Source organism: Canis lupus, chromosome 26 (genome assembly GCF_011100685.1).
Source record: "Canis lupus familiaris isolate Mischka breed German Shepherd chromosome 26, alternate assembly UU_Cfam_GSD_1.0, whole genome shotgun sequence".
In the NCBI taxonomy this organism is placed as follows: domain Eukaryota; kingdom Metazoa; phylum Chordata; class Mammalia; order Carnivora; family Canidae; genus Canis; species Canis lupus.
In genome coordinates this window covers 18,711,466-18,919,422 of record NC_049247.1, presented here as the reverse complement: position 1 = coordinate 18,919,422, position 207,957 = coordinate 18,711,466, and the positions used below count along the sequence as shown (strand labels likewise).

At 46.6% G+C, this 207,957-nt stretch overlaps 1 protein-coding gene and 4 long non-coding RNA genes across 17 annotated transcripts; 3 read left to right on the top strand and 2 right to left on the bottom strand.

The window, feature by feature from the left end:
* Positions 1-22,105: 22,105 nt before the first annotated feature.
* CMKLR1 (chemerin chemokine-like receptor 1) lies at positions 22,106-73,888 on the bottom strand. Of its 6 annotated transcripts, XM_038575448.1 has the most exons (5): positions 73,697-73,888; positions 73,442-73,576; positions 61,523-61,606; positions 29,873-29,948; positions 22,106-29,311 (listed from the first exon to the last, which is right to left on the bottom strand). In XM_038575448.1, the coding sequence occupies exon 5, from the start codon at positions 29,306-29,308 to the stop codon at positions 28,211-28,213; it is 1,098 nt and encodes a 365-aa protein (XP_038431376.1). In that variant the 5' UTR covers positions 29,309-29,311; positions 29,873-29,948; positions 61,523-61,606; positions 73,442-73,576; positions 73,697-73,888; the 3' UTR covers positions 22,106-28,210. The 6 variants fall into 6 exon arrangements, with proteins under 6 accessions (XP_038431376.1, XP_038431377.1, XP_038431375.1 ...); XM_038575449.1 differs by lacking the exons at positions 73,442-73,576; positions 73,697-73,888 and adding an exon at positions 73,202-73,432; XM_038575447.1 differs by lacking the exon at positions 61,523-61,606 and having other exon boundaries at positions 73,442-73,888.
* LOC119866187 lies at positions 49,808-68,427 on the top strand. The gene is made up of 3 exons (XR_005379296.1): positions 49,808-50,241; positions 52,348-52,413; positions 61,797-68,427. It is a non-coding gene; the product is annotated as an uncharacterized LOC119866187 (long non-coding RNA).
* Positions 73,889-79,149: 5,261 nt separating the features above from the next.
* On the top strand, positions 79,150-117,487 carry LOC111092586. Of its 6 annotated transcripts, none has more exons than XR_005379289.1 (7): positions 79,150-79,446; positions 85,258-85,399; positions 96,945-97,051; positions 98,191-98,300; positions 103,176-103,390; positions 116,003-116,109; positions 117,180-117,487. It is a non-coding gene; the product is annotated as an uncharacterized LOC111092586 (long non-coding RNA). The 6 variants fall into 6 exon arrangements; XR_005379288.1 differs by lacking the exon at positions 117,180-117,487 and adding an exon at positions 116,824-116,945; XR_005379293.1 differs by lacking the exon at positions 103,176-103,390 and having other exon boundaries at positions 116,013-116,109.
* On the bottom strand, positions 113,639-178,338 carry LOC102156048. Of its 2 annotated transcripts, XR_005379295.1 has the most exons (6): positions 177,528-178,338; positions 169,043-169,222; positions 159,656-159,739; positions 131,219-131,413; positions 123,588-123,647; positions 113,639-114,352 (listed from the first exon to the last, which is right to left on the bottom strand). It is a non-coding gene; the product is annotated as an uncharacterized LOC102156048 (long non-coding RNA). The 2 variants fall into 2 exon arrangements; XR_005379294.1 differs by lacking the exon at positions 131,219-131,413 and having other exon boundaries at positions 177,528-178,321.
* On the top strand, positions 177,676-185,074 carry LOC119877591. Of its 2 annotated transcripts, none has more exons than XR_005379287.1 (3): positions 177,676-177,913; positions 179,419-179,621; positions 182,670-185,074. It is a non-coding gene; the product is annotated as an uncharacterized LOC119877591 (long non-coding RNA). The 2 variants fall into 2 exon arrangements; XR_005379286.1 differs by having other exon boundaries at positions 177,678-178,226.
* The last annotated feature ends 22,883 nt before the right edge of the window (positions 185,075-207,957 follow it).

The following is a 207,957-nucleotide window of genomic DNA, read 5'->3' as shown; positions in this document are numbered from 1 at the left end:
TCCAGAATTTCATATAAATGGAATCATACAAGTCTCTCTTCTTTCACCTAATGCTTTTGTGATTTATCCAAAATGTCGCATGATCTGTATCAGTAGTTCATTATTTTTCATTGCTAAGTAGTATGCCATTTATGGACATACTGCATCATTTTTTTAACCCATTCACCAACTGAGAGCAATTTGGCTTCTTTTCACTATGGAGTTATTATCAGAAAAGTTGGTATAAACGGCATATGAGTTTTTGTACAGACATAAGTTTTCATTTTCTTGAATAAATACCTAAGAGTGGAATTGCTATTGGATCACAAATGGATGTTTAACATTATTTTAAAAAAATAAACAAACCTGCCAAACCATTTTCCAAAAGGACTGCCTCATTTTGTATTTCCACTAGCAGTGTATGAGAGTTCAATTGCTCACATCCTCACCAACTCTTGGTATTGCCTTTTTGCTTTTAGATATTCTAGTACCTGTGAGTGGTATCTCACTATGGTTTGAATTTGCATCTCTCTAATGGTGAATGGTGTTGCACATCTTTTCATGTACTTATTAGTTCTATAGTTTCTTTGAAGGGTCTATTAAATACTCTGCTCTTTTTTCTTCAGGACATCTTTCTCATAAAACTACTACTTTCAAGAGAAGGACACATAGCTGACTTTCCTAACACATAAAAACAGACACAGACAGTTGGACAAAATGAAGAGACAGGTATAAGTCCCAAATGAAAGAATGGGACAAAAGTCACAGCAGTAGAGCTACATCAAACAGAGATAAGCAATATGCCTGATAGAGAATATAAAGTAATGATCCTAAAGATACCCACTGGACTTGAGAGTGGAGGATCCTAGGGCAACCCTCAACAAAAGGATAAGATATATAACAAAGAATCAGAGATTAAAACAGTAACTGAAATTAAAAATACACTAGAGGGACTAAAGAGTAGAGAAGAGAAAGCAGAAGAACAGAGCAGTGAGCCGCAAGACGGTAATGGAAAGCAACCAAGCTGAAAAGGGAAAAAGGGGGGGGGTAAAAAATAAAAAATAGTTAAGAGAATTAAGTGACACCATTAAGTGCAATTATCATTTGTATTATATCCCAGAGGGAGAAGAGAGAGAAAAGGGGGCAGAAAATTTATTCAAATAAAAAGTGACTGAAAAATTCCCAAATCTGGGGCAGGAAGCAGACATCCAGATCAAGGAGGCACAAAGAACTCCCAACAAAAATCAATCCAAGGAAGTCCACTCCAAGACATAATTAAAATAGCAAAAAAAAGTAATGATGGAGAATTTTTTTTCCTTTTTTTTAATTGGAGTTCAATTTGCCAACATATAGCATAACACTCAGTGCTCATCCCGTCAAGTGCTCCCCTCAGTGCCCGTCACCCAGTCACCCCCACCCCCTGCCCATCTCCCTTCCACCACTCCTTGTTCATTTCCTAGAGTTAGGAGTCACTCATATTCTGTCTCCCTTTCTGATATTTCCCACTCATTTTTTTCTCCTTTCCCCTTTATTCCCTTCCACTATTTTTTATATTCCCCAAATGAATGAGACCATATAATGTTTGTCCTTCTCGGTGATGGAGAATTTTAAAGACAGCCAGAGAAAAGTAAATAGTTACATATAAAGAGAGACCCCATAAGGCTATCAGCCACTTTCTCAGCAGAAACTTTGCAGGCCAGAAGGGCCTGGCATGATATATTAAAAGTGCTAAGAGGAAAAACAACCCCACAACCAAGAATACTCTATCTAGCTACACTATCATACAGAATAGGAGAAAGAGTTTACCCAAACAAAAATGAAAGGAATTCATCACCACTAAATCAGCCTTACAATAAATGTTAAGGGGAACTCTCTGAGTGGGAAGACCAAAAGCAGGAATAAGAGAAGTAGGAAGCACAAAATCAGGAAAATTAAATATAGCTATAAAAATCTGTCAAGATATTCACCAAAAAAAGGATGTAAAATATGGTACCATATACATAAAATGTGTGCTGTGAGGACAGGAGGGAGAGAAGTTAAAACTTAGTGATTTGAGAATGGGTTAAAACCTAAGTGACCATCAATTTAATGTAGATTCCTATATACATAGGATATTATATATAAACCTAATGGTAACCAAATTAAAAACCTGTAATAGATATAAAAAAATAAAAAGAATCTAAGCATATTACTAAAGAAAACCATCAAAGCACAAAAGAGCAAGAGAGGAAACAGAAGAACTATAAAAACAACCATAAAACAAATAACAAGATGGTAACAAGTACATACCCATCAATAATTACTTTGAGTGTTAATGGACTAAACACTCCAATCAAAAGAGGTAGGGTGGTGGAATGGATAAAAAAAGAAGCCCAATCTCTACGCTACCTACAAAAGACTCATATCAGACTAAAGATACATGCAGATTGAAAGTGAGAGAATGGAAAAACATTGATCATGCAAATGGAAGTGAAAAGAAAGCTGAGGTAGCAACACTTTCATCAGACAAATGGACTTTATTGTTTTTTAAAGATTTATTTGTTTATTTTGGGGGGTAGGGGCAGAGGGTGAGGGAGAGAGAGCCCAAAGCAGAATCCACACTAAGCAGGAAACCCAATGCAGGGCTTGATCTCACCACCCTTAGATCACAACATGAGCCGAAACCAAGAGTGGATGCTCAACTGACTGCACCACCCAGGGGCCCCAGACAAAACAGACTTTAAAACAAAGACTGTAGCAAAGAAGGACATTACATACTCATAAAGGGAAAAATCCAATGAAAAGATATAACAATTGTAAATATTTATGCACTCGACATGGGAGCACCCAAAACGTAACGCAGCTATTAACAAACATAAAGGAAGAAACTCATAGGGATATTTTAATAGTAGGGGACTTTGACATCCCACTTACACCAATAGATAGATAATCCAAACAGAAAAATCAACAAACAGTGGCTTTTAATGACAAATTGTACCAGATGGATCTAACAGATATATTCAGAACATTCCATCCCCAAACAGTGGAATATACATTCTTTTCAAGTACACATGGAACATTCTCCAGAAAACATCACATTAGGCCACAAAACAAATTTCAACAAATTCAAAAAAGGTTAAAATTATATCATGTATCTCTTCTGACCACAACACTATGAAACTAGAAACTACTTTCTATGAAACTAGAAATCAACCACAAGAAAAAAATCCGGAAAAAACACAAATACATGGAGGCTAAATAACATGCTATTAAACAATTAATGGATTAAGAAATCAAGGACAAAATAAAGGAGGAGGAAAGAAATCAAGGAGAAAATAAAAAATACATGGAGACAAAAGAAAATGAAAACACAATAGTCTAAAATATTTGGGATGCAGCAACAGTTGTTCTAAGATGGAAGATGAGAGTAATACAGGCCTACTTTAAGAAGAAACAGCTCAAAAAAAAGAAAAAGAAAAAGAAACAGCTCAAGTAAACCTAACCTTATACCTAAAGGAGGTAGGAAAAGAAGAACAAAACCCAAAGCCAGTAGAAGGGAGAAAATAATAAAGATTTGAGCAGAAACAAATGAAATAGAAACTAAAAGAATAATAGAACAATGAAACCAGGAGCTGATTCTTTGAAAACAAAATTAATAAACCTCTAGCCAGAGTCAAAAGAAAAAACTCAAAATCAGAAATTAAAGCAGAGAAATAACAACCAACACCAAAGAAATATAAAGGGTTATAAGAGAATATGAAAAATTATATACCAACAAATTGGGCAAAATAGAAGAAATAAACTCCTAGAAACATATGTCCCCAAACTGAATCATTAACAGACCATTTAAACAGATGATTACCAGCAATGATATTGAATGGGTAATAATAATAAAAAAAACTCCCAACAAACAAAAGTGCAGGATCAGACGACTTCAAGGTGAATTCCACCAAACATTAAAGACTTTATACCTATTCTTCTCAAACTAGTCCCAAAAATAGAAGAGGAATGAAAGCTTCCAAATTCATTCTAATAAAGCCAGCATTACCCTGATACCAAAAATCAGATATACTACACACACACACCACACACACACACACACACACACACACACACACACACTCTACAGGCCAATATCTCTGATGAACATAGGTACAAAAATCCTCAGAAAATATTACCAAACCAAATCCAACAATACATTAAAAAAAATCATTCATCACAATCAAGTGGGATTTATTCTTGGGCTGCAAGTGTGGCTCAATATCCACAAATCAATCAACATGATACATCACATCAAGGATAAAAATCATAGGATTATTTTAATAGATGCAGAGAAAGAATTTGATGAAGTATAATATACATTCATGATAAAAACCTTCAACAAAACAGGTTTAGAGAAAACCTATCTCAACATAATAAAGGTCATATATGAAAAATCCAGATATTCAATGGTGAAAAACAGAGCTTTTCCCTAAGATGAGGAACAAGACAAGGATGTCCACTCTTACCACTTTTCTTTAACATGGTACTGGAGCTTTTAGCCACAGCAATCAGACAAGAAATAAAAGGCATCCAAATTGTCAAGGAAGAAGTAAAACTCCATTTTCAGAGGACATGATACTATATATACAAGACTTCACCAAAAAAGTACTAGAACTGAATTCAGTAAAGTTGCAGGATACAAAGTGAATACACAGAAATCTGTTGTATTTCTTTTTTTTTTTCTGTTGTATTTCTATATGCTAATAACGAAGTAGCAGAAAAAGAAATTAACAATCCCATCTACAATGGCACCAAAAATAAGATACCATGGAATGAACTTAACCAAGGTCTTTCAACCAAGGTGAAAGACCTATACTCTGAAAACTATAAAACACTGATAAAAGAAATTGAAGATGGGGATCCCTGGGTGGCGCAGCGGTTTGGCGCCTGCCTTTGGCCCAGGGCGCGATCCTGGAGACCCGGGATCAAATCCCACATCAGGCTCCCGGTGCATGGAGCCTGCTTCTCCCTCTGCCTGTGTCTCTGCCTCTCTCTCTCTCTCTCTCTGTGACTATCATAAATAAATAAAAATTAAAAAAAAAAGAAATTGAAGATGACACAAACATGGGACACCTGGGTGGGTCAGTGGTTGAGCATCTGCCTTTGGCTCGGGTCATGATTCTGGGATCAAGTTCCACATTGGGCTCCCTGCAGTAATCCTGCTTCTCCCTCTGCCTGCATCTCTGCCTCTCTGTGTGTGTGTGTGTCTCTTAGGAATAAATAAATAAAATCTTTTTTTTTAAATGAAGATCACACAAACAAATGGAAAGATATCTCATGCTCGTGGATTGGGAGAACAAATATTGTTAAAATGTCTATACTACCCAAAGCAATCTACAGATTTAATGTAATCCCTATCAAAATTCTAACAACATTTTTCACAGAATTAGAATAGTCCTAAAATTTGTATGGAACTATAAAGATGTCCAATAGTCAAAGCAGTCTTGAAAAAGAACAAAAACTGGAGGCATCATAACCCCGGATTTCAAGATATACTTCAAAGCTGTAGTAATCAAAACAGTATGGCACTGGCACAAAAATAGACACATAGATCAATGGAACAGAATAGTGAGTCCAGAAATAAACCCACAATTACATGGTCAATTAATCTTCGACAGAAGTAGCAAGAATATGCAATGGTTAAAGTCTCTTCAACAAATGGCATTGGGAAAACTGGTCAGCTACATGCAAAAGAATAAAACTGGACCATTTTCTTATACCATACACAAAAATAAAATCAAAACAGATTACAGACCTAAATGTGTAACCTGAAACCATAAAAATCCTAAAAGAGAGCACAGGCAATAATTTCTCTGAAATTGGCCATAGAAACTTTTTTCTAGATAGGTCTCCTAAGGCAAGAGAAACAAAAGATAAACTATTGGGACTACATCAAAATAAAAAGCTTCTGCATAGCAAGGGAAACCTATCAACAAAATAAAATGACAACCTACTGAATAGAAGAAGATATTTGCAAGTGATGTATCTGAGAAGGGGTTATTATGCAAAATATATAAAGAACTTATACAACTCAGTACCAAAAATCATTAAAAATGGACAGAGGACATGAACATATACTTCTCCAAAAGACCTACAGATGGCCAACAGACACATGAAAAGATGTTCAACATCACTAATCATCAGAGAAATGCAAATCAAAACCCCAATGAAACATTCTCACATGTGTCAGAATGGCTAAAATATAAAACATAAGAAATAACAAGTTTTGATGGGGATGTGAAGAAAAAGGAATCCTTGTTAACTGTTGGTGGGAATGCAAACTGGTGCAGCCACTGAGGAAAACAGTATGGGGGCTCCTCAAAAAAAAAAAGTATCACTGTATGATCTAGTAATTCCACTACTGGGTATTTAAGCAAATAGAGTGAAAATACTAATTCAAAAAGATATATACACCCCTGTGCTTATTGCAGCATTATTTACAACAGCCAAGGTATGAAAGCAACTCAAATGGCCATTCATAGATCAATGGATAAAGAAATTATGGTACGTACACACACGCACACACACACACACACACACACGATTACCCATAAAAAAGAATAAAATCTTGTCATTTGCACCAACATGAATGGATCTAGAGGATATAATGCTAAGTGAAATAAGTCAGAGAAATACAAATACCATATGATATCACTCATGTGGAATTTAAGATACAAAACCTAAAAAGCAGACCCTTAACTATAGAGAATAAACTGGTGTTTGTCAGGGGGGCGGAGGGGAGATGGTTGATACAAACAAAGTGGATTATGAGATTTATCATGACGAGCATTGAGTACTGTATGAACTTGTTGAATCACTATATTGTACACCTGTAACTAATGTAACACTATGTGTTATACTAGAATTTAAAATAAAAATATTCTACCCCTTAAAAAAATTATGTTATCTTCTTATGAATTAGAGCATTCTTTATATATTCTAGGAATAAGGGTTTTACTGCAAGTCTGCGACTTTCCTTTTCATTTTCCCAACATTATCTTTGAAGAGGAAGAATTGTTCATTTTAACAAAGCCCAACTTATCAGTTCTTCTGTTTCAGTTTGTACTTCTTGTATCCTATTGAAGAAATCTTTGTGTAAATTTCACATACAAACTCAGGCATATTGAGGCCTGATTCCTACCACCTTCCACGAACACCACTGTTTCTTCCATCGTTCTGCCTCCAGTTCCTCCTCCTTGACCTGACTTCATGCTTTGTGTTTTGTCCCTCCAGCCCACCATCAAAAGACATCTACACTCATCTCATTCCCTCTCCCAGTTGGCAGACAGTTTGCTAATCTGTTGCTGGACATGTAACTCTCATTGTGTCTTTGTTCCTAGTAACTTAAACACTTTTTCAAGGGGATCTGCCAAAGCAAGTGCCTTACTCCAAGAGAATGGTGCTCATGGAAGCATTTTTGCCCAGCCATCACAAGACACTGGTGGGAGCTACTTGGATCATCTCCTGATGCTAAGTTACATAATGTGGGTGAGGCTTCTGATGAGGCCTGACACTGTACTTGGGAATTAGTGTCAGATCAGTAGAAAGTGTAGTGTTGACAATTTAAAGCTAGTAGCTTCTTGATTTCATGGCTGTTGCTCCCATTGTTTACTGTGTCTTCAGACTGGATATCACAAACTGAGGGTTGTTTCTAACACACAGGATGTGTTAGAAGCACCTGATCACATTGCCTTCATTGTTGACCAATGGAGAGTTTCCAATACTGTTTTAGGTTCGTGCCTCTTTTGATGATTTCAGACATACTCAGAAGGGGGATTCCTAGCTTTACTTTGTACATGAGCAGAGTGAGGACCAGTGTGGTTAAATGACCTGCCCAGGCTCAGCCAGCCAGATCTAAGTAATATACCACTGATCTTCACATCTCCTCCTGACAATGACGACCTCGAGATCCAAAAGGAACGGTGCCCATACTTCACACAGGCAGTTTTAAATGTCTTACACGATTTGTTCTACTTCTATTGGTCAGCTACTGCCTCAATAATACCACATAGAAGATACCCCTAAAACTCAGTGATTCAGTCTATCAATCATGTATTCTCATTGAGTTTGGGTGTGGGCTGAAATTTGGTAGGGATAGACTGGACTCCAGGCTCTATCCTCCAGACTGAGGGTTGAGTTCAAATGTGTTCCCATATGTGTATTCCAGGGCCTAAGCTGAGGAGGCAGCAACTCCCTGGGGGAAGCTTTGCCCATGGTAATGACAGAAGCACAAGAGAGTATTTCCAAGCATATTTGTGGTCACTATTTACAACACATCTGCAAACATCCTACAGGCTGAGCAAGCCATACGGCCAAGGTCAAGTGGCAGGCTTTGACTCTTGACTCTTGCAGAATTAGCTGCCAAGTTACATAGCCTGCAACCCAGTAGGGATGAAGGATTGGGGCCAATAATTCAATGTACCATGCCATTTAATCCTGACAACTCGAGGAGTTGACACCATTAATGATTTCTATTTTACAGATGAGAAACCACTGCCGAGTCACACAGGAAGAGAGGGGAATGCTGACAGAATTACACTCAGATATTCTAACCCCAGATTCAAGCTGTTAACCACCGAACAATCTTTGGATGAGATGGTACCCTACACAGAGGAAAATTAAACAATAGGTTTGCTCTCTACGGGCTGCATTGTAGGCATACCAGATCTAGAGTGGGAGGTGCTCTGTCCATGGTTCTGAAACATCATTTATGCCTAAGGAACAACTGTTCCTCTCAAGACTCCCATACTTCAAGCCAACCCTCCTGGGAATTTTAATCCAGGTAAAAGAGAGAATGAGAGACATGAATAAAAATAAGATCCATAAATGCACAGAGGCAGACAGTTCCCTTAAAAGACCAATGAAGTGAAGATAGATTTTTGTTTGGACAAATCTTTCAAGTGGCAGCAGCTCCCAGGAAAGAAACCACATGTGAGCAGGACTAGAAAATCAAGTATATGAAGCAGAGTAAGAACACATGCACCCAGGGGCACAAAGCTGTGTGGGTGCCACACAAAGAAGTCCCTGAGGGCAGGAAAGTAAACCAAGCCCCACACCAAGAGCGCATAATTGCTGTGCCAGCCTCTGTTAGTTATACAAGCATGCTTGGGGTTTTCCTTTTCATCTTGATGAAATTATGCATCACAGAACAAGTCGAACTGCGCCTTAAGTTTCACTATTTTATATGGCTGGTTTCATGAATGTTCGATAGTCCTTCCATGTGTCTGAACTACAAGTCGCCTCCCTCCACTCGAGGTAATTTGAACAGAGATCACAAGCTCTTTGATCCCCCTAGAGCAATGCTTCTAGTCTTCTGCTTAGAGATACAGATGGTGGATAGGTCATATTTATAGTCATACAAATAGCGGAACTGATCAACAACTAGCTGGCCTGAGCATCTGAGAGCTCATAATTTTTGCAGCACAAGCCCTAAGAAATAACCCCCAAAACCATGTGGCCCAGCCAGTGAAATAGAAAAAGCCATCTTTTTAAGGTAGGGTTTAATGGAGATTTCAAGGTCATGTGCTTAAAATCAGGAGGATTTAACTAGAATAGGGCTAGTTTTCTTTTTACGTGTTGAAGTTTTGTGCAGGGTTTCATATGACAAAACAATTACCTGCCCTATCCGTTTGGAATGCTTTGGACAGTAAGTACTAGAATATCTAACTCATAGCATATGTGTGTGTGTATACATATATAGTAACACATATCTTTATATGCATATCTGTATTATATATTATATATTTAAAAGGCAAAAAAAATTCTCATAGAGCTAACTGCCTTGAGGTGCCAACTAACTTATTTCTAGGAATTTGGTGATTCTCATTGGTAATGATGGCTTTTATTATATTTTTCATTTCTCTCTTTAGCTCAGTTACCATAGAATCCTTCTGAGCTTTACTATTTCCCATATAGTTCACTTCAAATATGCCAAGATATTTGATGATTCACAGCAGCTCTACAAGGGAAGTTTTATTCTTATCCCATTTTACAGACTGGGAACGAAAACCTAATACCCAGGTGGAGGAGGGTGACTTGCCCAAAGTCACACAGCTTGGAGGTACATGGAATTCAACCTTGCTCTGACTCCAAAGCCTAGGCTTGCAATACTTTATACAATAACTATTAACCCATTTAACAAGAGGGCCAGAGGTAGAGAGTTTCAGGTCCAATTCAATGTTTCAATGAGACCAAGGATTCGAATTTCTTTGTTTTCTTTCTTTCCTTTCTTCCTTCTGCCATTCGTAGTGTGTTCATCTTTTAATGAACTCATGTATGTTGCCTCATGGTCTCAAGATGGCTGCCACAGCCCAAAGCATCAATGCCTGCATTTAGGGTAGGAAGAAGGTGGAAAGGGGCTGCCAACCAACTCTTCTTTCTCTCACATCTGTTCCTTTTAATCAGAAAACAAACTATCTTTCCCAGGATCACATTGCTCTGTCCTTGCAGGCTTCCTCTTATCCTCTATTGGCCAGATCTAGACTCAGGTAAACCACTGCTGGCTGTAAAGGAGGCTGAAAAGAGTAAATATATGGTACAGGAAAAAGGGAGAGGGATGAGAGGCTTAATAGGGTCAAGAAGCATCCCAGGGGCTGGATGTGTTGCTGCCCCAAACAAAATCAAGAGTCTGTAGACAAGGAAGAGGTCAAGAATAGCTGTGGGGTAGGGAGGACTCTGGAGTCTGCTGCCTCCCTTCAATATACTCTTTCAATAAAGGCCATGACCTCAGCTATTAGCCCCTTTAAGGACTGATTCAGCTGCAGAGAGCCACCTTGCCTAAGGCCACACATCCCCTTCCTGGGGTAGCCCACATCCAACAAAACTGACTAATGTTGGGTTTAAAGGTTTGAACACCTTAGCCCAACTTGGGACAACCCCCAAAGGCTATCTGATCTTTCTATGGGGTCAGCTGGCTGTCACTGAACCTGGCATGCAGATTGACCTCTTTCTGTTTCCTTCCCCACCTTCCCCAAGTGGTGATCCAAAAGCATGCTTTAAAGAATGTCCTGCACATTCAGCTCCATCTCAGAGCCTGCTTTTCTGAAAACCCAACGTGTAACAGAACATGTCCCTATATCAGCTAATTAGAGTTTGCACTACACTGGAGTAGATCAGTAAACATTTTATGTGAAGGGTCAGATAGCAAATATATGAGGCCTTATGGCCATAAAGTTTCTGTTGAGACTGCTCACCTCAGTCTTTGTAGCATGGAAGCAGCCAGACAGCACATAAAGGAATGGGTATGGTTGTCAGCCAATAAAACTGTACAGTTGTTGCTTGAACAATACGGATTTGAACTATAAGGGTCCACTTATGCGTAGATTTTTTTTATAGCACAGTACAGTAAATGTAGTTTCTCTTGTGATTTCCCTAATAACATTTTCTTTTCTCTAGCTTACTTTATTGTGAGGATACAGAGTATCATACGTATAACATACAAATGTGTGAATCACTATTTATATTATCACTGAGGCTTTTGACGAAGTTATGTTCAAATTGTGATAATATGTTCAATGAACACTTAAAATGAGCAGGTGTATGTTCATTCTTGCATCCCCCTTTTTCACTTAGGCCTCATAACAGAGCTCCAATTGACTGACAAGGTCAAAGGCACAGTGGGGCGCCTGGGTGGCTCAGTGAGTTAAATGTCCTACTCTTGATTTTGGCTCAGGTCATGATCTCAGGGTTGTGAGACTCCTCCCACAACCTCCTCTCCCAGAGAGGAGTCTGCTTAAGTGTCTCTCTCTCTCTCTCCCTCCCTCTCTCCCCACCTTCCATGTCTCATCACTCTCTCCTCCCCTCTCTAAAAAAACAAACACACAAATTTTCGATCAGAGGCATGGTGCTGGGATTTTCCTATAGAACATCCTCCCAATGCTACATTCCTGAATTAACAAAGCCTACCACGTGTCTCAGGATACATGCCTCTAGTAGTTAATATAGTCAGGCTGAGATGAGGCCCAGGGAAGACCATACAGGCCCAGGAAGAGCCAGTAAAGGAGTGCCTACCCAGCAATCACACATGACCATCACTCATTGGAGGAACTGTATGGTGGAGTCGCTGCTTCCTGGAGCATCGATTTTACTAAAATATAAGAATCTTCATGGAGGGGACTGTGATTTTTGGTTCTAGGTACTTTTGCCAACAGCATCTTTGCCACAAATGTTCTCGCTGCATAATTCATTAGCTGTAAGGCAATTTTGCTGTAAAAGATTAAAAAAAATAGTTGGTGGACAGTTTCTTGGTTTCTCCACCGACACAGTGCTCCCATTTGTATAGTCTGTAAATCTCAGCTCTCCTAATGGTCTACACACTGGCACTGAGTTTGGAACCCACATTTCCCACAGAACTTTAAAAGATCTATCAAGGAACATGTGACAATGTGCCAAGAAACAATGGTGTAGATGGCTTTCACAACGCAAACAAAGCTCAGTTACAAATACAAATCCTGATATATGGAAGGTGATACCTCTCTTAACAAAGGAAGAAATTTTAGTGAGAAAAGAAAAAGCATGATGTGGAACATGACAAACCCAGGGGAAAAAAGTATAATACTATTAATGAAAGACTTTGAAGTCAAGTGCTTAGGTACAGCCCTTTAAATAAAATTCATCGTTTCCATAGCATTGCCACGAATCTACACACACTTGAAATGCACTCACATATTTTGTTATTCCGCAATAGAGCAGTTTTAATTTTGTTATTCATTTTTTATGTTTCATGATGTCTTTTTTAATGAATGCCCTCTTTTATTTCTCGTGATTTTATCTTTTACGGCAAAATTGTGCTATGGCCAATTAGTTATATGGAAAAAAAAATGCTTGCAGCAAAAACATCGGGCATGGTTCTTTTTATACCAGAAGAGGCTCGATCGCAGCACAGAGTCAAATGTAAAAGAGCCATAGAAGATAAAATAAAGAAAATAAAGAGAAAATAAAGAAATGCCAGTGAAGGCTCCTAGACTACAAGCATTCCTGGCCCACCTCCCCTGCCAGATGCCCCCACATACCTGTTCTCCGTCCTCCTGCTGGGCTCAAGAAAAGGCAGGTTTTGAGGTCAGACTGACCCCAAAGCTAGCCCCCATCAACCCTCTGCCCTCTGGCTATTCAATATGTGGTCCTCAGAATAGCCTCAAAGCATCACCTGGGAGCCAATCAGAAATGTGAAATCAATTTCAGGTTCTATACCTCCAACCCATGGAATCAGAATCTACAGTCTAACAAGAAGACCCCGGGGATTTGCACCTGCCATCAAGTCTGGGAAGCATGGTTGCAGGCAGCTCCTATTCATTCCTCAAGACCCACCTGGAAGCTGTGAAAAGCGAAATAAAGCAGGGTCACTTATGTCAAAGGGCTTTAAAACAGAGCCAGGGAAGCCATAAGGATGTGGGCCTTATGGCATGTCCTCCCCCAGTGGTGCCATGAACTTTTTGAACCAGGTCAAACCATGATACCTGCAACTTGCTACCATAAGAGACTTGGCTTTGAAACTGATTATAGTCAGCCAAGATTAGCTTTCTGCCACCAACACCAATCAGAATTCCTTATAAACAACATACCCCAAAACTAGCATTCCCTTTTATCTTTAAAAAGCCTTGATTTTTGTTCTGGAGGTGGGTGGGAAGAAACACTATTTGGGAAGCTGCCTAAATCTGTGCTCCCCAAATTGCAATTCTGAGACCCCAAATAAAACCCTTTTTGTTTCAGCTCTGCCTCTTTTCTCCATCGACAAAGCTGTCCTCCTAAGCCGCTACTTAGCAAGTGTCATACCCGCTGGCAGCTGCTCCTTTCCTTGCACTGTGATCCCTCCCTCATCCTGACTCTGGTTATCAGCGGCTGCCATTTTGGTGAACCTTTTATGTAGCAGGTAATTAACCAGCACGTAATTCTCGCACTAACCCTACAGGATAGAAACCACTATGATCCCCTTTTATATAAAGCTGAGGAAATCGGCCTCACCAGATTAAATTAATTGCTCAGGATGAGCATGGAAACAGGCAGGGCAGGACTTGAGCTTCAGTGGGTCTGAGACCAAGCCAGAGGTTTGCACCACCTGTCACACAGCACAGCAGGTGAGGAAGGAGGTGGAGGAGAGAGAGGCTCCTGTACAATGTGTGGGACAAGGCAGGGACACAAACACACCGGCACACAGTTCCGGGGAAGGAAATCAGCCTTGCTCAGAGTGCTCTAGGGGTCCAAGGAAGCAGAAAATCTGAAATCTGTGACCCTTTTTCTCCAGTTCCTCCATGGTTTGCAGTCCCCAAGCCAAAGCTTCCCTTAATCCAATTAAAACGGACTTGTTTATGCTTATCGGCTCTTTATTTGGTTTGTTAGAAACGTGCAAATTACCCAGAAGCCTCTTTGTCCCCTGAACCAAAAGGCATCAATAAAACTATTAAGTTAAATCCAATTAAACGCAACTGCTGGAACTTGAGTGTGGCAGAGCAGAACAGAAATGAGGGAGGGGAGGGCGGGATTTCACTGGGAGAGAAGGACTCTTCTGGCTTCCTGGCTTTAGTGTGGCTCCTCTCAAGCATCCCCTGAATGCGGGCAGGACAAGGGCAGAAGGTGCCACCACTTACTCTGAGCCTGAGTGTGGACTTGTAGCGGATTATTGAATTATCCCAGTAACTCTGCCGAGTGGCCCCGATGAACCCATTTTGCAGATGAAGGAACTGAGGTTTAGGGAGGCGTTGTCCAGAACGTCACACAGCTGGGAAGTGGCAGAGGTAGGATTGAAACCCTGATCGGTCTAAACCCTCTGCCTGAAATCTTGGAAAACCAGAGTTTATAGGGTCCTTAGAGGCAGTCCTGCCAAGAGCAAGTCTTTGCAAACCCACAGACCTGAGTCTCCGCACCCAGAAAATGTGTATAACCATGCTGGCCCACCAACCAGGGCTTGGAGAGGGGTCTGTGAAATGTTGTGTGTCTTAAGTGCCTGGCACATAGTAGGTACTTGGTATATGCTAACTTCTGATCTCTGAACTCTTGTCAAAGCCATCTCCTGCTTTTCAGAAGGGAAGGCTGAGACCCAGAAAGGGAACAGGACCTCAAGGTTACACCAGAGACCCTGTAACAGAGCTGGAACTCAAACACAAGTCTCCTGCCCCCTGTTGGCTTCTCATTTCAGAACCTGAGCTGCCTCTCCATTTTGCAGATGAAAAAACTGAGGCACATAGAGTAGCGGCCACGCAGTGGCCAAAGTCACCCAGTTGGGGGCTGAGCACAGGAGCTCCACAACCACCATGTCCTGGATTCGGGTCTTGGCACCACCATTCTGTAGCACTGCTTGGGCACATACCTTGACCTCTTTGAGCACCTGGCTCCTCCTCTTTAAAAGTGGGCCTCATTACGCCATCCCAATGGACATCTGGGGGTGGTGTGAGGTCAGCAGGTGATGTGAGAGCCCCATGTAAGCCAGAACAACTACCTGGAGACAGCACAGCACGTTTGAGGAATGGCTGGAGCATCTGTTCCCTTTCCCGTAGCCTGCAAAGGGCCAGCGTGGGTTCCTCATTCCTGGCAACCCTCAGACCCAGGAGACACAGACTGCTCAGGAAGGGAGGGCAGATGCCCAGGATTCCAGGCAATGCTAATCCTATTACAGATGCATTATGAACCTTAGGGGATCCAACGAAGCACCACCCTCCCCATGGAGCTTTTCCAATCCTGTTGCTGGCCCATCCCCAGCTTCTTAGAAGTCTAAGCAATTTGATACAAGTGAGTAGAAACATGATGTGCAACTGTGCACAGGAGCTACTCACAGCCGTGCCAACACCCCACCGGGATACCATGATGCAGCCTTGAGGTGAGAAGATAAGCAGTTTGACGTCAAGACAAAAGTGGCTCCCATGCCCATGGCCACCCAGCTCCCAGCTGGCATACCTTGGGCAGGTGACTCACCTCTTTGAGCCTCCACGTCCCCATCTGGAAAGTGTGGAATCCTCATCAGTAATCATTAAAGGATGGTTAATAATCATCTTAATAGTAATTCTGACTTTTTCATTCCAATGTTTAAGCCCCAAAGCCTGTTGGGAGCAGCACAAGAGTAGAGAAAGAATGGTAATGGGTGGCTTTTCTGGATATTATGAGGAAGCTGTTCTTGTTAGTGTTCTGATCTGGCCGGCTAGCCCCGAGAGCTGGGGAGGAGGGCAGGCTCTGCTACGAAGAGGAACTACAAGGATGGGGGGGCGGGCAGGGTACTCAAGTCAGACCACTGTCTCGAAGGCAGATTTTTCCAATTCCTTTTATTCTCCTTTAACACACAAGAGCAGTGCCTGGAAGGCCAGCTCCTGGATCCTGGCTGGGTGAGCAGTAGACTCCCTTCCCAGTACAACTCTGAGGCTTACCACCGGACAATGGGAAAGCACAGTGCAGACAGAGGAGAAGAAAAGCTGCTGCTTCTCCAGAACCAGGATTTGTAGAAAGGGGAGAAGGATTCTGGAGAGAGGCCTTTGCTTGGCGTTCCCTCTAGCAGCTGTTCTCCTGGTACATGGAGGATGCCTCATCCTCATCCCAGCCGGGAGGAAGGCAGAGCCGGAGCATGGGTTGGGGGGAGGGGGTGGTGGAGTTTGCATGAGAGGGGCACCCAAGGGGAAACTAGTCAGCCATGCTCAGAGCCAGATACTCGTTCCATGGGTTTCCACTTGCCTATGCAGAATATCTCTCTGCACTAGGAGGCAGAGGGCCCCAGTGAATTCTATGCCAGGCTCCAGAGAGATCATACCAAGCCCTGCCCATGTGTCCCAGCTACCCCAGGAGAAAAGCAGGGGAGGGCAGCACCTGGGAGAGAATGAGTATGTTTATCTAAGACTGTCTTAGCTTAGGAACCTGTAAAACCGACATTTGAACTAAAATGTTAAAACTGGTTATATTAGTTTGCAGGGGCTGCTGTAACAAAGCATCACAGATGGGTGGGGTGGAGGGTGGGCTTAAGCAACAGGAATGTCCCATCTCACAGTTCTAGAGGCTGGGAGTCCCTGCGCTGGCAGAAAGGTTGGCCCCTTTCTGAGGCCCCTCTCTTTGGCTTGTCCATGGCTTTCCTCTGTCGGTGCCTCTTGTACGTGTCTGCACTCAAATATCCCCTTTCTCTAAGGACATCAGTCATACTGGGTTAGGGCCCACCCTAATGACCTGATTTTAACTCAATTACATCTATAAATGTAGATTTACATCTACATTTATAAAGGGTCTGTCTCCAAAGCAGGTCACATTCTGAGGTGCTGGGGGTTAGGATGTCAACACATGAATGAGGGGGGCAATGCAACCCATAACATAGGTGAAGCTTAATTTTTTTGTTTTGTTTTCTGCCAATGTGGGGTGAGGAGTGGGAGGGGTTGGGAGAGACCTTGCAAGTCAGACTATGTGGGCTACAAAGAAATTACATTTTCTTCACATAGCCACATAGCCAGACTGTAGCAAGCATTCAGTGTGCAACCCCAATATATAATTTAGGCAGATTTGTGCAGCCTACTGAATCACTGGCCTGGATTAAGCATGGCCCCCAGAGATAACAAAGCAAATGCTGTCTTGTAGTCCCAGTAAGGGGGGAAACTGGAATCGAACATTGCAACAGCGAGTTCTAACAACTTTTTAAGCACATAATATTTTCTGAGTGCCGTGGTAAGCTCTTTGCATGGATTATTTTACTGAATCCTCCTGCAACCCGACAAGGCTTCTTCTATTAGACTCCCGATCTTTCAAATGGGTAAACTGGGGTTCAGAGAACAACAGTTATTTTTGCCTGATCCAACTGGCCCGATCCCAGAGCCGGCATGTGCGATCACTGCCCACTCCACCAGCCGCTCTTTCCTGAGCTGGGTGATGTCTTCTTAAAGCCTCAAGAACACCTCCCTTTGCTTTGAGGGGAGAAGGGCGTACAGGGAGGGACCCAGAGGCTGAGATAGTGGGCAGCGAGCTCAGGTTAGATCTGTGGGCCACCCAGGGCTTGAGCTCTAGAGAAGCTTCTCCTGGGAGAAACCATCAGGGGATCATAAAAACAACAAAAATATTTCTGAAAAGGAAGTAACCTACATTTCCATCGATAGGAGATTGACTAAATTAACTGTGACACTTCGGCTGGGTCGGCCTGGCAATCAATCAATATTATGTAGGGAAACATTGGATGACCTAATTTAAAAAAAAATGTTATAGAACAGAATATATACACACAAATATTTTTGCTAGATTGATATTGTCGGATAAAAATAGACTAGACAGTAGACCATCAACTGAAAGGCTAGTAGTGATTATACGTGGGTGATCTTGGGGATCATAAGTGATTTTCCTTTCATTTTTCTTTTCATTTTGCTCATTCATATATTTTAATACTTTTTGCCAAAGATCATGCATTACTTAATATAAAGAACAGGAGGAGCTTGTTACTCGCAAGGAATAAAACATTCTGATTTTCTGAGAAAATATTTAATTTCTAAGAGCTGCCCTCCCTCCCCAACCCCCTCTGTAGTTTTTAAACACTCAGATCTGAAAATTTCTGGTTCCTCAAGACAGGAAGGCAAATCTGCAGGCTGATCAATTTACATCTCCTGTCTTCTCTGTGGGAGACGCCACTGGATGCCTGCCCCTAATCCCTTCCCCTTCTTGGGGGTAGAACATGATTGCGTTTGAATGTCCTCTTCTCTCCCATGTGGTTCCTGGGTGGATCCTGATTGGTCTGAGCCATCTCCTTTGCCTGCCACTGATTGGTCCAGCAGCAGCGTGTGAACCAATTCTGGCCAAAGAGATGTGAAGGGAGCTTGCTGGCGGCTCTTGGAACATTCTGAAACCTTCTCTCCCTTCTGGGTGATGTCATGTGCATGGAAACTATCTTATGACCAAGAGAGATGCCATCCTGGGGACAAACCCTAACCTCTGAAGATAGCAGAGCAGAGAGTAGGAAACACATTGCGCCCTTGATGTTATCACTTAGCTGCTGAATTCCCACCTACACATGTTCTCATCGCATGAAGAACACGCCAGACGTTTTGAGTTGAGGTTTCTGTTACTTGCAGCCAAATGCAACCTGACTGATATAATCTTATTTCTTTCAACCTTCACTTGGTTTATTTCACACAGGGAGTCTGAAAATGAATGCCAACCAGCATGGATTATTAGGACTTTTATTTGTGTTATTTCTATATACAGAAAACCAGATACACTGATTTTGTTTCTCTCCTTCTCAAGTTTACAGGGATTGATGTGTCTGAACCAAAATGTGACAAAAGACCAAGCTGTTAAAGGGCGCATATGGTCACGTGTGAGAGCAAGGAACAAAATCACTGGGCATGGGGACTACTGGGTTCTTGCCCTGGCTCACCTCCAATGGATGTGGGACTAACTTCCCTCCCCTGGGCAGGGGTTTGGCTCAACTGACTGCAAGGGCATGATCATCTGCCATATTAAGATTAAATAAGCCATTTCCATCGATCTATCTGCATCCTTAAAGATGCCGTGGCCAGGGGATCAAGACGACAGTTACAATCCAGGATCTAGAAAAGGTGACATTTCAGATGAAAAACCTATTGATCCTATAGTGAGTCTGGAAGGTGACCATGGAACCCCTTCCATTCCAAATTTCTTGTTCTGCCAATCTGCCCGGTTCCTGCAATTCCACCTTGAGCATGCCATTGTCTTGGGTTAAGCATTGCTGTCTCCCTGCTGGTCTTTCAAAGGAGGCAAAGAGCCGTGAGGATCAATCACTGTCCTATTTTGAGGAGTCAGGGAGGGGAGAGCAGTTGCTGACAGCTGCATCCTGGTTCCCAGAATCGATCTCAATTCCCAGCCAAGATGTGAGTTTTCTCTCCCTAACTCCCGAGAGGTTTGAGGCGTTACAACAGAAAGCCCTTCTCTCCATTCTGTACTGATTGCTCTGCACCTAGGTTCTGTAACTCAAAAAGCAGCATACCTAGTGGAGGAGCATAAGAAGCCACAAGGCAACCCAGATGTGGGTTCCAATCCTAGCTCTTATACGTACTAATATGTCATAAGATTTGTGAACATTAGGGCAGTGGCTACTGATGTATCCCCAGAACCCAGCACAGTCCCTGGCACATAGCAGATGCTCAATAAAAATCAATGTGAGGCTATCAGTGTGGTTTTGGGAAATGTCTTCAACCCCTCTGAACTTCAGCGTCTTCGTCTCTAAAGTGAAGATGGTTTTACCCAGCAGGTTTTTATGGAGGATGAAACAAGATGATGGATGTGACATCGCTTCTGGCTGCTTGTCACTGTGCCTGAAAGGCCATCACACATCATTCCTTTCCAATCAAGCACCGGGGTCTGGGCCATCACCGGTGCATAACAAACTGCTTGCCATTGACTAGAAACTCGCCAGCTGTTACCACCCACCAGCCATGGCTGAAACTCCACCCTTTCCCAGCTCCCCATGTGTATGTGACCTTGGGCCACAGCTCCAACATCTGGGAGCCAACCAGAAACCCATTCAGTTATCCAGATATTTGCTGTATGGGCGCCAAACATCTGCACAGTGGGAACCATGGAAAAGATAATCCTGGGGTCCACCTCTCCCAGAATTAGGCATCTGGGTTGTGGGGGTATTCGGGCATCAGGTGTCACTGGACTTTCCGCCCTTAGCATCACCCAGTGCCCACCACAGACCTGGCGCCCAGTTCCTTGCTCCCTCCAGGATTTCTAAGTGGAAGGATAAACACAGGAAGTTTGTGGTCACGGTCCTACCAGCCAAATCCTTAACAGAGTTCTGGTCCGGAAAAGAACTACAAAACAATGCAGGGGCGTGTGGTGGGTGGGAGGGGAGGCATCTGGTTCCTTTATTTTCAGGCTGCAATTAATCAGACAAAGAGGAAAGGGGGAAAAGGCCAGGGGAGATAAAAGCACTGAATGGAAACCTCCTTGGTTTGGGAGTGCTTCTGATGGTATCAGGGCAAGAGCTCCATAGTGGCTTTTCCACGTCTGAACCAAGTGAGCTGGGGGCCTCAGTATCCACATCTGTTAAATGGGGGATTGTCTTCTCCCACACATTTCATCAAGATAGGAAAAAAAGTGTGAGAACACTTTGGAAATTGTGTGCTGCAAATAGTGATCGTCTTTAAACTCGATGATGATGATGATGATTTGAGAAAACCAATGTTAGCTTATGGTAATTTCTCCATGTGCCCAACAAAGGATCATGAGCACGGTTCCTGGGCTGAGCACCGCTCTGGGTGCCGAGGATACAGAGGGGCACCAGACAGACAAGGGCTCCTCCACCCTGATGGAGCTCCCGGCCCCATAGAGGGACAGACTTAAGGCAGCTAAAACAAATACATAAACGTCCAGATGGCAGGAAGTAGTGTAATGGATGGAAAAGGGGGTCTGGTAGTGAATAGGGATGGGGCTGCTTTACCTGCAGGGAGGGCTCGGGAAAGGGCTCACTCAGGAGAGGCTGGGACCTGAAGGAGGAGAGGGATCCGGCCATGCCTTCAGCAATCTGGGAACAGCCAACGCAAAGGCAGGGCGGGATGCCTGGGTCGGGAGCAGTAGATGCTGAGGATGGAGGAGGCAGTGCCGAGCCTCTAGGGCTTTGTAAGCCCCTGTTAAGGGGTTTGTCTTGCTGTGCTCTGTGATGGAAGCTCACTCTGGCTGCTTCATGGAGCGTGGGTCATGGGGAGTGAGGCTAGAAGCGTGGAGACCAGTGGGGAAGCTGATGTACTTCCATATGAAAGTGGGTGATGTATGCGAGCCCTACACTTGCTAAGTGCTTATGTGCAACATCTCACTGAATCCTCACGACAGCCTTGTGAGCTCCAGATTCTTCTTATACCCATCTTACAGATGAGAAAATGGAAGCTTTGGAGATGTTGAGTTTCTTGTCCAAGTCATAAGGCATTAACCCGCTGATGTAAGTGGTGGAGCTGGGATCTAAGCCTGAGCATTCTGACGCCTGAGCCCATGTGACCCATGTGTCATAGCCATCAAAATCCCCTTGAGTCAGGCGACAGGGCTGGGATGACCCCTGGGAGTCCTTCCTGAGATGCTGCTTTTCTACTTCCCTCTGAGTTGTTCTCTTGAATCAGATTGAAGCCCCCAGACTTGATTCTGTCCAGAGCACCAAAGGAGGTGGGGAGCCACTCCTGCAGACACTGTGAGCTAATTCATGAATTTTAAATTTTATTTAAGAATTTACTTTTCAAAATACTTTTATTAAGGCATAACTTACTACAGTAAAGTGCAGTAATCATATATGTATAGACAAATGAGGTTTGATGTATAAAGATAGCCACATCACAACCACTACCACCTAGATCCAGATAGCATCGTCACCCATCTGTAGGATGACTGTGAGGGATAACATTCATGCCCCAAATATGGCATGTCTCTGCCTTGTACCAGGGTTTTCCAAGGCCTCCTGCCTTCCCTTTACAGGATCCTGCTGGAAATGCCCCCAGTGCCCCTCAGATCCTGGGCAGGGGTGGTTTCAGGGTAGATTAGCACCAGACTATGAAAAGAGTAGCTCAGTGAATGCCCAGGTCTCTAGAATAGTGGGTGGTATGGGATCTCACATCCCAGCAGTGAGTGAGCTGGGAGGTCCTGCTTCCAACTGCAAAGAGCCTCAGTTTCACCATCTGTAAATGGCGGGCAGGGGCGGGGCGGGGGGGTTGAGAAGGGATGTGGTTTTTAAGATTCCCGGGGCTGTGAGGAAATGACAAGCCCATCCAGACAGCATTTCCTTCCTCCGAGAGGAAAAAGCAATCAGTCAAATCCCCCCCACTCCCACCTCCTTAAGATCTAACACTGGATCGGGAGCATATGCTTGCCTTCCTCTCTCCAGGGAGGGATCTCGTTAGAGGATAGTTTGTGTTTGCAAGTTGCTTTCGAGTCAAACACACTTGGGTTTGAATCCTAGCTCTGTCACTTACTAGCTGTGTGACCTGTGTGATGCCAGGCAAGACGTCACACCTCTCTGAACCTTCATTTCCTCATTTGGAAGTGGGGAGAGGAATGGCTCCTACCACAAAGGTGGTCGTAAGGATTCATCAAGTTAATACAACCAAAACACTTGGAAGATACCCAACCCCTGGGCATGCTCCATTAATATGACCTATTATTATTGTGAGTATTGCTTTCTTGAAGCTTTGGGCACAAAGTAAGCATCCTATACACCTGTGCTTCTTCCATCCTTTACCACCTTTTCTCTTTGCCTCCTCCTGCCGGTTCACCAGGACTCTAGAGCAATAGCTGGCAGCCTTCCAGGGGGCAGTGGCGGGGGCGGGTGGGGTGGGAAGAGACTTCTGGAAGATCCCCAGGACAGAGCTCGGGTGACCTCCAAAGTCAAACCCTAGTCCAAGCACTCAGAGTCTTGTCTGCATAAATTCCCCACAGCCACCACCCGCAAAGTGCAGCATTAATGTGCCTCCGATCTTCTTAGGTTAATATATGTATTATTTATAGGGCTTTATTATGTGCTCAGAGGACTCCCCTGAGAAATGTAATTGTGCATTGGGAGGTAAATTTGAATAATATTTACAATTAATTTCCATCAATAAAGCAATGCACCGAGGCCTTTGTGCAGCTGAAACGGCCCTGGGTTGGCTTCCCGCTAACCACTCCCCTGAGAAAGCTTGGGTAGCTTGTAAGCATCTCTAGGATAGTCCACTTCTCTTGAGCTCTACCTCTGCTCCCACTGCACTCACCTGTAGCTGCCCCAGTCTCCTGGCTTCCCCTTCTCCCCTGCCCCAGCCTGTCCTGCCCAGAGCAGCACCCCCCACCCACCCACCCGCATTGGGCATCATTGCAACATGCGGATCTGAGCAGGTCGCTGCCCTGCACGTGGCCTGTGCTGCCCTCCTCTCCATCCTGTCTGCTCTGTGCTCTGCCTACACCCTCTGCTGTGGCCCCAACCCCCTTCAGTCCCTCGCCATCACTGTCCCCTTCCATGCTGTTCCCACCCCCTGGAACACCCTCTCCGGCACCCCTCCCCACTGCCCACCATTGAATCAGCACCTACCTGTCCTACACATCTCAACTCAAACGTTGCTTGCCCAAGGAGGTTTCCCTGGTCTTTGGGCAGGGTCAGATCTCTCTATAATATGTGCTGCTTAGTGTGGTGGTTTCCCACCGAGGGTGCGGTTTTAAAAAAATTATTGGCTGTCTCTCCCACTAAGCTATGAATGACCTCTTAAGGACAGAGACTGTGCATCCCCTGATCATCCTTGCATTCCCAGTGCCCACCACAGGGCCTGGCAAACAGAAGGTATTAAATAGATTTTTATGGAATAGGTGAATGGGTGGATATAGAATCATTATGTAAATCGGTTGGGTGGGTGGATGGTTGTTGGGTGGGTGGGTGGGTGGGTGAGTGGATGCATGTTGGTGTGAATGGGTGGATGCTATCTTGAGCCAGTTACTAACAATCTACTGCCTTCGGTTGCTAAGAAATTGAAATAAGTGAAGGGAATGCTTTTTAAAATGCAGATTCTTTGATGTCCTAAATTTGGGGAATGGTAGGGAATTTTGGGCTTCCTCCTGCTGCCTCACAACACTGCTGTGTGACTTTGGATAGCGCACTACACGTCTCTGAGCCTCACCTGCTGCTCTGTGAGGTGAATGAGGAAGGCAAGAGTGTTTTGGAGGGCAGGAATGTCTGGCACAGAGCCCCACTCTTGCCTCAGTCTCTTTATTCAAAAGCAATTTTGTCCTCAAAGGGAGAAAGCAAGCAAGCCCCTTCCTGAGTTATTTCATGGTTGGATAAGTGGTTTCGTGGTTCCCCCTGGTCCTGGGTACCACCCGCAGCAGCAATTTTCCAAATCCAGGGTTTGGCAGCCACAGAACCTGGGGGCACTCTGGCTCCAGCCAGAGCACAGCATGCCAGGGAGGAACAGGAGAGGGAAGGGCTGGGGTATCAGGGGCCACCTCCATCCAAGCAAATACCAACTCTGTTTGCAGCAAAGGGAAGCTCTCGGTTCCCTCATCTGTGAAAGGGAAAGGCCCTCATGGCTCTCACTGTTGGATTCCCTCCTCTCCACCCAGCCTGGCCCCTGAGCCCTCCAGAGCTGACTTCAGGGGCAGGCTTAACCCAGACTCTTTCCTCTGACTTCAGCCAACACCACATCCAGGTCACTGTCCCCTCCTGAGCCCCTCCTCCATCCTTTTGCTCCCTCTCCCCCCATCCCGTCCCTCTCTCTCTCCTTCCTCCCACAGACTGAAGAAGCAGGGAGCTCAGGCAGCAGCACGGTTCAAAGCCTGGCTCTGCCGTTTACTAGCTGTGTGACCCTGAACAGGTGGGGTCTGCAATCCCAGCCTCCCTTTCTGCATCACCCATGTGGCTCTGCTGGTCCTCTTCTCATTTTGGGGTCTGATGAGATTGTGATCACCTGACACACAGTAGATGCTTAATAAATGCCAGACTCTTGCTTTCTCTCTATTCTGCATTTCCTCTGTGCTTCCCGCTCTCCGGCCTCCCAAACACCACCTTCACTTCTTGTCTTTATGCCTGCTTCCCCGTGAGCCCTCAGTGCCTCCCCCCACCCAGGAAGCAGCACTGACACCCCATTGGCCTGGTCCTGGCCCCAAAGGGGGCCTCTCAGGCACAAAGCACGTTGGCTGCGGGTGGAGTGAACCACAGGACTTTTGTATGAATGACCTGTGAGATCCTCGGAAGAAGCTGCAGGGAAAAGATTCAGGAGGATATCATGGTTGCATTTAAGTATTTAATGGGAAACTCCTGGTGGGGCAGCCAGAAAGAGGCCTGACCCCAAGGAGGAAACAGCTGGTTTGGATTTCACTCCTGTTCATCAACTTCTCCAATGACAAAATGATTTCCTGGCTCCGGGACCTGGCCTGGCCTGCACGCAGCCCAGGAAGAGTGGGGGACCCAGCCAGAGCAAGTAGCACCCGGGGGATCAGAGCCTGAGTGGCTGATGACCGTCTCTGGGGCCTGGAACCTGTCCTACACTGTCTTATGCCTTACTTGCTTTACCTGTGAAGTTGGGGAGGGGGTGACAAGGGGCACTGGGCAATATTTCAAGCTCCCTTTTTGCTCTCAGATGGTCCAAGTTCAGATTTCTTAAAGCCATTGGTCGCCCTTCTTGGGGTTAATTCAGAGCTGCCTCATCATAAGCACAATGACCCAAGGAGAGAAGGAACAGTCTGTCTCTTAATGAGGTGTGATTACCAAACAGCTCATGGCCTTGGGAAGTTGTCCAGAGCTGTGTAGACATTACATCTGTTCATTGCATCTTGTCAGGGAATCAGCTTCACAACAGCAGCACTTGGAAGGGAAGAGGATGTGGACACTCGGAGGCTACATGGCCTCGGGCCCACCAGTGACTGCCTCCGGCCTGGCTGCTTTGCCCCCACTGCCCTCCCTGGAGCTCTCAGGGGGTTCAGGAGATGGAAACCCTGGTGGGCACGTGTGGAGGGATGTCGGGGAACTAGAGGCCAAGTGTGCTTTCTTTGCCATGTTGGGTCATTTTGGAAAACCATTTGCAAAGCTGGCTTATAAGTCATGAAGGTATTTACAAGAATCTGCTGAGGAATCAATATTTATGGTCAAACCCCCAAGCTACTCTTCAGACCCTGATTCTGTAGCCTTATTCGATCCAGACAGACCTCGTTTCAAATCCAGGTTCTGGCAGAGATCAGCTGGACGCCCTCAGGGAAGTAACTCAACCTCTCTGAGCTTCAGCTATACCTCATATGTAAAAGGGAAGTAATAACTGTACCTAACTCAGGGCTGCCGGGAGGAATAAATGAGATAACGCATCAAAGTGTTTAGCATAGGGGGTGCTAAATAAATGTAAGCTATCATGACATTCTAGAATATTCTCAATAGATACATTTGCCATTAAAAAAAATCCAACAACAACAAAAAAGGTTCTGGAGCCAGACAGAGCTGGGTTCACATGTTAACTCTGCTTCTACTGCGAGTCTCTGGGTGAGTTACTTACTTCCCATCCTCCCTGCCCCCCACCCCCGAACTGAGCCTCAGCTTTGTCATTTGTATATGGGACAGTGACACCCTGGCATAGGAGGGTATTGGTCCTAGTTGAGAAAAGGCAACAAGGCTGCACCAGGAGAGGCTCCACGCCTGCAGCACCCCACGGCCTGCATCTCGGGAGCACAGCACAAGGCGTCAGTTTCCAGGCCCTGCTGAGTTCAGAGACTGAGCACTGGGACACGCTCTTCACCTTGCGTGGCACTCCCAGGTTGATTCCCGAAGCTGGTTTGAGCAAGGCTTTGAGGAAGCTGAGGAGCAAGAGAGGCCCTCCTTCTCTGGGCCTCCGCCCTGGAGAGTTTTATTCTGAGCACTTGTAGCCAGAGTCAGTGGACCAGGGAAGGGACAGTCCCCATGATGGGGTGGAAGCTACAGGTGTTGCTGACCGCTGTGACCCAGCCCTGCCTGAGGCGACAAATGCCAGGTGAGAGCAGGGCTGGCGGGGAGGGGCTGGCACCACCCCGATCCCCGAAATAGCTGTGTCCCAAAGCACCATGACCCTGGGAAGTTCTAAGGTGAGGACCTGCAGGCTGCCTCCTTTGAGGGCCTTAGCCCTCTCCCTCCTCCGCTTCCCCAGGCCCCAAGTCCTTATGGTGGCCCCACGTGTCTTGCCTTCATGGAGAGCCCACATGGCCTCTCAGGACCTGTTCTCTGTGTTCCCAGCTGATCTGAAAGCCAAATCCATGGTTCTGGCCATGCACGAGCTCGTATGTCCCTTTCCCCTCCCTCCCTGGTAACCTGTGCATCTTCACTTTCCCAACCCAGAGCAATGGTGTGGGTGGTGGGATTTCTGGCTGGTTGGTGATAGAGGCAAATGGGCTGAGGTGTGATTGGCATCACACAGAGTCTGCTCCAACCTCCCCTTGCTCCTACCAGGAGAAGACACCCTGCAGAGTGTTTGACATTCCAGGGGAGCACACAGTAGGTAGCTTTATCCCTCTGTCTTATTCTCATCCCAGTTCATGGCAGTGACTTTGAGAATTCTCCTGTTTTTGCTTTGTGTTGGCCAAGGCTGGTCTCCCAAGAAGTATGGGATTCTGGTGTAAGTTGGAGAGCGTCATGGCAATGCTCTGTCCACCTTGCCTCTTGAAGAAAGGAGTTTGAAGCCCTGGACTCCCAGCTCAAAACACTGGTCAGCCCCCTGCAGACTACAGTGGGCATGGGTGGATATTGAAGATGTTTCTGCCCTGGTCTTGAGAAGCCAGAGCTTTGGGCCTTCAAGGCTGGAATGTCTGTCCATTGGGGGTTCCCCGCAGAGCTTCAAAGCATGCTGGTCTCCCTGTCATTCATCGATGACATCTTGGTAAAGCTCCTGTGGCTGGGGTAGGAGGAGTGGACCGTGTCCTCGCTCAGAGCATTGACCAAGCGGGAGAAGAGGGCCACCTTGAACTTCTTGAAGTCCTGGCCCATGAAGACATACAGAATGGGGTTCATGCAGCTGTTGGCAATGGCAATGGCCGTGGCCAGGGGCAAGCCCAGGCTGAAGACAGAGCCGGGCATGGCGGCGTGGTGTAGCTCCAACAGGTAGAGCATGTGGTAGGGGCACCAGCAGAGGAAAAAGGTGGTGATGATGGTCACGATGACCTTGAAGGGCTTCCTGGTCTTGGCCAGGCGGTTGCGCCGCAGCTTGCAGACGATGGTGAAGTAGCAGGCTGTGATGATGAGCACGGGGACCAGGAAGCCACAGAGGAAGCGGGTGACGGTCACCACCATGTGCCGGCTGAAGCCCACGGGGTCCAGGCGGGAGTGGGCAGGCCACGGCGCGGAGCCGGACGCAGACAGGCTGAAGTTGTTAAAGCAGGATATTTTCTCGTGCACGAGGGCTGTGTCCCGGAATATGAGGGACGGGGAGCTCAGGAAGAAAGCCAGGACCCAGATCAGCGCGCAGGCCACGGAGGCCAGCCGCACGCTGCGGTGGTTCTGAGACCAGACGGGGAGGAGCACGGAGATGCAGCGGTCGAAGCTGATGGCGGTCAGCAGGAAGACGCTGGTGTACATGTTGTGGATGAGCAGGAAGTTGCTAATCTTGCACATGGCCGTCCCAAAAACCCAGTGGTAGTCCATGGCGGCGTAGGCGATGTGGATTGGGAGGAAGATGTTGAACAGGAAGTCCGCCACGGCCAGGTTGAGGAACCAGACGGCGTTCACCGTCTTCTTCATCTTGAAGGTAGCGATGATGATCACCAGCCCGTTGCCCAGGATCCCGAGGAAGCAGACGATGCTGTAGACCACCACCAGGAAGATCCTGGCCACCTTGCCTTCCAGGGGAGAAGACTCATCCAAAACCATGATGGGGTCAAAATCATCCGAGTACTCATCGTCGTAGGTGAGGGAGGTGTTGTAATCCTCGTCCCCCATTCTCTGCGAGGGGAGACAGGGGTCAGTAGGGGGACCGTGACTGGAACTGGCTCCAAGAGCTTGGCCAACACCAGCCGGGTTGACATCTGCTCTGCCTGACTCTGAGCAAGGCAGGTTCGGTATCCTGACAGCTTAACTACTTACTTAACTACAAACCCCATTTTACAGATGGGGAAGCTGAGGTCTGGAGAGCCAGTTACTTGCCCAAGGTTATACAGTGGGCAAGAGGTGGAGCCAGGAGCCACACCCCTGCTTCAGAGTCTCTCTTCCTGACAACGCTGTTTGCTGCCTGTCTGGGCCCCCCCCACTAACCACCCCCCTGTCTGCTAACCCCCCCCCACTCTAGCGAGGGAGACAAGCATTTGTCAGATTCCTCAAATCATGGTAACATCACAATGATGCTCGGTGTCATGAAAGAGGGGTGCATAGTGCTGGGAACTTGGTTCTGGGCATGTTTCCCAAACCCAGGAAATGGCCATGCTGGCATTCTCTGCCCCCACCTCATCATGGGTCCCACATTGGTGCCCTTTGGAGGCAATTGTTCAGCCTGCAAAAGCCCCTCACCGTTCACTGTTAGGGTGTCCGAGGCTCTCCGATGGGGGTCCTTGGCCAGTCAGTGCCTGGGCACAGCTAGAAACACCTGCAGGAAAGGATGAAGAGACAGCGGTTGGATCCAGGTCTGAGTCAGCGGGCGGGGGGACTCAGAGCGAAAGAGAAGATCTGTGGTCGTCACCCCCGATTTACAGAGTTGAGGAAGCAGAGGTTCAGAAAGGCTAAGTGATGCCCAAGGGTGGAGGCTGGGAAGTGGTGGAGCCCCTCGAACCCAGATGAACTGCCAGGGCCTTCGTCCCCAGCCCCACCCCAGCACACCCACAGATGGGGGCGTGAGTCACGGGCGGGTGCAGGGAAGGCACAGGGCAGAGTGTGCAGATGGCTCGATGCAAGTCTGCTGCCAGGGCAGACCCAGAAAACACCATTCCAGTTGCCTGGAAGACAGAAGAGGAACAGCCCTGAATACCCACTATGTGCCAAGAACTATATAATTCCTTCATTTTGTCTTCCCAGGTCTCTTTGAGGCAGGTGTGGTGCCTCTTGCTTCGGATCTGGGGAACGGAGACCCAGAGAGAGAGAAGCATCCTTCTCACTGGGTGTTCCCTGAGCCCCCTGGATCACACACAGACCCGCTGTCACAACAGTCTGGGGAGGAGACAGACATGAACACATTCGCTAACCACCTACCATGTGCCAGACAACTTAAGTGGCACTTTGGCCAATTCCCATAACAACTCTGTTGGGGATTTTCCCAATCTAAGGAAGAACAAGCTGAGATTCAGGGGAGTCATCAAGCTTGGGACGTCTTGGAGGCGGGCTCATAGGCACGGTTCAAACCCAAGCACTGGGAAATCAGTTCAGTGCTGGCACACAGTAAACCCTCAAAGAATATTAATGATTCCATTAGGGCTCCGGGGGTAAACCACTGAATTCCAAGCCGGGATTTGAACCCAGGGCTCTGGGTTCCAGCCCATGCACCTTCCACCAGCCAAGTTCTTCCCATCCTGACACATGGGCTCCAAACTGGCCAGACTGCCAATCGATGCTTCATTATAGATAACTCCAACCTTCCACCGTGTGCATGGATTGCTGGTCCTTTAATGGGTTCAAGGTTGTATTTTATTTCAGAGAAGTCATCTTTCGCTTTTATTAAATAAAAGCCACTTGGACAATCCCTTTGAGAATCGTGGGTTCAAGAGACTCAGAATTCAAGTATCACCCCACTTGGGTGTCCTCCTCCTCTGCAGGTTGGGGGGATATTCTAGAGGTGCCCAGTGAGGGATCCTCCAGGGATTCCTGTGGTCCTGGAATGCAGAGGGAAGGTGGGAACCGTGTGTGTCTCCCGCCCTTGCCCGTGACTGGGGGCAATGTGACTGGTGTTCATGACAACGCCTGCCAGGGACTGTGCCCAGCGTTTACCATAGCCAGCCTTGCCCTGAGGGGGGCCAATGAGGCTGAAGGTGATGAAGACTCTGGGCAGGGGGAAGGCAGTCAGAATGTGAACCAGGTCTGCAGAACCAGGGTTCTCACCATCGCCTTATGCTGCCCCCCAAATCACGGTCTGATGACTGCCACCAAGTGTGTCCTTGAGGATGAAATGACTGTGTCCACACTCCCTGTGCCGGGCTGTGCAGGCCCCAGGGACGAGAAAATGGCTTCCCTGGGGTCCCATCCCACAGGGGCTCACAGCCAGTCACAAGGCACAAGACAGAGGCGCTCTGGGGCTGGTGCTAGGCCAGGAAGCCCGAAGACCCCTGGAGGGGGCGTTCCCCAGCCTGGGCATTGGTCCTATGCTGCTTGGGGGAGTCTCAAGCGGAGTCTGAGCTGAGTTTTAAAGGACAGCCCTGAGCACAGAGGCTGAGGGGACATGCCAGGCGGCTCCCCGCCCCGAGCATGCCTCCCTCGTTGGCAGTGGGGGGCGGGGGAGCCCCAAGAGGAGGGTGAAGAGGAGTGGGGATCCAGCGCTTTGCACAGCGTCTACAGAGATGCCCTGGACACAGATAGCGTCATGTCTGGCTCTCCGGCGGGGCTGGGAGCAGCTCAGGGTCACAGGCCATGTCTCCTCGTCTTGGAGCAGGGATGGGGCTTGGCAGGCTGAGGCGGTACAGGGTGGTGCTGACATCCTCTGGGCATGTCCATCCATCCACCCCCTCAGCCTGCGAGGAATTGGGTGAGTCAGTGTCCCCAGTTGGTGTGTGCCCTCGCCCTGAACCCCTCGGCCCTCCCAGGAGAGTGTTTCAACACAGGCCTGCCCTCCACCTGTCCCAACACACATCCCCCTGCCCTGAGCCCGTTTCTGCGCAGCCTGGGCACTACAGGGGAGGGGTCAAGGACATAGACTCAGGAGCCCTGCCAGGCTGCCAGCTCCCAAAGCCTGGGGCTGCATGAACCTCCGGTGACCTCGTGCAAGTCCGTTAGCTTCACTGCACCTCAGTTGTCCAATCTCTAAAATGGGTGTGATGGTCACAGTTTCTAATTCATGGAATGGCTGTGAGGCTTGAATATCCCATGTAAAGTTCTTAGAACAGGGAAGGCACTATGCTGTGACAGTTGCTGCTGTGTCCCAGGATTCCACCCTTAAGTGTCTCCTAAAACGGCCTTTACCTGGGACGGTAGGAGGGGCCGGGAAGGCTGCAGGACCACTGTGGTCCTGCCTACCTGTCTCCCCATTTCTGGGCTCAAGGGCAGATCAAGGGCAACACAGGCCAGGATTTTGCTTCTCTAAGCTCCAATCCCTTGGTCTCTCAAATAAAAGTAAGAAAGCCTCCCTCATGTTGTTGGGTCAGGTGAGGCGACCGTGAACCCTTGGCCAATTGTAAACTATAAAGAGCTATAAAATTCTAGTTATTTGCATTTCTTAAACAAATACTCAGGAGGCATCTGAAGACAGTGCATGCAACCATAGCTCCTGATCCATCGTAGGCGTATACCAACATGCCAACGTCACTTGAGCCCTCAGTACATGCCAAACGCTGCTCTGCCAGGCTCCGTGTGATGCTCCCAGCAGCCCTGAGGGGGTGACTCTAACTTGCAGGTGCAAAAATGGAGGTTCAGAGAGGTGAGCAACCCGCCCAAGGCCACACAGCTGGGAAGTCAGATCTCCAGGGACCCCCCAGTGAGCAGTGTCTGGGGCTCCCCCTGCTTCCCTGAGGGATTAGCAGTCCCCAGTCCTGCCACTCACTCTTCGGAGCTCTCTAAGCCTTAGCTTTGAATCCAGAGGGCTCAGATCCCCATCACATTTTTTATTCTCCTCTGGAGCTGCCTTCCCCGGAGCTACCTTGCCAGGTTTCCCTTCACTTTTCCTTCAAGATGTCTGGAAGGGACTCCACTTGAGAATCACACTTGCGATGCCATGTGTATCTTGGTCTGTGACCCACTACCCACCCACTGCCCACCGCCTCTCTTGGGTGCCCTTTCTGAAGCCCCCTGCTCAGTGAGAAATGCCCAGGAGAATTTAGGGTAAAGAACATTGCTTCCCCTGAGGAACTGGGCTGTTTCCTCATTCCTAATAATCCATATTCTACAACTGATCACATTTCCCTTTTCGATGTGGCCACAGGGAAGCTCAGAATCATATTTGCAGGTCAAAAGCAGCAGCCACATTAACCCTGCTGGTCCTCAACCTTCTGAATTGGTTTTGGTTTCTTCTTATGTCTATATCCAGCTATTCTTTCTATTGCTTTTAGATCCTGGTGATAAATAATCATTGATTGGGTGCACACAATAGCCTGAACACTGTATAAATGCTTTCATTGCATTAGCTCATACATCCCCAGGAAGCCCCGGGAGTCGTTCTGCTGTCACTCCCAACGTAAAGGCGAGGAAGTGAGGCTATTGTCACCCAGTTGGAAAGTGGCCAATTCACACCAGGATGATCAGACTTTGAGCCCTGCCCCTAACCACTTTGCTTTCCAGAAGAGGGAGCACTTCTTTCCACATCTGTTCCCACCCCTCCTTGTGCCTTAGGGCATCCAGCTCCATCTTCTGGGGCACCTCCTCATTGCTCCCCTTTCCCTAGCCCCCCAAGGAATCCACATTCCTCAGTCTCAGGACATCTGGTGGAGGTCCAGGGCACATCGTTCATCATAGCCTAGGCAGGCAGGTGAGCCTGTGGCCAGCTCCCCCTTTCCACCCTCAGCTCCCCAGAGAGCCCAGGGAGCAAATGAGCTGCTCTGGATCGCTCCCACATTCAGCCTGTGAGCCTGAACGTACATGCATTTGGAACTGGACCTTGAACTGGGCTGCTCTGAGGCCCCTGGGACACTCTCAAGGCCACTGTCCCGAGACATGTATGGGACATGTACGAAGGAAAGGATGGCTTTTTATTTTTATTTTTATTTTTATTTTTTTTATTTATTTTTTTTTTTGCCTTAGCTCACCTCCCCCCAGCAGCCCTGAGAAGCAGGCAGGGCAAGTGTTATCATCCCCATTTTGCAGGTTATGAAACAGAGGCCCAGAGAGGAGAAACAACTTGTTCAGGTGTGATCTTATCTTGGACCTTCCGGCCTCCAGACCGGTGAGAATGACTGTTGTTCAGCCTGGTAGCCTCTGGCATTCTGCTACAGTAGCAGCCTGGACCAGGCCTGAGCCCTCTCTAGGGCTCCACAGTGATCCCAGTGTAGTGGGGCGGGCCTGAGGACCAATGCTGGGGCTGCTGCGAGGCTTGAGTAGGTGGAGTATGTTCCGGTGCTTGGGCACTGCCTGGGGCGCAGAAGCTCCCCACTAGTAACTAACAGAGCACCTCCCATGTGTTGGACAGTGGGCCGCACACTTCACGCACACCTCACCTACCCCCTACAACAGCCCTGCGGGGGCTGAGACATGATTATACCCACTTACAGATGGGGACACTGAGGCACAGGGAGGCAAAATAAAGTCTGTGAAGCACTGTACACCTCTGTAGGGCCTAAAGCCACTGTTGTCTTTGTCACTGTTGCTGTTGTGTGTGGGCTGGGGTGGGGGCAGCCAGAATCAGCATCCACTAGAGTTTTCTGTCCATACCTGCTTCTGACACCACTGCTCCCTTCATCTCCACTCTGGCCAGCAACCAGGCATCTCCCTGTGATGCTGACCATGTCCTACCCGATGCCACCCAATACCCCCAAAAGGTCCACAGGACAACAGGCGCTCATTCTTCACCAGCTCCTAGCTCAGTGCCTGGCACACAGCGAGCACTTAGAAAGCATATGTGGCATTAATTGCTGGCATCGTAATTTACTAGACACTTCTGTGTGGCAGGTGCCAAGCCATTAGAAATGTCACAGGTGGGATGCCTGGACGGCTCAGCGGTTGAGAGTCTGTCTGCCTTCAACTCAGGTCGTGATCCCAGGGTCCTGGGATTGAGTCCTGCAACAGGCTCCCCCTCTGCCTGTGTCTCTGCCTCTCTCTGTGTGTCTCTCATGAATAAATGAATGAAATCTTTACAAAAAAGAAGGAAAAAAGAAATGTCATAGGAAGAGTCCTGCAGGGGTAGGGGTGTCCTTCTCTCCCAGAGCTTTGGAAACAGGGAGCGGCATGCCTACTGTAGTGGTCAGCTTGGGCTGCTGTGCTGAAGGACCACGGGCTGGACAGTTCACACAAAAGATGTTGATTTCCTTACAGTTCTGGGGGCTCTAAGTCCAGGATCAAGGTGTTGGCAGGACTGGCTTCTTGGAGGGTCCCCCTCCCTGGCTCATACACAGCCACCTCCTCCCTGCGTCCTACGTAGTCTTCGCTCTGTGTGTATCTGCGCCCTGATCTCTTCTTATAAGGAGCACAGTCATGAGGGATTAGGGCCCACCCTCATTTTACCCTAACCACCTCTTTAGAGACCCTGTCTCCAAATACAGTCACATTATAAGGTACTGGAGTTTACAGTGAACATATGAATTGGTGGGAGGGGGGCAATATAATTCAATCTATAACACCTATGTGTTGTCATTATTGTTAGAAACCTAGCATTGCTATTTGTGGTTCCCTCAGATGGCTTACTCTGAGCTTGGGAGGTCTTATCCCCAGCTCTCTGCCCCATGGCCTCACCCATGCTGGGGCCCAAGCCCCCTTGTTACAATGGGTTATACACACAAATGCAGACATAGACACACACATGCACAGAAGCCCTGCCTCCAGGGCTGCCTGCCTCCAACATACTAATAATCTCCAAACCCATCAAGGGATTGCCATCTACAACGTACAAGAAACTCCTTCCTTCAAAGCCGAAAAGAGAGCAATCCCAACAGAACATGGGGAAATGATACGAGCAGGTAATTTATAAGAGGGAAACCTCCAAACGTCATTGGCATATGACAGATTTATGCTCAAAGACATGCAGAGGAGAACCACAGCCAGATAACGCTTGGCGCCTACTAGACTGTGGTAAGAATACAAAGCTGGTGTGGCTGCCCCTCGGGCTGGCAGGGTGGGGACACAAGCTCTCATGCCACACCGCGGGTAGCCGTGAACCCCTGTGTACCTTCCAACCCTGGAAGGCACCGAGCACCAGAACGCTCATGTGCAGTGTTTGCAGGGGCATGTCTTAGCTTTGGCTCTCCAGAAGCAAACCTCAAATGAGGATCCCTACAAAAGTGATTTATCGAGGAAATGTTCCAGGAAAAATCGGTAAGGGAGTGGAGAAATGGGATCGGGAAGGGAGGAGGCCGGGCAAGGGTGAAGAAGGCGCCCTTGGCCTTGCTTGTGCTCAGTGAACAATGGAGGTCACGGTCCAGGAGGCTGAGTATTTGTATTCCTTTGCCCTGCCCATGAATTCCCAGGCACTCCCAGCCCCTGAGGTTGGTCCTCCAACAAAGAGCTGAAGGTGCTGGCTGTCAGGGGCAAGAGACCCCTGGGAGATTGTGTGTACTCAAACAGTCAAGGTTCCAGAGGATCGGGGGGTGGGGGATGGCACACAGATGTGTCTACTGATGGCAGAAAGCTGGGGACCCCTGAACGTCCACTGCAGGAGAGGGGACAGTGAATGCTATACAGCCGGTAGGAGCAACAGATCATCCAGTGTACACACAGCAGCAGCATCCAGAGCATCTTAAAACCACCTAACCATAATAGCACTTAAGTGCACTGAAAACACGCACGCAAAAAAGCAGCAATGCACACAAAGCAGTAACAAACATTTTGCAAGAACACCACCAAATAACAAGATACACACTGAATGGATTATCATGGCCCCATGGGAGCAGTGGTGGGAGGGAGAAGGATAGAAAACGAGGCTAAGAGGAAACGAGCACCAAGAAGAAAGAGAGGTCAAGTGTGGGGGCTTCCGGAGGAGGCTGGGGATGCGAATGAGGATGGATGCAGGGATACCATTGTGTCAGCTCTCTTTCGTCTCCTGAGGTCTGGAAAAACCCAGAGAAAACAAACAGACACCCCAGATCCCTGGCTGGGGTTCATGCTTGGGCAGTGCCCAGCCCACGCCTATGTCCCTGAATCCCCGATGGAGCCACGCTCGGCCGACCGAGGGCCAAGCAGGCAGCCTGGGCCCTGCCCCGGGCCCTTCAGTGCTCCGCCTGGCAGCCTCCTCAGACTGGGAATGGACTTGGATGAGCCAGTGGAAGCCCTGGCCCAGCTGAAGCTGGCTCTGTGGCACCCAAGGCCTCGTACCTCCTTAGTGAGCCCAGCCCAGCCCCTGCTCAGGACGGATGGGGGCTCCAGTTCATATCTGGTTCCTCCTGCGGCAAAGCACAAAAACCTCAGGCAGATGTCATTGGCTTCGTTTTTATTAGACAAACATGTATCTGGCCCTCATTACATTCTAGGCACTGTTCTAGGCACTGGCACGAAGAGGAAGCCGAGGCCCAGAGAGGGTAAGTAATGTGCCCAAGGTCACATAGCTAGCTCAGGTAAGCAAGGAAGGTCAAATGAGTCATTGTAGGTGTCATGGAGGCAGGTAGCTGTCATGTTGGGCTTCAAACTCAGCCTGCCACACTGCCAAACCCACTCTCTCCTTGTTTACCACCTCGCCTCCCCAGAATATTCTGGAATTCTCTGGTCTTTGCTCCAGTGGAACCTCCCAAAACCCCCATGAGATCAGTCTGGCAGGGTTCATGGTGTGGATTTTACAGACGGGGCAAGATGAGGTTCCAGGTCCCCAGTGATTTCTTTGCCAGCCCCCCTCCCCATGCCCACCCCCAGCCCCGCCTCTAGGTAATGGCCCAAAAGGGAATGTATCCTGATCCCAGGCGCTGCAGGGAAACACCTTTTGGAGATGGAGACTCATTCACACATCCAGCCCGCAAGCCTGTGCGGAACCTGCTGCTCCTGGGCCCTGGCTTGGAGGCACCACATCGCCCTGTGCCCACCTGGGCCTGCCCTGACCACCACAAGGGTGGCTGTCACCAACCCTGCTTTCTCAAGGGGACGGCTGAGGCCAGAGGGGGTGCGGGTGGGGTCACTTGCCGGAGGTCACACATCTGGTTAGTAGCAGGGCAGAGATTTGAATCTGGGCATCCGAGTCCAAGCCCCACCTTCTCCAGCTGCTGCCCACTGGCCTGCAGCCCCACGGGCTCCGGGGACAGCAGGGCTGAGAGGCATCTGGGCCGCAGCTGTGTGCCCCCTGCCTCCCCTTGGCACCCTAAGTCTGCGAAGATCTCAGCTCCCTTTCTCTGTCGAGGTCTCTCTCTGCTCCTTGTTTTTTCATCTCTTCATCCTTGTCTGTGCCTGTGTTTCTGTGTCTCACTCTCCAGCCCTCCTAGTCTTCTGTCTCCCTGCCCGCCCCCCCACCCCATTCCCGTCTCTTCCTCCCCTCGGAGAGGCTCAGCGGCCCCTCATCTGCCCTCACTCACCTCTGTGCCCACCTGCCCACGGCCGCCAGCAGCCCCTTCCCCTCCCAGCCCGGCACCTCTCGGGTCTCGGCAGGCCTGCCACTCGCCCTCTGGCCACAGGCCCAGCGCAGGGGCCTTATCAGGGCCCGTGGGTGTGGGAGCCCATCAGAGAAACTGGAAGCGCTTCCCTTGGTGTTTGGCCGCAGCGGCCTCCCCCACGGCCCACCCTGACAGTCCAGATGGGCAGCCCAGGTGGGAGGCCTCTCCTCCCACCCCCTCCAACCTCGGAAAGAGGCTGCCTCTCCCCCAGAGGGCAGCCCGGTGCATGGCTGCACAGACTGAGGTCCAGACCGAGGCAGTGACCCTGCCTCCGCCACAGAGGAGAGGGGGCTCTCCTGCAGGTAGTGGGTCCCCAGAGCCTAGAACCCTGCCTGGCCGTCACGTGCCTCATGCCTCACCCCTCTGTGGCCTCACTGTGGAGATCTGCAAATGGAGGCTCACTCAGAGGGATGAAGTGGCCAAGCCAGGCTCACACGGCCTTTAAGCCTTAGCCTAGGGTGTGAACCAAGGACTCTCTGACCCCCAAATCTTGGCTATTTCTACTTGCCCAGGACCACAGCCTCGACCCGCAGCTGAAATGTAATGCAAACCTTCTGGATACCTTTCTTCCTTCCCAAATGGCCCTCCTCAGCAGCATCCCCGCCTCCCCCCACAGCCAGCCTCTGGAGGGTCTGGCGTCTGTCTGCTACAGAATTCCCTGCCTGCTCTCACCTACCATTCCCTGCCCTTCAGGGCAGAGAGCAGGGCCTCTGGGCCCCAACAGATTGCTCCCCCCACAGATCGCTCCAAGAGACACCTTAGGGGTTACAATCCCTGGATCCCCAGCTCTGAGGGACTCAGGAACCTCAAAACCACACTGCACCGCAGATCTTCTAGCCGCAGGCTGGCCGCCAGCCCTGGGACAGAATTAGCTCTGTGTCGGGAGAGAGTTTCCTCCCTGGTCCCACGCCCACACGAAGAAGCTCACGCTGAGTCACTGCAGTGAAGCTGGAAAGTGCTTGGCTGCCTAACAGCCTGTCCCATTTTCTTTTGGTTTTGGATGGGGCCCTGGTTGAGCTTAGGATTCTGTAGGAGCAGGCCAAAGCAAGGAGCGTCCAGCCCTGGACCTGGACAACTCCCTTTGCTCAGAGACCAGAAACCTCCAACAGCGGAGGCACAGAAGCAGGGGACCCCCAAGAGTATCCCTTCTCCTGCCTGGTATCTGCCCCCCCCCCCCCCGATTACATCACAGCTCCTTCCTCCCCAGCATGCTCTGTCTGTTGTCCAGGTCCATCCCCCGGTGCTCTGTGTCCTACAGATCCCCCCTGACATCACAAAGCTCTTTGCCCTCTGACTTCTAGTTGGGCTTGATCAAGGAGAGTCCAGCTGGGAGAAGAGGGCAGGAAGAGACGGAGGTCAGGCTACCCAACCCCCCCGCCCCTGCAGGGTCTCCTGGGTCAGCTGCAGCTATACGACCTGGATGGAAGTACAGATCTCTCCTCTGGCCCCCAGCCTGGGGCAGCAAGGTCCCCTTGCAGGGCTGGACCTTGGCCTCTGCACGTCCCTTAGACTGCACCCATCTCCCCCCATCCTGAGCCCTCCGTGCCTAGGCTGTCATGTCTCCTGTTTGAGCTGGGAGCTATCTGTTTCCTGCTATGACCCTAACCAGGCTCTCTGCCACCCCACATCTGTCAGATCCTACCCATTTTGCCCCTAGACAGCTCCTAAATCTGCCCATGACTTCTGCCCACCAGATGCTGTCCTCACCGGACCGTGAAGTGTGGCCACTGCCTAACCAGCCTCTTGTTTCCATTGTGATTTCATGTTCCACTTGGTAGCCAGAGAGATCTCTTCAAAACTCAAACCACAGGGCAACAGTCTCTGCTTAAGAGCTCTCCTTAAAAGCAGTCCCTAAGGCCCCTGCCTCCCTGGGGACTGAGGCTCGGCTGGCCCCCCACCCCAGATGAGAACCTGACTTGGCATCAGGTTCTGGGACCTAGTGAGAGCACAGACACTTCCTTGCAAACCCAGCCCCACTATTTTCTTGCAGACCCAGCGGTCATGCCCCCAGCAAAAGGGTTTGGGTGGACGTCTCTCCTTCCCTGCTGAGAAGCCACTCTGGCCCCATTGGTGGGTCCAATGTACAAATAGTGTGGTTCCTCCAATTATTCAGCTTGTGTCCAAAGCCACCAGGCAGATAGCCTGTGCCTCTTTCCATAAACACTGCCCCAGACCCTGGAGGGGGCCTGTAAACAAAGTCCCGCCCTGCTTATATCCCCCTAGACTCCGGGGCCCAACACCCGACCCGCCTAATCCCCTGAAGTCTGCCTTGAGTCCACTCACGTAAGCAATCCCTGAGCTGTGTACACAGCTCATCTGGAAGGCAGCAGGCAGTGGGGTGTTAACATGAGCTGCTCAGGACGTGGTCTGAGAGGTCTGTCAATGGTGGTCGCCCTCTTCACAGGCCAGGCACCAGCCCGTGACATGTGCTTGGGGTCCTGCTCACAGCGTGGGCTTGGAGCCTAGACCCCGAGGGGCTGCTGGGTGCTCCCCAGGAAGTCATCGTCCCAGCCCCCCAGCCCTGCCCCAAGTCCAGGCCAGCACAGCCCACTGTCAGCCCCGAGGACCAGGCTGCACCTGATACTGCCCCCAAGCATGGCTTCACCCCTGCCACCTGCAGACACTTGGGCGCTGGCAGCCAAAGGAACTTTCTCCGTCAGCAGGACCCCCCTCCTGCTGTGGGAGAGAAAAGCAAGCAAGCCAAGCACCAGGCTCCTGTTTCTGGAGCCATTGTTTCCAGCCCCTTGGCTCTGCTCCCTCCTTCTTTCCTCTGCTGCTGCACTGATGAATGAGAACCAAACCTTACCAGACCCTAGAAACTCAGAGCAGAGCCCCAGGGTGGGTATCTGAGACCCAATGGACCATCCTGGAAAGGAGCTCTGGAGCCCAGGAGGTCAGGATTAAATAGGGTTAATAATAATCATCTTAATAACTATGTCTTACTGAGTCCTACTATGCATGCCAGGATGCCAAGAAGCACTTTATGTACATCCCATGGGATGGTGGTCACTATTATGGCCATCTTAGAGTTGAAGAAGCAGAGGCCCAGCAAGAGTGCGTCTTACTCAAGGTCACGGGGCTACTGGGAGGCAGAGGTCTTCACACTTTCACAGGCTCTATGTGGCAGATGTCCTTAGATAAATCCCTGACCCTTTGGGGCCCTTAGCTTCCCCATCTGTAGAAGAAGGAGGTTGGAGTTGACGGTATCAAAGGCTCCCTTCCAGCTTTAAAAAAATGCCATAGTTGAATGAGTCATGTGTCTGTCTATTGCCAGCCTCGTGCCAATAAAAAAGAAGTATGGCTCAGCTCCATGCTGTGAGACCCTGAGCAAATTACTTTGCGTCTCTAAGGAGCCATGGTTGAGCTCTGTGCTCAGCACGGAGACTGCTCAAGACTCTCTCTCTCCCTCTCTGTCCCTCCCCACTTCTCTCCCCTCCCCCCACCGCCGAAATAAATACATAAATAAACCTTTAAAAAAATAATAATGCCTTCCTTTCAGAAAATCAGGGAGTCTGGATAAAGTGATCTCTTGGGACCCCTTACAGTTCTAAGATTTCTGGATCAGGGGTTAAAGTTTGATTTAGAAACCTCCGCTTCTTCACCCCTTGAGCAAGTCTGGGGTCCTTGTCGACTGTGACAAGGTTGTCTCGGCTTATTTCCCCACTCCAGGCTACCCATCGGCTAGGCCACCAGCTTCAAAGGCCCTTCCTAGTCAAGCAACCAGGAACAGATTCTCCTTTCCAAGGCTCAGTGTTCCTGTTTATAAAATGGGGGTGATATGACCTCACCTCCTAGAGTTCTCATGAGCATGTCATGAAGCAATGATGTGGGTGGACACAGTGGCCCCTGCAACAGCAGGTACTCAGCAAACATTTGTAGAGAAAAGTCAGATGGTGACTTCTCTGGGAGAACCAGCAGCATCCCTGCCCCCCCACCACACCTCCACTCCCGGTGAGGAGAAAGCTGGGCTGAATCCAGCTAGCAGATTCTGAACCAAAGCAAAGAGCTGCGCTTCCAGAAACCAACGGAACTCAAAGACGAGCCTGGAATGTGTCTGGAGGCAGAGGAAGGATGGGAGCCAGGCCGCAGCCAGCGGTTCCTCCGAGCCTCCTCCTCCCAGACCAGACACTGCCCTGGCCGGACGACGACGTGTGGCCACTGCCGTGCCTGCCCGGGGCTCGGCCCCATCTCCCTTCCCGCATGCCCACATCCTCTGCAAGAGCTTCGGCAACGCATTCCTCCACTTGGAGAAATCCCTCAGCTGAACCCAAATGTTGTTCTGCTCCGTCTACACAGAGCCGCACGGCATAACCAGGAGACGGCCCCGGCTGGGAGAGCTCAGCCCCATTCTCCACGGCTCTGACCTTCCGCTTCTGTTTCTAGGACATGGAGGTTGTTCAATGGGCTGAGAAGATGTAGGAGAACAACCGATGGGATGCACCTCGCACAACGGCCAGCCCCTCGCAGGGTCTCACACGATGCCGATTCCCCCCAATTCCCACTTGACAGATGGGAAAACCGAAATTCAAACAAGTTTTGTGATCTTTCCCCCCCAGTCTATCCCCACAAGTGAGCAATGGGTAGAACCTGGCTTCTCTCCTGGTTTCCTCCTGGAGCCTGGTTCCGCAGCACTTAGAGCTAGGACTGAATCCCAGCCCTGGCCCTTGCAGGCCGCGTGCCCTGGCGTAGGCTACTTCACCCCTCCAAGCCTCAGGCTCCTCATCCCTAGCATCTGGCCCCAGGAGCTGTGAGCCTTCAATGAAATAAGGCTGGCCAAGCCCTGGGCAGAGTGCCCGTCACAATCACAAGGACTTAGGAAATTTATAGACATGGTATGGCTGGGAAATTAATTCTCACTGCCCCCTCACAGAGCTGCTGTTTGAGGGTCCAGGGAGAAGTTGGCAGGGCATGGGCCGTCTCAGAACAGGGTCCGACGTCAGGGAGTGTTGGCTGCAGTGTTGGAACCCCGAGCCCCATTCCAGCCTTCTCTTGTCCTGTGTGCTTGTCTCCTGAGCAGCACTGAGGCTCCCGGCACATCTGGCCAAGGACAGCCCTGCCCTGGCCTCTCCCTGGCCGCCCAACAGCCCCGCTCACTCCAGGCCACCTTGTTTCCGAGACTTCCTCTGCCTCCGGCCTGGAACCTTCTCCTCTGTGGCCTTGTCACAGGAGGAAGTGTGCTCAGCGTGAGCCTGGAGTTCCAGGAGTGCGGTTTGGCACCTTTGCCTGGGAGAGGTCAGAAAACAGAGGCCTTGTTGGAGGGTGAGGGAGGGGGGCTGGGGCCTCTCCCAGACAGGCTGACTCAAACCCTCCGGGAGGCTGAGAAGCTTCCGGCAAGATGGCCTTGACATTGGGCTAATGGAAAGCTCTGAAGGCCAAGGATTCTTCCCTCCAGTTCTCTGATCCTCCTGTCTCCCTTGCTCTATCCTTCCAAGAAATATTTATTAAACATCTATTAGGCTCCAGGCCTGGATCTGGGTACTGGGGAGATAGCACTTCCCTCGAGATGCTGGCATTCTCAAGGAGGGGTGGGTAATGGAAACATAAATAAATGGTGATGAAGTAGGCAAACACCCCTGGAGCCAGACCGCCTGGGTTTGGGTCCCTGCTCTGCCACTCACCAGCTATGTGGCCTTGGGCAAGTCACCACACCTCTCTGTGCTTCAGCTTCCCCATCTGAAAAATAGCAGTGATAGTAGCTCCTCCCTCACAGGGTTGTTCTAAGGATCAAATAGGTTTACACTGGTAATGTTTTAGAAGCAGGCTTGGTTCATTGGAAGCATTATGTAAATGCCAGGGGAAAAAGTGATCACAATAGCTGGTGGTGATATGGGCTACAGATAAAAGAGAAAGAGGAACAGGCATAGAGATGGGAGAAAAGGTATTATTTTAGGTTGCATGCTCAGAGAAGGTCTCTCTGAGAAGGGGACCTTTGAAAAGAAACCTGAGTATAGGAAGAGGGAGACATGTGACTTCAGTCGTGAAGGCAGTACAAGCAGCAAATGCAAAGGCCCTGTGGCAGGAGCACATTCCACAGGTTCAGGAAACAGCACAGACCTGCGCATTCAAACATCTATTCAAAAGGCTGCCAGTGAACACTTTCTAAGTGCCATACTCCCTGCTAGAAACTCTGGGTATGAGATGGCCCAGTCTCCGCCATCATGTAGGGAAGGTGGGCACAGGGGCATGGTTGATGTTCCTCAGAGCACCTAAAGTCCAGACTTCCAGTGAATTGGCCATATTGGCCTGCATTATGGACAGGATAGGGTTCTCTACAGTCTCCACCCCTCCCTATTATGCCCTTGACTTTGCGGCAATGAGTCAGCTGCAGTTCACCACAGAGCTTGCCTTGGGTCCTGCTGGTGTAGAAATAAGAGCGATCTGGTGTGAAAGATGGGCCAAGTCATTCTCACTTTCAGCTATAGTGGGAGAGTGCCGATCCCTTTGCAGAAGTGACAACATAGTCCCATTGTTACGCATCATGTCCCCTTCCTGGCCCTGTTGGTGGCCAAATTTGTGACCCTGACTCCGTACATAGCAAAGGGAAGTTGGTCAGGGAAATCAGGGGAAGCTTCTTGGTGGAGGTGACATTTGGGCTGAGCCTTCAAAAGTACAGAGCCTATACTAAGTGGAGTTGTGGAGGGAGGAGGCATCCCTGCAAAGAGAACTGTGTGCAAAGGCACAGAGGCTTGATCAAGTGTGGTGAGAGTGTGTGGAGTGGGATGGCAAGAAACAAGGCCATAAGAAGAAGACCCCTGCAGGGTGCCAACTTTACCCTGGGGGCAATAGGGAGCTAAGGATGGTTTCAGAGCAGAGGTGTGTCCATCTTTCTGAAATAACCCCAGTTCAAACTCATATGGCTGATATGGGGGCTGTGCTGGAGGAGGGGAGACTGGAGACAGGAAACCAGCAAGGGGCCCTGGAAACTGGGTGAGGATCCTCCTGCTGGTTCCAGGTCCACTGAGAAGTAGCAGTCTTTGGAGGCTCTAGGAATTGGGGCCCCTTAGAGAGCTGGGGAATCTGGTAATCTCTCCATTTTCTCGAGGATATTGTCCTCAGCCCACATGGACAATTTTGCCTCAAAAGCTGTTTCCATGGCAACTGCCAATGCTCTAAGAAAGGTCTTAGATAAGCAGACATGGGGGGACCAGAGATACCCAGCTGAGGCTTCATGAGAGATGCCAGGTCACAGAGAAGGCCCACACCGGCCAGTCCCAGGGTCCCTGAAGACATAGACAAAATCTGGTCACCATGACAATGCTGATTCCTCATCCCTGGATCTCATTGACCTGAGGCCTTTTAACTTGAGAGTTGGGGGAGAGAGAGAGAGGAAATGCCAAGGGGCAGCCAGAACCAGCGACTTATGAAATATGCACATCTTAGGACAGGTGTGAGCCAGGTGGATCTGAAGACCCCCCAGGAGATGAGCACAGATGCAGAGGAAGGAGCTGTCTCTGGGTCTGTTTTTGGATTCCAGAAAGGCATCTTCCAACTCCCAAGTCTGGTAAACCCTGCTGTGATGCCTTGAATTCTATCATAAGTGTTCTACCTTCTATCCCCTTCCGCCAATTAATTGTGGTAAAAGTAGTAATGATGATAATGAGTGGCATGAACAGAATGTACCCCCTCTCCTCCAGTTCATATATTGGAGCCTCATCCCTAATGTGAGGTCATGAGAAAGTGGGGCTTCGGGGAAGTGATTAGGTCTTGAGGGTGGAGCCCCATGAATGGGATGAGTGCTTTCATAAGAAATCCCACAGAGAGATCCCCAGCTCCAATGTCTGAAGACCTGGTAAGAAGACAGCATCTATGAACCAGGTAGCAGGCCCTCACCAGCCACCACATCTGCCAGCACACTGATCTTGGACTTCCCAGCCTCCAGAACTGTGAGAAATCGATTTCTGTTGTTTATAAGCCACCCAGTTTATATTTTTGTTATGGCCACCAAGATAGGCTACAGCAATGACTAACATTCACCGGAAGTTTACAATGCACCAGACATTGTTCTAATACTTCAACTCACTAGCTCATGTAATCTAGACAGTAACAGCAGGGTATTACTGCTCTCATTTTAAGATGAAGAAGCTGAGGCACAGAGAGGTCAAACAACCTGCCTGAGGCCACAGAGTTAGGAAGGGGCAGAATGAGGATTTGGGATGTGGGCATCCAGTCTATTCCTCCTTCCAAAACCCATGCTTGCTTGTGAAGCATGCAGAGCTTAGCCCAGTGCATGGCCCAGAGTAGGGGACCGGCAGTGTCTGTTCCCTTCCTCCTTCCTGGTGTATGATCCCAGAAAGGAATCCAAATATAAATCAAAATTGTGCACTCACTCCCCTAACAGCAGAAATGTTGGCCTTCTCTCCAGAAGTGCTCTTCCTGGTAGCCTTCGGCAAACCCCAAGCTTTTGATGAGCAGCCTCTGGAATCGGACACTTTCTGGAGTTCCACTTGCTTCCAGGCAGGGCCCATTCATGTGTTCCTCTGGGAGTGGCCTGAACATCTCTTCTTTGTGGAAAGCCACTCCTCCCTGCCCCTCATCAGGCTGCGGAGCTGGGAAGGAGATGACCCCGCCCCCTGCTCTAAGCCTGGCCAATGAGAACACTCCATTCCCCTAGCCACCAATGATTGCTTCAGGAATTGGGCACAGGGCCTAATGTGGGCCAATGAGAGCTTTCCCTGGGACTCTTGCCACCATACGAGCAGATTCTGACAGGGAAGGACACCAACACAAAAGAAAACAGGCCTCAAAAATCGAGAGAGACCCAGCATGCCTGAAACCCTTGCTGGACAGAGGAGTTCCCCCAACCAATGAATTTCCTTTACTGCTTTAGCCAGTCTGAGTTGGGATTCTGTCCCTGGCAACCAAGCGAACCCTGCCTCACATGCAGCTATCCCAGCTCTGATATCCCAAAGTTGAGGGGGGACCTCACCTGCAACAGTGCCCTGGCCCTTCAAAATGGCAGGCAGCAGCTTGAGAGCGAGACCGAGGGCCTCACAGACTCGCCTGCCTGACCCTACAGTGTCCACTGCTGCAGGAAGGGGGCATCCTTAGGTGCAACAAACTCTCCAGGGAAGTCAGGAATGCCCAGGGAACCCCCACATCAGAGACCGCTTCTTCACTTGGCAAGCAAGACCAGGCCCTGAGCTGGGTGTCTGATGTGCACATGAACTAGACACCATCCCCACCCTTGCGGGGAGGCAGGCGGAGCAGTCGTGCAAATAGATGCATCGATCAGAGCTGACATTTACTGAGGGCAGAGGCTGTGGTCTGTTTTGGTCACTGATGCATCCGCAACCCCTTAAATTGTGTGACCCATGGTGGGTGCTCCAAAGGATTCACTAAATAAATTTGAGAGCTTCAGATGTGTGTGGCATTTACATGTCACTAGCTCAGACACCACAGTCAGTCTTGGGAGGTTAGAACTACTATTAGCCCCATTTACAGATGAAGCAGGAGAAGCTCAGTGAGGTTCCTCCCAGAGGCTGCCCAGCCCGGAAGCAAGCTGCAGAAGTGCGATTTGAATGGGGCTGTTTGGACTATATGGGGGCTGTGGCCAGTATCTGTATGGGATGTGGCAGGAGCAGGGAAGTGGAAGGGAGCAGTTGCAGCCCAGGGGAACATCCTGGAGGGAAGGCAGGGAGGGAGGACACAGTGAGAGCCAGCAGGTCCGTCTGCAGGGAGTGCTATGTGTTCATGAGGTTCCGGGGGGGGGGGGATGCTGGGGACGTTGGGGGAGGCAGCACAGAACAGGGGGCCGAGTGGAGACAAGCCACAAAGAGAGGAAGGCCCTTGACTGTGAGCACCAGTATCTGCTCACCTTGACCAGCCTGCATAATATCAGCACCCGAGGGTCACTGACTCAGGACAGGGCTGCAGGGCCAAGGGTCAGAGGGGGCTACTGCAGGGTCGGGGGTCAGGGGGAGCTCAGAGCCCAAGTCCTTCCAAACCTGCCTGCTCCCTTGTGCACCAGGAGCCCAGTGCCCCCTAGCATGGTGTTCCCGACCTCTGGGCCCTTCCCCAGGAGGCTCCTTCTGCCTGGGGTGCCCCTGTCTCTTTCCCTCTGCTCCTCCCAGCCCCGCTGGGCATTCTGGAGGAATCCAGGCAGAGCACTGGGCAATGATAAGGAGAAGAAAGAGAATACTTTTGCTGGGACAGCTGGGCGTCTGGCTGGGCTCGGGTTTCCTTATCTCCCAGTCTCCAGACAAGGCCCCCAGAGGAGGGGGATTACTATCCTCCCTTAGCAGGTGTTGAAACTAGGACTCTGAAAGGAACCGGATCATGATCACCAGCCATGCCTGGAACTCTGGTCTGTGCTAGTGGACCCCAGTGGCATCCATGTGGCTGGTTAACATGTCCCTCTGTCCAGTCACAGCGCATCCAAGCATCCCCAGGGGTAGACAGCCCTTCCACGGCAGGGCTGTGACAAGCCTTTCCTGTCCATCAGACTTCCCTCACGTCTCACTAGCCAGCCTCCCCCTGGGGACCGGAGGCCCTCTCCTGTCACAGGGTCTCGGGGCGCAGCCCTGGGCCGAGAGTAACAGAATCCGAGAGGCTGCCATGATGATATTAACTCCTACTTCTCAGGTGCCAACTGTGTGCCCAGTACCTGGACTCAGAACAACCCCTCAAGGTGGGCTTTTTTGTTCCCATCTTGCAGATGTAGAAACTAAGGCAAAAAGAAGCAAGACCACCTACCTGCCCAAGATCCCACAGCGAGGAAGGGGCAGAGATAGGATTTGAATTGGGCTGCCTTGTCTTCAGTCCCTGTGACTGTCCCTGATGGTCCATGACCTGCCTGCTGGAGACCCCTCTGGGCACAGAGCCTTGGCTTATGCCTGCCAACCCCACCCATGCCCAGGCCTGGCAGGGTCACAGCGTCTCACACGTCCACAACCCTACCTCCAAGAGCCCCCGATGACCGGACTCACCCACCTCCAGACAGCACAGTTGCCCCTGGCCCGGCAGGCGCTGTAGAGGCCCGTCCAGCCTGGGGGAGCCCTGAGAGATCCTGGAGCCTTGGGCTGTCCAGCTGCACCCTGCCCCGGGCTGTCAGCCCTGGGCACAGGGGCCCTGGGGCATCTAGGCAGGTTCTGGCCTCTTGAAATTCTCTGGCTCCAGCCCAGGCGGCTGACAAAAGGGCCTGGCGCTGCTGCCAGCAATCAGGACGGTGGAGTATGAGATCCCACCCTGTTCCCAGGCGTGGGGGGGCGGAGGGCTAGGCTGCCCTCCCCCTCGACCCTGTCACTGTGCCGTCACCTTTCCCAAGGCAAAGCTCAGGCCTTGCCCTAAGGAAGGGTCTTGCTGGGAAAGCTGCCCCTCCACCCTCAACGGAAAAAACAGCTGGTTGAAGCCCAGAGGAAATTCCAGAATCTCCAAAGCTGTTGCAGGAGAGCCTTTAGGATGGAGGGGTCTGTCACCCTCAGGTTAGAGCTTAAGCCTCACCAGGCAGCAGCAAGTCCAGGTGCCCGCACGAGCCTGGCCCCGTACCTGCCGCACAGCCTTGGGCCACGGAGCCATCTCCTCGTCTGCAAGGTGGGTCAAAGTAACAGCTATGTGGGGTCCCAAATGCAGGGCATACAGGAGACCAGTCTTCCAGTTTGGGGGGATGCTCTATGAGGCAGGACTTCCAGAACGTTCCCGACAAATCAGGACGGGTTGGTCAGCCTACGTAGGTAAAGATCCTTGACTCCAACACACGTGCCCCTTGGCTGTTATGTTTACAGACAGAGATTTCGGGAGGCAGCCGATACCAAGCTGGAATTCCAGCTCTGCCACCAGAAGCTGTTTTCCTCATTCGATTAATGTGACAAATGTCTGCGGTGTGCCGGGCGCAGGGCTAGGTGTGGAGATGCCGCAGAGAGCAAAGAGCACGAGGACTCGTGTCATTCTTCTTTCCCCTCCCCACCTCCACTGGCAGGACTTCTAGACAAACCCATCAAGTCATTAGAAAGCGCTTCCTTTTTTGGACTAAGCTGAAGTCGGAGCAATCTGCCGTATTCACCTCAAGCCTGGTTCAGCAGCCCCCCGTGTCCAGAGTCACACAGGATAAGCTGGCCCACCTCCTTCCCCCCTGACAAGGGCCACTTCCTTGCTTTTAATGTGGGCCCGCACTTCCTCTGCATCATTCTTAACCCCTTGCCTTCTGGCCCCCACCAGCTGGGACCGTTCTCTCTCTCCCAGGCAGAAGGAGGAATGCTACAGGATGTTTTTGCTTGCAGGTTTGTCTGTTTGTTTGCTTAGATTTTGGCTTGGTCCAGAAGGGAGGGGGAAAAAAATCTCAAGAGACTCACGTATACAGAGGAACATAAATTAAAAGTGAGAGTGTAAGGAGGAAGGGACCGTGGGTGGAGACAGAGAACAGAGCCAGGGCTGAGGGGAAAAAATGCAGACGATAAGTAATGTCCTACATGCTTAGCTTGGGTGGGCCACACAGCGGACTCCTAGACTCTTAGTTGGGACAGGAAAACCCGGTCCCAGCTGTCACGTGCCCCTGGCTAAAAACAAACCCACTCTGGGGAACGTCAGGCCTTCCTGGGGCCAGGGAGCAGAAGGGCTTTGTGCAGAGGTCCCTGCAGAGAGGGCAAGGTGTGATGTGGTGATCACTGTCCTCACCGGCGCCCTGACTGCGGGCACAGCCTCAAGGCTCTGCACCTTTTAGGACCGACATCCAAATGCTTGTGGCCTGGAGACAGTGCCCTCCCTCTAAGCTGGTGGCCCTGCTCCAAAGTACAGTTTGGGAAGAGCCCCGTTTCTCAGCCTGGCTGGGAAGGAGTGTCTAGACATCCAGGTTTACACATCGCTGGCTTAATCTGAAGACATTTCTAGAATATTTGGGAGAGTGTCTGAACTGTGTGGCTTTCATGGCCTTCTCCCTGACTCTGCTTCTCCCTGAACTGATGTCTTGATATTGTTGGCTAGAGCCAACACTCCCAAAGCCGGGACACTGTTCTCTGTGGCAAATGCTAGAACCCAGCCGTGCTCTCTACCAGCTAGGGGCAGGCCTGGGGTGTGATTATGCTCGGGATGCTGACCAAGACACTCCCAACGCCTGTGTAATGGCCCCACATCCCAGCTTGTGCCTCTTATCTCAGTATACTTACTAAGAGTGCTTCTTTTGCTCTCAAAGTGCCCCAGTTTGGACAATCTGGTTTTCCTATTGAAAAATAAGCCCCTCCTCTGCCTCAGAGGGCAGGGGGGCCAGAAGTTTCTGAGTGCTGACCTTGTCTGCCCACCTCAGCTGGGCCCTGTGCTGTGTCATTAACCTTCCTGTGATCCCCATTTGGCAGAGGGGAAAACAGGGGTTTTGAGAGGCTGGGGCTACCATGGAAAAAGATACATGCCAGGCACCTGTATGCAGAATATTCTGAGATTTAGGTACCGTTGGCTCTGCACAGGGACAGCTACTGTCATCACTTCCATTTCACAGATGGAATGACCGAGGCTCTGCTCATAGACAGAAGGGGGTCTTCTGAAGGGGTCTTGCAGGCTCAGACGGATGTCTGAATGTGAGAGGCAGGTCTCCCCAATCCGGGCTCTCAAGCTGTGGGCCCTGGGGCAAGTGATCTGGCCTCTCTGAGCCCTGGCTTGTCTCATCTGTAAAATGGGAGTGAATCCAGCAAGTACCTCCTGTTGTTGCAGGACAACTGCATGGTGGGAGTGCCTTGGAGGCTGGACGCCCGTCCACATGTAGTTACTGGGGAGCAGGTAAGGAGCAGCAGCATGACCGGAAACTGGACCCTCCCAGGAAGTCCACAGCCCTCAACAGAACAGGCTGCATACCTTGGGGAGTCCTGTGCAAAGGGACTACACACGCCCCTTATGCAGAGAGTACTCAGGTTTTCAAGACAGCTACTTTGGGGTGTTAAACCAGGCTCAGGCTCTTCTGAGCCCCTGTGGCCACCGTGGTGGCACACCCATGAAGCTGGCTCTGACCTTCCGCCCTGGGGGGGATTTGGTGAGCAGAGTTCTCCCCACCACAGATCTAGCAGGGCAGCAGTTTGTGGGGTAGACGATGTCAATGGGGGGTGGGGAGGAGCAGGGGATGACACTGCCTTGGACACTGAAGGAGATGAGAGGAGGTAGGGCAGCAGAGTAGATCCAGAGGGAACAAGACACAGAGAAGCAGGGAGGAGGGGAGGAAGTGTCTGACAGGGAGAGGCAGGAGTGGGGAGACAGAGAATTGATGGAGAGGGAACAGAAGCAGCTAAAAGGTGAAAACAGGGAAAAAAGACCAAGGCAGACCAAATACAGACATTCAGAGTCAAGACAGAAGGGCAAAAGGCTGAAAGCAACCTTTCTGCCTGAATCCTGAGAAGATCCAGGAAAGCCTTTTGTACCCACCTCAGAGTGGGCCGAGAAGGGGCCCCATGAGTGGCCATCCTTCCAGGGGGTGGTCCAAAGCAGCTTGGAGAGTAGAGAGCACGCAGGTGTTTTCTGGTGTACTTAGGCACATGCTTAAGAGCATAATAAGGGCAGCCTTGGGCTCTTCCCAAAATTCCCCAAGACCTGAGAGCTAGGAGGAGCAAGGCATGAGCCCTGTAGAAATGTGAGGGGCCTCTGCTTTGGGGTGGAAAGCTGGAGCCACAAGGCAACCAGGTACCACATGCTGATCAGAATGTGCAATGGGAGTTTGTCAGTGTCTTTGGCTAATTTTAATAGGAAATGGCAAGTATCATTTAACATGCCAGCTGATTGATGGTGGGGTGGATGCAGTGTTTGCGGAGGTCCTGGCAGAGAAAAGACCAGCTAAAAGTCCTATCATGTTTTCTCAACTGAGTATATGGGTTTCTAGTCATTATCTTTTCTAGAGAGTCTCTCTGTCCATTGGTTATCAGCATCGGGGAGAGTCTACAGGACATGTTTTTTTTTTTTCCTACAAGCATTTCACCAAGGGTTTAAGAGTTCAAAGGCTCCCATGGAATGAGACAAGCAAGTCTAATGACTCGACCACCCATGGCCTCAGGGGGCCACCAGGTGACGTGGGTGTTAGAGGGAAGAGTGAGCCCTACATAAAACCCAAATAGGACCCATCCAGGCTAGGTTCAAAGTGAGCCAGAAGGAACCCTCTCCTTGTGACATTGAGGAAGCTGGAATCAGGCAAAGCTAGCCTTAAAACCCCCCAAATGTTCATATGATGGTCAAGAGGATAACGGTGGTAAAAGTCACAGTCATGGCAGTTTAAATAACACTTCATAATAACTCTTACTATTAGTTTAAGATTCTCACTTGGCTTTTGTGAGAAACTTAAATTTTTGATTAGGCAACACAATAACCACCTAATTCGTAATGTTCAAAACCATCTAAAATTATTAAAAAGTTAGAATACAAATCCTTGTTCCCACCCACTCCCCCCTGTACCTATCAGCTTTTGTTTCTCATGTCCCCTTTCAGGGTTTCTTTATGCAAATACAAAGATATATTCCATTTTCTCTCTTGTTTTACATGAAAGACAGTATACTACACACTCTACTTTGCCTTTCTTACCTAACAATACACCTTGGAGATCATTTCACATCAGTATGTGTAAAAAAAAAAAACAAACAAACAAACAGAAAAACAAAAAAAAAAACAAAAAACAACAAAACCTATCCTTTTTGATGATCGCATGGTATTCTGTTTGGGGATTTACCATCACTTACTGAGCCAGCCTCCTGGGGTTGAGTACTTGACTTGTTTCCAGTCTCTTAGTACTACAATTCATTACTGTATATGTGTTACAATATCATAATCAATCATGTTGTGTATATATCATTTCCTACTTATTCTTAATACTGTCTGGGGATCTCAAACCCTGGCCTTTTTTTTTTTTAAGATTTTATTTATTTATTCATGAGAGACACACAGAGAGAGAGGCAGAGACACAGGCAGAGGGAGAAGCAGGCTCCATGCAGGGAGCCCGACATGGGACTCCATCCCAGGTCTCCAGGATCACGCCCTGGGCCTAAGGCGGCACTAAACCACTGAGCCACTCGGGCTGCCCCAAACCCTGGTCTTTTATGATGAGCTAGTAAGTCTTCAGCCCTCACTTTGCACTGGCTATGCTGTGTTTTAATCTGGCAAGAAAATGCTTCAGAGCCACATGGACTGTCAGCCCAAGCCATGTCTGTGGTATGAGGTGTCACAGGAAGTAAGGAAATCTTGGTTTTTATCCCAACTGTCCCAGCTGTTCCAACTTCTGGTCCTCAGTTTCCAGATTTATCAGAGGGAGAGAGCAGTCATTCACAGGGCCAGAAGTGGAGATCAGGGATCGGGAATGGCTTCTGCAGACGCATGAAGCTATCTGCAGTATGAGTGAGACAGATTTGCTCCCTTGCTAACTCCAAAGGGCCCCCTTGCTAACTCCAAAGGGTATATCTAGGTCCTGTGGGTTCCCAGAAAAAAAGTCAGTCAGTCTGGAGGAGGCAGGCTCCACAGAGAACAGGGGAGCGACAGGCCAGTTGGCCTTTTTCCAGTGCTGTCCCCGTCTCAGAGGCTGGAGCCTGAGCTCCTGAGGAGTGTTCTGAACCTGGCTGGGCAGCTGTTAGCAGCCACAAACCACGATCAACTGAAAGTTGTTTTCTGCTTTTATTCCGTTTTAAAATAAATCAGTGATCACATTCCTGGGGTGTAGAGAAACCTCTCCCCCCTCCATGGACTGGCCCTAGCCTTCCTGTCCCCTCAGGAAAGAATCCAAGGTTATTTTCCACCCATTGCTCATGAAGAACAAATCCTGGCAGGCAAGATGATGCCTGTCCCACTTCCAGGCAGGAGTCCTCCTCTCCCTCTATGGAGCTCTCACTTCTTCCCAACTCACCTCCCAGAGGGAGGGCCCCAAGTGGCTGACAGAAGGGCCTTTGTCTCCCTCCTCTGTGCTTCCTCACTCTTCTGCCAAGAACCCTGGCAATGTCTCCACCAGTGCAGGTTTCCAAGGGCCCCCGCAGTGTGTAGCCACGAGCAAGCCGTGGGAACCATCACTGTCAGCCCTCAGGATCCTTCCCATCCTTTACTTTGCTCCAGCCTTCCAATGGCCCTGATTACCACCCCCATCTCCCAGTTGAGGGAACAGAAACTCAGAGGGGCCAAGCAACTTGCCCGAGGTCACACAGCTACAAGATGGAGGAACTAGGACTTGAACCCAAACCCATGTTCAACATGTCACAGTGAAGAAGGCAGGCTCTGGAGCCAGAACATCTGTATTCAAATTCCAGCTCTGCCACTCACTACTTAGTTTGTGGTGCTTTCTCCTGAGTTCCACCAAGAAGCCCAACTGTCTCCAGGAATCTGAGACTCAGGACTAGATATCCCAGGCCTCATATTGCTCCTTCAGCTGCTGAGCTTAAATGCTCTGTGCCTCACTTTCCCTATCTGCAAAATGGAGCAGGAATAGTACATACCTCAGAGAGTTGGCATTAGGATTAAATAAGAGAAGGAGTAGGTTATTGAATAGGATTATGATCTTATGATTCCATGACATATGATTATATTGCCCCAGATATATAGTACAGTCATAAGGGAGTATGATTATAAAACAAACAAACATACCAAAAAAAAAACCCCACAACTCTTCTCAGAGCTTCTTTCACACTAATGTATGAATATCTAATGGCGCAATACACATTTCTCGTTCATACATTCAATGTCTTACTGAGCACCCATGATCTTCCAGGTACCAGGCAAAGTGCTGGGAATACAAACACAGTTCTCACTCCTAGGAACCCCAAGCCCAGTGAGGGAGGCATAGAGTGAGTGAAGCACAATGCAGCAGGCCCTGTCTGCTGGGAGCACACGCGGCCGTGGTACCAACTCCAGCTAAGTTGGGGAAGGCTGCCTAGGAGAAGTGAGTCTGGAAGGACAAGTGAGAGCTGGCCAAGGCACAGCACATGCCAAGGCTCAGAGAGACAAGAACTTTGCACATCAAAGTAACATGGCGGGAGTAGGAGGTTATGGGGTGAGTTCAGGTTTAAAGTTTTGATGGTGTAAATGTAGGCACTGTATGCGGCAGAGGAAGAATTTTAGCAAGAACATATGGACCCTGGTGTCCCCCTAGAATCCCAAAGGGAAGGTTTGGTTGGGGAGCAAACCTGTGCCTCTCTCCCTAAGCCCTGGGACGGACACATGTCACACCTAGTTTTTGGTGCTTTCTCCTGAGTTCCACGAAGAAGCCCAGTTGTCTCCAGGAATCTGAGACTCAGCACGAAATATCCCAGGCCTCATACCACTCCTTCAGCTTCCGAGCTTAGGAAGAGCCAGGCCACCTCCTGGGACCCTTACTGCATGCCTGCTTTCCCAGGGACAAAGCCCTCTCCTTCCTTCCTCCTCCTTCTGCTTTTCCTTCCTTGGCCAGAATCACACTTAATGCACGTGGGCTATCCTTTCCCATGATCCCACCCTCCCAGGAAAGGAACCAGCAGCTGAAATGAGCTCAACACTGAGGCCATGCCCATACCCATGCCAGCGCCATCCACCTTCCTTTCCCCAACCCAGGACACCTTCCCTGATCCAAAGCATTCATATATTCACCCATCCTTTAATAGCAACAGAAGCTGGGGCCTGGAAGCTTTAGCACAGTCATAGCCAAAGAAACACAGTTCAACAGCCAAAAGCACTTATAAATGATTTTTTTTTCCTTGCCATCTCTCAAAGAAAAACAGGTATTGTGGTGGATGTTGGTGCCCAGCTCAGATCCCCTTTCCTGGCTGAAGGCACCCAGCCCACACCAGCAGAGAATACTAGACACTCACAGCTCATAGCTGCCCCCTTCTCCTGCCAATTGCCCTGAGCTAAGCAGGGGCTGCCTCTCCCCAACTAACATGGAGTACAGTTCAGCCTCCAGAGCTCCGCATGGGACCAGGCTGAGGCTAGTCTCTACCTGAGACCACATCCTTGCTGAGTTCCTCTTTGAATGCAAATTTAAGATTGTGCCCCAAAATTCACTAACAAAAATAAATAATATTTTAGCTCCATATTTGTAAAAATTTATTTATTCATTTATTTACTTATTTATTTATTTAAGAGGGATAGAGACAGAGTGCCTGAGAGCGGAGGGCAATGGGCAAAGGGAGAGGAGAGAGAAAATCCTAAGCAGGCTCCATGCCCAGCTCAGCTAGGAGCCCAACACAGTGGTCCAACTCGCCACCTCAAGATCATGACCTGAGGCAAAACCAAAGGTCAGATGCTTAACAGACAGAGCCACCCAGGCACGCCTACTTCCATATTAAAAAATAAAATCAAAACTAATGCATAAAATGCATGAGTGAAAGATCAAAATTTTAAATAACGATGGAATCCAACTCTAAACTTGCATAACCCTGTCTCACTTGCCTCCCCCTAATCCCAACCCTACCTGTAAGCACTTCCTCAATACCTCATATATACCCAAATCCTTGCCTCAGGCTCTGCTTTGGGGAAACCCTGCCTAAGACAGACATCCAACTCAGAACCCAGTCCTTTCTCTCCCCACCCACTGCCCTGGCTCTGAGTTATGCTGAGCACTCACATGGTAACCATTTCATCCTGCTGCCTGAGTTGGGCAACTATTATGTGCCAGGTACATATGTGCCAGGTACATTCTCTGCCCTGCAGTCTGGCCCTAGTTCTAGCTGCTGAAACCTTCCCCTCCATGCCCAGGGCCTGGTCTCTCAGTACTTTCCAATCACATGACCTCAGCCATAACTTTGCCTACCTGGGTATCCCTAAGCTCAAAGGAGCCCGAGAGACTGTGTTAGCTCCATGAACACCAAACTTTGGTGTTTCATGAACCAGTTACACTTCCCAGTCTTGAGACTGTCCTAGAGCTTCCACCTTTCTATGTTTGCCAAGTAAGGGTGTTGCAAAAATAAAATTGTCCTTTACCACTCCCACCATTTCAGAAAAGAAACAGGGTATTAATATCACCAAAAATTGGTAGACCAAGACATCTTTCTCAGCTGAAAACATCTTACTTTATGAAAAAACTCATTCTATTGTCTATATCCTCTTTCTCTCTCTCTGTTTCTCTGCAGACTGGTAAAAACTTGACCATATACAGGTTCTGGTGGGCTGGGGTTGTCAGTCTCTCTGTTTGACATCAGGAGAAACTGAGGCCCAAAGAGTGGCTCTGTCTTTCCCATCCAGACCCTGGGCATTGGACTTTCCCCTGGGGGAAACAGGAATAAACGAGGTGCTGGAGGATGCAAGAGACACAGCTTCCAGTCCCGCTTTGCTCCTAATTTTCCAAGAACCTACACAAATTTCTTTCCCTCTCTGAGCCATGAGCATGTGGATTTTTCCAGATGACCCTCAGCTGGAAGGCACTCTCTGGTCCAGCAGGGCAGGTTCGGGGCACAGGCCCTGCCTGAGCAAATGAGCCAGCTTGGCTGGAGAAACGGGGCTGGACATCAAGCTTCTTTCTCTGACATCATGTTTGGGCAGCCTCAGTTTCCTCTTCTGGAAACGAGTTCTCAGATCCTCACCAACTGACAGTTGGCTCACAGCAGCATAGGAGCCAAGGGCTGGACACTTGGCAAAAGCCAAACCACCTGGAGAAAGAGGCTGGCCTAGTGCCTCAAACGAAAGGCACACAGGCTATTTCCTCCAGAGGGACCCCGCCCAGGCCAGAGGTGCAGAACTCCAACTGGGGAATCCTAACACTTGCATCCTTGTGCCAAACCTTCCCTGTCCGGTGGGAGGGCCCTTGTGGCCCCGGGAGCCAGCTGGGTTCTTGGTGATTCTTCTCTCTGGTTGCTGACTGTGATTAGGGGTGATGCCATGGAAGGAAGTGGGTTTCAGGTGTCTAGGAAATTGCCCCAGCTGCCCAGCCACAGATACAGCAGGGTCGAGGGAAATGGGGCTCAACAAAGTGGCATCTTTGCAAGTGTGGTTAAAGCTGTGGATGCGACTTGGAGTAAGTCACTTAACCTCTCTGTGCCTATTTCCTCAATACACAGGTGGGGGTGGGGAAGAAGACTCAATTGTCTCTCAGCATTCCCCTCAAACCTGACAATCTATGCATTTTCTACCCCAGATGTCTCTAAATGAGCCACAGAGACAGGAAACCAGAACACAGATGAAGGTCCCCTCTATGGAGCTGGCCCAAAGATTTCTGGGGACCACAGTTTTTGTCTTTGAACGCAGGGGAATATTATGGCACTGAATGCAAAATTCCCATGCTTCTTTTTTTTTTTAAACAAAGCGTATGCACTCAAAATACTTTTATGTTTTAAAAATAAGCACACAACCCCAAAATAACTTTAGTGAGGGTTTGGTTTTCCCTAAGGGAAGAAGGGGTCTTCAGGCAATGCTCCCAATCCTGGTCCCCAGGGTGTGTGCGAGTGTGCCCCTCTGCTGTGGGGGCTCATTTGTTCATCCCCTAACTCCTGTTGAGTGCCCACGATGCATGGGGTACAGGGGTGCTGGGTGCCCAGGGCATGTTTCCTGGACAACTGAGGCCTGCTTCTTTTCACGGCATCTTAACTCAGCCCTCTCCAAGAGAAAAGCAGCCACTGAGAACCCAGCCAGTACCTGGAGCCTCGAGGATCCTCCCTACCTTGAGCTAAGTGCTGGCTTTTGCCCAGAGATGTTCCACTCAACCTCTGGAAGACTTAGAGCACTGGCTACAGAAGAAAGAAGAGAGGAGGGAGGAGAGATGGGAAGAGGAGGAAGAGGAGGAAGAGGAGTAGGAGGAAAAGGGTGAAGCAGTCACAGAGCAGCAATGTACACTGAGAAGACAGGGGCCAGCCCGCCTTTAACCCGGCTCCTCACAGTGGTCTTGCTCTACACCCCATGTCTGGGGACAGAGCCCAGAACCCCATGAGTTCTAGAGCCCCTCAGGAATTTGAGTGTCCCGAGACCCCTGCAGCATTTCCATAGGACATCAAGAGGAGAAACCAGCCAGCCCCCATCACCCCTGAAGGAGCCAGATGATGCCCAGAGAAGCCTTTCATATGGTTCCAGAAGCCCTGGAGCTCTTCTGACTTCACCCCTGCACCTTCTCAACCACCCTCGCAGGGCACCCTGAGTTTTTGAGAACATGGATCTCAGCGAGATGAAGCAACTTGCTCAAAGCCCCACCCCTAAGAAAGCAAAAAGGGGCAGAGCTTTCTACCAAGTCCGCACCATCGTGAGGGACACAGACTGGACTGGACCCTTGGTGGCAAAATTGCAAACACTGCACACTTATTGAGCACGGGCCCCTGAGCTTGTGCACACCCATTGTGTGGATGCCTGATTCCAGATTCTTGTCTTTAAATAGCTGATTGCAGCAAAGGAAGGAAGGAGGGAAGGAAGGAAGGAAGGAAGGAAGGAAGGAAGGAAGGAAGGAAGGAAGGAAGGAAGGAAGAGAGAGAGAGAAAGAATGAATAAGGGCCACCTGGGTGGCTCAGTGTTGAGCATCTGCCTTTGACTCAGGTAGTGATCCTGGGATCCCAGGATCAAGTCCTGCATCGGGCTCCCTCCAGGAGCCTGCTTCTCCCTCTGCCTGTGTCTTGGCCTCTCTCTCTGGGTCTCTCATGAATAAATAAATAAAATCTTAAAAAAAAAAAAGAAAGAAAGAATAAAACATGTCCTCCCCTACAATCCTCTCCCTCCACCCCAAAAACCCTATGAGGCAGTGTCATCCTTGCCCCCATTTTACAGATAAGGAAACCAAGGCCTCATAGCTAGGAAAACAAGGAATGTGAAAGCACGCAGTGGGATTCCAGAAGTGCCCCCAGCCACACCACCCTGACCCTCCAGACACATCTGAACCAGATGGGCTTCTCCCTACATCAGCCCAGCCAACGCCACCCGGCCTCTCCCTGCTGCCCCCCTGCCCTGCCCCCACCCCACCCAGTGCCCGTACAGGGGAAGACAGTTTTACCAGTTCAGTGAGGGTGACAAGGACACCAGGCTCCTCATCCAGGACCCAGGACACGGCCGTGGCAACCACCTCTGGCCGCAGGCTCTGTGAGAAAGAAAGTTGGCAGGCGGGCAGGCAGTATAGACATGGGGGTGTGCCAAGATTGCAACACTTGTCCCCATGGCCTCCCACGCTGGCTCTGTTTCTCTGAGCTCTGCTAAAGTGCAGTTTTGTGACGTTTAAAAAAGAAAAAAAAAAAAGAAAGTCAGCCCAATTCTGGTCACTCTGCCTACAGGACACGTCCTCCCTGGAGGTGTGAGGAAGTTGGAAATACGCACTTCTGTGGACTTGACTCTGTAACTGCCTGGCCTCAGGTCTCTGTAGCAGGGGCGGGGCTGCTGCTTGCTTGCCTCTGGAGAAAATCCCTGGCCTAAAAGCTCCCCTCACCCTGAGACCACAGCACCTGAATGCCCACCAGCCCAGACATTCTCCGCTGACATAAACCGTCGTGCTCACAAACCCCCACTCCCGCAAGCTGTCATCCGATGCAAATACCTCAGTGGGAAGGAGTTGACTGCTTTGGTTTTCAACTAGACATCTGGATGAGAACAGACTTCTGAAGGAATGGGGCATTTGATTTAAAAAGAAAATGAAAGAAGAGATATGACATAGCCCTAATTTGGAATAGGGAGAGTCTGAGACAGGTAAGACAGAAAGGCCTAGAAATCACAAAGGAGGAGGCTATGAAGATTCTGGACAAAGGGGCCAGGAAAACAGGAAGAGCCCTTGGGGTGTACAGTCAAGTGTACAGGCAGGTGGAGGAGGAGGTGTCAGCAGCCAGTCCCCCTTGGTCAGCTGCTGTGTGTCCTGAGGCAGCCGACCAACCTCTCTGAGCCTCGCCCTGGACAGGAACGTATGGCTGCAAACAGGTGAGGGGATCGAGCGAAACGAGGCACTTAAAAATTCAGTCTCATTTCAGAAAGTATTTACTGAGGACCTCCAGGCACTCATTTGGTTTTAACTCCCTTTACAGGGACCTACTAAGTGCAGGGCCCAGTGCCAAGCCCTTTACGTGGATCATCTCTTTGAATCGTCCCCATGCACATTTCAAAGGCAGGCAGGGAAGCTGGCAACAAATATCGGGTGAAGTAGAGGTGGAAGGGGCCGCTGGGCACACCTCCTCTCTCTGGGCCTCAGTTTCCATGGCTGTAAAATGGGACCCCCGTGCCCCACCTCCATATTTCCGAGGAGTCTGTGATTACCGGCCCCAGAAGACAATCTGCAAGATGGGAAGTGGGACAGGCCAGAAGCGTAGCAGGGACTCAGCCAGTGGAAGCTACCTGTCCCCCGGGGACACAGAAAGCTCTTAGAAGGGGGAACTTTGGGTGATGTTGGCATCCCGGGAAACTCGAGATGCCAGCGCTGGGAGAGGGCCGAGAATGTGGAACTAACAGAAAAGGGGGGGCCGGGGCCAGCTGGGCTGGACAGGGGGGAGGCCCAGGCCCCAGCCGGCCGAGGGCCCCACCACCAGACCTGCCAGGAATGGGTGAGCACAAGGTGAGAGCATCGCCCAGCTAGGCTCCGGGAAGCCGCCCTGCCCTTCCCCAAGCCCTGTTTTGGATTTCCTTCATGGCTGAGGGTTTTCACAGGAGGGGAGGGAAAAACCAGACAAAGAAAGGCCCATTGAGGCCAGAAAGGCCCATTGAGGCCAGACAGGCCCTGCGCTCCCCAGGAGAGGAGAGGCTGGCGATTCAAGGTCCCCACCCAGTCCTGTCTTTTCGGGCCAAGGGAGGAAATGGAGGGTGGGCATGCGGCGAAGCATGACCTTGGCACGGTCCACACTTGGCATTTCTCGGCCTCTCCTGGCTCAGGACTTCCGGGCCCGCCCCCTTTCTGTACTCTTGGAGCCAGGCGCCCTCACCAGAGGCCACAGCCATTTTCAGCACACACACCCTCCCCCCCCCCCCGAGCCATACATGATCTCATGGAAGCTGCATAAACCCCCAGCGGCCCCCAATTTACAATGGAGGAAACTGAGGCACAGAGCAATTAAGTGATCTTCCCTGGGTTTCACAGCCAGGCAGAAAAGGGTTTCAAAACAGGTCTGGATGCTGGCAAAACTCCTGTTCTACCCACCAGGTGGCCGTCCCATTCTTACTCCAGGGATAACCTTTTTCTACATGAGCCAAATCCCTGACAGCTGCAGAGGACCCCTTTGCGTCAAGTCTGCCATAAAAGAGACAGCAAATTGCCCACAGTCCCCAAAGACTCTCTTTTGACGCCAGTCGGCTTGACCTCCCTGCCGCTGGGAGGCCAGTGGACCCTCCAGCGCCCAGCCTGGCTCAGTCTGGCTCCAACAGGACAGTGGCAAAGTGTCCCCGCAGTAAATGAGTCACAGGCCGACCACGGGGGCCAGCCTAAGACAACTTCCTTTAGCCCTGGAGGAAACACCTCATCTTCCCTAAGCTCCAGGTCTACATCTGTCAGCAAGTCCTGGGTACAGGAGGAGAGGGGACCCATCATTCAGTCACGAAAGCCACCAAAGCAAAGAAATATTCTCTCCTCCAAGCTGGTTTCTGGACCAGACGACCTGGGACATAGAGCCACAAACCCACATGCCCTCTGCCAAGTTGGAATTTCAAACTCAATTAGCTTGGGGTTGTCTGGAATCTTCAATTGTTCAAGCGTTCAAGCTTGAGCATGGAGTTTGGAGAGAGTATGCCTCGAGGACAACAGGATGCTGCTTTGGTGAAGTGGGGCAGCATGGACCACCCAGAAAATTGGGTGTGATCTTCCAAGACCCTGCAGGGCATCCAGACTCCCTCCAGCCACTCCCTGCTTCCACCCACCACACCAGATACCCCTGGCTCATCAAGCCTCCAAATCTCTGTTCATGCTGTCCTCTCTACCGTAAGTATCTTTTATTTCTGGCCAACTTCTGCTCCAGCCAACTTGAGGCCTCCTCATCCAAAGCCAGCTCATCCTTGGAGCCAGCTCAAATCCACACCTCCTTCTCGAGGCGCTATTTCCAGATATTGCCCGGCAAAGAAACTCCAGCAAAGCTCCCTGTCCTTGCAGCACTTTGCACACTGAGTGCAGCAGGCAGGCACTAATGTGAGTGTATTTAATGTGATCCGCTTCCTCAGGGCACCTGACTCTTGGTCAGATTCTAGTGAGGGACCTCTTCTGGGCTGCAAATGGCTGACGTCACGCTGTGTCTCCACACAGTAGAGGGAGGCAGGGGAGCTCCCTAGAGTTTCTTATAAGAGCATGACCTGAGCCTTGGTATTGGCTCAGGTCATGATCTCAGGGTTGTGGGATAGACCCCCAAGTCAGGCTAGGCTAGGTCTGCTTGTCCCTTTCCCTCTGCCCCCCCACTAGCTCTCTCTCACAAACAAACAAACAAACAAACAAACAAACAAACAAATAAAATCTGTTTAAAAAAAGAAGAAGAAGAAAGAAAGAAAGGAAAGAAAGCTCAACAATATGCTTTTAGTCAAATGGCCAGGGTTCACCTACTGATGGTGGGTGGAAATGTAACCGGTGATTGTGACCCAGGAGCAGTTGGCCCCTTGCACCTTCCCATTAAAGCCAACCTTCTGGCTAGAAGGACTCCACTCTGTTTACATACCTGTCTTCCCCCTTGACTGGGAGCCCCCTCCCCCAAGGCCTGTTTTGTCTCGTCCTGGATCCCATGCTCCTGGCACACAGTAGGTGCTCAGTCAATACTGGTGGGATGCATGGAGGCTCTATCCTGGCTCTCTCGCTACCTTCATGGGCTCCTTTAGACATGTCCCTCTCCCTTTCTCAAGCTTGTTCCTCCATCTGAGAAGTGAAAGGGTAGATTAACTCACTCCAGGCTGTGGTCTGAATGTTTGGACCACCACCACCCCCATCAACCCAATTCATATGTTGATGTGCTAACACCCAATGGGATAGCATTGAGATGTGGGGTCTTGGAGAGGTGAGGAGGTCATGAGGGTAGAGCCCTCCTGAGTGGGATTACTGCTCTTATAAGAAACTCTAGGGAGCTGCCCTGCCTCCCTCTACGCCTCCCTCTACTATGTGGAAACACAGCGTGAAGTCGGCCATTTGCAGCCCAGAAGAGGTCCCTCACTAGAACCTGACCATGCTGGCACCCTGATCCTGAACTTCTAGCCTTCAGAACTATAAACCATGAGTTTCTGCTGCTTAGAGTCAGTCTTTGGCATTTTGTGAGACTAAGACACCCAGAAATGACACATGGTTATCTCAGATGACCACTGTCATCCATTGAATTTTAAGGTCAAATTTGGTTGATAGGTTGTCATCACAGATGAGCCCTAACATCACCACCCTCCCCCCCCCATACATGCATGTTACTCCCCCCCATCAAGAGGCGGACTCTGTTCTGTTTCCCTTAGAGTCTGGGCTGGGTTGGTGACATGCTGTGACCAATGGAAAGTGGCAGAGGTGATGCTGTGCCAACCCTCGGCCTAGATCTCAAGAGGCCTGGCAGCTTTGCCTTTCACACTTCCAGAGCCCTGAGGCTCCATATAGAGAAGTCCAGGCAGTGCTGCCATGTGGGAAGAGGCAGCCCAAGTCCCAGCAGGATGTGAGGCCATCTTAAGTGGCCCTGCCGCAGTCAAGCTCCCAGTTGAATGCAGCTCATGAGTGACCCAACTGATACCACATAGGACAAACATGGGCCATCCCTGCAGAACCCTGCGCAGCTACAGAACTGTGAACAAATAAGTCCTTTCAAGCCACCATATTTTAGAGTGGTTTGAACCACAGAGATAAATAACTGAAACCTTTGGGTTCAAATAGAGGGAGAGGCATGACTGGATTTCATGTCTGCCATGGCTTGTAAGTGAGGATTATGGAACTCCATCCCTGGACTAGACAATGTCAATTCAATTCAACGTCAGTTCAAGAAATTTCTTGGGCCTACTGGATATGAAGGTTCCAAACCGAGAGGGGATTAACCCATCAGAGAGAAACCTGAACCCCACTAGGATTAAATGAATCCGGTGGTCCCTCTTGGGATGTTTAAACAGACAACTCAGAGAGGGTGGAGCAATCAGTAGCAGAACTAGGAACAGAAAGAGAAACTCAGAGACAGAATTGGCGGAAACTGAGCCATATGGGTAGAAGAGCAGAACAGGGAGCTGGAGGGACGAGATAGCCCCTCCCTTGAGCCACTTCAGAACCTGAGAACCTTCTAGTTGAACACAAGCCTGGCTGGGTACCTGGTACTGCCCCCGCGTTGGCATGCACATTCCCAACAATGAACCCCCTTTCCTCAAGATACACACAACCCATGACCCAGGCTAGCACTTTTCCCCAGCATGGGGCAGAAACAGAAGGGTTCTCCTTTCTAGAAATCACCAGTGCCTGACATAGAAGCCCAGCCACCTTGAAGTTCATGTTGAATCCTTTACCAGGTTCTAGACACTATGCTCCACACATGGGCACCTTCATTTCTTCCTAACCATCACCCTTATCAAGGGCACATTGCCATCCCATTTTACAAATGAGAAGACTCATTTGCTCACAGCCACAGGGTTTGTAGAAATTTGAATCCAGCATGAATGATGACAAAGCCTGGGACCTCAGGCAGGCTTGATGATCACCCATACACCTTGGTACAGCCCCATGGGCTACTCACACCCACATCTGTTCTGACTGGTCAGTGCCCTGCTGAGCCAGCTGTAACTAAGACAGTGGCCATCTGAACTCTCAATTTCCAAATTCAGGAAACAAAGAGATGCGGATCAGTGTTCCAGATGTCCCTCACTGTGGTGAGCAGAATAATGCCTCCTCCCTCCAAAGATGCCCATGTCCTAACCCCCAGAACCTGAGAATGAGTTACCTGACAAAAAGGACTTTGCAGATGGGATTGAGTCAAGGGTCTTGAGATGGGAGAGATTATCCTAGATTATCCAGGTGGGCCCAGTGTCATCACCCAGGTCTTTGTAAATGAAAAAGGGAGCCAGGAAAGTCAGAGCAATCCCATGTGAGAAGGACTCAACCATTGCTGCTGGCTTTGGAGATAGAGAAAGGAACCACGGACCCAGGAGTGTGAACAGCCTCTCAAAGCTGGAAAAGGCAAGGCGGTAGAGTCTCCCCTGAAGCCTCTGAAAGGAACACAGTCCTGCCAACACCTTGTGTCGAGCCCAGTGCAACCTGTTTTGGGACTTCTGACCTCCAGAACTGTAAGATAAGATATGTGTGTGGTTTTAAGCCACTGAGCATGCGGCGATTGTTACAGCAGCAACGGGAAACTCCTACACTGGCTGTCTGAGCTCTTCCTCTCATCCTCAAGAATTCATAGATTCTGACAACTGTTCAAACAAATGCAGATAACAAGGGATGGGTGTATTTCGAATGTCCCCCTGCCCTTAATTGCCACCCCTGACCATTTCTTGAGTGCAGATGTGCTTTCCACGACTCTGAGACATGAAGAAACTGAGGCTCAAGAGGTATGGGTTTACCTGAGCTCACCCAGGTGGCTGGCGCCAAACCCAATTCTCTTGTCTTCCGGTCCCTGAGTCCCAGAAGGAAAACCTGAACAAACTAGCCATTGTCTCTTACACCAATTGCTTTACCCAACCATCTCCTTGCATAAGAGTTGTCCTCAGGGCTGGGATTAGAGGACCCGAGTCATGAACCTCAAGAAAGCAGAACCGATTCTGACACGCTGTCTGCGTAGCAGCTGACCCCCTGCTGAGTCAGCTGCTGGCACTTCCAAGCTTGCAGAGCAGCCGGGGTGGAACAAGGCCTGAGCCACCCCACCACCCCAGCCCAGAACTTCTCCACGGGGTGAAGCATAAAGCCAGGAGATGTGGCAAAATGACCTTTTCCAGCCTGGGGATCCAAGATCACAAGGTGCCAGACTTCCACATCAACCCAGACGTGCGAAGGCAAATTTCAATGCCTGCTTTCTTAAGAATAAAAATAGAAATGTCTTCGTTGAGCTGACAATGTGCTGTGTTGTGCTTTATGTATACTAACTCGTGTTACCCTGCAAGGATGCTGTGAAGGAGGCATTAAAAGTACACCCACCTTGCAAAGGAGGACACTGAGGTGACAGGAGATTAGGGGGCAGAGATGGGCTCTAAACTCTACAGCAAGTGGCTGTAGAGTTGTGACTATATTACACCATCAACTGATGCCAATCATGTATTCTTTTTTTCTTTCTATGTAGAATTACTACCTCTTCATTCCACCAAGCAGGGGAAGGAAATTCTACTTTCTCTATCCTGTTGCATCCATCACTGCAAAACTATAGTATAGAAGTTCCAAAAGAGAAGTAAATTAACCGGTTTCCTAATTTTGCCTGGAACCAGCATGTCCTGATGCCCACAGGCAGCAAAAAGTGACTGCCAACCAGAAGGCACCTTCCCTGCTTCCCTCTCCCTCAGCCAGGGAAACAAGGATGATCTGGACTGAGAACTAGGAGCCCGGTCCTACTCCCATCAAGTGACCTTGAACCAATCGGGGCCTCACCTTCCCCCTGTCTACAATGGGGGCAAAAACAAGGAACCCCATAGGCCCCTCCAAAGTTCCATGAGGGCAGGAAGAGTCCTGTTTTTTTCATCATTCTGCCTCACGGAGTGTCAGACACATAGCAGCTGCTAGTTAATATTTGTTGGGTGAATAAATGAAAGTACATGCTACTAATTTGCCTCCCCTCCCCGAGGGCCTTGAGAACAGAGATTATGTCCAATTCATTTTAAGTCCTCACATTGGTGCAACTTCCATTTCTCCATCGGCTTATTCATGCAGGAAAATGTTCCCAACCACCCATGATGTGCCTGACGCAGCCTAGCATCAGTGTCATCCAGACACCCTGGGTCTGTGTCCTCACACACCGTCCCCTTCCCTTTTGTCTGATGAGTGGCTGTAATACTTAGACACACTGAGCACCTCCAGGCCAGGACAACCACCCAGCTGCCTTATGACCGGCAAGTGTGGCCCATTCTAGGGATATGGACAATGATTCCTGCACTTCCACTTCCTCAAGCCCAGCCTTGGAGGAACACAGCCTAAGGAAAATCCCTACCCTAAGCACAAACATGCACATGCACGCACGCACATGCACACATATATGCTTGAACACACACATCCAATGTGCGATGCCACCCTAGGACAGGACAAGGACTTTCTGAGTTCAAATCCCAGCTCTTTTGTCTATAAGGTATGTGACCTTGGGCAAGTCCCTTTACCTCTCTGATCCTCATTCTCTTCACCTATAAAACGGGGATGATAATCACGAAGTCTTTCCAGGTATATAGGGAGATACTGGCTAGGAAAGCCTTGGGCCCAGGAAGTTTGCTGTGCTCAATAAAATTGTTATGCTTGTTTCCTTTCTCCAGGAGGGAAAGAGAATAGCAGTTTCCTAAGTTCCAGGGAAACCCATGTTGACAGGTCTGGAACATGGGCATTTACTCAGTATATCTGATGGGGATTTTCTTGAGGATAGGAAAGTATTAGTGGATTCAACATCACCTTGTTAACTCTATGTTAATGAAAGTTTAGACTTAAAATCAAGAGAATGGGAGAGACCCAAGAGGATACCATATCTGTGGCAGAGACAACTAGCTGTCCACAAAAATCCATTCTTCCCTTCTACAGCATACAACTGAGAAAGAGCCACCCTGCCCAGAACTCCATTTCCCAGTCTCCTTTGGGACTAGACTGGCCACATGACTAGCTCTCCCCTGTGGCAGAAGGCAGTGAAGAAGCAGATGTGCCACCCCCATGCTGTCTTTCATCAGTGGTGATGTCCAAGAGGACAGTAGGGACAGGCATGGAAGAGGACCTCCCCCATGCAGAAATATCTGCCTTATAATAAACATCTGTTTGGTTTGAGCCGTTGTACATGTTTGGGTATATTTGTTACTGCATCTACTACCCTGAGTAATATAACATCCGACCTCTTTGTCCACAAAGGTGATGATTATGAGAGAGAGAGAGAGTGAGAACACCCTGCCTAAGCTCCCATAGCAAATTCCACAAAGCTCAAGAATTTTGGTCTCTTACCAATCTGGAGTATATTCGTCATTTTCAACCTGCCCCACCGAGCTGTAAGAGTGAGGTTCTGTGAACTGTGGCCCAGGGTCCTCTACTTCCATTTCCATTAGAATAACATAACTTTTATCTGTTTTCCAATTGCAGCCCTCCATATATTTTCATTGGAGGAAAGAGCTCTGTTTCTTAAAATAATTCCAAAGCCCACACACTGGGTAATGGCTACCACACTCTGACTTTCAAGATAAAGTTTCACTTCTGCACCATGCCTCCTGGCCTCAACTGCTGACACAGGACATGTAGACTCACAGAAGTACATAGATACTTGCTTAGAAAGGAAAAAAAAATAAACCTCAGTGTGCAATAAACAACCCAGAAACCTGGACAAAAGGCAAAAAGAAAAGATGTTCATATGAGCTAGCTGCATGGCCCTCAAGTTTTGGGGCACATCAGAATCAACTGGGGAGCTGGTGCAACATGCAGACTCCCACACCTCATCTCGGAGATTCTGATTCAAAAAACTGAAGCTTTAGGAAATACTCATGATTATTCGGCACGAATAATATTATTCATGCTTATTCTGATGTCAGCAATCCCATGACTGCACTTTGAGAAGCCCCAGGTCTACCTTGTAGCCTTGAAGCTGGCAGTAATTACTGGCAGTAATAACCACATTCATGCAGTGTAGCTCAAAGCAAGTGAAATAGGCTTTTAGGTTTTTCTGGACTCTGATGGGAACCCGAGCACTAATAACACACTGTTAAAGAAATTAATAATACTCTCTATTTGGCTCAGATGGGTGTCGAAGGTACAGACAGCAGGTGGTATAGAAATGATAATAGAATCACAGCTCGTGTTTATAGAGCTCCTTATGACGTGACAAGCCCTCTGCTAAGTGCTCCACGTGTGTGATCTCATTTAATCTTTATGACATTCCCATTTTACAGATGAGGATATTGGAACATACAGATAACTTATTTTATGTCATTCGGTGGCAGGGAGCAGACTGGGTTCAAATCTACCCAAACAAACTAACTCTGGCCATGATGTACCAGTGCCTCTTGTGGAGGTCTAATGTTGGAACCCCTCCCTGGGGCTCAGTTTCCAAATCTGTAAAATGGGCATATTAAGAATACCTTTATCACACAACCATAGCGAAGATTCAAGAAAATCATGGCAGTAAAGTGGTCTGCAAACTGAGAGGAGTTAATTAAAGAAACACCTAAGGGGTGAGATTTTGTTCGACTCTCCCATCCCATCTTACAGATAGTAGAACCAAGGCCTGGTTCATTTATTTATTCATTAAATATTTACCAAGCACCTACCTACTGAGGATACAGAGAGAATAGTAAATCCCCCAAATCTGGCCTCAAGGAGCCCCCAGCCTAGCAGAAGAGACAGTCAAGAGAAAGACCTCTCCAAAGGGCTCAAACCAGAGAAGGGAGTGCCTCACCCAAGATAAGGTTTACCTATTCCCTGAAGTTTTGGTAGAGTCCAGAGAAGGTCCCTGGATACCAGAGAGAACTCCTCCTTGGGCTTCCCAGGGCCTGACACCCCACCACCTGAGCATCCCTGGTTTAAGTTAAGCCTTCTTTCTTGAGGAAATGCCAAGCTGCCCTCCTCCCACCACCGGAGGCCAATCACATTCATCTCGGCAACCCAGGCATATGAAAGTGTCTCTCCTCTGAGCGAGTTCGGAGGAAGGAGAAAAGATAGCAAGAACCGCAGGTATGATCAGTCTTCAAAAGGAAGTAAGGGCTGCCAAAAGGGAAGCTGGGGATCAGGCCTCTTAATGGAAAAAAATAAGACAGACCCCCAAACCTGGCCACTTCCTCACTGGCCTATCTGAACCACAAGATGGTCGGAGTGATCAGACTTATATGGAGCAGCAGTTATGATTATGATGATTTGGCAGCCAGCACTGCCAAATCCTTCATATACAAAGAACTCTTAAAAATCAACAAAAGATAAACATGCTGACAGAAAAAAGTGGGAGCCGACTTGACCGGCATAATCATAAAAGCAAAATGAACAGTAAGATTACAAGGGATAATCAGCAGTAATAAAGAAATGTCGAGAGAAACAGCCAGAAGCCTCACAAACCTTAAGAACAGCACTCAGTGTTCCGACTCAGTGATTTAGCCTTTGGTAAGGTATCCATAGGCCAGACGTGCAAAGATGAGGTACAAGAGCGGTCATCATAGCACTGTTTGTAGTCATGGGGAAAAAAGGAAAAAAGTAAGAAGGAAACCACCACAGTGAGGAAGGGTTAAATAAACCCCAGGAGAGCCTTTCTGTGCAGCCGTTAAAATGTGTCCTGGAGGAATATAGATAGAAGTTCCCAGTCTGCGGGGAAGGACGAGGTGAGGGTGCCAACAAGACGTTAGCAACCTGTGCGTGAGTCCACACCTACATACTTCTACACGCCTGCCACATCTAGTAGGCACTCAACAAACATCAGAGAAAATCAGTGAGCGAGCGAGCGTGTGAGCGCTGGAGAGGGCCGCCCGAAAGGCCACCTCGGGGAGGGGACCTCTCTGTACTGAGCTGCAGCCCAAGGGCAAGGGCGGCGGGCTGCGCTGCCGCTGGCTTCATGCCAGTCTTGCCACCTCCCCCGCCGACCCAGTTTGTGGTCTCTGCAGCTCTGGGCCAGTGCCTCCCCCTCTCTGAGCCCGCTTCGCTCACCTGTAAAATGAGGACACCTGTAAGATGGAAGCACCTGCCTCGGAGAAGGAAAACACCGAGCTTTTAACAGTAGGGCGGCCCTGCTGTTTCTTACAATTAGCATGCACGACTTCGGAAACCTGCAAATGATGTTTTCATCTTGACAAACATTAACTGTGAAGCAGAACTCCGGGCCTCCTCTCCCTACTGGTATCCCCCGTTCCTGGCCCCTCCGGGCGATGTCAAAGCCGAGCGTGATACCTTGTGGCTGGTCTCCGCCTAGGTCTTCCCAGGGGTTCCCCTGGACTTCAGGCCACTGGAGGCTGTGCAGGGGGCCCCCCGTTGCCCGACTTCTTTCTCGAGGTCACGGTCACACCGTTCTTTGGCTGCGGCTGTCTGTCCAGAAGGCAATGTGTCCATTCATTCAAGATGCCCTGGAACCCCCCTCTCCCCACCAGATTGCAGCCTCCCCTAGAACCCCCTCAACCCTCACTCAGCGGGGGCTCTGCGGGAGACCTCGTGCTGTCCTGAGCTCCTCCAGCGAGCGCAGCCGCTGTCCTGAATGGGACAGGACTCTGCCAGAGAAACAGCTGGAGGGAGGAGAGAGAGGGAGGGCGGGGCAGGAAACTGGGTTGGCCGAGGCTGGGGGCGGCCAGCTGCGTGGAGTGGGGGCCGCGGGGGAGGCTGCCCCTGCCTGCCAGCCGGGCCGGGCGTGTGGGTGGTGGCTGGTGGCTGGTGGCTGGTGCCTGGTGGCAGGGCCTGCTGAGGACGACCCGCCCCTCTGGCGGCAGAGCCCAGCTGGGAGCCTTGCCCACCATCCGGGCGCAAACCAGGAGCACATGCGAGCCCCAGGCAGCTGTGGGAAGTGGCCGCTCCCTGCCAGGGCCTCCGGAGCAGCCGGATGTCCCAGCACCCTGGGCCACCACCTCTCTCTCCGCCGCCCGCTGGGATGCCCTTCCTGGCCGCCTAGGTGCGGCTCCGTGACCTCCTGCTCCCTTCTTCCTTTCTTTGCAAATTAAAACAGCAATGAGATTTATTTTTCTTGAAGTATCAAATGAACAAAGATTAAAACGTCTCATAACGTTTGGTTTTAGTAAATGTCACCGGGAAGCAAAAATCTTATGCATAATTGGAATATACATTGATAGACCGTTTCTGGAGAGCTGTCTGACAACATACATCAAAACCTTTAACTACATTCAGACCCTGTGTTGTTTAAATATAAATCCTGCTTTCTTCCCAAACTCTGCTCCCCGGAGGGAAATATCATTAACACTTTGGTATGAACACACACACACATTCTATATATAAATGGAAAATAGCACAGTCATACTTCGTGTACCATAGTGTAACCTGCTTTTTCATTCAGTGATAGGTGTGTGTGTGTGTGTGTGTGCGCGCACGCGGACACACCTTACCCTGTTTTAACAGCTGCTCATGATTTCAATGAATCGATGCACTGGTTTGTTTGTTTATTTAATTTTTGTTTCCCAAATGGATACAGACAATTTATCACTTACATAGACAGCAAGCTCTGGATTATTGAATCCGCACTTTCCTGGTGATTGGTTAGTTTCACTTCATCTTTTTAACTGTAAGATACACCCCATAGCACACTTGTCCAATTATTTTCTTATGCAAAATTCCTATGAATATATATTTATTATTCAGAGGGTCTCCTGCTACCTTTTCAAATCTCAGTTTGGGGACCACCTCCCCAGAAGCCTTCCCCACCGCTGGGGGTTCTGCTCTCGGCCCCTGGGGCTCTATCACAGCCACAGGAGTGTCCCCTCCTGTTAGAGCATCTCTCTCCCTTGCACTGGAAACTCTGTTGGGAAGGGAACTGTCCCCCGCTCTGGCCCCAGCACGAAGCCTGGTGCCTGGCTCGCTGTCCGCATGATTGCATCAGCAGCAGAATAAACACAAGAGCTGACACCCAGACAGTGTGCTGGCTCCTTGCTCCTTAATTCTCAGGGTGACCCTGCGAAGTTGGTACCATTTCTGCCCTCATTTTACCAATGACGAAGTTGGGACACAAAAAGGTTAAGTCAGTTGCCCTAAGCCACACAGCCGTTAGGTGGGAGAGCTGTGATTCCACCCAGACTGTCTTGCTCCAGGGCCCAGCCCTCGGCCTCCAGACGAAAGAAGTAACAGCAAGTACCCACTGTGTGCATGGCCCTGTGCCAGGGGCTTTCCACGGAATAAGTCACGTGAGCCCCCAACGACACTAAGGAGATGTGGTTCACCTGTTTTACTGATGAGAATGCTGGGGCCGTGGGGGAGAAGCTGTTTTGCCAAGGGCACCCAGATGGGGCTACAGAGACAGAGCCTGGCTGAACCCAGGTCTGTCTCATTCAAAAGCTAAGGCTGCCAAAAATAACTTGTGTAGGATGGAAAAGAAGAAGGGGAGGAGGGAAGGGAGGGGAGAAGGTGAGAGAGAGAGAGAGGAGAGGGAGGGAGAGGGAGAGAAGGACTAGGAAAGAGAAAGAGAGGGGGGAAGGAAGGGAGAAGGGAAGATGGAGACAGGATGGGGGGATTGCTCTTTAGACCTCTAGGCTTGGGCAGGTGTGGGAATATGTCCTTCACCACCCTGACCAGTCTCAGAACCTCTCCTTCCTCTCCCCACCATCCTCAGCTGTTAGTTCAGTGACATTGACACTCAGAAACTATCATCTCTTTCATTTTCTGGATACTAAGTGGAAGCACAGAGAGGTTAAGTCACTGTCCAAGGTCACACAGCTCCCTAGAGACCGAAGTCAGACCCAGCCTGACTCTAGACCCCTCCCATTCCTGCTCTGCCAGGCTTGCCCAGGGGACCAAGAGCATCTCATCCCACCCTTCCTGTACAGATGGGAACACTGGACCCAGAGAAGGCAAGGGACACATCCCAGGTCACCCAGCAGTTAGCAGCAGGGCAGCAGCCCCAGAGTGTCCTGGTCCAAAGATGAGGATATTTCCACAATGCGATAGAGGCCCTGTGCACCGTGTACACCACCATCTAAAGGTGTGTCATTAATAGGGCCAGGTGGCTCTCAAAGCATGGGTTCTGGGCCCGCTGCTGCCCCTTGCTGGGGAGGGGGTTAAAAATTCAAGCTCTCAAGCCAGGTCTGTCCACAGACCTTGGGAACCAGACCTCTGCAGGTAGGCCCAGTGAGCTGTGTGTTCAAAAGTTGCCAGGGGATTCTGATGCTTGCTCAAGTTTAGAAACCACTGATACAGACATATCCATTAGGAATAAATCCTGAATCCAGAACACATAACCCTGTCAGTCCATGGAGTAGCCATCAGGGGCAGGGGCTCGGAAACCAGAGCAGAGTGGACCCAATACCTGTTTCCACTACTGTGAGCTGGGTGGCCGGGGCAAGTCCTCTGGCCTCTCTGAGCCAGTTTCCTTATCTGCTGGAGATTGAGGAGGATTGAGTGGGGAGGGGGAAGAGAAGGGGGGAGGAGTGAGGGAGGAGGGGGGGGGAGGCAGTGTAGGAGTTTAGTGGGGGGTATACGGGGAGGGATTAAATAGAGGGGACTGGGCTTGCTTTCTTTCTCTGCTTCTTCGGCTTTGTCTTCCACCTTTTGCTGCCATATCTTGTTCAGTTCCGTTGCATTCTTATTGTCTTTTGCTGTCCCCCTTCTTCTCTTTTTCTGCCGAGTTTGTCATGTTTTTTTCCCCTTTGCTTATTCCCATCTACCTGCTTCCTTTCTTTCTTCTTCGTCCCCTCCCCTCCTCATTTTCGGGCTGCGTTTTTGTTTCTCTGCTGCGCTCCCTTAGGGTCGCTGAGCCAGAGGAGACAGGGAGGTAACATCTGAGGAAGATCTCACACACTCAGGATATCCTGGCAGGGGAGCCTAGCGGGGTGAACCCAGGTCTAGATGGATTTCTGGGAATCTCCCCTTCCTCCCTCTTGGGGTAGGTCTCCCACAGCCCGCCCCCTCCTCTGCGCAGCCTCCAAAGCCCACCCAAGGCTGTAATGAGGTTTGGGTTTTATCCTCTGACATAGATCTGACAGTGTGAGGCCTCGGGGCTCCAGGGCAGCGGAGGGGCCCCTGGGTGCCCAAGGTAGAGGGCAGAGCACCCAGCCCTACCCGGTCCCCGGTAAGGAACAGAAGAGACCAGCTGCCCCGGCCAGTCAGAAGTCAGTGACAGGTCTTTCTTTGGCCACTGTTCTGAACATAGCTGAGAAGTTTGGCTTTTTCTTCCTTGGTATAGAAAGGGTTGCAGGTGGGGTGGGGGGAGTTGTTATTTTTTTCAAATAGGATTCTGAAATCTGAGGCCTAGCACTGGGACACTGGGACCTCTGAGGGAGGTGGTGGCCAAGAAGCCTGTGTTTATTTCCTTGGAAACTCCGTGTAGCTCCAAGATGGCAGATCAAGCTTTAGCTTATACTCAAATCTAGTTGGTTGGTTCTAGAATCCTGGAGCTCTGTGCTAAAGGGAATGTGAGACCACATCCAGATCTGGCTGGAAAGAGCACAGTGACCCATTAGCAAGGCCTGCCTTGTACCCAAAGGAGGGGCTTTGCCTGTTTCATCCCACTCTGTCCTCCAATAAAAGCCCATCCCATTGGCCTAGCAGACTAGGGGGCCCATGTCAGCATGTCAGCTCTGCTTCATCCTGTCCCATGTATTGGCCAACCCTAGTGTAGATAAACTTGTCTTAGCTCCCACACCCCTTGGTATCTCTGGTTTTTAGTGTTCACAGATTCCCAACACTCTAGTTTAAAGCAAACAGTTTCCTCGTTCTCCTTTATTATCAGTTGTGAAACGAGGTTCACCAGAGAGGCTCTCAAACCACAGAAAGCCTGGGAGGATACTCTCTGTGACATGAAAGATTCCCTGTAAAACCAAAGTGTGCCTACTTTGGACTTTACTTAAATTGTGAACAGACCACACTGGAATGAGCTCCATTTCAACCGATGACTGGCTCTGTGACCTTGGGCAAGTCATTTATCATCTCTGGTTCATTCGATGCTCATGTGATTAAGTCGTGGATGTGAGGAAATTGTGCCCTTTGAGATGGGGAGATTATCCTCGGTTGTCCAGGTGAGCCCAGGGTAATCGAGGGGGGAAGGCAGGTAGTCAGAGGAGGGAGAAGGCAGTAGGATGAGGCAGGAAGCGGTTGTCTCAGTGATGTGGCCACAAGCCAAGGAATACAAGCAGCCTCCACCCTGGAAGGTGCAAGGAGTGGATTCTCCCTGCAGCCTCCAGCAGGAATCAGCCTTGCCGACATCACATCTTGATTGTAGCCCCTTCAGACTCATTCTGAAATTCTAACCTCCAGAACTGTAGGAGTATAAATATGTATTGTTTTAAACCACAAGATTTGTGGTAATTTGTGGAGCAGCAGTAAAGGAAATGATTGCAAGAGACTCAGAGCACTGACCTTGGTGGCAGACAGATGAAGGTTTGAGCCCCTACTCCACCTGCTAGCTGTGTGACCTTGCACAATCTCCTATCCTCTCTGCATCAGAGAGGAAGACTTTCTTTCACATCTGCACATGGGAGTAATAAAAGACCTATCTCAGACCATTGCTGGAAAGATGAAAAGAGCTGATACACGCATGTTCAGAACAGAGTCTGGCACGCAGCGCTCAGTGAATGTTGGAGCATTTTCCTGTCCTAAGAAAGACTGACATTCCCAAATGCAGGCCCTCTAATCATCCCTGAGGCACTACCAGAACCACTTTCCTGCCATTCCATTTTGTTCAAGATCACACCCCTGCTCAGTAACATTCCATGGCTCCCCAGTACATAACCTCATCTCCCAGGAAGGAGAAAATTAAAGGGATGGCAAAGCTGAAAGATGGCTTGAAGGCCCAAACCTTCAAATGTTGATTGAAATGTCACTTTCTCTGGACTTCCAAGATAGGTCAGTGCCCCTGTCATTCATCCCTGTAGCACCTTTCCTGCACTATAGCAGCAACCTCAATTGTGATGCAACAATCATTCATATTGTGAATATACCATCCGTCTCCGTATCCACACATAAAGCTCCACGGGGGCCAGGACTGGTGTTAGGCACCTAGTACCCAGTCAATAAACATTTGTTAAATGAATGAACAGATGGATGACCAACCTCCTTGGACCATCTGGGCCATGTTCCCAAAGACTTCCTCTTGACGGCCAAGTTCTGGCTCCGTACCACTGAGAGGCCTGCAGGGTTACCAAGATGGGAGAATTGAACACTGTGCCAAGCGCCATCAGACATTTGTAAAGCCCTCAGCCAAAAATGTTATTGGAAACAGGATGTGTGTCTGTGCAGTATGTGTTCAGGTAATGATGAGACTTAACGCTCCTGTCCTGCAGACCAGGCTCAGGGAGGGAAGGGGAAGGAGGGTTCCTCCCACAGCCTGGAGGTTGTCTGAGGTGGAGGGAAGGAGCACAGAAGTAGGAAGTTGACTTTTAGGAACTGAGAAGGAGGAAGGGGTAGGAGGATGCTGGCAGCCCAGTTGATTTTGCCTGCTTGGCAAGAATCCAGGCCCCTGGGCTTCTGTCCAGGCTGGGAAGGGTTAACATCATTGAGAGGGAGTTGGGGGGCGGGTGTGAGACCAGGGGGAAGGATGCCCTAGCTGGGGGTGGGGGGGGGGAAGTGGATAAGGCCCATTGCTCCCCTGTATGCAGGACCCTGCCCACCCAGCCCAGGTCGTCCTACTGGAACAGAGATTTGCAGGAGTTGGGGGAGACCACCCTGGATGCCTGGGAGGAGTGGGGGCACCAATAGGTTGCTCCAGGATGGGGATGGGAGGAGCTTAGAGCTGGCTTGAGACCCCTTCTCAAACCCAAGCTGGCCAGTTCCCCAGGTCTGGGAAAGCTTCCATTTTCCAGGGGGTAGAACAGAGGCCCAGAGAGGGTTAGCAGCTGCTCGAAGCTACACAGCAAGTCCCGAGCAACCAATCCTCCCAGTTCCCAGAGAACTTCTCCACTTCTGCTACACACACACACACACATACACACACGTATTCTGTAGCCTTGCCCTGCCCATCTCTCCAGCTTCATGGCCACCCCTTCCCCTCCTTCTACTCTGACCCCACCATGCAGCTCCAAATCTCTACACCTGTGCTCAAGCTGCCCCTTCTGCCAGAAACACCCTATCCCACCATCCTGTATCCGGCTGCCCAGTAACCTGGTCATCTTTCAAAGCCAACTGCTGATGTCCTCTCCCCAGCCTTCCAGGGTTGCCTCTCCCCTTCCCACCTACATGAGAAGATTGATCAGCCCTTCTGCCAGGGGAGTCTGTACTTGGCTAACATTCATCCTTTCTCAAATCACACTGCCTTTTCATTTTGTCATGTACACATCTGTCTCCACCCCTGGACTGCTGGTCGTCCCAATTACCGGCACTGGACCTGACCCAGCACTGGAAATGTTTGATGAACTAAGCCAGCCTCCATGCCTGCATCTCCCTCCCCAGGGCCAGCTTTCCATGAACTACTGGAAACAGATCAGAAGCACCAAAGCCATTGCATTTTCGTGGTTCAGCCTGGTGGTCAGGAGCACAGACTTTTGCATCTGCCTTTGTTTTTTTGTTTGTTTGTTTTGGTTTTTATTGTTGTTTTCTTTTTATTTTTTTAATATGCATATTTTTTATTGGAGTTCAATTTGCCAACATATAGTATAACACCCAGTGCTCATCCCATCAAGTGCCCCCCTCAGTCCCCATCACCCAGTCACCTTGTCCCCCCACCCACTTCCCCTTCCACTACCCCTTGTTCATTTCCCAGAGTTAGGAGTCTCTCATGTTTTGTCACTCTCTCTGATTTTCCCCACTCGTTTTCTCTCCTTTCCCCTATGATCCCTTTCACTATTTTTTATATTCCCCATATGAGTGAAACCATATGTTTGTCCTTCTCCAATTGACTTACTTCACTCAACATAATTCCCTCCAGTTCTATCCACGTCGAAGCAAATGGTGGGTATTTGTCGTGTCTAATGGCTGAGAAGTATTCCATTGTATACATAGACCACATCTTCTTTATCCAGTCATCTTTTGATGGACCCCAAGGCTCCTTCCACAGTTTGGCTATTGTGGACATTGCTGCTATAAACATTGGGGTGCAGGTATCTCAGCTTTTCACTACATCTCTATCTTTGGGGTAAATCCCCAGCAGTGCAATTGCTGGGTCATAGGGTAGCTCTATTTTTAACTCTTTGAGGAACCTCCACACAGTTTTCCAGAGTGGCTGCACCAGTTCACATTCCCACTTACAGTGCAAGAGGGATCCCGTTTGTCCACATCCTCTCCAACATTTGTGGTTTCCTGTTTTGTTAATTTTCCCCATTCTCACTGGTGTGAGGTGGTATCTCATGGTGGTTTGGATCTGTAGTTCCCTGATGGCCAGTGATGCGGGGCATGTTCTCATGTGCTTGTTGGCCATGTCTGTGTCTTCCTCTGTGAGATTTGTTCATATCTTTTGCCCATTTCATGATTGGATTGATTGTTTCTTTGCTGTTGAGTTGAATAAGTTATTTATAGACCGTGATACTACTGATATGTCATTTGCAAGTATCTTCTCCCATTCTGTAGGTTGTCTTTTAGTTTTGTTGACTGTTTCTTTTGCTGTGCAGAAGCTTTGATCTTGATGAAGTCCTAATAGTTCATTTTTGCTTTTGTTTCCCTTGCCTTCATAGATGTATCTTGCACGAAGTTGCTGTGGCCAAGTTGAAAAAGGGTGTTGCCTGTGTTCGCCTCTAGGATTCTGATGGAATCTTGTCTCACATTTAGATCTTTTATCCATTTTGAGTTTATCGTTGTGTGTGGTGTCAGAGAATGGTCTCGTTTCCTTCTTCTGCATGTGGATGTCCAATTTTCCCAGCACCATTTATTGAAGAGACTGTCCTTTTTCCAGTGGATAGTCTTTCCTGCTTTGTCAAATATTAGTTGACCATAGAGTTGAGGGCCCATTTCTGGGTTCTCTATTCTGTTCCACTGATCTATGTGTCTGTCTTTGTGCCACTACCACACTGTCTTGATGGCCACAGCTTTGTAGTACAACTTGAAATCTGGCATTGTGATGCCCCCAGCTCTGGTTTTCTTTTTCAATATTCCCTGGCTATTCAGGGTCTTTTCTGATTCCACACAAATCTTAAGATTATTTGTTCCAACTTTCTGAAGAAAGTCCATGGTATTTTGATAGGGATTGCATGAAATGTGTAAATTGCCCTGGGTAGCATAAACATTTTCATAATATTAATTCTTCCAATCCATGAGCATGGAATATCTTTCCATCTCTTTGTGTCTTCCTCAATTTCTTTGAAGTGTTCTGTAGTTTGAAGTGTTTCAAATTAGTTTGAAGTGTTCTGTAGTTTTTAGGGTATAGATCCTTCACCTCTTTGGTTCGGTTTATTCCTAGGTACCTTATGCTTTTGGGTGCAATTGTAAATGGAATTGCCTAAGATTAGGGACATGACAGAGATGTCCACTCTCACCACTGCTATTCAACATAGTACTAGAAGTCCTAGCCTCAGCAATCAGGCAAAAAATAAATAAATAAAAGGCATTCAAATTGGCAAAAAAGAAGTCAAACTCTCCCTCTTCGCAGATGACATGATACTGTACATAGAAAACCCAAAAGAGGGCAGCCCCGGTGGCGCAGCGGTTTAGTGCCGCCTGCAGCCCGGGGTGTGGTCCTGGGGACCCGGGATCGAGTCCCGTGTCGGGTTTCCTGCATGGAGCCTGCTTCTCCTTCTGCCTGTGTCTCTGCCTCACTCTCTCTGTGTCTCTATGAATAAATAAATAAAATTTAAAAAGAAGACCCAAAAGACTCCACCCCAAGGTTGCTAGAACTCCTACAGCAATCATCAATGTGGCAGGATACAAAATCAATGCCCAGAAATCAGTGGCATTTCTATACACTCACAATGAGACTGTGTCTACCTTTGGCTCAGGTCATGATCCTAGCGTCCTGGGATCAAGCCCTGCATCAGGCTCCCTGCTCTCCCTTTGCCCATTTTCCCCAGCTCATACTCTCTCTCTCTCTAACAAATAAATAAAATCTTTAGAGAGAGAGAGAGAAAAAGAGAGAGAATACTGACTTTTCAGGTCAGAAAACAATGCATTTGAATCCCAGCTCTGCCACTTGCTATGTGAACTTGAGTAAGATACTGGCCCTCTCTGGGCTTCACTTACTCTTTCTTCAAAATGGATAATGGTAATTCCACCCTTGCAGAGCTGCATTGGAGGATCCTCTGAGATGATGCATGTGGTGTGTATGGGAGAAGGCTCAGAGTAAGTGCTTATTATATGGTGTTGCCATAACTCCGTGGGTCATTTCTAAAAGCCCATCTCCTTCCGCCCTCGCTCCTGACTCTGGCCCTGCATCATTCACCAAAGTCCCTGTTCCAGCTGTGTTGTTAACACGGAGGAAGTAAAGCCACACTAACCAGGTGTCCAGGTGTGCATCCTAGCTCTGCCACTCCCTGGCTGCGTGACCTTGAGAGAGTGACTTCACCTCTCTGAGTCTCGGTTTCTTTCTCTGTAACATGCAGACAGTAACAGTACCTGCCTGGCAGGGTATTGTAAGATTAGCGTTAGTGCTTGTAAAGCTCCTAGAGCAACAGCTGGCAAGTGCTGAGTGCTGGCTTGTGAGGTAGCAGTAGTAAGAGTTTAATTTGCCATCTGGGCCACTTCTTCTCCCTCGCCCCCCATTTCCCTCCCACTGCCCACCTCCCCTTTCCTCCTCACCCACCAATTTACAACCAGAGACCTGGCCTCTTTTGCCTTCACTGTTAGAAAAGCCCAAGGCAGAGGATGGCTCAGTGGGATAAGTGTCTGCCTTCAGTTTGGGTCATGATTCTGGGGTCCGGATATGGAGCCCCGAGTCAGAGTCATTGTCATCATGCTCCTGGCTCATTAAGGAGTCTGTTTCTCCTTCTCTCTCTGCCCCTTACTCTACGCATGCTTTTTCTTTCTCTCTCAAATCAATGAATGAAATCGAAAGAAAGAAAGAAAGAAAAGAAAGAAAGAAAGGAAGAAAGAAAGAAAGAAAGAAAGAAAGAAAGAAAGAAAGAAAGAAAGAAAGAAAAAGAAAGGAAGGAAGGAAGGAAGGAAGGAAGGAAGAAGAAGAAAGAAAGAAAGAAAGAAAGAAAGAAAGAAAGAAAGAAAAGAAGGAAGGAAAAACCCAAAAAGAGAAAAACCCAAGGCCTCCAGCATCAATGGACTCAGATTCTTTAGGTCCTTAGACCTGCCTTTGTCCTCCAGTACTTCCACGGCCACAGGTCTTCAGCTTCCTTTTTATTTTTTATTTTTAAAGATTTATTTATTTATTCATGAGAGACACAGAGAGAGGCAGAGACGTAGGTAGAGGGAGAAGCAGGCTCCCTGCAGGGAGCCCAATGTGGGACTTGATCCCAGGACCCCAGGATCATGACCTGACCCCGGGATCATGACCCTAGGCAAAGACAGACGCTCAACCACTGAGCCACCCAGGCATCCCTCAGCTTCCTTTACAGAAGACCCCTTTTTTCCAGAAGGCTTGATAGGGATCCCCTAAAATATAAAGACATAAAAAAGCACCTGCTCAGCTGGAGGGGATGGGGAACATGGAGCCACACTCCTCAAGCCCCTGCTGCCCCTCCTGGACTCTATCTGAGCCAGTTGGAAAGCTTTGCCTTAATCTGTTGATCCCTCACCCACTGCCACCACCTAAGCAGGGCTGGGTGGGGGTGGGGGGCACACTTTTCCTTTTTTTTTAAGATTTATGTATTTATTTATTTATTTATTTGAGAGAGAGAGACAGAGAGAGCACAAGCAGGGGGAGGGGTAGAGGCAAAGGAAGAAGCAGGCTCTCCATTGAGCAGGAAGCCTGACTCAGGGCTCAATCCCAGGACCCCAGGATGATGACCTGAGCTGAAGGCAGACACTTGACCATCTGAGCCACCCAGGTGCCCCCAGACGTTTTCATTTTTAATTTTTATATCATTTTAAAATCACAGAAAGGAAGCAACAGTAAGTAGTACAAGGAACTCCCTTATACCATCACCCAAAGTCACTGATTACTGCTGTTTTGTCCCATTTGCTCTATCATCCTCTCCCTCCCCGACCCCTTTCTGCACGTCTCCTCCTGAACTGCTCCCATTTCGTATAAGGCCTAGAAGTAGAAGTCCATGAGCTCGTCGAGGGCCTCCGGAGATATTTGGAACCTGAAACTGCAAACGCACTGATTCCAGAGTCCTGAAAGGCAGCTGAAAATTCCAAATAGATGTCTGCTGAAGTATCTACCATACGCTAGTGAGTGCTGCTAGTCCACAGCGCCTGTGTCTTTAGAAATAGAAAAGCCCAAATCACAAGAACACACTGAATAATTTATTCTTTAAAAAAAGAGGAAAATCCTTATTGTATGAATTCTTTTAAAGCCTTTTCAAGTATTTTTTATAAGAAATGCATATGTGTAATGGGATCCGTAGGGACATTTTGAGGTTTGCCATGATGTGGGGTGGGGTTCCCCCAAATGTCAGAGATCCAGAAGCCTTCAAAGCCTTTACAACAAGGTCTCCTGGCCCCAAAGCTCCTTGAATCTCGCTCAGATCAGGCATAAGATGGAGATTTTCCCATGTATTTTTATAAGGAGGCTGTATGTACCTTTTTATGTGGGTCATAAAAAAAAATGTAAAAATTTCAAAAACATGGAGCAACACAAGAAATTCGTCATAGCAACAGAGCTGCCTCTCCTATTTTTGAAAAGTGAGCTGCTCCCTCCTCTCCTTAGTACAGAAAGTTTATTTTCCTGCCTGGGCCTCTGACTCAGAGGCAAGCCCAGAACTCAGCCAGCCGCCTCTGAGGAGAGACAGGAGGCGTGGGGGCTGTGGCCCCAGGCATGGGTGGGTGATGCCCAGCGGTCCCAGGCTTCAGATCCCCCTCAACTGACAGGTCTTCCAGGCACCCTGGGGCCCCTGGCGTTTCCCCTACAGGCTACCCAGTCTGTGCTCATCCACCTACTCCCACCCAACGTGCCTCTTCAGAGCAGCCCCACCTTGTAGGGCCACAGCTGGGGACCCACAACCCTAATTGGGCCTTGACGGTAACAGCTCTGCAAATATCTGAGCAGCTGGTAAATCCTAGCTAAACAAGAGTCTCCTAAGACAATGCTGCCACCATCAACTGGGGCTAATGAGGTAACAACTGACAAGTAGGGGGCCCAGAAGTCTGACCCAGGACTGTTTTCTCATTGGGGATGTCCTACCAGATGCTGGAGGGAATATTATTGCAGCCTGAGAGCTTCAACATAGCAACCAGAGGTGACTGTGGTGAGGGTGGTTTTGAGAGCACAGCATGGGTTTGAATCCTGCCCCACCCCATCCCCCTGCCACCAATTACCAGCTGTGTGACCTAAGGCAAGCGGCTCAACCTCTCTGTGCCTCAGTTCCCTCTCATAGGTAATATTAGTCACAGTGATTTGTGGTGGGCGTAACTGGTATTAACCCATATGAGGCACTTAGCATAGCACCTGGCATAAAGCAGAATCTCAATAAAGGTCTATCATCATCTCCTGTCCCCAATCCTTCGTAACACTTTTGTGACCGTCTTACACAATCAAAGCAATGAAATCGGAATCCAGGCTCCATCAGTTACCAGCTGAGTGACCTTGAGCAAGTTATAAAATGTCCCTAACATTGATTTCTCATCTGTAAAATGGGGGTAATAATACAAACACATAGCTCAGCTCCTGGCTCGTGGTTAAGTATTCCTAAGCACTGGCTATTATTATTACTATCAGGGCTCAGAAAACTATAGCCCATGAGACAAATTTGGCCCACTGCTTGTTTTTGTAAATAAAGTCTTATTGGAACACAGCCACGCCAATTCATTTACATCTTGCGACAATTGGCAGAGCTGAGTAGTTTTGATGATGATGAGTCACTGTAAGGCTCGTGAAGCCTAAAATATTGACTATCTGGCCCTTTAAGAAACAATTTGCCTGATTTTTATCATTATGACCTTAAAGGCAATGATTGCAGTACAGAGACTTTTCATCTCTCTCGGTGGACCACCCAAGTTAAGATGCGCTTTCCAGGAACCCCTTGCAACCCACATTTGAACTCTAATGGTTCCAAAGCTTCTTCAAGTGATTTGCAATAGTAGTGTACAGAGAGAGGGTCCATAGCTTCCCTTGGCTTCTCAGAGGTACCGAGGACTCATGAGACGTCCACAGTCATAGGAGCAGAAACATTGCAGGAGCTGGCCTGCATCCAAATCAAAGCCCTCCTCTGTTTTCCCAGGCTTGCCTGTTCTTGGACAGTCCCACTCCAGGGCACTGAGACATTGGGGGTTCCTTGATGAGATTTCTCTCTGTGCTGCTTTAGCATCTGCCCCATAGCAGCTGGCTGCCCCCTGGTTCAGCATGCTTCATATACCTTTTGTGCGGTGTTGGGGCAATAGAAAGGACATGGGGGGGGGGGGCAAGAGCTGATCTGGAATTCAGCAAAGGACATCTGTGAATTATTCACCCCAGAAAGAAAGATGTCTTATGGTCTGGTCCTCTCCCTCCTTCCTCCTTGGCCTGGTGGGGTTTTGGTTGGGTGGTATGGAAAACAGCATAAAAAGGGATTTACGGACCTCCCAAATCCTGAGGATCTTGGTGGCCACACCCCTTGGTTTCTTCATTCCATGCCCACAGATGTCTGCCCTGGCTTCCACTATACCAGGAGTACTTGTTCCCAAAACCCTAATTGGGCCTTGACGTCATCTAATGAATGGGCTGGACTCAGCCCCCCACAGTCCCTATCTTGACTGGGGGTCACCAAGACTGGCGACATCCAGGCACCCTGATGCCACCGCCACCTGCCTGTCTCTTCAGCTTATCCACTCTTATTTCTTCCCGACACGCTGTCAGGGAAAGCCAGAGGACGAATGCCGTGCTGAGATTGGGCAAATGTCCCCATGGTAGGCCAGATCAAGTAAGGACAGGAGTTCCTCCTTGGATTGCAAGTTCTGTGAGGACTGGGACCAGGCCTGTGGGACTTTCTGCTGAAACTGCAAATCTTCAAATAGCCCACACATAGAAACCAACGTCAAAGTCTACAAATCAATCCTGTAGCAAGAGGAAGGAAATCCTCTTGGGAGGCGAGCTTCAAGGTATTACATAATTGTAATGACACAAACATGAGAATGGCATCTTTCCTTCATTTATTAGAAGATAATAATGGTTCTGAGCACCCCCACCCACACCAAGGAATCCACGGATGATCTGTGAGGTGGGCTATACACACAAGATTATATGTGTGAGCGTACAAGGTGTTCTTAGGAGGGCATCCGACATTTTCATTTTCCAAAGACCTCCAGAACCTCAAATGGTTATAAACATGAGACCGCAAATCTGATCCATATCTATGTCCCTAATGCCTAGTACAATGGCGGGGGCATGATAGGTTCTCGAGGTTTCTGGATTAATCGATCACCGAATAACTCTTTGAAGCTACAGACTGCCAGACTGCCTGATGATCAGATTTCCTGGATGGTCAGACCCCCACTAAGCTGGAATTTGCATAACTTGAACAGTTTCTTTTTTTATTACCAGGAAGGGAGAAGTAAATGAATGGTATAGGCCAGAAAGAGTGGCCACTGACACTCAAGGGTGTCCACCTCTAGCCAGCCATGTTCTCAGAATTGCCTTTCCCACCGTATGCACTGAAGCAGCTTCCCTGAGGAACTGCACAAAGGAGATAGATGTTTTCTTCTCCCAGACAGCTGTTGTCTGCACACAAATACTGAAACTGCTTCTCCTGGAAGATATTCTGAGATTGAATTAGCCATCCCTTCTCCCTGGACTTACTTACCTCTTGTGGACCTTAAAATTCTCCCCCCAAACAAGCGCAGCTGAGCCCAGACCGGCTAGAAAACACATACATCTTATAATTCAGTGAAATTCAGTGAATGCAGTAAAGGGGTCTCCTTCATAAATAATAGGACCAGAGGACACAATGAACAGGCACTTAAATGCATGGTAGGGGAGGGTGGTGGGCAGAGGAGGGCACATGGGGACAGGAGCTTTTTGGAAAGGCAACTGGCCAAGAGTCGTAAAAGAATTCACACCCTTGTGCAGGGTAGTTACACTTCTAAAAGTCTGTCCTAAGGAGACCGTAAGAATTGTGCACAAAGATTTATTCCTACAGATATATAACTTAACATGATGGATAATAGCAAAGAAGCTGAAAACAATTTGAGGGTTCAATGACAGGTTGAACCTGGTAAGGAAATCATGGCACACTTGTATGAAACTTAAATTGTATCATAAAACCATTTCTTGAAAATCTTCTTGAAACTTCATAAACATTTAAAAATTCTGTGCTTCAGGGATCTCTGGGTGGCGCAGCGGTTTGGCGCCTGCCTTTGGCCCAGGGCGCGATCCTGGAGACCTGGAATCGAGTCCCACATCGGGCTCCCGGTGCATGGAGCCTGCTTCTCCCTCTGCCTGTGTCTCTGCCTGTCTCTCTCTCTCTCTCTCTCTCTCTCTGTGACTATCATAAATAAATAAATTTAAAAAATTAAAAAAAAAATAAAAATAAAAATAAAAATTCTGTGCTTCAAAAAAATAAAATAAAATAAAAATAAAAAAAATAAAAATTCTGTGCTTCAAAGGGTATCATCAAGAAAGTGAAAAGACCATCCACAGAATGGGAGAAAAGATTTGCAAGTTGTATGTCTGATAAGGGGCTTGTATCTAGAATATAAAAGAATTTGGTAACTCAATATAAAAAAAACAATTCAATAACTCATTTAAAAGTGGGCAAATGAAGGGTGCCTGGGTGGCTCAGTTGCATCTGACTCTTGATTTCAGCTTACGTCATGATCTTAGGGTCCTGGGATCAAGCCCCATGTTGAGCTCTGTGCTGAATGGAGCTTGAGGATTCTCTCCCTCTCCTTCTGCCCCTCCCTTAGCTTGTGCTCTCTCTCTCTCAGATAAATAGATATTTTTTTAAAAAATTTTAAAAAGCAGGCAACTGATCTAAGCAGACATCTCTCCAAAAAAGATATACAAATGGCCAATAAGCACATGGAAAGATGCTTAACATCATTAGTCATTAGGGAAATGCAAATCAAAACCACAGTGAAATACCACTTCACACCCACTAGGATGGCTGTAATAACAAGTGCTAGAGAGGATGTGGAGCAATGGGAGCCTTCTTAGGCTGCCGGTGGGAATGCAAAATGACGCAGCCACTCTGGAAAGCCAGTCTGGCAGTTCCTCAAAAGAAGAAAACAGAGTTACCATATGACCCAGCATTCCACTCTCAGAACACACCCAAGAGAAATGAAAATATACATCCACGCAAAAATGTATACACAAATGTTCATAGCACTGTTACTCATAATGGCCAAGAAGTAGAATAAACGAAACTTGGTAGTCGTGTAACAAATTATTCGGCTATAGAACAGAAAAGACGTACCGTCACATACTACGACAAGGATGAACCTTGAAAATATGATGCTATGTGGAAGAAGCCAGACACGAAAGACCATATAGCGTACTTCCACTTATATGAAATATCAAGAAGCAGCAAATCTACAGAGACAGAAACTAGATTAGTGGTTGTCCGGGGTTGGAGGGAAATGAAGAATGGCTGCTAATGCATAAAGGATTTATTTTTTATTTCTTTTCTTTTTTTTTAATTTTATTTTATTCACTTATTCATGACAGAGAGAGAATGAGAGAGACAGACAGAGGGAGAAGCAGGCTCCATGCAGGGAGCCCGAAGTGGGACTCGATCCCAGGTCTCCAGGGTCAGGCCCTGGGCTGAAGGCGGTGCTAAACTGCTGAGCCATGCGGGCTGCCCAAGATTTTATTTTTGTGGCAATGAAGATGCTGTACAATTGGTTGTGGTAATAGTTGCACACTTTTGTGAACATCTCCCTCTGCCCCTCCCCCTGCTTGTGCTCTCTCTCTCTCTCAAACAAACAAATAAATAAACTCTTTTAGAACAAACAAACAAACAAATAAATAAATAAAATAGGAGCCAGGGAAATGTACACTTGAAATGGGTAAATTGTATGGTGTAAAGTATATGTCAATAAAGCTATCTTATATATATTATTATAAAATAAATGTTATATATTAAGATATATGTAAATACATTATATGTGTATATATTAAGTATATATGTGTGTAACATGTTATATATATTGTGTATATACATTGTCATATATGTCATATATATAGTAAATGATGCTCAATGAGTATTATATTTTAAAAATCCCTCAGAATAGACTAATACTTCTCATAGTTACCCACCAAATGGCAAAGACTGAATGAATGCGTAACTCCAAGGGTCTGGGGTAGAGCCTAAGCCATGAGCGACATTTTTCTTTGAATCTTCACGTGTCAGTTACAAAATTCAGGCACATTTTGCCTTCCGTTTCAAAGTATGATCATGTTAATTATAATATAAAAAATTAGTTTTCTCCAAATCCAGGAATTAAATTGATGCTCTAGGAGAAAAGAAAAATATTTACCAACTTGGGGAAATGGCCATAACATGATAGTAAGTGGACATAACATAATGAGAAGCAGGCATAAGCTGTTTGTAGGATGAGTCTACCATGGGGTGGAGGAAAGGAAGAAATTACATATGTACGCAGAGCAAAAAGACTAAAAGTTTTTATGTCGAGACTATCAGGAGTTATCTTTAGGTTGTGGGATTGTGATTTTTTTTAACTTCTTGATACTTTTTTTCCTTTTCCATATTTTCAAAGAATGTTGCATAATATTAAGGAATAAACATTTTTTAGTCCAACAGAGAAGACCCAGGAGGGAAGACATCAGGCGATGTTTTTCTGGAGATGATTTAGCATGGCCCTGCCTGTGGTGTGAGTGTGCTCATGCCCTTGGGATCACAGCTGGGCCCTACAAGGAATGACATGTGCACACATGGAGGCTCCCAGCATCCCCTGCTTTCTGCGGGTGCGGGCGGGGAATGTAGATTTATTCCCAGAGGGGAGATGAGGCCAGAGGTTTTGCAAAGTTCCAGGAAGACAAGCAGATCATCACTATATGACAACAGCGAATAAGGACTGGATATGATGTGGGGGATAGGGCTCTGGACTGGGTGAGCATCAGGAGACATGCGCTCAAGCCTGGGCTTTGCTTCCAGCCAGCAGGATGACCTTAGTCAAACCACCTCCTTTCTCAGGCCTTAGATTCCCCTCTGAAATGGGGGCACTCAGTTCTTCTACTTCTGATGGTTTATGATTCTGTGATCTCACATCTACTGCCTTTGTTTCCACCATCCCCGTAACAGTTTGTAGCTCATCATAGTGACTGCCCAGCACAGCCCTGACCCCAGGAATCTCAAGAGCCAATCTGCCCCCAAAAGTAATCTCTAAATTGACATGTGACACTTTTCAACCCACCTAATCGGAGACTTTCTGAAGAAGGCAGAGTGAGCAAACAGCATTCCCCACCCTCTGCACCCCTGAACCTGGTCAAGCGTGAGGATATTTACTAAACATTGACCAGGGACCAACCACTCATGCTGTGGCACAAGTAAGCCACTGTCCTGCTTTTTTGAAACTTAGTTTGACAGTGGAATTCACATATATTAGTTTTTAATTTTAAGATTTTATTTATTTGAGAGAGTGAGTGAGAGAATATAAGCAGGGGGAGCAGACTTCCCATTTAGCAAGTACCCCAATGCAGGGCTTGATCCCAGGACCCCGGGATCACGACCCAAGCTAAAGGCAGACAGCTCAATTGACTGAGCCACCCAGGCACACCTACACTACTTGTTTATAAGCCACACATGAGTACTTTGAGGCTAATGGCACTATTCACGTTTTACAGCCAAGAAATTGTAGACTAAGAGAAGTGCCCAAGGTCACAGAGCAAACAAGTGGTAAAATCAGGATTCCAACCCCTCATCAGTGACTCCTCCAAGTCACCTATGATTTGTCTGTGGTTCTTAACTTTCTAGTCGAGGCGGAACAAAAGACCTCAAGACCCACCCAATTTCTACCCTTTTTGATTTGGCTGTAGGAAAGAACTAGAGAAAAACATTATTAGTTGTTGTAAACTTGATACTGAGACATCAAACTTGCGTTGACTTTTTAAGAGCAAACTATGAGCTCATACAAACGAATGTATATGATAAAACATATCCCTTTAATATGGACAATACACTAAATAGGTAGAAGTCACAATGTGAGAAAATCATTCTCTTTTAATCCCCCCCCATCCTTCTGATTACACACAGAAAAAGGTCTTGATTTGGTGCTAACAAATCTTTACCACCTTCTCCAATACTTGCAGATCTTCCTTTATAACAAAGAAAGAGCAAGCATCAGGCTCAGAGCCTTGGTATCTAGCTAACAGTATCTGGCTAATATTTAATAACATTTATTTTCATTGTTTATTGGGCATGATGTTTAGTGGGTATATTCTATTTGAAGAAAGTGAAAACTGATTTTCCATTTACGGTGGTCATGTGAATTTCCCTTTTGAGCTAAATTTACTGATATTTAAGGAATACATTCACTGGAATTTTTAATGAGTAAATTTTAAAGAAAAAATATTAAATTCATAACAACATAGAGGTGGCAGAGAAGCAGGGCACAGATTAAAAAAAAAAAAAAAAAGTGGCGCTGGAATGACCCAGCCTTGAGAAATGCTGCCCGATGAAATTAAAAATAACCCAGCCATGTAATTATATTGTCCTGGAAGTATATTGCAAGTTACCTAAATAGCGCACATTCACAGTAGCCCATCACTGTTAAAGCACATTTTTGAGGGTTTACGTATGTGGTTACTTTAGCAACAGAGATATAACTGAATCATATTTGCACTGCAAGACATACGTGCCTGAAGGTCTAATTATTGGAAAATTATAGACCTAAGAAATAGAGCTATGCCTCACTGCACACTACAGGGTTGAAAGAACACCTCGCAATAATTGGATAAACCACGTCTACACAGAAGATGTGTGGAAAGGAAGAACCTTTCCCCAACTGTCGCACCTCCGACCACGTGTGAATGCAGGATTGCATACATTCATCTTTCACCCATTCAGTCATTGACCATGATTTTTATTTTATCATGTGCACTGGAAATACAATGAACTCCATCGAGCCTCTGGTCCAGAAAGGGGCGCCAGACATCATGCCCAACCTCACCACAAGGCTCTGAAAAGAGCCCCATTCTTTGCAAACTCCTAACAAAGCAACCTGCCTACCCTGGGGGTGGTCAGAGAAGGCTTCCTGGAGGAAGTGGCCATTATGTTTGAGAGCTAAAGAAGTGATGGTAATAACCAGAGGACGTGAGACAGGAGAAGGAGGTAGAAAGGCAGGTGCATCCGCCTAAGTGGATGGGCTCTCCTGTCCTGTGCGCCTCTCCTAAAGGAGCGTCTCACCCTTGTGCCATCACCTGAGTGTGACCTTTGCATTCAAAACTGCACTCATTCATATGTCTTGGTCCCTCGATGCAAGCCAGCACCGGTGTCAGTTCTTCAGTTATCTGATCCCAACACTGAGGGAAGATGGAGATGGTGGGTAAGTCTCCAACATCGGCCTCCCCTGGGATTTCAAAGACTGATTTTGACCATGAGCTTCTGTCGTAGGCACCAACACAGAGATCCTCAGCCAGGGACCACGCTTAGGACTCTGGGGAGCTTCCAAGCCTCAATGTCCAGGCTTCACCAAGACCACAACCAACCACTGAGTTAGGCTCTCTGGAGGTGGGGCTGGTCACTAGGAATGTCTAAAGCTCCCCAGAGGAGTGCAGTGTATGGCCGGGGCTGACAACTACACAGGGTCTCTAACCCTGGTGGAAGATTCAAGTCTACAAAAACTTACTGAGGGACGCCTGGGTGGCTCAGCGGTTGAGCATCTGGCTCAGGGCGTGATCCCGGAGTCCTGGGATCGAGTCCCACATTGAGCTCCCTGTGGGGAGCCTGCTTCTCCCTTTGTCTGTGTCTCTGCCTCTCTATTTCTCTGTGTCTTTCATGAATAAATAAATAAAATCTTAAAAAAAAAAAAAACAAAACACTGAGCACCTGCTCTGCACCAGGCAGCAGGCTGGGGGCAGGGGTGGTGAACATAAGATCCCATGGTCATTTACAGAAGGCTGCACTCACTACCAATAAATGTACCGGAGCCCAGGTAAAGATGAAAAGTGTCTTGGTCCCACAAATCGCCTGGGGAAATCTCAGCAGGTCTGGGTTGCTGTGCAAAGAGCCTGCATGTCTAACGAGTTCCCCAAGTGTCAATGAGCAGCCAAGAATTGCATGTGGATGGCAAGGTTCTCCAGGAAATCTTTCAGACTAGGGCTGCTGCTTCTCACCATTTCTCCACCCCTCTGACAGTCCTGAGCATCGCCTGGAGGTGATAACAAAGTGTAAGGAAAGAACAAAATGCACACTGGCAGCCAGCCAGGTGTGCACCTGCGTCTCCTCCGGGCTCCATAGCCCCAGGACAGCACCCCATTCCTACCCTACACACACCCGTAGAGCATGGAGCAGATCACAGGAAGAAAGAGCAGGGGCTGGGATGGAAGACGGGGTGCTGGGTAGGTGGTTGTCATAAATAGCAAACCATCTGCACGCCCCCGCTGCCTAAGGAGTCCCCCATCTGGGGCCAGAACAAAGACAGCAAAATTCAAGAGGCATCGGAGATCAAAACGGCCTCTGAGGCTTTTCTTGCAGTGAGTCTTCGCTTCTAATTAATCACTCGTCCTTGGCAAATCAATTGTGCCTGTTTTAAAATCTGTGCTCCAAGGGTAAGGGATAGGATGGAAGTTGGAAGCAAGGAAGTCTTTGGAACTGATACTCAGGGCAGTGAGTTCTTGGGGAGGGGACACTGAGGTTAGCCCTGACCCATTCAGCAGGGCCAGGAATGAACAGATGAGGAGGCATGAATGATTGCAGAGGCCAGGCCAGTCACAGGAACTGATGCATGGGCTGGGGGTTAGTAGAGGAAGCCCTGGGGACTGGGGCCAAGTGGAGACCACGTGCCCTGACCCACTGGCACGCTCTCAGTCCTCGTCCCTTACTGTCCGGCAGAGATGCAGGCCTATTTCTGCATTTCTGGAAGATTGGCCAGATGTTCCTTTTTGTTTTTGAAAATGCCAGGAAATGGGGCACCTGAGTGGCACAGCTCATTGGGCATCTGACTCTTGGTTTTGGCTCAGGTCGTGATCTCAGAGTTTTGAGATTGAGCCCCTTGTTGGGCTCTGTGCACAGCAGGGAGTCTGCTTGAGATTCTCTCTCCCTCGCCCTCTGCCCCCACCCCCTGTTTGTGTGCTCTCTTTCTCAAAATAAATACATAAATCATGAAAATATTTCTTTAAATATGAAATCTCCTGGCTTATAGAAGTCAGCTGAAATTGTTTTGAAACACCATGCTGTCCATCAAAATATGTCTGAGAACCACATACGCAGTGCAGGTTGGCCATATGTGAGGTCTGGAGTAGAGACTGGTCTGTAGGAATTATCTGGAAAATTAGATGGCCTGTGGGCAGCAACTTCCTCGGGGAGCTCAGAGGAGGAAAATGTGGGTAGACAACCTTCTGAACACAAGGGAGGTGTCCCGAAGACCTCCAGAAATCCCAGGGGGAGATATTTAAGGGGAAGTAGGGCCTGCAAGTAGGGACACTGTAACTCTTGCTCCATTGTAACTAGGGCAAGAGTGTCCCTGCTGCCCCGTGTGTATAATGCCAGAGACATTCACTCCAGTTACATGGTAATAGCAACAATACTTATTGAGCACATACTATATGCCAGTACCGTGCTAAGTGCTTTATATGTATTAACTCACTTAATCCTCGCAACAACCCTATTACCCCACTTTACAGATGAGGAAACCGACCTGGGCAGTCTGGCTCCAGAATGCATTCTCCTAATGGCATGCAGCCCTGTCCCTCTTAACTCCCACAATGCCTTTCACGGAGCTCAGCACAGGGTAGGTGCTCAGGAAATATCTGCTCTGTTGAAAGAATGTCTCCATAAATTAGATCCACTAGAATTTGACACTATTGTTTCAACCAATTTTGTGTGCTATGTCAAGAACTGGCTCATGGTTTCTGCTGGGGCTGGGTCCTCACCCAGGTAATGTCCTCATCATCATGTTCAGCACTAAATCACCCAGACACTGTCGGCAAAGACAAGGAGCCCCCAGCCCCTGGGCCTTTCCTTCCAGGACTCTGCAACCTCCAGCTTCTGTCTGTCTGGTTGCCTTCTGTCCTTATCTAGCTCTCGGGCTCATGCCTCCCTCCTGGGACCTATTTCCGATGTCTCCCCAGAATCTGCCTTAGTATTGCAACCCTCAGGGGAACATCTTCATGCCTTCCTGAAAGGGGAGGGCAGGGTTAGCTCCCCAAAGCTAAGCACTGCAGGGGGCTGTTTAACCCTTCCCTGCCTTGGGACTTTTAAAGCCCCTAGAAGAAATTTCCCACTGTCTGGGAGACAGAGCTTTCACCTGTGGGAATTCCAGTTCCCACCTGCAGCTTGTTACTGTGAGGGAAGTACATGAAATGGGACAGACTCTGTGGCCAGTTTTGGTAACAGCAGAAACTGGTGGCTGAGCCCAAAAGCAGGCTTTAAATCACATGGTTCTCGTTCCAGATCTGCTGATAAACAATCATTCATTTGTCCATTCATTCATTCGACAAATATGTATTGTATGTATTGCCCCTGTTATATATATATATATATATATATATATATACATTTTTTTTTTGCCCCTGTTATATTCTAAACACTGACACAGATGCCAGAGAAGCAGCACAAAACTGAGGTGGTCCCTGTGAGATCATCAGGAGGTCAGGTGTCCTCTCTGAATCTCAGCCTCTTTTTCTGTAAAGTGGGGGTGCTTATGAAGATGCAAGATCCCCTGCAAAGTCCTAATCCCCACCTCTAGCTGAAAAAAATGCTGGTGCCACAAAAGGAACACTGGATAGAGTCAGGATGCACCCTTCTGGCTGAGTGCCCCTGAATTGGTCATTTCTCTGGGACTGATTTCTTGGTTGGGAGATTGAGATGGCTGCTCGGCAGGATTTCAAAAACCCGTCTAACTCTGTGTGACATATTCTATGATTCCAGCATAAGGATAGCCTGTGACTCCAGGAACGGACATCCTCCCATTCTGGGTGCAAATCTCCTTTCTGGGATGCTTTCCATCATGCAGCAGAAAGAAACTTGCTTCTTGTCAGGTGAGCATGGAAGGATAGGGGGCACTTCCCAGGAGCTGCTCTCCCAGGATCCCCAGGGTCACTCCATTTACCTTCCCCATCTTGCTCTAATCTCTGTAAATTTAGTGGCATGACCATAAGCTACCTAGAGAACATAGCTGACCCATCACCAATAAATCAGAAGCTCTCAGTGATACTTCTGAATAAATGGTAGTCCCTTAAATAGGTAGGAAGGTGGGCTGGGGATGTTTACGGTGTCTCGGGAGAGATTTAAACCCGCACCCCAGGGATCCCTGGGTGGCGCAGTGGTTTGGCGCCTGCCTTTGGCCCAGGGCACGATCCTGGAGACCCGGGATCGAATCCCACATCGGGCTCCCGGTGCATGGAGCCTGCTTCTCCCTCTGCCTGTGTCTCTGCCTCTCTCTCTCTCTCTCTCTGTGACTATTATAAATAAATAAAAATTAAAAAAAAAAATTTAAACCCGCATCCTGCTCAGGTGGGGAGACAGGGAGTGTGGGGAGGTCAAGAAGCCACTGGAGTAACTCCTGGGTGTTTGGGCAGAACCAGACCTTAGCCTTCCCAGTCAGGGCTGGCTCTATTTTGCATGAAAGGAGAACATCCCCCAGAGAGAGGGAAGAAAAGATGTCCCAGAGTGAAAGAAAGAGATGTCACCTCAGAAACCTCAATTAGAATCCCTGCTCATTTGAAAATCCCCTGCTTGGCCAGTTTTCCCATGTATAAAATGGGGATCCCAGTAAATGGAGACATTTCCTACTCAATTTTGTTTTTTTTTTTTTTTTAGTAGGCTCCATGCCCAGCATGGAGCCCAGTGCAGGGCTTGAACTCATGACCCTGAGATCAAGACCAGAGCTGAGGTCAAGAGTCAGATACTTATCCGACTGAGCCAACCAGGCATCCCAACATGTCCTACTCTTGACCTTGCACTTTTTGGTGGTAATCATGGACTGGCCTTTTCTTACACAGAAAAGGAAACAGGCTCAGAATGGTGAAGTGACTTGCCCAAGGTCTTGTAGAGAATAGTGGTTCAACCCAAGGCCTTACCCCCCAACACTGTGCCTTCTTTCCTGCAGTGGGAACTCTGGGTCCTATCTGGCTGCCTTTCCATTCAGGGGAGCTGAAACCCACAAGGAGAGCCCAGCTGCCCCTCTGAGGACCAGGGGCAGTGGGACAGTGTCTTCCTACATACCCCCAGGCTTTGCATTCCATCCCCTTTGGAGACTCCAATAAACAGGCAGATGGGCAACCCCAGGTGCAGTTGAAATCAGTTTCTAGTGGGTACGTGTCCAAGGACATCCCATGCCCTGCCAGGAACTGTTTGGAAATTCTAGCTGACCCTGGGTCATGGGAAGCAGGCTCTGCTTGGAAATAGGTGACGAATTGCAGTTAGGGGCTACTTATATTGGACCTCTCACTCACATGGGGTCTCTGACAGCTTCTAAGCATATTAGGCTCCCAACTGCTCTGCCTCAGAACTCAGGGGTCCCATGTCCTAGGATACACAGATGGCCATCTCAGGACTTTTCACAACACTCTGCCCAGAGCCCAGGGTTTCCTTCATGTCTCCCGACAAAGGCAAAATCATTGGTCCTTAGAGCTAAAAAGATGACCCAGTGCAATGGGTTTTCAATATTCAAAAATGGGTTTTGAGACATCAGAGCCTTTCTTCAAACAAAGTATTACTCAAAATCCCAATTATGCAGAACAGGTAAAAGGAGAACACCATTGATGGCTCTCTCAGTCCCCACCCACCCTTCTGCCTCCTGCCTTCCAAGCCAGCCCCGAGGCCCTTCCCCAGAACCCTGGGTCCTAAGGAACCCAGTTTGAAAACCAGGGCTTAATCTAATGGGGAAATGGGCCCAGAAGGGAAAATGCGTGGCCAGGGTTATATAGGGACATAGTGCAAGGGTGAGGGCCTTCCAGGAGGGCTGCTGAAAGCCCAAATAGGAAGCAGACAAACCCTTTCCCTTAGCTAAGTCAAAATCTGCTTTGTGGATTTGCCCCAAATTCATACATATTTCAGCTGCTTTGTTGATTAGTGGTTATTTGATTGGTTAGTTGGTCTGTGTTTTGGTTGGGTGATTTATTAGTTGCTCACTGAATGGTTGAATAGTTAGTTGGCTGATTGGGTAGTAGATTAGCTGGCTATTTGGACGATTAGTTGGTTAGTCTGTTGGTTCATGGCTAGTTGGTGTTCAGTTACTTGATAGAGTGGTTAGTTGACTAGTTGGATGGTGGGTTCACTCACTGGCTACCTAGTCGATTACATGGTTCATTGTTTCTTAATTGTCTGGTTGAACAAATGAGTGAGTAGTTGCATACAGTAGTGCTTTGGTAAAGGCTCTGAGATGTGAGGTGCACATCTGTTGGAAGGGGCACGAAGCAGATGGCCTGAAGAGGGAAGAGTGAGATCCACTCACAGACCTCAGTAAAAGTAGCAAAGTTGCTGTTGCCAGGGCGGGTTTGTCCACTTCTTGACCTGGGAGGCGAGTAGCTGAGCCCACTTGTGCCTCCCAGGGTTCCCAGTGCCCCCTGCTTCCTTCCACCCTTTCCGCCAAGCAAACCTGCTCTTTGGTCCTTTACTACCCTGGGGTGTTGGTGATGGAAAACAGCTCAGTGTCTTTTTTTTTTTTTTTTTGAGAGAGAAGGCTCATTCATGGGAGTATTTCAGCCATCCTACAGCAGATGGCATTGGGGTTGGAAGGAAAGATTCTTCTAGGACCTGGTGGTTACATTCCATGAGCAGCTTTGATATAAAGATAATGGCATAGATCATGTAACCTTCACAGTAAACTACAGTACTAAGCATCACTATAATCTCCATTTCAAAGATGAGGAACCTGAGACTCAGGGAGGGGCAGTGACCCAAGTTTCAACAGGTGGAGGGTGAGGGGTCCAGACTTGAACCCTGTCCCCCAAGTACAAGTATGGCCCCAAGATCATTCAGGTGTTGGAGCCATAATGGGTCCTCCACAGCCTGCCCTTCTCCAATCCTAAAACTCCTTCTTGCTCCCCTTGGGGTTCTGGATGCAAATCCAGGTGCCAGTGGGGAGCCCCAAGCATCACCCAACAATCCGGGACTGCATGCACCACCTGATCGCCACCACCACAAAATGAGCACAGTGGGTCCATGTTCCCAACCCTGCCAAATGAGCTCTGAACTCACTTCTGAGGCCACAATAAGATCTCCTAGCTGTGGCCATTTTGTGCATTTATTTGCTAGATTAATGGCAGAAACAAAATTGCTTCTTCACCTTGGGACAGTCAGGGAAATCTGGAGACACCTGTGTGACAGCCCTATACATATTCCTCGATGTCAATCCTGCCTTTTGCTACGCTTTTTGTTATCAGAATGCAGTGTTTTCTTGCCCATGCTTTGCAAGGCCAAGGGGGACAGGCCACGAATGCATAGGTGAGAGGAATTTTAGGCCTCCTCCCTCCTTTCCTCTCCATTTGTCCTTCCCAGGGATGTGGGAAGAGAAGATGCTTCAGGTGGGGCCACAGGTCAATTTCTTCAGTGACCAGCTTTCAAGATTTAATAATAATAATAATAATAATAATAATAATAATAATAATAATACATTAACTTGCTCATATTGGGTTATGAGCTCCCATATTGGGTTATGGCTCCCTTTGAGCCAAGCCCTTCATATCATCTCACTTCGTCTTGGCATCAGCGCCGTGAGCATGGAATGGTTATTATTCCCATTTTGCAGACGAGAAAGCCTGAGGCACAAGATCACATAGCAATTTAGTGGAGGAGCCCAGACTTGGGCCAGCACTGTCTGACACCAGAGCCTGAACTCTTCACCAGAATCCACATAATATGCTCCATGAACCTGACTGACCCTTCCCTAGGCCCTAGTCGGGACTAAATGAGGGAAATAGGTCTTGGGAGTCTCCAGGGCCTAAACCCTTTGAAACATCCCCTGCTTTTAGGGCCCCCCATTCCTGTTTGAGTCCTGTCTCAGCTGCCCAGTGGTGGAGACCTCAAGCTCCAGGTCAAGCAGGAGGTCCCAGCCTCAGGCCCCCACTTTCCAGCCCTGTGGCCTTGGATCTTCTCTGAGCCTCAGTTTCTCCTGTATAAAAATGTCAAGTGAAAAAAAAAATGTCAAGTGAGGTGTGCTTGTTTGCGTGTTCTGCTAAGTCATAGATGTTCATGAAAAAAAAAAAAAGTTCCAAACATACAGGAGAGGAAAGTCTTTCTCAAAGCCCTGTCCTGGCCATCTTCCACGTTCTCCTCCCCAGACATAATCGCTATTACCAGTTTCTTACACATCCTTCTCCAGCAGGCCAAACAGAAAGTCCAATGATGGAGACTTTCCACGCCTGTGCTCTCTAAAACCCTGGCTACCGAGCACTTGAAATGTGGTTAATGGGATGAGGTACTAAATTCTGGGTACTACTGGATGTTAGCTCATTTAAGTAGCTGCACGTGGAGAGCTGGCTGCCATATTTGAGAGCACAAGTCTAGAGACTCTGATGACTAACATCCATGGAGCAATGACTATGTGGCAGGCAATATCCTAAGCACATCCCATGTAAATTCCTAGTTTGAGTAGGAACCCCACGAGTGGGTACTATATCACCTTTTTTCCCTCTCGAGATACTGAGGCACAACGAGATTAAATTCTCAAGAGGTCACTCTCCCAGGATGCAAAGGAGCTGTGATCTGAGCCCAGGCTGTTTGACTCCAGAGCCTGGGATCTTAGCCGCTATAGCTTGAGAGCCATCATAATCACATGAGCAGCTTAAATGGAGCATGGGCAATGAGCTTGGCATGTTGTCTGGCATGGAACAGGTGCTCAGGAACATACCTCAGCCTACCCTAAATTTCCCACCTCTGGGCCCTTGCTCATGCTTATGCCTCCTTTTCAGAATACCACTTCCTTCAATCCTTCCACTTCACCAAATCCCACCCAATGATCAGGCACCAAGGATGGGATAAAGTGGATCAGAGGCGTGAGTTGGCCTGGGCAAGACCTGAAGAAGTGGGGGCGTGGGGGAACGGGTCGCAGAACTCAGAGCAGACTGTGAAACAGTCCAAGCCACCCCCAGCAGGACAATGAGAAGACAGATATCATCTGTAGACAGTGAGTTGCATCTTGGGGAGCAGTGGGAAATGTGGTTAGGTAAGCATGGCTGGGAGAGGACATAAGAGTTTCAATTACCAAATATTAATTTATAAATGATTTAATAAGTGGTAAGGAGGTGGTATTGCTGTAATCATGCATTTAACATTTATTAAGCACCTACTTAATTAGTCAATAATCATCGGAGGCCACCTTAGAGTTTGCCCCCCATGGGACTGTCCTGAAGACAAACTGGACTTTCTGGTATACCTCCTCAGTGTCACCTTTTCCAAGTAGGGGAACATTTAAGGGGCAAATCTTTAAGTTCTCTACCTTTGTCCTGCTAACATGTTCTTTCTTTGTATATAAATCTACTCAATACGCCAATAAAAAAAAAAAAGTAAAAACAGAACCATTATCCCATTTTACAGATGGTAAAGCAGAGGCTGGGGAAGTTGGAGACAATTTGTCCGGGGTCACTTGACCTGTTAGTGGATGGGCTGGAATGAGCATGCAGGCCCCAGTCTGGGTGTCTTCATCCTGTGTCTAACTGTTCCCTTGCAGGGCACGGAGGTCTGTAAATTCCATCTGCCAAGAGGGGGCTTGCCAGCAAGAGGCATCTGGCATCCCTGGCACCAACTCAAAGGGCTGCCTTCCCGCTGCAGTGGGAAGAAATCCTTTTGCTTGGCATTCCACCTGCCATTTTCCACCTGGGTGGGTTTTAATCTCACAGACAACAGATATCTAAGCATCCCACCACCCTGGGGGAAAGCAAAACCTCAAAGTGGCCCAGGAAGAAGGGGCTGAGGGCTGTGCTCTGTGCCTAGGCACAAAGGGGCAGCTGTCATGCTCAGGATCCAGTGACTGAGAGACAGAGCATCCTACACAGAGCCTCTGGGGTGGGGGGAGCAGAAGCAGAGAGGGCAGCTCCTAGATCAATCTGTTTGCCCAATGGGGAAGGAGAGTGGGTCATCCCTTGGTGTCCAGGAAGAACCACCTGCTGTCTTGCTTCCCCTGGACCTGTCTTCCCTCCTAACAGTGCCTCTTCCTTCCCTGGCTCAGCTCTCTGTGTCTCAGGGGCTGTTTCCCAGGCTCCTGGGTCCACTGGATTCTGTCTAGATTCCACCAGTGAGAGCTTGGGCAGATTTGAGGACATGGGAAAGGGAGGACCCAGGACATTTCTCCCCCATCCTTCTCTGATATGGGTGTGAGTCTGACAGTGCTGGACTCGTTGGTGGCATCAGTTTCCCCTGTAATTCCAACTTATACCAGGTGGCCCCAGGCCCTGGGTGCCAATGGCACCACCCCCTCCCTATGTTTCTCCAGCCCTGGGGGAGGTAGCAGCTTCCCACTCTTGCTAATCTCTGACATGCCTCTTGTCTTAGTTTGCAGTACCCTCAAAGCGGATCCTGAAACAAAGACTGGGGTGCATGCAGTTTATTTGGGAAGTGGTGCCGGAAAACAAGTCAGGGAGGGAGTGGGGAAGTGAGATGGGGAAGGGATATAAGCTAAGGAAGGGTGTGTGAATGAGCTGGCCACTTCCATGGGCAAATGGGCTCAGTCCCACTGGAGAGCTTGTTGGGTTTTTTAAATGTTTTAATTTAAATTCAATTAATTAACATATAATGTATTATTGTTTTCAGAGATAGAGGTCAATGACTCATCAGTTTTATATAACACCCAATGCTAATTACATGATGTGCCTTCCTAATGCCCATCACCCAGTTTCTCCATCCCCCACCCCCAGTCGCCCTCAGATTGTTTCCTATGATTAAGAGTCTCTTATGGTTTGTCTCCCTCAATGATTTCATCTTGTTTTATATTTCCCTCCCTTCCCCTATGATCCTGTTTCATTTCTTAAATTCCACATATCAGTGAGATCATATAATTATCTTTCTCTGACTTATTTCACTTAGCGTATTATCTTCTAGTTCCATCCATGTTGTTACAAATGGCAAGATTTCATTTTTGATGGCTGAGTAGTATTCCATTGTGCATATATATCTACTTATCACATCTTCTTTATCCATTCATCTGTCAATGAACACCTGGGCTCTTTCCATAGTTTGGCTATTGTGGGCATTGCTGCTATAAACATTGGGGTGCAGGTGCTCCTTCAGATCATTATATTTGTATCTTTGGGGTAAATCCCCAGTAGTGCAATTGCTAGGTCATAGGGTAGCTCTATTTTCAACTTTTTAAGAAACCTCCACACTGTTTTCCAGAGTGGCTGCATTCCCACGAACAGTGTATGAGGGTTCCCCTTTCTGCACATTCTCACCAACATCTGTCATTTCCTGACTTGTTAATTTTAGCCATTCTGACTGGTGTGAGGTTGTATCTCATTGTGCTTTTGATTTGTGTTTCCCTGATGCCAAGTGATATTAAGCATTTTTTCATGTGTCTGTTGGCCATGTGTATGTCTTCTCTGGAGAAATGTCTGTTCATGTCTTCTACCCATTTCTTTTTTTTTAAATAAATTTATTTTTTATTGGTGTTCAATTTACCAACATACAGAATAACACCCAGTGCTTATCCCATCAAGTGCCCCCCTCAGTGCCCGTCACCCATTCACCCTCTTCTGCCCATTTCATGATTGGATTATTTGTCTTTGCTGTTCAGTTTGATAAGTTCTTTATAGATTTTGGGTACTAGTCCTTAATCTGATAAGGCATTTGCAAATATCTTCTCCCATTCTGTCAGTTGTCTTTTGGTTTTGTCAACTATTTCCTTTGCTGTGCAGAAGCTTTTTATCTTGATGAAGTCCCAATAGTTCATTTTTTGCCTTTGTTTGCCTTGTCTTTGGAGATGTGTCTAGTAAGAAGTTGCTGCAGCCAAGGTCAGAGGATGCTGCTTGTGTTCTCCTCTAGGATTTTGATGGATTCCTGTCTCACATTTAAGTCTTTCATCCATTTTGAGTCTATTTTTGTGTATGGTGTGAGGAAGTGGTCCAATCTCATTCTGCATGTGGCTGTCCAATTTTCCCAAAACCATTTGTTGAAGTGAGTGTGTTTTTTCTATTGAATATTCTTTTCTGCTTTGAAGATTAGTTGACTGTAGAGTTGAGGGTCCATTTCCGGGTTCTCTATTCTGTTCCATTGATCTAAATGTCTATTTTTGTGCCATTACAATACTGTCTTGATTATTACAGCTTTGTAATAGAGCTTGAAGTGCAGAATTGTGATACCATCAGTTTTGGCTTTCTTTTCCAACATTGCTTTGGCTATGGAGGTCTTCTCTGGTTCTATGCAAATTTTAGGATTATTTGTTCCAACTCTGTGAAATAAGTTGATGATATTTTGATAGCGATTACATTGAATGTATAGATTGCTCCAGGTAGCATAGACATTTTAACAATATTTGTTCTTCCCAATCCAAAAGCATGGAACATTTTTCCATTTCTTTGTGTCTTCCTCAATTTCTTTCATGAGTGTTCTATTGTTTTCTGAATACATATCCTTACCTCTTTGCTTAGGTTTATTCCTAGATATCTTATGGTTTTGAGTGCAATTATAAATGGGATTGACTACTTAATTTCTTTCTTCTGCCTCATTATTTGTGTATAGAAATGCAACTGATTTCTGTGCATTGTTTTATATCCTGCCACTTTGCTGAATTGCTGTATGACCTCTAGCAATTTTGAGGTGGAGTCTTTTGGGTTTTCCACATAAAGTATAATGTAATCTGCAGAGTGAGAGTTTGACTTCTTTTTTGCCAATTAGGATGCCTCTTATTTCTTTTTGTTGTCTGATTGCAGAGTCTAGGACTTCTACTATGTTGAACGGCAGTATGAGAGTAGATATCCCTGCTGTATTCCTGACCTTAGGGGAAAAGCTCTTAGTTTTTCCCTGTTAAGAATGATATTCATTGTGGACTTTTTGTAGATGGCTTTTATGATATTGAAGTATGTTCCCTCTATCCCTACACCGTGGAGAGTTTTAATCAAGGAAGGATGCTATACTTTGTCAAATGCTTTTTCTGCATCTACTGAGAGGATCATACGGTTCTTGTCCTTTTATTAATTAATGTGGTGTATCACATTGATTGATTTGTGGATGTGGAAACCATCCTTGCAGCCCAGTAATAAATCCCACTTGGTGATGTTGAATAATCTCTTTAATGTACTTTTGGATCCTATTGGCTAGTATTTTGGTGAAAAATTTTGCATCTATGTTCATCAGGGATATTGGTCTGTAATTCTCCTTTTCTGTGGGGTCTTTGCTTTGGGGATCAAGGTAATCCTGACCTCATAGAATGAGTTTGGAAGTTTTCCTTCCATTCCTATTCTTTGAAACAGCTTCAGAAGAATAGGTATTAATTCTTCTTTAAATGTTTGGTGGAATTCCCCTAGGATGCCATCTGGCCCTGGATTCTTGTTTTTGGGAGATTTTTTTTATTACTGCTTCAATTTCCCTGCTGGTTATGGGTCTGTTCAGGTTTTCTTTTTCTTCCTGTTTCAGTTTTGGTAGATTATACATCTCTAGGAATGCAACCATTTCTTCCAGATTGTTTAGTTTGTTGGCTCATAATACATTCTTAAAATAGTTTGCATTTCTTTGGTGTTCGTTGTGGTCTCTCCTCTTTCATTCATAATTTGATTTATTTGGGTCCTTTCTCTTTTCTTTTTGATAAGTCTAGCCAGGGGTTTATCAATCTTATTAATTCTTTCAAAGAACCAGCTCTTAATTTTGTTGATCTGTTATACTATTCTTTTGGTTTCTAGTTCATTGATTTCTGCTCTAATCTTTATTATTTCTCTCCTCCTGCTGGGTTTAGACTTTATTTGCTCTTCTTTCTCCAGCTCCTTTAGGTGTGAGGTAAGGTTATGTATTTGAGACCTTTCTTGTTTCTTAAGAAAGGCTTGTATTGCTATGTACTTCCCTCTTAGGGCTGCCTTAGCTGGAACCCAAAGGTTTTGAACAGTTGTGTTTTCATTTTCATTTTCATTTGTTTCCATAAATTTTTTAAATTCTTCTTTTTCTGGTTGACTCATTCTTCCTTTAGTAGGATGCTCTTTAGCCTCCGTGTATTTTAGTTCTTTCCAAAATCCTCCTGTGATTGAGTTCCAATTTCAAAACATTGTGGTCCAAAAATGTGCAGGGAATGATCCCAGTCTTTTGGTACCAGTTAAGACTTGATTTGTGGCCCAGTATGTGATCTATTCTGGAGAATGTTCCATGTGCACTTGAAAAGAATGTGTATTTTGTTGCTTTAGAATGGAATGTTCTGAATATATCTGTGAAGTCCATTTGGTCCAGTGTGTCACTTAAAGCCTTTGTTTCCTTGTTGATCTTCTGCTTGAGTGATCTGTCCATTGCAGTGAGTGGGGTAATTAAAGTCCCCTACTATTATTGTATTATTATGGATGTGTTTCTTTAATTTTGTTATTAATTGGCTTATATAATTGGTTGCTCCCATGTTAGGGGCATAAACTTTTACAATTGTTAGATCTTGCTGGATAGACCCTTTAATTATGATATAATGTCCTTCTCATGTCTTATTACAGTCTTTGATTTAAAATCTAATTTGTCTAATACAAGAATTTCCACCTCCACTTTCTTTTGATGTCCATTAGTATGATAAATGGTTTTCCACCCCCCTCATTTTCAATATGGATATGTCTTTGGGTCTAAAACAAGTCTCTTGCGGACTGCATATTGATGGATCTTGCTTTTTTACCCAATCTGATACTCTGTGTCTTTTGATTGGGGCATTTAGTCCATTTACATTCAGAGTAACTATTGAAAGATCTTAATTTGGTGCCGTTGTATTACCTGTAAAGTCACTGTTTCTGTATATTGTCCCTGTTCCTTTCTGGTCTATGTTATTTTTGGGTTCTCTCTTAGCTTAAAGGATCCCTTTTAATATTTCTTAAAGGGCTGGTTTGATCACTTATTCTTGTAGTTTGTTTGTCTTGGAAGCTTTTTATCTTTCTTTCTATTTTGAAAGACATCCCTTCTGGATAAAGTATTCCTTGCTTTTTCATTTAGCATCCTGAATATATCATGCCATCTTTTCTGGCCTGCCAGGTCTCTGTGGGTAGGCCCGCTACCAGGCTAATGTTTCTACCCTTGTAGGTTATGGACCTCTTGTCTCAAGCTGCTTTCAGAATTTTCTCTGTCTCTGAGATTTGCCAGTTTCACTTTTATATGTTGGGGTGTTGACCTATTTTATTGATTTTGAGGAGGGTTCTCTCTGCCTCCTGGACTTGATGCCTGTTTCCTTCCCCAGATTAGGGAAGTTCCCTGCTAAAATTTGCCCCAATATATCTTCTGCCCTCCCCCCTTTTCCTCTTCTTCTGGGATCCCAATTATTCTAATATTTTTTTTGCTTTATTGTATCACTTATCTCTCAAATTCTCCCCTCCTAATCCAGTAGTTATTTATTTCTCTTTCTCAGCTTCTTTATTCTCCATCATTATGTCTTTTATATCACTAATTCTCTCTTCTGCCTCATTTATCCTAGCAGTTAGAGCCTCCACTTTTTATTGCATCTCATTAATAGCCTTTTTAATTTCAACTTGATTAGATTTTTGTTCTTCTATATCTCCAAAAAGGATTCTCTAATGTCTTCTATGCTTTCTTTCAAGCCCAGCTAGTATCTTTATAATCATTATTCTGAACTCTAGTTCCAACATCTTACATATGTCCATACTGATTAGGTCCCTGGCAGTCAGTACTGCCTCCTGTTCTCTTTTTTTAAGGTGAGTTTTTCCATCTTGTCATTATTTCAGAAAGTGGTCACTTTTCTATTTATAGAGTTGCAGCTAGTCTTTTCTTAGATCTCTGGTTGAGTTCACAGGTGTTCAGAATGATTTGATAGCTATCAAGCTGAATTCCTGGGACCAGATAAAACTAAGGTCTCCTACTCCTCTGCCATCTTGGACTCTCTCCCAAAGTGAAGTCCTTCTAAAAAGGGATGTTTCCTTGGGAAACATACCTCAGAGTCAACCCACTGGAGGAATGAGAAGCTATGTCATTTACTTAATTCTATCTCCCTTGTCTGAGGGCTGGCTCTGGGGTGTTAACTGTCTCATACCTCCAGACTATACCTGCAAGCTCCCAAGTCCAGAAGAAAGACCTCATTCAGAGAAGTAGAGTTAAATGTGCTGGAAGTGGAATGGAAAAGACACTGCATGAAAGAAGATGGACAAGTGACCAACGAGCACATGAAAGATGCTCAACAGCATTAGCCACACAACAATAAAACCACAATGAGATAACACCACCCACCCACCAGAATGGCTAAAGCTGAACAGGCTGATAATAACAAGTATGAGTGAAGATGTAGGACAACCGGAACTCTTATCCACTCCCAGTGGCAATTATAAAAATGATACAACCACTTTGTGTAAATATGTGTTTCTTATCAAACTAAACAAGCACTTCCTCGAAGGTGCAGCCATCACTCTCCTAGGTACATACTCAAGAAACATAAAAGCATATGTCCACACAAAGACTGGTATGCAAATGTTTTTAGTGCTCTGTTTATACTAAACAAAGACTGGAGACATTCCAGATATCTATCAGCAGATGAATGGATAAAGAAATGGTGACATATTCATATTCAATGGAACATTACTCAACCATAAAAATGAACAAATTTTTAATGTATGCAATAACAGGGATGAATCTCAAAATTTAAAATGTTCATGGAAGAAGCCAGGTACCAGCTATATGATTCCATTTATGTGAATGGGAACATAATTCACATAAGGAATTATGTGGAATCTTCCCACTAGGGAAGATACAACCAATCTATGATGCTGGTGGTCAGAATGGGCATTGTCTGGGAGCAGAGATGGTACTGGCTGGAAAGGGAGATGAGGGAAACTTCCAGAATAAGACTGCTTCATATCTTGATCTTAGTGATTGGTCATACCATGCTCTCAAATGTAAAAATTCATACACTTTTGATTTTGTGTCTTTTATGTAAAGCATACACCTTTATTTTTAAAAGTACAAAATATAATAAATGAGGAGTTCCATTCTTAAAAGTTCTGCTCCAAACCCTTAGCTGGTTACTGAGGATGACTGCAGTTGGGGTCTCCAGCCTCATTAGGGAAAGGTAAGGGAGGGCTCAGGACAGGCTGAGGCTTTGGAGCTGCCAGTGCAGAAAACACACTCGCTCCCGTCACTGACTTATGATTAAGAATTTTCCTCCTGGCCTCTGAGTGTTTTACTGGCTCATCCATCAATCTGTCACGGCGGCCGTCAAGGCAAGAGCAGCAGAAAACTAACAGCTCACACCCAAACAGCCTGAATAATTCAACACCCGCCACAGCCTCTGGACACTAGGAGCATGAAGCTAATTTTTTATTTATTTCTCAGGCTCTGCAGTTTATTTTCATGCCCCTGGAGCATGCCCCTGGAGGCTCAGAGAGTGGGTATGGGACTTCCATGGATCTAGAGAGGATGAGCCAAAGCCATAGACCTGGGGTATTCCACCCTGATGTCTGGGGCAGGACAATGGACCCAAAGCAGGGGCACTGTCAAATGAGGGCGTCTAAACAGTGGACAGAAAGAGCAGATACTGGAGTCTCAAGATTTTAGATCTGGGTGAGCCACTTCTCAGCTGTGTGGTCTTAAGCAAATCACTTACATGGTGCTTACTTTGTGCCCCTGGCCCGGGGCCAGGCACCTGAATAAAGGGTGCCATTAACATTGGTCCTAGAAGTTCATGTCTGCCACCATCATTTTTGCAAAGGATCTTAGAAGATTAGGGGCTGGACTGAAAAATAGGAAGGTCTGCCCAGCTCCCTTATCCCCAATCTAGGAAAGATTTGTGACCTCCAGGAAGGGATGAGCTGCCACCACAAACCCTCTGGGCTCTTTGGAGAAGGAAAACAGTGGGCAACTCCTTGATTTATGCAACATTTCAAGGGCCTGAGAAATGCTTACCCAGTCCTGGCAATGTGTCACATGGGTGGCACTTTCAGGATTTCTGAGTCAGAAACCATTTTTATAGGGAACAAATATTCTTGTGGTTGTAGCCCCTTGAGTCCCCAGGGGTTCCCTGTATCTGTTAGCTACTTATTGAACTTTGAGGGTGAGCAACATCCAGTAGTGGACAAGTCAGACCAGGAAGTTCCCAGGCACCAGGGAGCTCAGGCATGGGCTCCTTTTCTTCAGAAGCTAATCACTTTGGGACACCTGGGTGGCTCAGTCAGTTAAGCATCTGACTCTTGATTTCAGCTCAGGTCATGATCTCAGGGTCCTGAGACTGAGCCCTGCGTCTATCTCTGCACTTAGCGAGGACTCTGCTTGTCCCTCTCCCTCTACTCCTCCCCCTATTTGTGCTTTCTTTCTCTAAAATAAAATAAGTAAGTAAATCTTTTTTTAAAAAAAGAAGTTAATCACTTTGGGGAAACCAAGGCAGCTCAGTAGCTCTAAGGCTTCTCTCTCAGGGCAAGGTGGAGAAGGCTGATTCCCAATAATCTTCTGGGAAGAAAGGGTCCAGAATGATCAAACCCTCCTGCCTCAGGAAATACCAGATAATTCCTCATTACCAGCTCCTTACTTCCCTAGCAGAAAGTTCTGATGAGGAGTAAAAGGAAAGAATCTCTGCATCAGTGGTTCTCAAACTTGAATTAACATCAGAATCAACAGGGAGGGCTTTTTAAAACACAGATTGCCAGGTACACCTCAAAGTTTCTCATTCAGTAAGTGTGGGGAAGCACCTGGAAATGTGCATTTCCAACAATTTCCTACAAATACTGCTGCGGTTGCCCTGGTGACCACACTTTGAGAACAAGTCTGGATGAAAGATGGGGAAAATGGAGTTAAAATTGTAGCCTTGCCATATCCTGGCAGTGTGACCTTACACAATCTACTTGGCCTCTCTGAGACTCAGTTTCTTCATCTTGACAGGGTTAAGATCAGAGACAATAAACACTGACACTTCATAGGCCCTCAATATAACACCCCCAGGTGACAATTCCTTCAAGATATATATATATATATATATATATATATATATATATATATATATATATCGAGAGAGAGAGAGAGAGAGAGAGAGAGAGAGAGTAAGTGGGGAGGGGAAGTGCAAAGGAAAAGAGAGAGAGAGAATCCTAAGTAGGCTCCATGCTGAGTGTAGAGCCCAATGAGGGGCTTGATCTCACAACTCTGAGATCATGATCTGCAACAAAATCAAGAGTTGGACATTCAACTGGACTGAGCCACCCACATGCCTGCACCCCCCACAATAGATTAAAAATAATCTATTATTTTTGCTTTCAATGTAGACCACTGCAGCAAAACAGCCTCCTTGAATTCATTTTTTTTAAATCAATGGTTTCACAAAGAAATCAGTGGCTTCACAGAGCAGAGTTCCATGAAGTCATAAGTTAGAGCCAGGATCTGTAGAACTCACAGGAAACTCTCAGCATCACATTAAGCAGAATGGATGCCCAGATTTGTCTGTGCACACAAAATAGTGTTAACCTAAAGAATCAATTAACTTCTTGGCAGACAGGCCATCTAACCCCAGGGCACCCAGTGAGGGCTTGCTCACCCCAGCTGCCCTGAGCGACACAGAAGCAAATCTTCTAAGTCCTTTTCTTTCTAGTGTCCACATGATTAAGGACAAGATGCGTCACGGAGCTTCTCAATCAGGGGGCAACTCCATTAACAATCCTCAGATGGCAAAATGTCATTGGCCATGTTGTCCTGGGCAGGGAGGGCCCAAGGTAAATGATACCTGCACTTCATAAGCTGCAAGTAATGATGTTCTATTGCAAGGTATTCTTTTATTGCAATGCTAAACCTGAGCTCTTGAGGCCTCGGTTTGATATTCCCACTCTGATGTTGCATAATGCTAAGTACAATAGTCTGAGGTGAAATCAGGAACAGGGATCAAAGTGGGATCGAGAGAGGCTGAGATTTGGACAGGCTATAAGGGCCGAGCTAGGAGGACAGGTCCACTTCAGCACCACAGACAGCACCACGCAGCAGCGCTTCTCTGGGGGGAAATTGCTTGAATCTGTGTGAAGACAAAGGTACATATGATAGTAACATTCACATTGTGGTCTAAATCAGGGTTTCCCAACCCTGGCGCTATTGACATTTTGGGCCAGATAATTGTGGAGGGCTCTCCTATGCATTATAGGGTGTTTAGAAACATCCTTGGACTCTACTCACTCCACCCCCGATAAAAAAAATAGCCATTGCCCAATGTCCTCAAGGGGACAAACTCATTCCTACTTGAGAACTACAGACCTAAGTGAATAGCACTTTCTGGAGTTGTAGAGTGTACGTCTATATACATCTATGAGATTACTCTCACAGCCCAACCTTCAAACTGCTTCAAATAGGACTTAAGGAGCCCTCTTCTTTATTCTGGTAGGAAGGACTAAGTGGGTTAAAAAACAGGCAAACAAGTAAAATAAGTAAATAAAATAAAGACTGTAATAAGTGCCATGAAAAAAAACAGAGGGATGTGATCAGAAGATAATGCGAGAACATGTGCGCTAGACAAGGGAATCCTGGTATGCTGTTGGTGGAATGCAAACTAGTACAGCCACTGTGGAAAACAGTATGGAGGGTCCTCAAAATTAAAAAGAGCTACCATATGACCCAGAAATTCCACTTCTGGGTATTTATCCAAAGAAAGTGAAAACATTAACTTGAAAAGACATATACACCCCCATGTTCATTGCAGCTTTATTTACAAGAGCCAAGACGTGGAAACAACCTAAGTGTCCATCAGTGTCCATTAATTTTCATTGCCTTTGTCAAAGTCTGAGGCTACGTCCATTTCTTCCTTGAGATTCACTGGGAATCAAGCATTGACTTTTCCATACATATTTTTTTTCTAGGCAGTGGTGAACACAGATGTGCATTTAGGAGAGGGCAGATGGCTAGGATTTCTTTTTCATATGTGGGCTTTGGGAACTCCTCAGAAGACCTCACTATCCCCCAGTGCTCCATAAACAGGAAAGTTGGAGATGTCCTGAGTGTCCCCTTGGGAGGGTAGGAGGAGGTTGTTCTTAAAGTGCTGAAATCATTGACTTTTGAAGGACACATGGGGGAAGAGACAAAATTAAATCTCAGGAAAGGGAATTATAATGGCAACATCCATGCACTGGAGCTCTGGAATCAAACAGAGGTGGGTTTAAAACCCACCTCCCCCACTTATTAGCTGTGAGACCCGAGGCAATTGACTTTACCCTTCTGAACTTCAGTTTCCTCATAGGCAAAATGGAATTAATAATAATACCTATTTCGTAGGGTTCCAGAAGGGCAAGGAACAAAATAAGATTCAAATAAAATGTAAGCGTCACAAGAATGCAAACATGGTAGGGTCCTGAAATTGTGTTGGTATTATACCCACATATCTTTTATATATACATATTAGTTAAGTTAATGATTTGATGATGGGTGAGTGCCTGGGTCAAAAAATAATAAACCAGAGAGAAGGGATGCTTGTTACATAATAGCAGAGAGTTTAATAACACTTCTCCCTGGAGTGATATGGAAATTGGATAATGTATATAATCTAGTGGGTGATCTAGATAAAAAGATCTCCAGGAAGAATGTTGTGGATGACACCTGTTCTTCTTTTCTTCTCTTTTCTTTTCTTCTTTTCTTTTCTTTCTTTTATTTTTCTTTTCTTTCTGCCCGTTTCTTCTAGATGCTTATAGTAATATGCAAGAGGAGAGAGATAAATTAAAGAAATGACCATCAAACAAAAAGGAGACAGACCTTGATAGTTTTGGAAGTTGCCCATATCTCCAGATGGTAAATGTTAAAACTACATGTTTCCAGACAGAGATCAAATCCAGGGCACTGTCAGGAAGTAGGGGATAAAGATGAAGTTGGGGTATGACTGTAAAATCCCTTATTAATGCCCCCAAAAGACCTAAGCTAGTGCTGCAAATAACCAATCAGTCGAACCACACAGATTTAGTAAATTTAAGAGTACTGTGCCTCAGCTGCCTTGGGATTTTTCAGCAGATGCTCAAGGAAGACAAGAATTTATCTCAATGACATTCACAGGTGTGGAGGCCTTTTTTTTTTTTTAATGGAATGAACCTGTAATAAGATCACAAAAATTTTAATAGAAATGTATTGGCAACAACACGGCCAGCTTAGATTGAAAGAGACAAGAATTACAGGGATTAAAAAGGGGCCTTTTGGACTCTCACACCTCTACAGAGGGAAAGTAGGATGAGAAAATAGCTCATCTGCAAACACAGACTTCCTGTGTTTCATGCGGAAAGATGAATCAGAGGGTGAAACCAGGAGCCATAGAGATTTATTCCCAGACTTTGAGTTCCAATTTTAAAAACTGCCAACTTGTGCCTGCTGTATTTAAGAATTGTAATGGACCAGTAACCTGTGTGCCTCTTTTATCCGCCTCGTCCTTACTTTTAAACAGGAGTGTCTATAGCTTTTGTCCCCTGCTTTCCTCTATGCATGTGTATATAGGAATCCAGATAACTTTGTTCACAGGTCTCAGAGAGAGAGGAGCAATAATTAAGGAGCTCTACCAAAGACACCACATCTGAGGATCTTCATCCAGACCTACACTTGAGTTGATGATGAGATTCTGACTTTGAGCTGATGCTATAATGGGATGTAACTCTTAGGGGCTGTTGGTGGGGAGGCAGGGGCAAGTGAGGGGGGTAAGGAATGTATTTTATACATTGGAGGAATATGAGCCACTGGGACCAGAGGGCAAACTGTGCTAGCCACTCTCCAAGATGGGTCCTGTGTAGTCCTCTTCTATGCTGACCTGTGTAACCACTAGGATATTACAAAAATGACATTGTGTGAGTTCTAAGGTTATGTCATTTAAAAAATTGCAGTTTCCATCTTGCTCTCTTCTCGTCCACTCTTGGAAGTTAAGCTACTCTGTGGTGAGGGTCCTGAAGCAATCCTGTGGAAAAGTACTGATGGCAAGGAACTGAAGTCTTCTGCCAATACCCATAACCAATGTGCCAGTGACACAAATGACCCATTTTGAAACTAAATCCTCCCACGCTGGTCAAGCCTTTAGAGGACTACCAACCTCAGCTGACATCATGACTGCAACCTCATGAGAGACACCAATCCAGGAACCACTCAGCTAAACTCCTAAATTTCCAACCTATGGAAGCTGTGAGAGAATAAACATCCATTGTCATTTTAAGGCTAAGTTTTGGGATGATTTATTGAGCGGCAGTAGAGAACTAATACAAATTTCCCAAAGCATGTAACCCATTCCTTAGAACAAACTAAGGCTTAATAAACCAAATGCCCAATGTTATTATTAATAGAAAGGTAATAGAAAGGGGATTTGCCCTTGAATAATACAACTTATCATCCTCCTCTTGCATATTGCTATACACATCAAGAAGAAACAGGTTTCATCTGCAACATTCTATCTGAAAAGCTCCTTATCCTTACCCAGTTGACTACATACATTATCTAATTTCTGTGTTACCCTAGGAGAAAGCGTTACTAAGCTATCTACTGCTATGTAACAGTCACCCCCTTCCGCCTGAGTTATCATTTATTCATGCTTGCACTCACTCATCAAATCATTAACACTATTCCTGGCAGAGGGAATAGCATGTGCAAAAATCTCGAGGTGACAGTGAGCAAATGTTAGTCAAACTGAAGACGCTCTGTATGCCCGCATAAGGGGCTGCACAGAGGTAGAGAGGAGGGGCCAGATCCTAAAGGGCCTCATAGAGCTTTAGCAGAAGTCTGGGCTTTATCCAGGGCAGTGGGGAGCCATGGAAGAGAATAAACGGAGGAGAGATAAATGTGCATCTTAGGAAGTTCACTCTGGTGACAGCATGGAACATGGTTGCAAGGGAGCAACAGTACAGAGAGCATGAGCAGGTAAAGGTGGTTAGCTTGGAATGGTGAATGGCTTGAGGGATATAGCAAGGTGGACAGAGGATCCCAACTTCAACAGCCATAGAGGGAGAATCAATCAAATTCCTGGTCATAATTGTTTTTATAAACGAAAGCATAAGCAATAGGAAGGTTGGAATTGAGGACTTTGCCTTATGTCCGTTTTCTTGTGTTCCCTCTCCTCCCTATGCCTAGAGAGCCCTGGGGACAGGTTGGCCTGGGTCACCCAACTCCCTCAAGCCACACGGCCAGGAAATAATTGCATTTGCCTGCTCCCCAAGGTAGCCGACCCAGATGAGGAAGACACGGAGGCGGGGCAGCCGCAGCACTGGGGGTACTCCTGAGTTAATTGAGAGCACACGGGATGAGCTGCTGCTCTGTTTTCATCTCAATGGATCTAATTAGACAAGCAGCAATTGTGCTAAATGGACTGGCCCAGCAGACCAAGGCCACGGCTGGATGCCTAGGGACCCAGGCAGGAGTCAAAGCAATCTCTGCCAAGATAATGGTCTTTCTTGAAAGAGATGGGGCCAGGGGTAGTGTGGCTGGGGCTTGTTGGACATATGCAACCTGCAGAAATCAGATTTCCATGGACACAATTACAAAGTCATGCCATAATTCACTAAGATCTACTGAGTCTCTCCAGAGCTCCCACTACAGGCCAGACACTGCCCAGCACGGGGGACACGGCTATGAATAAGATGGACTTGTCCCTGCCCTCCTAGAGATTACATTCTAGCAGATTAACATGTCACAGCCAAATGATCGCACATGAGATGAAATAATCATGGCCAAGCAGCAAGGGAGATTCCCAGGGCTGTGAGGAGTGTGGTAAGTAAGAACCAACACTGACCGAGTGACTATTAGGCACACATTTTAACTCATTTAATCATTACAACAACCCCCACGTGGAAGGTTTTATTCTTGGCAGTTCTATTTTGCAGATGAGGAAATTGAGGCCCAGAGAGAGGAAGTGACTTTCTCAAGGTGACCTGGAAGGGAAGTAGCAGAGCTGGGATTTGAATCAGGTGCTCCGGCTCTAGCATCCAGATGCCTCACTGCCACCAGGCAGAGGGTTGTACAAAGGTCCTGTGGTGGGAAGGAGGGTAAGTATTAGAGGAACTGCCAAGAGGCAAGGGAACTGGATGGCAGAGACGGGGGGAGGAGGAGGATACAAGCAGATGCCTGGAGGAGGGCAGGTGGAAGTTAGGGCCAGACCCCAATGGATGTGTGAGTCGTGTCAGGCAGGGACATATGTCTTTATTTTAAGGGCAGTAGGGAGCCACAGAAGGGTTTTCAGCAAGGGAGGGATGTAACCAACTTTGATTCTTACCCACCCAGCAGCAACAGGAGGTCAGGAGAACACACATTTGACAGATGAGGAATCTGAGGTCAGAGAGATAGGGTGCCTCAACAGAATAAGATGGGAGGATCTAGAAGGGCACATCAACTGGGTAACCTTGGGCAAGCTCCTTGACCCCTCTGGGCCTCTACTTCCCCATCTGTAAAATGGGGACATAGGGTGATCATCAAAGACCATTTTAGCTCTGACCTGCTAATATCACTTGGCTGTTTCTTTTTTCTGTGTGTTCTTCCTCCAATCTAATGCCATATAAAATCCCCACTAAGCACTAGGCGCTATACTGGTTCCAGTCCCAACACTGGAGGAAGATTACTGAGCATCACCTGCTGCTTTCACATCCCTGCATTATGCCCCAAATTCAGGGGGTACCCTGTACCTGCCAAACTCACCCAGGACTCCCACCTAACACCAGCCCCGTGCCACCCGCTCCAACAGCTGTGGCCACAGCAGGCCTTCCGTCTCCACTCAGGATCATTTTTCCCTCTGATGAAAACAGATGGAGAGACTTGGAAGGAAACACAGCCCAGCCCCTACCCCAGGGCTCATGGCTCTGGGATGGGAGGAGCGCCAGAGCTCATTTCGACACCAGCTGCCTCACTTGGGCTCCAGGTTCCAAGGCCAGCTCCCCGGAGACTTTTCCTGCCTCTCTGCAGGCCATGGGAGCTCAGATTTCATTTCCTTGAGCTCTGGTTGCTCCAAGCCCAGCTCCTCCTTCTGCTGGCACAGCACCATCTCTCTGGCAGCACCTCTCCCTGGAGAGGACTCCACTCAGCTCTTTCTCCAAGGACTTCAGGAGGTGGACAAGGCCCCACTGCTACCCCTGTCCCCCACCCCCACCCCCACCAGCAGACCTCCATCCACGCAGGGATCTAGGAGCCATGGCCTCCACTTTATATGTAGACCCAGTTCAGAACTGATGGTGCTCAGAGGACATTTGGGGACAGGAATTGATAAATAATTATAAAAAGTTTAGAAATGTACAAGCTCCTCATCCCAGTAGCACCTTTTCTAGAAATGTCTCTTACAAAAATATTTGCCCTTGTATCATCAGGTATTTATCTGTAACTCAAAAATCCAAGAGGCTTTGGAAACCGAACATGTTTCCTAAGTCTGGAGCCAACACTCGCTTGACAGCAAAACCCCATCCTCACCTCACAGGAGGTTATTTATGGTGCTCATTTTATCCCCCTTAGTGGGAATGTTTATGGGTTTCACTGAAGAATTTCTTAGTAGGTTTGATTATAAGGTGCCACCTGAGCCCCCCCTAGGGGTATCATGTGGTGTGTGCTATATGTACTCTATAACCTATCTCAAATCCAAAACCCCTGAGGCCCAAAAGACGGCTAGCCCCAGGCAGTTTGGATAACGGATGTAGACCTGCACTGGCCAAGAGTAGAGATAACCTAGAAATCTGCTCACGGGGGACTTATAACCATGTTGGTATGCATCCCCACACTGGAATAGCAGTAACAATAGCAAGATCACAGCAAAACTTTCAGACAGGACCCGTCATTACCCGTCATTTTGCAGATTAGAATACCGAGGCTCAGTGAGGACAGGTCACTTTCTCATGGAAGATGACCCTGATGTAGAAAGAATAAGGTGGTGCTGGCAAAGAATAAGGAGATACCGCCAAACTGCACAGTTGATTTAAAAAAAAAAAAAGGCAAGTTGTCTGACAATAGTGTAAATCCATCACGTATGTGTGTGCACATAATCTATACATATACAATATATGACGTTCGAGAGCAGTTTTATGTGTCAGTTTGGCCAGGCTACACTACCTCGTTATTCAAAACCAAATCTGGCAGCAATATAGGTGCTATTGTGAAGGCATTTGCTTGTTTCATTTTCTCTTTTCTCTATGTATCCATAATAAAATAAGGGCTCTGAGAATAATTTCTTTTGTCTTTTAGTAGTAGAACTCTTTTTTGTTTGTTTGTTGCTCCAAATTTAATCTAATGTGGAATTCCTGTGTTGACCTTTGTTTTTCAAGATGGCTCTCCCCATTTCGCGTCCTTTGGGGAGCCTATCAATCAAGAGACCCTCTCCCTCCCTAGTGCCAGGCTGGCAGGTGTCCCGAGCTCAGCCTGTTTCTATGAAGGTATTTTGTAGATGTCACTGATGTGTCATATGTGATTATGTGATAATCAGTTGATTTTAAGTAAAAGGGATTATCCTACATAGTCCTGACTCAATTAACAGAAAGGCTTCCAGAAGAGAACTGAGGTTTCCCAGAAGAAGAAATTCTACCCATGGACCGCAGTTTCAGCTCCTTCTGGAGAGTTCCAGCCTACTCTTTCCAATGGCCCACTCTAAGGAGTTCAGACTCACCTAGCCAGTCCCCACAATCATATGACCAGTTCCTTGCAATAAAGCTCTTCTTTGTAGATCTCCCACTGGCTGTTTCTCTGGATGAACCCTGACAGATACTCTGTGTAACCGAACATTTTCTTGCGTAACTCCACTCCTCCCACCAGTGGGTATATCCTGCCTTTGTCTGTTCTCACTACCACCCTGTGTGTGAGGTGGGTACTATCATCAGTCCCACTTTCCAGAGGAGGAAGCTGAGTCTCAGAGACATTAAGCAATTTCCCCAAGCACACACAAAGACACCTATGACTCTCCTCTGCCTGACTTCAACGTGTGTGCTCTTTAACCGCCAATTCACCAGCTCAGAAACATCTCCCTAGACAAAACAGGGAGGAAAAAAGAGGGGTTTTGACTGCCCCCTCCAAGTAGGTGATTTGTAGACAAGCTGAGAACAAGGCAGATGACCAGGGCTTGTATTTCAAGGTGGGGGCAGTAGCTACCTTCATCAACTAGCTTTGTCTCCTGCCTGCCCCGTCCTTCAGTCTCCAAAGAGGGCCACACTAGTGGCCATGTGTCCAAAATTGTAAAACTGACCCCTCTCCCCCAACAGGCAGCAGCAATGCCAAAACAAATGAATTGGCAAAACAAATTGAATTGTTCCACACACCACACAGCACCAGCCACTGATGGATTAATGAAGGGCCAGAAGCCCTTGTATGGGAGAATGAAAGCTGGATAAGAATCCGGGACACCTGGCTTCTAGCCTGATCCAACACAAAGACTTGTGTGACCTTGGTCATGTCACCAAACCTCTCGGAGGCCAAGATTGGGAGAAAGCAAGAACCAAACACGTTTATCCTATTAATTCTTAAGACGATACCACCTCCATCTCACAAATGAACTGGGCTGGAGGTCACATGACTTGTTCTCTTCATTCAACCAGGAATTGGCAAAGCTGAAATGCAAACCTCAATCCACTGACTCCAGAGCCCAACTTTACAGGGCCCCTTTGCAATTCCATGGGCCCCAGAGGAGCTTCAAGGCAGCAGGAATTCTGGGCATATGTGAGCCAGCTTGGCTCATTTCCCTCTGAGTGGAGGGTTTATTGATCTTATTGCAGCTACAGAGATCTTATTGCAGCTACAGAATGGTCCACAGTTGGGGAATTACTAAACAAGAAAGCACAGCAGCCTCTGATTTATGAGATGCACGAAGTGTACCAGGCAAGCCAATCAACTGGCAGACATTTGCATATTAATAAAACCTCATAAATAATGCAGAATATGACAAGCAGAGTTGATGTTTGCCACGGGACAGCAAGTCCTGGCCCTTCTGAGCAGGGGATCTCAAATTTGAGTGTGGGAATCGCCCATAGAGCTTATTACAATGACACCTTCAGAGTGTCTATTCAGACAACTTAGGGTAACACTCAAAAAGTCACCTTTCAAACCAGTTTCCAGGTGGTGCTGGTGCTGCTGCTGGTCCAAGAACCACATTTTGGGAATCACTATTCTAACTTGCTGCCGCTGACCCCACCTTCCCTCTGCATCTGGAAGAGACTGGCCTCCACCTCCCAACCCCGAGATGCCAAGTGGAATCCTAGATCTGCTACCCACTAGCTGAATGACTCCAGGCAAGTTCTTTAAGTCTTTGGTCCTTAGTCTCTTTGTCTGTAAAATGGGACAACAGTACTCACCTCAAGGAGCTTCTGTGAGAAATGAAGAAGAGGTACAGAAAGTGCTGGCTGGCCCAGGGCCTAGAAGGTAATAAGAATTAAAAAAAAAAAAAAAAAAAAAAAAAAGGACAGCTTTTACAAAGGAAATGTCTGGCCATGACTCAGTATTTTGATTATTATATTACTGTTTTAAGTTTTTTGAGAAAATAATTTTAGACATACAAAACAGTTGCAAAAACAGCACCTACAATTCCTGTGTACTTGGCAGACACCAAGTGCTCAAAACTAATTCAAGGACAGGTCAGCATCATGCACATCTTCATAAGATGTGCTGAGAAGTATATAATGTCATTCCATGATATTTCCCCCAAACGTACAACAATTTGAATCTAATCACAAGAAAACAACAGACAAATCTACACAGAGAGACATTTTATAAAGCAACTGGCCTGAAGTCTTCCAAAATATCAAGGTCATGAAAGACAAGGAAAAAACTGAGAAACTGTACCAGGCTGAAAGAGCCCAAAGAAGCATCAGGAAAGTAATACTATACATAGGGATGCCTGGGTGGCTTTCTTAGTGAAGCACCCAACTCTTGATCTCAGCTCAAGTTTTGATCTCAGGGTTGTGAGTTCAAGCCTCATGTTGGGCTCTGTGCTGGGTGTAGAGCCTACTCCAAAAAAAAAAAAAAAGGAAAGTAATACTGTACATATGTGTATATTTACTTATACACGTATAACCTGAGAGAGAAAGCCTATATGGGAAAATATTAACCTTTGGGGATTTTGGATAGAAGAGCATGTGGAATTTGTCACAAAACATAGTGATGACAAGTTGCCATGGACCTGAAGTTACTATAGAGTGAATCCCGAGGTCAAGAAAAGCCAGATGCATGGGAATGCATGGGTAATGCTGAGTGCTGCTCTCATGTCTTTATGGTTCTTTTTTTTTTAAGATCTATTTATTTTAGAAGGAGAGAGAGCAGGGAGGGAGCAGCAGAGGGAGAGGAGAGAGACAATTTACGCAGACTCCCTCCCTGCTGAGCACAGAGCCCAACGTGGGGCTCGATCTCACAACCTTGAGATCATGACCTAAGCTGAAATCAAGAGCTAGAGGCTTAACTGACCAACCCACCCAGGCACCCCTCATGTCTTTATGGTTCTTATACATGGGCTATTGTCTCATGGTAGTGTCAGCTCAGCCATATCAGCGACAGCATCTATGCATCTAACACAGCCCCAGGTAGACAGCAAATACTCACTGAAGGCAATTCAATTAAACTGGTATTTATAGAGCAGGTGCTCCCCTGGGTGCTAGGTGAACAATGGTGCTGAGGACAGACACTGCACCCCTGTGTGCCACCCATGGGCTAGAGGGGACATTCTTCAATTGATAACCTATCTCTGATCACTCTGTTTAGACTGTGGTCACTCCAGTAACCAGAGAATTGGAGGGTGGAGTATGTCACTGTTTTCTAAGATTTAAAGGTCCTTTTGATTGGGTGTGTGGAGGAAGAGACATAACACATTGACAGTCGGATAGATGAAAGGCAGAAGTGTATGTTATTACATCACCAAACAGGGAGAGGCCATTATACAGGGCCATGTGGGAAATTGCAACCCAGAGGCAGGGTAACAACAAGCTGGAGCTATAGGAGCTTACATGTAGCAAGGAGGGTTGAAGGTAGTTAGTTTCCAGACTCCCTATGGGTTGTCTGATATAAATAATTTTGTGGGCTCTGGGGCATAGAGTCTGTCGTTAGTTGTCTGGTACCTGGTTCTGGCATGATTGGTGCAGGTGCATGGTGACCCCAGGGCATGAAGTCCAATAAGGCAACTGGTTGGAGTGTGAATTTAATTATCTGCTCACAAGGTGAGATGTTACTCTGAGAGTATCACAGAGCCTGAAGGAGTAGCCATGCCCTATCTCCATTCCTTCCTTGCCATGAAGCACTTGCTATGAGTGGATTTCAATCTCTTTCTCTCTCTCTTTCTGTCTGTGCCTCTCTCCCTCCCTCCCTTTCTCTCTCCCGCCTCACTCCAATCAACACCTAATGAACACTTGCCATCAAAAGGAGAAAAAGAAGAAGGAGAGAGAGCAGGGGGGAGCAGCAGCATCTAGGTACTACTCCTTTGAAGAAACACCAAGATATGGTGGCTGAGCCACACCTCCCACTACAAAAACTTAAAGATGGAGGATAGTTCCTCTCCAACTGGCACATACCTACATCAGGACTGAGGCACTTAGCTTGGCTGATCATTCGGCCTTGCCTGGTTTTGAATCTTGGGAGAGAGGCACAACTGTCCCAAGCGGCAGTTGGGTCAAGAGCCCATTGGTTGCATTGTGTATCCACGGTATTTGTCCCATGTGTGCCCCCCCCCCAAACACATCATCTCCATGGCTGATCTTTGGCTGCTTTGTCTCCTTGTCTGGACCTGCAACCTTTCCACCAATTCAGGGAGCAACCCAATGTCCTTCCAATAAATTTTTTTTTCTTGTTTAAGGTAACAAAAGTCAACTTCTGTCTTGCAATCAAGATGCATAGCTTTCCCACACAAAGAGTTGAATTTCTGGAGGTTAAATATATAGGGTAACTCCAGTAAAAGCCATGGAGGAACCCCTCCCTCAGGGTGTTGGGAAGTCCAGGGTGAAGTTTTCTCCACTTTGCCTTTTCTTTTCCCATAGCAACACTTGTTCATGAGCCCCATGAGCCATCTATTTTCCAGCTGTTAATAATTTTTGAAAACCTTTATGATTACTTAATTATGCCAAGCACTATCATAGTTGATCCTCATTATTCATAGATTCTGTATTTGAGAATTTGCCTACTTGTTAAAATGTATTTGTAAAAAAAAATGTATTTGTAACCCCAAAATCAATATTTGCAGTGCTTCTGTGGGCATGCATGGAGTAGCAAAAAATTTAAGTCACCCAACATGCATGTTCCCAGTTGAGTTGAACAAGGTGACAGTCCGCCTTCTTGTTTCAGTTCTCATGCCATAAACAAGTATCCTTTACACAGTCTGTTTACTGTGACGTTTTTGCATTGTGCTTTTTGTTGGTGTTTTTGCTGTTCTAAATGGCAAAAAGTGTAGTGTTGAAGTGCTGTGCCGGGTGACTCAGTGCAAGAAGGCTGGGATGTACCGCAGGAAGAAAACACATGTGTTGGACAAGCATCATTCAGGTGTGACTTATAGTGTTGTTGGCCATGAGTCCAATGTGAATGAAATCACCAGCATACATTAAATAAGGTATCATTAAACAGAAACACACATAAAAGGTTATGTCCTAATTGATTGATGAAAATGTTGTGACCAGGGGCTTGCAGGAACCTAATCCTGTATTTCCCCCAGGAGCAATGGTTCAGTGTCTGAGTGTTCATAATGACTTACAGAACATAACTACTGCGAAGTACATGAGAACATATGTTTGAGAAAACTTGGAATGCACAATTCTGACCTTCCAGAAGAAATTGAGAAATTTGCACACAGTTTAGTGCTTTATAAGACACCAAGGGAAATGTGAAGAGGAAGCCCCAGGCTATAGATCAGCACCATCAAAGAGGAGACTAAGAAGAGCTGAAGCCCCTTGAGTCCCTGGGATATCTGAGCCCCTAAAGAAAGCTCCACCCAGAGGATACATTTGCCACAAACATAAATACAAGGAGCCACTGACATTAGGGGTCTTGATCTGTTTTAAGAGCAGCCTCCAAACCAAATATCCATCTGTTCTTTATGGTCCCAATGATCCCTAACATTATCCATACTGCCAGGTTTGTGTCGTGGAGCTCTCTAGGGGGAAGATCATTTCCAATTTTCTCCAGATGCTCCCAACTTTTTCCTCTGCTGCTGTAATACCACACAGATGCCCATTTCCTACCCGCCTGCTATGTCATCTGCTCTAAAACCCCTAGCAATGGAGTCTTCCTGCCAACATCAAGAATTATTTCTGACCCACACCCAAAACACCACATCTTCTTCTAAGCTCTAGTTCATCCAATTTTTGTTGGTTGGATCAGGACTGGGATTAAACATCTGGCTCCACCCATTAATAGCTGTGTGATCTGAATGAAGACATTTACCTTCTCTTGGCCTCCATTCCTCATCTACAAATTGAGATGGCACTAGAGCAGATACTTTATAAAGTCATTGCCAGTCCAGTTCTATAACTTGTCTTTTTCCATAGATCATAGATGTTACTTAAATACTGTTGCAGATGGACTGTAAATATTGCCCTTCTGTCGAGGACAGAAACTTTGAGTAGGGCTGGAAAAAAGAGATAACATGACTGCTGACATATTTCATGCCTTCAAAACATTTCTTTGGCTGATGGATTGGCCCACTACACAGAAAACTGCAAACAACAAGCCCTCTTTAAGTCTGCTAGTTAGGATGTGGAATGCAAAAGAAGAGGGGAATCATCTAGAATACAAAAGTCCTCTTAGCTTGGAAGGCATGGATCAGTTTAGAGCTCCTTGAAATGAAGAGAATGCAGGCTAATTCAGTTCAATTAATGCTTAATGTTTTATTTTGTGAGCAAATCACTTGTATCAACTAATAAATGACATAGATCTCCAACTTGAAGTTTTCAAGATCCCAGGATTGATATCACCTTCTGCCAGATTTTGTGACTCAAAAATACCAAATCCCAATAATCCAGGACCAAGCAAAGATTGATGAGTGAATGAGATAGGTCTCATTCCAATTTTGTGATGAGTCCTCTGTTTCCCAGTAACGTATAACCTCCTTGTTTTTGCCTCTTTGATCTCTCAATTCCCATCACACTTCAAAGTAGTATGAAGCCCACCTATATCTAGAGGAGGAGAAGGTCTACGACATGTGGGCAAGCTCTGGAGTCAGACTCCTGATGGGTTTGAGTCCCATCTCTCCTCATCCACTCTGTGGCCTTAGCCATTTTAAGAAACTTTCTAAAGCCTCAGTTTTCTCATCTGTAAAATGAAAATAAGAGAAGTCCTTCTCCCCCTAGGGTGTAGAATGGTGTTTCTCAACTGCACCTGAGTCATTTGGGGATCTTGCTAAACATGAAGATTCTGGTTCAATAAGGCCAGATATATAAGAGTTGTAACTTCTGATATGTAAGAGTTATATCGTAAGAGACTAACCATGCCACAAATAACAACTATAAACTCTGAGAAAAATACAAAGAGCAATTACCTTAGGTCTCTAGAGAGTGGGGGGGGGTGGGGGTGGGAAAGCAGGTAGATTTCAGAGGGAAGTCAAATCTTGGGAAAAGGGTGATAGCCTTGGAGGAGTTTCTCATCTTTGCTACAAGGGCAGGTCAGAGCTGTGGTCCAGTGCAGGGCAGCTAAAACACTCATAGAAATCTTGACAACTTTCCAACCTGAGGAACCAGCAGATACAGCACAAAGCAACCATAGTCATAAGGAAGGATAATCCTAGAATGGAGAAATCAGAGAAGGGGGACTCCAAGTTCTGAGCATAGGCTCAGTCCAAATCTCTAGCTGACCCCTAGACCATGCATGTACAAGAGAAACAGAAAGCAGCCTATAGCTAAATATTAAAGACCTCAACTGAGATTTTTAACTGCTGCCCACACAGGTAAGACAGTTTGTAGTGTAACATGTTTAATTACCTGCTAAAACAAAAACAGCAACACTCTTTGAAGCAGTAATAGAAGTCATAAACTCTATGACAAAACATTCACAATATGCAGGATAAAATCCAAAATGATTCGACATACAGAGAATCAGGAAGATGTGACCCATTTTCAATGAAAGAGACAGTCAATAAAAATCAGCTCTGAGATGACCCACATGTTGAAACTACATGACAAGAATTTGAAGCAATTATTATAAATATATACTCTTGTATAAAGAAAAATCTGCTCATAATGAATGAAGAGATGAAGGATGGGGAAATCTGAGCAGAAATGTAGAAAATATGAGAAAGAACCAAAAGGAAATTTAAAAACTGGAATACATGAAAAAGAGTCAGTGAATTTGAAGATCGATAAATGGAAATTATCCATTTTTTTCTTTTTTAAAAAATATTTTATTTATTTATTTGAGAGGGAGAGAGCGCGCACACATGAGCAGGGGGAGGGAGAAGCAAACTCCCAGCTGAGCAGGGAGCCTGCCATGGGGCTCAATTCCAGGACCCTGGATCATGACCTGAGCCTAAGGCAGACACTTAACCAACTAAGCCGCCCAAGTACCCTAAAATTATCCATTCTTAAAAAGGGGGGTAAGATACAAAGAAAATGAATAGAGCTTCAGAGGCCTGTGGAACAATATGAAAAGATCTAAAATAAGAGGAACTGGAATCTCAGAAGGAAAAGAGAGATTAAGGCAGAAAAAATATATATAATTTGACAAAATAATGTCCCAAATCTTCCCAAATAGATGATTCAGTAGAGCTATAGAAAGAGCTGAGATTCCCTCTTTCTAACAGAAAATTTCTCCTAGTTGATACTGATGGTCTTCCCTTTGAGTGGACAGGGTCTAAAGCTGCACTATCTAATAGAATGTTCTACGATGATGAGAATATTCTACTTCTTCACTGTCCAATGTGGTAGCCACTAGCCACATGTGGCTATTGAAAACTTGAAATGTGACTAGTGTAATTGCACAACTTAATTTTAATTTTAGTTAATATAATCCTAAATTTAAAAGCCACCTGTGGCTCGGGATCATGCCTGCTTTTCCCCTAACAGCAGGGGCCGGGGCACTGCTTCTCATGGCCCACAAGTCCTTCTACCACCTGGCATAGTTTTTTTTCAGTCTCTTCTACCATTTTCATCTGGTATGTGTTCTGCTTACAATGTTAGCCTCCTTGGAAGGAGCTGGGACCACCCACTATATATACTCCTTGTACTTTAAATGACTCTTTAGCCCTGCTGCTGAAATGGCCTGAGGTTTTTATTCTTTGCTCAAAGATTTGTGAAACATGACCACGCTCAGGCTTTGGGGAGCACTCCAGTTCCATCTCTGCCGTGCTCTTGTCAGGTCTCACACCCACTCAGCCTGCATGCTCATGAGGATCAAGCGTGAATGGATGTGAATGTCTATTAGCTTTGTGGGAGGAGAGAATATCATCATAATCAAGCCATTTCTGTACAACATTGGAGCGACAACTGCTGGGAGTGCCTCTAATTGGCATGTTCCCACTCCAGCTGGAAAGAGTGTAGAAGGAAGGAGGGAATGCAGAGTAGCCATATTACCCTTCCCCTAGAATGAGAATGGGAAGCTACTTTCTGGTTCTAAGTAAGCTGAAAGCAGAGAAGAGCCTGCCGGAGCCCTGGACCAGGCTTCATAAGACTGCCCTGTAAAATCTGTGGGACCTCAGGCAAGTTCCTTCACTTCTATGAGTCTCAATTTCTTTCATGGTCAGTGAAGGTAATAACAATACCTATCACACAGAGATGTTTTGAGGCTTTAAATATGGCAATGGGTGTAGTCCCAAAGAGAAAAGTCAACATGAGCATCCCCGCCATCCTACAGAATGATTTTTAAAGCTCCTTTGATCAGAAATATCTCCCTGTCTCAGTACCTAAAATGTTACCACTAAATGCCCTGGTTTAAGGCTACAGAGGACAATCACCCTCACCGAGGGCCCTAGCCACAGAATTGCCTAGTCTAAGGCTTCTCAAACTTTAAAGCATGCGCAGGTTACCTGGGGATCGTGTTAAAATGCAGATTTGGGTTTACAGGCCTGAGGGGGGGCCGGAGATTCTGAATTTCTGACAATTTCAGATGCTGCTGTTGCACAGACCGTCCTTCAGGGAGAGAGGACTGAGAGATTTTGCTGTGTATCATAAATCCCGTTTCCCCCATGAGGTTATCTTGTTCATAGTGATGCACCAAAGATCTAAATATTCAGATAAAAAATTGGAAATGCTGAATAATATTAATAATAACATCGGCCACAACTAACATTTATTGAGGGCTTATTCTGTACCGGGCATCACGCCAAGTGCTTTATAGTCCCTGGCCGCTTTAATCCTAATGGCATCCTTATAAAGGATGTTCTATTATTAACCTGACTTTATAGACAAAGAAGCTATACCTTGGGGAGTTTAAGACATTTGCCCAAAAGCACACAGCTAGTGAAAGGAAGATCCGGGATTTGAACCCTAGGCTGTCTCAGAGCTCTATATGCAAACACCACTGTGAAGGACTTCCAAAGGACCATGACAAGGCTTTTCCCCTAGAATCTTCATATTACTATGTGCAGGCTACCCAGTAGCCTAAAGTGCTAACCCATAACCTGTCAGGGGTTTCATTCCTGGCTGCACACTAGAATTACTTGAAGAGACTTTTAAACATATCAATGCCCCAAGTCCACCACAGACCAATTAAATTGGAATCTCTCAGGGAGGGACCCCAGATCTCAGTATTTTAAAGCACCCCAAAGCATTTCCAATTCGCAGCCAAGGAAGATCATCATTGGCTTATAGCCTGAGCTCTAACTGCTAAGGGGGAAGGTACAAAGGGCCAAAGGACCCAGCAGAGAAGAAGCCAACATGAGAGAGGTATGATGAGGCCAAAAAAGCAGTTGCCAACCCAGCTTGATTCCAGAAGCCACTCTCCCGGGTTCATCAACATCATCATTGTAAAATCCCAACATCTCTTTATTATCCGTGCATAATGGAGCCTGACGAGGATAAAGATGGGGATGGGGATAATGGAGGGAAGGTGGGAAGAGGCTTGCTATGGGTGCATAATTATTGTCACTAAATGTCTAATGTTAAAAATCCTCTTCCTGCATCTCATCAAGATGTTTAAGAAACAAAAGGAGAGGGGAAGTCCTAGGTGACAGCTGCAGTCATGTTTCCCACGACTGTACCTGGGCAGAAGTCTAGGAAACCAGCACTCCTAGGTGGGGTGCTGAGCATTCAGGGAAGGATTCAAAGGGCCTTAGTTGCAGGAGTGGGAGATGGGACAGAGACCCTTAGAGTCTGTGTATTATAATGTGATCATTCTGCAGATGGGGAGAACCAGCAATCACTATCCAAGCTCCTAAAATAGCTGCCCTAGACCCCCAGGGCATCCTGCCCATCCCCAGGAAGGCCTCTATGGTGGACCTCTGCTGCATTTTGCCCAGCTAGCACCTTTCTTCTTCATCTGCTACAGCATCTTCATTTACTTTTTAAGGTTTTATTTATTTATTTTGAGAGAGAGAGAGAGAGAGAGAGAGTGGGTGGAGGGGAGAGGCAGAGGAAGAGAAAGAATCTCAAGCAGACTCCACAGGTAGCATGGAACCCAACTAGGGCCTTAATCTCATCACCCTGGGATCATGACCTGAACTGAAATTAAGAGCCAGACACTTAACCAACTGAGCCACCCAGGCACCCCTCCATCTTCATTTTGATGCAGGGATCTCTTCCTGCCCCTGCCCCCATCCATAGTCCTTTGGGAGCTGTACATCAAAGTGCTCTATCTTCTTTTGGTTGAGGGTCAGGCATGTGACCCAAGTCTGGACCAGTCAGCTCTCTCCTAGAGATCTGAATCTTAAGCAGAGTGAAGGCACATGGGAAGAAAGTGGAGCTGATAGATCATCACCACCAAGCCCTGGATTGGTTTCTTTTTTTTTTTTTTTTTCCTGGATTGGTTTCTAATGCTGCTTGGATCCCCTGAATGCCAAAGCGCACTCTTTCTCTCACATTCTCTTTCTCTAAATATATGTATATTTAGATATAAATATATACATATATGTATATGAGTGTGTGTGCGCTCGAGTGGGGAGAGGAGCATAGGGAGAGGGAGAGGAGCAGACTGCCCACTGAGTGCAGACCCCAATGTGGGGTTCCATCTCATGAGCCTGAGATCATGATCTGAGCCTAAACCAAGTCAGACACTGAACCGACTGAGCCACCCAGGCGCCCCATCAAAGCTCTTTGCATTCCTGGAAACTGTTGCTCACCTATTGCTTAGTTCTATGGGTTCTTCCTATCCATCAGTTTTTGCCCAAGCTGGCCAGGGGCTCAATGATACCGTGTCTAGTATTTCATAAGCCAGAATCCACTAACAAAGCAACAGAGTAGCCAACAAGGCTTTCCTTCCATTGTCCCAGGACTTTGAACTCATAGCACATGAGGAAAGGAGATTTTACCGACCAGCTCCCTCCCGGCTAGATTAATCCCGTAGTCTCTGCCAAGTCATTGTCCAGCTTTCTACTGGGAAGTCCCCTGCCTCCTGATGAGTCTGCTTTCATGGGTTTTGACCAGCTCTGCTGCTTAGCGGCTGTGTGATTTCAGACAAACCACTTAACTCCTCTGAGCCTCAGTGTGTGTGTTATATCGTGGTATGTTCTAAATGAGATAATATACGGACGATGCTTTGCACAGTGAGTCACGATTAAAGGCAGTCACCATAACGTGTATGGAAATGAAGTCTACCTAGCCCCAGAGCCACCACTTATTTCATAGAACCAAAGGTCTTTGACAAGGGAAACACCTCTGGTTCTGTATGTTACTAAGAAAACAGGCCCAGAGAACCTCAAGAAATAACCCCACCTCACACAGCAAAGGGCCGTGGTGCAGGGCTTGCATTTCATGGTCTCTTGCCAGCTGGCTGGTCTTTGAGCCACACCTCCAATGTTATCTCTAGGGACTGAAGAAAGTACTGAAAACACCAAGACAGTCAATAGTCAACAAACAGAAAATTGTTTCTTGTGGCAGGAGAAAGAAAAGAAGAAATTACTTGGTCCAATGCTTCCAGATCCCATCTTGAATGTGTCCATCACCCATCACCTTACTGGGTAATTGTACACACAAGTTACTAAGCTACAGCTTAAATTAGATGCTGTGGCCTACATTTGGGAAACAAAATAATTCACTCTGTTAAATTTGGCATTGGGATTCTGCGTTTATAAATCCACCCCAGCATGGGATCCAGGACAAATAAAACTCTATTCCCTGGACAGGTTCAGATGAGGCATCCATTCTTATTAGCCACTCAATTAGCATCACAAGATTTGTGTAGGGGCGCTGAGGCATGTCAGAGATCTCAGACTCAAATGCCAGCAGAGGCCAGGCAAGTAATAGCACTGGATGAGGACTGCCAAGTGGTACTGTGGTGAACCAAAGGGTCCACGCTTCCTCTGGAGGAGGCAACTACTACTTGGCCAATAATTGCCCCTGAGGGGTCTGGGCCTGGGGCTGTCAGTCTCCGCTTCATCCTCTCTTGGCTGTGTAACCTCAGTTTAGTCACCTAACTTTTCTGTGACTCAATTTTCTCATCCACAAAATGGAGATGATTGGAATAGTGTCTACTTCTTCAGGTGATTTTAAAAATTAAAGAGTCAATACATCAGAGTACTTAGCACACTATCTATCCCATAGTAAGAACTCAATACTGCTGGCTGCTAAGATGAAGTGGATGGTTTTAAACAAGGAATTCTTGTGGCAAACAGTGAGAGCAAGAGTATCCAAGCTATTCTCAATATAGAGAAGCTAACAGTATGGGATAAGAAGAGGTTGACAAATGAATCTCGTTTGGGCTGGAATGCTGGCAATCCGAAAGACTTACATTGGCACTCACTGTCTGATCATAACCTTATTTGACTCTTGCTTATGGCCTTAATTTGTTAAAATTTGGGCAACTAATTAGCTCTTATTGTGTGCAGTGGATTTAGTGAGCAAAATATTTGAGGATGAAGTAGCAAGATTCTTACTGACAGGAAACTTGGGTAATACTGTTCTAAAACCAGAATGTAGATCTAGCTTTGAAATTGAATATACCTAAATCCTTGACTTCATAATGATATTCAAAAGGAAACTCAGTGGTCATGGATGGAAAATACTGATGAACTATCCGTTGTGGAAACAGACAATAAAGAGAAAGAAGTAACCATTTATCCTGCCTCTCCTAAATAAATAAATAAATAAATAGCACCTCAAGCTAGCCAAATAGCAAATGATATTCTGTAGATATATTCCAGATAATAAATCAACATAGAATTAGAATTTCACCCTTTTGCAACTCATATGGAATTAATGTATTTAGGTATTAAGCACCAGTAACTACTACTCTCTCTCTTTCTTTTTCCACACACACACACACACACACACACACACACACAACTGCCATGAAGTAGTCTTACAAAAAGCAATGAACATAAATCTGATAAAGCCTCTAGATCCAACCACCAATGCACAGAGAAAACAGAGAGCAGAAGGATACTTTAAAGAAACCATAAGAGTACAGCAAAATCAAGACTGGGAGAACCCCATAGGAAAAGGAACTGAGTTTCTTTAATAATAAACTGCAAGGCCAAAAAAAAAAAAAGTTAAAGCAGAGGGATCCATGGATTTAAAATGACTTAAGAGATATATCATCCAAACACAATATATGGATTTTACTCGGACTCTGCCATGGCAAAATAATGGCCTCCAAAGATGTCCATTTCCTGATCCCTATGACCTGTGAATATGTTACCTTATACAGCAAATAAAGACTTTGCAGGGCAGCCCAGGTGGCTCAGCGGTTTAGCGCCGCCTTCAGCCCAGGGCCTGATCCTGGAGCCCCAGGATCAAGTCCCATGTCGGGCTCCCTGCGTGGAGCCTGCTTCTCCCCCTCTGCCTGTGTCTCTGCCTCTCTCTCTCTCTCTCTCTCTCTCTGTGTCTCTCATGAATAAATAAATAAAATCTTTAAAAAAAAAAGACTTTGCAGATGGGATTAAGGCTAAAGCCTTTGAGAGGGAGACAGTATTCTGGATTATCCAGGTAGGTCCAATCTAATCATGAACCTTTGAAAGTGGAGTTTTTCGGGGCTATAGTCAGAATGAGATGTGACAACAGGAAAAAGGTCATAGAAATAGGCAAGGAAACAGATTCACCCCTAGAGCCTCTAGAAAGGAGTACAGTCTTGATTTTAGCCTTGTGAAATCCATGTCTGATTTCTGACTTCTGGAACCTTGAGATAATTAATTTATACTATTAAACCACCAACTTTATGGTGATTTGTTATAACATCAATACAAAAACTAATACAGACCCAAACAAATAAACTATATATTAAAATTATAATTCTTGGGAAATTTTTCACATGGATTGGCTATTTGATGATTTGAAGAAGTTATAGGAGATAAGGAATTCTTTGATAATACTAAAAAATTACCTGATGTGATCATGATATTTCATGTCTCTGGTTAGATTAATTCCTAGATTTCTTTTGCCTTTTTTTGTTTTGAGAAAGAGTGGGGGGGGGGGGGGGGGCGGGGGGAGAGAAAGAAAATAAGCAGAGAGGGGCAGAGGGAAAAGGAAAGAGAGAATCCCAAGCAGGATCCACACTCAGCTTGGAGCCTGACATAGGGCTCAATCCCATGACCCTGAGATAACAACCTGAACTGAAATCAAGAGTCAGTTGCTTAACCAACTGAGCCACCCAGGTGCCCCTTGTTTGCTTCTTGGTGCTATTCTCATACAAGTGGCTTTTTGAGTGGGTACTCTTAGGAGAAGGGGGTGAGGGAGGCAGGGCAGGGATAAAAACTAAACAAGGATGTGGTCTCAGCTATAAGGCTAGCCATCATCTAATGGTCTGATTGCACAGGGTGCTCTGAACATGAATTATGTCATAGAAATGGTCCCACCATTTCTGGTTGCCTCCATCCAGGCAAGCATCCTGGATTTTATTCCCCTATGTCAGTCTATCATAAGATGTCAGCTGTTCCCAGATGACAAAGGGATTCCTATTGGCTGGAGTCAACTGACCAGAGAATGAGGTGGCCATGAGCCACACAGCCAGCACTCATGGCATCTGGAAGATGGGTCCACCAGCATGCTGGGTATGGATGAGGATGATGCCAGAGGTGAACTCTGCTCCCCACATAGCTCCAAGGGCTGCCATGATGTTTGACCAGGTTCCCTTGCCCTTTGCCTTCTTCCTCCAGGCCCTGACCCAAAGTCCATTCTCGAGCCTGTCTCAGACTATGAGCTCTTTAAGGAGGCAGATGGGGCCACTGCCAGCACACCCATTAAAAGGATCTGAGATGGACAGCAGCTCTGCCTGTAACAGTCCACCCCTTTGAACTGCTCTGATTCATTGCTTTACACATTAAGCTCACTCCACGTAGGCGTAGCCTCTACAGAACTCTGGTTGGTCACAATTTGGAGGAAATTTTAACAAGAGGGGCTGATATGTACTGACTGAGTCCTGTCCATATGGTTTTTTAGTGTCTCTTTTGCAACAGTTGACATTAGCATACATTATAAGAACTCACATGCCTTGTGCCCACTCTCACACCTCTATCTACACTATTCATAACACTCTTTACTCCATTTTCCAAAATTTCTCCTCCTGAGTCCTTGACCAATCAACCAAATTATTCATCATTTTCTATGGTCCTGTGTATATTCTCTGCTTGGCCATTTCTGTCTCCACACAGAGTCAATGCTGTGGTGCATACCTGAAGACTATATCCACTGGGAGGATTTCCTCTCACCAGTCTTTTAGAACCAACCCTGAAAATGGCTATAATGCTGCCAATTGTCCATTTTTGGTTGGCACACAGAGACTAGGTAAACTGATTTGTGAACTAAGCCTATTCATCTTCCATCAGTTGGAGCTCTTCATGTGGTCACAGATGAGAGCTGAGGGACAGATGCTGGTACAACAGTAGTGGATTAATGGGAGTCCTGGCCCCAAGCCCATGCAACTTATGTTCCCCGGACCTGTGTGAGCCCAATCCAGTATGTACGACCTTCACTTGTGGGTCTGACAGTACCCAGTTCACGATGAGACTAGCAGCTTCTGACTGCATGGCTATTTGATATCACATGGCCAGACACTCAGTTGTCACCAGAGCCCAGCAGCAAGCTATGTACTGTGTTGCAAATGGTATACATTTCCATGTTTTAGATAGGGTACAATTTTATATTTTAGATGGTGTATTTGTTTCCAAGGGCTTCCATAACAAAGTACCACAAACTGGATGCTTAAGACAGCAGAAATTTATTCTCTCACTATTCTGGAAGCTAGGAATGCAAAATCAAGGTGTCAGTACAGTTGGTTCTTTCTGGGAGCTCTGAGGGAAAAACCATCCCTGTGTGTCTCCTAGTTTCTGGTGTTTGCTATCAGTCCTTGGTATTCCTGGGCTTATAGATGCATCCCTCCAATCTCTGCCTCTGTCCTCACATGGTATTCTCTCCCTGTGAGTTTGTAAATGTGCCTCCAAATATGCCTCTCCTTATAGACACAAGTCATTAGATTTAAGGTGTCCCCTAGTCTTATACAACCTCATTTTAACCTGATTACATAGGAGAAGTTCATATTTTCAAATAAGGTCACATTCACAGGTACCAGGGGTTAGGACTGCAGCATTCCTTTTGCAGTGGTCCAATTCAACCCACTACCTATGCCAAGGCCCAACTCCATATCATATGGCTCAAACAGCAGCTTGGACCAACTTCAGAGCCCTTTCTTGCCCTGGGCTCTACTAAAAAACTAGCAGCCTTTTATGTCATGCAATAAATGTGCTGGAGAATTATTCTCAACTGCAAAATATCCTGTCTTCAAATACCCAAAGGGGCCCACCAAGCATTGTGCTCCTTTTTCAGTGGTAGAAGGTACAAAGTGAAATAGCTTGTCCTGAACTTATGAGGGAATGTATTGACCTGTCTTGGATCACTGGACCCCTGAAAACTTCACTGGTATGGCAAACTCCTGAATTTTAATAGGCTTTTCTTTCCCACTTTCTGAAGCAAATTTGTCTTTCCAAGGCATCTATTTACCACTTTCTGTTCATCAGATCAGATAAACTAACACAAAGTCATCAATGTAGTAGACCAATGTGATGTTCTGCAGAATTTCTAGGGGTCCCAAGTCCCTTTGGACTATATCGTAGCAGAGAATTGGAGACTTCATGTAGCCCCAGGGAAAGGAATTCATCTGCTATCTGTCCCACATCAGTGGAGACTGCTTTAATCCTCATTCCTGAGGTGTATTGAAAAGAAGGCATTCACCAGATCATTAGCTGCACATCTCCACAGCAGAGGCTGGGCTACTGTCCTCCAGCAAAGATCCTACAACTAGCACAGCAGTAAGATCAGGGCTACTACTTGATTGCATTTGAGATTATCCACTGTTATCTGCCATGACTGCCTGGTCTTTGAAGGGGCCAGCCAGGCCAGGCTAATTAATTAGAAAAGAATTGATGAGACTAACACTTGTGCCTTCTGTAATTGTGTGGGGTAAGTATTTATCTTTACCTCCCCCGTAGGATGGAATATTTTTTATTTACTCCTTTGGCTGAGAGAGAGCAGATTCAGGCGCTTCCACCTGGTCTTTTCTACCATGATACCTCTTATTTCAATAGTCAAAAAACCAACATGAATGTCAGAGTCATGCCAAAAATTAAGTACATTCATTTCCAATGGTATTTTGGAAATAGGAATGACCAACAATGGTCTGTAAGACATCACATTGGTCCATGTAAACTCTAGGAGATGACCCGGGTAGAGGACTCCATGTATTACCTGGCCTTCATATGCCACTACTTTAACATGGGAGGCACAGCAGTGTTTGGGGTCTTTGCATATCAGCATCAATTCATATCCAATATCCAACAACCCTCAATGGCCCTGTATTAATGTTATGTATTAAACACTGCCATAACAAATTACTACAAACTTGATGGCTTGGAATGACATCTACTTATTTCTCACAGTTGTGTGGGTCAGAAGTCTGGGTATGGTATGACTCAACATATCCTCTGCTTAGAGTCTCGTAAGTGTGAAATCAAGGTGTTGGCTAGGCTGGATTTCTTTCTGGTGGCTCTGGGAATGAATCTGCTTCCAAGCTGATTCAAGTTTTTGACCAAATTCTGTTCCTTATGGTTGTACGATTGATGTCCTATTTACTTGCTGGATGTCGGTCATCACCCCTGAGGCCACCTACATTTTTTTCTCATGCTTTCATGTGGCCCCTTTCTTGGAATGGCACAAGGGGGCCACATGCTTTGAATCTCTCTGACATTTCCTTCTTCCTTCTTTCCTGCCTCCAGCTAGAGAAACCCTCACCTTTCAAGGGTTTATGTGATTAGTTTTGACCCACTTGGATAATCCAGGATAATCTCCCTATCTTAAAATCTGGAATCTTAAATACATCTTCAAAGTCTCTTTTTTAATGTAATGTAATGTAATGTATTCCTAGGATCCAAGGATTATGGCATGGACATCTTGGAGCAGGGGGAGACCATTATTCTGCTTACCATCCCAGTATACAGATATCTGAGTAAATGGCCACAGGTCATTCTTCTGGGGAAGAACTAGATTAATCACTACTGTACAAACTGCCATGATGCTGCAATGTCCTTTCTCATAGAGACTCTGTCTTCTGTCTCAGTCTGTGGGAATTAGTTTGGGAACCAGTTTCAAGCATGGAAATGACAAACATGTTTTTCCTTTGGGATAACTGACTTAAGTCTTCTGCTCATCTATTCTTGATCTTCTTTGATCATAAATACATAGCAACACACTTGTTGGCTACCTATCTGTCCTGACCAGGAACACCATGCTCTATCAGCCATCTCCATAGATTCCAATAGGTCAAGCCACCTCAGCTGCCATTCTGACTTGCTACTCATGACAGTCGTTGTGCCCTCCTTGCTTCGATGATTAAGTGCTGCCATGTGGCCTCGTCACACCAAATCCCATCATTCCCATTGCTTTCAGATACCAGTTCTGAGGCAGCATCTCTGCCAGCCCATTCTCAGAGGACACCACCACCGCAGAGCTTCCCAATGACACTAGTGCTCTCTCATCAGCATATTCCTTATGGCCTTGATAAAAGGAGCGTCCACCAGACCTTTCTAAGGAATCTAGTTAGCTGATGATTTTCTGGTCTTAATAGATCCTCTCTAGCATTTCCACTTTTCTAAGTTTCTTGATCCCTTCCTCTAGTCTGCTATCTCTACTTCATTCAACATAAGCCAGTTTTCTAAGCCTCCCAGCAGTGAATCAGGACTGGCACCTGAGGCACTTAATAGGAAGTGAGATTTTATTTAACAAGCTGGGGAGAATGCCCCATACTAAACAAACTCTCTTTCTATCTTGCTCCCTTGATCTAGCATCCTCAGAAGCCACTCCAACCCATACTCTCCCAATTCCAGGTTCTGCAATTCTTTTGGAGTTTATTATCTCTCCTACCTTTAGCAGATCCAGCACTTTTGTGGATGAAGCTATGCTGGTACTTTACCCTTCTTACAGCTCTGATTTCCAAATGGGGAGGAGAGGTATATGCTGGGAAGGGAAAGCATTAACCTATAATTAGCTGTCTTGTTTGAGCTCTACATAATTTTCAAGCAAAGGGAAGCTGATGTCTTCTAACAAAGGGAGGTGCTTCTTCTGGAGGCTCAGAGGGCTCAGGAAAATCAGGGGATTTGAGGCTCTCCAGGGCATCTTCTCCAGATCCCAGGGTCTTCCACCCTCCCTATCAGGCACTGACTTTGACATAGCAGTTCTGTCAATGCTGAGAGGTCATCTTTCTCTGAGGTCAGTAACTTTCACAAGTGAGTCTTTTGCCTGGTCTTCAACTAGGTCCGTTTCAATGTTCCCAAGGAGCTTCTCTGACTCTACACTGGGCTTTAAATTACAATGAATAGATCGGAGCCTGTTTTTTTCTCTGTTTCATGAATCTAATGATTCAAGAGAACTAATTAACAGATACTCACCTTTATAATTCCTCACAGTTATTATTTTCCCCATGTCTTTAAGACTTTATTTTTGAGTAATCCCTACACCCAACATAGGGCTCGAAACCACAATCCTGAGATCAAGAGTCACATGTTCTACCAACTGAGCCAGCTGGGCACCCCTCTCCTATGTCTTTCAAATGCCAGAGATACTTCACAAGTTACTGCATCTCCTCCTGCCTTAATGTGTCCCAGGTCACCACAGTGTGTCTTAGCAACTATCCTGCTACACACCAACCAGAAACCATCAATACTCCACTTACCCCCAGTGATGGGCTCTTCTTTTCCCTTAAGGCAGCAAGTGCTCCAAGTCCAGAATCCCATGCTTAGAATTGGTTTCCTAGGGCTACTTCTAGTCCTAATTGTCCCAGGGTGTATTCTTTAGAAGCAGAGCCTGAGCCAGGCATTTGTGCAAGGGATTTATTTGTTAAGGAGGTAAAGGGAGTGAAGGAGGCAGAATAGGGCAGGGTGAGGGGAAGTTAAGCAAAGGTATGGTCTTAGCTGGGGTCTAGCTTCACACTAATCCCATGGGAAGCCTGAGAGCATCAGTTGAACCACAGCCTTTGTCCCACGTTGATCAGTTAGTCATTGCCTGTCAGCTGCCTCTGTGGGAGAGGCTAACCTCCCAGGGGAGGCAGTCCTTGTCCACATAGGCAATTCAGTGGAGTATGGGGCAGCTGTGAAGCATCAACTGCTAACACTCACAGCAATTGGGGATGAGCATACTGCAGGAGGTGATGAAAGGGGTTCACCAGGCAAGGAAGTGGGAAAGGGAATAGATATTTTAGGCAGAACGTAGCTCAAGAATTATCCTGTATAGCAACTATGTTTCTTTCTTACTTAAAAAATATTCTTATGCCTATTACTTCATTTGAGCCTCACAAATATAAACTCTATGAAAGAGTGTTGGCATTATTACACACACCAGCATGGATGAATATCAAATAATTCTGTGGGGTGAAAGAAGGCAAACAAAAGAGGCACATACTATATCATTCTATTTACATAGCATTCTAGAAAATGCGAATCAGTCAATAGTGGTAAAAAGCAATCCAGTGGTTCCTTGGGAGGAAGTGGGGAACCTTTCTTGGGGAGGGCAAAAAGAGAGGACAAAGGAGACACAAAGACACTTTTAGGGGATGATGGATACATGCTCACTATCTTGGTTATAATGATGGATTCATGGGTGTAAATGTGTCCAAATTCATGAAATCGTACACCTTAAATGTGAGCAATTAATTGTATATCGATTATACCTCAATATATCTTGAAATACCCACACTCTCACCCCCTGCGTTGAGGAGTTAAAGACAGGAATTCCTAAGGAAATTATACTGGTCAGGGTCTCCTCTGGTAGCAAGTAACAAAACCAGTGTAAGCTAAAAGAGAATTAATTGACCCATATGTGGAAGAAGGGCAGGGGTAAGGCTTCATGATGCTGACTGAAAAGCAACATAAGGGGCTCAGTGCTCCAGTCTCTATTACTCTCTTCCTCCACCTTTCATAGCTGATTGCTTCTGCACTGATGGCTGAATTCTCTCAGGCTAGTTGTCTCCATCACGTTCACAGCAGGCCATCTGGGTGCACAGCCCCTGTCGCTATGAACCATGGAAGACTTTCTTCTCATATTTCCTGCTCCTACACCAGTTCCAAGGGAAGAGCTCTGATTCACTGGCTTGGGTCATGTGCCCACTCCCAGGCCAATCGTCAGCTGAGGATGGAAGAACATGACCTCCCCCTTGTTAACTCCATGTCAGTGGATGGAGTCAGGGAGAAAGAAGAAGAAAAGAACTCCCCAGAAAGCTCTGTCTGGGGAAAAAGAATACTAGTCAGACAAAAGAATAAATGTCCACTACAAGTGGGTGCAGACACCATGGCCAAAGAACCAAAGTTAACATACCCAGTTGGGTTTCAAACCTCTGATCTTGACTATATCCTACCTGGTCACCAAATCAATGAGCCAACAAGATAGGCTGCCATCCTAGTGATCATGCTCTCTCTAGGCAGGAGGTCCCAGGACCCCTGAGAGATGGAAGAGAAAGCACTCAGCTTTGGGTCTTCCAAGAAGCAGATGCCAAGAAAGGGTTTGATGAGCAATTATTGAAGGTTGTGCCTGTCAAGGCTGAGGGAAGGGAAAGCAAGGCAGATAGGAGAGACTTCTGGCCAAACTCCACGTCTGATGCCTGTCAGAGGAGGCAGGACTCATCAGTAGATGCTTGTGCTGAAACATTCTCAGCCAGAAAAAATGGAGAGTCCTTGAGCAAAAGTTGCCTGTTGTGGGTGTAGGAAACTGAAAAACAGCCCCGTGAAAATGTCCACATCGAATCCCTGGAATCTGTGAACATTATCTTACTTGGAAAAGGGGTCTTTGGAAATGTGATTAAGGATATTGAGACAGGGTTCTTATCCTGGATTTCTAGGTAGGCCCTAAATCCAATGACAAGTGTCCTTATAAAAGAAAGATAGACGGAGACGGAGGTTTGAGGCAGACAGGAGTAAAAACTGAAAGAAGAGATGGTGATGTGTACACGTGGGCAGAGCATGGAGTCATGTCAGCAAGGAATGCTGACAGCCATCAGAAGGCAGAGAGATAAGAAAGTCTTCTCCCTAGAACCTCCTTAGGATGTATAGCCAAAACCTCAACTTTGGACTTCTGACCTCCAGAATTGTGAGGCAATACATTTCAGTTGTTTTAAGCCACAAGTTTGTGGCAATTTGTTATGGAAGCTTCAGGAAATGAATGCAGAGCATTCTGTGTTGAGCAGAACTGGCTGGGCTCTATTACCCCATATGCTCAGTCTTTGGCTGGGAGCATTTGGGAGAAGCACAGCCTGGCATGAACATCATGGTGAACCCACAGATGCAGCAGTGGAAAGCTGTTGGTCAACGAAGCTCCCTCAGGGGGAGGTCTGAGCGGGGAGCCTCTGTAGCCACCACAGAAAGCCTGCACGATGTCTAGCACACAATAGCTACTCAGTGACTATTGTTAGATGTCGACTGTAGAATAAATGAATGCTCATTCTATCCAGGCTCCAAGGGCAGCCCAATGGATGAGAAAATCAGGGAAGCAGATTTTGGCCTGGTGTAATAATGGCAGCCCACACTAGGTTGGAACTATTTGCCATGCACTGTTTTTGCATGTGCTTATATACCATGCACATAAACATGGACACATGTATGTACCCATGAATATATATGTATGTGCACATATACATGTACACACACGCACAGTTAAATCAGCTTAAACTTCATTTAAACTTCACAGCAGGGGTCCCTGGGTGGCTCAGTTAAGTGCCTGACTCTTGATTTCAGCTCAGGTCATGATCCCAGGGTCATGAGATCAAGCCCTGAGTCAGGCTCCACTCTCAGTGGAGAGTCTACTTGAGATTCTCTTTTCTTTTCCCTCTACCCCTCCCCCAGCATGCACACATGCGCGCTCTCTCTCTCTCTCTCTCAAATAAATGGGTAAATCTTTCAAAATAAATAAACTTTGCGGCAGCCCTTAGAGAGAGGCATTATAGTCACCTTTGAGTAAACTGAGGCAAGTGTGGTATAGTCACCTGCCCAAGATCACATGCAGCTTATAAGTGGTGGAAGATGAATTCACCACCCTACACTGCTCTTAAAAACATGGGAAGAGCATAAGGACTCAGTTAGCCAAGCAACAAAGCTCTGTTACAATTCAGCAATTCAAAGAGCTTCTGTTGGGAGTCTGAACTAAATAGCCATCTTGTTGAAATTGTTCAGTTAAGTATCTGTTGAGTGGCCAGGACTGGTGGGAGGCAGAGGGGGAATGGGTCAGTGATGAGCAAGAGGGGAATGAGGCAGAGGGCAGAAGCAGGTTCCCATGGCTGCTGTGTTTTAAGCATTTACGAAGTGCTGGGCACATTTCTAAGGCTGTCATCAGCACTCACTCATTAGGATTACCTGACAAGTCTACAAGAAAGGTGAGCATTATTGTTATTATTCTATACATAAAAAAAACAAATTCTTATTTTATAAATAATCTCAAGTCACCCAGCTATGTCAACCCAGCTCCGCCTCCAGAGCCCTGCTCCTAACCATGACCTTGTCCCTGCCTCCTATATACATATGATCATTCTATTCCAGGATCCCATGGGCCACAAGCCCACAGAGACACCAAATGCACCTTTTTTCCCATTTCTCTTGCTGCCTTCTGTGTCTGAGATGGAAAAGCATGCCAGTCTCTTCTTGGGACAATCGAAGGGGCTTCAGAGAAATGCCTCCCCCATTCCATTCCAGATATCTGGCCTGGACATGGGGCCATCACTGACACCATCTTGCAAAGCTGGCATGTTCTGACAATTTGCTGGTAATCGGACGCCACTGGCAAATCATTAGCCCCCTCCATTCCCGCCACACGCAGTCAGGCTTGGCTTGTTGCTGCTGAATGCCTGACACATTTCAGCTCTGACTGGAAATTGGATCCAATCTGGAAAATTACTCGACCACAGCGGGGGTCTGAAGGGAACAGCTGAAACCCCCACCCCGACTCCTCCTTTTGTCCTTCCCTGGGGCTTTGAAGGGATTCCAGGCACAGTGAGATGGCCTTCAGTCTGCACAAGGGAGGGCTGAGCGGCAGAGAAGGCAGGACTAAGGGAAGGCAGCCTGAGTCCTAGTCCTGCCTTTAGTGCACCACTGCTTGCTATGTGACCTTGGATGAGGCATTCACCTTCTCTTGTCAATGTGGGGTAGCCAGGTGCTCAGACTTTGGTGTCAAACGAGGCCAGTGGGAATTCTAGCTCTGTGTACCACCAGATGGATGAACTTGGGCAAGTTCTTTAACCTTTACTAGGCTCAGTTTATCCATCTATGAAACAGTAGTAAATAATCACATTCATTCATAGGGTGACTTTGAGCATCTCATGGGAATGCATGTAACATTTGGTGCATTGTCTAGCACATAAGCAGGGCTCAATCAATAGCAGGGATTCTTACCTGCATCTTCACCACTTGATGGACAAGCATACTTCTAATTCCCGATAGTCCCCATTTCTACTGATTCATTCACATGGAGTATGAGGTTTGGAGTCAAGATCTTTCAGTGTTTATTGAATGAATGCAAACAATGGAGTATGAGGTTTGGAGTCAAGATCTTTCAGTGTTTATTGAATGAAGAATAGACTATGTAATAACACCACTATGGAAGGCTTAATAATTTCCCCAGCATCCTTCCAGCCAAGCCTGCCTATTTTGGTCAAGTGCAGCAGCCAGGGAGACTCCAGTGGGTCCTGGCTCCCAGAGATCTCTGAATACCACTCATGAATCCTGGCCCAAAGAGCCACCTTCTCAGAAGTACAGGCCTGGGCTGATTTTGCCTACTGAACTGGATGCATTTAGCCATCACTTGGGGCTATGTAAGTCTTGCCTGAAAGAGCTTCTGCCCCTAGCCACCACTGAAACAGTGGGAACTCAACATTCCAACGTCCCTTTGCATTTGGTGGTTCTCACTTCTTCCTTCCTGAGTAGGAATCATTATTCCTCAATCTCAATCCTTGCTGAATGAAACTGGACCATTCTCTTACACCACAAAGATAAACTCAAAAGGGATGAAAGATCTAAATGTGAGACAACAATCCATCCAAATCCTAGAGAACACAGGCAACACCCTTTTTCAACTTAGTCACAGTAACTTCTTGCAAGATACATCCATGAAGGCAAGAGAAACAAAAGCAAAAATGAACTATTGGGACATCATCAAAATAAGAAGCTTTTGCACAACAAACAGTCAACAAAACTAAAAGACAACCTATAGAATGGGAGAAGATATTTGCAAATGACGTATCAGATAAAGGACTAGTATCCAAGATCTGTAAAGAACTTCTTAAACTCAACAGCAAAGAAACAAACAATCCAATCATGAAATGGGCAAAAGACACAAACAGAAATCTCACAGAGGAAGACACAGACGTGGCCAACAAGCACATGAGAACATGCTCCGCATCACTGGCCATCAGGGAAATACAAATCCAAACCACAATGAGATACCACCTCACACCACTGAGAATGGGGAAAATTAACAATACAGGAAACAACAAATGTTGGAGAGGATGTGGAGAAAGGGGACCCTCTTGCACTGTAGGTGGGAATGTGAACTGGTGCAGCCACTCTGGAAAACTGTGGAGGTTCCTCAAAGAGTTAAAAATAGATCTGCCCTAGGACCCAGCAATTGCACTGCTAGGGATTTACCCCAAAGATACAGATGCAGTGAAATGCCAGGACACCTGCACCCCAATGTTTATAGCAGTAATGTCCACAATAGCCAAACTGTGGAAGGAGCCTCGGTGTCCATTGAAACATGAATGGATAAAGAAGATGTGGTCTATGTATACAATGGAATATTACTCAGCCATGAGAAACGACAAAGACCCACCATTTGCTTCGACGTGGATGGACCAGAGGGTATTATGCTGAGTGAAATAAGTCAATAGGAGAAGGACAAGCATTATATGATCTCATTAATTCGGGGAATATAAAAAATAGTGAAAGAGAATAAAGGGGGAAGGAGAGAAAATGAGTGGGAAATATCAAAAAGGGAGACAGAACATGAGAGACTCCTAACTCTGGGAAACGAGCAGGGGTGGTGGAAAGGGAGGTGGGCAGAGGATGGGGGTGATTGGGTGATGGGCACTGAGGGGGGCACTTGATAGGATGAGCACTGGGTGTTATGCTATATGTTGGCAAATTGAACTCCAATAAAAAAAATTAACTAAAAAAAAAATCTCAATTCTTGCTCCCTTCCCATCTCCACAATTCCAGGAGGTGCTGAAGGAAGAACTCCATTTTAAAGGCCTGACACACAGATGTCTATACCCTAGTCAAAAGTGAATGTCTCAGCCCCTAGCTGGGGTAGCACATCCCTGTGGCCTGTTGGGGTTACTGCTAAACCCTCAGAACTAAGCATGGGGTGAGGCTCCCAGGAGGCATTAAACAAATAATTGCATAAAGAAACATCAGAGTAGGGGATGCCTGGGTGGTTTAGTCAGTTAAACATCCAACTCTTAACTCTGGCTCAGGTCATGAGATTGAGCCTGGCATCTGTCTCTGCTCTCAGCACAGAGTCAGCTTGAGAGTCTCTCTCACCTTCTGTGTACTCCTCCTCTGACTCACATATGTGCACTCTTTAAATAAATAAAATCTTAAAAGAAAAGAAAAACATCAGACTAGTATAGGTAGTGGTAATACTAATTATAATTGCTCATATTTATCAAGTACTTACAACGTGCAGGATGTTTCACATATGCTATCCTGTGCATTTATTTTTCCTCTTTACAGACAAGGAAATTAAGGGGCAGTTGTATATCATCCTTCTCCCACACAGAGAATTGGGGGTGAGGAGAGGAACCAGTCGGTGAAAATGTCTTTATGTTTTAACACTTACAACAGTAGCAGCAGCATTTCTTGGGCACCTTCCATGTGCCAGCCTCTCTACCAATCACTTTACACAGGTTATCTCCAATCTCCACTACACCCTTTATATAGACATTATCACATCCATTCTACAAGTGAGGAAACTGAGTTTAAGCAACCTGCTTCTACATGCAGGAAAGGATTCAAACCCAGGTCATCCCAAGTCCAGTCTGTGCTCAACCATGATGTCATCCTTCCTCTGCCTTCCCTTTCCAAGGCCAGAAGGAACACGAAATTCACAGGCATCATGCCTTGGTCAGCTTGTGCTAGGCACTTAACTAAGTCCCTTTAAGGCTAAGGATTCCCTGATCAGTGTCACTGGGTTTAGGTTTCCACCCTAAAGCCCTGTGCATCCTCCCTCTCCATGGTCCCTGACTCCTCTGGCCAAGATGTTGGTGTTGACTTCCGTCCTCCGGGGCCTCAGAGATGAGTAGGAGGGGTGTTATGAGGAGGGAGGAAGCAAATGATTCTCTCTGGAAACTTGAGTCTTATTTGAGCAAGCAAAATTGTCTCTAACAAAGAAGTGGGAAAAGGAAGACAGAGGCACAATTGTCCTTGACATCTAGCTTGGAGGATGGGCTGTTGCCAGGGCAACACCCGAGAAGTAGGGTATCAGCAGAAATCCCTGGCTGTACCACCTATGTTGAGAATCACTGTTCTATAGTGTAATGGGGGGAAATCATGCACTTTGTATACTTATTAAAAGAGAAAGATGGTTGCAATATTTTAAGGGAATATCATATGTTGAAGAAACATTGTGGATAGTTTATTAGCTAGGACTCATGGAGTAGTTTATCGGTGACCTTCCTGGTACCACTCCATCCATCCCCTCCTTCCTTACTCTGATTTTGCACTATTAAACAGATATGTTCAGCCCCGAGAATAAGATTTGTTTAAACCAATCACAGCATACCCATTCCCCCTCTTCCAGTGATTGGCCTGGAAGTGGGCAGGTAGCCCAGATCTGACCAAGTAGACATAAGGGAAATCTACTGAGAGGCTTTCAGGAAGTAACCCTCCCTCTGCCTCTCAGTAAGAGAGGTACATGCAGAGAAAATTCCTTTCCTGCTCAAGTTGTATTCTTGTCCTGGTTTAGGACACAATCCTCTGAAGATGTGATTCTTGTAGCTGCAGCAGCCATTTTGTAACCATGAGGGGAGTTACTGCTCATACTCCAGGGAAGGCAGGAAAAAAATATGGTAAACACCTGCATCTTTCATGCCTTTCATGACATTGAACCACCCCAAAATTACATTCCCTCAGCCCTCTTGGTAAATAAAGGTCTTTATGTTTTAAGCTACTGTTAGATGTTTGGGATGTTTTTCTTTTCTGCCTCTTGCTGCAGGATTCTTGGCTGCAAGTAACAGAAACCCTTTCAAACTCTGAAAAAGGGAGGTTTGTCATCAGGACAGTTAGAGAACTCAAAGTCACAATATGGCTGGATTATGGGAGTTATCTCCTCTTCTCTCTCACTGCAGACCACTCTCCTCAGCTTCCAAGCCTACATGACACTGCAGTTTTGCCCATCCCAGATACTCACCCAATCCACTTTAGGGATTGGCAAGTTTGAGGCTACAACTGCTTGGCCTCCATTCCAAGTTCTTAGTCAACTCGTGTGCATCAGGTGCCCATGCCTAACTTAATCAATCACAGCCAGGATTGGGGTCATGCTGCCCAGCCAGAGCTTTAGAAACTTGCCATGGAGCAACATGGATGGGAAGATAGGAATGGTATCATGTGGCAGACAAAACAAACAAACAAACAAACAAAAAACCTGAAAATTCCAGAAGGCTTATTATTCACCAAAACTTAACAATGTTTGCCTATGTGTTGTTGAATTCTAACTTTTTCTTCTTTACACTGCAAATTCTTACATCTCCACAGTAAGCGTGTAAAAGGAACCAACCAAACCTGATTGCACCATTTACCAGCCGCGCAACTTCAGCTTTCTGACCCTCCGCTTTCTTGTCTCTAGAGATGAGCACCATACTCCCTATTTCAGCAATTTGGAGGGAGGATCCAAGGGGATACATCAGCTCACCAGCCAGATATGCTGTAAAGTGGGAGGCGAGGCACCAATCCTCAGAGTGGTTTCCTCACAGTGCTTGTATTGGGTTGAATAATGTCCCCCCAAATTTTGTGCTCACCCAGCACCTGTGAATGTGTGACCTTATTTGGACATGGGGTCTTTGCAGATGTGGCCGAGTTAAGATGAGGTCACACTAGGTTACAGTGGACTCCAAATCCAACAATTGATATCTTTATAAGGAAAGGGAGATGTAGGGACACAAATGGACAGGAGAGACAGCTGTGGGAAGACAGAGGTTGAGACTGAAGGGATGCGGTCATCAAACCAAGGAGCACCAGTGCCACCAGAAGCTGGAAGAGGCAAGGAAGGACCCTCCCCTCAGAGCCTTCAGAGGGGACTGTGGGCCTATCAACCTCAGTTTTAGATTTCTGGCCTCCAGAACTGTAAGAAAATAAATTTCTATAGTTTCAAACCACCTAGTTTGGAGTAATTTGTTAGGACAGCCCTAGGAAACTAATACAGTGCTAACATAGTACCTTGCCCATGGTCAATTCTCGATAAATGTTTGTCGAATGAGTGTGAGAGAATGAGTGAAATGAATTGGAAACAGAGTCTGACAGGGATTATAGCTAAACAACTATGCCAGGCTCTCTGGCAACCACAGTTAATGTTCAACAGTCTCTCCCAATACTGATCTATTCATTCGTTCATTGTTTACCATTTGTATTTATTGAGCTCTTGATTTGGCCCAGGTACTAGGCACTGAATAGCAACCCCATTTTAACTAAGGCAAGGATTTGGTAACCGGTCTCTTTCTAGTCACCACCTCCCCATGTACCTGTGTTTTGATCGATGACTCCCCAGAAGCCACCCAACCATGCTTGCACAATAAAAGGAGAGAAGAAAATTTAATAAGATTCCAAATTGCCTTCCCTTGAATTCAAATTGCTTCATATATTATGTTCATGGTAACTACTCTAGTCCCTATTTTTTCTCAACACCCCCCCCCACTTCCTTTCTAATACAAGACAAGTTCTTATGTTAATGAATTCTAGATTTTCATTTAATAAATGTTGTGTGGGAAGCTTCATTATTTGCAACTTCATCAATCTAAAGCGGACACATACATGCCCTCTTTCTAAGTACCTGGGATCAATAGAGCATGATTCTCACGTACTGGGCCCTATGACTGCCAGCAAGAAGAATTCAGTAATTGAAAAGACCTTATAAATCAATACAGCCAAATTGAAAACTCCAAGAGAACTCCACATCATTCACCGAGGCGCTTGTTAAGACTTCTCTTTACTTTCAGAGGGGAAAAAAACAACACTGGTGAAAGGTTGAAGAGGGGGCAAAAGAAAACAGATATTTCTATTCAATCCTAATCACTTGGCGGAGCCAGTGGAGCTCCTCCTTAGCAGGTGGATTTAATTTAGTTTTGATTACTTGTCCTGATTAGGTTTGGTGGGGCTTTTTGTCTTTTACTCTATGCAAACATAAGGTCTCTCCACTCCAGACCATGTAGGGATGGTTTCTGAGTCTTCTCCAGGGAGGCACTGAGAGCCGGTTCACCATAAGTATGCAAGATAATAGGTACTCAGTAAGTGTTGCAGGGGCGCCTGGATGGCTCAGTCAGTTGAGCGTCTGCCTTCAGCTCAAGTCATGATCCCAGGATACTGGGATTGAGTGCCACATTGGGCTCCATGCTCAGTGGGGAATCTGCTTCTCCTTCTCCCTCTGCCCCTCCCCTCCCCTCTGCTCATGCTCTTTCTCTCAAATAAATAAATAAATAAGATCTTTAAAAAAAAAGTGTTGGGGGGCAGTCCTGGAGGCTTAGTGGTTTAGCACCACCTTCAGCCCAGGGCATGATCCTGGAGACCCGGGATCGAGTCCCATGTTGGGCTCCCTGCATGGAGCCTGCTTCTCCCTCTGCCTGTGTGTCTCTGCCATGCTCTCTCTCTCTCTCTCGCTCTCTCTGTCTCCATGAATAAATAATAAAATCTTAAAAAAAAAAAGTATTGGGGATTTCAGTTGAATTGCACTGAACTAGTGACCATTACCCTACAGTCTTTAAAGAACTGGAATAGGGGCACCTGGGTGGCTCAGTCAGGTCATGATTCCAGGGTCATAGGCGTGAGCCCTGCATCAGGCTCCCTGCTCAGTGGGGAGTCTACTTCTCCCTCTGCCTGCTGCTCCCCTGCTTGCGTGCTCTCTGTCTCCTGTCTCTTTCTGTCAAATAAATAAGATCTTAAAAAAAAAAAAAAGAAGAAAGAAAAAAAAAACAGAATAAAAGAGAACCCCCTTCTCTCTGTTCCCATGCACACTCCTCTTGCCTAATAATTCTCTACCATGGCTATAAGAGTTGAATGAAATTTATGTTGAGTGCCCACAATGCAGCTAGGGTTGTTTTCTCCCTACCATTTGCTTCCTGATTGTGGTAAGAAAATCAAAATCAGTTAATGTAAATTACCCACCCTGCAGGGAGAGAAATAATCTGTCAGTTGATGGTGACAACTAGATGTTTGGATGTTTCAGAGATGCTTAGAACACAACCTGCACAAACCTGCACTGACCATCTGCATCCCCACTTTGAGTCTCCCCCTACACTTCACTCACAAAATGGAAACTCCACTTATCCATGGGGTTGAACAGTTCTGCCTGCCACCCCACCCCCACCCCACTACATCCACTCCACAGCCCAGTCCCCATGTCTACTCTCCTTCCTAAATATTTCTGGGTTCCATCCATCTCTCCCCATCTCCATTACCACCACTCTGTGCCATGCCAGACAGATCTTTCATATGTCACTACAACTGCCCCCTGCTAAATCCCCCATCCCCATCCCTGCCCAAAGGATCTTCCTAAAACTCATGTCTGATTATGTCACATGCCTGTGTATTAAAACCCTTTGATCATTTCCCATTGATTTTGGATTAAGGACAAATTCTTGATACTTTATAAAGAAAGATCTGGTCCCTGCCCATCTTTCCTGCCTCATGTTGTTCCATCCCTACTCCCACCCCTAACCTTGCTCCCTGCACTGTAGCTACACTGGCTACCTTTCTATTTCTTGGACAGCCCCTTCCTCCCACACTTCTACTTATTCATCCCTTGAGGCTGTTTCATTGTCTCCTCCTCAGACAACCCCTCCCCTCACCCCACAAAGCTAGGTTTGACTCTATTATATATTGTTGAAGACTCCCCCCTTTTCTTGCTTTTATAACACTTATCACAAGTGTAAATACAGTAGTCCCCCCCACCCTTATTCTGTTTCAGCTACCCACGGTGCAGTGCAACCCAGAAGTAGACGATCCTCCTTCTGATACATGGTCAGAAGGCTCATAGTAGCCTAACACTAAGTCACAATGCCTATGTCACTCACCTCACTTCATCCCATCACAGAGGCATGTTATCATCTCACGTCATCACAAAAAGGGTGAGTTCAGTACAATAAGATATTTTGAGAGAGACCACATTCATGGAACTTTTATTAAAGTATATTGTTATAATTGTTCTATTTTTGTATTAGTCATTGTTGTTAATCTATTTCTGTGCCTAATTTAGAAATTAAACTTTGTCATAGGTGTGTATGTCATTAAAAAGAAAACTACTTAGGCCAAGTGACCAAATCAGGACTTAATATCTAACTTAACTGCACTCCAATCTCCCCTAGAAATTTAGTCATCAGGTCTAAATTCAGTCCTAGTCAGTCAGGAATTTTCTGATCCACACTAAAGAGATCATCTGTCACATAGGCCCTCTCCATTCCTTAAAGGAAGAGGAGATGATCCACCTGATAAGACTCACTGCCCTTCTCCCTAAGGTAAGGTGACCTTGCCTGGACCAAACCTTTCTTTTCTTTTGCTAATAACATCCTTACCCACCCTCCTCTCTCTAAAGGTCTTCCAGTTTGTACAACTCCTAGGAGCTCTCCTCTACTTGCTAGACAGGTTGCTGCCTGATTCATGAATCACTTAATAAAAGCAATGAGATCTTCAAAGTTACTCAGTTGAATTTTGGTTTTTACAATATATATGAACAAACATAGTATATATAGGGTTCAGGCTTATCTGTGGCTTCAGGCACAAGGGGCAGGGTGTCTTAGAATGTATCCCCCATGGTTAACAGGAAACTACTATAAGTGATTTTTGTGTAATTGCTTGTTTAAATAGTTTTTGTCTAGCTAGACTATAAGCACCATGGGGCAGGTCCCTCTGTGTTCAGCACCTGAAGTTTTTAGGACTCAACAATACACAGGCTTCAACATGTAAATTAACTTGTTCCTTACAAATGGAAAAGAATGCTAGTTATCAAAATATAATCATGTTTGCCAGGGCACCTGGCTAGCTCAATTCTAGAACATTAGACTCTTAATCTCAGAGTCGTGAGTTCAAACCCCACACTGGACATGGAGCCTACTTAAGATTAAAAAATATAGAGGCACCTGCGTGGTTCAGTGACTGAGCATCTGCCTTTGGCTCAGGTTGTGATCCCGGGGTTCTGGGATCAAGTCCCACACCTTTGGGGAGCCTACTTCTCCCTCTGCCTATGTCTCTGCCTCTCTCCCTCTGTGTGTCTCTCATGAATAAGTAAAATCTTAAATATATATGTGTGTGTGTACTCATTATGTGTTATTAAAAAGTAGTGGTGGGGTATACATATAGAAAAAGACTAGAATAATATATATCAAAAAGCCAAAAAAAAATTATCTTCACTCTGGATAGTAGGATCATGGATCATTTTAGTGTATTTTTTGGTTCTTCCTATTTTATGACTTTCCAGCGATGGATCTGTATTATTTCTTTAATAATAAAAAAACTAGCTATTTCTTTAAAAATCTTTTTTCCTGGGAACACATGGGTGGCACAGTCGGTTAAGCAGATGACTCTTGGTTTCAGCTCAGGTCATGATCTCAGGGTTATAGGATGGAGCCCCACATCGGGCTCCACCCTCAGTGTAGAGTCTGCTTAAGAGTCTCTTTCCCTCACCCTCTGCCCCTCCAGTTCATGCTGTTTCTTTCTTCTCTCTCTTTCAAATAAATAAGTAAAATCTTTTTTAAGGAATTTTTTCCTTTTTCCCTTAATTTATCTACCAATGTGTGACAGCACTGGCTGGTAAGCAGTAGGTGGTTATCCAAAAGGCTAGGCCAAATATTCAGCAACAAAAATATTGACCTTAGGGACTTTGGTTTATTCAGATGTGAGGTCAAAATAACTGAGCTGAGAATTAAAAGTCTGGGTTCAAGTCCCAATTCCTATATTTAGCTTTCTGAGTCTCAGTTTCCTCTGGTGTAAGATGAGGACAAGGTCTGTGTGAAATGAAGTAATACAGATCCAAGTTCATCATTAGGATACATAGGGCTAGTCAAAGGTTAAACTTAAGAGAGGGCAGTTTGTAATGGTTAGGAAGGAACGAGATGACAGCAGGTGGAGTCTTAGCCCAGCCACCTGCCAGCTACGTAGTCTTCATCAAAGCAGTTCATCCCTTAAACCTTGGTTTTCACATTTATAAGTGGAGTGACACTAGTACCAAGTTCATAGGGTTATAGTGGGGATTAAGGGAGGTGACGCATCTCAGGTCCTTAGTGTTGTGCCTGACACATGTGCGTTTCATAATATAAAATGATTATTTTTTATTTATTCCACCATGTTTTCATCCCCATTTCTCTCCCACTCATTCCAAGGCAGTGGTACCCACACCCATAATCCTGACCCACACACTTTTCCTCTGCTTCTGATTGCAAAACCACCATCAATTCAGAATGTCTCTGGGCTCTCAAAGCTCTTATCCATTTGCTCTATCAAACCCACAGGCAGGGGGATCCCTGGGTGGCTCAGCGGTTTAGTGCCTGCCTTTGGTCCAGGGTGTGATCCTGGAGTCCCAGGATCGAGTCCCGCATCAGGCTCCCGGCATGGAGCCTGCTTCTCCCTTTGCCTGTGTCTCTGCCCTCTCTCTCATGAATAAATAAATAAAATCTTAAAAACAACAACAACAAAAAACAAACCCATGGGCAGCCAAGTCCCCGGGGGAAATCTTGAAGGTGAAAGGCCAAAGAACACCACTCGCCCTCCAGAAAGCCATCTTCCTCCTCACCATGAGTACAGCTCTAAAAGGAATCCAGTGAGTAGCTCAAAGCCACAGTTTAGGTTATGCTAACAACCCTGGCCTGAGGACTTGGAGCAGGAAAGGAATTACAGTCAACCAGGTTCTTCCAGAAAAAGGAATGGTGGTATGGGACAGTGGGAGGGAGTGGGATGGTGAGTAGACTCCAGAAAAAGGAAGTTGTTTGCGAGTTGAAAAAATAAAGGAAATTCAAATTAAAACAGCAAAAGGATATCCTTTTTGCTAATCAGATCAGCAAAAACAAAGTGCTAGAAATTGCCTTCCAGTGCCATTGATGGAGTAGAGTTGGAAGCCACTGTGATGAACATGTAAACTAGCACAACATATCCCATAGCAACAGCCCACTCCCATCAGAGTTCCAAACTTGCACAACCTTTACCCTCCCAGCTATCAGATGCATGTTTTCTACAAAAACACATGCACAGATATTATGGACAAGATTGTGCATGAAACACAGAAAAAGCTGGAAATAATTAAATGACTATCAACAGGAACATGAAGCATACATATTCCATTGGAATATTTCATTGGAGAGTTAAGTATCTTTTAAAAATGAAGTTGTTCTTGGGGCATGTGGATGGCTCAATTGGTTTGAGTGGCTGACTCTTGGTTACAGCTCAGGTCATGATCTTGGGGTTGTGGGATGGAGTCCTATGTTGGGCTCTGTGCTTGGTGCAGAGACTACTTGGGATTCCGTCTCTCCCTCTCTATCTGCCCCTCCCCCACTCACACGGATATGCATGTGCGGCTCTCTCTCAAAAAAAAAAAAGATCTTGTACTCACAAGACTTATTTCTAAGTGACAAAAAGCAAGTCCCAGACCTGTAAGTATTATATGAAAAGTATCATTAGAAGAGAAACGCAAAACTACATTTAGGCATATACACAGGTTATAAGCAGAACAAGTTAGGGGTCTTAGGAGAAAGAAAGATGAGGGATAGCTTTTGTGACATAAGAAAAGCCATTTTAGGTCCCTGCCATCTTGTGATCTACTTGCCCAAAGAGCATTTCTTGCAGAATTTCCTGGGGTATGTTGAAATTGCAGAATAGACCCCACAGATAATGCTTTTAAGGGGGGCGTAGGGAGATAGGGAAATGGGTGGGTAGAGTTCTTACATAAAAATGTAAGAACAAGCAGACGCTGTCAGGCCAGGAGATAGCCTAACATCAAGACAATAAATCAGAGGTGAAACTGATACGGGAGAGCGTGGTTCTTGGTCTCACGGAGTCGAAGAATGCATCTCGTGGACACAGGAGAGTGAGGAAAGGGACAGAAATTTATTAAGTAAAGATACAGAGAAAGCTCTCAGGAGTGAGAGGTCTCGACACGGTTGCCACTGAAGGCTTGTAGGGTTGATCTTTAATCAGAAGCCTAATCAGGGAACCTAAATCCTCTTAACATTATCTATTGATACCACCATTGAGTAAGGACTATTGATGACATATTTAATGGCTTACTTCTTTGGGGTCTGGGTATTCTTTGTTGGTCGCAGATGACTGTCATAAAAAGCTGCCCTCCCTGCCCACACCTAGGGCAGGGTGGTCTGGCTTGTTCTTTTATCTCTGGTTTCCTTACACCTCAGCATTTTGGGGATTTTTGTTAGCCTGCTTCCATGGCCCCCTTCCTAGCCCTGCCTATCCCTGTTTGTCCCTAACTCCTTCCTCCCCCTGGAATAGTAACCCAAACTGCTGTTAGGGAATGGGACAATGATCGCTCTGGCTGCTATTTGCCTTTAAGTGGCTGACAGGTACCCGGTTTTGATGTTTGTTACGAGAAGAGGCTATCCAAGGGAAAGAAGTCTCCCAGGAAAGAAATGAGAGTCCCCATTTACTCACCCTTTGCTGGGACTGATCCCAGGTTTCGGCATCAAAATGATGCAGGAGAGCTTGGTTCTTGTCTCATGGAGTTGAAGAATGGATCTCGCAGACACAGGAGAGTGAGGAAAGTGACAAAAGTTTATTAAGATACAGAGAAAGTTCTCAGAAGTGAGAGGGGACCCGACAGGGTTGCCTCTGAGGACTTGTAGGGTTGGTCTTTTATTGGAAGCCTAATCAGGGAACCTAAATCCTTTTAACATTATCTATTGACATCAACATTGATAACATCTTTAATGGTTTACTTCTTCTTTGAGGTCTGGTAGGTTATTCTTTGCTGGTCACAAGTAGCTATTATAACAAGACACCCTCCTCGCCCACACCTTAGGGCAGGGTGGTCTGGCTTGTTCCTTTATCTCTAGTTTCCTTATACCTCAGCATTTTTGGAATTTTTGTTAGCCTGCTTCCGTGGCCCCCTACCTAGTCCTGCCTAGCCCTGTTTGTCCCTACCAGTGCTGGTTCAAAAGTAAAGATTGACCTGAGGTACATTCTTGAGTTATCTCTGCAGGATCTAAACCTCTGAGCACTCAGATGCCAGACCAACTAAAGACAGAGAATTGGTAATGTTGACTTCTACCTGGACTCTGTCACCTTAAGATGACTTTTGCCCCCATTCCATGCTGAGGCCCCTTCATAAATATGTATGCGCTCTTAGCTTGAAACTTCCCCAGTTTTGTTGATTGAGGGGACCTTGCTTTGGGTAATATCCCAGGTGTTCTCCTTTCTCCTTCCAAGTAAAACCCTTTCTTTTCCTCCTATTCTTTGTTTTTTTTTATAATAAATTTATTTTTTATTGCTGTTCAATTTGCCAACATACAGAATAACACCCAGTGCTCATCCCATCAAGTGCCCCCCTCAGTGCCCGTCACCCATTCACCCCTACCCCCCGCCCTCCTCCCCTTCCACCACCCCTAGTTCGTTTCCTAGAGTTAGGAGTCTTTATGTTCTGTCTCCCTTTCTGCTATTTCCTACCCATTTCTTCTCCCTTCCCTTCTATTCCCTTTCACTATTATTTATATTCCCCAAATGAATGAGAACATATAATGTTTGTCCTTCTCAGATTGACTCATTTCACTCAGCATAATACCCTCCAGTTCCATCCATGTTGAAGCAAATGGTGGGTATTTGTCATTTCTAATGGCTGAGTAATATTCCATTGTATACATAAACCACATCTTCTTTATCCATTCATCTTTCGATGGACACAAGGCTCTTTCCACAGTTTGGCTATTGTGGACATTGCTGCTATAAACATCGGGGTGCATGTGTCCCGGTGTTTCATTGCATCTGTATCTTTGGGGTAAATCCCCAACAGTGCAATTGCTGGGTCGTAGGGCAGGTCTATTTTTAACTCTTTGAGGAACATCCACACAGTTTTCCAGAGTGGCTGCTCCTATTCTTTGGCTAGGTTGTGTCCTTTGGCTTGACAATCACCAAAAAGGGAACCCAGTTCTGGGTAACAAGGTGTGCAAATGCATAGGAAAAATCCTGCAAGGTTAAAATCCACATGGTTAAAAAGTAGATACTGAGGGATGAGTAGAGCTCAGAGAATTTTTAGGGTGGGAAACTACTCTATATGATATTGTAATGCTGGATACGTGTCACTATAAATTTGTCCAAACCCATAGAACATACACTACCAAGAGCAAGCCTGAATATGAAGCTATGGACTCAGGGTGATAATGACGTGTTAAGTGTAAGCTCATCAATTGTAACAAATGTTCCACTCTGGTACAGGATGTTGGTAGTGGGGGAGCCTGTGCATGTGTAGGGGCATGGCATACATGAGAAATCTCTGTACCTTCTTCTCGGTTTTAACATGAACCTAAAATTGCTCTTAAAAATAAAGTTTATTTCAAAAATAAAATAAATATGAAAACATTTTCAAAAAGTGGATACTTCTGGAGAGAGGAGGGAGAGGACTTGTGCTTTCCATCCTATACAAAAAAGAAAAAAAGATCTAAGAAAAAAAATACAGAAATAAGGGAGGTGATGGGTGATCAGTAGAAAAACCTCACCTTCCCATACCATTTCCCATCCCTGCCATTCTTTATGAGAAGATAGATTTAGGTCCTACTTTTAAATATTCAGAAGGCTTTCAGACATATGCCTTGCTTTGAATTCTCTGCCCGCTCCCCTTGCCTGAATTTGCTTGGCATCCAATCCATGAAGGTCTCCCTGTGGGACTATGCTCCCACACAAGGGGCCCTAAGCACAGAGAAGGTCTAGGCAAAATTTACGCATGACGCAATTACAGTCTTGCATGATTTCCCACTTGTGTCTTTTTGTAAACCTTGATTTAAATTTCATTCCCTTAGCACATTCCCTTAGCACATTCTCTCCCCTTCCAGATATTTTTGCAATGGATATTGTGTTTTTTAAGACTTTTGGGGTTGCAAGTAAGAGAAACTAAATTAGCAAAAGGTGGAATTTATTATAAGCCTTGAGTAAATGTTTGTTGTTGCTGTTGCCTCTGCTATTATTAAAGACAGGACTTGGCTGGGTTTCAGGAACAGCTGGAAACAGGAACTGGTGTGCCATTAGAAATTTCATCTCCCTCCATTGCTCATCTCTGGTCCCATTTCAGGCTGGCCTCTGACTCATATTTGAAATCCATGTCAAACCAGCTTTAGCAAAAAAGTTTGGGGAGAAGCCACTTATTGGCTTATATAACTGTGGCTTCAGGAACTCCTTCATTTAGGTGCTAAAACTGTGTCAATTACATGCTCATTTTGGAAGAGAGTGTAGAATCAGTCCTACTCAACTCACATGAACTTTCAATGAGGAAAAGGTGGTTCATGCCATGGCAAATCAGTGTATTGCCACCAAAAAAGATAGAAGAGATGCTAGATAGGGAGAAACAACACACATCCACTATAGGTCATCTCCTTCCACATTTCTCTCTCTCTCTCTCTCTCTCTCTCTCTCTGTGTGTGTGTGTGTGTGTGTCTCTGAAAACTGGCTTTTTCCTGACACTGATCTCTATGGTAGGAGATATGGCTGCCAACAGATCCTAAATCCACCTAGCCTGATTCTCAATCCCAAGCCCAAAAAATTTCAGTGAAGGTCTTGTATCAGTTATCTGCTGCTGCATAACAAATTATCCCAAAGCTAAGCAGCTTAAAAGAGCAACCACATTTATTATCTCACATAGTTTCCATGGGTCATGACTCAGGGTCTCTCATATGCCAGAAATCATCTGGAGGCTAGACCAGGGTGATAGAATCCATTTCCAAAATAGCTCGTGCACCTGGCTGGGAAGTTAGTTCTGGTTGTTATAGCTCTGCACCATGTGGGCCTCTCTTTAGAATGCCCATGAGTGATCCAGGACAGATCCTTTTTATGAACAGCCTTGTAAATCACGTATCATCATTCTATTCATTAAGATGAAGGCATCCAGCCCATATTCAAGGAAAAGGAAATTAGGCTTCACTGTTTGAAAGAAAGAGTGTCAGAGAACTTGTGGATATATATATATTGAAACCATTACAGAGTTTATTAGTCTTTCTTGGGTCAAGTTTTCACCCTTGAACCAATCAACTGTGTCCAGAGGCAGGATCATGTTGTAACATGGCTATTCCATCTACAATCGTGTGGATATGGATAGAAAAGAAATTTCTAGAAAAAGAAGCTGCACAATCAGAAAAGAAAGAATTCTTCTCCTCCAGCTCCAGAGAGAAAAATCCCAGAGAAGTGTTCTAATTGGCTTAGCTTACATCACATGTCCCTCTCAAGAGTCATACATCACAGTGGTCAGGGGCAGAATCTGGTGCCACAATAAGAAAATGGAGGAGGGGTCCACATGGTCATACATGATCATGCCTATGTTGTGTGACTTTAGGGGAGCCGCTTAGTCATTTTATGTCTTAGTTTCAACATCTCTTAAATAGGAATGAGAAGGCCTTCTGTATAGAGTTGCTACAACTATTAAATTGGGTGATATCATGAGAGACTCCTAACTCTGGGAAACAAACAAGGGGTAGTAGAAGGGGAGGTGAGCGGGGGGATAGGGTGACTGATTGACAGGCGCTGAGGGGGCACTGGATGGGATGAGCATTGGGTGTTACATTATATGTTGGCAAATCAAACTCCAATAAAAAAATAATACAAAAATATTTTTAATTAATTAAAATGAATAAATAAATAAAGTAGGTGATATCTGTAAAGCACAACATTCAGCCACATGAAGGTCTATTAAGATCCATACTGCTACAAGTCTATAAAACTTATCTCAAACTGGCATTTTTAAAAAGTAATATATAATTGGAAAGTCTCAGGGCCCACTCTTCATTTCTAATTCTCTTGGTTGTTACTTCTTCACTGTGGTTGACTTCCTCCATAAGCAGGATTTCCTCATAAAAGGAAAATAGCTGCAGCAGCTCCATGTCTCATGTTTGAAACACACACAACACACACACACACACACACACACACACACACACACACACACACAGAATGTCTTCCTCTGAACATCACAAGCAAGAGTCCTGCCATTCACCCTGATTGGACTGACTTAGGCCACATGGCCAACTCTGAATCAATCAATGTCCAGGGAAATGGATTGTACTGATTGCCTTAAGCCAATCAAAATCTACCCTGATGGCTGGGGTAGAGTCAGTCTTCCAGGAGCACAAAGGACAGGTGGAGAGAGGTGGAATAAAAAACCAGATACTATTTGAAAAGAGGGTAAGAGAGAATGGGTGCTGTATGCCAGTGTTGACTTGCTGGCCAAATCAAGCCCACAGCCTGTTTTTATCTTTAATACAGTTTTATTGGAACACAGCCACATGCATTGTTCTTCATTGTCTTTGGCTGCTTTTGTATTAGAACAGCAGGTTGAACAATTGCCACAGAGACCATGTAGCTCAAAAAGTCTAAAATATTTACTCTCAGGCCCTTTTCAGAAAAAGTTTGCAGACCCCTGCAGATAGGCAAATAATAGAATTTCTATTGCGATAGTACTCAAAAAAAAATTTCCTTCACTTCCCTCTCCCTTCTCTTTTGAGAGACATCATGACAAACCAGCAGAGCAGGCATGTGTAGGCAGAGGATCTTTCTAGGGTCCATCAACTTCCACCCCATTGGCAATGACTAAACATGAAGCCACAGAATTCACATAAGGCAGAGGACTGGGTCGAGACGAGCTTTCATGGCTGCTGGAGCATATAGGCTCTGACTCCATTACCCATTGCAGAACTTCACCACTCAAAGATCAATGACGCAGCCTAGATGATGCTGGCAGCCCAGGAGCTGCAGATCCCAATTTTTCCTCTGTGATAAATGAGGAGCAATCTCCAGAAACTCTAGCCTGAAAGACAGCCCTAGTTAAATTACTTTATCGCCCAGCTGAGAGATGGCCAGCTTGGAGAAGAGGTACTCAGGCAGCATGCTAACTAGAGCCAGCATTAGCACATGGGCTCTTTCTTGAGTACCAGACCCCTCCTTCCTCCTTTCCAACAAAGCACAGAACTCCACTCTGCAACTGGCCTCTGGAATCCACCCTCCTGCCATTCCACTTGTGAAAAAAGACTGGGCATCTGTGAAAAATATGCTCATCCTATGTACATACATCCAGTGAGATCACTGTTTGCATGTTTGTTGAGTGGCAGAGAACTTATACATAATGATGTCCTTGCAGATATTTGAAATGCTGGTATATTGAGCTTAAAAGAGTGCTCTAGAGCAGTGCCTAAGTGCACAGGCATCAGAGAGATTCAGAATAGGGTTCAAATCTCAGCTCCTCAACTCACTCTCATGGGCAAATGTCTCCATTTGGGATCACTCAGAAATTTCCTCTGGGACAAGAATTGGAGTACAAGTAGTTTATTTAGAAGGTGACCTCTTGAAGTACCAGCAGGGGACAGGGGTCATGCAGGGTGTATATTAAGGTAGCTACCAAGATGTGCAACTGGAATTGAATTCTTCTGGAGACCCCTGGGAGCCAGTGCTGAACACTGCCTCAGTGGTAACTCATCCAAGGAACAAGGGAGCTGGGGTATTTATACACCAACTCCTCCTAAAAGTCATTATTCAAGGGCTGCCCCTGGGGGCATTAAATCCCTGCCACTTCTGGCCTGCTATGCATGGGGACTCTGGTGGTCAATGAGATCCCTTGGGAGGAAAAAAGCTACACATGCTGGCAATTAGAACCATGAAATGGTAAGACCTAACAGAGTAAGTGCAGAGGGGCACCAATAGCATACACTACAACAAGCAATCTAAACTCCCTGTTTCCTTATCTATAAAATGTAATAATACCTACTATCATGGGCTTGCTTTGAAGAGTAAAGGCAATACCATAAGTTATAATAATAAGAGTCAGCACAGTGCCTGGCGTAAGTACACATTCAATGGCAGCTCTGTCTATAAGACCCAGGTTGCACAATCAAATACACAATGAATGCCATGCTCATTTTTTTTAAAAATCAACTCTGACAAACCTCCCCTCTCCTACCTATGGCGTTAGTGAGAAATTCAATCTCCATATTTTGGAGGTGGTTCTCCCACCTTTCTAAGGTGGCACTGGAATCTGAGAGGCTTAATGTGGGGCTCAGGAAACAAAGGCTAGGCCTCTGGTCTTCAGTTCCCTATGTGTGGCTGATGGGCTATCATCCAGCTCTACAGAATTGTGTAAATTTGGCCACAGAAATCTTTGTGCAGACTGAAAGCCCCAGTAATCAGGGCCCATCTTCCTTTGGAGTATCCCAGTCCTTCCACACCACCCCATCCCAACCACCAGTGGGGTTCCAGCCATCCCCTCAGGACCCTACAGAGCATCACAGCATCTGTAGAGAGCCAACCAATCCCCTTCTGGTGTTGAGGAGTCTCCTTCCCTCCACTCCCACTGTATCTGATATTCCCCTATTCCTCAAAGGTACTTGTCTCCCTGTCTCTCCCTTTGAGACCTAAGACCAGCATCATCTAGGCTGCACATCATCATCGAGCTATGAATGGAGATGTTCTGTGACAGGCAGTGGAATCAGAGCCCTTCACTCTCCTACAGCATCCCTGAAAGCTCTCATTAACCCAGTCCTCTGCCTGATGTGAATTCACGGGCTTTGTAAGTAGGTCATTGGCTATAGAGTAGCTTTCAACTCCCCCTGGGACATTTGTGCCTGCAGATGACTACTTGTCCAGTTTGTCACAATGTGTAACAAGATGGAAAAGGAAAGAGAGAAGGAAACAAACATTTATTGAGTACCATAGTAGCAGACATGGCACATCCTGTCTACCTCGTGTCCATCCGCTTTTCCCCTTTACTAGCAGTATCTAGTACAGAGGAGAATTGACAAACAACTCCCCTGCATTCTGATTCTTTTCCTGTAGAAAAACAAAACACAAATTAATATCTCAATGAATTATCCTGCCTTATAAAACTTTGTGCTAAGTCAACTACCATCTCATACCAAATTCTAATATAAGCCAGTAGCAAGAGCCAATCATCTAGTGGGGAAAGAAAACGTCAAAACTGTAAATTCTATTTATTCATGGTTTGGTTGAGGTTTTTTTTCTGTGAATCTGAAACAAGTTAATTTTGGTAAAGGAGAATGCCTAGTCTTCAGCAAGTGCTCAATACGTGTTCAGTCTAGCACAGCAAATATGCCATTCTGGAGACATGTTCACACTCTGAGAAACAGAATTGTGTTATTTCTCTGGTAGTGGCCAAATGTCTGCTTCTCAAAACAAAACAATTACTTTTCCCAAAGGGATGGGAGAGTGATCCAGGAAAATATCACCTTGCCTCCTCACCATCAAAGGTAGCAAATGCATGAAAATTTAATACAGATAATTTGCATCTATTTGGGGCTTTTAGCATTTCAAAATGGTCTCACTTCAGTTGCTGTATTATGCAAGACTTCACAAGTGTCAGAAACTCAACTCAAAGTTATTAAGCCTAAAGGGAGAATTTACTGCCTGGTGTAACCTGGAAGTTTAAGTGTGGCTTAATCCAGGCACTCACAAGACAGCATCAATACTTGGTTCTTTTCTATTTTGTATCTGTGTGTTGGCTTCATTCTCAGGTTGGTGTGTCCTCCAGCATAACAATGACTGACACAGGTCCTTGCTTACATGCCACCAGCCAGAGAGACATTCCAGCAGAAAAAGAAGATCGGGCTCCTAGTATCTCTTGCCTTAGTCCTGGAAAGCATTGGACCAGCTCTGCAGTCATGTGCCTTACGTGAGCCAGTCACTGTGCTGGGGGATGGGTAGGTGCTCTGATTGGTCAGGCCTCACCTTGCCTATGCAGGTAGCCTAGAATGGGACTAATCAAAGAAGAGATGGCTCCTCACTATAAATCAGAGTGATGTTACCAGGAGGGGAGAAAAGTGCGCCAGGCAGGAATGCATAACTGGTGTCCCTGCAGGATCCACAGCTATCATGTAATTCTCACGGGGCCCTACGACCCCCAAAATGATCATGTGGGTCTTTTACTCTTTTTTAAATCTCAAAGTGAAACACACTCACTGTAATAATTACTTTTATTTTATAGATGAAGAAAGGGTCAAGAAAAACCCAAATTCTCAGTCACTCTGTCTCCAGAGTGGGGACCCTTACATCACTCAGCACATCTACGCACTGTCTTTTCTACCGAGGTCCATTTACAGGCCCAGGGGTCATTTTCAGGAATGTCCAAATTCTTCTACTATATGTATCAATCAAAGCAACCAAATAGCATTCCTCATCCCTTGCTCACAACCCAGGAAAATCAAATTTCAGGTGCCTATTTTGCAGCCACCTGGAAGGGGAACTGATCACTGAGCCAGTAATTCTTTGTTGGGTTAATGCAGCAGTCACCTGGGTGCTTGTTTAAAACAGTTACTTCCTAAGCTCTACCCCACACACCTGTGAAATCAGACTCTCTCAGACAGTGGCATCCAGCTTCCAGGATGGTCCCCAGTGATTCCTGCCTCCCAGTGAATCTCTAGTATTTGCATCTTGTGTCCAGTCCCTCATCCTTGACTAGGCCTGCCCTATTGTCTTAGCTCCAGCTGCTATAACAAAAATGCCAAATGATGGGGTTGATGTAAACAATAAACTATTTTACAAGTTCTAGACTTGTAAAGTTAAAGATCAAAGTGCCAGAGCTCACTTCCTGGTTCAAAGATCACCATCTTTTTGCTATGTCCTCACCTGGGAGAAAGGGGCAAGGGAAATCTCTGTGGTCCCTTTTATAAATATCCTATTCATGAAGACCTTCATGACCTAATTACCTCCCAAAGGCCCCACTTCTTAAACCATCCCATTGGGGATTAGGTTTTTAACACATGGACAAACACTCAGTAACCAGTAGGATATTGTGGGAGCTGACTTCTGCAGCCAGGTCATAAACAACATCACATTATCTACCTTGTTCTCTCTTGAATCACTTGTTCTGGGGAAGTCAGCCGCCATGTCATGAAGATGCTCAATCAGCCTTACGGAGGCTTCCATACGCTGAGGACCTGAGTTCTGCTGACAGCCATGTGAGAGAGCCCCAGCCACAGCCCAGCTCCAGTTCACACTCTGACGGCAACCTCATGAGACCACCTGCCAAAACCAACCAGCTAAGATGCTATCTGATTCCTGACCCTCAAAAGCTATGTGAGGCACAAATTCACTGTTGTTTTAAGCTGTTATGTTTCATGGTAATTTGTTACATAGCAGTAGATAGTTATTCTACAGAGTGAGCCCAGAAATCTGCATTTTTTATAAGCTTCCTGAGTAAGTTAGATATACATTTGTCAAAGTCACTGCAGCCCCAGGATGTTCCTGCAGCACTGTATAGACAGTGACATCAGTACTCTCCAGGGAATTAGGAAGCAAATTATAGTCCACCCCCAAATTATAGACAGTAATACAGAGTACACAGCTACCTTATCTTTTTTCAAAGGAGGCCCAGTATCATTTCATGACACATTGAATGAAAAAGCAGTTAGCATGTACTATGCCATCCCATTTTTGTTTTATAGGTGGTATTATTATGTAATCCCTCATGCCCCAGGAGTCACCAACCTGTAAATATAAAATAAAGTCTTCTATTCCTTAAAGAGAGTTCCCTTTACTCCTAAATTATCAAGGCACAAGCCCACAGCAGCCTAATTGCTTAGAATTAGTCCTTTCTTTTTCCTTTTTTTTTTTAAGATTTTATTTATTTATTCATGAGATACGAGAGAGAGAGAGAGAGAGAGAGAGAGAGAGAGAGGCAGAGACACAGGCAGAGGGAGATACAGGCTCCATGCAGGGAGCCCAACATGGCACTCGATCCCGGGTCTCCAGGATCACGCCCTGGGCCAAAGGCGACATTAAAGCACTGAGCCACCCGGGCTGCCCAGTCCTTTCTTTTTCTAAGGGTTCCTCAAGAACCTACTGAGTTCAGGAATGAGTCCACATGTCCTTTTGACTTTGGCCTCCTGCCACCCCATCTCTGTGTTCTGCAGGTATGACTCCCACCTCTGGCCCAGGAGGCAAGATGCTGTTCCGCCATCCAAATTCCCCACACAGACCTCGAAAATATCCAAGTGAAACCAGGCTGTAGGGTTGGCTTGTTTTTACACATGTATAATACACGAAAATCCCATTCTAAAAATTAGTTTTAAGTGGGGGATGGGGTAGGTAGTAGAGGCAGCAGCGCATAGTGGTTCAAATCCTGACTCCACCTCTTAAGTGGGCACTGTTGACTCCTTTCTTGATGTGCCCCTGCCCATCACAAATTCAAGGCCACAGTTCCTATTGTTTTCTATGTATATAGCGCCCCCTGGAGGTGTGCCTTTGTTTCTGCATCATAATAAGGATCCTAATCTTAATCCATAGGGTCATTATTAGGATTGGACAGGTTAACTCATTCAAATAAAGCCCCTCAACAATGTGTGGCCCAGAACAAGCACTCAGCCATGTTGCCTGATATTTTAATTGCCATCATTAGTGTCTATATAGACCCTACACAGAATCCCACTGCCCTCCTTAGAAGTCACCCTCCCCTTATTGTGTAAGCAGGCACCTTTGCAGAGTGTTCTCTCTGTATGCACTTACATACACACAGAAACATAGTTCTGCACTGGCTTTTTGCTTTTTGAATGAATGGGATCACTCTCTATGAATTGCTCCTTAGCATTGTGTATCAGAGAAACATCCACATCCACAAGTATGGATCTGCCTCACTTTAGTGGGGACACACCATGGTTTGTCTAATAATCCCCATGAGATGGACACCTAGTTTATTCTGTTTTATGCTATTGCAAACAACCCTTTTGGTTTGATGCTGCAAAGAATGCCAATACATGTCCATCACACTAGTATTTAGATGAGATTCCTAGAGGTGGCATTTGTGGACCAAAGGATATTTGCATTCCAAATATTGACAGGTCCTCAGACTTTGAAATTACTACAGTTGGCAAGATAAGAGAAGAGACATAGTAACATGAAGATTACTTTTGAACCATTGTTAAGAAAGTTTCCTCTCTTTCAATCCTGAAGAGCGGACACCACATCCAAACTCCATGGCAAGGAGCTTGCTCACTTAGCACTTATGATGTTTTTTTGGGGGGAGTGGGGGGTGGTATCCACTCCTCCAAGTTCCCACCCAGCTCCTTCTGGGCCAAGAAAAATGAGGAAGAAGACTTCTTGCCAATAGACCAACAATACCTCCTCATGAACCAGGGGAACTGCTCCCCCATGGAGAAGTCCTAGTGTCACATGCAGTGAATCTCGTGGCCCAAAGAAGACAACCACATTGCCTGTAGGATAGTTCCAAGTCTGTCTGTTGGGTCTTATACATCACCACTGGAAAGGAGACCAATGCTGGAGGCCTGAGTCCTCCTCGCCAGATCAAATGTGCACATCCCTCCTGCCACCATCTGGCTCTCATCCCCACCATCAGTGAGCAAATGCTTAGGGGAGAATATACACCCCATTTCCCACAAGCAAACAGGCACATTCAGGCCTGAAGCAGCCCACTTCCAAGTTCAGAAACAGATTTTTCTCCAACACTGCAGGGGCACATCTGCTAGCACACACACGTGCACACACACGCACACACACGGTTTGCATTACATTCTTCTGAGAACACTTAACAGCCCTGTCTCTGGTTTCAGCATTTGGGTTTTCAGGGTCTCCCTCAAGAACTGTAGATAGATATTTTTCTTTTCTGCTCACTGAGTGCTCACACACAGAATCAAGGGATATTCCTTCTCAAACAGAAATTCCAGTCTCCCTCCCAGAAAGTAGGAAATGCATGTAATGTTTTAAATATGAGTTTTCTGGGGTGCCCGGGTGGCTCAGCTGGTTAAGCATCTGCCTTCGGCTCAGGTCATGATCCTGCAGTCCCAAGATTGAGCCCTGCATCGGGCTCCCTGCTTAGAGGGAAGTCTGCTTCTTCCTCTGTCCTTCACCCATCTCATGCTCTTTTCTCATTCTCTCTCTCAAATAAATAAAATCTTTTTTAAAAAATAAATAAATTAGGGTTTTCCCAAGCATTTCCCCAAAATGTGCAAGTTGATTCTACTCCAAGAATCCTATTAAATATACATTTATATTTTTCATTCCTTCAACCATATCTACTGAGCACTACTACATGTCAAACATCAGTCTGGGTGCTGAGGACACAGAAGTGGGAAAAACAAGCCAAGACTTTGCAGGGATTACATTCCAGGGGACATACACATGGTGGGGGGGGGGGGAGCCTACAAAATATTTTTAAGTAATAATGGTTATTCTGAGGTTTGTGAAGACAGCAGACCTTTTTGTTTTCCTTTTATGTTTTGCATTATTTGAAACTTTCCTGTGTGGGGAAAAAAAAATCATGGTTTAGAAGAGTATCATTGTGAGTGTGTGCTCACAATATAGTGCCACGTGAAAACCACTGACTACAGAAGGATATGCAATGTGCTATTTTTGGTTATATATATAGTGTGTGTGTGTGTGTGTGTGTGTGTGTGTGTGTGTGTGTGTGTGTTGCTGGTGGTAATTTGTGACTGGAGGAATTATAAAGGATTCTGTTATTTCATTTTCTTTGTGCCCTTCTGTGTTTTCCAAGAGTCACACACTGAGCACACACAGCTTTTATGAATACAGGGGAAATGTTATCGAACACCCGGAATGGCTGCCTAGCCCTAAGGTATTCTATCCATCAGTCTATCAGATTGCCAGAATGTTCTCCATTAGAGTCACTCATATGATTAAACACTGTGTTCATGGAGGCTCCTGTTAAAATACGGAAGAGGAATAGCACACTGGCCTCTGTGAGGGTTCACGCGGTGAGGTGGGAATGTGAACGAGGGGATCGAGAAACAAACTGTTGCTCTGGAGAGCAGAGAGGTCCCCCCTGGCTCAGCAAGCCAAGGACAGAGAGGGAACGGCCGGAGGAGTGGACACCAGCGTGGCCGAGTGGGAATGACGTGGCTAGCCTTGCTGGGAGGCTGGGGGGAGGAGGGAGGACTCCTGTCCTGAGGGTTATTCTGGAAGCGAGGTCAGTGCTAATTAGCAGACTAATGAACAACCTGTTTGCTCCGAGGAAAAGGACACCTATTTGTGGGAGGTTTTCTCAGTCGTGAATGGCTTGGCCCCAGTTTTCAGAAGCAACGTCTGGAGTGACATCACTGTCCTCTGTCACAGCTGCCAGAGCTGAATGTCACCACAGCACCCAAACGACTCACTCACCCATCTCTCTCTCTCTCTCTCTCTCTCTCACTGTATGTTTTCATCCATTGTCCTGTTTGGTACCATCTGACAGAGAAGGGGGTCCTCAGCACCCCAGCAGGAGAGCAGAGGGGAGGAAGGGCCCGCCAGCAAAGAGGTAGATCCTTCCTGATGTAATCCTACCAGGCACACCTCTGCTCTGTGCTTCCTGCACTCTGCATGTTCCCGGTGCCTGCATCCAAGTGACCCTCAAAGCCTCCTTCTGCTAAGACACTGTGATCACCCACACCTGAGGCGGAGGATGGGGCGTGGGGGCGTGATTTAGCCAACATCCCCGAATGAGTCCATCTCTGTGATCTCTGACATCACTTCACTCAGCCTCCACTACAGCCCATCCCTCCTGCCCTCCCGGAAATCTGAGGTGCAGGAACCATAATCATCAAGGGAAGGTTAATATTACAATAGCATCGCACCCAAATTAAGACAGACAAGTTCAAATCTTTCACCTTTACCCCCAGTCCTATCAACCTGTCAGCAAGTTTTGTTGGCTCTTCCTTCAAAATATATTTGGGATCCAGTTCCTCCTTTTAACTGAGGCCACGCGAGGCCAAGGCACCAGGATTTCTGCTGCCTCAGCCTCGGTGAGCTCCCCGCTTGCACACTTGCTCCCCCGCAGGCTGGTCACACACGTAGCAGCCAGAGTCCTCTCTTGAAAATACCGATTGGATCATGTGTCTCTGGTGGCACTTAAAATAAAACATCCATTTCTCACCCTGGTCTAGGAGGCAGAGCACGGTCTGTCTGCTCCTGTGACCTCGTCTGCTATAGCATTGTCCCCACGGACCCTGTCCTCTCTGTTCCTGGAAAGCCCCCCAGCTCTCCCTCCACCCCATCCCCTGGCCTTTGCCCTTGCTGGTCCCTATCTCTGGAATTCTCAGCTGCTAGGTGTCTGCACAGCTAGTTCTTTCTCCCCCTTCAGGTGGCAACTCAGATGTCACCTCCTCCTAGAGGCCCTCCCTGAGTCCCTGTAAAATCCCCGACCCCCCTGGAGTCATTCCCATCTCATCAGCTGCGTCATGCCTTCAAAGAATTTCTCACCATCTGCAACCACCTTGTTCACCTGTCTATTTGTCGATTGTCTGTCTTCCCAGACCACCACACAAATGCTACCAGGGCAGGGCCCAGGTCTATTTTGCTCAAGCATCCAATACATAATAGGTGCTCAGTAAATACCTGAGAAGAAAGGGAGGGTGGGGGAGGGCAGGAGGGAGGGACAGAGAGAACGGAGACCTGTCTGGGCTCCCCACGCCCACATGCATGCTGCAGCTCCAAACACTCAAGTAAGAGTCAGCTAAGCAGGGCAGCAGGCCCAGAGCCATCCCTACCCTCCATCAACACCACCACATCCAGGATTGTTTGTCACTTGGCATGAGCCCCCATGAGTCCAGTCACGGCTGTTCAGAAAAGCTGGGACCTCTACTAATGAAGTGAGCAGAGACTCAGCAGCCAAAGCTTGCAACATCACTGAGAACGCTTCTCTCTGAGTCAGGTTTATGGCTCTTGTCTTTATTATTAACATTATAGGATGCTCTAATAGGTCTGTGAAAAATAGCCAACACCTGTAGAGTTCCACCTTCCAGCATCCAGCCCTGACCTGAGGTCCTGGGGTACACCCGTGCCCATATCACAAGCTTGGTACAGGGGAGAAGGGGTCCACACTGAGCTGGGGAGAGGATCCATCCCTCCCTGTCTTGGAAATCCCTTCCCTTTGCTCTGCAAGGACCAGAAGCCCATGTCAAACCAACCATGGATGATTCCCCCCAAGTCCCAATTTCTCTCTCCGGCAGGAAGAAAGCAATATTGATTCTGTAGGCTCTGGGGATGGTAAATTTGCCCCTGTCAGGCAAGCTCTGCCAGAGTGGGGAGAAAACAAACCACTCCAGCACCTAAATCTAGTAAACCGGGGAGAGGTGGCAGCCAGGATTGCTGCAGGGGGGAGTAGTTAGGGGCCAGGAGAGATTTATGGGGCACCAGCAGGAGAGAAATGTGGGTGGTTGAGTCCATTCTTCTGCCAACTCCAGATTTATACACTCCAGGCCTAGTTCACTGTCCCCACGGGACCTCAGGGACCTCTTGGCCTCTCCTCCTAGCCTTGGGGAGATTAATCACAGAGAAGAGGCGAGTGTCGGTGTATCGCTGTGGGTGTGAGTGTGCCAGTGTTTGCTCAGATATGTGTGTGAATTGTGTGTCTTTTTGTAATAGCCTCGGTGCATTTGTGTATTGTGTGCACGTATGCATTTGTGTTTCTCTTTGGCTACACCTTTCGAATACATGCTATCAGTATCCCTTTCAAATGCCCTTTTGGGGATTTGCTACAAGGTCTATGTTCCCCTCCTCTACTGCAAATCATGAAGCCTCAGCTTCCCTTCCTGAATGTTGAGGCACCTTCTCCCATGCTGACCACAGAGCACACCTTGGAGGTGGTCTTGGATTATATTCAGGGAAAAATGGAAATCTGTGATTGTGATATGTCAAGAAAATGAGATGGCTGGTCTCAAGCCCCTAGTTGGTGAATACCCTCTTCGTTCCTTCCTGTGAGTCAGTTCTGATTTAGGACAAAGATTGTAAAATCGTGGGTCTGTAGTTTTTTCTTTTTCTTTCAACATGTGCAGCCCTTCAATTCTCTCCTCCTCTGCCTCATGACCTGGATGCTACATAACGAGATGGTAGCATCAGAAAATATCAAAGCAGCCTGAGTCCTTAAGTCATTGCATGAAGGACCACCACCTAGAGAGTCGACTGACCGTCACCAGAATTCACACAGGAGAAATAAAGCTTTGTTGTGTGAAGCCACAGAGATTTCTGGGTTTGCTTGTTACTGCAGCATTAGTGGGCCTATCCTGACTAATACAACACATAAATCATCTTATATAGAACTGGTAAGAAATAAAAAAAATACGTTTTGATGTACTGGACCTGGCTATTTCCAAAGTCCTATTCACCTTCAAGACATGAAGATCCTAAATTCTTATGATTGCATGGCCCTAATTCTTTCCCCAGTCATACCACTGGAATTTCTACATAGATGAAATCTTCTCCTGATATTGCCACCCAACCCTCAAGAGTGTTAGGGGATAAGTCTAAAGGTACTGTCAGGCTGTCCCAGAATGGTAAAGCATGAAACTCAGGGGTTTGTTTTGCTTTGTTTTGTTTTGTTGCTATGACCACAAGCCTTTTGTATTTACTACCCACCTCAGAATTCAGCCAACTGCATTGTCACCCTGTGAGGGGTAGCTGTTCCCAACCCAATCCAAACCCCTTCTCTCCAGATGCCTTTCTGTGATCAAGACCTTCCCAATTAAGGAAATCACTTTGAAATTAACCACAGAAGACTCCTGTGAAGTGCTCTTTGGCTTCAAGCAAGCTGGGTGCCTTAAGGGTTTATTCTGGCTCTTTATCTAGGTGAACTGGTCACTCATATCTAACTGAAGTACCAGTGACCTAGGTTCAATCTCTAATCTGGTAATGTCCTAGCAGTGTTGAACTTTGACAAGTTTCTTAGCATCTCCAGGCCTCATGTTCCTCATCTGTCAAATGTGGACCATAACAGTACCTACCATAGGGTTGTCCTGAGGAAACATGAACACGAAACTAGTTCTCTAAGCTTAAGTGAATCAGAATAGCCCTTCACATAAGCAGAATAGGGAAATACATTGTATTCAAAAATCCTTTTCCTCCCTACTCTGGCAAAGTGTCAGTACTTTTGCCATTAGAGTCATAAATTGGAATTAAGATATTGCCTCTAGAAATAAACTTGACCTGAGAAGATAGCCCTTTGACTCATTATTGCTCTCTAGCTAAGACTGGCTTCTCAGGTGTGTCATTGCTCTGCAAATGAGAGACAATGAGACAGGGGACTAGTGGATTTTGATGATGAGGAGAGCCCATGCTTGGGCATTGCTGGGGAAGTCCTGGTCAAGTGATAAGAAGCCCCAAGCACTAAAGAGACAGCATGAAAGTAGTGTATGAATCACATCTCCACTTGAGGTCTCCATTTCTTCCTGCGTAAAAGCCATAGGATGCATTGAGAGCCTAAAGTGGCTGCCACAAATTTTAAAGTGTGGTGGACTTGTTTTCACTGCTATTGCCATAACCATTATGATTACCCTACCCACAAATGCTCTTATAAAACCACCCCTCCCTTCAGTGCTCCTCATACCTTCTCCTTCCTAGAGCCCCATACTGTGCAGCTGGATGAATCAAAACAAACAGTCTCCAATTTCCAGAACTCTCTTGGAATCATTGTTTGTTCTCCAAGAGGGTGGGCTTTAATTCCTTTGAGGTGAGAGCCTGGCTTCCATTCTTCTCTGCTGTCATGGAAACCAGGGCACTGGCAACTTGGCACGGAAACAAGAACGCAGCTTTCTTCTTTCACCAAGCAGAGGGAAGGCTGAGACAACTTCAGCACAGGAGGAAGAGACCTTACAGTTGATTTGATCTCCCTTTGTGAAGGAACAGCCACCCAGAAGGTGCCACCCAGAGCTGCTCACTCACAGAGCCCAGGAACTGACTTCAGAACCATGGAAAGCTCCCTAAGACTTAAAGGTTGAATGAGGAGGCTACACCATATTCTGACTTCTACAGAAGGCTGAGTATTAAAGCTGGAGACTGTGCTGTGTTTAAGAGTGCCAGAACCACAGAGGGGAAGTGTGAAGTATCATTCAGTTCACAGTTCCTCAAAGTGTGTTCCGAGGGCCCAGGCACCAGAATAGCCTAGAACACTGCTCCTTCTGACATCTGAATCATTCTCTGCAGGGTAGAGCCCTGGATTGTGCATTTTAACACATTGCCTCAAATAACTCTGATGTACATCAAGGCTTGAGGCTAAGTGATCTGGTGCCACACTCATTTATTTCAGGTGGGAAAATGGTATAGTCAAAGTGAAGTACATTTCCCCAGTTCAAAGAGCAAGTTGAAACCAGAATCCATGTGTCGTAATTACCAATATTTCTCTAAACCATCCTGGGTCCTATCTCAAAACCCTACCCTAAGTACCTATGCTGATGGCTCCAGCAAGCACATGAGATAATAATGCCTTAGGTAATCTCTCTGACAGTTCTCTTCTATGATACAAATTCTCCCTGGGAAATGTGAATTGTCTTACCACCATATTCATATACCTGGAACCTAATGCACACACAGATGCTCAGTACATATTGGCTGAGCTAACTAATCGATTTGTGTACTAATGGATGAATGAACTGCTCAACAATGGGGTGGGATGTCTCTTTAGTGCAGCAATAATAAAAATGCACACTTATTGAGCAAGCATTATATGGCTAGCTACAAGGCTAAGAAATCAACATTCAAAGGCCCATTGAGTTTGCACAACAACTCGATGAGATAGGAACTATTACCATCCTCAATCCAAAGATGAAGAAATACAGCTTGGAGAAGTTTAGTAATTTACCCAAGGGACACACAGGTGTGGCAGAGCTGGGATTCAAACCCAGGTATACTGAGTCCAAAGGCTGAGCCACATTTTCTGGACACACCAGGAAAAGCCACTTGTCCTTATGAATAGCCTCTGCATACTGGGAAGAAGGTTAAGCAAAAGGCCATCCAAGCCCCTGTGATGTGTTTGGTCATTAGCTAGAGCCTCTGATTGGGGCCTACTAAAGAGAGGTTAAATTTATCCATGCATCCATCCATTCATTTCTTCATTCTGCAAATGTTCATTGGCCACCTAATACATGCCAGGCCCTGTTCTAGGTACTGGTGCACAGTAGTGAACAATACAGACAAGGTCTCTGTTTAGTTGAGAGAGACGACACACAAAAAGCTAGCATAGGCACTGTGATATCAGGCAATGATGAGTGCTAAGAAGAAATACAGCAGGGCAAAGGGGATGGAGAGTGCCAGGGCATGTAGGGAAACAGCATAAGAGAGCCACTGGCACACGGCAGCTGAGTCTGCAAGAACCCCAAACAATTAGCTAAAAAATAACATGTTAGGCAACCCACTGTTTGGATCAGAACCACCAAACCTTCTCAGGGATTTTTTTCCACTGAACCGATCTTATGTTGTCTTATTTTTTTCTCTTTTAACAGAATTGTTGATGCATAGATAGAAATAGAACCTGAGAGCTGGAAGCTATGACCAATGCTCCATTCCCTGGGTTAGACTGGGCCTTTCTTCTGTTTAAGACAGCACTGCTGTGAACAGTGAGGACTGGCAGGAATGCCCGCTCAGGGCTCAGAAAGAACAGAGGCCTGTCCATGGACAACTGTCAGCTGGGACTCTCTGGAGACAGGTATCAGAAGCTTTCTAAATCTAACATTAGTAATAAAAGGGGACATGTAAAGGTATGGAGTATTACAAAGAACCCAGGGTGGAGACCTGTCAGGGCTCAGGAGAGACCTGAATGAGCAGGAGAAGGCACTCAGGATGCCCGTCTCCTCTCTACCTCTGCCCTTCAGCCTGTGTCTCTCCCCAAACATGGGTTGTCCAATTTAGGTGACAAGAGATAAGGTAGCTGCCTACAGCTCCCAAGTTTTATACTTTAGCTCAAAAGCATCCTTTTGACACTAAATCTTCTTAGTCCAAATCTCAAGTTCCCAGGGAAGAGGTTCCACTTGGCCTATTTGGGGCTAGGGTTTTCTACTTTTGGCCAGTCAGCTCTGGACAGGGAGCATGGAATTCTATTCTTTTTAAAGGTTTATTTTATTTATTTGAGAGAGAGACAAAGAGAAAGCATGAGTAGGGGGAAGGGCAGAGGGAGAGGGAGAGGGAGAAGTAGACTCCTGGCTGAGCAGGGAGCCCCATGTGGGGCTCGATCACAGGACCCTGGGATCATGACCTGAGCAGAAGGCAGATGATTAGCCAACTGAGCCACCAAGGCACCTGAGAGGGGAACTCCACTGACCAATTATGAGAAACTCAAGTATCAGAGGAGCAATGGAGGAATCATTTTCAGGAATAAGGGAATCAGTGTGAGCTGTGCAGAATCTCATAAACTTGCCATGACAATGACACATCCTGGACCCTAAAAACAGAGACAATGTGCACTCCAAGGGCTGAGCAATACGACCAGGGAAGAACCTGGGGTCCATCCCACATGGAAGTCAGTGATGGGGATGAGAGAGTTAAGCCAAACCCACAAACTCTGAAAAGCACCCAATTCCACTCAGTAGTCATTGAAATGGCCTCTATAAAGCTCTGAGGCAAAATTATAGATCATCATTTTAATTGAGTGCAATTGGCTATACATTAATATTCATGATTATTAGAGCAGCTAATTTTCCTCTTTATAGAAAAGTGAGTGGGGGATCATTTCAGCTGCTACTTACTTTTCTTCCCTTAGATTTCTGTGGGGGAGGTGAAAGAATAAAAGGCACAGCACTTGAAATCAGCCATCAATTTCTGAATGTTGGGTAATTATTAAGGATTTTTAATTGCTTTGACCTCTTCGAGGGGGCTAGGAAGAAGCATCTTATGAATATAAAAAATACACATATCCACAAGCCTCCAGAAGTGGCTTCTTTGGCTAAATGAAAGCAGACTATCTAAATGAGAATCCTATCTATTCCTCAGTCCCACTAACCTGCCATGGTTAGTAACAACAGCAACAATTACAACAGTAACAGTAATGATCATCATCAAAGCCCAAGTGGGATGAAGAGAGCATCTGCCTGTGGGGTGAGAACAGGCAGGGTGAAAGGAAGTCTACGAAAGGCAGAGGTGGCAACCTTAACAGGACAACTGTTTCATCGGTCAGACAATTAAATATATTGAGGATAATGGCAGCCAGTTTCTAATCACCAGAATTACATCAGAAGAGAGTTATAGAAGGGAGAAAAAAATCAGAATGAACTCTAAGGTGACAGATTAGAATAAGAAGGATCAATGTGACTTGATGGTTTTCAATATATAGAAAAAAATCTAGAAACAAATATAGATGTAAACATGTATGTGTACACACATAAACATCCCCTAGCTTTGTCCATGGAGAGGCCCTTGGAACTGTGATGCCCCAACAGCAATACACACACCAACACCAAAATCTTTACTTCTAAATATTCTCCACTAAATTGAACCAGGGCCCCCCTGAGAAATTGTTGATTCCAGGGCTGGCTCAGAGAAAATACAGGGTGAGCCTAGAACACCTTGCGGTGCCAAAAAGCAAAGCAGAACCCAGAGTAAAATGGAGGCCATACCAAGTGACACAGAAGGCAGCTTGAACAGATTCTCACTGGCCAAAAATGAGGCAGTTGAAGCTCTAAAACAAATGATGATAGTAATGTATTAAATCCACTAAGTAAAATAGCAAAGAATGAGTTCTTACTGATATAAATGAATGAATGCATGAAGTATTTGGTGACAGTATGTACACAGTTTCAAAAAACTTCCCCACAAAAATTCTAAGATAGAGGAAAAGAGTAACTTCACAGCAAAGAACCTCGGCAGAAACCACCTTGGTCACATGACCAAAGTGAGCAACACATCAGTAACAGAAAAAATAGAACTTACATGCCACCTGGCAGGATTCAATGAGGACACAGCATCGCTCCTGCGCTGTTCCTGCCAAAGATGCACAACCCAAAGATAGCCTATTTTTTTTTAAGATTCATTTATTTATTTGAGAGAGAGGTCACGGGGCAGAGGGGGAGGGGCAGGGGTGAGGGGGCCCAAAAGGAAAGGATCTTAAGCCAACTCCCTGCTGAGCCTGGACCCCAAGGCAAAGCTCAAACTCATGACCCATGAGATCATGATCTGAGCAGAAACCAAGAGCCGGATGGATGCTTAATGGACCAAGCCAGCCAGGTGCCCCATGACCTGAAGCTAATCTTAAGGAATATCAGACAAAGCCAAACTGAGGGACAGTCTACTAAATAATGGACCTGTGCCCTTCAAAAGATTTAAGAATGAAGAATGCTCCAGACTGAAGGAGACTCAAGAGATGGGACACCTACAGGCAATGGACAATCCCAAACTGGACCCTTCTACAACAAAAGACATTATCGAGACAAACAGCAAAACTGAAACATGGTCTGAGGATTAGAGGTTAGTAAGGTATCAGGGTTAACATCCTGATCCTAATAGTTTTATTGTGATTATCTGGGAGCCTTCTTGTATTAGGGAAATAAATTCTACTATATTCAGGGGTGATGGGTTATCAGGTTGGCAGCTTTCTTTCAAATGGCTCTGGGGGAAAAAGTTACTTGTATTGAACTTACAGCTTTTCTGTAATAATCATAACTCCCAATTGGAGTGCCTAGCATTGCTGTGCACTTTTCATCTCTCTGTTTCTACCTTACAAATAATCTTACAAGTTATTTCTGGGTTCCTTCCCATTTTACAGGTGAAGAAACGGAAGGTCACAGAGGCTAAGCATCAAGCACAAGACTCTTACTTCTTTCATTCTACAAGTATTCACGGAGTCTCTGGGTGTGCCAGGCACTGGTACATATAGTGAGGAATCAAATAAGCCTGCCCTACCTTTGTGAAGCCTCCAGTCTAGGAGGGCTGTTGGCAATAACTGGGAAAGGAAACAAGGAAACAGTTCCAGGGGGTGACAAGGGCCGTGAAAGTACCGAGAAGAGGTGTGAAGAAAGATAACATTGGGGAGCAAAAGATGATGAGCCAGATCATGAGCGCCCTTACAGAATTTGGATCAGATTCTAAATCAATGGGAAATCATGGACATGATTTATGCAGGGGAGTGACAGGATCTGATTCATATCTTAAAGGAACTCCCTGATTGTGGAGAGAGATTAGATGGGGCAAAAAGAGAAAATGTAGGGGCCAGAGAGCTAGGAAGTGTCAGAGCCCATGTTCCCTGGCCCCCCACCAAGATATGTCTGACCTCATTCTCTAGCGCTCTGGGTGCCCTCCCATATTCTTGCACGCTTACCGCGTCTGGCACCCCAACCCAACTTCCAACTGCCGTGCCAGGTCCAGCTCCTTGCCTTGGGCTTTCTCTGGCTGCCCAGGGCAGGTCAGCAGTGTCTGGAATCAATGCCACCTACGCCCCCGGGGAGAGCATCCCTCAGTTGATGAGTTGTCAGAGTTAGTGGATAAATACTACAGCTCCCTAGCTTGGGGAGAATTTAGCAAAATGAGCCACTTCATAGCAACCTGGGGCAGTCTGTGCTATATAGAGGTTAAAGACGGGGGCGCTTGCTCTGAAATTAAATGAGAGCTGGGTTCTAACCCCAGTTCTACGACTCAGTGGGAGACGGAACTGAGAGGTGTACAGGCTCCTTAAGTTAGAGCTAGTGAAGGTCCCCCGTCTTTTTGTTCTTTGAACATCTTGTGTTTTAGGTCTTCCTGGCAGGGGGCACCAGTAATGGGCAACAGAATTTTCCCCCATATGAGGAGTGTTCTTTATCTGTACTGTCCAATCTGGTAGCCACTAGTTGCATGTGGCTACTGAGTACTTAAAACCTGATGAATGCAACTGAGGGACTCAAGTTTTCATTTTACTTCATTTTAATTAATATGAATGCAAACAGCCACACATGGCTAGTAGCTTCCATACTGGATGGAGCAGCTCTACACGCTGGGACAAACGCTAGGGCACATCCCGCTGGAATGGGCACCAGCACCCAGCTTCCAAGCTCTCCGGAGAAAGGCAGCAGTGGGAGCAGCAAACCACACATCCAAAGCTACGTGACGCCTCTCCTTGGGTCCCCAGGATCACCTGCGGGGTTTCTCTCTCCTTTGTCCTGTCTAAACAGTGCTGTTCCTTTACAGAGATGCACACGAATTTTCATGAGACCAAATCGTGCTAAATTGCATCTCTCGCTCTCTTGCCTCCTGACACAATTCCCCTTCTAATAAGATTTTCCCCTGCTAGCCCATTTTCGCAGCAGCTGTGCTAAAAAGCCATCTTCTGATTGAGCTGTGACTTAGGCAAGGGACAGGGGAGCGTGAGGCAGAAAGCCAGAGGGATTTAGGTCTATTTTCTCACCTCTTTGGGGGCAGCCAGGTGATATAATCAAGCCAAAGACAATTCCTCTACCACCCGCCAGGAGGTCAGAGGACCAGCACCTGCCACAGCCGCTTGCTGACAATGTTGCCAAAAGACCTCACCTCTGCCGTGGGACAGACTCACCTCCGCCATGGGACAGACCTTGCCTCCGCTGTGGGACAGACCTCATCTCACCATGGGACAGACTCATCTCCATCACAGACAGACCTCACCTCCACCGTGGGACAGACCTCACCTCCGCCGTGGGACAGACTCACCTCCGCCGTGGGACAGACCTCGCCTCCGCTGTGGGACAGACCTCATCTCCACCATGGGACAGACTCATCTCCACCACAGACAGACCTCACCTCCACCGTGGGACAGACCTCACCTCCACCGTGGGACAGACCTCACCTCCACCATGGGACAGACTCACCTCCACCATGGGACAGACCTTGCCTCCACCGTGGGACAGACCTCACCTCCACCATGGGACAGACTCACCTCCACCATGGGACAGACCTTGCCTCCACCGTGGGACAGACCTCGCCTCCACTGTGGGACAGACCTTGCCTCTGCCGTGGGACAGACCTCATCTCCACCACGGGACAGATTCACCTCTGCCGTGGGACAGGCAGGCCTGGGGCCCTCACTTCTCTGGAGTGAACTTTCTGTTGCCTTTAGGAGGAGTGGAAACAGAGACCCATTTCTCCAGAGCAGTTATTCTCTAATAGGAGATGGTGGGAGGAACGCTGGTGGTCTGAAAGCTCTTCCAACAAGTGCAGCAGAAGTGATGCTTTCTCTCCTCCCTTCATTCTCTAGCCCTGGTCTCTGGCACCCTGCATGTCAGGGTTTCCCTCCCTTTCTCCCCATGTGCGCAGCAGAACTCCAGCCCAGCCAGCAGCAGCCCCTCTCACCTGGAGGAATGAAATCACCTTCTGCCCCCGACAACTCCCTCTCTCACCGCACCCAGACAGAGTACCTACTGGTGGCCAGGACAGGCCCAGTCATGAGGCAGTGACAATCAATCCCTGAAAGTTAGTTACTTGGAACAATCAGAGTTCCCTTGTTGCTCACATTGCATTCGGCTAGGACATCGGCTCCAAGTCCCCACCTGCAAGATGCCACCCCCACGACAAACACCGATGGTTGCTCCTGGCAGTGCAACAGCCACCTCTTGCTCCCCAGGCTCCCTACACACGGCCACCTGCTGTCATGTCCTCCCCTTTGGCCTCATCTGCTCTTAGGCCAGGCTGTGCCAGAAGTCAGGAGGCTGCAAGATCTCTAAGGGGACAAATCACCACTTCCGTCAATTGCATTTAAACAGTTTTATGTCAGGAAGAAACATACACAGGGACATTCCCTCCCGGATTTAGCACAAGGTCTACTCCTTCTTCCCTGGGGCATGCACGCCAAGAATGGCAAAACAGGGAGTCCCAAGCCCTGATTGATACTTTAGAGTTGTTAGGATTATGGAAAGGCGGTGTTTATGGATAGGCCACCCTGATCTTTGTTATTGTTGACATGAAGATTTCACACCGGTAGCAGAATCATCTGATAAACAGGGAGGAGGAATCTTCCTGGCCTGGCCAGGGCCTCTTTAACCCCATCTTGGGCAATTTTCCTGACCAGGAAGAAACAGATTAAAGAGAGGGCTCTATTTTTTTTTTTTTAAAGCACCCTGAGCCAAAGCTGGAGCCTGGAACTCCTGAGATCCTCTCTGGTGAGGGAAGAGGAGGGCGGGGGCGGGGGGGGAAGCCAGGGGGCGAGGGTGACTCGTGTGGGCAGTAATCCTAGTTCTGCCAATTTACATCTGTGTGTGGTGAGCCTCAGTCTCCCTCTCTATAAAATGGGGATACTAATAAGGCGGCTTGAGGATTGCAGGGCAGAAAGCAAAGTCCCTTGCATATAGCAGGTGCTCGACATTATGAGAGTTTTGACATTTTGGGGTTGCTTTGGCTCCTGATGTGCCTCTTCCCCACGTCTCTACAAGCTGACTACGGGCCTTCGTTCAGGGCCTCTGCTGGGAAGCCCTCCTTGATTGGGCTTCCTTGGCCGATGACGATCTTGGCACCCTCAGAATCTGCATGCTGTTTAGGCCTCAACTGTAAACTCTGGGTAACTCTCATCTCCCCACCTAGACCATAAGCTGGAAACTGCCCTGATTTCTTCATATGTTTTGCTGAATCCAGCAGGGGTAGGACGCATAGTTCAGTACCATTCCCTGCGCTCCCTCTCCCACTGGTTCAGTCCTCAGAGCACCCTTTGAAGGAACTTTTAAGTGCAAATTAGGCCCTGCCCCTGCCCAGGTAAAAACTTTTCAAGGGACCCCAAGAGATAATGAATAAGTCATTAGCACTGATGCTCACCCCCCCATACCTTTGCCACCCCACTCCAGCCAGGCTGAGCTCTCTGTCCTTGTGAATTTTCCAGACTCCATCCCATAAGCTGCTCTGCTTTCAAAACATCCATCCTCCTCTCCATCACTTTGCACACTGCTGCCTTCTTCTCCTCCACTTGGTCCTCACCTCCTTAAGGGCAGGGGCTTTGCCTGCCTTGTTCCTTGCCATGCCTCAGGGACCTAGGACAGCCGCCTGGCACAACAATAGGGACGCAATTACCAGCAAGTCAATGCGTGAGTGAATAAGTGGGCTTCTCCTACCTCCCCCGTATCTAGGGAATGGGAATTACAAACCAAGCGTGGCTGGCAGGAAGAGATGTCGCAGACCAGGAGACAGCCTTGCAGACAATCACCCCAGAAATGGAGACAATGGAGAGGAAATCAGGCACTGCCCATGTTACAAGGTGACTGGACCTCAGAAACACCGCTGACTGAAAAAAGCCAGATACGAAAGGCCACATAGTGTACAATATCTTACATACGAGCTGCCAAGAACAGGCAAGTCTGTAAGACAAAAAACAAAAAACAAAAAAAACAGATTAGTGGTTTCCAGGGGCTGGGGGAATGGCCCGGTGTGCGAGTGGGGTGGTGTCACTAATGGGAAGTGGGCTTCTGTTTGGGCTGGTTGACACGTTCTGGAATTAAATAGTGGCTATGATTGTACAACCTAGTCAGTATACTAAATCCACTGAATTTTATACCTTAAAAAGGGTGAATTTTATGAGGTGGATTATAGCTCAGTAAAAAAGATGATAGATAGATATTTTTTAAGTCACACCAGCTCTTTGACTGCAGTTGATGGTGATTAGTATGTTGAGATCTATATGCTCTGGTGAACATGTTCCTTCCCCTGCAATAATATCAGAGGATTTTCTTTATAAATAAATCCGAAGCATACTCCTTTAAATAAAAAAATAATAATAAAAAGGAAAGGACCAGAATGGTTAAGGTGATCTCCTTTTCCTGCCTCTCCATCAGTTCCATACTACTAACAATTTCACCCCCTTGTGAACTACACCATCCTCTGCTTTAATGCTGGATATTATCACTCACAGAGCAGCCAGTCATGACTACAGAGCTACAAGCAAGGGACAGAATGAAGCTCTGGCACCTTTCCCCTAAATACTCTCCCAGCCTCCTCCAAGCCCCCATCCAGAAGCAGGATTGGCTGAGAAAGTCCCAGTCCAAGAGCCCCCAACTGTCAACAGAGAGCACCAGAGGGAGATTGCAGATGGGCGCCCACCCTCCACCTGCTCCTGCATCCACACCCTCTGCCACGTGTCTCCCACTGGAGGCAGTGTGTCTGCTCCACTGAGATCGGTCATGTGATGTGGACTTGCACCAATAGTGTGCTATTGGACATAGCAAGTGCAAAGTCCTAAATATCCTTCTGCAGTCGGCTGGCATCTTGTGTTCCAGACAGTGGCCCCAGAAGATAATGCCCTGGATAGCCCCCCAGTCCCAAGAGGCCGAAGGCAAAGGCATGGAGGAGTCCTAAGCCTACTCTGCAGCCTGGAGCCCAGCCCAGCCTGGCCCAGCTCCAACTGAACACAGATGAGCTGTAACGTGGTAAACCACTGTGCTTCAGGGCGATTGCTCATGCACTGTTGTGGGTATTGCTAACTAGTGCTTCTAGACACCTGTGGAGGCACACCTTGGATTCCTGGAGGACAGGGGCCTTTGGTCTGACTGTTCAAACTGGCCTCAGCTCCCAGGAAATGGAGCAGTAGGCATTGGCTCTAGGATCCAATCCTGCAGCCCCTCAGAACCTAGGCCCACCTAGTGTGGTAGGAGGAGGTTTCTCAGGTAGCAGTGACCCCTGTGCATCTCAGCAACATTGCATTGGGGTCCCCTTCCCTCCACCTGCAGGGAAGGAGTGGACAGAGGCTGAGAGGGGCTCTCAGGTACCCTTCCCTTGAAGACTCTGGGTCAGGCAGGAATTAGAATCAAGGACTAATGTTTTCCTCCTAGGGGCCCAGGACCCAGCACTGTGGGCTGTTGGGATATAGTGCTCCTGGGAGGGCTCAAAGCTCTAGCAAGGTCTAGAAGGCAGGAGACAGCCACCAAGTATTTGCTGAACATGTGCCAAACTGCTTGGGTTTAAATCCCAGCTCCATCCCTTGCTACCATGTGACCTAACCTCTCTATGCCTCAGTTTTCCCATCTGTAAGATGGGATTTAAAAACAACAAGAATATAGCATACATTCTGTGGGATTGTTGTGAGGATTAAATAAGATATGTAAAGCAGTTGGCCCAGTACCTAGGACAATACTGAGGGCTCAGTCTTGGCTACTGTCATTTTCAATGTTAGGAAGAGAACAAATGGGTGAAGGGATAAAGAATGAGAGAGGGAATATATTTAGTTAGGGTGGTAATAAAAAGCTGTGCCAAAACTCTCATTTTAGCTGAGACTTGGAAGATGAGAAGGAGCCAGGCATGTGGAATAGCTGGAGGAAGGGTCATCTCAGACTAAGGAAACAAAGGTCCTGAGGTAGGACAGAGCTTGATGCTCCCAAAACATTGAAAGCAGCTGTGGATGGAGCAAGGTCAGTCCCTCCCACCTCAGGGCCTCTGCAAATACTATTTCTTCATGAAACACTCCTCTCCTCCCTGTCCCCACCCTCACCTCCAGCCCAGCCCCTTTTGCCAGCGTTAACTGCTACTTATCCTACTACATTTGCCAGCTCAAATGTCACTTCCTCACAGATCCTTGTGAGTTCCCAGATGAGGTCAAAATTTGTTATTACACCTGTACTCATTTCCTGGGGCTGTTGTATCAAACTTCCACAAATTTGGCTGCTTCAAATAACATAAATTCACTTTCTCACAGTTCTAAAAGTCAGAAGTCTCAAATTAAGGTGTCAGTAGAACCCTGATCCCTCTGGATGTTCTAAGAAAGAACCCTTCCTTGAGTCTTCCAGCTGCTGGTGACTCCAACTGTCTCACATGGCCTTCTCCTCTTCTCTCTTATAAGGACACTTGTCATTGATTTGGGGCTCAGCTGGATAATCCAGGATAATCTTATCTCGAGATCCATCATTTAATTACATCTGCAAAGACCCTTTATTTCCAAATAAGGTCATGTTCCCAGGTTCCAGAGGTTAGGACATAGACATATCTTTTTGGAGACTACCATTCAACCCACTTGACCTCCTCACATCTTCTTTTTTTATTTTTATTTTTATTTATTTATGATAGTCACACAGAGAGAGAGAGAGAGAGAGAGAGAGGCAGAGACATAGGCAGAGGGAGAAGCAGGCTCCATGCAGGGAGCCCGACATGGGATTCGATCCCGGGTCTCCAGGATCGCGCCCTGGGCCAAAGGCAGGCGCTAAACCGTTGCGCCACCCAGGGATCCCTCCTCACATCTTCTTAAACCTCCTCTCACGCACCTAACCATAGTTGGAAATTCTGTAATTGTTAAATCATTTAGCAATGCCTATAGTTTTAGGAAGCTGCAGGCAACAGGAAGGCAGATCCCAGCACCTGACGGACAGTGGGTGCCTGGTGTGTGTGTGTGTGTGTGTGTGTGTGTGTGTGTTGAACAAACAGACTGTTGAGCCCCAAGTTCCTGGAGGATGCTTCTTGTCAAGGACATAGGCCGGAAGCCATAAGCAAGGGCTCCAGGCTACAATGTACTTAAGCCTTTACAGCCTCATAAATCCCCTGGCTGGTGGCATGATTAGGGACTGAGTCAAAATGCAAGAAATTTAATTTCCCACTGCTCAGCCTTGTAAACTCACCCCCCCTAAACCAAAAGCCATAAATGTTTGATAAAACACCATGTGGCTTCTGCTTCCCAGAAATGGTCCCTGGGCCCAGGAAGAAGCCACATTCAGCCGGCACTAGATGTGATGTGGGCATTGTAATTAATGTTCGGCAAAGCTCTTCTTAATGGCCTGTGCTCTTTTAGGCCATATCAATAACAATGACAGTCACCCAGTCAGTTTGCTGATGAGTCCAGTGCAGAGAAGAAAAGAGAAAGAAAACTCTCAGAGGCGACTTCACACACATTACCGGGTAAAGGAACATGGCCATGGATTTATAGAAGGCTTTGGCTTTTCATCACACAGCCATGTATGTCCTTGATATAACTTGATCCTCACATTGGGTCTATGAGAAGAGCAAAGCAAGAATTGCTATCTCTGTTTAATGGAAGAGAAAAAGCCCAGAAAGGAAATTTTTTGGGTCACGCAGGTCATAATAGCCCCAGGAACTGAATTCGAGTCAGGACCCCTGGCCCCCTCACACACCACCAGTGGTGATGGTGGGAAGGATGGCATGCACATAGCAGCAGGAAGGAGGGAGGTTGGGTTTGAGGAAGACCTTCCTGACCAACAGCATCCTACAGCACATAACTATCTGCAAAGGCCTTCTGAAGGACACCTGGATCTAGTCAAGCCTGAAGCCAGAGTTCTGGATTTTTCAGTCTGTTGAGTCAGCCTATTACCTTGCTTCAGCCAATGTAAACTGTGTTTCTAAGGCATTCAATCAAAAGAATACTGATTCAGACACTCTGGATTCTATCCCCAAGATGAAAGCAGGGAATTGGAAGAAAACTCCCTCTCACACTCAGGCATGTTGGCAAGGGTGTTATTGGCATCAATAAATTTCAGAATGTCAGAGCTGTTAGAGTCACTTCACTGTACAGAGGAAGAAACGGAGGCCAAGAGAGCGGACTTGACTTTCCCAAAGCCACACAATTCAGGGATCCAAGCAGGACTCACATCCGGTTCAGAGTTTCTCCCTTTACAAGTAGGCAACAAAGGCGTCCAGCCACGTAACATCCCTTGAGGAGCACAACACAACATCTCCCAAACACAAATGACCAAATCAATCATATCACCAGATCAAAATGACTTCCTACTCCCTGTCACATTGCCATCCATTAGGGATCCATTCCCTCCTTGTCTTCTGTCTCCAGGATGCATTTATCCGGGGAAGGAATTCCACTAGGCTGATTGCTGGAGTGATACAGCTAGGGAGGTTGTGGATTATCAGTGGGTTACTACTGATAATCCTACTAGATGAGGAAAACTGAGGTTAGGAACAGGACCATGACCGGCCTTCCACTTCCATTTTCACAGGAAGATCTGGAGGCAGAGCAGACACATCTTTGGGAAGGACACCCGAGGGGAAGAAGCAGGTAGAGCCCAAGGTCAGATGGTGCTGACTTCCCTAATTTGCCGGAACTGACACAGGCCAGCTGGGAGCATGAGGACGGCGATCGGAGCAGGACACATGCTCTAGATCAAGTCCTCCTTCCTTTAAGAGTCTAAAGAACACAGCAAACTCTAGTCACTCTTTCTCTGTAGTGAGAAGAGAGAATCTCATATTTTGCCCTTAAGAAATGGGTGTTGACATCTCTTTACATTATTAGAGAAAATGCCCAGCCAAGAAATAAACCACAACTTTATTTACAGTATATTTCCCAGAACTCAGAGAAATGCCGTGCTTTTCTGCATAGACTTCAGACCAGAGCATAATTTATCACAATACATCAAACTTTACAGAACATAAAACTCTCCCTACCTTATAAAAACATACAAGGATTTGCTCGCTCTTTATATAAATTATTTAAGAACCTCCCAGCTGTACACATCATGTTGAAAGGATCTCCATGACTGGAAAGAGCTGATCTTTGCAGTGACCAAGAGAACAATTAAAATGGGAACGATAGAAGTCGTACCAAAGTGTTGGGTGGGGAAGAAACCCATCCCAGATCAGCCTAGAGGGGCATGTGCTGCCCTAACCATGAAATAAGTCACCTCCGTATTGAGGTTCAGCCTTGCAAGGCAGGTGACAGAAATAGGAGCTGGATTATAAACATCCCAAGGACAAGAACCATATCTAGCTTTGGTCACCAGTATACCCTGGCACAGAGCAAATGCTCAATAAATTCAAATTTTAAAAGGAGGGAGGGGGTTTAGGAGGGAAGGAGGACCAGAGTCCATATGAAACATAAAGGTATCAGTTATTTACTGTGACAATAATGCCACGTAACAAACTACCTTAAAACTCGATGGCTTAAAACAACTACTAGTTTTATGACTGCTAGTGAGTGTGCAGATTGGGTGGCCGTTCTTCCAGCCTCGGCCAAGCTCACCCACTTGTCTGGCGGTTGGCAGGCGTTGGCTGATGGCCTCAGTTGGGACAAGTGGGTTCTCTCCCACGCGTGCCTCACGTGTGTGTATCTTTCATGTTTCATGCTCTGGGCTGGACGTGTTTTCTGGCCAGCTCAGGCCCATTCTCTAGGTGCTTGCAGGAGTCCAGGAGAGCCAGTGGAGATATGCAAGCACTTTTCTCCGCCTCTGCTTATGTTCTGTTGTTAGTATCTCCCTGGCCAAACAAAGTCACATGGTCAAGCCCAGAGGCAGAACAGGAGGAAACTAGGAGTTAGACACATGGCCTGGATACAGGGAGGACGCTAACTGGGACAATCAGAGCGACCAGCCCACCACAATAATGATACCCAATTCCTAGCAATGCTCGCCCCAAACCACACCCCACATTCTGTGATCTTGAGCCCATGGAAGAGAGAATAGAAGACGAGCTTCTACTGCCCCCATTCTCCATATGGGAAATGTAAGGCCCCAAAGCCAGGCTCTTCAATTAGTCATATTTATTTAAACCAGCTGTTGAAAATGTTAATAACTACAGGGACAGACAGGATAATTACTGAGCCAGACCAGGCAGGGACCAGAGTGACTGGAAACCACCCCCGCTGCTTCCCCAAGGGTGGCAAGTATGTGGCTGAAGCCAATAAAAGCCTCATAAGAATGCCAACCGAGGGCTGCCAGCTTATCTAATTATTTCAAGAGAAGCTGGAAATAGGCATTTGTAAGCAAAATCATATTTTCAAATTTAACTACTATTTTTTAAAATTATAAATATATTCTGGGACACCCCCCCCTCCCCCCAAATAGCCACGAAGCACACCCGATTGTTAGGCCTGGGCGTGCCGGCTCTCATTTCAAACTCTGTGTTCTAAGGATCTTGGGTTCAAACTTGAGCTTATTGATTTTGCTTCACATTGGTGAGAGGTCAGATGATTTTAGAGGAATGAAGGCAGAACTGTGTCTTGTTTACCACTCTGTTCCCCAGCCCAGAACACTACCTGGAATGCAGCACTGGTTAGAAGGAAGGACGGGGAGAAGGGGGAAGGAAGGGGAAAGAAATGAACATTTACACACACCATGCAAGCATTCTACACACTCTATGGACTGAAGGACCCACCCACTGCTGCCCAGTAAACTCCTATATTGAAGCCTTAGCCCCCAAAATGACTGCATTGGGAAATGAGGCTTTTAAGGAAGTAATTAAGGTTAAATTAGGTTATAGGGTGGGGGCCCTGATCCTATAGGGCTGGTGTCCTTCTAAGAGGAAGAGATCTCTTGATATTCCTCCCCTTCCCCCTCCATATACCTCCCCCCTCTTCATTTCCTCCTCTCTCTCTCCTTCCCTCTCTCTCTCCCTCTCCACCCCACCCTCAACATACACACAAGCAAAGAGAGGAAAGAGCTATCTGCAAACCAAGGAGAGAGGCCTCACCAGAAACCAACCCTGTTGACCCCTTGATCTTGGACTTCCAGACTCTGGAACAGTGACCAATACATTTCTGTGGTTTAAGCCAGTCAGTCTCCGGTACTTTGTTATGGCAGCCCAGCTAATACAATACACAATCCCATCCCATTTAAAACACAGAACAAAAATACAACATAAATAAATCTCCAAAGGTGCGGTATTCTATTTACAAAGCCCTAGGGCAGTTGGGGGGGGCGTGGAGGGAGCAAATGATTGCCTCCATTTTTCAGATGAGAAGACTGGTAGTCAGAGAAGCTGAAGGACTTGCCCAGTGTCAACAGTGAGAGAAGAACACCAAGTCAATCACTCTTTCCGATACAGCCCAGCATCTCGTCTGCCCTGGACAATATTGGTGCTCAGCCCAAATCCACTCAGATCCCTTCTGCTCCTTTCCTGTGTGTGCCACCATCTGGCCCACCCTCTGGGTGCACTCACCTCCACCAGCCAGTCCCTGAGACCCTTCTTGGAGCACGGCCACTGGCTGCTGGGGGCTCTCTGCTGGCACTTGCAGAAGGTCAGAAGCACCTGAGCTTTTCTCCCAGGCAGCCCTTACCCGAGGACCATCAGGTGCCTGGGGCCAAAAATCCCCACTCCCTCCCCAGGCATGGGCTAATTCTGGGGTGTCACTCACTCCCCAGGGTACCCCCAGGGCACTCCCATGGGATCAAGCTGAGGACACCCACCACAGGACTTTGCCAAAATCATACCTGTTTGGCTCCCTCCCTTTCCCTGTCCTGCCTCTCCTGTCCCCTTATTCGTCTCCCCTGGGACATAGAAGCCCTTCTCTCAGAAGGTCGTCTTCCCAGAAACCCTACCCAAGACCAGGTTCCCTTGAAGATGCCTGCCCTACAACAAGGCTGGTTTTCTGTCCCGGGTCCTGATACAGTGGCTTTCTTTGATCATTCCTATTTTATTGTTACACAATTTATACATACATATATATTCAGTGTACAAAAAAAAAAAAAAAAAAAACGTTTCAAGGCAGATTTTTTTTTTAAAGATCACCCAAAGATAAAATAAGCAGTCAACATATTGGGGTATCTCCAGCCAGAATGTGTGCATGTGTTTAAACAAAAATAGGGCCATCCCATATATAGAATAAGTACAGTGTAGGAGAGGCGTCAGAGTGTAGGCTCTGGAGCCAGACTACCAGGATGTAGATTTTGACTCCACACTCACTAGCTTCGAGACTTGAGGCAAGTAATTCACCTCCCTGTGCCTCAGTGCTCCCATCAGCAAAGTAAGGAGGCTAATGTTAGCCTTGGAGGGTGGTCTTGAGGATTCAATGAGTTGATACACATAAAGCACTTAGAACAGTCCCTCACACACAAAGTCCTGTGCTAACAGTTGCTATCCTCACCATCAGTACCATTATAATTGGAGGTCGTAAACCAGCAGCTTCTGGCAAGATCCAGCCTGCAGATGTGTTTGGTTTAATCCGCATAATGGTTTTTGGATCTATTCCGTTTCCGCGTGCGCAGGTGCTGACTTAGAGTTGAGCCCGTCCTCACCCCTCAGTCATCGGGGAAGAGCTGCCCGCGGGGTAGGGAACATACATTCCCAGCAAAATGATTCGGGCAATCTGAGGGCGAAACTCCAACACAGAGACGCAGGTGCTGGTTGTAGGGGAGACCGTGCGTGTGAACACAGTAAAGGGGGCCGGGCATATGGGCAGGACACTGATTGTGTTCGCTACAGAGGTGTTAGGAAGTGTGTGGAGGTATTTGTTAGTGAGCAGTGATTGGCATCTGATGCCAAAGGACCAGCGATGCTAAAAACAAATGTACCATGGCTTGCCCAGTCCCACATAGTGAAAAATCGTCCCACTCCAAAATGTCAAAAGCATCCCCAGAGGTGAATGTTTCTCTGGTCCCTCATTTGACAGATGGGGAAACTGAGGCCCAGAGAGGGAAGTGACTTGCCCAAGGTGAACCAGCAAAAAAAGCCACAAAGCTGGGGGCTGGAACACTGGTCTCTTCCCAGCTGCCCTCAAATCTTAATTCCTTCCAAAACCTAAAAGAGAACATTCTAAGCCCCAAGTGCAAAACCCCTCCCTGAGTTCTAGAAGGGAGAGCCAATCCCCCATCTTCTCTGGATGAAGTAGGGAGAAATCAAACTTCAAGACAGTAGAGGCTAGTGCCAAAAGCAGATGTGCAAACAAAGATAAGGAAGGCAGGGTTTTCACCAGACAAATTCGTGCCCCGCTCGGTTTAGACATTAAAATGAACTAACTTAATTTCATGCCATATGCAAATCCTTACCAGCTGTCAGCTCTGTAATCACAGGAGACTTAATGTAATAACTAAACAAGAACAAAAACGCAGCAAATACAGGCTCTGGGCAAGTCCATTGACAGCGGGTTTTATGTTCCTGGGAACTCAGCAAGAGCAGAGCATTTATGGCGGACATCTGGAAGCAGCTATGTGCCCAAACGCCTGCCATCTCCTTAACAAAAATGCTGGCAGCGATCATAAATAATGGCTAAGGACTGATCTGGCCGTTGCATACCCTGAGTCCCCACGTACTGTGAAAGTCTCTCTCTAGACCCAACAGCCTCTCTGCAATTGTCAAGGTTCAGCTTAGCCTGGCCGCAATCTGGACTGAGAGCTCAGAGGTAGCCAAAAGACACCCCAGGCTCACTGGGTTTGGGTCCCCCTACTTGGAACCAAAGGGGTGGGAAGATGCCTGCCACCAGGGGGTGCTGCGGAGGGGTGGTCTCCCAACCTGAGGGCTCCGGGTTACTCTGACTGCCCCAGCTAACAATCATAACAGCAAACATTTATCCAGTGCTTGCCGTGGGCCAGAAGCCAAACGCACCACCTTCTGTGCATTATCTCAGTGCGTCCTCAAGTGTGAGGATGATTTAAGTCCATCCAGTCATTCATTCAACACACATTTATTAAGCACCTATTATGTGTCAGGCACTGTGCTGGAAATAGATTAGCAAACAAAACACACAAAAAACCCTGACCTTGTGACATTTGGTTTCTGATGGGACATACTTTTAAAATGCAGCTGGGATGTGTGTTAGGAAAAAGACACTTTGCACCCTAGGATGTCACCAACATTACTGCCTTAGGATGAAGTTCTATGTTTAAAATTTGATTTAAAGAAAAGCATTGAGGGGTGCGTGGGTGGCTCAGGTGGTTAAGCGGCTGCCTTTGGTTCAGGTCATGATCTCGGGGTCCTGGGATGGAGCCCTACATTGGGCTCTCTGCTCAGCAAGGAGTCTGCTTCACCCTCTCCTTCTGCTCCTCCTCCTCCCCATCGTCCTGCTCATGTGTGAGCACTCTTTCTTTTTCTCTCTCAAATAAATAAAATCCTTTAAAAAAAAAAAAGGGGGGACACCTGGGTAGCTCAGCAGTTGAGTGTCTGCCTTTGGCTCAGGGTGTGATCCTGGAGTCCCGGGATGGAGTCCCACATTGGGGTCCCTGCAGGGAGCCTGCTTCTCCCTCTGCCTATGTCTCTGCTTCTCTCTCTCTCTCTCTCATGAATAAATAAATAAAATCTTTATTAAAAAAAGATTTTCTAAGAAAAGTGCTAAGTAAATAATAAAACAGGTGATTCACAGGTGAGTTAAAAGCATGATGGGGTTTCTTCTATACAACCTTGATATAGGTATTACTGTTAGTCTCAATTTATAGCTAGGGAAACTGAGGCTCAGCGAGGTGGAGTCATTTGCCTGAGGTCAAATGGGACATGATGGAGTCTAGATTTGAACCCAGGTCATCTTCAGAGTCAGCGTTTTAACCAGTACTCGGAGCCAAGGAGATACATCAGGTGGCCTGTTACATTCTTGGCTCCCTCCCTGCCACCAGCTACCCAAATCATTTTGCGCATGGTTAATGCCCCCTCTACAGAAACTCTACCAAGAGGTTATGCAATTTCTCCTTGCTCATGTTTTAAGGTTAAGGAGGATTTAGGACAGCCTATTTCATATCCTTCCTTAATTTGAGAGCCAGGACTGCCCCTCAGTAATACAACAGCCTAGGACTGTCGAAACAAGCAGATCCCCACCCACTACAGGGAACACTCTGATAACCCACAGCTATTTCCCCAGTCCTGATGGGGCTCATCTCAAGTGTGATCATGTCTGTGACCAACACACAAACCTGCCAGCACTCCTGCCAGGAAAGCAACTCAGAACATTTTCATTTTCAACATCTCCCATGTATTGTATGCCAAGAGCTCACTCCCTCCTCCAACAACCTGTGTGACAACCACTGTGATCATTCCCATTTCACAGATGAGAAGACTGAGCCTGAGAGAACTAAGTAACTTGTCCAAGTCACACATCTGCTCCAGTGGCAGGGCTGGGTTTTCAACCCCAGACAATCTGGCTCCAGATCCTACGCTAAACCGAGGGTCAGAAAACTTATTCTATGAGAAGTAAATATTTTAGACTTTGAGGGCCATGCAGCCTCTGCTGCCACCACTCAACTCTGCCAGCGTAGGCTATAACAACCATAGATGATACATAAACAAGTGGGCATGGCTGTATTCCAATAAAACTTTATTTACAAAAAACAGGCAGTGGGCCAGATTGGGTCCACCAGCCGTAGTCTGCCAACCTGTACTTGAGACCACCGCACAACACTGCCTTTTGTCATTTCTAAAGCACATACCCTGAGCTGCCCACTGGGGATCTGCATCATAGAAAAAGCAAATGAACGATAAGTTGGTCTTGGAGTCAGAAGGCCAATCCTGTGAGACCCGGAGAAGACCATGAAACCTCCTGTTCATGTTTCCTCTACCCGTCAAATGAAAACAATACCTGCATGGCACACATAGAAAATGCATGTGTGCACATACACACTCTTCAGGCTCATTAGGACAATCCAGGGAGGAAGTGCATGCAAACGGTGTATGAGATCACCTCTGTCCAAATGTAATTATTGTCATTCTATAATTGGGGGCTCCAGCTACTCCTCCAGGAAGCACAGAAAATATTGGGCATCATTGTCAAGAGGCCCTCTCTACTACTTCTGAGGGCACCTCTATGCCTTCCCATCACACTGGAAACTTATTTGTCCTCCATTTCCACTGTGATTGAGCCTCTTAACTTCCTCCCTGCTGAAAGCCATAAGGGCCCACGTGTGAGATTTAACACTCCATTCTCCGAGTAATTAGATCCAGCCGTATAAAGTGAAATGTTGAACAATTAACTTCTGTGCAGTGCCCAGAGGTGATGTGCTAACAGCGCAAGCAACCCTGTCCATAAACCACTCTTTTGTTCTCTCCTGGAACCACTCATCTGTTCCCTGCTGACTCCCCATTTTCAGCTGGTGGAACTCCAGGATGGGATGAGGGGAGGTCAACACCCCAAGAAAGACACTCCACATGGTGAAGGGGAGCCACAGGGAAGATGTTTATAAAAGGAAGCAGTAAGGTTCAGTAAAATCTAATCAGCCCTGAAACAAGGTGAGTTCTTGATACTTACAAGAATGTTGCATTCATTCTGGAACTATTTGGGGGTTCATGCTCTGTGCTGTCACTGCTGCAGACAAGGGCTGCCCTCATGAGTCCACAGGCCACTGGAGATATAGCAGACAAATAATTCGGTATAATGACCCCCCAGAGAGGGGGCAGGAAGTCCTGACCACAAACTAGATGCCCTAGGCTAGGCTAGTAAGCTTCCCAAGAAAGGAGCTAGATGCCCTAGGTGAGCAGAACTTTGCTACGGGAAGTAGGGATGGTCCAGGCATGCTCCATTTGCTCCTCCCTGAGGGAGAGACTCTGAGCTGGGAGGAGGGGCTTGCAACATGTAGTTCTACAGAATCGCAAGACAACCATCAAAATAAGCAACAACTGCCAATGTAGTCTCATCAATTAATCCTCGGACCCCAATTAAGTTTTACCAATTATTCCAATAAAGTCCTTTATAATAAAAGGATATAATATAGAATCAGGACATAATCAGGTGTCACACTTCCTACTGTCTTCCAGTCTGTAATAGTTCCTCAGTCTTTCTTAAATGGCTCTTGTGGGGCACCTGGTGGCTCAGGTCATGATCTCAGGATCCTGGGATCAAACCCCACATCAGGTTTCCTGTTCAGCGGAGAGTCTGCTTCTCCCTCTGCCTCTGGCCCTCCCCCTCCCCTGCTTGTGATCTCTCTCTCTCAAATAAATAAATAAAATCTTTTTTTCTTTTAAATGGTTCTTATGATCAGAACACTTTTGACAAGTACTGGGTGGATAGTTTGTAGAATTTTGCTCAGTTTGGATCTGTCCAATTAAATTATCCAATGAGACGGTCCACTGCACACCCACCACCACAGACCAGTAAGCCACCAGCTGCCACCAGGTGAGTTGCATGCTTACCAAAAGTAGCTGTTTGCTCCAAAACCTGTTTATGTCTATTGTACTTGCCATTAAAATGATATATTTTAGGCAAACAGTGGATAGGATAAAATTTGAGGGGAAAAGGAAATCGTATCTATGAAAAGTGTTTGAGAAAGCCCTAAAAAAATCAATTTCCTGGGGCACCTGGGTGGCTTAGTCAATTAAGCGTTTGCCTTCTGCTCAGGTCATGATCCCAGGGTCCTCAGATCGAACCCTGCGTTGGGCTCCCTGCTCAGTGGGGATCTGTTTCTCCCTCTGCCTCTGCTCTCTCTGTCTCTCAAGTAAATAAGTACAACAAAAAACAAACAAACAAAGAGAAAAAGTCAACTTCAAAAAAAAATATGAACTGAGAAGGAATTAGTTATAGAGGTAGAATTCGGTAAAAGATTGGGCAAGGGCAGCCATTAAAATCTGGAAGGGCTTTGTATTCTGCTCTGCAAGTGTCTTAAAAAAAAATTCTCATTACATTTAAGTAAACCAAAAGAGACAATTATCTGACTTATACAGGAAAGATGACAGGAGACTTTAATCAATTAACCCATCATCAATTAATTAACCCAGTATTAATTAGTTGCTTAGGTTACTCAATTGATCTAATATTAATTAACCCAATATTAATATTGGAAAATTAACATACAGAATACAAATTAATATATAGAGCACTTGTGCGGGTAAGTTAATATAAAAGGTGAAATATTCTAGGATATAAAATCTCCTGTTTTTCTGCTTTAACCAACTTTTCCAACTAATCTCCCCCAGCACTAGTCAATGAGAAAATAACATCATGCTCCATATCATCTGTCATCAGGGAAATGCAAATTAAAACAAGATACCACCACATGCCTATGAGAATAACCAAAATCTGGAACACTGACAACACCAAATGTTGACAAGGATGTGAAGCAACAGGAGCTCTCGCTCACTGCTGCTGGAAACGCAAAAGGGGACAGCCACTTTGGGAGACAGTTTGGCAGTTTCTTAGAACACGAAATATCCTCTTACCATACAGTCCAGCAATCATTGTCCTTGCTTTTTTACCCAAAGGAGTTGAGCACTTTTGTCCACACAAAACCTACACACAGAGATGTTTATTCATCATTGCCCAAACCTGGAAGCAACCAAGATGTCCTTCATTAAGGGAATGGATAAATAAATTGTGGTCCATCTATACAATGGAAGATTCAGGCCTAAAAAGAAATGAGCTGTCAAGCACAAAAGACATGGAGAAAACTTCAATGCATATAACTAAGGGAAAGAAGCCAATCTGAAAAAGTGACGTATTAAGGATTCTAACATACGACATTCTGGAGAAGACAACACTATGGAGACAGTAAGAAAATCAGGCTACCTTGGGTTGGGGGGATGGGAGGGATGGGAGGGAAAAACAGACAAGAGTATAGAGGACATTTAGGGCAGTGAAAATACTCTGGATGATACTACGATGATGGATACCTATCTTTATACATCCTTGCAGACCCACAGAGCACACAACACCAAGAGTGAACCCTAATATAAACTACAGACTTTGGGTGATGATGATGTGTCCATGTAGGTCCATCGATTACAACAAGCATTCCACACTGGTGGGAGATGCTGGTAATGGGGGAGGCTGTGCATGGAGGGTGGCCAGGACATATGTGGGAAATCTCTGTACCTTCCTCTCAATTTTGCTGTGAACTTAAAGCTGCTCTAAAAAAATTTTTTTTAATTAAATCTTTAAAATTAAAAAAGAAATGATAGCAGACTAGCATCTCAGCTATACCCAAGGACATGTTCAAAGTGAACACCAGGAATGCTGTTTGGCCTTAAAAAGGTAGGAAACTCTGACACGTGCTACCATGGGGATGACCCCTGAGGATGCTATGCTAAGCCATCACAAAGACACAAACACTGTAGGGTTCCACCTAAAGTAGTCAGAATCACAGAGTCAGAAAGTAGAATCTCCTAGGCTGTGGGGAGGGGGACTAGGGAGCTATAGAGTTTCAGTTTGGGCAGATGAAAAGAGTCCTGGGGGTGGATGGTGGCCCTGGCTGTACAACAACGTGAATGTGTTTAATGCCACTGAACTCTATACTTTAAAATAGGTATGATGGTAAATTTTATGTTATGTGCAGTTTAATACAATTATAATGCTAATCCAATGAACAAGTCAAATATCTAGGCTAGTACAAGGCAAAAAAGTGAGACTGCGCTGTTTATGGCTGAAAGAAAATAGATAACTTCAGCAAAACATGTGCATGAAGTAAAAGAGGTGGCTTTTAAGTGAATCCCACAAAAAGAAGAGAAGGGGAAGGTCTATAACAATGAACTAATCCAAACATGCATGATGGTCACAGGGCAGTGCTTGGCACCTGGTAGGCACTTGCTGGTTGATCATGACAGTCTTACCCCAGCCTCCGGAAGAAGGAGTTGTGGGGAAGCACGTCCACTCACACAGGCAGGATGCCTGGCCGGACGTGCTCCAAAGGGGCCACCTGCCCCACCACAGTCTCGAAGCAGTCTCGAAGCAGTGGGAAAGGCTCCAGATGGCCTCCAAGGAATCTACTCCCCTCCATCCCTCTGGAGCCTGAGGGGTAACTCAGCAGCCACAGCCAACAAATTGTTCTCAAAGAGAACGGAGACACCTTTGTCAGAGAGACTATGGAGGACTTAAAGGAGGGAAAGAATAAAAATGCTGAAAGAAGCCAGTCACAAAGACTACATATTCTATGATTCCATTTATAGGAAGAGCAATCTATCTGGATAGAAAGTAGGTTGCTGGGGCTGAGGGCAGGTGGTGGCAGAGAAACCTAAAGGGTGGGAGGTTTCTTTTGGGGGAGGGTGATGGACAGTTCTAAAATCGACTGTGATTGTGAGTGAGTCATATGGTACGAGAATCACAGCTCAATAAAGTTGACATTAACAAGAGGTGCACCTGGCTGGCTCAGTCAGTGGAGCAGGAGACTGTTAATCTTGGATTAGTGAGTTCAAGACCCATACTGGGTGTAGAGATTACTAGAACAAACAAACAAACTTAAAAAGAAAAAACCTGCCAGTCTTCTTAAAAACAACAACAGCGGCAGAAAGGTGCCTTCCCTCTAAACTTCCTCCTCGGGTTCCTCTATGAACACCAGAGCCACCACCATCACTCTAAGGGCTGCGCTCATTTCACAACAATTTATTAAAGAACATTTCCTCGATGCCAGGAAGAGACTCTCTGATGTCCATCCCTAGCCCTCCTCAGAATTCTTACCTAGTTAGAAGAGAAGAATGCATAGTAAAGGCTTTCTTGCCTAGCCCAGCACCCTTGCTAATTTCCTGGTCTCCACGTTACTATGGCAACAGAAAGCTTCCAACAAGAGCTGCTGGGGCGCATTCAAAGGGACTGCAATGGGGACCCAGGGTGGTTGCAGTCACTCTACCCGGTAGCTCCCAGGCGCTGGTTTCCTTGCTGATGGGTACTGCAGGGAGAAACAGGCTGGGATCCCAGGAAGCAGGGAAATCGGAGAAGGGGAGGAGGCAAACAGAGTGACCTGTAGGTCTGCACTCTAGGCTGGCTGGCCTAGTGGCCACCCTGAGTCACCATCGCCATGCAGGAAGAAGAGAGGGTGTTGGCTATATCTTTCAGAGGCTGTGATCTAAAACAGCATCTTGAGCACCTGAGCTAGTCTCCATGTCAGCATGACCATATTTTTAGGCAGGAGGAGGCAGCTTCTCAGGCCAAGTAACCTGGCCGGAAAGCTTACGTGAAACATCTGGGGAGGAGGCAGTTGACACTGGGACCCCAGTGTTGTGACAGGTGAGTCTCACACCTGCAGAAGCTTCCTGCCCAGAGGGCCCCAAAGACTCTCTCAAGGGGCCTGAAGTCCCTGCTGTTAGGCTGTCGCATGGAACCACTGGGATTGAGGAGGGGCAGGCGTAGCGGCTGCTGGGCAGGCAGTCTCCAAGATGGCCCCTAACGACCTCCACCTTCTACTGAACGTTTGGCAGTCCCCTTCCACAATGTACCTATATTGTTCTATGTTGTGACCCACACAGTTCAGGAGAGGTGACAGTGTGTGACTTCCAAATCTATGTCATAGAAGACATCATGCTCTTGGATCACTCATAATGGGGGAAGCTGCATGTTGTGAAGGCACTCAATCGGCCCTATGGAGTGACCCACATGGAGAAAACCTGAAGCCCCTGCCCACCAGCCAGCACCAACCCACCAGCTACGTAAGCAAGCCACCTTGCAAATGGCTCCTTAGCCCTATCAAGCCTTCAGTAACTGTAGCCCCAGCCAATATTGCGACTGCAATCTTGAGAGAAATCCTGAGTCAGAAGAATTCAACTAAGGATGCCTGGGTGGCTCAGTGCTTGAACATCTGCCTTTGGCTCAGGGCATGATCCTGGGGTCCTGAGATCGAGCCCAAACCCACTGGGCTCCCTGCAGGGAGCCTGCTTCTCCCTCCGCCAATGTCTCTGCCTCTCTCTGTGTGTCTCTCATGAATAAATAAATAAAATCTAAAAAAAAAGAACTATCCAACTAAGCTGCTCCTAGATTCTTGACACACACAAACTATATAAAATAATAAATTTGAATCATTGTGTTAAGCTGCTAAATGTGGACACTATTTGTTACACAGCAGTGGATAACTGTTACAGAGTAGCTCCAGCTGTGCCTCAGTTTCACCTTCTGTAAAGTGGGTTTAATGATCTCTACTTCATGGTATTGTCACAAAAATCCAATAAAATACACGTAAAATTACCTGGTATGCAGTAAGTGCTTAATAAACGGTAGATACTACTAACAATAATGAGATAGTGTGACAAGTACAATTATTTCCACTTATAGTCAAGATACAGGAGTACCAGAAAGGCTGGAGGACTTTATTGGTCTAGAACAGGCCCTGAATGGATGTTTTTTTGAAAGCAGTTGATTGATTCTTTGAGAAATTCTGCCCTAGAGATATTTCCAGATACATGCCAAAATATCACACAAGAATTTCACTGTCAGGGTACCTGGGTGGCTCAGTCTGTTGGGCATCTGCCTTCAGTTCCAGGCATAGTCCCAGTGTCCTGGGATTGGGCCCCATGTTGGGCTCTCTGCCTAGCGGGGGGCCTGCTTCTCCCTCTCTTTCTCTGCTGTTCTGCCTACCTGTGCTCTCTCTGTGTGTCAAGCAAATTAAAAAATTTGTTAAAAAAAAAAAAGAATTTTACTGTCAAGTGTCTGTAATAGAAAATGACTAGAAATGAATCAAATATCTATCAATAGATAGCTGGGAAATAAATCATAGTGGAATACAACACGGCAGTGTACAAGTAATGAACCAGAACTAACTGTATCGACATGAATATAAATCTCTAAATATAATGCCACCCCCCCAAAAAAAATGCAGGATATACAGTGTGCATATAACATGTTAAAGCATGCAAAACATCACTATATATCATTTAGTACTATATATACATATGGGTAAAAACAAGAGCCCATGTATGGATGTAATAAGTAAGAAATTCAAGATGGTGATTATCTCTGGGAGGGAAGGAAGGGAAAGTGACAGGGGAGAGGATGCCCAGGGCTTCAGGGCATTGATAATATGTGCCTTTTATTAAAGATGTTTGTTTGTTTGTTTGTTTGTTTGTTTGTTTGTTTGTTTTTAGAGACACAGAAAGAGAAGAGTATGAGCGGGAGGGGCAAACGGATAGGGAGAGAGAATCTCAAGCAGACTCCACACTAAGCGTGGAACTCCATCCCAGAACCCCAAGATCATGACCTGAGCTGAAATCAAGAGCTGAACATTCAACCAGCTGTACCACCCGGGCACCCCAATATGATATTTCTTAAAGTGGGGGGGGCAGGAACACAGGTACCCTTTTTATTATCTATGCCTTCTGGATGTCTGAAATATTTCATAAGTTAATAATAGATGTGCATTTAAAAATATCTAATACAATCATGCATGGGAATTTGTTTTCTTACCGTTTATTTGTGCCTTCTATTATATCTGTGATTTCATTTTGCTTTTAGGAAATAAAGCCGTGGTAATAACACTGTAAGGTGGCAGACAGTAACTGCACGCCTCCTGGCGAGCACGGAGCCCTCGTCGTCAAATCACTATGTCGTACACCCAAAACTAATATAATATTGCATGCCAACCATACTTCAACTTAAAAAATAACGAAATAAAATAATTGGTTATTTTGGCTGTTTAACAAGAAATGAAGGAGTAAGGTTTAAATTTTTGGAAGAAAGAAATATCACTTCCCCCAAGTGATTTGCTCTGAAAACAACGCTTATTTGCATGTCTGAGATCATCCTGAATCCAGAGCCTGAGCCAAGGGCCAAGGACATTGGGTTGGAGGACTTTTTTGGTCTAGAGCAGGTATTCCCTCAAACCCTGTCTCTTGGGGATGCCTCAGGCACTGGGCCCGACCCCACTGGGTACGCAGACTGATGATGTCAGGAGTCTGGGAGAAGGGCTGCTGGGGGGCCTCTTCAGCTCTAAATCAGAAGGAGAGGGGGGAAAAATCCAAGGAGGCTAGGGAAAGGGGCAAGGGGACCTGTATGGTACATTTTCTTTGAAATGAACTTGAGTCATTCTGGAGCCATTTTAACGCAATATAGCCTTCAGTTGGGGAGTTTTGTGTTTCCTAAGCAATAGAATCCGACTCTGCCAGCAAGAAGCGCTTGACTGCTGTTTCTTAAAGATGCATAAAGGTTTGTTTTGTTTTGTTTTGCATAATAGACACATTTCCCAAGCAGCCACTTCGCAGGATCTTTGTCAAGTGTCAGGATAAGCTTTTAGAGAACTCCTCCGTGGGCCGCGAGGAGGCTATTTCCACCCAATACGGAATGCTTAAGGTGGAGCAAGCCAACTTTTCAATATCGCTTCAGGGACCATATTTTGTGCATTCAACGCAGCTGAACGCAGTCAAGAAAACTGTGATGGAAGAGAGTGAATGGGAGAAGTGATGTCTGGTGAATCACTGGCCCCTGGTGGCCACAGGCAGTGGTGTGCTCATCTGCCGAGGAGCATTTGTGATGTTCCTTCCTGGGTTCCCAGTCACCGTCCCCCGCCCATTTTACAGGTCTAAAACAGGGATTACGGTCTGGCAGCCCTCCATAGCCAGTGGGCAGATATGCCAACTCTTTAAAAATCTGGAGAATTCGCTTAAAAATCTAGGCCTAACATTTCTTTTGAAAAATTAGAAAATCTGTCAACTTTTGGGTGTAATACATTTTTTAAATATTTTTTTATTTATTCATGAGAGACAAACAGTGAGGCAGAGACATAGGCAGAGGGAGAAGTAGGCTCCCCGTGGGGATCCTGATGTGGGACTCGATCCCAGGACCCCAGGATCATGACCTGAGCCAAAGGCAGACA

What these genes read in the sequence shown, in the direction of transcription:
- CMKLR1 (XM_038575447.1), bottom strand. Translation starts at nt 29,308, where the DNA reads ATGGGGGACGAGGATTACAACACCTCCCTCACCTACGACGATGAGTAC.